The 282,440-nt window shown below is 50.7% G+C and overlaps 8 protein-coding genes, 1 long non-coding RNA gene and 2 pseudogenes across 11 annotated transcripts in view; 3 read left to right on the forward strand and 8 right to left on the reverse strand.

The window, feature by feature from the left end:
• Positions 1 to 3,337: 3,337 nt before the first annotated feature.
• LOC116914878 lies at positions 3,338 to 6,925 on the reverse strand. The gene is made up of 2 exons (XR_004389783.1): positions 5,625 to 6,925; positions 3,338 to 4,371 (listed from the first exon to the last, which is right to left on the reverse strand). It is a non-coding gene; the product is annotated as an uncharacterized LOC116914878 (long non-coding RNA).
• Positions 6,926 to 17,415: 10,490 nt separating this feature from the next.
• Positions 17,416 to 18,040, reverse strand: LOC116914360 (annotated as a pseudogene).
• A 13,766-nt stretch (positions 18,041 to 31,806) lies between these two features.
• Grtp1 (growth hormone regulated TBC protein 1) lies at positions 31,807 to 52,921 on the forward strand. 2 transcript variants are annotated; one of them, XM_032919132.1, is made up of 8 exons: positions 31,807 to 31,959; positions 32,240 to 32,391; positions 40,080 to 40,238; positions 42,431 to 42,555; positions 45,056 to 45,152; positions 50,001 to 50,173; positions 50,247 to 50,432; positions 52,695 to 52,921. In XM_032919132.1, exons 1-8 carry the CDS (start codon positions 31,913 to 31,915, stop codon positions 52,782 to 52,784), a joined length of 1,029 nt encoding a protein of 342 aa, XP_032775023.1. In that variant the 5' UTR covers positions 31,807 to 31,912; the 3' UTR covers positions 52,785 to 52,921. The 2 variants fall into 2 exon arrangements, with proteins under 2 accessions (XP_032775023.1, XP_032775024.1); XM_032919133.1 differs by lacking the exon at positions 40,080 to 40,238.
• Positions 52,922 to 54,545: 1,624 nt separating this feature from the next.
• On the reverse strand, positions 54,546 to 71,108 carry Lamp1 (lysosomal associated membrane protein 1). Its single transcript, XM_032919131.1, has 9 exons — positions 70,796 to 71,108; positions 64,287 to 64,408; positions 61,570 to 61,789; positions 61,034 to 61,192; positions 59,064 to 59,242; positions 57,521 to 57,640; positions 56,147 to 56,213; positions 55,893 to 56,063; positions 54,546 to 55,459 (listed from the first exon to the last, which is right to left on the reverse strand). The coding sequence occupies exons 1-9, from the start codon at positions 70,839 to 70,841 to the stop codon at positions 55,320 to 55,322; spliced, it is 1,224 nt and encodes a 407-aa protein (XP_032775022.1). The 5' UTR covers positions 70,842 to 71,108; the 3' UTR covers positions 54,546 to 55,319.
• An 11,160-nt stretch (positions 71,109 to 82,268) lies between these two features.
• On the reverse strand, positions 82,269 to 119,819 carry Cul4a (cullin 4A). 2 transcript variants are annotated; one of them, XM_032919134.1, is made up of 20 exons: positions 119,631 to 119,819; positions 119,226 to 119,341; positions 111,239 to 111,342; positions 106,245 to 106,314; positions 105,114 to 105,187; positions 104,392 to 104,554; positions 104,051 to 104,140; positions 103,172 to 103,254; positions 100,037 to 100,104; positions 97,897 to 98,015; positions 97,129 to 97,321; positions 94,679 to 94,783; positions 94,426 to 94,536; positions 94,242 to 94,327; positions 93,666 to 93,773; positions 89,569 to 89,682; positions 87,192 to 87,297; positions 86,649 to 86,821; positions 85,579 to 85,731; positions 82,269 to 83,676 (listed from the first exon to the last, which is right to left on the reverse strand). In XM_032919134.1, exons 1-20 carry the CDS (start codon positions 119,776 to 119,778, stop codon positions 83,581 to 83,583), a joined length of 2,280 nt encoding a protein of 759 aa, XP_032775025.1. In that variant the 5' UTR covers positions 119,779 to 119,819; the 3' UTR covers positions 82,269 to 83,580. The 2 variants fall into 2 exon arrangements, with proteins under 2 accessions (XP_032775025.1, XP_032775027.1); XM_032919136.1 differs by lacking the exon at positions 119,226 to 119,341 and having other exon boundaries at positions 119,631 to 119,818.
• A 298-nt stretch (positions 119,820 to 120,117) lies between these two features.
• Positions 120,118 to 147,245, forward strand: Pcid2 (PCI domain containing 2). The gene is made up of 14 exons (XM_032918954.1): positions 120,118 to 120,773; positions 124,293 to 124,382; positions 126,612 to 126,685; positions 127,547 to 127,612; positions 129,423 to 129,464; positions 130,944 to 130,998; positions 132,912 to 133,015; positions 136,273 to 136,348; positions 137,177 to 137,318; positions 142,345 to 142,445; positions 143,907 to 143,980; positions 144,112 to 144,237; positions 145,699 to 145,822; positions 146,100 to 147,245. The coding sequence occupies exons 1-14, from the start codon at positions 120,738 to 120,740 to the stop codon at positions 146,187 to 146,189; spliced, it is 1,200 nt and encodes a 399-aa protein (XP_032774845.1). The 5' UTR covers positions 120,118 to 120,737; the 3' UTR covers positions 146,190 to 147,245.
• Positions 147,246 to 152,636: 5,391 nt separating this feature from the next.
• Proz (protein Z, vitamin K dependent plasma glycoprotein) lies at positions 152,637 to 164,234 on the reverse strand. Its single transcript, XM_032918970.1, has 8 exons — positions 164,147 to 164,234; positions 162,096 to 162,259; positions 160,471 to 160,495; positions 159,716 to 159,829; positions 158,166 to 158,297; positions 157,727 to 157,818; positions 154,804 to 154,921; positions 152,637 to 153,318 (listed from the first exon to the last, which is right to left on the reverse strand). The coding sequence occupies exons 1-8, from the start codon at positions 164,226 to 164,228 to the stop codon at positions 152,825 to 152,827; spliced, it is 1,221 nt and encodes a 406-aa protein (XP_032774861.1). The 5' UTR covers positions 164,229 to 164,234; the 3' UTR covers positions 152,637 to 152,824.
• Positions 164,235 to 169,626: 5,392 nt separating this feature from the next.
• Positions 169,627 to 188,698, reverse strand: F10 (coagulation factor X). The gene is made up of 8 exons (XM_032918850.1): positions 188,526 to 188,698; positions 186,796 to 186,956; positions 180,286 to 180,310; positions 179,232 to 179,345; positions 177,428 to 177,559; positions 174,972 to 175,207; positions 172,909 to 173,029; positions 169,627 to 170,234 (listed from the first exon to the last, which is right to left on the reverse strand). Exons 1-8 carry the CDS (start codon positions 188,629 to 188,631, stop codon positions 169,645 to 169,647), a joined length of 1,485 nt encoding a protein of 494 aa, XP_032774741.1. The 5' UTR covers positions 188,632 to 188,698; the 3' UTR covers positions 169,627 to 169,644.
• Positions 170,900 to 171,314, forward strand: LOC116914521 (annotated as a pseudogene).
• Positions 188,699 to 190,847: 2,149 nt separating the features above from the next.
• F7 (coagulation factor VII) lies at positions 190,848 to 200,679 on the reverse strand. The gene is made up of 8 exons (XM_032918851.1): positions 200,607 to 200,679; positions 198,020 to 198,180; positions 195,765 to 195,789; positions 195,575 to 195,688; positions 193,768 to 193,908; positions 192,602 to 192,711; positions 191,994 to 192,117; positions 190,848 to 191,440 (listed from the first exon to the last, which is right to left on the reverse strand). The coding sequence occupies exons 1-8, from the start codon at positions 200,677 to 200,679 to the stop codon at positions 190,848 to 190,850; spliced, it is 1,341 nt and encodes a 446-aa protein (XP_032774742.1).
• A 6,588-nt stretch (positions 200,680 to 207,267) lies between these two features.
• Mcf2l (MCF.2 cell line derived transforming sequence like) overlaps positions 207,268 to 282,440 on the reverse strand; it is a 148,036-nt gene continuing 72,863 nt past the window's right edge. Inside the window, 32 exon segments of the mRNA XM_032919323.1 lie at positions 207,268 to 207,991; positions 208,131 to 208,234; positions 209,006 to 209,118; positions 209,741 to 209,862; positions 212,604 to 212,678; positions 213,458 to 213,550; positions 213,803 to 213,918; positions 214,334 to 214,400; positions 214,527 to 214,605; positions 215,629 to 215,721; positions 215,884 to 216,105; positions 216,942 to 217,067; positions 217,574 to 217,666; positions 217,761 to 217,853; positions 220,387 to 220,456; positions 221,350 to 221,465; positions 222,040 to 222,106; positions 223,762 to 223,838; positions 224,066 to 224,139; positions 225,014 to 225,173; positions 225,847 to 226,038; positions 226,392 to 226,583; positions 227,007 to 227,126; positions 230,712 to 230,826; positions 232,835 to 232,879; positions 232,881 to 232,957; positions 234,245 to 234,394; positions 234,903 to 235,019; positions 237,508 to 237,627; positions 246,551 to 246,641; positions 259,295 to 259,409; positions 264,442 to 264,525. Of these exon segments, the coding sequence (XP_032775214.1) occupies positions 207,906 to 207,991; positions 208,131 to 208,234; positions 209,006 to 209,118; positions 209,741 to 209,862; positions 212,604 to 212,678; positions 213,458 to 213,550; positions 213,803 to 213,918; positions 214,334 to 214,400; positions 214,527 to 214,605; positions 215,629 to 215,721; positions 215,884 to 216,105; positions 216,942 to 217,067; positions 217,574 to 217,666; positions 217,761 to 217,853; positions 220,387 to 220,456; positions 221,350 to 221,465; positions 222,040 to 222,106; positions 223,762 to 223,838; positions 224,066 to 224,139; positions 225,014 to 225,173; positions 225,847 to 226,038; positions 226,392 to 226,583; positions 227,007 to 227,126; positions 230,712 to 230,826; positions 232,835 to 232,879; positions 232,881 to 232,957; positions 234,245 to 234,394; positions 234,903 to 235,019; positions 237,508 to 237,627; positions 246,551 to 246,641; positions 259,295 to 259,409; positions 264,442 to 264,525 (3,464 nt within the window). The 3' untranslated portion in view covers positions 207,268 to 207,905.

Genomic DNA, 282,440 nt, shown 5'->3' on the forward strand with positions numbered 1-282,440 from the left:
CAGCAAAGAGTCACGTCCCCAGAAGAGGGATACGAATTACGTAGAAAAGGCTGGTCAGGAGACACATGGTTTTGGAATTCTGGCTAATTTAGATGAGTTTATCCAAATTCAAGAAGAGAGAGAGAGAGAGAGAGAGAGAGAGAGAGAGAGAGAGAGAGAGAGAGGTAGAGGCACAGAGACAGAGAGGTAGAGATACCCACACAGAGAAAGCACAGTGGACATGGAACCCAAATTCAAGGCCTTACACGTGCCAGACAGGTGTTCCATTACTGAGTCACAAACCCAGACCAAAGCCTTTCGTTTATATTTGGAATCACTTTCCCAAGGCGTTCATATCTGAAAGCCAGATAAGAGGCGGGTATGTGGATGGCATCCCTTTCTGGCAATTGGAGGGTGTAAGTCTGCTAGACAAGATGCTAGACTCCTTAGAGAGGTTGGCAAATTGGATTCTTCAGCAGGTTGCAATGATAACAGTTATAAGATCAGTATTTCAGGAGGCAGAGGCAGGGGATCTCTAGTTCAGGGCCAGCCCGTCCACAAAATGAGTTCCAGGACAGCCAGGGCTACACTAAGAAACCCCGTCCCAAACAATCAAAGCCAAAACAACAACAACAACAACAAAAATCGTAAAGTTCCTGTTAGGTTGGAAGTGTCTTTTAGAACACAGAGCTAGCGTCACTCATGTTAAAACTGCCGCCGAGTCGGTTTCCTTCTTGCTATAAATACATTGAGAGCACACTCGGGACTTATGACTAATAACCTGGGTGATGTCAACTTGGAGAGCATCTCCTTCCACAATCACCTCCAGTGCTCACCCTCAAATCCTGGGACGCTCTGACACCCTCTGCATGGCCCCATCTATGTTGTCAGCGTCCCTGAACTCCACTCCTCACACTACGGCTTCACGGTGCTGTTTCTCCTTTCCTACTTTGATTGTTTTCAAGTCAATCCTTCCTTCCTCTCTTCCCTTCTCCCTCCCTCTTTTCCTCCCTCTTTTCTCTCCTCCCTCCTTTCTTCCCTCCATCCCTCCTTCCTTCCTCTATCCATCCCCCTTCTTCTATTCTTTCTCTCTTTTCTCCTTCTTTTTGAGATAAGTTCTCAAAACCCAAACTGACCTCCAAATGTGCAGTCTCCCTCCCCCACACCTCCTGATGACAGGGATCACGGATGTGCACCGTCATGCTTGGCCTCACATAACTTCCAATGTGTTTTAAGAAGCCAAGTGTGGTGGCTCACACCTATAATTCCCAGACTTGGGAGGCTAAGCCAGGAGGATCACCACAAATGAGAGGCCAGCCTGGGCTGCACTGTGAGTTCCGAGCTTGCTAGCTTTTGGCTACAAAGTGATACTTATCTAAAAGAAAAAAAAAATGAAAAGAAAGAAAACAAGTAAACAGTCAAAACAAGAGACAGCTCCAGTATGCAATCCCGGCAGCTTTACAACTGCTGATGCTCGGCCACAGTTGGGACATCATTTTCTCTGTCCCTCTTACTACATGCACGTGTACGCATGCACACATAGCCACAGACACAGAGATACACAAAGAAACACCAGATAGAGACACACATGTAATTTTTTTTCTGAATCACTTACTGACAAACCACAAAACTTATGTCTTACTTTTTTGCCATAAACGTTTCCTTGAATTTTTTACATGAGCATGCTCTTCCCTCACCATTGTAAGTCAGAGGGTTGACCGGGCTAGAGTTGTACCGTCTGGGTACTAGCACCCTACTCTGAAGTACTGCTATTTTTTTTCTTTTTCTTTTTTTCAGAGCTGGGGACCGAACCCAGGGCCTCGCGCTTCCTAGGCAAGCGCTCTACCACTGAGCTAAATCCCCAACCCCGAAGCACTGCTATTTTATATACACAGCTTGCCAGCTGCCTCACCACTTTAATCTGTTTTTCTATGCCTCATCTCCACACAGATCAGACACCTGCTCCCCCCAGCCCCCACCATGTCTGCCTTCGGCCCTTCACCGCCACAGTACTGAACAGCAACACAAGGCAGTAGCTGTCACCAGAGTGATATGCCAAGAACCCTTTATTCCCTCTTGGATTTTGAGGCATTGAAGAGTTGCCCAACTCTTAGTAGGCCAGGGTCAGCCCGTGTGATGGTTGTTGTATACTCACAGCCCAAACCACCAACCATCTCTCAGCCGCACCTGCAGCCGCAACTGTTGGCTCCAGCTGCAATCCCAGGGGTACCACAGCCGAGGCAACCAGGCATCAATCTTGAGACAAGTGTTTCCAGGATAGCACTGACATTCAGATTCAGGACTGCATCCCTGGCCATCAGCTTCACAGACAATAACCGGGAGGCATTAGCAAGCATCTGCTACAGAGCTCTCCCAGACTGGAGTCACTATGAGAACAGGCAACACTGACACTGCTCCATTGCTCCTCCTGAAACAATGTTGCCATGGGTTCTCACAGACACTCTCACCCGCATCCCTATTGGGTCTCCTGGAATGTGTGGAAGACACTTTTTCTCTAAGAAATATATTTTCATCACTCACAGCCCAGCATTAGACATATGAGGAACATATTCAGAGCCCTGCTTAAAAGGCTCTGTTATTTAAAGCCAGACTCCGAGGATTGAGTGTAGCTCAGTGGGGGAGTGCGTGCCTAGTATTCAGGAGGACCTGGGGAGTTCCCATCCCAGGAGAAGCCGGAAAACAAGGTGCAATCTTACTTATAAAAGTAAAAAGGAACCTAGCTTGCATCTCTCTTGACTAATTTGGCAAGTGCATCCGGGGAACCCTGGCTGAGCAGCCAGCCCTTGAGACAGGCGGTTACTGCTCTGTGGAAGTGACCAGGCTATGCATGCTGTCCAAAGTCCCCATACCAGTGCCCCACGAGGACACTGAGCCTGTCAGGACTCTGTGTGTGGATGAGCTACAGATGACTTCCTGACCCAGTTGTGAGGGTGGCCTCCAAGGGTGCCCGTCCTCAGGGCCACCTTGTCCTTCCAGAGTGGCCATGAGGACCTATGGGTAGAAGCTGCTGGAGCTACTGGGAATCTTCTATGAGCTAAGGAGGGGTGTTGAGGAATGGCAGGCAAAGGCCACTGCCCCCCCCCCCGCCGCCGAGCCAGGGAGGCCTGACTCTGATATTTATGGAGTTTGAGGAAAGGCTCCCAGAAGAGACAGCTATAAAAATAAAACATGGTGGTGAGTCAGCATGCTTAGTGGTTATCCATCATGTGCTGGGCAGAATGAGCAGGAAGAAGCTGTGGCCCTCTGGCCTCAGTGTCAGAATCAGGAGTATGGGTATAATAATACTGTCTTAGTTTCCTTTTCTGTTGCTATCACAAACACCATCGCCAAAGACAAATTTGGGGAGAGAGGGGTTTATTTCTGCTTACACCTACTGCTCAGGGGGAAGCCGGGGCAGAAACTCAAGGGAGGAGCCATGGGGGAAGGCTGCCTACTGGTTTGCCCATTGGAGTTTGTTTGAGACCTCCACTTCTCCTACAAGGAAACTGAGGCAGAGGAGTGCTCTCTGCCAGAGGATGCTCAGAGCAGAGCAGGTACCCAGCATCGCTGCCACACCCCCGACCATGGGGCAGTCCAGCAAGGCCCTGCTGTCCATAGCTGATGAGGAACTGGATTGACCCAAGGCTGCCTGTGCTCAAAGAGGTCTGCTGTTCTCTGTAGAAGTCACAGTGTCGATGTCGTAGGCATTCCTGAGGACTGAGCAGCCTGGGTGTGTCCTGAGATGATTGTTCAGTCTCCAGTCCTGATGACCTTGCCTGCCCGCCTGCCTAAATTAGGAAGGTTTATGGGCCCCCTGTTTGTGTTGGCCACGGAAGGGAAGATTCTGTTCCATCCTGGGTCGGGCTCTATAGCTCATCCAAGTACCTGAGGGACATGGAAAATGGGCTCAGTCGCGTCTACACACTGCAACCGGGCAGAGTGCCCTGACGCAGGCAGCATAAGGCCCCACGAGCCATCCTGGTGCTCCAGTGTGAGGTGTGGTCGTGCAGCAAAGACTCTGGAGTGTTCTGGCATCGGCTCAGAAGAACCGAGGCAGTGTGGGAGGAGACCACATGAGATGACTTGGGTGTCAGAATCCACACGGAGCACAGAGAGGCTTCCACGGGGTTGTGGCATCAACTCACAGCTAGGAAAGGCTCCTTGGAAGGAGCGCAGGGGGCGGGCAGAAACACGCAGGAGGACAGAGAAGCTGCCCTGCTGGGGTAGGAAACAGATTCATAAAGCTAAGGCTAGAGCCAGGAGGGCAGAGGGGTAGGAGGTCTGCATGCTGCCTACAGTTGCCCAGAGGCATCCACCGGGGCTCCTACTGCATCCACAGGCTTCCGAGAAGGCCCGATGCTCATGCTCAGAACTCTGGGCAACCGGAGTGAACTGGAAAAGAAAACAGACACGCTACTGCTCTTCCTGCAGTAGAGGTCCGTGGGCAGAAGCAGAATGGCTCTTGAAATTGCACTGGGAACTCTAAGGGGTCACATGGTAACTGGCTACCCCGGTGGTGTGGCGGGGAGCAGCCCTGGGCTAGGAGCTTGAGGCCGCCCTGGAGAGAGAACAATGAGTCCGTCCCCTGGGCCTGGCACCAGCTGTTCTGAGGACAGAGTGCCTCAGGCAGATGAGCTAAGGCAAAGATCTCAAGGTGAGAGAGAGTGTTAGAATTCCATTTCCCCAGGTTTACTCCATCTGGAGCCTACCAGGAGTTGGGAGAACACGAAAGGCTGGGCCTGCAGATCTGAGAGGCTTTCTGGAAGAGGACAGAAGTTCACTCACAGACAGTGGATGGCCCGAAGGGTGATAACCAAAGATCCACATGAAGGAGGAAATTTTTATTATAATGACTGTTACGCACAGTTTTGACTCACTGGAGTGAGCTGGGAAATCCCAGTGTACTCCTCACTCCTCGGTGTCACTCCTCGGTGTAAGGCCTTGGTGTGACAGGGCCAGGTGTGGCTGGCTCACCAGAAAAGAACTTAAGTCTCTGCTCTAATCTGTTAATGCTGGCCCATAAATCTTAGGAAAGCATCTGCCCTGCCCTAACTGAAAACATCGGAGATGACGGGGAGAGCTTTGGGGAGCGTTCCAAAACTCCATCTGGGGCTGCTAGATAAATCCCCTTTTCATGTCTGAAAGGCCCCAAGTGGCCTCAAGTGTTGGTTCCTGGTGACGGGCAGGTGGTGAGCTGTTGGGCGGTACCTTGGCGATAACGCTAGCTTCTAACTGGTTGGGAACTGAAACGTGTTGCATAGCGTGGCTTCGGCCCAACCAGCCAGGCTGGGCTTAGACACACTAACACTCTTGATCTAAGGACACTTAGCAAGTCTCCCTAAAAAATGTCCTGCTTACACACCACCACCGAGACATTGGCACTACTAGTGGAAGGCAGCATGGCACCATGGCATGGGGCATGTAGAGACACTAGGCCGTCCCCCCTGTGACAGGAGAAGATGAACAGTTAATGCCAGGCGAGTTTCTTATTTCTCCCTCTAGACCATGGGCTCAGGAGCCCTCAGAGAGGACTTGGGGACATACTCAGTGTCCCGGATGGTTGGGCCCCGTGGCCTTTAGTCAGTCGGTCAGAATATCGACTGGATGTCGTCAGCGTGGTTATTTCAGTCACGCTCTTGACTCACCTGAGGAAGTTATTAAGACAGTTGGAATAGCCTGATCGGCTCACACACTGAGTGACCACAAAGCTCCAAGAGGTACACAGGCTCCTTGAGTCTCCTCACAGGACCTGAGCCAGGTGAGTCTATCCGCACCCCAGGCCTGGGGAGCAGGAACCTTATGACTCCACAGGCTGTGTGGCTCCCAGGAGCTCACACAAGGGGGCTCTGGTGGCCCAGCACGGGGTACCTTGTTGAAGTTTGGTAATGATACTTGTCAAATCTCTCTTCATAGAGACTGTAGAGTGAAGTGTGCGTAGACCGCTCCAGGCCACGCTGGAGCGTATGGGCTTGGTAGTTGCAGATGTGTGAATTCAGCCTGCTCTGGGTCCCAAGCTCTGCTTGAGATCCTATGGGTGCATGAAACCAGACCCACAGAAGATGTTGGCAAGCAGGACAACATAGGAAGGGCGTGGCTGTGCCCAGCCTAGGGTGGGTCAGAGATGCTGCTGTCCTCTGTACAAAGAACATCCGAGGAGAGTAGAGGCTAGATGTGATTGGCAGAGGAGTGTGGTCACATGACCGGTGGCCATTGAGAACACACGGACACTGTTTGGCTGTGTGCATGTCGGGCAGACAAGCCTGGAAGAGGGGCAGGGAATGTTTCCTGGGGCCAGCAAAGGTCTGATGAATCTTAAAGCAGTAGGGCCCTGTGGCTGTAGTGGGTGGAGCCAAGAAAGCTCCTGTGTGCCTAAGGGGCACAGTTAACAGGGGGAGGAATTTGGGGTGTAAGGGCTTAGTTCATAGGCATGCAGCGCGTGCCTGTGAGAGAGACCCCAGATAATCCAGATAGAAACTGGTATCTAGGTCAACCCCAAGATGTAGAACTTAATGGCCACCCGTTACAAGATGCTCTGAGGGAGGGAAAACTTGCCACCCACAGTCAAAGCCAACCCACTCCCAGGATGGCACGTCTTACTTACCTCAGAGGCTGGAAATCTGGGACCACGCATAACCAAGCAACTATGCTCAAATTCCCTCAATCCCAGCAGCGGCTCACAGCCTGCCCCCCCCCACCCAGTGCCCCCTGCCTGCGGCAGCTGTTAAGACATGCAGGTGGCTTTGCAGAATGCACAAAATCTTCAGAATCACCCTGGTGATGGCGTCCCGGGATGGTGAGCCCCTTTAGGTGAAAGGAGGTCTCTCTCCACCCCGAACAGCTTCCAAATCAGTGTGAAGAGATTGTCACAGGCCTTCTGAAGAGGAGACAGCTCAGGCAGTAAGACTGTGGCAACCAGGTGCCACAGAGGCAAGCCAGAGCTCCCGGACTGTGGCTCCTAAACTCTGAAGCAGACCAATGGCTTTCCACTCTGGGCCCCAAGGGAGTGTTGGGGCCTCCCCAGGATTGGTTTATTCTTGCAAAGACAGAGCAGCCGCAGCGGGGATTGGCCTTTATATCCTGACTGACTACCCAGAACAATGGAGCTCTTGGTGTTGAGCCGCACAGCTGCCACTCGGGTTTAGTTATTTTTACCCAGTGCGATGTGCTTACTCACACCCTGCCAAGGCTTTCAGAGTGCCCACGACGTGACTGTCCTTTAATACTCCCACGTAATATGTCAGCTCTTTGAATGCATATGTCTCAGGCTTGCAGAGGCCTCTCTGACAGTGCTCAGAACCGGCACCAACCCCAAGCTCAGATAGGTCCTGACTCATAAGGATGAGCCACAGGGGTCCTCTGGGAGCTTCGATGCCATCCCAGTCAGGGTGACCGCCGCTGTGAGGAAACGCCGTGACCAAAGCAACTTGGAGAGGAAAGGATTTAATTGGCTTACACTTCCACATCATAGGCCATCACTGAAGGAAGTCAGGACAGGAACTCACACAGGGCAGGAACCTGGAGGTAGGAGCGGATGCAGAGGCCATGGAGGGATGCTGCTTACTGGCTTGCTCCCCCTGGCTTGCTCTGCCGGCTTCCCTATAGAACCCAGGACCACAGCCCATGGACAGCACCACCCACAATGGATCGGACCCTCCCCCATCAATTGCTAGTTAAGAAAATGCCTCACAGGTCTGCCTGTCAGCTTATGGAGGCTTTTCTCTTGAGGTTCCCTCTTGTCGGATGACTTTAGCCCGCGTCAAGTTGACATAGAATCGAGATAATAGTGAGCTTATGTAAACGAGTGAAATCTGCGACTGCTTTGACTTTTGTTTCCCTACAGTTCCGAGAGCGGCAAGATTGGCCGTGACAAGACCGCCATGGATGCGCAGACGCTGAAGAAGAGGATCAGCAGGACATGTGACGAGGCGGCCCGTACCATCCTCAACAGCTTACTGCTTTACATCTTGGACCACGCAGACGGGCCCCAGAAGGTGGAGGACAGGACACACAGGGCCAACCGCCCTTCCCAACTCCAGGAGGTGGGCCGGAGACCCACGCGTTTCCAGCTTCTACAGGCCAAGTTCATGGGCACTGGCCGGGAGCCCCTCCTCAAGAAGACCCGGGACGTTGGCCGGCTGATCTCTAAAGATAAGCAAGCACCTGGTCGGAGTTTTGTAAGCGCCACTATCAACAAACTCCTGGAAAAGACCAAGGAAGGAGGCAGAAGCACCAGCCAGAGGACCCCTGCCAGCGAGAAGCCCCGGTGGAGCCCCTCGAGCGGGAAGAGCACTGTGAAAAACATCCTGAAGAAGTTCCTGGCTGCAGAAGAAAAGGAGGCTAGGGAGAAGGAAGCGGACGAGAAGTCCCCTGCCCAGCGGCCCGGAGCTGCCAGGGGCCTCCTGCCCAGAATCGTGGGCCGGAGCTCCATCCTCTCCAAGCTGAAGGAAAGATTCGAACAGAACAGCTGCCTGTACTCTGAGGCCGGCGTGCTGGCCCTGCACAAGGAAGGACTGAAGAGCAAGAACCTACAGAAGAGGAAAGTGCACAGGCCACAGGTGCGTGTACTCCACGTGGCCACCATGGCTACCAGCTGTACCAGGATCCCCCCGGCCCAGTTTCTGGCCTGCACAGCTGAGCCCCTGCCAGCCCTCAGCATTGCCACCATCGTCTGTGGCCCCCAGAGCTGGCTGTCCCACTGTGCAAAACTTAGTCACTCGGAGTGCAGACGCCGGCCCCCCAGGGGGATCATCACGCCGCTCTCCGACTCAGAAAACCTGGAGCCTGTCGGAAACAAAACACAAGCCCTCGTGAACGAGGAGCGCACGGAGCACCCCGTGTCCTCGGCGCCCCAGGCGGTGACTGGCGTGGACAGTCGCATGGCTCTGAACATGGGTTTCTCTGGCACGTCTATCAAAGGACACGCTCTGCCTGGTCATGAACCAGTGTTGTCCTCGCTTGGACTGGACAGCCCCAGAAGTCCTGGGGCAGTCGCAAGGGACAGAACAGCACAGCCCGGTACACAAGAGGTGGCAGCTGACGCCCAGGGAGTGACGGATAATTCAAGAGGGGCCCCTGAAATCGTCATGACTGTATGCAGCTCTGAGGACGAAGCCGAAAGGACGCCCTCGGGCATGGAGAGAGAGCCCTTCTTTGCCATCCAGAGGCACCTGCCAGAACAGGAATCCGTGACTCGGATCCCCGTCCTGGCCCCCACAGCAGTCCAGGCTGAGCGTCGAGCACAGCCCGCCATCAACCCCCCACAGATAACAGTGCAGCTTCCCATCATTCACGAGATGCCGGCCTCTCCCGGTCCCGAAGACAAATGCTCTCCAGGTGTGAGAGGAGAGGTCATGGCTGAAAATGAACAGGCGGCATCTTCCACTGTGACCAAAGACAGGAGGGGTCCCCGAGACCCATCAGTGCAGAGTCAACCCTGTAGCTTGCCCATGAGTCTCCATCCTGTAGCTCAGCATGGACTCCAGAAAGACCTAAGAGATGGCGCCCATGCGGGTGATGATGCCTCACAGAGGTTCCTAATACCAAGCCCTTCCAAGACGTTTCCCGGTAGGACAGAGGAAAATAAGAACCCTGTGAAGTCACATGACCTCAAGAATTGCAGTGGTGATGGCCCCTCGATGTACCCCACTGCTGAGAAAAGCTATGCAGGAGTGGGCCCCTCCTCGGCCACTGGCTTCCAGCAAGGGACATCCAACATGGTGCTGGTGTCAACCCAGGACTGCATGAGGCCTGACGGTTCTATAGCACCAGGCAAGAACATCCAGTTTGGACAGGAAGAGTATCCAGGGTCCCTGAACAAGTCAGCTCAGCCACCAAGCGTCTCTTGTGAAAACGCTAACCATGATTTGGACAATAGCAGCAGCAGCCAGCCTATTGCAAGCCTCGAAGCCTCTGGGAAGGCAATGGGGACTGTCGCTAATCTCACAAGACCACAGCCAAGTAATACTCAACACCCTGAACTCAAGATAACAGCATGGCCAACGGGTACTCAGGACGCTGAACTCAAGGTAATGCCACATACGGGTGATTCCAGGGAGGCTGAATACAAGACAGTGCCACAGACAGGTGCCCAAGGTGTTAGACACAAGCAAGTGTCATCAGCAAGTGGCACCCAGAACAGTGCGCACAGGCTCGCACAGTCACCTGTGTCCCAGGATGTGGAACCCAGCCTAATGCCACACCTCGATGCTTCCCAGGCGCCTAAGCACAAGGAAACACTGTGGCCAAGCAGCGTCCAGAATACTTACCACGATACAACACAGCAAGATAAGACCCAGGACACTAAACCGATGGCACTGCGGCCAGGTGGTGCCCAGGACGCTGAACACAAGACGGTGTCACAGGCAAGTGACACCCAAGATGCTGGACACAAGACAACCACATGGGCGGGTGGTGCCCAAAACACAAGACAGAAGACCTCATCACAGCCAGGAGGTGCCCAGGACACCAAATACAAGACACTGACACAAGCAAGTGGCATCGCAGACATGGAGCACAAGGTGACTGCACAGGCTGGGGATGCCCAGGATAGAGAAGAAAGCCCTGAAAAGAAGACATCACCGTGGTCAGGAAGTGTCAAGGACGATAAAGACAAGATAACACAGGGACCCCACAGCCAGCCTCCTTTGGTGTCAGGCAGGTCCCCGAAGCACGAGAGTAGAGCCACTGAAGGGAGCACCATCTCGGAAGACCTGGTGCGGACCCATCTCCTAAGGTCGGCAGCCCCAGCCGTTCGGCCGCAGGAAGCTGCCGGTTCTCGCCTGGTGTCTACTAAGTCTCCCCCATGCGTTTCAAGTAAGCCAGGGAACAAGATCACAGCAGCGGAAAGAGACCCTCTGTGCACAGCATCTCCAGAGCCACACACGAAGCCGGCAGAGTATCTGGACCACCCACCGCTGCCCTCCCTGGGTCCACAGGCACTGGACAGAAAGTATCCTGAGAGAGAGCAGCTCCTCTCTAGTACAGCGCACGCCCCTTTAAGGCCAGCCGCAAAGGGAGAGACCAGGCAGGTGGAGCTAGCCCACGGTCCAGAGCCTCCTGTCCCCACCCAGAAGGCAGTGCGTAGGTCTGCCCCCCAGGCAAAACCCTTGGGAGGTAAAGCCAAAGAGAGGCTGCCAGCCCAGGGGGACACGGGCAGGCCACAGAGACACCTCGGATCAGAGGAAACTGGTCCAGGACAGGTACGGTCACACCAGACTGGACAGTCAGATGTGCTGTGTGTGGCAGATCCACAGGCATGGGCTTCTCAGGACCCGGTAGTGAATGAAAAGACACCAGCGGAGGAGAATCCCTGTCAGCACAGGGACAGGGCTCAGGAGGATCCCTCAAGACCACTGAAGAGTCTGGGAAAGAGCCCAACTCAAGGAGGAGGAGGAGACAGCCCCCAGGCCGGCAAGAATCTAGCTACTCCAGGGCACCCTATGAAGCCCTGTGACCTGCGTATGCAGAAACAGACCCAGAGTCAGGGACGGGCCAGCCACCCAGTACCTCAGGCCTGGGAACAACCCGACAGCACAGCTGAAGGAATACTGACTACCCGTACAAGTTGGGAGCCTCCCAGACCCCGCCCCACATTTGGCAGTCAGCAAAGCCTGGTTTCCCAGCACCTGCCCCAAGAAAGCCAGACTCTGGCTAGTAGTAGGACCACCTTTGGCTCCTTGGAGAACACACATGACACTTCCTGGCTCCCATCTGACGCTGGGGGCCACCCACTCTTCCAATCCCTTGCCCAGAATGAGCCCCCAAGAGCCCCTGGGGCAGAAAAGGGCCTATCAGACCATAAGCATATCAGGTCGGTGCACTTTGCAAAGTATCGCGCCCAAAGCTTTCGGGACCAGAAGGCCTTCGATCTGTCCTTCAGGCCCACGGTCCTCAGGGCCAGTGACACCTTTGAGCCTCCAAAGTGAGAGCTCATCTTGAGCCAACATGTCTGTCTCTAACCGAACATGACTTTGAGCATCCTGCCCCCGCCCCGAGAGAACGTAGACATTAGTGTCTCTCATTTCTTCTCCCTTCAGATGAACCAATCCTGGGGATGCACGCAGATGGTACTTGTGCATGTTCGAGGCAGCTGTGAGACCTCTCTAGATGAGGAAGGTGTTAGCTCTCCAAGGCTGTGGGCTGCAGCCCCTTGCCTTCACAGGACCTTGTGATGTTAGCCTAGCACTGTTGACTTGGAGGACACAGAGCATTCACTCCTGTCTTGGCAGAAGAGAGATCAGTGTCATGGGCTGCCCTTACGATGTTCTCTGGCCCTCTGCTCCCCAGAGTTTCCCAACCATGTCCCGGCCTACTATGACCTATGAAAGGCAGCGCCTGTGACCTATGACCTGAACCTTGCATATGCGGGAAGTGTGGTGCTTGTCTAATCCACGTCCCACCCCTAAGCTGGTACCAGAGTCTTGCTGATCACAGCAAGACTTGGGGTCACAGACTGGCTTGTCTCCTAAGCAGACATCGGGAAAGAACCATAGGGAGCCACAGGAGGCTTTCCCAACACTGATTTGAGGCACACAATTCCAAGCATGCTTTTATTTAGCACTGGGTGACGATTGAAACACTGTCACTTCTACTGTCCCTGTGACTGCCAGGATCCCCAGTGGGGTTCATGAGGCAGCTCTCCTATCCTGCTGTCGGTCAAGTTACATGGGGTTCCAGTTGTTTCCAGCTGCTGACTGCACTTCTGTCCGGAGCATTTGCTGTCCTGAGGCACGCAAGGACAGTGACAGTCACCCACTGAACCTCAGCTTGGGATAGTCTCCACAGTGTCCCGGCTGCCCTTTGGTGTGTCTACTGTCTCTAGACCAAACTGGACACTTCTGAGCAGACTACACCTCTTCGAGCTCTGGCCGTCACGCCACCTGACTTGTGGGGATGCTCCACAGAGCCACAGAAGAGCTGAGGTGGTGATTAGCACCCCAAGATGCTCTCCTTTGGGTGACTTCCTCTCAGAAGAGTGGCATCTGCCCTTCGAAGACCTGCTATTCGGTTTTGTCACACTTGAGAATCCCCCTACCCCCCGAAACACTCTGCCTGCTCTGGCCACTGGCTCTCTGTTCTCTGGGACTGCCTTTGTTTTCCAACTCAAATCCCACAACTAGAATGTCCTGTCCCCTTCCAGATGAAGTTGACTATGCAACAGAGGCCACATCCCTCCTCAGGCCTTTTTGGCATTATCAGCCACTAGGGGTGTAGGAAAGTGGCTCCTGTCCTTGAGATGCCCAGGTATGAATGGCTCCCACCTGACAAGTGCAAAACCAATTTACTTGTTTTCTTTCTTTACATACTTTGATGTCAGATGACGTTTGATCAAAAGCCTGGTGACCCACAGAGGAGAATATAAAAATTGCATGCTCATTGGAAATCCCTTCAAGGAGCGCCAGTAGGAGGGCTTTGCTGAAGGTTTGGCGTTTTGTTTTTTTAAGATGGGGTACTTTTGCAAACAAGAACTTTCAAACAGGCCTCAACGTCTCGAGGGGCGAGGGAGTAAGGACCTTCCGCTGCTCCCGACTGGTCACACAGCAGGACTTTTGCCAGTAGAGCAGTATGGTCAGCCTGTCCCTGTACACAGGGCCACTGTGAAGTCACCTGTGCCTTGAGGCTGAGGAAGGCACAGCCCAGCCCAGAGTTCAGAAAGGCCGTGAGCAATTAACCACAGCGCTACTTGAAATCAGAAGAAGTCCCTGCTGCCAAGTCGAAACTCAGTCAGCAGAGAGCTCACCACAGCGTCTGTCAGGCAGACCACTGTCCTGCGGGGAGAGACCCTCAGTGCTCTCAGGTTGGAACAACTAATGCCCAAGGCGGTGTGCAGATCATCCCCCAGCAGACCCATAAAAACCAGCTCCTCACTCATCGGGCCAGTTAAGGCTCCACCACTCGCTCACTCAGGCCTTGCTGCTGCAGGCTTTCAAGGCACCGTCTACAGACTCCTGCCAGCGGACACAGCGCACTGTGTAAGACACGCCCTTGGGACTGCCGCTGTCAGAATCGTGCAGAGGCAACAGCACTTAACTCTTTTAATCAAAGATCTCACTACCGTTTTAGTTACGTATCAACCCGTGGCTACCTGTTAAGTTCTGTCTCTATTTCTCTTTGTATATAAAAACTCTAAAATGGATTAGTCAGAAAAAAATATTTTGGTATATTGTTTCCCTTGAATGTGCACTAACTTCAGAGAGCTGGAATTTTGTAAAAGGAAATAAAATATATCTCCCATTATAAATCTGTTATGTCTGTGGGGAACAAGATCTTCACTCTAAGAAATCCGAGACTAGAGAAAGTGCATTAAGCACTGTAGAAAGGGACACAGACGTACAGGAAAGGCAAAAATGGCAGGCATGGATTGGCTCATGATCGTGAGAATTTTCTGTCCCCCTTTCCCATAAGCTAGTACCCCAGGGAATCACAGGCTTCGGGCTATTCTAGCATAGCCTCTTCTCTAGTTCCACCCTATTGATTCCGGACATCGTCTTATCTCATGAGATTTCTCCCTTTCCTGATGGTGGGCTCAATCTCCTAGTAAACTGGCTGCGACCTTCTAATTCTCAGGGTCCAGGGTCCTGAGACAAGCAGGCACCAGCCACCAGCCAGAGAGTGAGGGGCCTCCTGCCTCCTGCTTATCTGTGATGCCTTGGTGTCCACACACACCACATACTGAAAATGGACGATTTATTTCCTATTTATCTTTGGGCACGCTGCGTGGATGAACTGAGCATCAATAGGAAGTAGCCATGAAAGGAGGAGAAAAGTCGGGGAGGCCTGGGCTGGGGTACAAAGAACTCCGTGGTATATCGGCACCAGGCCAGCAGGGCTGGAGGCTCTGTGCAGAGAAACCCTCAGTATGTTCTGGGGAAGAAGACAGCAGCACTGTCCCAGGATCTTCTCTGGGTCTGTTTAAAGAACTCACATGCCTACTCTGGACAGGACTATTTCTTTTTTTTTTTTCTTCTTTTCTTTCGGAGCTGGGGACCGAACCCAGGGCCTTGCGCTTGCTAGGCAAGCGCTCTACCACTGAGCTAAATCCCCAACCCCAGCAGGACTATTTCTAAGCTTCTGACTGGGGCCCTTTTGCTCTACCTGCAAGGGAACTGTGGGCAGACAAGAAACTCCTTGTGCTAGTCTTTGGCAGCTGTGGTACACTTCAGCACTCGACAGCAGCAGGCAAGCAGGAGCAGCAGGTGAAACCCTTTAGTGTTACAACTCTTGTGTGGGTGCCGGGTCTCTTGTCCCTAAGGAGAGAAATGTAAACAGCTCTTGTGCAGGCCTGGGGTATAAAGAACCCTTAGCTCTACAAGTGTCATAGATCCTGCCCCTTAGCCCTTGGCAGTAATGAGAATCACAGCTACCAGGCCTGTGTACCAGAATCCTGTTGTCGGCGCTGTTACCCTTATGTAGTTGTCCGAGCAAATGTCACTGTTCTGGCCTGTTGGTCACCACTCATTCTCCTGTCACTGCTTCTGATGCTCTTTTTTTCCTGTTATTAGCTCAGCTAACTAAAAGCAAACAAAAGAGAGTACTTGACAAAAACATTTTATTGAGCCTAATGTTGCATCATGAGGGAAGGCATCTTAGGAAGATCTCTCCCAGCCTGCTCACCAAGTGCGCCAGTCATACGGCTTGCTTAGACAGCCAAAGAAAGGACTTTCGTAGCAATCACAGCAAACCTCTAATGCAAAGCACAGGACCTGCATTAGCTGTGGCACAGGCCCGTGCAAAGGAGAAACTACACTCTCACAGCTGACCACTAGGGGGCAGGACCTCTCAATAGCAAAAGGAGTGCTTACAAGGAAGCTGTACCATCAACAGTTTCATGGCAACATTTAACATCAGCTAACAACCCTTCTGTGACACTAACTCTTAGCCAGAGAAGGACAGGTTCTTCTATTATGTGTCAAGGCCACACTGAAGGATTGCTACTTCAGTGGTGATACAATGTGACAAAACATTCAAGTAGCTTAGGACAGTCAAGGAGACAGGACAGAAAAGCAGTGAGGAGAATACGTCTCCCTCCCTCCCTCCCTCCCTCCTTCCCTGGCTCCTTTCCTCCTCCCCCCTCCTTCCCTTATCCCTCCCTCTCTCCCTCCCTCCTTCCCTGGCTCCTTTCTCCTCCTTCCCTTCTTCCCTCCCCCCTCCCTCCCTCCCTCCCTCCCCCTCTCTCCCAAGGCAGTCAGCAGTCAGTCTCTGCCTTCACCCTGAAATGAGAAGGTACTCTGTCCCAGGGGTGGGAGCACTCTCCTGTGTGTACAAGGCCTCCTTTTAGTGAAGAGCTTGACAGCACCTAGGGAGCTGAGGACCCACCAGTGGGATGATTTGGGGACTTCTAGTCCAGAGAGGAAAGCCCCGTCACTGAGCCATGACCCAGACTTTCTACAGATATGTTTTAATTTTGAAAGCTCTTTTTTTACCTTTTATTTTTTTTATTTTATTAACACTGGTGTTCTGTGTGCATGTGTATGTGTGAGGATGTCAGCCCCCTTACCCTCGTAACTGGAGTTACGGACAGTTGAGACTGCCATGCGGGTGCTTGGGATTGAACCCCTGGGTCCTTTGGAAGAGTAGCTAGTGCTCTTAACCACTGAGCCATCTCTCCAGCCTTAATTTTAAAAGCTCTTATTGGAAGTCTTCACACTTCTCTAAACATTATGAGGATGCACTGAGGGCTCTTCATGTGTCAGTCTACTGAATTGTGGTCATTTGCTATGATTTAACTGACTATGATTATCATGAGTTTCTGATAGGAGTTTGGTTTTTTTGTTTGTTTGTTTATTTGGGGTTTTTTGTTTTGTTTTGTTTTGTTTTGGTTGAGACAGGATTTCTCTGTGTAGCCCTGGCTGTCCTGGAACTCACTCTGTGGACCAGGCTGGCCTTGAACTCACAGATATCCTCTTGCCTCTGCCTCTGCTTCCTGAGTGCAAGGATTAAAGGCATGTGCACGCACCACCACTGTCAGGCATGGAACTTACTCAATGAGTCCAAAGTCTACTGCTAATGAACTCACTGTGAGTGAAATCTCTAAGTCCACCGGATGGGGTCGTGACCTACTAGAAGTCCACGTGCGGACTCCTGCTCAGAGAGTGTAGCGATGCTTCCCCTGCAGGCACGGAGGACTGCAGGCAGCAACATGCCTCTGTGCAGAGAGGGTTTGGCACCTTTTTGCTGAGGGCTACTTCTTTTCTTTTCTTTTTTTAGGATGCAAAGTATTTTATTTTTAAACTTCTAAAGTTTGAACACAAGATAGCCCTGTTTAGATGAGTTTCCAAGCCGAATGCAGTTGCATGGTGCTCAGTTTCTGGCTGAGAAACAGTTCCTAATACCCTGTGTGTGTGCCTATGTTCTGATCTGTGGGTGGTGAGCTGACCACTGGTAACGTCCCTTTATGCCTTGACAAGGGCTTAACAAACATTAGACATCGTCCTAGTCTTACACAGCCAGTGTTGTCCCGAGTGTCTCCTGGGAGGCATAGACCATGTACAGGAAGCTGTCTTCATCTCTCTCACTTTCATGCACTTCAGAGATGGCCGTGGCTACACTCACCATGCTGTGCTCATGAGGAAGTAGGCTTGGTTAGCACTGAGCTGCAGGTGCCTTCTAATTATCTTGGTGAGTTCGATCATATTCACGTGATCAGGTACAAGGAACTTGGCCTTGTCCAGGACGGGCAACTGCTTCTCACCCTTGTATCAATCTATAATGACTGGAATCTTGGCGGGGTGCTCTTCCTGGGTGAGCTGAACATCTTCCACTCTTTGTTCGAAGCCCCGGCGCTGCTGAAGGTCTTCTCGGATAGCGTGGTGGTCTTCGTGGTAGTCTTCTTGGACGGTGACGGTGCGGCATGCAGGTATCCCCGGTCAGACGATCTGACTCCCACGAAGATCACGTCCCTTGTGTGTCTCCTCAGCCCTGCTAAGGGCTACTTCATTGGTTCAGTCCTGTTGACACTAAGGGAGTGGGAAATCCCCTAACCTCTGCCTACCTCTGTGATTTTTCCCCACATCCCCAGGCTCCCTACATCTAGATTCTCTTCTCTGAGCTGGAGGCTGGACATTGTGAGGGCCTGGGAAGCCCTGAGGTCCTGTGGTGGATCAGTGTGACCGTCCAGTTTTCTGTACCCAGGTCCCAGGGATTCTTGGTTCTCAGACGCCACCAGGGGGCACTGCTAGCCTCCAGATGGTAGCATTGGCAGGGCTACAGGGCACAGCTGCAATTGTGCAAACCCAGCAAGTACACCCAGCTGCTACCACTGTTCGGGGCCTGGCATCTTTACCAGACTAAAACCGGGACGAAGGGAAGCAGGGGGAGGGGCAAGGCACGGCCCACAAATTCACAGGAAACTGTTGATGGTCATTATTTTTCAGAGAAGGTCCCTGAAGACAGGCAGACTCCTCTTCTGATGACAGTGCTGCTCTCTTGTCCCTTCCCTATGCTCTGGAAGGTCATTACCTGGGTTTCTAGGGAGATGGGTGTAAGACCTCGAACTCTAAATGGGACACTGCATTTATCACTAAAACAGTGCTGGGCACAGTGGTGTAACTGTGGCAGGGACTGGGCCTTCCATGCCCTGGCTGGACTTCTAGGAAGAATATACTTCCTGCCCCGGCCCCGCCCCCAATATGGCCCCTTAGGTGGATGCGAGTATAGTAGTTTTGTTCCGCCTTGAGGGGATGGAAAAGCACTCTCTGTCAGGGCTCCTCAGTGCCCCCTGAGAGTTCAGCGGAAGACCGCAGGATGAGGTGAACCCACCACAGATGAAGCAGATCGCAGAAAATAGTTGTCTGTGGCTTTCTGTGGTTAACAACCACTGAGCCCCCGAGTGAGCAGGTAGAGCAACACAGAGAACAGCCAAACTCAGATACGCTGGGCCATGATGAGCCCTTCCTGAAGGTCTCAACAGTCACAGGACTCCTGTGTGTGTGTGTGTGTGTGTGTGTGTGTGTGTGTGTGTGTGTGTGTGTGTGTGTGTGTGTGTGTGTTGAGAAGTAAAAGCAAGCACTGGGTCTACCATGTGACCCCCCCAAACATGGCCTCTTACTCCTCATGAGACATCTTTGCCACCAGAGGTTCTGACTGGGAGAAAAAAGCGGAAAGACAATGAGTGAGTGTCTTTGCTCTTGACCTCCTCTGGAGCAGCGGAACCTAGACCCAGACTTACCTCAGTGGATGTTCGTAAGAGGACAGCTCTGAGGGTGCCTGGTGGCGAGGCTGGTGATCCTGATGTAGCTCCTTACCAACATTGGTAGGATCACAAGCCTTTACTCTTTAGGTGACAGTGTAGGTTTCCAGGACTCTAGCCTGCAGTGCTTAAAGCCCCATCATACCCTCCCCGCCAAAACCCAAGCCCAGAAAGAAAAGATAAGGGAAGGGAAGAGAAGAGGCAGAGTTTGCCCCATGGGACATTCCTGTGTGTAAGGAAGACATAGATCCATTGACAGCAAGAAGCTACAAGATGGCTGGAGAGATGGCTCAGTGGTTAAGAGCACTGACTGCTCTTCCAGAGGTCTTGAGTTCAAATCCCACATGGTGGTTCACAACCACCTGTAACGGGATCTTCTTCTGGTGTGTCTGAAGACAGCTACAGTTACTTGTTTATTTATATATGATAAATAATTTTTTTTAAACACACACACACACACAAACCTATAAAGCACCAGTAGTCAAAGAACTGTGGGGCTACAAGGATAAAGGGATGGGAAGGTAAACCAGGCAGGTCCTGGTGAGGCTGCAGAATGTCCCTGGGACTTCAACTGTGACTGATACCTGGCACGGCCTTCGTGATGGTGGAAACAACAGCACCCCGTGGATAGGACCTTGATGTTTACAGCTGCCCTTGAAAAACCTCCTACCATCCACGAGGAAAATCTAGGGTGCTGGCAGACGCCTGGGCATTGGAAAGGTACATTGCTCTGAGGCTCACACAGCAGAGCCACGGCAAACTGGGTGAATTTTATTGTATATAGGTCATCCTTCTTTACTGCTAGGAGAATGTGAGAATTTACCAGAATTAAAAGGCGGGGTACTTAAGACGATTCAGCGGTTAAGAGCATTTGCTGCTCTTGCAGAGGACCTGGGTTCAGTTCCCAGCACCCACATGGTGCCTCACAACTGTCTCTAACTCCATTCCCAGGGGATGCAATGCTTCTCTCTGGCCTCCTTGGGTCCTTCATAGCTGTGGTGCACAAAACACTCATAAAAGGAAAATAAAGTTTCAGACGCAGCAGGCAGCAACAAGTTACAGAATTTATTACAAGTGAAGAAGAATGCAGACACATACATACACAGAAACACAAATAACACAGAGAGACAGAGACAGAAACAGAGAGCAAAGTACAGAGAGAAAGAGTCCCTGCAAAACAGAGAGGACACGGATAGCTAAATCCCCCGGGGTGACCTGGATCTTATACATTGTTCCATTGTTTTGGTAGCACAGGGCAAATTCCCCTCCCCCGTACATATCTGACCACCCTGGACTGGTCTGCCGAAAGGATCCCTGCCCCCACAGCACCGCCAGGGCCTTTTGTCTCAGGTCAGAAGAACTAGAAAAGAGCTGGAAGTTCGCCATCTTGATTATCTCTCTGTGACCCTTTCCCTATCCGGCTACCTGTCAGGGGTGATTTTTAGCTTCTCCTCTCTCAAAAGAAGAGAATGACCCCCGAAAGTTGTTCCTTGACCTCTGCACATATTGTGTATGGTGACCCCCCAAAAAACAAATAAACAAATAAGTATAATTCAAACATTAAATACGGGGCTGGAGAGATGGCTCAGTGGTTAAGAGCACTGACTGCTCTTCCAGAGGTCCTGAGTTCAAATCCCAGCAACCACATGGTGGCTCACAACCATCTGTAATGAGATCTGATGCCCTCTTCCTGTGTGTCTGAAAACAGCTACAGTATACTCATATAAATAAAATAAATAAATCTTAAAAAAAATTAAATACGAAAGTTTGCTTATCTTTCAATGGCTCTGGTAGAAGAAAATCAAAGCATTCTATTTGTATAGTCAGAGCTCTTCTAAGTCACTGAGCCCCTTGGGGACACTCCTCACAGTCTCCTCTGATGGAGGTTTCTTCTGCAGACCCTGGCCTATCAAGCCGGAGATTGTCCAATAAGTCAGAAGGAAAGGATCACCCGGGGTGCATTTGGGGAAGCTCCTGAGACAAAAGTAACAAAATTGTGTTCACGCTGAGACAAACGTAACAAAACCGAGTTCACACCCTAGGGCCTAGCACTCCCATCTCCCTGGATCACAAAAGCGGAGGGAAATAAAAAGACACAAAGGAGAGTGAGCAGGGCTCTATCACGTGAGGCGGCACCTGGATGGACAGACAGCACACGGGAGTGGCAGCGCTGGCTGCGGAGGACTGAGGAGCTGCAGTGTGGGAAGAAGGGAATGGCGGTGATGGACACACGTCCTAAATCCACACTCGGGAGAATTCCGGAGGCTGCTGTTTGTACTCTGCCAGCTTTAAAGAGGGTGTGGGCTGGGAGGATGGCTCAGCAGCTAGAGAACTGCTCAGTCAAGTGGATCCCAGCACCCAGGTGGAGTGGATCACAACTCCGGCTCCAAGTGATCTGATGCCTTTTTCTGGCCTCGTCGGAGACCTGCATACACATTATCTTATGCACACACACACATAAGTAAATACATACGTTTAAAAAAAATAAAAAAGTCAAAACAAGCAAACAAAACCGTGCAGCCCTGACGCTGGTGGACAGGGTTCTAGGGGTGGGAGAGGCTGGGAGCAGATGCTGCCTTTTCCCTAGCCTTGGGGACAGCTGTAAGGCTTTGGCGGAAGGAGTGGCAGGGGTGGGAACTGGCTGTTGATAAATGTCAACAGCTCCTAAAAATAAACAGGCGGGAGTCCAGGTGCTCAGAACTTGTGAAATTAGTTTCCACTGGCGTGCAGCCGCCCCTTAGGGGCAGCTGAGCGTCTTGCTTTGACCCTACGTCAAGAATGAAGTCAACTTCGTTCATGGTTAGTCCCTGGCTTCCCAGTACCACAAAAACTCCAGGCTACTTGGCTACAAATGGCCAAGCTGCCCACTGTGTTTGAACTGTATTTTTATGGCACACCAGTTCCCCAAGACTATGTTCCAGATGCAAATGCACAGGACATGGCTGGCTATGGCTTGTAATCCCAGCATCCAAGACTCTGGAGCAGGAGAATCCCCAGAGCTTTAGGGCCAGCCAGGGCTATGTAGTGAGGTCCTGCTTCCAAAACACTGCACAGAACAGGGGCAGGTGAGACGGTTCACTGAGTAGAGGCCCTCGCAGTCAAGTGTGACTATCTGGGTACCTGAAACCCACACTGTGGAAGGGAATGTTGGACGAGAGAGCCGTCTCCTGGGAGCTGCCCTCTGACTTCCACATGTGTGTGCATGTGCACCTGTGCATGGGCCTGTGCACGCATGTGCACACAATCAATAACAGATGAATGTAACCCTAACAAACCCAAATCAGGTAAATGGGCAGAAGGTGGAGAGGTTGGTCAACCAACAACAGCCATGTTTGGGAAAGCCACGAGGGGGCTGCTCAGCGGTTAAGAGCACTGACTGCTCTTCCAGAGGTGTCCTGAGTTCATTTCCCAGCAACCACATGGTGGCTCACAACCATCTGTCATGGGATCCGATGCCCTCTTCTGGTGTGTCTGAAGACAGTGACAGTGTACTCGTATGTATATAATAAATAAATGAATCTTTAAAAAAAAAAAAAAAAAGGAAAGAGAAAAGGAAAAACCCACAAGGACACCTGTTAACTTTCTATGCATGTCAAAAATATTAAATTAAACTTAGGCTAAATGGAGAAAGAAGGGCAGGCGCACAGCTGACAAGCTGACTGATGCCCGCCCCCCCACCCCCCGCTGCTCGGGCCAGCTGACGGGGGAGGGGCAGGGAGAGCTGCATTCTCTCTGGGAGGAGGAGCCTCTTGGCTCCCGCAGACGGTCCGTGTTGGGAGGAGCAGGTGACTTCTTCAAGGAACAGGGTGAGGCTGACAATTCCACATTTTCCGCATTTTCTGGAGGCCTGACACCACCCAGGATTCTGTTAAACCCAAGACGTGGACCCGACCCTGGGAGCTGAACAAAGCCTTTCTCAGTGCCGCCTTAAGGCATTTTCGAGGCTGGCAGATACTGCAACCTATTTGGTTTCATATTTAAGTCTCTCACACTTGATCTTAGCCAAAAGGCTGAGCATTTCCTTACGCGGGCTACCGTCTCCAAATGTGCTTAGTCACTGTTCAGCAGCAGGGCAAGAAAGCCAGAGGCATGGTTGAGTACCGTCCCTCTGTCTAAACACACATTGGCAAACACGCATTGACCCAGAAGATGGCAGTCAAAGCCTGCTCCTCAAATTATCTTTTAAAGACTCATTTCTTTTATGAATGGGAGTACACTGTAGCTGTCTTCAGACACACCCGAAGAGGGCATCAGATCCCATTACAGATGGTTGTGAGCCACCATGTGGGAATTGAACTCAGAACCTCTGGAAGAGCAGTCAGGGCTCTTAACCTTTAAGCCATCTCTCCAGCCCTTCCGCTAATTCTTTTTCTCTTCTTCGAGATATAGTCTCACTATGTGGCCCAAGCTGGCCATGAACTCCTATATAGCTGACCTCAAAATCATAATCCTCCTGCCTCAGCATCCCTAGTGCATGCATAAGCCACTATGACCAACTATATCTAATCTATTTTTAACATTTTATTATTACTGTGTGCGCACATGTGTGCACTCGTGTGAGTGTGGGGATATGTGTGTCATTGTGTGTGTGTGTGTGTGTGTGTGTGTGAAGGTCAGAGGACCACTTTCAAGAGTTGATTCTCTTCTTCTGCTTTGGTTTTCAGGCTGTCTCACTTCTTGTTTCTGGCATGTAGTGTATTCCAGGTAAGCTAGACCAAGAGCTCCTGTCTCCGTCCTCATCTTGACACAGGTGGAGGTGCGGGGTTAAAGATGTAAGCCATTGTATCTGGCTTATTTACCTGGGCTCTGGGGATGGGACTTGGGTCATGAGGTTGTATGCAAACATTCTTTTTTTTTTTCCTCCTGAGCCTCCTTGCTCTGTTTTAATTTTTATTACTTCATTTTATTTTGAGACAGGAGCTCCTGTCTCAAACCCAGGCTGGCCTCAAACTCATATCAAATCAAAACCATAACTCTTTCTTTCTTTCCCTCTCAAAGAAGAGACGTTTATTTTGGAGACAAACGTGGGTGACTGTGGCCATGGGACACAGAGTTTGTTTACAGATAAATAAATAAAAAATCATCAAAATAAATCTCCCCAGCTCCTAAAAAAAGAAAAGAAAAAAAAACACATAAAAAAATAAAATAAATCAAGGTGCTTTTCAGATACATGGGTGGGAGCATCGGAGAGGCTGGCCACAGGAAAACGGAGAACTCTAGTTTAGGCCCCACATACTGATGATCCCTTCAGGTTCAGACGGGAGGAAGCGAGAGACTATTTCCCAAAGGGAAACTGGTTCTCTGTGCATTCCCAGTGCTCCATCTCTGTCACATAGCTTCGAGGACTGTTAGGGGGAATTAAAGATGCCCTGAGATCAGTTGGCCCTGAACTTGCAACAACATTCCAACCTCTCCACACCCACTGACTGCTCCCGTCAGTTAGTCAGCCTCGAGGAAGGTTCACTTTGAAAAAGCAGCTTCTGGGGTTGGGGATTTAGCTCAGCGGTAGAGCACTTGCCTATCGAGCGCAAGGCCCTGGGTTCGGTCCCCAGCTCCGAAGAAAAAAGAAAAAGCAGCTTCTTTTTGTGAAATTTCATCCATATTCACCACGTAGCTGAGGCTAGCCTGTGACTTTGGATCCTCCTGCCTCCACCCTCCACACGCAACTTCTGTGTGGTGTTTAAAAGGAGAGAGAAGCACATCCTAGAGAGAGGGGACATGAGCTAACATTCATCTGCTCCAGACTCTTGAGCGTCTCATAACGAATGTAATATCTGGTCTAACAACTACTCAGTACCCAGTCCACAGGTAAACATATTTAGGGTTTTTGTTTTATGCATTTATTCTACCAGATGAACTCAGTATACACAAGAGGAAGGAATATCAAAATCATACACTCACTAGGGTACTTTGCAACTTAAAAAATACCAAAACATGATCTCAGAGAGGGGGCTGCGATCAGGATGTAAAATGAATAAATAAATTAATAGGGAAAAAGGCAGGTAATCCCCAAGAACTGTCAGAACCTAAATGAGATGGACTTGCATCTACATGAAAGGAAGAAGGAAAAAAAAAGAAAAAATAAACAAGGGGTTGGGGATTTGGCTCAGTGGTAGAGCGCTTGCCTAGCAAGCGCAAGGCCCTGGGTTCTGTCCCAAGCCCCAGAAAAAAAAAAAAAAAAAAAGAATATTTAAAAAAAAAAGAAAAAAGAAACAATATCACCCAGTTATCCTGAAGCCAGGGGAGGAGAAGCAGGGTGTGTGGTTGTAATATCTGGATGATAGTCCTTCCACTGGGCCACCAGGGGCCACCAGGGCAGTGTGTTTCCCTTTGGCTTCGGTGACAGGACCGTGGTCTGTCTGGTCACGCTGTACAGAGGTAGAGAACTGCAGTGATCCAAGCGTGAACCAGTAAGCCAGAAAGGTCTTCCTTCCCATAAAGAATTTTCAATAGGTTGTCTGCCTCTTTTCCTCCTCTTTTTTTTTTTTTAAAGATTTTTTTTTTAAGATTTTCTTCAGACACACCAGAAGAGGGGCATCAGATCCCATTACAGATGGTTGTGAGCCACCATGTGGTTGCTGGGATTTGAACTCAGGACCTTTAGAAGAGCAGTCAGTGCTCTTAACCACTGAGCCATCTCTCAGCCCCCCCCCTCCCCTCCTCCTCCTCCTCCCCCTCCTCCTCCCCTCCTCCCCTCCTCCTCCTCCTCCTCCTCCTCCTCCTCCTCCTCCTCCTCCTCCTCCTCCTCCTCCTCCTCCGACACGGTCTTACTCAGACTCCTCTCAAACTAGTAGCTCTCCTGTCTCTGCCTTCCAAGTCTTGGGATTAGCAGCTTCCGGGACTTTCATTTCTAATCTCTCAAGGACCTTCAAGATGCCATCAAGGCTATTCGGCCCAGGCAAGAATGGGATAAAAAAACAGCGTGGTGTCTTTAAAACGGACAGATGCTTGTCCTGTACCTCCTACCTTCTCGGAGAAGATAATCAGGTCACATGAGTATGATGGCAGTAGGTTCTGCCTGCATGGACTGAGATCATCTCTGGGTCAGTAGGTTATAAAGTACACTCTGGGGGTTGGGGATTTAGCTCAGTGGTAGAGCGCTTGCCTAGGAAGCGCAAGGCCCTGGGTTCAATCCCCAGCCCTGAAAAAAAGAACCAAAAAAAAAAAAAAAATAAAATAAAGTACACTCTGCACATGCGTGGTGACGTCGGAATGAAACCCATTATTTTATATGACTAACACACACACTCACTGTTTTACAAGCTGCACTTGGAACCAGTTACCTGCTTTACGATGACTTCATTCAGGGAACCGGAAGGTCTGGACCCACCCACGTTCCCCAAGCCCCACCCATTCACAACCCTAAATCTATTCTCTTTAAAGTTCTCCTGGATACAGTCTCAGGGGAGGGGCTGCCAGGGAGGGAGTGCCTTCTGCACCTGGTCAGGTGAGGGAGCCTCTAAGATCTGAGAGTTCAGGATCTCACAGGGATGAAGTCACCAGCTCAAAGGCCTGGGGACCTGAGGCTAGCCATGCTGCTGCCCTGCTTTCATTCCTGTGAGCCAAGTGACCTGCTGAACTCACTCTCACAGGTGTGGCTGAGCTAAGCCAGCCCATCCTAGGACCCTGTGGCTAGGGTGAAGTGGTAGCCTAGGTGGCCCCTATTTAGACCTTTACTTAGGTCCTAATTTAGGCCTCACCCAAACTGCTAAGTAGAAGTTGGGGAGTTCTGAAGGAGAGGCTCCAAGTTCTTCGAGGATCTGAAGATTGGGGGTTTCACTTGTTTGTTTTCTTTTGTTTTTGAGACAAAGTCTCACCCTGTACCCCTCGCTGGAACTCAGTATGTAGACCAATAGACCAAACTGGCCTAGAACTCACAGACTTACCTCGGGACTCATAAGTGCTGGTATTAAAGACATGCACAATTTGGACATTTTCTGGGGTCCCTGGGGTCCCTCCTCTATGCTGATCTATTCATTCCTTATTCATGGCTCTGTACTACCCCACTGCCCTGGACACAGCAGCAAGAAATCTCCTGAGCTTTTTGCAGAGAGAAGAGGGCACTGTGCCCTAAGTCCTCAGGACCACACCATGTGGCAGGTGGGTTTCTGCCTCACTTCTACACTGGAAAGCTGTCCAGGGCACAGGCTGGGGTGGAAGCCGGCGGTTTGTTCCAAGAGGAGGGATGGAAAATTTCAAACACCGACAAAAGTCTCCCCAGAGGCTCACCCAGCCACAGCGGGTGTTATAATTCTTTTCCTTTTTTTTTTTTAGCTGAAGGGTTTCGTGTTAGTTTTTGTCTGTCCAGCTGTCCTAGTGCTGAGGGTCATAGGCAAATGTTCTACCACTGGGCTACCCCACCGCCGGCCTCAGCCCCCCTCAGTCGGAACGACTTTAAAGCCATGTGCAGACTTTATGTTCTTCTCCTGTCAGATTGCTCAAGAGCCTGCTCAAGGCACGGACGCTGAGAACTGACGGTGGTTGGCCGCTGGGGCGGCAAGTGGTAAATTCACACTTGCGAAAACAGCAGTGTGTGGGAGCGCTGGCCATCCTGGCTGCAAGGTCACAGGTCACAGGAGGGACAGAGAGCTTTTCTGTTAGAATCAGAAGAGCGAATATGGCACTGGGTGAAGGGCTAGCGAGAGAACTTGTTCCCCAGAGGGGCCCTGCTCAGGGTAGGGTAAAGGTGAGGAGCCAAGTGGATCAGCAAAGACACCTGTGCAAGCTTTATGAAGCAGGGGGCGGGGCTGGAGGACCTGGGGCGGGGCTGGAGGACCTACGTCTGGCCGGTCACAAGAGCCATGGCCACTCGAATCCATAGTACATAGGCCAGGGGCTGTTTCCTATTGCACAAATCAGCGGTGTTCACTATCCATCCACTTTTCAAGCTAAAGGGGGCAGATGAAGTCCAAAGAATCATTTTTTAATAAAAGTAATTAGTTGAGGAGGGAGGAATGGATCGTGTCTCCACCCATAGCCTGGGAGCCAGCTGCTGGCTTTGGGAGAGGGAGTCAGTTTCTTTATGGGTGTGGCCTTAGGTTAGTCATGCTCCACTCACGGCCCACACCCATGAGTATGTGGGCTGGACAGAATAGACTTGGAGGGGCACGAGGGGGAAGGGAGGGGGCTGGAGTGGTGGATCAGCAGTAGAGGGCGCCTGCTGCTATCACAAAGGACCTGGGTTCAGTTGCCAGAACCTCTGGTGGTTCACAACCATCTCTGAACTTCATTTCTAGGGAATCAAGTCCTATTCTTCTGGCCTGCAGGGGCATGTGCACACGGGGTAACCTGCAGCCCGTCAGAGTTTTGGCCACTTCGCTCTGTAATGTCTGCGAGGAAGATGTAGACAACCCATCCCCCCCACTTACCTGGTCTGAAAGTTCCGAAAAGAACGGTGTATGAGCTTCAGGCAGCCCTCGGAGGAGCTCCTCTCTACCCCCAGCTCCCATCTGCCAAGGAGAGTGTGTGGTGGTTCAAATGCTGATGCACCCCCCACCCCCAGTGGCTCATGTATTTGAATGGTGGTCCCCAGTCGGTGGAACTGTTTGGGAAGGATTAGGAGGTGTGGCCTTGTTGGAGGAGATGTGTAACTACCAGTGAGTTCTGAGGTTTCAGAAGCCCAGGCCATTTCTAGCTCGTGTTCTGCCTCCCACTTGTGGGTGAGATGTGAAGTCTCAGTTACTGCTCCAGTGCCGTGCCTGCCTGCCTGCCTGCCTCAGACATGCTCCCCATCGCGATGGTCAGGGACTCTAGCCCTCTGAACTTATAAGCACCAATAAACACTTTCTTCTCTAAGTTGCCTTGGTCATGGTGTCTTTTCACAGCTATAGAAAAGCAATTAAGGTGTGGAGGTGGGGGGGGGGAAGGGGCTGGGCACCAGGGAGCTGCTGAGGTCTGGCTGACCACCTAGGTAGTTGGTACTGAAGACATATCATTGAATTCAGCTGTTGCCGTCTTTATTCGTCCACACCAATGCCCCATCTGCTCTTCTTGGATCTGTCTCAATTTCCTTCAGTCTGAGGGAACAGCCCCAGAAATACTTAACTCCTAAAGTACGGCTAGATTTCTCTCAGACCGTGGGTTCTTGTTTTGAGATTGCACTGTCTAGTGCTGTCTGCCCAGGGCTTTAGAGTGGCTTCCTCAGAAGGTAGCTTAGGACTGGGAAGGGTATGGATGGCCACTGCGGGCCACCATGAGTCAGGCTATGGTAGGACACGTGGTAGAGGCGGGTGTGCAGAGAGAAAGTTTACTTAGAGGCACTTGGCCCTTAGGTTTTCCTCGAACCTCTGCCAGAGCCTTCTATCTTCCCTCGCCACTCTACAGGGAAGCTGTTCTTATCAAACTAACTCTGGCTAGTGCCAGCATCCCACCCTGTGGTCATGTCTGACCACAAAACTCTCACAGTGGAGAGCATGCCTTCTTCATTCTCGAGTTTAAGTGTCGGAGGCCCACGGATGTTTCTCAGCCTGCATGAGAGGCACAGGCCAGGACCTCTTGAGGGATCCATGCGGGATTCCCCAGCTCCATTGACAGAAGGGCCAGAGTCACAGAGAGAGGGGTGTTGTAGATGCCATTGGGACTAGGGTACGGGACAGAGAGATGGGAGCTGGACATGGAAGAGGGACAAGAGATGGGTTGACATAATTGACCTTGCAAATGTCTTTCATTTGTTTTGGGTACATCAGCGGGTCTCGGGGAAGAAAGAACAGAAAACAGGCTTGAGAGGCAGAGGAAGGAGGGTCTCTGTGATTTCAAGGCCAGCCTGGTCTACACAGTGAACTCCAGGATAGAAAACTACACACAGAGACCTGGTCTCAAAAAGCCAACCAGCCGGCCAAATAAATAAATAAATAATAAATAAAATGGAGGAAGAGGAGGGGCAAATATGGAGGAGGCTCCCTCTGTGTGGCCAGACAAGGGGAAAGTTGTGTACGGACAGAATGCAGTCCTGCCTGTGGTCTGTGTCCCCACTGGGGAAAGGTCACGGCCAGAACTGGGAAAGGACGTTTGGTGTTAAAAAGCCATTCACTGCTGGGCTGAGCTGATCTCTGCAAGTTTTCCCCAGAGGCAGCAAGCACTCTGGGCGACTGTGGGAACTGGAATTTGGAGTTCTGCTCATGCTAGCACTAAGCTTCATCCAGTGTCAACAGAGAAGCTTAAACAGATCTAACTGGATTTTCAGGTTCATTTCTTGCTGTATTCTAAAAGAAAGATGGGACTAGATATGGTGGCACATGCCTTTAGTTCCAGCACTCAGGTGTTTGTGTGTGTGTGTGTGTGTGTGTGTGGGCGGGGGGCAGATGTAGGTAGATCTCTCTGAGTTCCAGACCAGCCTGATCTACATAGTGAGTTCCGGACCAACCAGAGCTACATAGTGAGACACTGTCTCAAAAAAATAAAATAAAATAAATAAAAGAAAGTAAAAAAGAATAAAATAAATAAAAAATAAAAGAAAGAGAGATGGGAGTACAAAAACTTAGTAGAGAATTCTTGTTCATTATAGTTTGGTCAAAGCGAGGGGGCGGGGGGGTGTAGAAACAAACCAACCTCAGGTTCTCTCATCTGTCTTACAGTAGTCTCAAAATCTAGAGAAAATGAAGCAAAGGCCAGAGATGCCTATGTAGCAGAGAGAGAGAGAGAGAGAGAGAGAGAGAGAACACTATGCCTATTATTATATAGCGCTACGCCTGTATTCTTAGCACTGAGGTCAGGATCATTTACACTGGGGTATACAAGTGTCCCAATGGACCAGGCTAAATTCTAATCCCCCCACCCCCACTGCTTCCTGTTAGGTACTTAGAGGCTTCTAACTAGTCCAAGTGAGTTCCCAAAGTCCAGCTGAGGGTCATCCCAACCACAGTCAGCAAAGCTCATGGACTTTTTCAGAAGAGACTTTTAGAAGTTGGGCACTACCTTCTAAACGCCACAGAAAAGTCTGCAACATCCGATCCGCCCTATCGCGACCCAGAGGCTAAAGGCGCCAAAACCCTATACTTTATTTACCTCGGCACGGTGAGCATTTATAGTTCCAAAATTTCTCCACAGATTTCCAATGGCTCCTCTCTAAGAACGGCAGTCAACTGGTTTCCAAGCCCAAAGTCTGAAATCTCAAGAAACTGACGGCGACTGGAACCACCAAAGAAGCTCGGCACCACCGTGGCACTGTGCCCCTGCCGTAGGGCACATAGCCGGGGCTTCTCCAGGCGAGGAGACGCGGCGACGACTCATTCCAAGCTAGACCTCGGGTTCCAAGGTTTAGAGAAGCGAGGACGCCTAGATGGTGGCCCTCAACACCGTTAGTTCTCAGCCTTGAAATGCAAGGGAGCAAAGTGGGGAAAAAAAAAAAAAGACTCCTTTTCCAGCATCGGAGCTGTAAGTCCGAAGTCCAATCCGCCAGGCACCGAGGCTTGAAGAATACTTAAAATCCTGCAAAGTGGATCCGTCTTCTGACCTCGGCACAGGTTTCCATCTGGATGGATTCTCAAATCCCTAGTGTCAGGCTGCAGCAGGTGGACTGGGTTCGGGCCCCTAAGCCCTCCCATGCCCACACCGCCCCCACCCCATCCCGGCTCGGTCCACTCTACCCTGCCCCGCCCCCACTGGCTCCGCCCCTCGTCCTTGTCCCGCCCCCGTCTCGGCCACGCCCCCGCCGGAAGCACTCGCGCGCCCCGGGGCCAGCGGCGCACCGGGGTCCAGCGCTTGGGGCTGCACTGGTTCAGAGTCCCGCGGTCCCTGGCCGCTCTCCGCATGGATCCCGCAGAGCGCGCGCAGGCGGCGCGAGCTCGGGTACCCAGGTGGGTGCGGAGGCCGCGCGCGCGGGGTGCTGGGCGCCCTCCTCGGACTGGGTCTGAGCCGGTCGATGCTGCGCGGGGCACGCGCTCTGGTCCACGGAGAGCGAGGGGAATGAGGGGGTGGAGGAGTGGAGGGGATGGAGGAGGGGAGGAAGGGAAGGTGAACCGAAGATGGACGGAGGGGCGTACCGAGGGGTGTCGGGTGTCGGAGCTCCTGGACCCCAGCCGCATCCCGGCAGGCGCGGAAACTTGGTTCGAGGAAACAGGTTCTTTTTGTTTGTAGGATCGATCCGTATGGATTTGAAAGGCCCGAAGACTTTGATTATGCGGCTTATGAAGAATTCTTTTCCACGTACCTGGTGATACTCACTAAGAGGGCGATCAAATGGTCCAAACTTCTAAAGGGAAGCGGTGGTGTCCGAAAAAGCGTGACAGGTGAGAGGCCTGATGCTGGCTGGTATAGCAGCCATTCAGACAATCAGGACTTTCTCCCAACAGTCAGAACCCCTGTGGCGCGACCCCCAGCGCCCTGCAGTGGCCACTACCCTGCAGTAGTTAAAGTCCCTATGGCACGACTTCCCAGCAGTAGAACCCAGTACAGCGCAACGGGTGAGCATGATTCACCCGCCCCTCAGTAGCCGAATCCCTCTACAATGGGACTCAGCAGCAGCAGGATCCCCACCAGCTGGAACTCTTAAAGCCAGACCTACACACACCATCACCACCCTGCGCACAAGCATACACAAACATTTCCGTAAGAACTGGACCCCATTATAGTTGAACCCCACCACTCCCAAGCACGACTCCTGGGACACCATGAGGCCCCTGTCCAGGCACTGACTTGAGGGGTGTGTATGTGCCACAGAGCAGACCAGACCGCTCCACACCTGGCTGTATTTTCTCTATGGTCACCACGCCCTCTTAACTGAAGATGGGCAAAGTCCATCCTTCCTTGGGAGCATCGAGAAGGCCTCTAGTTCTGTGGGGGTTTACAGCAGCGCCTAGCTCTTAGAGATGGGTAGGGGTGGGGCACTCAGGGTGGGGCTCCGAGTCTGTTCTTTCCTAACAGGAGCTGCAGCTGGGGGCTGGGCACCAGATGGATTTCGTGCTTCCCAAATCAGACGGGCTGGGCTCCTGGTAGTCCAGTTCCGAGACAAACTTTCCTCTTTCTCTGAACAGGAACTACCATGCCTCTCCAAGCATTTTTCCTGTGCTTCCCGTACACCACATTTGATAGTCATTAGTTTTCCTGGTAGAATCAAAGGTCCCTCCCTGCTTACAGAGCCTTTTGCTTATTTCACTGTGGAATCCTGGGTACAGGGAATATTGCTCTGTTGAGATGATAGAGACTTAATATTTGTTAAAGGAGTGTGTGAAGGTGTTTGCCAGGTGGCCAGGTAGACAGACCTGCAGTGTCTACCCAGCGGAGACCCGAGCGTAGAGGACTCTGTTGTCTGCGCTAACGTGTTCCCCCATCTTTCCCCTTTGTGGTTACTCTTCTCCGCGTTCAAGCGTGTTTTCAACAAACACTACTTTCTTGTCTTTTAAGGTTGGAAAGTCTTATTTACACTTAATACATAATTCATGCCCATGGTGAACATTTTAGTTGTGCGGAAAGTTATGCAATGAAGCCACCTCTCTCCCACCCCAGGCTCTAGTCTACCACAGAAGTGACCACTGGGGACTGACTTCATGTGTCCCCCCCAGGAGCATGTCCGTACAGGAAGTGACTCCTGTGGCTAGGAGGACAGTTAAGTCAGACTGATTGTGCCTGGAATAGGTAGGTCTGTGCAGGTCTCTTACACAATGCCAACATGAGTGCAGCCCTCAAAGCCCAGAGAGGCCTTGAACCTGTGACCCTCTGCAGGCTTCAGCCACTAGGCTTGGTTCTCAGTAGTCTAGTACCCAGGTCAGCAGGTTTGCTTTGCTTTTGAACATTTTTCTCAACTCTCTGAAAGTTTAAGTTGCTGGGCTGGAGAGAGGGTTCAGAGGTTAAGAGGCACCGTGGGCTTCCTGCTCTTCCAGAGGACCTGAGGTCAGTTTCCAGCACACAAACACACACACACACACACACACACACACACACACACACACACACACACACACATGTCACATGCCTTTAATCCCACCACTTGTGTGGGTCTGTGTGAGTTTGAGGAGAGCCTGGTCTACAGAGTGAGAACAGTTAGGGTTACATGGTGAGGGCCTATCTCTTTGCCTTTTTTTTTTTCTCTGACAGTGTCTCACTGTGCAGCCAGAGCTGGCATAGAATAGAACTCTCTATGTAGACCAGACTGAGTTCAATCTCAGAGATCCACCTGCCTCCATCTTCTAAGTGCTGACTGAAATTAAGTATGCATATGACACCACGCCAGGCCTGGCTAGAAATACATCTCCAAAAAAGAGAGTTTAATCTGTTTTAACCATCGTTTTGATATTCCTTTGGTTATGTAATATTCGTTAGGCTGTAATTACGGTAACAGGTATAACTGGTGTAAACATACATCTGGCTTCTGGCAGACCCTCGGCCTGAGGGATGGGGACTCAGGCAGGGTAGAGTTGTCCCGATGTCCTGGCAGGAAGCAAGGTGTGGGGGTGCTGGGAGCCCAGTGTTCCTGCTGGCAGTAAAGTGTTTCTAGGTAGGGACCTATAGTGCTGGCATTGTTCAGTGGAGCATAAAACCGGAGCAGACAAGTTGTTCCAGAAATGGGAATTTCCTGACAGATATTCTGGGTTGACTGGACTGGAATCAGCAGGAGACTGGTCCCAGGAGAGCCATCATATGAACCATGATCTGGGAAGATGCCTCCATGTATGGGGGTGGGAGCCAGGGCCTCAAGGTTAGACACCCCACTGTGTGTGTGTGTGTGTGTGTGTGTGTGTGTGTGTGTGTGTGTGTGTGTGTGTGTGCACGTGTGCATGTGCACGAGCCTGTCTGTATCTCACTTGGTTTTTGAGGCAGCGTCTTGCCCATGTAATCCAGGCCAGCCTTTGGCTTGAGATCCTTGTGTCTCAGCTCCCGGATGCAGACATTCTGTCTGTTCACCACCATGCGTAGCTTTCTGGGCTTGGCGGTGTTCCGCCTGTCGGAGTCAGTGGTGGACACAGGGCCACTTTTCCAAGTTCTGAATCTCACCAGAACTTTCTTGTTTGTTTGTTTGTTTGAGATATGATCTTTCTAGGCCTGACTGACCTAGAACTTGCTGTATAAACCAGGCTGGCCTCAAACTCACAGGCATCCACCTGCCTCTGCCTCCCTAGTGCTGGGATTAAAGGGGAGCATCACCATGCCTTGGGGTTAGTAAAAAGGTTTCAACAGATTCTGAAGGAGACTCAAGGCGGCAGTAGGGCAGACAAGCTGCAGGTCTCACCAGCTGCCAGGAGACCAAAGAGAGGAAGAGCATTACTGTTTCTGAGTTAGAAGGGGAGAAGCCTGAGTCTGCAGGCAACTGGATTGGGGTGGGGGTGGGGTTAAGGGACTGTCAGTACACATCCGATTAAGGGCTAGCATGCCTTTCTTTCTCCTTATCACGTGGTACTTCCTCTCATCTGGCTTTAGGCTGGCCTCCTTGGCCTTGTCTGTGTGAGGCAAGCATCTTCTGTATCAAAAAGGAGTAATCAACCGTAAGGGACACCGATTGTGCCAGGGGACATCAAGGTGATGGTATTCTGTCTGTCCCAAAGAGGTTTCTGATTGAGGATTTCCCCTCTGCTGCACGGGAGAGGATGTTTTAGGTCAAGGCCTATGCCCTTGGTGTCAGGAGACTGACATAGTGTCTCAGATGGTCAGCCTAAGCAGAAGCCGACACACAGGCTCTCTCTGCATCCGTGATCTCCCTGGCCAGCATCCCCTATCATCTAGAGGTCTCTAGTTACCTGCAAATCTTGTTATCTGAGACGTCCCAGATGACAGCTGTAATTCACTCTTCTGATGGAAGCCGGTATGGTGAATACTGTTTTTCTGTCTTATGCAAACCTCTACCTGGAGGCCCCAGGAACAGAGCATGCGTTCTCTGTCGCAGGGGGGAGCCTGAACTCAGCCCTCTGTTTGCCTTTCTCTGTTTAGCGTTCTTGGTACTGAGGACACCCAGTGGAGCCGTTTGCTTCTCTGTTCTCCCGTGGCTTAGTCACACACACCTGTGCATCGTAGAATCATAGTCAGAGCCAAATGCCCCAGACCTGGTTTTCCTTGACTCGGTTGAGCAGACAGACGGAAGCTAGTTTTCTACAAGGTTCATTGGCTGCCTCTGGGTGAACCCTGTCCTCAGAAGGAGGTCGGTTCTTCTGGGAGGGCAAGAAAGCTGTCTTCATTCCCCTTGGAGAAACAAAGCAAGTTGAGATAAGATAAAGGTGTGCTGGAGACTGGCCTCTGGGCCAGCGGGAGTCCCAGCTTGGCCTCTGCAGCGCTGGGCTGAATAAGGAAACTGAGCTTGCTTGGGTGTGGGGCTGGGAAGCCATAGCACACAGCAGGTATCGGATCAGGAACTGGTTTGGGTCTGTTTTGCCCTTTGCTTAAACACAGCAACAGAAACCTTATATTACTAAGTTATTTTTGAAGTTTGCAGTGGAACCCATTGTTCGGAGTGTTCGGGTTTGAGATTTTAGACAAACAGCCGAAAAGTTAAAATTCAAACCAGAGCCAGTGTGACTTTTCACCCCAGTTCTTAGGAAGCAGAGACAGGAGGATTGCTGTAATTTTGAAAGCCAACCCGGTCTACATAGAGATCCTGTTCTAGGCCTAGAAGCTGATTCCCGGAATCAGACGGGTGTGGGAGCCAGAAAAGACCCTGCAAGCATTTTCCGAAGCGGCTGTGCTGGTTTTTGCATTCCCACCACGCCTGAGGGCTCTAGTGGCTGCCGGTTTTACATCATTGGTGATGGTCTCTGGGCAGATTATTCTTTCTGTAGGTCTTTTTCATACTATTTTTCTGTACCTAGGGCTACATAGTGAGGTCCTAAAAAACACTGGAGAGGGGAGGTGGCTGGCAGTATGGGGGGGGAGGGGTGGGGGGAGGGGGTGGCTGGCAGCCTGGGGAGGGAAGGGGGTGGCTGGCAGCCTGGGGAGGGAAGGGAGGGGGTGGCTGGCAGCCTGGGGAGGGGAGTGGAGGAGGTGGCTGGCAGTCTGGGGGAGGGAGAGGGTGGTTGGCTGTATGGAGAGGGAGGGGGAGGGAGGTGGCTGGCAGTCTGGGGAGGGGAAGGGAGGGGTGGCTCAAGCCTGGGGAGGGAAGGGAGGGGGGGGTCTGGCAGTCTGGGGAGGGAGAAGGGGTGTCTGGCAGTCTGGGGAGGGGAGGGGTTGGCTGTAGGGGAAGGGAGGGGGAGGGGGAGGGGGGAGGTGGCTAGCAAGATGGCTCCACAGTTAGAATCTCTAGTGCTTACAAAGTTCGGTTCCTGGTACCTATGTCAGGCTGTTCAAAGTGCCAGGAGCCCCAGCACCCTGGTGGGTACCCCCCCTACACACATGAAGAGTTACAGTCTCATCACTTCAGAAGTGTCTGAACCGCTCCTTGCCAGTCCTCCTCTAGACCAGCTCTGAGTCGGCCTTTCCCAGGGTGCCATGGGCTGCTCGGCTGGGCTGCAGCAGTTGAGTTTGGTTTCCATATGCACCAGAGGCTCGGCTGGGGTCTTGTGGGCCCCGGTGGCTCATCCCTCTGCTGTTGGGGTGGTTCTCAACCTCTCTGCTTCTCACAGGCGGGTGCAGGTGCGGGTGTGTGTGTGTGTGTGTGTGTGTGTGTGTGTGTGTGTGAGAGAGAGAGAGAGAGAGTGAACGCAGCTCTCAGGCTTTCTTAGTGGGATTGCTGGATTATAGTAAAGGCTTAACTGGTAAGACATTGCACTGTCTGGCCTGTGTAAGGCCCAGAAGCGGATTCGCAGAATCCAGGGGGAAGGGATAGGAGCCAGAGTGGCTGTGCATTTTCACACTCCCGCCACTGAGGGCTGCAGAGTTTACATTGTTGGCGTTTTTTTTTTTTTTTTTAAAGCCATTCTTTATTTGGACAGACTTAGCGCAGTGGATTTCCTTTGCCACGCTTGTCACAAAGCAGTTGGCCTTCTTTGTAAGAGCCTGTTTTTCTGTGTTGCTTTAAAAAAGACTTTAAAAGATATATATGTGTGTGTGTATGTGTGTATATATATATATATATATATATGTATATATATATGTATATATATATATATATGACTGAACCCAGATCCTCTGGAAAAGCACTAGCGCTCTTAAGGGAAGAGCCAGCCCTGCAGCCAGCTGCTCCTCTGATCCGTATTGTGTCCCGTGAATCCACTTACCGTATCGCTTTCGTTACTGTGAGTTTATAGTCAGCATGGCACGTGTCTGTAGGAGATTCTCTCCTTCCACCTTTACACGGGTTTGCGAGAATTCTGGGAGCCAAACAGGGTACGGAACTTTCAGTGCACACGCCTTTAACCTGCTGGCTCATCTTTCTAGCCTATGTGAAGTTTTTATTTTTATGATTTGTCTGGGGAACATAACTGATGCCTCAGGTCTCTCTCTCTCTCTCTCTCTCTCTCTCTCTCTCTCTCTCTCTCTCTTCTCTCTCTCTCTTTAGAGCTGGGAATTGATCCTAGGACCCCATGCATGGCAAGCAAATGCTGTACTGTTAAGTTTTATTCCGAGCCCAGTTACTGGGAGATCACATTAGGCACCACCTTTAAAAGGTGCTACCTCCTGGTAGCACTGCTCTGGGGACCATACCTTAGATAAAAGGGAGCCGGAGACAGTTAACATCCAAATCATAGCACTCTGTAAAGCTAATTTCTTTTTAAAGTCATTTTTATTTTTTTTAAAAGCGTGTGGGTGTTTTTCCTGCATGTGTGTGTGTATACCATACGCATGCCTGGTGCCCAGGGTCGTCAGAGGAGAGGGCATCAATCCCCTGGGACTGGAGTTGTACATGGTCGTGAGCTGCCACATGGCTGGTGTGAATTGAACACAGGGTCCCCTGCAAGAGCAGCCAGCAAGTGCTGTTAACCACTGGTCCATCTCTCCAACCCAAAGTAATGTTCTTTTAAGAATAATGTGTCAAGGTGTCAAAGGAAAACATCAGAGCTTTGACTCTTTACTTCAAAGAAGCAAATACTGAAGATGTTATTAAGACAGCAGCAGCCCTGGGCCCAGGGACAGCTGTGGAGATGAGACAGGGTGTGAAATCGAGGAGACACTTTGTGTGTGTCTCTTCTCTCCTTCTGGCTCAATCGTGAGGACCGAACCTAAGTCATCAGACCTTTACCTACTTCCGACAAAAATATCCCTGTCAGATAGAGTGGTGATCAGTGTGAGAGAGAAACCGAGTCAGAGATAAAGACGCTGAAGTCGTGGTCCTCTGGGCTCCTGGGTTCTGCCGACCTATGCTGAAGGCTTCTGTCCTTGTCTCGAAGTGCTGCGTGGCTGTCAGACCTGGCCTAGGTTTCCTGCTTTGTTCCTCCAGGTTGGGACCAGTGCCTGGTTGGTGTTAAGGTCCCTGAGAACCATCTCCCTGAAGCCCTTGGCCCTTCCTCTCTACCTGAAGTCCCATGGGCGGCAGAGCCTCCACATCTCTGCCTACTTCCCATCTGAGGCATTTTTAAGTTTTGCTTTTGTCTCTTTTTAACTTTTGGTTATGTCTCTTCTGGTTCCGAGCCTAGGATCCAGGGTCTTGTCCACACCAAGCACATTCTATTCTACTGGGCCATACCCCAGTCGGGCAAGTGTTCTTCCGTCCTGCACTGGGTCTAACCAGCCTGGTGGGCAGAGCGGCCATCTAGGGCCAAGAATCATCCTGGACAGAGTCCTTCAGTCCTCAGGGTTGAGGGAAGTAGCTTTCGGGGCTGGTGGCAGAGAGGATGAAGGTGATCCCGCAGCCCTGGGCTGTCCCCGCTCTGGGTACAGTGGTTCTTCAGTGAGGTAGAAGAGAGTGGTGGTTAGGATATGCATCGGTTGTGTTCCATTTCAGAAGCCTTGTGGACGCCTTCTATCTGGGCAGAGTTAGGAAGCGTTCGTTTCTTCCTGGATTGGTTTAGGAAGAAAAGTGCTCAGGTGAAGAAGGAAGATGGACTTCGCCCTTATCCCCTCGGCTCTGAGCTCAACCCCCCTCGGCTCTGCGCTCAACCTCAGTCTTTCTGGGTTTCAGTGAAGCGCTATGTCCGGAAGGGAATCCCACTGGAGCACCGGGCCCGAGTGTGGATGGCCGTGAGTGGAGCCCAGGCCCAGATGGATCAGAACCCTGGATACTACCATCGACTGCTCGAGGGAGAGAGCAGTTCCAGCCTGGAGGAAGCCATCAGGACAGGTGGGAGGCCTGCGCTCACAGCCCTGAGCCATGTAGCTCGGGCGGGGAGGGCGGAGTAGGGTGCTTCTGGCAGGAGACTCACCCTTGCTCGAGTCGTAGGCAATGACGGAGTCTGCCTTACTGAAGACGTGCCTACAGATGCTAAGTTTTGGGGGGAAGTCAAGACTAAAGTGTTCACAAAAAGGACAGCAGCGACCACTAGCTCGTGAGGAAACCAGCACTCTGAAAACTCTGGTCAACAATGCCCGTGTGGACATAGCGTGCCGGAGTTTTATAGTTACCTAGCGGAGAACAGAGGGTGGGTTTTGGGTCAGGTAGCCAGGGCCTGTGTGGTTTGAGGCAGTCTGTGGGGGCGCGGAACCCAGTGAGGTCCTCAGCAAGCCTTGTGTGTCTTACCTACAATTGACTATAGCTGTCTGCTTGGAAAATGATTTTAAAGGTTCTGTTCCGTGCCTCTTTAGAAAAAAAAAAAGTGTATTGTGGGAAAATATTCATATTGTAATTTATCTCCTGTTTCCCAAACCAAAACTGTCCTGTTAAACACTACTGTCCTCTTACATTCCAGCCCTGGTATATGTCCTTCTCCATCTGCGTAAGTGCTATGGCATAGCCTTTTTTTAAATCGCAGGCTTGTTTTTTTTTGTTTTTTTGTTTTTTTCTTTTCTATTTTTCGGAGCTGGGGACCGAACCCAGGGCCTTGCGCTTGGTAGGCAAGCGCTCTACCACTGAGCTAAATCCCCAACCCCGCAGGCTTGTTTTTGAGACAGGATTTCGCTATGTAATCCTGGGGGGCTAGCCTCCAACTTGCTATGTAGACCAGGCTGGCCTCAGTTCACAGTCTCTACCTCCCGAGTGCAGGACTGAAGAGGTGCAAACCCTGGACCTGGCTCGTTTTGAGGTTTCATTTTATTGACTGCTTATGTGTTTGCGGGTACATATAGAGGACAGAGAGGCCAGGACGGCCGTGAGAATTGCTGTACCTTCTGTTATGTGGTTACCAAGGATAGCTCTCAGGCCACCAGGCTTGGCCACAAGTAACTTTCTTTTTTTCTTAGGAAGGTTTCCCAGACTGGGCTGGACCTCCATATGTACCATAAATGACCTGCCTGTACCCCCTGAGTGCTGGGATTACAGTGTACGCCACCATGCCTGGTGTTTGTGGTGTTAGAGAGCAAACCCAGGGCTTTCTACATTCGGTCAAGCACTGCCACCTGAAGAAGCCATATCCCCGGCTTCTGTTTTGAGTAACTGGATAAACCATCTTAGAGGACCCCATGGTGGACACTTTGGTGCCGCACAGACAGGGCCACACGCTTCATCCACACTTCAGCTTCATTGCCTTAGAAAGACGATGTCACAGTCAAGGGTGGATTCACCGTGTAGGATGAACGCTGCCTTGCCCTTTAGTCAGAGGTAGCAAGCCGCTGACCGTTCCGCATCACCGAATGTTTACAGTTCCAGGGGAGATGTTTTGGGTCTGGGAGGTTATGGAAGGTGAAGGGCTATGAGAGCAGGAAGGGGTGGGGCCGGGCGGGGAAGCCTTGGTACAAAACCCGGCAGCATGAGTTTACTTAATTCTTGGTATTGGTTTATCTCTGAGGAGAATCTTGGCCCATTCTCCTTCCTATGTTCTGGGCGGTTTTTGTTTCAGTTCTCTTGAAGCTTCGGTGCGTGCTGTAGCCCAGGCTAGCCCCGCCTTAGTGTTGGCAGTTGCAGGGCGAGCCACCAAGCCTAGTGTTTTGTTGCTGGTTGTTGAGACGGAGTTTCATTATGTAGCCCTGGCTGGCCTTGAACACATAGAAATCTGACTGCTTCTCTTTCTAGAGTACTGAGATTAAGGATCAGAGGGGTGTGCTCCAGGCTAGCCCTAGTCTTATATATTTGATCTTTGGAATCTGGAAGCTTTCTTCCATGCTGACAGGGTGATTGGAAGTGTCTGGTGGAGAGACAAGGAAGCCATGCGCCATTCCCAATTCTGAAAGAACACTGAGCCCCCTCACTGCTCCCCTTCCTGGTGCAGCTGTCTCCTGTGCTGCCCGGGCTCAGGTGTGTGACGCACTTGAGGTGGGGGCTAGGCTTCTCTGGGGTGACTTGGGTGCAGCCAGGTGGTGCCATTCCAGAAACCCAACACAGACTCTGGCCACCTTGGCAGATGGAGAGAAGCTTTACGGTGCTGGTGAATTTCTGTGCAGACTTGAACCGGACATTCCCTGACAACGTGATGTTCCGGAAGACGGCAGATCCTTGTCTCCAGAAGACCCTGTACAACGTGCTGCTGGCGTATGGGCTGCACAATCAAGATGTGGGGTACTGCCAGGTGAGCCCTCAGAGCCTTAGAACTGGCATGTTTTAGGGGGACATTTGGCACCCCACAGGTCCAGAGCAATGACGTATTGCAGGTACATGCTTTGTTCCAGGTTCATGAGCTCTAGGTAGGGATGCTCTCCTCACAGTAGGCTTGTCGCGTGTCCCTGCTGGAAAAGCAGAGGGCACCTGTTGGACGACTTTGACGAGGGTGGGAATTGGGAAGAGTGGGAGTGATGTTGAGTGAGCACAGAACAGGAGGAGGTCGGGGCCTGAGGTGCGTGCACTACGCAGGCTCCCGTGGGTGTGGAGGAGCATGGCAACGCTGTCCTCTTGTGTTTCTGGACGACTGGAGTAATGGCTCCCACCTGCAGATTTTGGTCTTTGGATCGCCAGTGGGGAGCAGTTTCCTGATTGTGTCTGGGAGTATGCTGGGGCCAGTGAACTTGCAAACTGCGTGGCTCAGCCTAGACTGATTCTGGGAATGTGAGGCCCGGGTGTGGGTGGGTCTGCTCTCTGGGCCACCTCTGCTGCAGCTGTTAAGGACGACGCTTCCTACTTCCTGTCCAGACCTCACCCCGGAATCTGACATTCCTGGGAGTGTCCAGGTTTGCCTTGCTTGTCGTCTGTGTCTAGGCTCTCCCATTTCGTAAGGGCACACACCATCCAGGTGGAGGTCCCTATTCCAAAGGGAACTCGTTTTAGCGAGTGACATCTGCACAGACCTGTCACATGAAGGCAGAAGGCTTCTGGCTTCGGGCACACAGTTCCTGCCCATAACATGGGGAGGTCAGAAAGTGTTTGCAGATGGCCTCGCAGTCTCTTTTGACGAGGATGGACTTCACGCAGGTGAAGCAGCGCCGTCCCCATGCTGAGCTCGTGATGCAGGAGTACAGAGCTGTCGTTGGTCTCTGCCCTGTCATGGCGCCTTGGTCCGTGCACTTTCCTTTCTCTCCTTCTCTTTTCTCAGTGCTGGACACAGAAGCAGGGGTCTTTCGCATGACTGAGAAGTTCTCTGACCCTGAGCTTCATTCAGCCTTTGTGGATGAGACATGCTTGTGTATGTGGTCGTGCGTGCGTACCTGCTTCTGCATGCAGACCAGAGGCTGACATCAAGTGTCTCGCCCCAGAGATAACTCCCCACCTCGTTTTAAAGACATCGGCCTCTGAGCTCCCTGAACCTGCTGCTTGCTAACTTAGGGGGGGTTTGAGCCAGTAGGTACTGGAGCAATCTGCCCAGCTCCACCTTGCTAGTACTGAGCAATCAGCACCTCTTCTGGTGCCGGCTTCTGCCTGTGGGCACTGAGGATGCAAATGCAGTTGTGGGACAAACACTTTGCTAGGGCCATCGCCCCAGCTCCTGTGCATCTGACTTGTGCACTGAGTCTCGTTCTTGGGGGCACTCTGGGCGGAGAACAGGCGTGGCGGCTCTGTGCCTGGCAGTGGTGTTGCCTCTTGCCGATCCTTGTATCTTTGTGCAGACCGCACACGTGGTGCCTGTTTGGTATTATCTGAGCCTATCCTGGTGTCCGAGGAAAGCTGGCTTTCTTCCCTCCTTTCCCGAGGAACGCATGTCTATTTTAGAAAGTATAGGTGGACAAGAGGGAGGGACAGGGAGTTGTGCAAAGCCCTAGCCTCCCAGAAATGACAGGAAATCACACTCCTAGGTCCCCATAAGCCCCGAGGGCCACGGCCTCTCTGCCTAGCTTTGTGCTAGAACTTGGCACCCTGGCGGCATCTGCCCATCAGGGGAGAATCTTCTTGGCTGCCCTACTCCTCCAGGCAGGACCACGATCTCTGCTGATTGTTATTGTTTGTCCTTTTGGGAGACTGAGGATCGAACATTCGGAGCACGTGCCTCCCCTTGAGCTATCCCATAATCCTTTTCTCACTGTTTTAAAAATTTGGAGTCCGAGTCCCAGGCTGGCCTTGAACTCATGGTCCTCTTACCTCCGCTTCTGAAAAAGCTGGGGTGGGAGTTACAGGGCTATGTCACTTGGGCCTGGTTGATGTTTGCTGCTGCCACAGACACAGTCGCTAACAGGTCGTGCCCCCCACCCCCTCCTGCCGCCAGGCTTCGGTGCTGGTCAGATGGCTCAGGTTGATCACTTAGGAGTCAGGCAGCATTCACTGCCTGTGCCACAGGCCAGCAATAGGAGGAGAGTGTCTTGGGTTTCATATTCTGAGTGGCAGCCGTGTTTGTCAGGCTGAATGCCCCCGTTTTGGCTGGCTGAACAGTGCAGACAACTAGCTTTGGATCTCTACTGTGCTAGGCAAAGGTCGGTGTAGTGAATTACAGTTATGAAGTAGCAACGAAATAGTTTTATGGTCGGGGGTCAGCACGCCACGAGGAACTGCATTAAAGGGTCACAGCGTTAGGAGGGGTGAGAACCGCTGGTCTAGAGGGTCACACGTTTCCAGGAAGGGCAAAAGGAAGGAACCTGCCGTGAGCTGAAACGCTGCGCCCTGTTTGCGTAGGTCTCTGTGAAGTTTGTTTTCCATTCTGATTTCAGGGAATGAACTTCATAGCTGGGTATCTGATCCTTATCACTAAGAATGAAGAGGAGTCTTTCTGGCTTTTGGATGCTCTTGTTGGAAGAATACTGCCTGGTAGGTTGAAGTTCTCTTCACTCACCCTGCCCTGCTTCTCTGAAAAGGCCTGGCTGGCCAAGTGAGGATGGAGTGAAATGGCTGGGGTGTGACTCAGGGAGAGAGCACTTTCTGGCTTTTATTTAGGAAGGTTTGGGGTTTAATCCAACACTGGGAAGAGAAAGGGGGGAAAAATGTAGTGAAAACTGGCTTTGTGGAGTGGAAGTTGAGGAGAATTGGGTCTCTCTGCTCGGGGTGTGCTCTTGCCTGTGTCCCGATGCTTCCTTCCTTCCCTGTGCAGCTGACTTGATCACACATGAGCCCCACAGTCCAGACGCACTACTGAGCTTGTTAGAACTCAACACGGCGTGGCCGGGGAATTGCTGCTTTATAAATGGGAAGGCACAAACCTGTGTGCCCTCTCTTTTCATTAGTAGAGAATGCTCACCAGTTGTAGTAAAGCCAGTGTAGACTCTGGGCTGCAGCAAGGGTCCCTGGGCAGAGCCGGTGCTATCCTGAGGGAGTGACCTGGGGCAGGATTTTCTTTCTGACCAGTCCTATTCGTGGCCCCCCAGAAGGGCGTAGAACATGCGTGGGAGGTGTGGCTTCCAGCCTGGGCTGTTTCCCTGGTTCCTGCTAAACTTCAAACATAGCCTCAGTTCAGCCTAAGTTGTATGTTCCTATTGGTCAAGCCCATTTCCCAGATAAGGAGGCTGGAGGTCTAGGGAGTTAGTCAGCACAGGGCTGCTGTTTGTTGTCTTTTCTGAGTCTGGGTTCTATACCATGACAGGACTGTGAGGTACGTGAGGTACCCACCTTGCTGAGACCTGTGGGGATGCTGGTGGACTGGGACCCACGAGACAGAAACAAGCTCACCTTGCTGCTGCCGTTAGTCTGTGAGGCTGGCTTTATGTCCGTTTGACCCAGCTAGAGTCATTTGGGGTAGAGGGAACCTCAACTGAGAAAATGCCCTGTAGGCAAGCGTGTGATGTTTTCTTCATTGACGGCACCGTCGTGGGTGGTGCCATCCCTGGGCTGGTGGTGCCCGGCTTTAGACTGATCGCTCTGCTTTCCCTGTTACCTCTCCCACTGGAGTGTCCCAGAAAGTGGGGCTCTTATGTCATGGTAGGCTTGCAGGTCCTGGGTCAGCCTTGTCTCTGTGCTGCTGCTCCTCCGTCCGTCCGTCACGATGACTGCCCAGATGGGAGTTTCATGACATCCTGTGGAAGGCTCTAATGCCAGGCCGATGGCCTCTCTGGGGTGGAGAATCCCTGAGTCTGCCTAGAGGGCCCACCACCCCTGACTACAGATCTCCTCCTCATGGTTGCACCTTCCTATCTTTTTTTTCCCCCAGATCTGAGGACCAAACCCAGGGCCTTGCACTTGCTAGGCAAGTGTTCTACCACGGAGCTAAATTCCCAACCCCAAATCCCCAACCCCACCCTCCTGTCTCTTAATGAATGGATTCCTGCACACCCAGGAAAAGTTTGACCTGTTTTCCCCTGAAATGCAGGGAAATAGGTTGCTAACTGCTGGTCACAGAAATACCTCTGCCCAAGCCAGGCATAACCGTGATGCTAAGGGCTCCAGGTCTCTGCAGGCCACAGGTCCTGGTGCAGGAGGGCTGGAGTAGGAGGTCCTGGTGCAGGAGGGCTGGAGTAGGAGGTCCTGGTGCAGGAGGGCTGGAGTAGGAGGTCCTGGTGCAGGAGGGCTGGAGTAGGAGGTCCTGGTGCAGGAGGGCTGGAGTAGGAGGTCCTGGTGCAGGAGGGCTGGAGTAGGAGGTCCTGGTGCAGGAGGGCTGGAGTAGGAGGTCCTGGTACAGGAGGGCTGGAGTAGGACCCTTGTCTGCTGGTCTCAGCTGAGTCTAAGCAGATACTCACCCCCTCGCCCTGCCCGGGATACACAGGCCTGTGATGATGTGTGAGTTAGACCCTGAAACAGGTAAGATAGATGATCATCCTGTGTCAGACTGTGAGACAGGCTGGGGAGATAGCCCCTCCCAGATCCCTTACGGTTCAGTCACCTTTGTGATCAAGGAGGCTCAGTGCAGACACCCTGGCGGTCCAAGTAGGATTTGATTAGAAGCACACAGTGGACACTGTGGGTTGGGGCCCCTGTGGTGGTGTGTTGACGGCTATTCTTCCTCTCCTGTGTGCAGCCACTTAACGCTACTGCAGGGGTTCAGGACAAAATGCAGGAACACAGACCCTTTATCCCAAAGAGCCGGTTGGTGGCAAATATCCCGGGAATCCTGTGTCTCTGCCCTTCAGCCTCAGATCTGGGCGCCTCAGGATATCCTTGAACTTAGGATGTGACTGAATCCTGGTAGGTGTAGGTGAGAGTAACCCCAGTCACAGCAAGGGAGAGGCACTGGTTTCCAAGGCTGGGCCTCTGGCCCTGGAGAGATCTACCTGTGAGGCCTGCTGCCACTCTCCTCCTCCTCCTCTCCCTTTTTTTTTTTTTTTTGAGAGGGTTTCTCTGTGTAGCCCTGGAACTACAGCCTACACTAGGCTGGTCTTGGACTCACAGAACCCCAGCTGTCTCTGCCTCTTGAGTACTGGGATTAAATGCATGTTTCTCTTCCACACCATCACCCAGTTTTTTGTTTTCATTTAGGCGGCTTGCAGAGAGGGCAGCCGAGCTGGCCTCAACGGGTTTATAACAAAAGGTGAAGGCTCACTTATTCCAAGCAGAGTCTGTCTGCCAGCAAACATGGGCCCCTGCACCCTGGAGCCAACGATAGGTGCTTTATCTGTAGTCAGAGGCCGACAGGCAGGGGGTCTCAGAATGCGTGCCACAGAGTGCACATCCTCTCTGTGGAGACCATGAAGGCTGAAAACTATCGAGATTAGAACTTGGAAACGGCTGCCCCGTCTTGGGGTTGAGCCTGGGTGTGCAGCTGTGAACCAAGGCATAGGCATCCTGGAACTCGGGCTGTGCCTGGCTCTGACCCAGCTTCTGCACACTGGTCAGACCTCATGTCCAAGGGTGGTACTGCAGTGGTACGGCTTCCACAGGAGACTGGGAGGAACGTGGAGGTATAGTGGGTTAATGCAGTCTTTTCCCTGGAGACTGTCTCAGGGCTGTGGAGTTCGGAGCATGAGTTTAACATCTCTATTTTTGGAAGCCGGTCTAAGCTTCCAAGCAGGGCCAAGGTCACGAAATGCTCCTCTGCAAATCTCCTCTGCCCAGCTCCTGTCCCTCTGCTGAGCTGATGATAGAGCTGGGGACGGCCCTGACTGTCCGTGCATACACCTCTCCCAGCTAAGCGGGATGTGCACGGTTAGGAAGGAGAGCCAGGCGTGGAATTCTAGTGTGGAATCCTCGTTTAGGAGGTTAAGGCAACAGAGTTGCAACATGTAGGTCATCCTGGGATCTCAGAACTGCCAGCACCCAGAAACACCCGAATAAGCAAACAACTAAGACAAGGAGAACAGACGGTGGAAAGGCTCCCTCCAAGGGGCAGACTCAAAGCAAGTGTGCAGGACAACTCTTTTTTTCCCCCCCTCCCTCCCTCCCTCCCTCCCTCCCTCCCTCCCTCCCTCCTTCCTTTTGTTTGTTGTTGTTTTTGGGATAGGCTGCCTTGGAACTCCATGGCCTCACTGGGTGTTGAATGTGTGCGGACTGCTCACTCTGTGGCACAGTGCCTGTCTAGCATTCACGTCATGCACAAGACACTGTTGGTGTATAATTAGTGTACCTCGGTTTTCTGTTTTATCACAGACTTAGTGATTTCTTTTGTAGTGTAAATCAAGCATTAAAATTTAGAACATCACACTGCACCAACAACTTGAAAAACTTCAGTAGTCAGGTCAGTGAGATGGCCCGGTCGGTGGAGTCCCCGTCTCCTAGGCTATAACCACCATTTGATAACCAGGACTCACTTTGTTGAACAGAGAAAACCAAGACCACGAAATTGCCCTCCGCTCTCTGCATGCATGGCCATCATGGCCCACATGCTCCCCTTTGCCCACTGAGTAAAATATTGTAATTTAAAGGAAAAAAAAAAAAACTCAGTAGGAAACTCAAAACTATTTTGGTAAGACATGTGTCTTCAAACGAAATGGAGTTCGAAGCGCTTGTGCGAATTTGATTTTTATTATAAGATGAAATTTACCACTCTAACACTTCCTGTTCTGCTCTCTCCTCACCCATTGTGTAGCTCAGGCTAGTCTCAGACTCACTATTAGCCAAGTACTACATCTCCTAAGTCTTGGGTTTCAGGTGTGTGCCGTCCTACCTAGTTTTTTTTTTTTTTTTTTTCCGGAGCTGGGGACCCGAAACCAGGGCCTTGTGCTTGCTAGGCAAGCGCTCTACCACTGAGCTAAATCCCCAACCCCTGTCCTACCTAGTTTTACCCAGCACTGGATCAAAGCAGTGAGCTGAATCCCAGCCCTGAGGCCCAACCTGAAACTCTGTCCCATTAACCCGTAACTCCCATTCCTCATCATTCAGTGGTGGCTGGGTGCAATGCCCTGCGATCTGAGGAAGTAGAATCACTCAAAACCCGTGTCTGGTCCCTTAGCTCCCTAGGCTGGCTGCCCTCACGGCTCCTCCGTGTTGGAGCTTATGTCAAAACTTCTTTTCACAGGTGATGAATCTTTGTGTGTATGTGTATCCAGGAGATGAGACCCAGGAACCTTGTACATGCTATGCAAATGCCCTGCCACTGAGCTCCTCCCTTAGCCTTAACTTGCATTTTGAAACGGGCTTATGGCGTTATCTGGGCTGCCCTTGAACCCATTCTGTGGCTCAAGCAGCCATCAAACTTATCCTGCCTTAGCCTCCCAAGTAGCTGGGAGTGCAGGCCTCTGCCCTCAGGCCCTGCTGATTTGAGTCTCAGTTTCCCTTCTCCTGTCTGTGTGGCAGATTACTATAGCCCGGCAATGTTGGGGCTGAAGACTGATCAAGAGGTCCTGGCAGAGCTGGTGAGGATGAAGCTACCGGCGGTGGCAGCACTGATGGATGGCCACGGTGTGCTGTGGACTCTGCTGGTGTCCCGCTGGTTCATCTGCCTGTTTGTGGATATTCTCCCTGTGGAGGTGAGCACCTCGGTCAGCCCCAGGAGCCGAGTGGGCCACAGTGAAGTGATAGGGCATTTCTGTGTCTCTACAGACGGTGCTACGAATCTGGGACTGTTTGTTCAACGAAGGCTCCAAAATCATATTCCGGGTAGCTCTGACCTTAATTAAGCAACATCAGGAATTTATATTGGAAGCCAGCAGTGTTCCAGACATCTGTGACAAGTTCAAGCAGATCACCAAAGGGGACTTTGTGACAGAGTGTCACACGTTCATGCAGGTAAGTTCTGGGCTGCTTGGCCTGTGCAGGGGCTCCAGTTCTGTCTCCCCTAGCAGCTGCACCGAGTGTCCTGGTGCCTCTGCTGAGTCCTCCTCCCCATGAGGGGCAGCCTCTCTCCCTGAGCTGCAGTCTAGTGGCTGGTCCCCTACTTCCCTCCCACTCATCTGCAGCCTGGGAGCTGCTGGCCAGCCAAAGTGGCTGCAAAGTCCCTCTGACTGAGGGAGTCTCCCTGAGGCCACCACTGCTCACCTGGAAAGACTGTTCACACTGACTGGAAATGTTTTGGTTCCCTGGAGTCTGGGGACAGGAGGAGGCATGGCGGTGAGGCCTGCGTGTCCTCAGCTGACTTAAAGCCTAGCCACACAGGTTCTGTTGATCACAGAAGGCCATGGCCTTCCTACTGCCCTGATAAGACACAGTCATCCGTGGTACCTACGAGTGTCAATCATGAAGCTAGGGGTGGCTGCTGTGTCCTGACCTGGTCCAGGCTGCATAGACTGGCTCAGAAACCACTGAACATGAGGTGGGATGAGGTTGGCTAAGGCTGGTGAACTGAGAGGCCCTCAGAGCCCAGAGCTGAGTAATCTTGGCAGGACCTGGTACAAGGCTGAACCTGAGTGTTCAGTAGTTTTCTGCTTTAGTCAGGGATTTTGCGGTGTAGCCCTGGCTGGCCTGGATCTTCCTACATAGACCCACAGTGGACTTTCGAAGTGAGATCAGGCTGCTTCTGCCGCCTGAATCCCGGGGTTAAAAGGGCACTATCACATCTAACATCTTTAGAGCTGTAGCTTGAAGCCCCTTGTTGGCAAGAAGCACCATTGGAGGCTGGGCATGGTGCCTCATGCCTTTAATTCCACCATCAGGAGTCTCACAGGAAGGTTGCCATCGGGCACACCTGGGCTGGTTCTGCTCGTGCAGGCCAGATGAAATGCACAGTTCCCTGAGTGGGTGAAGGGATAGGAACCCTGGGAAATGACCTCATAGCTGTGTCCCACTCTTCATATTGCTGAAGCCAAGCCAGGGGATTCTGGGTTATGGACAGGGCTCTTCTGTAAGCTTTTTGGAGTTGGGGCTTCATAGGATAACAAAACCAGACAAGGACCCCAGGCTTCCCAGAACCACAAGTTCAAAGGCTGTAGAGTGTGTCCTCTCATAGACACTCGAATCTGGCTTGAGGCTACCCGAGGGACACCATGGGGAGAACCCAAGGGTCCTTCCTCTGTATCTACACTGAGCCTGGCTAGGTACTGACTGCTATGGGACTGGGGCTCACTGACGGGCGTGTTCTGCTGATCCTGTGCCCTGAGTGATTTAAAGTTGTGTTCCACAGGTCTTGCCATCTTTGCAGTCAAGTTGTTTGGTCTGGTGAAATGGCTCCTTGCCACCTGTCCTGGAAGGGGCACAGCCTGTCCTTCCACAGGCACTTACATGGTGCATCTTGGAGAATGTGGTTAGACGGCCTTCCTGGGAGTTGGAGTGATTCCTCTCCTGCCGGGTTCCGCCCTCCCAAGCCTGCTGCAAACGGCAGCAGTGTGGCCTCCAGTCAGACGCCAAGTCCGAGCAGACTCGGGCACACTTTCACCTGCTGAGCTCGGCCTAAAGATGTGCTGTCAGGGATGCCCAGGCCCTCTTAGGCAGAGAGCTGTCTGGTCTCCATCCCTCTGACCTTCTGTGGCACTGTCACCTGCGTCATGAGCTCAGTCCAGCCTGACAAGCCGGTCTTGGTTGGCTTGACCTCTGTATCCCAAGATTGTGAAAGTCAAAAGTGTTCTTGCTTGGACTTTGTAGAAACCCAGACCTAAGTGTATTCAGCACACGGCAGCCTGTGGGTAAGGCACCTCTCGTGTAGGACCCTGCTGCGATGTACCTAGAAGACTGACCCAAGCCCACGTCTTGGCAGGCTGGTTTGCCTGCCAGGCTCCGCCCTTCTTTCCTTCTTCCCGAGACAGGGTTTGTGTGGTCTTTGTGGTCCTAGAACACACTCTGGATGGACCACACTGGCCTCACACGCAAGAAATCTGCGTGCCTCTGCCTCCTGAGCGAGTGTTGGGATCACAGATGTGAGCCACCCCTGCCCAGCTGGTCCTCGTTTCTGAGAAAAGGTCTTGCCTTAGCTGGCCTGAACAACAGATCTGCCCCTTCTCTCAGTGTGGGGCTGAGAGACTTGTAACACCATGTCCACAGTGGGGCCTTTTAAGGGACAGCTAAAGTGAAAATGTGTTATGAGGGCTTGTTTGGGAAAACATTTTGTTTTTCTTCCAGAAAATATTTTCAGAACCAGGAAGCCTGTCCATGGCGACCATCACTAGGCTCCGGGAAAGTTGCCGAGCTGCGCTGCAGGCACAGAGCTGAGTGCACAGGCTCGCACCGTCCGCCGCTGCAGTTCTCTTCCAGAGCACACACTTCCCCAGTTCCTATCACGTTGTTCCTCTTGTAAATACTTGAAATCGCGACGCTCAATGTGAACTTTTAAAAGAATGATTTAAAGTGAACTTTTAAAAGAATGATTTAAAGTGAACTTTTAAAAGAATGATTTAAAGTTCATGTTCTACATTTTTTCCTACTTTTGGAGTCATAAATTGAATTATCTGGTCCAGCCTGATGGCCTTAGTTGGGTCCCAGGACCCATAAGCGGAAGCAGAGAAGACTCTCTTCAAATGGTCATACTGAAACAGACACCCACACCGTCCTCCCAGGATGCATTCCTAGCCTGTACCCCATGGGGATAAGTGGGACAGAGTAGCCCACTCCTGAGCATGGTCACTTGTGATGACCCCTGGCTTTCTCAGAATGGATATTACACGTTGGGTTGGTCAGGGCCCTGAACAGGCTCTTCAGCAGGCTGGCCTTCCAGACCCTACCCCAAGGTCCTACACAGCCAGCACAGCCTAACTAAATAGCATCACTAAATAGAGCCTGGATGTCAGGTCTTGTCCAATGGCAGCTGCTATCAGCCCCCAGCGGGCTTCCATTTATGGTGTCTCAAAGTCACCGCCCTAGCCGGGTGGCATGATACCCCAGCCCTATCCAGGAGTGGGTGGGCTCAAGAGCTGCACCACACATTCCCATCCAGATATTTCCCAAGGGAGTTTTTACCTTAAAGGTTTAGCCGGGGATGGCTTTTTCCAGTACGACCTGGTGTCACCTGCCAAGGAGAATGCTGGGGCCCCAGGGAGATGGACTTTAGTCACATGGTGAGATCTCATGTGGCCAGTCTGAGTGCAGAGATCCTTTACCCTAGGAACAAAGCTCCCTTCAGCTCAGGCCTTTCAGAGGGCTGATTTCACGGTGCTCCTGCTTGCAGCCAGACCAGGAAGGTAGAACCTGCAACCCCACCAGTATCCCCAACCAAGCATTCCCAGAGACCAGGCTTTCCTCTCCCCAGACCTTGCCCTTCCTGCCAGTCTGAATTCTCTGCAGTCAGGCACATGATGCTGCTATAAGGCAGAGCTGTTCTGTCTCCTGCCCCTGGAGGGAGCTGGTCTACAAAATGGGGGCGGGGCACCTGAAGATGGTGAGCTCTCACACCATGGATATGAGGCTGTGGTCACTGGAGTTCTCCAGTCTACAAATCCCACCAGCACGCAGGAGACACTGCAGATGGGTGCAGCTGCCTGAGTCTGACATGTCCCAGTCTGCTGTCGACAGAAGGGAGGCTGCAGAGATCAGAGTGAAGGAAACTGAGCTCTGGCCGACCTCTTCAAGTCACCACACTTTAATGTGTATAGGTTCTTGTGACATAGGTGCAGCACTCCTGGAGACCAATCATAGAGCCATCTGGTGTCACCTAAGACTCATCTAAAAACCATATCCATGTCACATGCTTCTTACCCGAGCACTGTCAGGCAAAAGCAGAGTACGCTACAGAGAAAGACCAGCCTGAGCTACATGAGATCTGCCTCAAAACAACAGACCACGTCAGAGAGACTGGTAACCGTCCCTTAACAGAACATTTCATTTTCTCATAGGCGACCAGAAGCCTGGCTCTCCCGACATTACCCCAAACCTTAAGCACGTGAGTGACAGCCTGCCTTTCCCCAGATTGCTAAAGTCCCCTCAGCATCACACCCAGGGCTCTTCTGGCGCATCACAGAAGCGCAGGTCCAGACAGACTAAGAAGGAGACGTTTTATTAGCATCGTTACAGGCAATGCATTACGTGAGCTGATGCTCAGTGTACAACCCACCTAGGCTGCAGGACAGTCAGCCGTGTGCATCTATTACTGTACACAGTGCAGAAACAGGGCCACCCTGAACGCCAACAGAAGACTGGAAATCACTTTACAAAAAGTAAATAAAAATAATGCCATTTTCTATTTAGGAAAGTGGTAGCTCACGGGCGGCAGAGCACGGAAACACTGGTGGGTGTGCCCAGCCAGATGCCAGAGTCCAGCCCCCCAGGCCAGGCAGCCCAAGCTAAGTGTCCAGAGGCTGACCCTGTGCGTGCCTGTGTGGCAGGACGTCCCTGCTCCTGTTCGCTTCTCAAGTGTGCAGCCTAACCACCATCAGCCACCCTTGCCAGGCCCAAGTGTCTGGACCAGAGATTCCCTTTGTAAGGCGTAAATCTGAGTAAAAGAATGAAGAACCAAACACCAAGTCTTAAAAGTCAAATGCGTGGAGCCTTCTTGTCCTCTTTAGAGCTCTACTTTGGTAACATATTAACATTTAACCAGTTAGCAAAATATTTAACCCAGTTAGCAAAATTAACACCGTCATTTCAATAGTTATTCCTTTGTGCATAGTAAATGTTGCAAGATGAGCTTCCCATTTGATAAAGCAGATGTGAAAACAGTTTGCCACAAGTGTACCTCCCTCCCCTCCACACCTATCTAAGCTTGGGGATGTGAGAACAGGACCGTGTGCGTCTGTGGCGCACCTGCCCACCAGGCTAGATGGTCTGATAGCCCGCGTGACTCCTCTTCCTGCCGATGAGGTAGGCAATGAGGACGATGAGGACCAGCCCTGCCAGGGCCCCGCCCACAGCAATGGGGATCAGCATGTTGTTACCGTCCTGTACACACTCTTCCACTGCAAGACAGACACACAACCCAGGGTATTCACTCCAGGGTCCGCACTCCCCCACCACTTGTTCCTCCCAGCCTGAGAAGGGAAGAGGGACCAAATGTTCAACACCTTCGGGAAGTCTATAGACACCAGTGTTTTCTATGCAGCTGGGTAGTCCCAGAACTGCTCCACCCAGGTCGGAATGAATGGTGCCGACCACTGGACCACTGGTCAGCTTTCAGAAAGAGCCACTGACTGTCTTTCCTCAGCCAGGACATCCCCACCTCACACACCCACTCTGCAGTTCCCTCATTACAAAGGGAAGTCTCAGCTGGGAAGAAGGAAAGGTCTTTGCAGAGGAAAAGGGTGCTTGCTCCCTATCCATATCCTGTCCCACCAGAGGTTCTAAGATGCTTCTGCTGTCGCCCTTACTCTGGATGCCGCCTCTGCTACTTACCAGACCCAAACCTGTCACTTTCCACCCTGAAAGCCTGGACCTGCACGCTGAAGACATTGAGGGCGAGCGCCTTGCTGACAAAGATGTGCTCCTCACTGTTGCACTTGTATGAGTTGCCGACACTGGCCTGAAGAGCTTTCAGGGAATAGTTGGAGGTGCTGAACGTGGGATCTGCAATGTGAGAGAGTCTGCTCAAGCACAGGTACACTGGGTGAGGAGCACATGCCCTGAAGGAGGGAAGAAGCCGGTCTCACCTATGGCATCAGGAAGAGTCATGTTCAACTGAACTCCTTGCAGGAAAAACAGGCTAGAAGTGGCATTCTGAAAGAAAAGACAATCGTCAGGCAGCACAGGCATCATCTGGTCACCAGGACCTATACACTTGTAGCACACAAACAAAATAAACATTTTGGTTAGCTATTTCAGGATTTTGTTTTTAAGATTTATCTTGGGTGCACTGGTGTCTTGCCTACACATATATATCTGTATAAAGGCGCTGGATTCCCTGGAACTGGAGCTACAGACGGCCTTGAACTGCCATGTGAGTGCTGGGAACTGAACCAGGGTCCTCTGAAAGAGCAGCCAGTGTTCCTAATCACTGAGCCACCTCTCCAGCCCCAAGACTTTTTTTTTTTAAATATGGGTTGTCACTATGTAGCCCAGTTGGGACTTAAACTCACGTTCCTGTTTGCACCTCTCAGTACTTGGATTAAAACAGGCACCAGGGGCTGGAGAGATGGCTCAGCGGTTAAGAGCACTGTCTGCTTTTCCAGAGGTCACGAGTTCAATTCCCAGCAACCATATGGTGGCTCACAACCATCTGTAATGGGATCGGATGTCCTCTTCTGGTGTGTCTGAAGTCAGCTACAGTGTACTCACATACATAAAATAAATAAATAAATCTTTAAAACAAACAAACAAACATGCACCAGCATGCCTAACACCTGAGACCTCTGTTAGTACCAGGTTACCTGAGACGACAGGAACCATGCAATTTAAAAAAAAAAAAAAAAAAAGACTGTCTTTTAGAATGGAACCAAAAGTTTAAAACTCATTATAAGAAGTTATTAATAAGCTCGTATTTGTGCTGACACCATGTGTGGGGGTATACACCTTTAACCCCAGTGCTCTGGGGCAAAGGCCAGGGAACCTCTAAGTCTGAAGTCAGCTTGGTCTATAGAATTCCAGGACAGCCAGGGCTATGCAGAGAAACCCTGTCTTAAAAAAACAAAACAAAACACCAAAAAGTTCTGCTGGCTGGGGTACAGTTGTGAGACATGTAGGAGCCCTGGGCACAAACATTAGCTAGCACCACACACGAAGATGCCTCCCAGCGCCATTACAGACTCTCCTTTGCTAACTGTACACAGACAGGGGCGTTTCCCAGGACACAGCACAGACCGGGGAAAGCAGCCGTGAGAAGCAGGCGGCTCACACTCTGCTCTTTGTAGCTGCCCCAATTACACAGCCCATGGAAGGTCTCCCCAAATAGGAGCAAAATAAATGACGTCAGTGTGTTGTTGGTAAGAGGTGAGGAGATTCCTGACTGCCACCACAGCAAGGGTGTGGGAAAGGTGGCACAGGAGGAGCCCATGAACCCGCCAAGTGATGAAAGACAACTGTCTCACCATCCCAAACTGCAGCTCCAGGACTCTGCTCTTGTTCCCCACCTTCAGGGTCACCAACTGGGCACCGCAAGTCCCACTATATTTGTCACTTGGGTTGATGTTGAATGCTCTGGTCACAGTCTGACAAAAAAAAAAGAAAAAAAAGCAAAAGAGCTATCATTTGGGCTCTGGTGACCCTTTCAAGTCACAGCGGACACCACTCATGGCTAGTGAAGCAGACACACCCACTCTACCAAGTCAGGAGTCAGTAACCACACCTGGCCGGTCTCTGAGTCCCCAAACAGTGCCTACTATTCAGAATGCTGTGCCTTGCTGTGACTTGGATCAGTCCCCATAGTGGTTTTTATTGCCGTCAACCTGACTACATCTGGAATTAACGAAAACCCAAGTGGCTGGGTAAATCCCCCTGGGATTTTTTCCTTAATTAAATTATCTGAAGTAGGAAGACCCACTTGTAATCTTGATCTTTTGCGGTGGAAATGTCCACCTTTAATCTGGGTCACACTCCTGTGGCAGCCTATGTGAAGGACACAGAAGGAGGAAGCTGCACTCTGCCTGCTCTTCCTTCACTATCATTGGAGCCTACGACTTAGGGATGTTGATGGATCAGAAGACCAGATAAGACATGCCTTGTGACCTGAACACACACACACACACACACACACACACACACACACACACACACACACACACACACACACACACACAGCGGTGGTCTGAAATGAAAATGGCTCCCACAAGCCCATAGGGAGTGGCACTGTTAGGAGGTGTGGCCTTCTTGGAAGAAGTGTGTCACCAGGATGAGGGGCAGGCATCTTTTGAGGTTTCAGAAGCTCAAGCCAAGTCAGTGTCTCTCTTCCTGCTGCCTGCTGACCCAGAGGTAGAGCTCTCTCCAGCACCACGTCTGTCTGCATGCTGCCATGCTCCCCACCATGATGATTATGGACTAAATCTTGGAACTGTAAGTGAATCCCAATTAAATGTTTCCCCTTATAAGAGTTCCTATGGTCCTGGAGTCTCTTCACAGCAATGATTTGTCAGGACGGCTTACATGGGGATATCTCTGGATATCTTACGTTCTGCTCATCTAGAGAACCCTGACTAACACAGCTGATGCTTTGCCTAGCTTTCTCCAGCCTCAATGTCTCAACTGGTCCTTCTGCCTCAAGCACCCATTCTTTCTGAAGGGCTAGGACTACAGGTGCTTACAACCTTGGCCTGGCTCAATTACCCCCAAGTGTCTCCCATCCCCACAGATACTGTTTCTGTCAGGACAAATAACACAAAGTTTGGTACTAAAAGCTGAAGGAAAATGCAATGTTTCACTGAGGATTAAGGCACTCGTGTGAGGTGCGGAGTTACCTAGCATCTTGGGTTTTCATGGGCAGAAGAAAAATACAGCCCACGACAGAGTGGACAGAGGTGCAGGTGGGGCACAGCCCTGCACTGCCTGCCTTCATCTGCACAACTGATGACACACTATGTCATAGCCCACAGCGCCATATTCGTTTGATGAATAAAAGCAAACCACCATCCTCCCTACCGTGTTGTCCTTCTTCATGTAGGTGATGTTGAGTTGCAGTGCCATAGAGGCCAGCAGGCAGGTTCCATTGTCACCAGTCACATTGTACTTGGACACAGTGGGGTTTGTGGGCACAAGTGGTGGTGAGGGGCTGGGTGGCCCAGTAGTTGGGGAAGGTTGATCCTGTGTGCAGCGTGTCTCTGCAGGAACAGTAAAGATAGTCAGAAGGACCGTTCAAAATCCAGCTTGCTCATAACTACCCCAGATGCCAGAGTATGTTAGAACTGGAGACACCCACTTCTGAACTCTACTCTGCAGGGCAGTTCCTCATCTTGTATCTGACAGGCACAAGGATGGTGGGTTCTGGGAAGCAGAGAGTACCCAGAGCACCCGAGCCCACTTGTCGTCTCTGTTGCACCCCACCCCAATATTTTTCCCATCTTAGCCTTCCCTCTCAGTGAGCAAGCAAATATACGGAGACCAAGAGAAACATCCAGCCTGCTAAACAGTTCACGTCATACACATGAATGGAGTATGCATTTAAGTGCTGACACTGAGCTGTCACATGGGACACTGTTAGACTCTAGTCAGGCCCTTAACCACTGCCACATTATCAGCAAAGATGTGCAGGGGCCTGCTGGGGGGGGGAGGGAAGGGAGGAAGTCTATTTTAACAGGCCTTTATGACTGACTTTTCAAAGTCATGGCGGAATCTCTCATATGTTTAAGTTTCACATAACAAAGCTTAAAGATTAAAACCGAGATAACTGGGATAACTGGGCTGGAGAGCCAACACCTCTGGCCTCCTCAGCTGTGTGGACATCCCACACAGACACACACACACACAATTAGAACCACAACAGGATCAGTGACAACAACAAAAGAGGTGTGGATAAACAGCGTGAGTGAGGTGGCTTGGTGATTTACCTTTAGCAAAGTACATGTTCTTCACAAAGGAGCCCGGTCCAGCTAGTGCTTTACTTGCTCTTTGAAAACTTCATGTGTTTAAGTGTCTGCCTGAAGCTGGGCATGGTAGCACAATCTTTAATCAAAGCACTTGGGAGGCAGAGGCAAGTGGACTCTGAGTTCAAGGTTAGCCTGGTTTATAGAGTTCCAGGACAGCCAAGGCTACACAAAGAAACCCTGACTTGAAAAGCCAAAAAGTTTTGCCTGCATGCGTATTTGTGTGCCTGACTTATACGTTTAATGTGTGCCTCGTGCTCAGGGAGGCCAGAGGAGGTCATCCTAGAAGTGGAGTCAGAGAGAGCTGGCGACCACCACCCGGGTGTTGGCAGTTCAAACCCAAGGCCTCTGGAGAGGCCATGATCTTTAACTGCTGGGCCATCTCTGCAGCTTCACTTACTTCCTTTTAAATGAGGGAGTAGCTTCTGTGGCAGTAAATCTATGCCTCTAGGCAATGACCCTTACAACTAGCTTTATATGTAATGAAATACTTTCTTTTTTAACTTTAGGTGGTAGACTAGGGTCGTCTACTGAGAAAATACACACTACACTCCCTGGCCTGCAGCTGACTGAGAACTGAGACAGCGACCGTCACTAGTCATACCGGTCTCCACTGACATTACTCACGAGGCCTGAAAAGGAAAGCTAATAAGGAGGGGAGCCAGGTAGAGCTGACGAGCCACATGCCCTCACCTTTCCAATGGATGGTTTCAGAGCTGACTGACAGGATTTGGGGTGAAGTGGCAATGAGGCACACTAGCTTGAGGAACTGGTGTAGGCCAGGGGTCACATCTCCTCTTGAGATGCCTGAGGTGGTCTGAGGAAACTGGCTTCCAGGCAGTGTTTTGCTCACCACCCACAGGATCACGCTTCTGTATTCCAGGCGTGACTGAGACCAGCTTATATTAACCAAACCTATCCTCCTAGTCAAAGGCTACTTATGTTCTAAAAGTAGAGGGGCTGCCAGATGAGGTACAGACCAGACCCACTGTGCAGTGTCACCTGCAGCCACCATTACCCGAACCTTACCTTCCTTGCTGAAGTTGCTACTCGGCAGGTAGGCCTGGATAGTGGCGTCCCAGAGCACAACGGTCACATTCTTCATGTAGACCCTGATGTCGCTGACACATCGGTATGTTTTGTTGATGTCTGCCTTGATGTCAGTTGTGGAATCCACAGTGTAGGGCCCTGGATCCCAATCAACAAGCACACACAATGTGGTAGCAGTACTTAAATTAACAGTGACTTAATACCACCATCTTGTAGTCTTTTGTTTGTTGTGAAGCTTAAGAACAGTTTTATTAGAGTTTAAGAAGAAAAACTGTAAAACTCAGGGACTGAGAGAGGGAGGAGGTGGAGAAGAGGAAGAGGGAATTCCATGCCATGTGCTAACATGCAGTCAGCCACACAGTGGCCAGTGAAAAGGCCTAAATACCAGGGAAAGCATACTCAAGTTCTGGCAAGCATCTAGAAGAAAAGGGACAGAAAAGAGACAGAAAGCCACGACTCAGAAAGTAAGTTCCCTACTCTTCCCTTCGGACTTGCACTTTTTGCCGAAGTCTTACCTTTGGAGCTGGCATTGGGAAAGAATTGTGTGTCTGACAGGTTATATGTGAAATACATGTGCTGGACACTGTAACGTGTTGTGTTTTTTGTGAAGGTGAGTTTCAGTAAATATCCTTCTCCAAAGGTGATTGCGAGGCTGGGCTCAGAAGCATTCTTTTCACCACAAGAGCTGCTATTCTTCAGGACTTCTGCAGAGGCTGGCAGGGTCATATTCGAGACCTAGAGCAAACGCAACCCAACACAACTCCATGAGGACGCATGCTAAGGAGACGCTGCCCAAGAGTTACTGCATGGACAAAGGCAGAAACTCAACTGCCAAGCCATCTTAAAGTAGGCACTCACAGGGACTTTGACTTGGTGCAGTATTTGTACAAAATTAGTGGAACACAACTCAATACATGCAAATAATGCGTATGACTTAAACTGGGGTAGTCAGCATTTCCATCTCCTTCAAACATTTCTGAGTATTCTCAAGTACTAACAGGCTGTGGAGGGTATGGGTACAGTGTTCTAAAAATACTCAGTTTACCGAACCAGTAACAAGCTCACGACAACTCTCACTGCTGACAGAAACAAGCTGACAAGTGAATCCAGTGAGAGAGTCCTGGCGGAGTTAGGGTTCAACCTGCTTCCCACTCATTGTGTGCACACCTTAATTCCAATACGCAGGAGGCAGAGGCAGGAAGACATAGCTATGTAATGAAGCACAGTGTAAAGTTTAGAAAAACTTTCATTTCATTTTATAAAAGAATCAAAGCCAAAGTTACCTTGAAAGTAAAGGATCTAACTTGATGCTACTTCTTTTTTGGAATAAAAATATCTCTTTAGAGAGTATTTACAAGGGTGAGAGACTGAGCTCAGCAGGTAGAGCCCTGTCACGCGGATGGACACAGACAGAGACACACAGACACAGACACAGACACACACACACACACACACACACACACACACACACACACACACACACACACACACACACACACACACACACCCTAGCCTCTCTTTCTTCAGCACTGCATAACCCAAGTGTGCTGGGGCAAGCCTGTAATCCTAGCACTTGGGAACTGGAAGCTGGAGGATTAGGGATTTCAAGTCACATTGGGATATGGGAGACCCTGTCACACATAAACATGGACAAACCAACCCTCACCAATCCCAGGCCCCAAAATCACCTAAGAGAAGTAAAAGGCAGAGGTGGGAGAACGGCTCAGTGAGTAAATGCACCCGCTGTCAGGCCCAACAACCCAAGCTCAATCCTAGGACCCACATGGTAGAAAGATCAATTCCAAGTTATCCTCTGACTTTATCTGTGTTCTGCAGCACACTACCCTCTCCCCCAACTTAAAAAAGTAAACTAGAGGGGTTGGGGATTTAGCTCAGTGGTAGAGCGCTTGCCTAGGAAGCACAGGCCCTGGGTTCGGGTCCCCAGCTCCAAAAAAAAACCAAAAAAAAAAAAAAAAAAAAAAAAAAAAAAAAAGTAAACTAGAGGGGCTGGAGTGATTGCTCAGTGGTTAAGATCTCTTCCAGAGACCTGGATTAAATTCCCAGCACCCACATGATGGCTCACAACTATCTTAAACTCCAGTTTTGGGGTACCTGACTCCCTCTTCTGGCCTTCGTGGGCACTGCACATGTGTACTTCAGACAGAAATGCAGGCACCATCTACAAAAATAAGTAATTAAACTAATAAAAAGTAAATTAGCAGCTTCTAAGGGCTTGGACAAGTATTGATTATTACAAGACATTTCTCTGATAGCGAGCCTTTCTGCATTCACACAGAAACAGTACAAATGAGTCAGGGCCTTAAGCAGCTCCCAGGAAGAGTTAATCTGCAGGGTCAGTCCTACCGCCCTCTAGTGCAGAACTGAGTGCTGCTGTATGGGGCTGCGGGAGAGACAGGACAATTCCAATGTAACTCAGGGATGAATTGTTGATACAGGGTTTCATATAGCCCAGGCTATGCTTGAACCCCCGACCCTTTTAAGTAGTAGATTGCGGGTATGGTGTATCTCGTGATCCAGGGATGCACTTAAAAGGGTAATTACATATATAATGAGTGTGTGAAATGTCTACTAACAGGAAATTAAAATGCATGATGCCCATCTGCTAGTAATCTAAGAACTATAGAAACATAAACTTGCTTTAATGTAACCACTAAGAACATATTTTCTTTTTGTTTGCTTATTTGTTGAAGCAGGATCTCACTGTGTTGTCCTGACTGGTCCCGAGCTCTAAGCTTGTAGACCAGAGGCTGGCCTTGAATTCTGCCTGCCTCTGCCTCCTTCTGAGTGCTGGGATTAAAGATGTGTGCCATTAGGTTCAGCCCACTAAGAACATCTTTCTTAAAGGAACAGTCTACAGCACTGCTCAGCAAGCCATCACTTAGAACACATCTCTTGGAACATAGTGATATTCTGAAGCACATCATAAAACTCTAGAGTGGTTTATTGAACATGCAAAATACAAGAAAGCTAAGCAAGCAGCATCAGGAAAGCATTTAGCAAACTTGCTGACTTTGTGAAGTTCTTCAAGGTGGCTATAAGCACTCATGAAGGCATCCAGAAACTGGATCACTCAACAGTGGTCTGCTGTGGCTGCAGCTACCAGCAGACAACAGCAGAGATCACTGATGGGCCTAGAAGCTATCTGCACAAGTGACAAGGCCAGACAAAGGAGGGTAATTTTTTAGAATCCCACAATGCTGACGTTTCCTACCTTAGAAACATGTCCAGCCTCATAGGTGGTCAGAAAGGAGGCAGAGAAGCTGGCCATTATACACGCTGTGCCGTTGTTGTCTTTCACCTCGAACAGTGCTGGGGCGCTGTGTGCAAGGCCTGCTGCTTCCAGGAGAGAGAGAGAGAGAGAGAGAGAGAATATGAATGAATCATACAACTGCTATCTGTTTTCTGCATCGTCTATTGCAGGCTGTGTCCTACTCCTGATCCCCCAAACCTGAAAGTGCTTGACTCTTAATTCCATAGGAAACTGCCACCTTCATGGCCATTCCATCAACATGACAATTTTACCCACAGCTCCCGAGTGCTACCATCTGTAAGATGTGATGGGGCCTGAAAGGTATACCTCAAGGCAAGCATCAGCCTGCAATGAGTGTTCTCACTGTGGTCCTAAACAAAGTTAGAGTCTGTTTTTACTTCTCAGACCAGTCGTGTGGCAGAGTCATGAGCTCAGACACAGGGCTTGGATTCCACTGGCATATGGCTGAGCAATGTTGGTCACCTTCTCAACCCATACATGTGAAGGCTGCCCTATTTGTGGCGGTTCAAAGACATGGACGTTCTAAAGATTTTCTAGTAAATAATGATCTTTTCAGGGGATTTCCTTTCTGGCTTGTTAAATACATCTAAAAAAGCTGACATCTGTAACCCTAACACTGGGGAGGCTGAGGCAAGAGGATCAGCAGTCTACCGACCTGGCAGTGCAGAGGAGACTTATTTACAAACTAACGAACAATCCTACTGTCCTCGTCAAGGTGCTCCGCAACAAGTCACAGCAGCAGCATTTTCAGCCAGCCGTGGCGGTACACACCTTTATTCCAGCACTCAGAGGAAGGCAGGTCTCAGTGACTTTGAGGCCAGCCTTGTTTACATATAGTGAGCTCTTGGCCAGCTACAACCACACAGTGAGACTGAGTCTCCAGAAAAAAGGCAGCAGGGGTGGGGAGGTGGGGTGGCACAGTTCTCTGACAACTATCATTACAGATTACAAATGAACAAAGCCAGGTACCTTTGCTCATTCCAAAGCCAACAACTACAGGGCAACGACCACACTGCTCAGTGTCAGGCGACAGCCTGTCACCTGTCTCGGCTGCTACACGCTGTATATAGTCTTCCAAGGATACTGAGACATGAGTCTGAGGTGTGTACTTGGAGTGTGAGGCAGGAGGATCACCAGAAGTTCCACTATGATGTTCTTACACAGTAAGGTCAAAGCCCATGGGGAATACATAGCAAGACTATCTTAAAAATAAAAAATTTTAGAAAATCATACTTCCCAAGAAAACATGCAAACTTCAAAAAGTCCAATTTATTTCACTTTCACAACTTTGAAAAAAAAAAAAAAGAGTAACTACTATTCACACCCAAGAGCCTAACTAGACACCATATATCCTTTCTCTTGTGCTAACAGCAAACATTGAAACTCATGTTCAAAAAGCTGCTAGAGGAAGGAAGCAAACTGTAGCCTACTTCCAGAGTCCTGTGCACTTCATAACTGGGCAGGTTCTAGTGAGAGCATCCCAGTGGATGGAGAGCATACCCTGAAAACACAGAAGGGCTGGCAAGATGGCCCAGCAAAGGCACTCGCCACCAGGCCCGATGACTGAGTTCAATCCCTGGGACTCAGATGTTGGAAGGAGAGAACTGAGATGCTCTGGCCTCCACACACAAGCCCTGGCACATGTGTGCCCAACACATTCATGCACACACAAATAAAACAACATAACGTAAAATTTCCCACAGTAGCCCACTGTGGCTCATCCTCCACAATGGATGCAGACTCTTAGAAAGAGCGGGGGCTGAAGCAGTGAGTCAGTGCTCGTAGAGGACATAGGTTTAGTTCTCAGCACTGAGCCTGAAGCCCACAACCTTCTGGGCTCCGCTTCAGGGGATCCAATGCTTTCTCCTGACCTCCAAGGACAACTAATACATATAATCTCTCCCAAGTGCACACACATAAGAGTACAACTTTAACACAGAGAACGGTGATCTGGAGAACGCCACTATTGCTGTGATAAACACCATGACTAAAAGCAACCTGGGGGCGTTCTTAGCTTACACTTGACATCACTGTTGGTCACTGAAGAAGTCAGGACAGAAACTCACACAGGGCAGGAACACAGAGGCAGGAGCTGATGCAGAGGCCATGGAAGGATGCTGCTTACTGGTTCGCTTCCCCTGCTCTCTTATAGAACACAGGACTATTAGCCCAGGAACGGCCCCACCCACCATGGCTAGTCTCCTGCCCATCAATCATTAATTAAAAATTGCCCTGCAGGCTTCATTTTTTGGAGGTGGTTTCTCAATCGAGGCTCCCACGTCTCAGTTAACGCTTGCCTGTGTATAAGCTGACCTCAAACTATTGAGCATAATAGTTAAGTGTGGTGGCATACACATGTAATCCCAAAACTAAATGAGCAAAGACAGAGGACCACATAAATATTTGGCCAACCTGACTTACCTACTAAGTTCTAAGCCAGCCCATGGCTACATGCCAAGTCCCCATTTCAGAGAAAACAACTGAAAATAGGGGTCAGAGATGGCTCTGTGGCCAAGAGTATTTGCCATTCTTCCCCAAGACCCAGTGTGAGTTCCAGCAGCCACATTAGGTAGCTCACCTGTTCCAGGGGCCCAACGCCCTCGTCCGGCCTCTGTGAACAACCTTCATACATACACAAAACATCTTTAAAAAAACACCAAAGGCAGGAAAGGTCACTACTGCAGACCTAAGGCTTCCTTGGCCAGAGACGGCCTAAGCAAAGATCTGAGGTCACACTGGCCAACACAGCAGATGCCCCCATGAGAGCACAGTCCAGCTCTGACTAGGCCATCTTTTCACCAGTGTTTTTGTCATCCTAGTAATTTGTTAAGCATACTTTCCTCCCCAATTTAGTAAACATGCACCTTCAATATCACCAAAATTCGAAATAAACTTTATGGCTTTCGAGAACATTCCCTTTCCTCAGCTCACTAGTTGTTCCTATTCTCTGGTGTTTATCTTCCTCTTTCTTAATAACCTGCCTTTAGTTCTATTATCTTAAAAAAAATAAAGTGTAAGGGATAGGGTGGAGAAAGCTCGGCAGTTAAGAGCACTGGCTGCTCTTTCAGAGCCCAGGTTCTGTACCTAGCAACAACGTGGCAAGTTATAAGAATCTATATATCCGGAATCTATATTCCACCTTATATGAACCCAGTTCCACAAGATTTGATGCTCTCTGCTGGCCTCAGTGGGCACTGTATTTACACAATGCAGATACATATGCAGGCAAAACACTCATATGCATAAAAGCTTTAGAATACTTGTTGCAGAAGCCCTAGGTTCAATTCTCAGCATCCATATAATAGCTCACAATCATCTAAACCATTTGTAACTCCAGTTCCAGGGGTCCAATGCCCTCTTCTGACCCCTGCAAGCACTGGCATATACATGCAGGCAAAGTACTCATACACACAGAACATTATCTTTGATGAAACTGTTTAAAAGGCATGCAACATTTAAATACTTTAACAAAAAGAGCTTTTTGTCCCCCAGTCAGTTAAGATGCCTACAGCAATCCTGGGACCGGGACAAGAGCAGCTGCCAGGAGCCCCCACCTGCCTGCTAATGACGATCTGCTCGTTTCTCATTTCTCCAGGGGTCAAAGGGCAATGCTGGCTAATTCTTTCAAAACACACTTGTGGAAATTCCCTTCCCTGCAACTAGTAAGACAGTGGGTTGCACACACACTCAAGCCAGCAGCTCTTGACCAAGCTCCATGACCTTGGAGCCAGCAGCCTCCACCTAACCACCTTGAGATTACGAAACTGACAACAGGAAGAGTGAAGAGCCCAGAGGCTGGCTGTCGGAACACCTCAGTTCTCACCATCCCACCAAAAACTCCTGCTACTTAACCACTTTTGTTGGGGGCTTTCTTCTTTGCCCAGCAAGCCCTGCTTAACAAGTACTTGTGACACTTTCACTTTGTGACAAGTACTGCTTAAAGTACTTTTCAGTTAAATTACTATGGCAACCTGAAAAGGCTGTCACCATGACTCCCTCCTGCTGAGGTAGAAAGGCCCAGAGATAGTAGCTTGCTTTAGGGCATCAGAAGTGAGTGGCCCAGTTTGTTTGCTTCAGTGTGTGGCCTATTGACCACACTGCTTCTCCAGCAGGGTGAAGGACTGGCTGGGTAAGCCAGCCTGGATCACTTACACAGTGAGACCCTGTCTCCAGCCAACCACACCCTGAATTCAGTTTCCTGTCTAGTGATAATCACCTCTGAACATTTAAACAAATGGCCAAAGTTCTACTCCACACACTGCACTAGCTACCACCTCTAGAGGGATGGCTCCCTTCCTGCTGGCTAGCTTCCATGGGTTAGGGCAAGCTACCAGAGTGTTGTGGGAGAAAGTGACAAGAGTTCCTTCCTCTAGATTCGGTTCAGGACTACTCTGCAAACCTGCCACTTCATGAAAGCACCACACAATCTCATGTGTCAGGACTGGGGCTCTTAACAGAGCAAAGGAGACAGGCTATTCCCAGTGCAGGGGCCACAGTCTGTATGTCCAATTAAAAGGTCAGGTTGGGCTGCAGAGATGGCTCAGGGGTTAGGAACACTGACTGCTCTTCCAGAAGTCCTGAGTTCAATCCTCAGCAACCACATGGTGGCTCACAACCATTTGTAATGGGATCCAATGTCCAGAAATGTGTCTTAAGACAGCCATGGTGTTCTCATATACATAAGTAAATCTTAAAAAGGGGGGAGGGGCAGGTCAATATGACAATGTCTGAATTGTGTCTAAGAGAACATAAATTCAAAATTACAAGGCCACTGAACAGCTTGACTAACAATCTAGTAAAGAATTCAAGGTCCCACAATCCAGGATAACACTAATTAGACCTCTCATTCTTCTAGACTGCTGTACAGGGCTCATCCAGAAGGGGAAGGTCGGGGGGTCAGCACCAACAACTCAACCCCACTAAGCAAGCTCGATTACTAGTTTCAGTTCACACAAGGCTGTTTTCTATTAAGCACTTAAGCAGCTCGGAGGAGCTTAAGGTAGGAACAATTAACAATTCCAGAGTTATAGAACTGGTTAAAGATAAAATTATTTTTGAAGTCACACATCTCAGATCTCCGTCAAAGTTGTTAAAGAACCTTTGTGAAAGCTGGGACGTAATTTATGGCATACAGCACTCAATGAGGGCCACAGATCTATCCTCTCCACTTTGATTTTGTTTGAAACAGTGTCTCACTCTGTAGCCCAGGTTAGCCTCCAATTCACAGAAATTCTCCCACATCAGCCTGCTAAGTGCTTGGATTACAAGCATAAGCTACCGTCCACTTTCCTTTCTTTTCTTTTCTTTTTTTTTTTTACAGAAGGATTTCATTACCTAACTCAGGCTGACCCAAACTTAAAATTTCCCTGCCCCAGCCCCCAAGGTCTAACAAGTGTGAGCCACCATTGATTAGTTTTACTCATTCATTCCTTTGTTTATTTATTTTATTTTTGCAACAGGGTCTCCAGTCCCGGCTGTCTTAGAACTCATTATGTAGACCAGAATGGCATGTTGAAGAGATCCCTCTGCCCATCTAGCGTTGGGTTAAAGGTGTAAACCACTATGCAAGCCAGAGGGGAGTTTTAAAATCATGAAGAGGCCCAACCCAATGTCCCACAGCTTTATCCCAACCAGCATTTAGGAAGCAGAGGCAGCGAGAACCTGTGAGTTTGAGGACAGTATGTTCTACATGGTTGAGACCCCCCCCCTTTTTTTAAAAAGCATAAATATTATAAGGGTTTAAATATTTTTGGCAGTGCTGGATAACTCCTGCTATTTACCAAGCCCTGTGAACTCTCCTAATTACGCCATTCTGACACGACAGAACTTGTTTCAGCAACTCGGGTACTCTCGTTTACAACTACTGAACCGTGAAGGGTCACAGGTCCCTCAGCAAGGCTTCTGGTTTGAGACCGCCGAGTAAGCGCACCTCTCTCGTTCTCACAGAGACTAAAGAGTTCGTTTCATACAAACAGCAAAATAAAGAGGGAAAACAAATTCCATAAAGTCACAGTCACAGGATTTTGGGGTCCGATGGGTCCTGACAGGTGCTCGGGAAATCGTGAACCTGTGCGCTCAGGTGATCTGGCCAGCCACCCCTCTCCTGTCCTGCAGATGCTGGCACTGCAGCCAAACTCTGCGTTGCTGGGATACAGCGGCGAGGAAGAGCACCCCAGGCAGGGTCGGGGCAGCACCCATTCCTCTCACAAGGTAGCTCAAAGCCAGCAGCACTGCCTAGCAGGAGGTCCATCCCAGCTCCTACAGAGCGTCCCAGGCTGGGCCCGCACGGGCACCGAGGCGGCGAGCGCCACTGCGGAGCGGGCTGGCCGGCTCGAGGCCCACTCGACGCCTGCCGCCCGGGCACCCCCGTTCCCGCCCGGCCTGGCGCCCTGTTCCCGTCGGTCCCGAGACGCCGACCCCGCCCGGCTCTCCCTCCCTTCTGGGCTCACCCAGCAGCAACAGGAGCAGCGGCCGCCGGGCGCCCGGGGCCGCCATGGCGCGACGCAGCCGAGGCCGAAGGACGGCGGTTGCGCGGGCGGCGAGGCCGGCGGGAGGGCGCGTCCACCGACTCGAGAGGCCCGGCAGCTGCGGCGCCGGCACCGAGAAGACCCTGCGGCCGGCAGCGCCTGTCACGTGAACAGTGCCGCGCCCGCCGGTCACGTGAGCCGAGGGTCTCGCGAGAGCCCGCCGGCCTGCCGCTTACTCTCCCAGAGTCTCCACTTCGCTCGTGATGGTGTCACGTGCCGATCGGCGTCACGTGGTCTCCAGGCCACGTGATGCATAGCCATCCGTCCTTTTCCCGAGTGTTCTGAAATGGAAAGTAGGTTGTGGCTTTGAGAAAGGGAAGAATCACTGCGGGAGAAAGTGAGGATGGAAACGGGAAGCTGCGAAAGCTGGACCGGGCCCCATAGGCCAGCTGCATGGCACTGTTCAGGTCCAAGCCCCTGAAGGCCTGCAGCCCAGACGTAGACTGGCATCTATGTCTAGGTCAATACATGGTCAGTGTTTACATATAAGGACAGTGTGCATATGTTTCCAGGTGGGTATTCACATCTAGATCCGTGCCCTAGTCCCAGGCTGGCCTCCACTTTCAGGCTCGCAGGCGATCTCTAGGCCCAGACTAGTGTCTAGGGCCAACCCCAAGTATATCCATGTCCCAGTTGGTGGTCCAGGCAGAGGACAGTCCTGTAGGATATGTAGACGGTGGGAATGTGGGAAAGACACTTTTAAAAAAAGATTTATGTATATGAGTACACTGTCGCTGTCTTCAGACACACCGGAAGAGGGCGCCAAATGGGATTTCGGGCTGGAGAGATGGCTCAGAGGTTAAGAGCACTGACTGCTCTTCCAGAGGTCCTGAGTTCAATTCCCAGCAACCACATAGTGGCTCACACCATCTGTAATGGGATCTGAGGCCCTCTTCCGTTGTGTCTGAAGACAGCTGTAGTGTACTCATACATAAAATAAATAATTCTAGAAAAGTAAAGGAAATAGTTTCTAAAAAGAAAGATAGGATTTCAGTATCTATCCCTAGCTGGCCTCAAGTACAGATCTGCCTGCTTCTCCTTCCTGAGCGCTTGGATTTCATGTGTGGGCGCAGTGTTTTTTGAGCATTCCTGATGGTCGAAGATCATGTTGATGGGCGTGAGTATTTCCATGAAGAATTCAGTACTAAAATATCTCCCTCTTTTGTGAATGTAACACTCAAAATGTTTGTTGTTTTGGGTCATGGCGTCATCCTAAAACCCAGGTTGAGTTGGAACTCGTATGGGCCAGACTCTGGGCAGTCATTCTGTCAGGAGTGCAGTGATTATGGGTGTGTACCACCATGACATGAAGAACCCCAGCTTTTATGTTATTACTGTTTTGTTTTGGAGATAGGGTCTCTCTGTATAACCCTGACTGTCCTGGAACTCATTGTGTAGACAGGTTGGCCTCAACACAGATTAGCCTGCCTCTGCCTTCAGTGTGCTGGGGCTAAGGGCCAGTGTCACCATACCTACCTTGAAGGCCCTGAGTTTTAGCTTGAGGATTCCTCCTGTTACAGACTTTTCATTCAAGCTAAGCTCTTCCTCCTCAGAATTGTAGACCCCGTAGTAACAAAACTTAAAAACTGTTTATGTAATGGAATAGTTTATTCTGTGACCAGAGAATCAGAAAAAGTAGAGTGGGTGGAGAGATGGCTCATTTGTGTAGGACTGTGGTTCACAACTATGCATCACTCCAGTTCTGGAGAACCTGCTGCTCTCTTCTGACTTCTGAGGGCACCACACATACCCACGGTGGGTAGGCAGCCATTCAAGCAGAACTCTCCTCCACAAAATAAAATGACATTTTAAAAAGAAACTGGGAGAGATGGGTCAAAGATCAGTTTCTAACCTAAAAGAGGAACGAGGTCCTTCTAAAGGTTGGCAATATGGGCTGGCGGGCGTCCCTTTAATCCAGGACTTGAGAGGCAGAGGTAGGTGAACCTCAGGGTTCTAAGCCAGCCAGGGTCACAGACTGTCAAAAAAGGGAGTGGAGCGTAGTAGGAAACGAGAATGAGGTATGGGGGCACAGGCTTGTGATCCCAAGACTTTGGTTACTTCTCTGTTGCTGTAATAAAACTCTCCGATCAAGGTAGCTCACAGAAGATTTATTTGGGGCCAGAGAGTTAAGAGTCTACTATCATCCTTGTGGGGAGCATGGTGATAGGTCAAGTAGGGGTGGCCCTAGAGCAGCCCCTGAGAGGCTACATTCAGATCCATGACAGGAAGCAGCGAGCATCCTGGGATGCCTTTCTTGTGAAGTGGTCTGTCAGCAGTCCTGAGCAATGCTGTCCAGTAAATGAAAATGGTTTCTGGCTTTGGATTGATCTCTGAAGTAGAGAACTAACTTCAGGCATAATCCGGGAACTTCTAAGATGTTTGTTTCTCCTAGACATTCTGATTTTAAAAACCCACCAATTAATTCTTTGACCAGAAACAAAAGCCGCCTACCCAGTTGTGCTTCCCAGCCCCTCCCCCAAGGTCCTCTTTTATTTTGTTAGAATTAGTGATGGATAGAACCCCTGAAGCATCTCCCATACTCCTGAAGCTAAGGTGTGGATACTGGCCAGAGTACAATCGAGGTAGAACGTGGCCCTGTGAATGTCGGGATCGTGCTCGAGCACACGTGTCAAGCACAGACGAGCATGGGAGGAGGCGCTGCCCCTTCCCGGTGGAATCTGTGTGTCTCCATCTTTATTCCTGGCTGTTCTATGTTAGGTGCTTGGCCTGCATTCTTCTGAATCCTTTTTGGAGGTCCTGTAAGTGGTTTCACAGAGTAGGGAATGAATGTCAAACCACTACAGCGAGTTTACCTTGCTTTTCTTTTCGAAGTTTTAAGATTTTATATGCATGGGTGTCTTCCTCGAGCTGTATGTCTCTGCCCCGCGTGTGTGCAGGTGCCCACAGGGCCAGAAGCATCAGATCCCCTGGGAGCTGGAGTTAAAGGCTTTTGTGAGCCATATAATGTGATGCTAGGAATGGAACCCACGTCTTTTGCCAAAGCAGTATTCCCTCTAGATGCCGAGCCCTGTCTCCACACCCTTCTCGTGTGTCCTAATGTGTTTCTAAGTCTCTCTCCAGGAGGTAGCTGGCCATGGGGTTGGTTGCTCACCTGCTGGTCGCTCCAAGGGTCAAATGTTGTTATTTAGTCTCTGACAGTGTCAGGTTTTCCAGATCTCCTTTGAACTTATACCTCATCAGTTTGTTTTCTAAGGTTATAAGAAAGGAATTTTGGGCTAGAAAGATGACTCAGCAGTTAAAAGGATTGGCTGCTCTTCTAAAGGACCTGGGTTCAAATCCCAGCTCACAGCTGTCTGACTTCCTCACACAGACATATGTGCAGGCCAAACACTGATGCACATTTCAAAAAAATGTAATTACAAAAATGAAAGAGAAAGGCGTCTTCTCACAAGGAAGAGACAAAACTTCCCTTCTTAGAAAGCAGATTCAAAAATCAAAAAGCACCACTTGGAGGGCATTTGCAGGCTGAGAAGTTACACAGCCTCATACCCTGTGGCCTTTGGGTGTGCCCCATGACAGGCTGGCTGAGAGAGGGTCACAAGTGGCACTTACTAGGGGCGGTTCTGCCAGGTGTAGTGGTGCACACCTTTAACTCCAGCAGACCTGGGAGTTAGAGGTCAACCTGGTCTACAGAGCTGAGTTCCGGGACAGCCAGAGCTACATAGAGAGCCTGTTCCAGAACAGACCAAGCAACCAACCAATAAATAAAGAAATCAACAAGCAGTAGGGCAGTTTTTGCTAGCGTGTTGTTTGAAGTGCATTCCTCACGGTGGGAGAAACAGAGTGGGAAGTGAAATTCACAAGAACCACTTCTCCATTTGTATTTCAGGATTGTAACCGGAAGGAGCAGCGAGGGGGATTTCGAAGAGTGCTTGGTTTCCAGGCACTGACGAGCAAAGGTGGCCTGTTGGAGCCTTGCTCACATCAGCCCAGGGCATGAGGAAGCCACACACTCTTCAGTCAGGGCCTTGTAATCTCTGCATCTGTGACGAGGGCTGGACAGCGGTGTCAGCCCGACCCATGCATTCCTGCTTGATACAAAAAGGAAACCAACCCTTCAGTGACCTGTGACTCTTCATCCAAAGATGAGGTCCTTCCTGACTCAGAAGTTGGGGTGGAATGGAGAAATGCCTCCTCCATTTTTCTTTTAACTTAATAAATTCACTATATAGGGGCAGGGATGTGGCTCAGGGGTAGGACACTTGCCTGGAACGCATCAGACTCTGGCTTCCTTGAACCTCAGGATCCAACAAACAGAACTGAGCTGGGAGGATGGCTTAGCAGGTGAGCGTGCTCATGGAAGCACTGAGACCAAATTCAAACCTCGGACACTCACACATGAAAGCCGGTGTAGTGGCACAAGTACCTCTAACCCCGGGGGGACAGAGCCAGGGCGATTGTCCTGGTAGTGGGGAGCTTGCTGGTTACCAGCCTAGGTCTAGGCTCAGTGACAGATCCTGTCTCAGGGATCAAGGCACATAGTGATGGACCAGGACATCTGATGTCCTCTTCTGGGCACACAAAGTCTTATCAGGAAAACTAGACACAGACCAAGGGAAGGGTGGAACAGAAATTTCCTTATGGGGACCCCATAAAAGTGGAAGCCTGTAAGCAGGCAGCAACTCCCACCCATCTGTGCCGTGACCTCCCAGTGTGTACACCCAAAGCTGACTAAGTTAGTAAAGTCTGATGTCATAGAGCGACACAATGCTTCCTTCATAGGCTATCAAAACAGTGAAGTTCAAACGCTTGTTCTAGTTTATGGATGTTGTGGACAAGGAGGAGTATATCCCCACACACGACACGTGCACAAACGTGCTTGCTCATGTATGTGTAAGAGCTTGAGATCTGGTGTCTGCCTCTTCACCTCATTTTCCAAGATGGTGTCTTACTGATTCTGGAACTCACCACTTTCTGCTGTGCCCGAATCCAGGGATCTGCCTGCCTCTGACCTCTTTGGTGCTGGACTTAACAGATTTTTATGTGAGGGTTTGGATCCAATCTCGGGTTGTCATGTGTTCACAAAACTCACTTTACCCAGGGAGCTCCTCCCCAGCACCTGACTCCTTGTTCTTAAAGAACACCATTTGGATTAGTTTTCTGTGTGCGAGCATTTGCCGTCTTGGTCTCCGGCCATCTGGATTCTTGCAGATCCCATTCCAGCCTGCCTGCCTTCATTTAGGAATAGGTTCTCAGTGGATAGAGTTCCAGGTTGATAATTAACCTCGACAGTGTTTTTAAATGAAGGATTCATATTTCTATGGTGACTTACTCAACTGTGTGGTATGTGCTGGAAAAAGCTTTTAAGATTGTTATCTCCTCCTGGAAGATAACATCAAAGCTCTGAGGGCTTCACAGTTTGCCCAGGAAGGCCAGACCAGCTAAGCCAGAACTTCCCTGTGTCTCTCAACTTCACAGTCCCAGTGCTTGGCCACTGTGGACGCTTGTCAGTCTCCACAGCCCAGTGCTGTCCTGGGGGGCTCAGCAGAGAGCCTGCATTACGGTACCCCTGGTCGACACCCTAGAGTCTGCACAGCGTCTCTCCCTGCACACCTGGCTTTGCTGAACCTCGCTGCCTCCTGAGGCACACACGGAACCCAGATGACTACATGTGCACACCACAGCGGAGCACTCTTTCACCCCAGTTTTCTCTAGGCTCGTGACTGCCCGTTGTCCTCGTGACTTCCTTCCCCATGTCCTGGTCATCATCCTTCCCGTCTTGGGATTCAGTTGTTTCCAGCTCTGCTTCATCATCCTGGAGACACTCACGGTCTTGGCCTAAGACCTGTGTGGTCATGTGTCGGCCTGCCCCTCTCTGGATGACAGACCTAACCCGAGTTAGTGTCCAGGCTCTCTCTCCCCAGCTCGCAAAGCTAACTGCTTTGTGGCCTTGTGCTCGTCCGTGTATTTCTGCGTCCTTTCTCTGCAGGTGCCATTTGCTTCTCTGGACACATTTGGGTAGCAATCTGCATTAAGAATGCTCCAGATTGTAACACGGGGTAGTGACTGGTCGGGTGGATTTCGGGGATGGGGATGTGAAAGCACACAGCCTTATCCGAGTCCTTGGTCAGAAGTTGGGAATGTCTTTGGTTCTCTCCTGGCCAGAGGCCAGGATGTTTTTCCCCACCAAGGTTTATATGAGGGTGTGGCTGGCTCCAGTCCTGACACTGACTCCTGTGAACAACTTTGGAACTAGATCTCTGGCTTTTCATGGTGGAAATGGGGCATATCCAGCCCCTAATTTCATCCATTCCCTCGGTGATTTTGGGGACTGGTTTTGGGGGGAGACCTACGCTACTCAAAACATTAGACGATATCATCTCCTCCCTTAAAGTTCAGGAGGGCCTGAGGATCAGAGGGCCAGGAACCTGACTTCACCTTCCAGGAAATAAAAACTAATTCACCCAAGGGCATGCTACAGTGATGGAAGGGATAATTATCCTCTTAAAGGGGTGTCTTTTCCTTCTCAGAGAGGCCCCTCTCATGCAGCACTACCAGAACGTGCATCTCAGTAGCCCTTGGGGTCTGCCTGCCCTTCTGAGTCCTAACTTAGAAAAGGGCATTTCCTGAGCCCAATTGCCTGGTAACACTATCGCAGGCGTCACAGGGCCACACGCAGAGAAGGCCCACATGGCAGGAAGATACAGAAGCCAGACAGGTGGAGAGAGTTATCTAAGATGACCTTCGAGTGTTCAAGGAAGAGCTAGGAGTGAGGCCCCCTTTGGTTAGTGCTTGGGCAGAAGTACTAGGCAAAGCTCTAGGCTCTGGAGCAGGGGTGGTTTCTTGGTATATACCACACTTTATTATTTAAAGGTGTGTGAGACAGTGGTAAGACTGTCCAGTCAGTCAAGGGCTTGCCCTGCAAGTACAAGACAGTCTGTGGGATATCACATGGCTTATTACTGCGACGGGGAGGAGCAGGAGGGCAGATCCTTGGAACTAGTGCATTGCTGAGCTCCAGGCCAACGAGAGCCCGACCCCCTCCCTGCTTCCTTCCCAAAAAAGCGGACAGTGCTTGAAGACCGCCACCTGAAGTGGTACGCAGGCCAGAGGATGCCCACCAAAAGCCAGGACCTGAGGTCTGCTTCGAACAGAAGGCTAAGGGGTGGCAAAGCTGATTGACTTTTTAAACGATTCTCCTAAGTTGTCTTCTGAACTCCACACATACCATAGCCTTCTCCCACCAACCCAAGGAACCAAAGTGCTGTCCCTGCAGGAAGAAAGGAAGACTCATCCGACTTCCAGAAACATGGGCAGGGCACCAAGTAGGTGACTTGGATCAAGGATCAGCTGGTAAATTTGAGTGGGAGTAGACAGGAGGGCAGATGTGGGAAGAGGGCAAGGAAGGCTACCAGGGCAGTCATGCATCGTGAATCTAGCACACCAGGTGTTCGCACTCACCCTCCAGTACCAGCCTCTCAGCCTCTTCTGATGGCAGATGTTCCTGTTACATCACTCTCCTGTTACAGTTGAGCTTCCTGGCCTGTTCCACAGAAGCCAGGGCCACAGGGCTCGTTTCTTCCCAAGCACCCCACACGCAACCAGGCACTTTTCTCTGGAACGCAGCAATAGGGAAAGAACTAGGTGGTTTGCCTGGAACATAGCTCCCGACTTAATGTTGCCCCTCTCCCACCCATAAGGACGTAGGGGCACTGCCTGTCCCTTAATTTCTTGGGTATCTTTTATCCCCACTAGATCTACACCACAGAGTTTAAAACTCAGTCAGCAAAGCCTCTCACCCGCTCTGCTCCATCCCATATCACACTGCCCAAGGCCTCTCTCTGAGCCTGGCAACAAACTAACTAGTTCCCAAGGTGGGTTTCCATGCCAGAAACACACATCATAACTCCATGGTGACCCAGACCAGCTGCCCCATACTCCCTTACACTTAAATCTACACATGAAAGACCACACAATAATCTTTGACCCAATTGATAAGATGTAATTGCACACCTAAACATACAAAGCCCAGTACCATCCATCCCTTAAGAACATTAATAACAACCTGTAAATACACAGAGCGGAATCTTAACGTCACCTGCCATGTTGTCTCCAGCTACTCTCCCTGTCCCTCCTGTCTCTTCCTCCTTTTCACTCCAGTCTCCTCCCCTTCCTTCAAACTTTTCTCCCACCCATCCTTCCTTCTCGTCCAATGACAGGCCTGCTTCTATCCTGTACCTGCCTCACCTGTGACATCATCCCACACCTCTCCATCCCGATCCTTGAAGTGGATAGGGCCTTCCCTGCAGCCATTGCTTCCCTAGGTCCCTCCATCTAGTCCCTGCCTTGGTTAAGCTTGCACCAATGGACGTGAGCCTTTTCTCCATTGTGAGCACCTCCAGACCTCTGTCATTCCCTGCCTCTCACCTGGGAGTCCCGCCCACATCACAGGCTTTGCTGTAACTGCTTGAGTGCTAGGCAGTGCATCCCGTTCTCTTGGCTCTCTGATCTCACCTCAACTCTCTCATCTCACATCTTGGATCTCATCTCCCTGGACGGTGTGGCTGCCCTTGGCCACGTCCTCCAGCAGTGGACCCTTGTTCACTCTTCAATCATGCCCCACTTCTTCTCACTCACAGTGGTATGAGTCCACAGCCACCAGTGTGACCAGTGTCTTCCTTCCCACCTCATCATGACTGCTCTCTGTGATGACCGGGCCCTCCCTCCCATCCCCAACCTCTGGATGCGCTTCAGTCAGGATGATCGTTCCACTCATCCCCTTTGAGTGTGGAGTCCACTCACCTAGCGTGCTGCTGGTCTGATTTCCTAGTGGACAGGGCTTTTAATCCTTTAAACTATTTGTTCATGCTTTCAGAAAATGTATGAGTGTTTTGCCTGCATGTATGTAGGTGCACCAAGTGTGTGCCTGGTGCCCCCAGAGGTCAGAAGAGGGCATGGATCTCCTGGGTCTGTAGTTGTGGATGGTTGGGAGCTGTGGTTCTATGTGGTTCTATGAATCCGGGTCCTTTGCAAGAATTAGTGCTCTCAACCACTGAGCTTCCTCCCCAGCACCCATCCACTGAGCTCCCTCCCCAGCACCCATCCACTGTGCTTCCTCCCCAGCACTTTTTTTTTTTTTTATTTTTTTAAGATTTATGTGTGCCTGGGGGAGTTCATGTGGGCATGCTTGCAGGTGCTCTCCAAGACCAGAAGAGGGCGTTGGATCTCCTGGAACTGGAGCTGTACATCATGACCCACTAGACATGGGTGCTGTAAACTGAACCCAGGTCCTCTGCAAGAGCAAGAAGAGCTCTTAACTGCTGAGCTGTGTCTCTGGCCCTTCCAGGTTTTGTCTCTTCCTTTCCTTTCCTACATTCTCTTCACTTGTGTGGTAAACTCATTAGACATACGTATAAAGACATACAAGTGAAAAGCTACTGTGGCCTAGGATGGGCTCCATGGTAGAGCACATACCCTGGCTTCTATCCCAGCACCATAAAATGAAACAGAGCCAACAGACCCGGGATGTAGCGGCGCACGTCTCGAACGTCACATCAGAACCTCCAGGTCATCCTCAGCTACAAGATGAGTTTGAAGCTACCCTGGGCTACACAAGACCCCCCCCAACAAAACAAAATGCCACTCAGCATTAATCCTATTCTACAAAGTGAATCTCATCTAACTACACCAGTAGAATAAAACGGTGAGAATTTAAAGAGACTGCAGAGGTGACCCAGTGATTGAGGGCTCGATAGAGAACCCAGGTTTGGTTCCCAGTGTCCACACAGTGGCACATAAGCACCTTTAACTCAGATTCCAAAGGATCCGATGCCCTACTCTGGCCACTGTGGGCGCTGAGTGCACAGGATGCAGATGTGTGTATACAGGGGAAGTCATGCACAGAAATCTGGGGTAGAGAGATTGCTCAGTAAAGAAAATTGGCTGCTCTTCCAGAAGACCTAGGTTCTATCCTCAACACCCACATGATAGCTCACGACCATCTGTCATTCCAGTCCTAGGGGGTCCCACTCCCATTTCCGACTTCCACAGGCTCTAGGCAAACACTTGGCACAGACATACGTGCAGCCTGTATTAGCCAGAGTTCTCTCTAGGCTCTAGAACAATAGAATGGATAGAGTGATTTACAGGCTCCGGAGTCAAGCTCGTCCAACAGTAGATGTCTCCTTGACAGAGAGTTCAGGAACCCAGAATTGTTCGGTCCAGTAGGCTGGGCATTTCAGCTAGTTTGCCCTGCCTGTTGGAATCCTGAAGGAGGCTTTAATCCCAGAGAAGGGACGCCTCAGCCGCTGGATATACGAAGTTACGGTGAGAGTGAGGGCAGGCAGGCAAAAGCAAGGTTCCTTTCCCATGTCCTTTATTAGGCTGCTGTTGCTAGAAGGTGGTGCCCAGGTTTAGGGTGGGTCCTCCACTTCTAATGATCTGGATTTAACACGAGTCTTCCAACCTCAAACAATCCTATTTACCCAAAAGCCCCTTACGGATGTTTCCGGTTGCTTGGGTTTTTAGTTAATTGCAGGTGGAGGTGACAACCAAGAATAACTATCCCACAAGCAGAAAAGTACCTATACATATTTTTAAAGAAGTCCTACACTTTTGCATTTATTTTGTATATTTACATGGAGGTCAGAGGACAGCCTGCTGGAGTCAGTTCTCTTCTTTCATCGTGAGTTTCTGGGATTAAGTTCAGGTCATCAGAGTTGGTTCCAGATGCCCTGATCCACTGAGTCATCTTGCTGGTGCCCTATTGGTATTTTAAAGTGAGAGACAACTCCTATCTTTTTTCTCTTTTGAGGACTGGCCGTAACTACAGGCCTTGATAGAAACACACTGGCCAAGAGCGCTACCATTGAGATCCTCCTCAGTATCCCCGGCCCCCTTAATCTACTTTAGACAGTTTTACCGAGTGGCCTACTACAGAGTTCACAGATTCAGGGGAACCCTCATAAGAACTGCTCATCCTTAGGTGTTTCGTCTGCTGCTGCAATACAGCCTTTTGTCAGGCTGTGGGGCTGTGGGAAGGCCACCAGACTTCTGCTAACTTTGTGTCACAACTTCTCATTTTTCTTAGGTTTTCTAGGCAAAAGTCCCCTGAAATGCAAACTCCAGCCCTGACGCTCTCTGTGTGGGTGCCTTTCTGGCTGTTATTTTCTCTGTGCTGCTGTCCCTCATTAACTGTTACCTCTGAAAGACACTCAACAAATGTTGGTGAGTGAGAGGCTGGGCAGAAGTGAGGAGAGTGGAGGGCCTATCCCTGCTCCTGACTTGGTCAATGTCTTGCTTGATTTGTGATTGTGGTAGAGGAGAGGGACGGGCAGTCACATGAGGGTGACAGGGCTCATTCCTTGTCTGATTTGCTCGCTGTTAAAGCTGCTGAGCAATCAGGAGGAAAGTCGTCCGCACACCCGACATCTTATTAAAGTCACTTAAAGGCCAATTAAACTAGTTTTATTCAAAGTAAGTCTACATTAAATTACAATATTAACAATCTGTAGACACAATGAACTTAAAATATAAGAAGTAGAAATAGAAATCTATTTGGTCTTTCAGAGACCACATCATAGAACTCATAAATGAAAATTTACAAATATAGAAATGATACTTAAAGAGTAAGGGTTTCAATATGGGGACCCAAAAAGATGTCATATCTTAAACATGCATGTTTCAAAAAGGGAGAATCCTTTAATAATTTAGCATAAAATCGAGTTATATAAACTTGGTATATTCCAGAAAATATTGCTTTAAACACTTATACATGATCAAAATTCCTTTGGTAGCTTTTAATCAAAATGAAACATGCTACTTTGTAAAATATAAAGTACTTTTAAATGTTGCAAAAGTGTCTGTCATCATCACCATGCCAACAGCACTATGGAGCCTTGTTCTCCCTGCTCAACCTCACGTGTACACACAGTATGTCACCAGGAACCAACAAGTCCTTTGCCTTTTGACAAACATATCGAAACTCCACAGAGTGCCAGGGCAGAGATCCAAGACGGCCTCTGTGCCAGACTACAGAACCAGGCCCAATTTTATTATGGTAATCACACAAACTGCAACTTCAACAGTCAAACAGCAGTCACCCCAAAGCCAAAACCAGACCTCCACACTCAACCGGCATGGAAACAAACATGAAACCCCCAAGCCCCTAAACAAACGACAAGCAGTCCTCTGGGTGAGCTGTATCTCATGACAGACATGATGTCCTCTTGGCACATCAGGGACCTCACTTAGAAACCTGATTTACAGAAGCCAAAGTTTCCAACGTTCTGAAATACACTGCAAAGAGGCCAATGCTCAGGGTGAGAGAGCTGAGTGGCAGCCTGGACAGATTCTTCCCAGTGCCTGGCAGCCCAGGGCACGCTCTCTGAGTCTTCATCTGGGGAAGAACACAGCATCTAGGGTATTTCCACTGTGCCCCACAATCACACACACAACAAACCGAGCCCGTGGCTTTCTGCCAGAGGAACAAGAGCTTGTGAAGGAACTTCTCAACGCAAAGTCAGAGTAACAGAAACAATAAAGAAGTAGAGGAAGAAGCAGGGAGGAAAGACGGTGTCATCGCAAAGTCCTTGCGCCCTGGGAAGCATGAGCCAAGAGCCACATCCTCTGCTTCGAATCCGAGCGTCCAGAGTCGGGGCAGCTGCAGGAACCTGGAAACAGCACAGCAGCGTCATACTCTCAGGTGCTTCTAGTGTCTCACTGCGAGACGGCCATCGGCCGCTGCGTCACGCCACGTAGTGGTACTGATTTGGACTGTCTTTGTCTCGTTCCATATAGTCTCTGTCTATAAGTGACTCAATCCTCTTTTTCAAATCTCCAGGCTAGAAAAGAGAAACCAGACATGTTAGGATAGAAACACAGACCCAATATCCTGCACAGAATATGTCACAAAAATATGCAATGCTACAACAGATGTATACACACACACACACACACACACACACCGATAACTACAAAATGATCATGTTAGCATATTCTGAACAAATGTTCTATTATTAAAATATATATATGATTTTTCTCTATTGTCCAGGCTGAACTCACTATGTAGCCCAGGTTGGATTCGAACTTGTAGTAATTCTCCTGTCTCAGCCTCCCCAAAGTAAAGGTTATAGATGTGCATCCTTTGTGAAGCACTTTTTCTATGTGCTCAAACCTATTCATTCCATACTTACCAGATGTGGTATCTACACAGGATACCACAGATTCTGAGTGTTCCTCTCAGTTACTGTAAAAGTCTGTCATTTTCACTATGCAGGCCTCACTACAGAGCCTGTTCCCACTGCTTTAACTTGCTGTGTGGATAGAAAGCAGGTGGCCAGCCACACACACCTGGCCCTAAAGCAGGTAACCAGCCACACACACCTGGCCCTAAAGCGAGTGACCAGCCACACACACCTGGCCCTAAAGCAGGTGGCCAGCCACACACACCTGGCCCTAAAGCAGGTAACCAGCCACACACACCTGGCCCTAAAGCAGGTGGCCAGCCATACACACTTGACCCTAAAGCAGGTGGCCAGCCACACACACCTGGCCCTAAAGCAGGTAACCAGCCACACACACCTGGCCCTAAAGCAGGTGGCCAGCCATACACACTTGACCCTAAAGAAGGTGGCCAGCCACACACACCTGGCCCTAAAACAGGTGGCCAGCCACACACATTGGTTCTAAAGCAGGTGACCAGCCACACACACTGGCCCTGCCTTTATTGTTTTCTTTTGTGAGACAGGGTCTATCTTTGTAACCCTAGCTATCTTGGAACTCACTATGTAGACCAGGCTGGACTCATCTCACAGAGGTTTGCCTGCCTCTACCTCCAAGTGCTGGAATTAAAGGCATGTACAACTATGCCCAGTCAAAGAACTCAGTCTCAGTGGATGACTAAACCAGGGCCAAGTCCACTGCCTTAGAATGTCTCTGCCCAAAAGGCACCTGCCTCCACTTGTGCTGCAGTAGGAAACACATCCAGCACTTGGGAGCAAGTGCCTTCTGTTGAGGGGAGCACCATTTTCCAACAGCAAACCCTTCTCTTCAGTGGCAGGCCATGCATCTTACAAGCCATGGCTGACCATACAATTAGCTATAAAAGCACAGGACCTAGAACTTTGCCCACCTCTACACTATACTCTCCACTTAATTACTAGGTTGCTACATTTGCAAACCGACAAACAGATGCCCTTACTTGGGACAGGAAACAACACAGTATAACATGGGCTATGCACCCATCATCATGGAGGGCAGGGCCAGGCACTAGCTTCACCGATCAGTCTGTCTCATTGTGGCTCCTGAGGTACTAATAATGCATTTTATGGGGTATTTCTGCAACGCTCCCCTAGCTCATCTTTTACTTTGCAGGCTACAGAACCCTTAGCACTTAGTTCTAGAGCTAAAAGAAGGAGGGACAAGCTGAGGCTGACTCACATCTCCAAAGCAGGAAATGCGACTACATAGCTTGTGAACTCAACACCACTGCCTGCCACGGGGGCCTGGGAAGTGGCTTTAGGTGTTACGGTGAGGGAAGACCATCTGACATCTTGTGGCTGTGGCCTCTGCTCCCTCCTGAAGACACAGCATGTAACATGCTTGGAGGAGCCGTGAGTCTCTGGATCTGTACAGGCCATTGGCATCGTATGTGTGGGCCTCTGCTCACGCAGGCCCTGTGTTACCATTACAAGCTAGGACATGGAACACAGCACCTGACATCCAGCTGTGCCCACCGTACTCACCTTTACTGGAAATTTCAGCTGATTGTATAATTCAGAAACTAGAAGATTATGACCAAGTGTCTTCCTCATTTTCATTATTCTGACTATAGCAGCGTCGATCTGGTACTGTCTGTCCTGGAACACTCTCTCTGTGGTGCTAACCTGTTCTTCAACCTGGACAAGAAGAAGGAAACGGCGGGGGTGTCAGAGGTTTCAGCATGGTTCTGCATTAACACACTTGGTTTGATGCAGACTGAGGCAGGCTTTGTTCTGCTGTGTTACACTGTAACTGTCCCGTGAATGCCCTTAACTTTTCACAGTGTACAACTCTCAACTAGCACTTGAAGAGTGATCTTAAAAGTTGTATTTTCTTTTATGAATGCTGTGTCAAGGGCTTCCTAGCAGCATGGGATGGCTGTGAACCACCATGTGGATACTGGGACCCAAAGTCTTCTGAAAGAGCAGCCATTGCTATTAACTGGCCTCCTTAGACACATCATTGAGCATTTTGAGTTTATTTCCTGTGCAGCAGACTGAAAACCTCAGGACAAGTGACACAGTCACTGTCTGTGGGATGGGAAACCTGTGACATCACTCAGGTAATTAAACTTGTTCTCCCATCTATAGTTTTTAAGAACCCTCCTCTTACACATACTGGAGTAAGCATTTCTAGGAATGAGAAGCACTGAACCCGTGTGTGTGTGTGTCAGCTTTAGGTCAGAAGGGCTGACAGCTATGGTTGTAAGCTTGTCTAGCTTTGGAAAACTGAGAGCCTGCTCTGGAGTCTGTAGGGCCTGTAGTAGACCTCCTCCTTCCAAGGCTCAACAGAGGGCAGGCAGTACCTCTGGAAATCCCACGTGCCAATTCTGTTCCGGCATTTGACATAGGAAGGTAGGATTTCAAACAGGTTTCTTGACTTTGACTTCTACTGATAACATAAAACCAATTAAAGATACATAAAATACACTCCAAAACTCTACATTTGACCTAGATTCAGACTTATGCTCTGACCTCTAATGGTCATGACAGTACTAGAACAGCTAAGGACTCTTTGGTGAGACCATAGGAGTATGAGGAGAGGCTACACTTACGGTTTCCTTCATCTGGATTTGATTGATCTTTATTCTGAACAACTTGTGTTTGAAGTCTGCATTGAAGATGAACTTATCTCCGTCTTCCACCTCCTTCCCTTTGGGACTTTTAATCAGGACCCGGGCTTTACCACAGGCGAGAGACTGCAGTGTTCTTCGCAACTCACTGTCCTCTGAGGGAGGCAAAGGAGACGACGTCAGAGAACACACAAGAGACTCAGCCAGGAGAGAAACCGTGGATGTGCCACAGAGTCCATGCCTTCTCTTAAAACGCTTTTCCCCTAGCGCTGTGGATGGAACCCAGGGTCCTGTGCAGGCCAGGCAAGCAATCTGCTACGGAGCCATACTTCCAGCTCATACTCTCTTTTAAATCAACATGGTCGTTTTAAGTGCCAGGTGTGAGGGTGCACACCTTAATCCCAGCAATTTGGAGGCAGAAGTAGGTAGATCTCTGAGTTCTAGGATAGCCAAGGTGACACAGCTTCTAAAGCAAACGAACGAACAAACAAACGAAGGTACATCATAAGGAGTCTTCCTTCCTACCTATGCCGGTGGCCATTTTGATTTCTTCAAAGCTGAACCCGTCGCCCTCGTTGAACATGAGCAGCACGAGCGTTTGGAACAGGGACACCTGGAACTCCTTCTTCCCCTTTAAGAGAACGGAGCCGGCACAGAAGCTGAGCGTCTTCACAGTACAAGTCACAACAGGATGCTTTTGTGTGCATGGTTTGGTAGGGGATTCAGAACTAACTAACCACCACCAAGTGAAGAGAAATTACGCTATTGATAAAAGAATGAGATGAATACTGGCATTATGTGTAAAGCCCTGGACGTGGTAACACAGGCCTGTAAGCGAGCAGCGGGAGGCTGAGGCCGGGGATGCGGGCTCTGAGTCCCATCGGCTCCTTGCACATTACCATTGCTTCCCAGATGTCAGGCCTGTCTGTTTGTTGCAGCTACTGTTTTTAAGACAATGGCTTGCTGTAGAATCCCAGGGTGGCCTTGAACTTTCTATCCTTCTCCCTGTTTCTGGAGTCCTGGGCTCAAGAACATGCACCATCACACAGGGCTTTCTGAGGCTCTGGGTGGCAATGGGAGCCCTAGAGGCTTAGGAGGAGCACAGGGAGTCTGCGTGAGAGCACGGGAAAGGAAGGCTCAGTGCTCGCAATGCTTTGTTCACACGAAGAACAAGTGTACAGAGTGCTCTGAGGGCAGACTCTGCCAGGATGTTCCATGGTCCCCTGTTCTCATCTAGAATGTCCCAGTGCACAGTTAGTACCACGAGACCTAGCAGTTCTGTAAGGAGAAGGCAAAGGATAGGAAGGGGATTTGGGAGAGCAGCAGTGTCAGGTGCCTCCTGCTGGACCCTGGTCCTGTTTCATGTATTTCAGGGGCTGTCTGCTGTCTGCAGAGGTCAGCTCCTAACTACAGCCAGATACACACAAGTGGCACAACTCAACCTTGCAGAAGACTGTATGTGGTGCCTACAGAGTAATACAATGTATTATGTGAGTGTATTATAATGGCTCATACGTAATTTATATACTAAACACAGATGTGAACATGAGGCTTCCCCACACATTGCTTGGTAACATGCTTCTTTCGTGCCTTTGTGCAGCCTGTGTCTGATGCTCTGTGGTGAGCAACAGCTCTGTGGTGAGCACAGCTCTGTGGTGAGCACTCAGACCCGAGAATCTTAGAAAATGTCTTAGTAAGGACTCCTGCCCATCTCTAACTGAAGTGGCTTTAAAAGAGAGCATGTGGAGATCTTAAAAGATTCTCCTCTTGGTTTCTGGACACATGACAAAACTTGTTCTTTGGCTTGGCACTTTACAACAGAGGGAAGATAAAACAGTTAACAGAAAGAAGTGTGGGGGGCGGGGAGCTGCAACAGCTCAGCAGGGGAGCTGCTGCTCTTGTGGGACCAGCACCTGCCTCGGTCTGCATCGCACTGTCTGCGGTTAGTTCCAGGGTGCTTGGCCTGCTTCTGGACTACTTGGGTGTTTTGGTCTGCACAGTCAAACTTCCATAAGCCACTCTCGATGAGACTACACAGCTCAAGTCCCTGGGAGCTGCGCTTGCTGGTCTTCTCCAGTATCCGTCAGCATCTTGGTCCCAGCCACACTTCACTGTGTTCTGTTCAGCCGAGAGCTAGAGTATCCTTTCATCACGCCGGGCTTCAGGCTGGCTTTTATGGTTGCCTCTCATGCCTACTGCTCTCTTAACAACTGCATGGGTGGTGTGTAAGTGGGCGCTGCTGTGCATGCACAGAGGCCAGAGCAGGATGCTCGGTATCTTACTCTGTTGCTTTCTGTCTTTTTCTCTCAAGATAGTCTCTCACTGTTTTTCACTGAGGCTGGGAAAGTCCCATGATCACCCCATGACTTTGCACCCCAACTGCACAGGTTAGATGTGAGCACAGCCATGCCTGACTACTGCCACAGTTTTAAGTAATAGTATTTATTTGTTCATTTATATGTGCAGGTTTTATGGGGGTCAGAGGACACCTGGGGGTTGTTTCCCTCCTCCTACCATGTGGATCCTGGGGAATCAGACCCTGGCTGTCAGGCTTGTTGCCCGGTGACTTTACCAGCTGAGGCATCTTGCAGACACCCACACCTGGCTTTCCGTGGGTGTCGAGGATGTGAGCTCAGGCCTTCGTGGTTGTGCAGCAAGGATGTTCCATCTACTGATTCGTTCCCCAACCCTAACAAATAATGTGCTATTAATTTACTTTTGACTTTTGTTAAGTAGAATATTAACCCTTTACTTATTATTTTAATTGACCAAGAAAAGCTACTGCTCAATCATATTGAAAAAAATCTTGCCTTTCATTGCTATGGAGGTTCAATGACAATCTGAAAATCTCCTAACATCCTGTCAGAAAGGAAGAAACAGGAGCACTGGACCAAGACCTGACCTCCTTAAAGTCCGCCTTCAACACAGCGTGTCCCAGCGTCGTCTGCCACTGCAGCTTCCGGCCACTGTGCTTGCCCAGGTAGAACGTCTTGAATACTTCCTGAAGTCTGACCATCTGCCAAGCAGGAGAAAGATGGGAGACACTTAGTACACCCTGACAATGACAGAGCTCTCTCTTTTTGTTTCTTTTTCAGCACAGGGTTTCTTTATGGCCTTGGCTGTCCTAGGACTCTGTGGACCAGGCTGGCCCCCAACTCACAGAGATCCAGGGTACTGGGATTGGAGGTGTGCGACACCATCACGCGGGCCTGACAGAGCTCTTACAGCCAGCACAGCTGAGCTGAAAACGCAGCTTCAGGTTCTGAGTTACTTCCCAGGTTGTACTAACTGTGGTAATACCCGGCCGTCTTCAGACCTCCGCTTCCTGTGACCTCTGCCTGGGGTCTGTTTTTGTGCTTGACACTCAGGCTCTACCCACTCCTGCTGGCCATCTCCAGCGGCACATGTGGCCTCGGTGCCTGTGGCCCAGAGCATTTCCTCTCCCTCTGACTAGGCTGCTGGCACACATTGTCACAGTTCATACTGACATGGCCTGTGGGGGACTGTGCTCTAGGCTTTGCTGCCAGCTGATGGGCTTTGGAAACTCAGAATGGGGTAGGCCTGTTGAGGAGAAGGTCGTGGGGTGTGCCTCTGAAAGCATGTCCTGTCCCTGGTCTGGCTGGGCCTTAGTGCTCTTGTCTCAAAGCGGGAGTCCAGCCGACCCAGGCTACAAACTGTGAGAATGTGAACCGCAGTGTCTTTCACGTACTGCCAGTGACAGAAGGCTAACCCGGGACACGCACAGATGCATGCAGAGCACACACTGAATGACTTCAAAGGGCACCAAAGAGCTGAGTGTGGGTTTGCGGTCACCAGCGGCTTGGCTGGCAATCTCTCCGGAACCCTTTCTCTCCTTGATCCCTTACCATGGGCAGGCAGCCTTTAGACCTCGGCCTTCCCAGACTAGAGAACTAATTTATCAGTCTCAGGAATCCTGTTGCAGCAACAGAAAACAAACTAAGACAGATGCTTTCAAGAAAGTAAAAGATAGCAGCTCACAGAGAAAGTATCTGCAGATCACATACGTACTCTGATAAGAGTCAAGAGTCCGGAACATGTGAAGACCACTTAAAACAACAAGACAACGCAGAAAAAGGATTTAACAAGATAGCTTGGCTAACACACACATGAAAAGATGCCTAAGAGGGCTAGAGCTGGAGAGATGGCTCAGCGGTTAAGAGCATGGACTGCTTTTTCAGAGGTCCTGAGTTCAACTCCCAGCAACCACATGGTGGCTCACAACCATCTGTAATGGGATCTGATGCTCTCTACTGCTGTGTTTGAAGACAAGAGTAGTAATATATATTAAAAAAATAAATACTTTAAAAAAATTAGATGCTTGGCATCATCCCCAGGAAATAGTGACTACACCCAGGTGGGCACCACCTCTTTCCTACTACAGGGAGGGCAAGAAAGGAGTGTGAAAGCCAAGCTCCTCACTGCTAGGCTCAGTTAAATACAGAACAACTCAGGCTGCTTCAGCTATTTGTCCTGAAGTGACCATGGCATTCACACCCATCTTCACAGACACATCAGGACAGTCCAAGGCCCGTCATTCAGTGTCTGCACACAGAGTCTAAAGAGGGACAAAGCAGCAACACACACTGGAGCAGGAGGGAACCCGTCAATGTGCACATTATGTGTGAGCCCCAAACACAGGACACCAAGGACAAGACATACAGAAAGCAGGCAGTGGCTGCTGCCCACGGGGAAGAGACAGGGTCAGGCCACCTGAGGGGATAGGGCTTCCATCTAGAAGATGGAAAATTCTATGTGAAGGTGTATTTTGTCACAGTTGAAAAAAATGCAGTGTTAGGTAAGGCTCTAACACCTGCTACAAACCAAAAATGTCCTCACAGACAATGAGGATATGAAAAAGGCCCAGGGAGGAGCTGCAAGTTCTGGATATGGTGGGCATCAGATAAGCAACATGAGTCCAGTGACAGACCTGGAGACGGATATATCAAGTGGAGAAGAGACTTCTTCCCTAGAGCAGAATGTTAGCTTCTAAACAGATGGAATTGGACAACCAACCCCATTCATTACAGTAAGGTCAATTCAGACAGGGATTGTTACACTGGCGGGTGGGCACAGTCCTGAACAGCTCCTGTGGAACATGGACCCGGGGGCTGAGAGGAGGCCCTGCCTGTGCTCTGGGTAGTGGGTAGGTACCACAGCAGCAAGTCAGTGGTCACTGCTATGGCAACTACACAAGAACAACTGGAGCGGGAGTGCACTTTGGGTGGGTGTCAGTCTAGAGCTGGGTGCTGTCGTCACTTAGGCCCATGGCAAGGTAGAAGGGCCCTGGAGGGAGGGTGTGTCAGAGGAAGGCAGTGTCACTCCCTTCCCAGTGGCCAGGAGATAGAAGAAGTGAAGCAAAGGGAGCAGAGCCAGGGAACAGAGGCTACACCTCCAACCACACCGACTCCTGAGTTCTGAAACCTTCTTACAGTCATCACCCTGAGTCCATCTACCGCATAAAGGAGGTCGGAATCTCCTGATACAATCCACCCTAGAGATGTCCTCACAGACACAGGCTGAGGCACGCTTCGCTAACCTATGTTAGTCCTCAATCCAGTCATGCCGTCAGCTCAGATTAACTGTGGCAGCCATCAAGAGGTACTTCAGACAGCCAGCAAAGCATGGGTGAAGGACTTACATCAGTGAGCTTCAGACAGCCAGCAAAGCATGGGTGAAGGGCTTACATCAGTGAGCTTCAGACAGCCAGCAAAGCATGGGTGAAGGACTTACATCAGTGAGCAGGTCCTGATCTCAGGTGCTTGGGGTAATCCCAGGAGGCCTGCACTGAGACTATGAGGGCAAGGGTAGCACACAGTTCACAGAACAGGAAGGAGATACCATTTCCACAGCCAGTGTCAAACACAGGCATCCTAGGAACTACCCTGCTGCACACTTTGGACACACTTGGACATTTTAGAACAAGTGAGAACAGCACAGGGTCCTGAGGCAGAGATGCTTACTGGGTAGAGATGCTTCTCAGAAGGCAGGACCAAGCACAGCTACCAGGACAGAGGCAACATGGCACAAACCTACCTGAAACAAAATAAGCCTGACCCCAGGCCTATGGCGAACGGCAGGTACAGGCAGCACTCAGGGAAAGGGAGGAACGGGTGTAGTCAGGTTCAGCAAGTGGAAGATGGGGGCACAGGACACCACGTCCAGCCAAGGGAAAGCAGACAAGCAAGCTGCCTCTGAGCTGCGGCCGTCTGTGCTGTGAGGACAGTTAGCACAGAGAGGGAGACAGGGCTACAGAGAATACTGCTGTGCTGTGAGGACAGTTAGCACAGAGAGGGAGACAGAGAGGGCTACAGAGAACACTGCTGTGCTGTGAGGACAGTTAGCACAGAGAGGGAGACAGAGAGGGAGACAGAGAGGGCTACAGAGAACACTGAGGACCGAAAGAGGAAACCGAGAGGACAGTCTTGGAACTGAACGAGTTCCACTGGGAGTGGTGACCATCTCAGCAGGCCTGTCAGCCCAGCTTTACACTTGCTGCCTGCCCTGGTACCTGCAGTCCCTGAGCCTCTCCTCTGGGACGGCCCTCAGCCTCTATGATGAGGACAGTCCCTCGACCAGGAAGCCTATGCTGCTCCTCTGTCTCCTGGCATCACTGAGGTTTGGGCATTCGGGTTTTAGTCTCACTCAGCCCACAGCCCCATGTCTCACTTCACGCTCTCCATAATACTCTGAATCACAGTCAGAACATAAGTCCCTAAACACCACGACCAAGACTCATCATTGTCACATGCTGGGAAGCAAGGCTCAGCCAGGCAAGCTGCCATTCCCACAGTGTCCCTGCTGGAGAGCAAGAGGACACGGGCTACAGGGAAGGTGCCTCTGACTACGACTGAAGAGGCCATTTTCAAACACCACTTTCCAGGGGCCACAGAGCATGGAGAGGGTGCCTTGGGAAACTTCCTCCCACCACTACGGTAAGAGGTCTGGACAAGTGGGCTTGTCCAGTGGCTAACCACTCACCTCTGGAGGGAGGTGCACTTCCATGGGTGTGTATGTGGGCCAGTAGCCCATGGTGAGGATGTTCACCGTGAGGTCGATAGGGCCTGGTGCACTTTGGTTCTGCATATGCTAAAAACAAAGACAGCCAAGACAAACAAGTACACAAACCCGCAGTGCATTGAAGAAGAAATAAATGGTACATGCATGTACGTAATTGTGTGTTCTCTCTCTCTCCCCTCTTTCCCTCTCTCCCCCTCCCCTCTCCCCCCCTCTGTCTCTCATTTCATTTCTTTGGGGGTGGAGAGACAAGGTCTATGTATCTCTGGCTGACCTGGAACTTGCTATGTAAAAAGCAGGCTGGCTTTAAACTAAGAGATCCATCTGTCTCTGCCCCCCAAGCCCTGGGATTAAACACGTGCACCACCATGCCCAGCTTGGACATCGTGTAATTTTTACAACACAGTCTCACATGTGCATCTACTTCAGTCTTCTGAACATGCTCCAGGGTGGTCGAGGAACGTCTCTCTTTACTCAGTCTATGCTACAAATGTGACAGGCTCTTAAACCCACTGAGCCACTTTTACTGAGAAAACTCACCTGCTTGAAGTGAACCATGATGTCTTTGGACAGCTCCATGTCCTTGAACATGCCCTCCAGCTTGCTGGTAAAAGCTGCTCCACACTCTGCACATGAGCAGGAGGGTGATACAGGGCTGGCGTGACACAGGGCCGCCTGCCAGCCCGCCCGCCCGCCTGCCCATCCGCCGGCCGCCCCAGCTCACCGTGCTTCAGCTTGGACAGCATGGACTTCTCGGCGTCCACCGACGCGCTCTTCCCCACTAGCAGCCTTTTTGCTAAGTCTTTCTTATAAAATGCTTCAAAGACATCTTTACCTGTGCAAACAGGAAAACAAGACCTGAGATACCTGGTTTGCATGCTATACTCCATGGTCAAAGAGCTCCTCGGTACTATTTCTGGGTTGGGGGACATTTTTCCCAGTGAGTGCAGGTCTGCACGCTCATCCTCCTTCCTCACCGTGGATGAATCGGAACAGAATCATGATCTTGTCCAGGATCCTCTCCAGCTCCTCGTCTGTTGCTTCCTTGTTGCCTGCTCGTAACTTTGAATCCACGTGCTTGGCTAGGAGAGCAAGAGTTCCAATCAGAAAAGGGCTGCCGTGTCAAAGCAGAGGAGACAGCTGGACACACAGGCCTTGGGTGCCGTCCCCAACACAGCAGCAAAGAAACTCACACACGAAAACCCTCAAATCAATCTCCAGGAATCAGACAGACTTTAAAACAAGTTGTCTCGAAGTAATGAGAATGTATCTTCCAAACTTTAACAAATTCACAGATTGAAAGAATTCTTTAAAAAAATGATCTCAATGAGTTTTTATTTTATTCTTTTTTGAAGTTTTTTTTTTTAAGATTTATTTATTTTATTTATATGAGTTCACTGTAGCTGTCCTTCAGACACACCAGAAGAGGGCATCAGATCCCATTACAGATGGTTGTGAGCCACCATGTGGGAATTGAACTCAGGACCTCTGGAAGAGCAGTCAGTGCTCTTAACCACTGAGCCATCTCTCCAGCCCCTTTTATTTTATTCTTAAAGATTAATTTTTTTCATGTATACGGATTTATGTCTCAGCCAGTATCAGCAGAGGCCAGGGAAGGACACTGAGGCCTCTGAAGCGTGGGTTACAAACAGCTGCCACTGAGATCTGAGCTCTGGACAAGCGCCTGAAGCCCCCAGCCCATCCCAGGCCCTGACTTGATTATCGATCTTTATGTGGGGTGTTTCGTGTCACGTGTGTCTGTGCAGCAAGTCTATGTGCTTGATGACTCTGGGGGCCAGGAGAGGGGGTCAGACCTCAGAACGTGAGTGACACATGACTGTGACCCTCACGTGGGTGTGGGAATTGAAGCTAGGTCTACGGGAAGAGCAGCAGTGAAGTAAACTGAGACATCTCTCCTGCTCCCCCAGCCCCGCCCCGAGTGTGTTAAAAAGCAGGCTTTGTTTCTCTTCTAACCCTAGATTTCATACATGGGTTTTAGGACATGGCGCCACAGGCACCGGAACGCACCCTTTTAAGATCTGCTGTAAGACACGCAGCTGACTTTCTCAGAGAACTCCCCTTGAGGTCTCTTGCTTCTGCGGGGACAGAGTCAGCCTGCGTGTATATCAGGGCCAAGACCCCACGAGTGCTCTGACAGCAGAGCCTAGGGCTCTGGAAGCCCATGCTCCCCTGGGTTAGCCTCCACGGGAGTACTCAAGTCTGGCTAAATTGTCAATGGTTCCCTGGCTCTTTAATAGCTCTTAAAAAAAAGAGACGAATCTGTATATTCACGTCTGTATATTGTATGCAGCACACGTATGTAGATGATTTTGTGTGGTTCACATGTGTTGGCATGGAGGCCAGGGTAGCTCCTGGGGCATTTTCTTGACCACTTCTCTACCTTATTTTTTGAGACACAGTTGGCCATTGAGCTTGAAGCACAATGACTTGGGTAGGTCAGCAGGCCAATGAGGTTCTGGGATCTGTCTGTCTGTCCGTCCTCCCTCAGCACTGGGGCTACATGTCACTCTCTGTCCTAGGAATGCAGTGATACCTTACTAACCAGTGGGGGAATGAGTTTCAAGTATGCCGAGAAGTACACATCCCGGCTGGAGCCAAGGCCTCCCTGAACCCCTGCTTGGGGTCCGCTCAGGACAAAGACCGACACTCATCTTTTTTTTTTTTTTTTTTTTTTTTTCTTTTTTTTGAGCTGGGGACCAACCCAGGGCCCTCAAGCTTCCCTAGGCAAGCGCTCTACCACTGAGCTAAATCCCCAACCCCGACACTCATCTTTAAAGGCAGTTCTAGAGCCCTTCATCCACCTGGCTTACCAACTCTCATCCTGTCTCTGAGGTGTTGCGAGCTTCTGGTATATTCTAAAAAGCCTTGGAATCTCCTGAAACACTCAATCTGGTTGGGAATTCTTTTTACTTCCCCCCCGTTTTTGAGTTTTTTGTTTTGATAGGGTTTCATTATATGCCTTGGCTGGTCTAAAACTCATTATGTAGACCAGGCTGGACTCAAACTCATAGATATCCACCTTCCTCTGTGAGAACCAAAATGGTGTGTACCACCATGTCCAGCTTTCATTGTCCTTTCTTTTGGAGACAAGGTCCTATCATGTATGATCTGGAACTTGTTATGTAGATAAGGCTAGCCTGTGTTCACAGAGATCCACCTACCCTCCACCCACAGAGTGCTCAGTAAGACATGTGCCCACACCTGGCACTCTGTCTTATATTTACAGAGCACCTAAGAAGCCAGTATGGTGGCCATGGGTAAAGGGGCCACCTGCCAAGCAGAGTTCAGGCCCTGACTGCAGGGTACAGAGCTCCTGGAAGCCCCAACTCCCCCTGAGCAGGACCGCTCATGGACGGTGTGATGCACTCCTTAACTGTAAGCAGGAGGTGCTGGGCTGCTGCCTTACCAATGAGCTCTGCCGGCTTGTTTGGTCTCTTGTTTATGAACGTCTCAAAGGATTCCTTCATCAGGTTGATGAAGCGCTCGTTCCTCTGGAAGCACACCTCCACCACGTGGTCCACTTTGTCCTTAAAGTCCAGCAGGTCTTGGACCATGTCTTTGTCTTTCTCAGGATTGATGACAATGGTTGTCCCAAAGGTCTACAGAAACAAGAAACTACTAAGTCGGCACCAGGCTTAAGAAGCAAAGTGTGTCTTTTGCTGTCTCACAACATGGTGTCAGGCCTGGTTTTTCCCACTCTTGGCATGTGGCCATGACTGTGGCTATCGCCAGTATCTCCTTGAGCAGGTGATGCCTGGCATTCAGAGGTCCTGGATCAGCCCCAGGCATTGGACCTAAAAGATGCCGAATGGTGCCATACTGGAAGTGAGGGTCACAATGACTGGATCACATAGGTAGGAATTGGGGCAATAAATCTCAAACTGGGCTTAGAAACCCAGTAGAAGGCAGACCAAACTGCTGGGCCAAAGTATGTAAAAGTTTCCAGGGAGCAGACATGCCAGTGAATGAATGTGTGCCTGGGTGAGCATGTGCGAGAATGACAGGAAGCTCTAATCCCTGCACTGCAGGTGGATACCTGCACGGCCACGGTGCTCCTGTCATCCAAGACAGCACTCCTGGGTGATCTGGACAACAGATGACTCCTCACAGTAGCTGGCTGCCCCTGTGGGGTGGAGTATGTCCCCAGTGGGAGGCACCCAGGGCCCGTGTGTACCTTGATGTACTCGCTCCAGTGCTGCAGCAGTGCGTGCTGGCCCCCTTTCACCCGGCTGAAGAGCTGGTACATCTGTGTGAGGTCGGGCACCCTGTTCTCATCCAGCAGCTGCTCAAGCCCTGTGGGATGCACGAGACAAGTCACAGCAGGAAGGGAGCCGTCATGAGTGACATCAGGACAGTCCGCACACACAATAAGGATGCGGCTTGTAGACTTAAGAGCATATACCTGCTACGGAAGCAAGCTCATTTGATGCAGTGCCCACGTGGCTCCTATATGCGAGTCTCACTTTTCTAAGTGCACTGGGAAGGAGTGCACAGATTACTTCCCAGTTCACTGAAGCCCTTATTCACAAGAGTAACGAGTCAGGAATGTCTAGACAAGTGTTCTACTGTGAGAAATCCATGGTGCAAACTATTTCAGGTTTTGTCTATCAGTCAGAAAAACACTTGTTTCAGAGCTGGCTAGATGGCTCGGCAGTTAAAAGCACTCGCTATTCTTGTACCTATGTTTGGTTTCTGGCACCCACATGGTGGCTCACAAGCATCTCTAACTCTAGTTCTAGGAGATGTGGTGCTCTCTACCACTGTGGGCAGCGCACACATGCAAAAACAAATCTCAACTGCACTCATCCAACCTTGAAGTTTTTGAGTTGACTAATTTGATTCACATAATAAATTGTAAGGCAGATTAGCATTTATCCCATATTTCATGTATTCAATATGGCATTTTAGTACGTTTTCAGTTATTTACGCTTTATAACTTTATCATTTCATGTTATGTGTTTTACCTGTATGTAAGTACATGCAAGATGTTTGCGCAGTGCCTACAGAGGCCAGAAGAGGGCATCAGAGAGACTAGCTGTAGACCTAGGCTCTCAAGCTACTTAGGCCACAGGTCTTCTCCCCACTGGGCACTGATCCCCACATAGGTGCTGGCTAGAGGTCTAGATGCCTGGCGTGTCGAAATTGCTTCTGAGCCAATATGCAGATAAGCTTTAACTTCTGTAAGATATTCTCTCTCCTAAATGTCTTAAAATTTTAAGAGCTTTTTACTTTTTGGAACTTATATAACTGTGTGTATGTGCTTATGTGTGTGCACGGATCTGTAGTCTCTGCATAACTGTATATGTATGTGCTCATGTGTGTGCACAGATCTGTAGTCTCTGCATAACTGTATATGTATGTGCTCATGTGTGTGCACAGATCTGCAGTGTCTGTATAACTGTATGTATGTGTGTATGTGTGTTTGTGTACAAACCTGTAGTGTCTATATAACTGTGTATGTATGTGCTTGTGTGTGTGTGCACTTATCTGTAGTGTTTATAACTGTGTATGTGCTCATGTGTTTATGTACATATCTGTAGGTGTCTGTATAACTGTATGTATGTACTCGTGTGAGTATGTGCACACATCTATAGTATCTGTATAATTCTGTATGTATGTGCTCGTGTGTGTGTGTGTGTGTGTGTGTGTGCACACATCTGTAGGTGTCAGTATAACCTAGTGTACAGCTTATGAAGAACTAGAACAGAGGAGACTGAAGCTGGCAAATGAAGGGAAGGCATGGGATGCTGGTCTGGGGATACTGACGGCTGTGATTTAATCAGCGCACACGGAATGCATTGTCTTGACATGCTGCCATTCTACATGCGGCACTCCACAAGGAAGAACAATATTTCACAAAAGAAAAACCTTCCAAGGTGGTTTAGCCAAGCAGGGCTGAAAATCACCAGCCACAGTTTGTTTTCTCCAAGATAGTGTTTCTCTGTGTAGCCTTTCTGCCCTGGAACTCTCTCTGTAGACCATGCTGGCCTCAGAATCAGACAGCCATCTCTCTGCCTCTGCCTCCCAAGCGCTGGGACTAGCAGTGTGCTACCACTGCCCAGCCAGCGCAGTTCTTCAATGTTTACTTAAAAAATAAAAGGTCCAAGTTACAGGCAAGTATGGTGGTGTACACCTTTGATCCCAGCTGAATCATTTAACTACAAATTCCTTTGAGGGCTAACACTTATTAAACAAGTGTCAAAATAGTTTGTCCTATAAAAATAACAATTTGTGAAGTTATATACAATGTTCCTAGAGTGTCACAAGTTAAAGATTAGAATTCAGTGTAAAATCACACGATTGCGAAAACCTACCTTTCTGAAGAATTGCTGTCAAATGTTCTCCTAACAACTGTTTCTCCACACAGGCAATCAACGGTTTTCTGTAACGTCAGGAACAGAGCTGGTTGGCCACTGAGGTGAGAGTTAAAGTCACGCAGGCAGCGTACAGCCACTCGGACAGAGGGCTAAAGCCCAAGATTTTCACTAAACTCACTGTTAATTATGGCTCTTGCGGATGATTTCAACTCGATCTATTTTTTTCATGAGACAGGATCTCGGTACATAGGTCGAGCTGGTCCTGAACGCATGGCTTGTTTGTTTTTCTGCCTCCACTACCCAGTGCTGGGATCACACATTCACCACCGTCCCTGGCTCTTGCAGCACCGTTTCCAGACATAACTCGCTGAATAACACAACAGGTCCACAGGAGGGTCCAGAAACAGTTGGCGCGAGCACCTGAGGTGCTTGCCTGCCTGGCTGGTGTAGGTGCATGAGTATGGCACCTGGGTTCTGACTTTTCCCTCTGCCCCTCATGGTTTGGCCCCTGGTGTCACTTGCTAAAGCTCCTGAACCATACAGGTACACTCTCAGGCAGTCTGGACCGCGTGGAGGAAGCAGAGACGCAGTCTAGAGGCCGGCAGGGCACACTAGCCGTGCAGGCTCCGTCCTATCACACGCCTACTGAGGCTCTCCGCTCTGTTCACCCTCACGCTGGCCACCCTCACGCTGGCCACCCTCACGCTGGCCTGCTGGCAGCATATCATCACGATGTTGAAGCACCATCAGGCCTAAGATTTTCTGCAGCCTTAAGTATTTTCTGAGGCAAATTACCAACTCCCTGGGGCTCCAGACTCTGGCCCCTCTCCTCCTCCCTAACGGCCCACAGTCATCCACACACTCTGCCTTCCACTGTGCTGTCAGCCCTGCTCCTCACCTCGATATCACAGAAGGAATTGGCAATTGTCTCATCTGCTAATCTAGGTCTGAGACACTCCTGCGCTCCACTCCTCACCCTGACCTTCCCCACGCCCATGGTTACTGGGCAGGAGTCTGCTCACAGAAACAGCCTGCTACAAGGTCTAGGCTCATGAGCACCACACAGAACAGTCTGACCATTGCAGTCACAGGTACAGAAATGGCTTTCCTGGTTCATCCCCAGATCACCCACTGTTCTGAGACAGGATCTGTACAGAACTCACCATGGAGACCAAGTGAGTCCAGAACCCACAGATGTGCACCCCCCTTGACTTCCCTTGAGCCCCACACCAGCCTCCTTTCTCTTCTTATTCCTAACTCACTTTCTCTTTTCAGAAGAGTCCAGAGAATGATTAACTTTAAACATTTCTCAAGCCTTCATTTCAGAGTTTATAAGGAACACTACTGGGATGTAGTACCCAGGAATAATGTTTTAAATTATGCACTGTGCAAACACCACAGCATGTGCAGAGGAACCTGCAGGAGTCAGTTCTGTCCTTCTGCTATGGGTCCCAAGGACTGGACTCAGGTAGTTAGGCTTGGCAGCAGGTCATCCGGTCTCCCTGTGCAGCCCTGAGTGGCCTGAGACTCGCTGTGTAGATGAGGACAGCTTTGTTCTCAGAGTCACCTGCTTCTCTGCCTCCTGAGCATTAAGATTAAAGGTGTACATCAACTTTCTACAAGGAACTTTTTAGCAAATTTAAATCTCATAGCACCTATGGCAAAAGGCAGGATTATATCCCACTCTCCATGAAAATGGGAGTTTAAAGTCTGAGTGGCCCGAAGCTGTTACTTTTGAAGGGAACACAGTGTCCTCTGCGGCTCCCTGCTTGCTGATGCCCACACTCCTGCGGCCTCCTCTTAACTCATCTCCTCTACCAAGTGGATGCAAATATCAATTTTTTCTTGAACATTTAATCTCCCTAACTAATGGCTCTGAATAACTGTATATGAAATTAAAGGTTTGGATTACACCCCCCATGTTGGTGCCATGCATAAAACCTAGTTTTTCCTCCCAATCACTTAACTCTCAGCAATTATGACTCTGAGACTAATTATTTATTAATAAATGCTTAGGCCAGAGAGCTTTGACTTGCTCTTAACTTATCATGCCTTTTATTCTAGCCAATTTCAGCTACATGGCTAGTTTCTTCTCCTTGTCTTCATATGTCTGTCTCCTCAGCTTTCCAGGGCAAGTCTCCCATGACTTTATTTCCCAGAATTCCCTCTATCCCTGCTGGTATCTCAGTTCCAATGTCCTGCCTCAGTACACTGGCCATAGCTGTTTTATAGACTGGTGATGCTTATAAGAGAGCCTCTCCACAAGTGGGAGTGTGATGAACACATCAATATCCCCAAGCAACCCAGACTCCCCCATCTCAAGTCTGGACGAGGACCCATGGCGTCCCTCGCTCGAGAGGGAGAGCACAATTCTCTTAAAGGTGCTGTCCTGATCTTGCAAGCTATGTCTCCTGGGATCTGAGCCTTTCTTTCCTCTTGTCCACAAACCCCGAAGGACTGAGCTTCACATGTCCCCTCTGTGCCCCCTGCACATCTCCATCTCCTTGCAGCAGTACATAACACATCTCGTCTGAACACTGCCCATCACCCCAGACTCCAGAGGACAAAGGCCAATGAAAAGGGAAATGTCCTGTTTCCCAAGAATCATGGCCATGTAAGACATCTAAGAAACCCTCCTAGCTGGGGGTTAAAGAGTGCACACTGCTCTTGCAGAGGCCCAGAGTGCAGTGCCCAGCACCCACACCAGGTGGCTTACAAGCACCCAGTCCCCCAGGTCTAGGGGGTCTCACCCTGCTGGCTCAGGCATCTGTGTTCACATGCACATCACCACACACTGCATATGAAAAGTACTACATAAACGTTAAAGAGCAAGAAGCTAGAAAGAACCTTGTACTCAGTGAGGTAGGACGTGGAGACTTGTACTCAGTGAAGTTCTATCAGACACACAAAGCGCTCAGATGCTAAGGGTGCTGCTCTCCTTGATGATCCTCTCGTGATAGCTCGTGGTGAGAATACACTTTGTACCTGCTGAGCACGCACACGTTCTAAGCAAGGCTTGGCCTTGGGAGCAGAGCCGTCTCAAGTGCCGGTGCACGCCAGGGGCACAAGCTCTATGTGTGAGGCCAGAAGGCAGTGCCTGTAGGAACTGGAGTATTCAGTAGCAGTGCTTACTGTGTGCTGTGGTCTAAGTAAGTGATCACTCGGTCTGCTTCCTCTTCTAGACGTTTACTCACATGGTTAAGGTATTCTGGAACCTTCCAAAAAAATTTAACATATCAATGACAAAAAGATTTCTCACATTATACATAAAATTTCCTCAAAAAATTAGAGAAAAAAAAAAAAAGAGAGAAAAGCAAACACATTCAACTGAAACATTTATAGACTACCATTGAGAATCACCTCTAAAGTCAGGGCCAGTTTGCACTCACTGCTTACTACAAAGTGTTGGGGGACAAAATACACACCAGTGGGCCCATAATGGGTGAGTTAGTAGTAGTACCTGGGTAGAAAGCCCAGAGCTTACTAGCAACCTGCACCCACACATGGCTCACTTGGACCTGTTGGCAGTGACACCCTCCCTCCCCTGTAATCACAGTAACTGCAGACAGACATCACTTGTCCAGGGGGAACTGTCCTCAGTGCCACCTGCTAGCATGGCTTCAGCTAAACTATGATCTGACAGGCTGGGCCCACATGGGGGAGCAGGCCATGTAGGTGCTCCCAGCTCCTGTCAGGACCTGAGAAGCAGCTTGGTGGCTCTGAGGTGAAATTGCCTCACATGCGCTTCTTTACATACTTTTGGGGAAGTGTTCTTTACCAGTGCCTTACACAGATGGAAATTTTGATTTTTAAGACTTGCTCTTTATCTTCTTGCTTACACATGTGCTCCTTTGCTATTTCAGAAACTACTTCGGGGGAGGGGAAATAAAGGAAGAAAGTCCTAAGGGAAAGAAATTAACTTCTTTCTAAGGACTTCAGAGAGTCTGGCCAATGTGTGCATAAGAAAGAACAGCAGGCCCGAGGAGTGGGTCACAGCCCAGCACATCTCACCTCCCTGTCTTGCATCAGCCGCTGGCCTTCAGCAGCGTACAGACAGTTAGTCTCTTCCAAGAACTTCAGTTCGAATGAGTCTTTGTAGACCTAGGGAGTGAGCAGTCACTGATGAGCTTGAACACAGTGCTTCCTTTTCAAGCACTATCGCTTATCAGTCCTTTCTTCTGCGGCTCCTCCCTCGTGTGGTGTACCTCTGGCCTCCGCCACTCTCCTTAAGGACTAGACAAACGTGCTTTCGGCTTCTGTGGTCCTATTCCCCACCTCCATCTCTCAAGCCTGCATTACTTTGGGGCAGGCACCTGCGCATGGCTGTCACATGCTCACGACCAAGGCCTCACCTGGAGATCTGAGAGCATGCTCAACAAACTGCGAAGCAGACTCCTGTCCACAGCCTCGCCGCTTCGTTCACGCCCAATCAGCAGCAGGATCCCATCAATGGTCTTGCTTTGCACCATCCTGTCGCTGATGATGTGGTTCCTAAACAGCTCTAGGCCCATGTCCCTGAGAGAAACAGAACCAGGCTTTGTTTCAGCCTTCCACACGTGAGAGCTTCGTGTGTGCGCCATGCACCAGCCCCAAACTGCTGTTTGCTAACCATATCCAGAGCTTGAAACGTCCTCTCGCAAAAGCTTTTTTGGCTAGTCCAAGGTGTCCATGCCTCTGCCATAACTGAGGTTACTTCCTAGATAAGTCAAGGAGATAACAAGATCTCCTGTGCCACACAGGCACTCAGTTATCCAATTGCTATTGTTGGATCAACTGTCCGGGACTTCTGGCTCACCACTCTCTGGGGTGAGCCACAAAGATATCAAGACTGTGGGAGTCACCACTGCATCTGCTCCCTCTGCATCCCTTCCTCCCTACCCCTACCTCGGACTGTCTCTAGACACCACTGTTGCTGTCAGTGTTTCCACAGAAAGCAGACATGAAAGGGCGCAAGTTAACCGTGCCCCCTCAGCCTGCAGCCCAGGAGTCATGGGAGTCTCTGCAGGGAAGACACCATGTTCTAACGAGAGGACTCTGCAGGTCTGTGGAGGCCCGGGGCTTAGAGCGCACTCACCAGATGGAAGGCAGCATGGAGTTCTGGAGGACATAGGTGCGGTCCAGAAACAGGAAGATGCTTCTGATCATGATCTACAGAGCAGAAGGAGCAGCACTCACATCCATTCATCCATCTGCTCTCCCTCTGCTTCCCCCTCTCTCACATGCATGTACACACACATGCCCCACCTGAGACCAGACTTTTTGGACCATCTCACATTAGCTGCCTTGAAAGTGGCAATCATTTCTCCATGGAAACCCTCCCATACCAAGACCCTCAATCTTACAAACTTAACTTTTCTTCTGCTATTTTCCATTCAATGCAATAGCCCAGAGTACAAGGATTTTAAAGCACTTAGCCTCAAGGAAATCTGAACTTATTTATCACCCAACTGATGACACAGTGAGGCTTGCAGGTGGCTGTCTAATCTTTGTTTTTTTGTTATGTGGGTCTCATAGCCTTAAACTTTTTCGTTTCCTATTTCTACTTCCTTAATGTGGTGACTACAGGCAGGTATCTAAGCTCTATTCCGGGCTTAAGGTTACTAACAGTTAGAACACTTGCTGCGCTGTCTCGAGGCCCCTGGGCTCCAGTGCAGGCAGTGAACTGTCCTTGCCTTTGCTGTTACTGCGAGACCTGCTGACAGTTGAAATACCTTCCCCAGTGGACAGTCTTGCTTCTCATATCCACGTGGCTCTTTAGAAAACAAGCATTCAGCCTACCTGAAGCAGCTACATAGACTATCTTCTCTCACAGGCTGTCAACAGCTGGGCCACACGAAACCCACATGCCAAGTCAGATCAGGCACATCTGCGCCTAAGGCTTGGCCATCCAGCTACATCAAGGCCTGGACTCGGGCCAACCTTCAGTTAGAACTGGGAGCCTCCTTTGAGAACTTGGGGAAGTCTCGGTGAGCACACAGTAACTGCTCACCTGGAGGCAGAGCTGGCCTTCTAGAAGAGGCTGAGTAGCTCACCTCCCCACTCCATTCTACTGCTTATGCGGTAAGCTGGTGGAAAGGTGTCTGTGAAGAACTCACCTTCATTCTGTCTAGAGCAGAGGCCTGTATGGCCGAAGTACAGTGAGCAGGAAGGAGTAGGCACTGGTAGTAGGACTGACAGAAGCAAGGCTGGTGAAGGGCAAACTTACCATTTGTCTGCAGTGATCTTGCCAGCATGTGTTAATCTTCTTCAGAAACAAAACGCTGTCTAGTGAGTCTGTGCAGACCTGCTAAGGAAACTTCCAACATAGCAGGGCATTCCAGTTTTCCAACTCACTTTAATCAATGCCCTTCCACCAACACTGATCCTAAGGTGAACAATCGAGCCGGGTACAGAAGACACCCTAAAGAGCTGCTCATCCTACCCGTGAAGCAGGAAGCTCTTACCAGATGGAGACAACTAGTACCTGGGCTTGGGACTTCGTCTCCCGTCTGTGAAGAGTAAACACCCATGGGTAATTTTTGACCAATACAGCAGCAGAGACCTGCAGCTCCCAAACCAGTCGCTCCTCTCTACAGGATTGCTTTCTGTTCCTGACAGCTGACATAACCAGGTACAAGTGTTTCATGGAGGTGGGGTGGGGGCAGGACTGAACATAACTCTACAATGGACCGTCTACAGACAGTGTTTGGTGGGATCAGAATGTCTCACAGTTAAAAAGTGTGTATTGACAGCAGGCTCTGACTGGTAGAGGTTTGCCCCATGAAAACTTAGAACACTCAACAGAAGGTTGCATCTATGACCAAATTATGTACCAGCTAGGCTCTAAGCGTGCTTCCGTGCTTGAGACTTTGCTTTCGGGATGGTGTCACTCTGCCCAAGACTGGCCTTAAACCAGGTTTCCTCCTCCCCCAATGTCCCACATGTTGGGATTTTAGGTGTCAGCACGACACTATGCTCATCTCTTTTTGAGTCAAGATCTTAACGTACAGTCTATGCTGGTACTGAACTTGAGATCTCTCTGCCTTAGTATCCCGAGATGAGATTATAGGCATGTGACAGTATACGTGGATTAGGAAAGACTCAAATAAATTTTTTTTGAGCTAGGGTCTCACTATATACTCCAGCTGGCTTGGACCTTGCTATCAGGACATTCTGTAATTTATCGCTTGTTTGTATGTATGTATGTATGCATGCATGCATGCATGCATGTACGTATGTACGTACGTCCAGCACCCAAGGAGAGCAGAAAGGAGCATTGGGTCCCCTGGAACTGAAGCTATGGATGGTTGTGAGCTACACTGGGTTCTATGCGGAACCAAATCCCAGTCCTCTGCAAGACCAGCAAGTGCTCAGAACTGCTGAGCCGTCTCTCTAGTCCCATTATTTTAAAAATTTTTAGAGTTCTTTCAAATGGCTTAATTTCTGATTTGCATGTATGTGTATGCTGGTGGAGGACCCATGGAAGCCAGGGGTGTCCCGTCATACATGGAGATTATGTCAAGTGGCTGAAATAGGTCCTGAGACTTGACCTTGGGTCCTTGGAAAGAGTATGTGTTCTCACAAACGAGCCACCTATCTTGCTCCTAGCACTACATGTGCAAAACACAGTTTTGAAACAAAGATGCGGAATGTGGGTGTTTCTAGAGAAAGTTTTTTTTTGTCCATTTTCCTTTGATCTTCCAACTTCCTAACACAAAGCAGTCCATGGAGGTGGGGAGCATGAGCTGTACTGTCTGCCACTCAGCAGCACATGTCCCATCCGTGTCAACGAGTGCAAGTGCGGAGGGCCACCACACTCGGCTCACACCCAGATGGAGGAGAAACTTGCTAAGTGTGCCACAGCCAGGTGAGAGAGGCCCCGGATCTTCAGTGAGTCGAGGACAGCTGGTATGCCACTGACACTGGTCCAACCTCAGCAGGGGAGGACAATGTTCAGGGAGATGGTAGAGGGGTAGGCACATCTGTGCAGGTGGCCACAGCCACAGTGGGTCAAAGAAGTCCAGTTTCTCCCCTTATTCATACTCACACATTTAGACAGGCAAAGTTAAAGCCGTCGGCTCCATGGCCAGCACATTACTCCCAGAGAATGCTTCTATGGTGGTGAAATAGGTCAGACCACTGTTGAGGGACCTACACAGAGAGTTGGGCAAAGCAGGACACAGGTTGGCCCCAGAACATTTGATTCAGCAGGTGTAGAGATGCCACTGGCCTGACAAAGAAGTTCCTAATAAGCTCAGTGGCCAGCGTGCTGTGTGGCAGTGACCCTGCTGCATGAGCCTTTGAGCTTAAGATGGAGTTAAACTGACACTTGTCCATCTGCTGCTACCAGGCAGCTCAGGTGTCATCCATAACCACAGGGGAGTTGTGCCTGGCCCAGTATCTAAGATGCAAAGGTCCAATGTCAAAGTTCTGTAATAGAACAGTTCTGCTGCAGGCCAACCATTTCCTGCTACTTTCCATGGAAAACAGCACAAAAGAGTGAAGCATTCCAACAGAGCGCTGTGCTGTCGGAGATCCTGCTCAGCCTGCCTCAATTCAGTCAATTCTAGGATGCGAGGCTTAAGGTGTCACCGCGGTGCCAGAGCGGGGGAATTCCAGGTGGTGAGATATACACATGTCAAGAGGGTCCGTTGTGGCTTCTGCTGAGGCAGCTTCCTGGTGGCCATTCTTCTATCATTTTGGAGAAGGGTTGATCCCTGCAAAGGACTCACACCATCCATGGAAGCGAGGTACACTTTTCATGATACGATTAACATCCAATAGCAAGAATGCTTATGACGGACTATGAAAAAATCCCCAATCACAAAGCCCATTTAAAGGAAAGCAAACGTATATCACTCACGTTAGGCTGGAGGGCTGCAAGGCCGATGACCTACGCCCAGAGCAGGAGCTGCGCTCAGTCTGAGTCACTGCTGCTTGGCTTCAGCTTCTCCACACTCTTGCTGAAACCCCATCTTACACGACACTGATCCTTTACACTATTTAATCACCATTCTCCTCACTGGTCAGTACATCCCACCGGGCCAACACTGTGCACTGTCTGGCCCTGAGCACAGCATGGCCAGTCCCACCTGAGGTCAAAGGTGAGCTTTCCTTTGCTGGAAGCCTGATTCCTGCCAGCGGCTCTTCTCTGCCTGCCATGCACCTGCACCGGCTGGCTGCCAACAGCAGCACCTCTTCTTTGGGTCCCCTGTCCCCTCAGCACTTCCCTCCTCAGGCAGATGGGCTACTACCCTTCCTTATGTCCTGAGGTGGCCAAGGTCTTTGTTACACAAACACTGTCTTTGATATCTCCATTAGAGGAAGTTCTCAGGGTGAAGTCTGAGTTGCTCCCAGAGCCTTTTCTCAGGTAGCATGTACCAGCTCTTTTGGAAATGTGTTGGCTGGTGAAGGTGCTAGGCTGCACGCTGGCCAGGCTGTCCTATCACACTGTGATCCTCACATGACAATTTTATTGAGCTTTAGCTTAGAAACTAAAATTAATCTCAGTGGCTTGTACAGCTTAAAGTGCAACTTCTTGATGGCATATCCAGAAGCAAATGCAGTCTGTGACCCAGAGTGCACACCAGACTGTGCAGTTCTTAGGAACACACTTGGCACTCCGGCATGTTCAGGCTCTGGTCGCACCCCATTGCTCTTCAAGGAATAGTCCAGTCGTATCCCTGAGTCTCCCTTCCCCCGACACTGTGGGGCCTCTCCCTGATTTCTGTTCTGCTGTTGGAGCTGCATGTATCTGCGTTCTCTGAGACATCTTTGTAAACCTGGCTCTATCCTCAGGCTGTGATCCCTTGGAGGACGGCGATCAGGCGCAGCCCCTTTTCTATAACCCAGGGAGCAAGACGCTGGGTAGGAGACGAAGGTTTGCTGAGTGTGTGAACACTTAGGTCAACCCCCAGAGTAGGATTAACTGGCAGGAGGATTAAAGTAAGTAAAAAAGCAGTTTTCAGCAAAGTGGGGTTAGAGCAAAACAGTGCTGGGTGCCATGTCCTAGGCGGCGTCTGCTGACCACTCTCAGCCTAGGGTCAGGCTCCTCCAGGGCTCCGATGGGGCAGAAGCTCCATGCGCCTCACAGCTCTGTCCTGAGAGGAGACGCATGTGAGAAAGTTCTCCAGGGATCTGGTCACCACGTTCTTGTCTAATCTTGCAGTCGTTGGTTCAAAATGCTGACGGAGAACACAGAGGAATCTTGACTGAAGCCGTGTAGTAGGCCTCCCAGAGGCTCGGTGTCCAGCCACACTGCTTGCTGTCTTTAATGAACAGGGTCTGCACAGCTGGCAGGGTCAAGTGTCCCCAGGAGGGGAAAAAAGACTTCCTGAATCAGGAGAAAATCTTGAATACAAAGGTTCTGGAATTTATCTTAGACATGAATGCATGGAGCCAAAGAAGTCAACATGGATTTTACACACAACAGTTTGTGCGCTAAAACTGGCCCGAGGCCAGGTCGGACAGACGTACTCGTGGGCATGAGTGACAGACGACACGGCAGCAAACCTAAGACGGCCTCTGCGTAGCCCTGTGTGCAGTACAGGCCGACTCGTTCCCTTCCTAATGGAAGACACAGCCAGCCCGCCTCTGTCTGTCCTGTCCCTGGAGGCAGTCTCAGGCCAGACAGGCAGGTTCTCCTGCCTGCCCAGAGTGCAGATCCACCAGGAGAAAGTGGATGCAGCAAGGACCCGAGGGGCAGCCCTCAGGGTTACGCCAGATCCACTATGGCCAGATGGTAAGCAGGACCTTGTTCCTACAGCTACCCCCTATCCCCCGTTAGATGAGACTCCTCCCTGTCACACCGATTGGGCCTGTGACACCGAGACAGAAACCAAGGGCCATATCCTGATTCCTGACAGGCACACCCCAAGAAAATAAGCTGGGTATGACAGCCATATTTGTGGGGATTTGTCACATATCATAAAAAATAAGGTGATTTTTATTAAAGAACAGAACTTAAACTTTAAGACATTTTTAAAAACTCCCCTGAATGTTCCAATTAGATGCAGTACTCATATCAGCTATTTAAATGTGACAAATTTCACTTTTAAAAAACCCATTATAATGAGTTATGAAACAAAAGGCCCCTTGTTCTATAAAAAAAAGAGTTAAAACCCATTATTTTACACTGAGGATATTCATCAGTTCTTTATCCTAGTTTTAAAAGCTTTGTGTCGTAAATGAGGCACAAAAAGCAAAGCAAGAAAAGGATATTCTCTGAAGGGGAGGATCTGGGCCTGGACATGGTCTTCACAGACCTGCCGCAGCTGCTTGTAGAGCGTAGGGGAGACTTTGTGAGAGCACAGATTCTCAACAGCCTACAACAAAGGAGAGGGTGGTTGTTCAGCGCGCGTCAGAGCTCTTGGAAAGCCCTGCGTTTACCTGCAGTACAGCCCTCACGGGTGGTCAGGGCACTTCTGCCACCCACACCGATGGCAATGGCCAGCAGTGCCAGCAGTGAGGGGCTCAGACTGACATACGCTGCACCCACTGTTCCTTGGGGGCTGGCACCTCAGGTGCGAAGCTTTGCCCTGGTTCAGGAGTTGCCCTGTCAGGCTGCACAGACCAGGGCTGTGAGGTTGGTTTGGGTCATGTGGCCATTTTTGACTCTCTAGGTTGAAATGGGGCACACATATATCCTAAAAATGGCCATGTGAACCTGGGCAGTGGCAGGAGGGAGCGCCCAGCTGTGTGAGTGTAAGACCTGTGATTCCTGAGTGACAGGCCAGGCTGCTCCGCTCCCTGTGTTTTTACTGATTGTTGATGTAGAATGCATTTATTTTGTCTTGATGAAGAAAAGGCAACTTTTGTTTGTTTTTTTGAGACAGAGTTTCTCAGCATTGGCTGTCCTGGAACTCACTCTGTAGACCAGGCTGGCCTCAGACTCAAAGCTCTGCCTGTCTCTGCCTCCTAAGTGCTGGCATTAAAGAGCACCACCCACCAGCCAGCAAAAAGGCAACTTTAAACAGCCTACAGGAAAAAAATTATTTCTACCCACTGAAAGAATATAATCTCATCACTCATATTAAACCTCTCTCAAATCTCATATACACGTAAGACTCTTATTCACGTGAGAAGTGTAAAAAGAAATGATCTCTAACGAGGAGAGGGAACAGAGAGACTTTCCTTAGCTCTTTTCCTCGAAGTACCTTCCCATCTTATCTGTCAGCTCTGCCTCAGAAGCTCAGCATAAGTCAGCCCATGTTTACAAGTACAGAAAAAAAAGTGATTTTGTATACGTGTCCATGCTTATGTTCTCTGTAGAAATCCAGTTTGTGTGGCTGGTATGCCGTTCTTCACAAGAAAGCATTTGTGCAACAGTTTTCTCTCTCTCCTTCTTGAGACGGAGTCTTACTATATAGCTCTGACTATCCTGGAACTTGCTATATAGACCAGGCTAGCCTCAAACTCAGAGATCCTCCTGCCTCTGCCTCCCCAGTACTGGGATTAAGGGTGTGCACCACCAGTCCCCTAATATGAGCGTTTTCTGAGCGCTGCTTCCTGAGTTGGAGTCAACAGTCCTAACTACTTTTCCTAGCTGTGACACACTATCGCTGTCATACCTACTAACATGAATCTTCCTCATGTACTTAGTTACAACTGAAGTCAGCCACTACAGAGACATATGGTATGACAGGTGGGACCCAAGGTGACCCTGGACTCAAATGAGAAGACAGTAACACACAGTGGCAGTCCAGGATTGGTGGCACTGTCTGTGTTAAGGATGGCCTGGGGGTACTATTTCCATACAAACTTGCTGCCTCCCCACACTACCCCCTACTCAGAGTAAGGCTGGGATACTGGGCCCCTCTAGATGCCTAGTGGGAGAAATAAGTAAGAATACAAAATGAAATCAGGATCAAATCCAGGCAACAGGAAACTCAGAAACTTCTCAGGAGACATGCACCTGTCACCATCTTCCAAATCCAACCTTAGCACTCAAGGTTGAGGTAAGAGCTAAACACACACCTGTGAGAGCTGAGCAGGAGGCTACTAGACCAGGGCAGGTTCTAGTGGGACAGACAAGTCAGAGAGGCTATAGTCTCTGCGTTTGTATTAAATTTATGCTCTACTAGTACGTGACTTCTTCAAAGTTGTCCCAGCAATACTGACCTGTTCACCACACCCTGGGCTTTCCCATGTCATTTTAGCCAATCCTGTTACTTGGTTTTCCACAGACCCACACTGCTCCCTCCTTCACTAATGTGCCCGACAGGGATGAACCTTCCGGCCCTGTTGTACACTCCAGCCCAGAGCTGACCTCTCCCTGGAAGCTAGGCCACTCTGAGGAGTTTGCTCTCAGGTGGAGCTCCACTCTGAGTCTTCCTCTGATGTGCACTAGGGTGACCAAAGGACAAAATTCAAGTACGTAAGTCACAGGAGTATGTCCTGAATGGTTCAGACTCAGGTCTTCAGAAGCAAAGGGATCTGCACCTTCAAAATAACCCTGCCCAGAGGAAGATACAGAGACTGGGAACTGAGAGACCTCCCTGCCATGAAGGACAGGTAGAACCAAGTGATATCCAGTAATCAAGCTGTTGAACAAAGAGCCAGACCAGTGGGCTCCCGTGTTTACACCAGACCTCAAACTAAGTATTTCCAGACTCTGGTAAGAGGTGGTGCTTTTGGCTAAGATTCTGTGAGGGCATGAAACACAGCTGGAAACAGGAGAGGCACAGGTGAGCACACTGCTTGTCTCTGCCCTTTACAGAGGCTGGAGCTGAGTGCTCATGGGTGGCTGGTGGGCTGGAGTAGGCTGGAATGTATGAGGTCTCACCCTAGGACACACTGCTGCATGTATGGGGTATGAAAAAGAACTTCCACTGTTGGGACAACTGAAATGGGACACTATTCTCTCTAGGCAACAGAGTGGCTTTAGTAGCAAGGATATTTTATCGAGCCAAAGCCAAGTATTTAGGTATTTTGGTGCAGTTCTTGCTCAAAATAAACCCCTAGAACCGGACAAAGAACCCAGAGTATTTTAGGGGTCCTGGGCACCAGCAAACCAACCAACCAATCAACCAAACACCAGACAAAGCACAGGAAGCATGTTGGGGCCTTGGACACTGCCCAGACGTCAGTGACCTTTGGGAAGTCTCTGCTGTTCCAGCTCCCTAGCCAGTTTCAGGCTGCATGTGGGACTGAGTCAGGAGATGAGGATCTTTGGGAGACGTGAAGGAGCCTCCGATATGCAACAAAGGAAACCCATTCTGGAGCGAGGAAACTACAAATGCCAAGGAAAGAACCATCCAGCAGGGTGGAGGTAACAGGGCTGGAGTTCTCACAGGGCCTACAACAGTGGTCTTTCCATATCCAGCTGGAAACCACAGTCAAGGCACTTAGGAAGGTCTGCTTTAGCAGTAGGGTCATTTAGCCCCAGACACAGCAATAATCTGTGTTGGCCTGACAAATCCTAAAAGCAAGACCTAAGACCAGATAGATGGTCTTCAAATCATTTAACTATCGCCAGAATAAAGGACAGGAATTTACAATAATATAAAAATATCTGGCACAACAAAGATTATCAGATTCTCCTTAATGGGGGCGAGGGGGATCAAGAACAGAGGTAGTGAGTGGGTCAGGACAAAAAAGTCACAGTCAAGATCCCATGTGTGCTAAGGTTAGGCAAAACTTCAGAAGCGTTCAGAATGACCAAACTGCACTCCTGCCAGCAAGCTGAAGGATGAGAGAGATTCACAGCTGTGGCAGCAGTCGTGCCTGAGGCACGGCTCAGAGGATGCATGTTTTATGTCCAGCATTTCACTGAACGCCAGGTCCAGGGGATTCGACCCCTTCTGTCCTGGGCATACTAGGTCTGATATGGTGCACAGACAGGCATGCAGAATAAACAGCCATACATGTGAAATAACAGAATGACGAACCAAATGGTCTCCACTAGGGAATCCCTGTAAACAGTTAAGAAGAAACAGCATTTCTACCCTAGGAAGCGAGAATCATTTTAAACTCACAAGGCCAACATTATTTTGACATGCAAACTGATCAAAGACATAATAACAAAATAATACATTAAGACAAAGTTAACAAAACATTAACAACTCAACACATAAAAAAGTAACAGGACAGGCACAGTGGCAGTCGCTGTAATCCAGAAGCACTCAGGAGGCAGAGGCAAGTAGAGCTCCATGAGTTCAAGGCCAGCCAAGGATCCATGGTGAGCCTGAGGTGTAGTGCAAGCAGGCAAGACGGTTCTCATATTCACAACAGGGAAATAATGAACATAATCAACAAAGGAAGAGACAAAACTAGGCAATCCTGCAGTAGATGCAGAAGTGTGCTTCACTAGCATCAGGAAGGACCCTTCTGCATGGCAGCATCATCACACTCGACAGTGGCAAACCAAGGGTCTCTGAGACCCAGAGCGAGACAGTGCTGGCTCTCACGTCTAAACACTGTCCCAGAGGCTCCTGCCAATTCAGCAAGACGAAGCCAAGAAACACGAGGCACACAACTTAGAAAGGAAAACACTTTCTAGTTACATGTGATTGTCTGGGCAGAAGACCCAATGTGATCCTCAGAAAACAGGCAAGGCCAGCAAGTGAGGAGGACAATCCGAATATATAAAATCAACAGTATTTCCAGTTAACAGTAAGAATAACCATACGTCAGAATTTAAGGTAAAGTGAAAATCCCATGAAAGGTTTGTAACACCTTCACAACTGAAATAAGAAATTGCTGCTGAGAAGCATTAGTCCCAACAGAGCTGCACCTATCTCTGAGGCTGAGCAGGTTCTCTCGAGGTGACCTAAGAGTCACCATAACCTCAAACCCAAGCTGGTTCCATGAAGAAGCCAGAAAACTGATTCTCAGGTTCATAATGAGTTGCAAAGGACCAAGAAGAGCTGAGACAAACGTGGAAAAACACAAAGCGGGAGGCCAAGCCTTCCTGACTTACTGCCTTGCTGCCCTCCTCGACAGACAACTGGTCTCATCTGAGAAAGGCTGTTGGACAACAATGTGCTCCACACCTGGACATTAGAGGGAAAACACTGCACCTAGATTTCTATCTCCCATACACACAGATGTACTCACAATATAGATCACAGATTGAAATGTAAAAGTTTCAACTCTAAATTTCTACAGGGAAATACAAGGTCTTAGATAGGACAAAGGTCTGCTGCTTTGTTTGTTTTTGAGACAGGGTTTCATGTAGCTGGCCTTGAGCTAGAAGAGGCTGGCCTTGAATTCCTGACTCTTCTCTGCCTGCTGAGTGCTAGAATTACAGGAAGGTGCTACTATTACCAGTTATGGTAAAAGTTTATTTTATTTTTTATGTAGATACTAAAAACATAACCTAAAAGAACAGCTGATACACCTAACTTCAAAATTTAAATCACTGTTCTTCAAAGAACATAGATTAGTTAAGGGATAAGTTACAGACTAGAAGAAAATATTTGCACACCTATATAGAACTTGTATCTGGAATACATACTAAACTTGTACATTCAATGGTGGAAAATAATCTAAGCAAATGAAGCTGGGCTCCTATCTATGATCCCAGCACTTGGGAGGCTGACGCAGGAGGATTGTAAGTTTGCGGCCAGAGCAAGCTACATAGTGAGATAAGCGGGAAGGAGAGGGAGAGGGGTTGACAGGAGAAGGCAAGAAGCCAGAGATCTGAGCAGTAAGCTGCATCAAAAAGTACAGGACAGCAAGCGGCACAGAACAGACGCTTGTAACCAACAGGGACAGTAGAGCAGCCAGTCTGTAAAACTCGACAGTACCGAATCTGGTGAGAATGTGGCGCAAAGGGCCCAACCTCATGCTACCGGCAGAGTGGACAATGGTATGGTCACTTTGAAGAGTAGCAGCCTCTTATGAAATTAAGCACACATATTCTATAGATTGGAGACATTTTCCTGAGAAGAATGAGAACACATTCCCACACAAAATGTATTCAGTGTTCACAGCAGCTCTGCTGGCAATGTTCCCATCAGACACCCAAACGTCCATTACCTGATGAATAAGCCAGCTGTACTATATCCACCCTACTTGTCAATATGCACTTGGGGACACACAGGAGGGATTTGAAAGAGGCTGTCTGGGGGCCATGAAGAGAAGAAAGGAGGGGGAAAGGGATGGAATTCTATTTCAAGTAATAAAAACATTAAAAAAACAAAAACAAACAAAAACCCAAAATACCAAACTGTTAGCACTCAAGTAAATGGCAAACTCCATTCTAGGCAACAACCAGAGGACAGAGGACAGAGGCCAGCCAACACACACCTCCTTTTAGATAGAGGAAGAGGAGTAGATAAAACACAGCAGCAGCTGCCACGGGTGGGGAATGGGAAGAAATGAATGCCCTTCTTTACAGGGGATGCAAACAGTCGAAGTTTTCATTGAGGGGCCGGCAAACAACTTATTTTAAGCCTATAGCCCCAACACTTACATGAGGGACAGCCTGGACTAACTACTATCCCCTGAGACTTTTTTTCATGTATATATGAGTGCTCTGTAGCTGTCTTGAGACACACCTCTGGACATCGGATCTCATTACAGATGGTTGTGAGCCACCATGTGGTTGCTGGGAATTGAACTCAGGACCTCTGGAAGTGCAGACCATGCTTTTAACTGCTGAGCCATCTTGCCAGCCCCACACTGAAGCTCTTAAAAAATAAAAACTGACCTCCTCTTCCCCTAAAAGAATAAACCTATTGGAGCACATGTTACATGCCCCCAACACTGTATTCATATACTCAAACCCACCCACACATAGGCACATACTTAAAATGATAAAAATAAAAGTAAATCTTTAGGCAAGTGCAGCAGTACATAACGTTAATCCCAGCACCAAGAGGCAAAGGCAGGAGGATCTCTGTCAGACTGAGGTCGCCTGTGGTTCATAGTGAGTTCTAGAACAGCCAAAGCTACACAGTGAGCCCTGTCTAAACCAAACAAAAACAAACCTTACAATCAACTCACAAACTTAAGACAAAGAACAGACACACACATGTACCAAGCCATCACTGTAGGCCAGTGGTCCCTTACCCAGAATGCTCGTGGCCAGTAGTGTTTTGGATTTCAGATGTTTTTCTTCTGGATTTAATACTTGCTTATGCACGATGATGCATTTGGGGAACAAGGGTCAAGTCTAAACACAAAGCCAGTTCATATCCCACATACCCTGAACACAATTTGAGGGGTCTCGTTACCCTATGTGGACATGCTATGTGGGTGGATGGGTGGGGTGCTTGTGTCACATCAAGAGTCTGGAGGTCAGAGGATGGTCTGGAGTCATTCCCCTGCCACCGTTTTGAGGGTTCTGAGGTTCAAACACAGGCTGCCAGCTTGCTGGGCCAGCGCTTTACCTACTGAGTCATCTGGCTGGCCCTAGCTCACCATCACTTTATTCAATAGTTCTAGCATACATTGTGTTTTGTCTGAGGCCAGGCAGAGGAGGTCAGGTGTGGATTTTTTTTTTCATGAGTTCACTAAGTTTTGGATTTGGGAATTTGGGGTTGAGAGTGATAGACCGGTCACAGTTTCTTCTGGGTACTGCTGCTTACTTTTCTTCTTGTGCTTCCTGTAACTTACAGTACCCTCAGTTTGTAACCAGGATAAAACAAGCCTCTTAGGTAACTTTTGAGTAACATGTAAGTAATTATATGCTCTATCATGAAACTAAAACATACACTATTTAGCGAACACTATTGTATAAACACCATGACAGAAAAGTGTGCTTGAAACAGCAAAATGTACTTCTGACGACTTTAATTCCTGTTGCAGACACAACCCATCTTTAAATTACCGGAATCCGTCTGCAACCTATTTGCAACAATTAAACCACAAAGCAGTGTGTGTGTTGGGGAGGGCGGTGCGTTACAACACAGGGACCCTACTAGCAAATGGAGCCATAATGAGCTTTATGGTTAACAACTGGCGTTAACAACTGATAACATTGAAGACTGCTGGAGCCCTGTGCCTCTCAGCTCCAAACAGGTCCTTTCTTCTGGTGATGGGGAAACTTACACCTCCTAAGCAGCCTGGTCTAAGCCTCAACACACAGCACTAATCCAGGGCGGCGATCCACAGAAACACCTGCTGACCCAGGGCTTCGCGGCTTCCGCTAGGGAAGGCTCGGGCCGCAGCTCTCCCCCGGGCAGGCCTCCCTAGCGTCGGCCCCCGTGGCTGCGGGAGGAGGAAAACAGCCAGGTGCTCGCAGGCCCTCGCCGCCGCTCACCTGGTACAGCTCCTCCAGGTTGTACCTGATGGATGTGCTGCTCTGGATGGCCTTGACCGCTTCGTGAAGCTTCCGCCACGTGTCCTGAGTGTAGTTGTCAGGCAGCCGCGGCCTGTCTGTGGGGAGAGAGGGTCAACGGCCGCGCGGGGACAGGACAGGCCGGGGCACCGAGGCAGGGCCCGGCCGGGCCAGCCAGGAGGTGCGGGGTCAGGGCCAGCTGGGGAGCGGGGACGTGGCGGAGCATGAGGTGCAGGGACATGTCAGGGTGCAGCGCCGAGACGGGACAGTGCGGGAACAAGGCGGGCTGGGGCGCGGGGACAGGGCCGGCCGGGCAGCCCCAGGAGGCCCTGTCCGAGCGCGCGACCTGCCGGCCGCCCCGTTCGCTCTTCACCGGAGCGCACCCACCTCGGAAGTTCTTGATGACCAGCTTCCTGGAGCCGCCCGTGCCCCCCGGTTTGGCGGGGCCACTGGCCAACGCCGCGGGCTTGGTGAGGCCGTTGGTGCGGCCCATGAGAGCCGAGACGCTGCCCTTCCGAGGGCCCTCGTCCGCCATGGCTGGGCCGGACGCCGCCCCGCCCCGCGCCGCCCGGCTCCTCCTCCTGCCCTGCGCCCCGTCCGTGCGCGCCTGGCTCCTCCTCCTCCTCCTGTCGGGCTCCGCCCGTGAGCGCTCGGCTCCTCCTCCTTCTGCTCGCGCCCGGGTCCGCGCGCCCGAGGGCCAACCGCCGCTGCGCGCACCGGAATGATCCGGCTCCGGTGCGCGGACTCCGCCCAAGGAGGGCTTGGGGACTCGCAGCAGACGTTCTACAACGAATGCTCGCGAGAGGGCGCCGTGAAACCCGCGCCGAGTGCTCGGGAGCTCGCAGCCCGACGTCACATCGAGGGCCGGGACACCCCGGCGAAGACTTGAGTGGATGAAAGCACCCCACAACCTTGCCTCTGGGGCCACCTCACATCCTAGGGCTCAGGAACGCCCTGTGCGGTGGCACGTAGAGGGTGGGATGGGGGGCGGAATGCTCTACACCCATTGATCTGGGGTGCCCCTGTAAGGAGTATCTGTGGGAGGACTCAGGAAAACATCCCGCGAGGGCTAGGAGTGCGCGGGACGTCTTCCCAGTGCGATCTGGACTTTTGCTCTGTTTGCTCCAGGCTGTGAGAGCCAGGAGCACCTCTGCACACTGAGGGTTGGGGTGCGGGTCACCATAATCGGGGAAGGGGTGAGGGGTACGAGGAATCGGGTCACTAGCACACAGACGTGACCAGGGACGCAGGGACACGTTTCCAAGTCGGTTGGGATTCCTCCACGTCAGTCCCCGTCCTCGCGCGCGCGCCCCCGCCGGACCTGTGGCGTCCCAGTGATTGCACTGACAGCTACCCAAAAGAAGTGCTCGCGCCAGCTCTGCTCGGCTTGCGCCACCCGCTCCGGAACCAAAGTGCGGAGGGTACAGTGTGGGGACAAGGAGGGTAGACGGACCTGCGCCGGAAGTGAGGCACTTAGCGCCCGCGGCTGCTGCTATGGCGCACATCACCATTAACCAGTACCTGCAGCAGGTGGGTTTCGCTTGGTGTCCTTGTCTACTAGCCACGGGGTGAGTCCTAGAACCGAGTCGGACGGTGTCTGGTGTCCTGCAGCTGGCCTCGAGGCGAGGAGGGTCTGCTACCTGCACTGGGCATCCTGCCTTGCTCAGAAGTTGCAGGTGCTTCCCGGTGGGACAGAGGAGGATCCGAGGTGGAGGTAGCAAGATCGGGGTCACTTGTGGAAACGGTTGTCTGTGTAGCACTGTCTGCACGAAGCACTTTGTGTCTTTAGGCAGCGGCGTCCATCAAGGCTATGCTCAAAGCCTGCCAATGGCACAGGCAAACAGTGTTGCATCTGGGCGGAGGGTTGTGTTTGCGTTTTCAACACAAACCTAGGGCAGAGGGCCTGTTAGGGTGTTGAAGGTGTGAATCCCACTAGGCAACACACCTGGTGCATTGGACAGCCAGATGGGAAAGTCTGATGAACGTTCTAACTGGTTATACTGCTGCACATGGCCGTTTATGAATCTTGGATTTGCACTTAGCCCTATTGTCAAGACTCCCTTTTTCTGTCCCAAACACCTCAGTTTGTTTACTATAGTACGAGAAGTAGTACTTGCGTGTTTCTTAAGTAGTGGCACTATTTATTGTTGGTGCTGTGTGTCCATGTATATTCACTTTGATTCCATCCCAAGGCCCTCCTTAAAGAGCTCTCGATAGGTGGCCAACCCAAGTCTTCTCAGCTCAGAAGCATCAGTTGAAACAGGCTCAGATTCTGGCTCTGCATTGCACATATTTAATACTTAGCAAGATGCTGTTTCTGGAGATCATGCTGGAACTCCAGTGACTTCATTGCTGGCTAAGAGACCAGTCTTTATTTCAACAAATTGGCAACAGCCTGCCCGTTGACAAATTGTCTCTCTTTCCCCTGATTCCTGCGTTAATTTCCCAACAGCTGTTGGGATAGGGTTGGTTGAATTTTGCCATCCTTGTAGATAAATAAGGTAGCCTGTTACTCTTTTGTGGTTGCTTGGGCCAGGAATAAAAGTTATTCTTTCCTATCACAGGGAATGGCATGGCATCAGTATGCTTGTGCTGGTTCCTGGGTATCCAAGTCCCATAGTGGTGATGTGATGACCTGCAAGGGGTTCCTGCCTGTGTTTCAGAGAGGAAAACATGGAGTTTGAGTAATCTATCCCTTACAGCAAGGAGTGAGGTCTACTTTTCTCCAAGGTCAAACAACAAGGAAACTTTACCCCATTTCCCAAGGTTAACGCTATAAAGCACCTCTAATTCAGAACCCACAGCCAAAGAACATCATAGACATCATAGCCTTAAGAACAAGGGCATTCCCTGTAACCACCATACATTTAGTAGCCTGAAAACTTTGACACTGACGCACTCTTCATTTTTCACTCTTTTGCAAATTTTCTTAGGGTTTTTTGAGTCCAGACTGCAATCATGTTGCACATTGCATGTATTCTTGTTGTGGATCATGTGAGGCTGTGAGCTTCCTGTCCTCCAGTCCCCTTTGTAGGGGTGGCTTACCCTCAGGATAGCCCTTTCACAAACCAGGCACTGTATCAGTTGGCCAGGCTATGACTTCCTCTTTTCCTTTATATTGGTTCTCTTTTTATGTGGACTGAAACACGAGGGTCTTATGCATCTGGGCCGGGGCTCTCATTCATTGAGCCACATCCCGGCCTGCTCTCTGTGTCTCTGCTACTTGTATTTTAGGTTAAGGAGTAGTTTCTGGGCTGTAGAGATGGCTCAGAGGCTAAGGTTATTGCTGATCTTGCTGAGGACCTGGGGTTACTTCCCAGCACCCACATGGCAGCTCATAAAATAAAATAAAGTAGCCAATTTTTGTTTGTTGGCTTGCTTTTTAAGACTGGCTCTCTTTATGTAGTCCTGGCTCTCCTGGAACTCAGTAGATTAGGCTGACCTTGAACTCAGAGATCTGCCTGCCTCTGTTTCCCAGTGCTGGAATAATAGCATGTGCCACCAACACTCAGCTAAAATGAATAATAAAAAGTAAATATTAAAAAATAATTTCCTTTATACTCTTTCTTTAAAAACGATTATGGATATGTAGGTAGGTAGGTAGGTAAGTAAGTAGGTAGGTAGGTAGGTAGATATTTGAGACAGGGTCTCTGTACATAATCCTGACTGTCCTGGAACTCACTGTGTAGACCCAGCCTCCTTGAGCATACAGAGATGTAGATCTGCCTCCCTCTGCTTCCCAGGTGCTGAGATTAAAGGCATGAGCCGTCGTACACATTATGGATTATTTTTTAAAGGAACAAATCTTTTTTTTTTTTGAAGATTTATTTATTTATTATATATAGCTGTCTTCAGACACACCAGAAGAGGGCATCAGACCTCATTATAGATGGTTGTGAGCCACCATGTGGTTGCTGGGATTTGAATTCAGGACCTCTGGAAGAGCAGTCAGTGCTCTTAGCCGCTGAGCCATCTCTCCAGCCCATGGATTATTTTTAATACCTAGTGATACTTTATCACCACTGTTACTCTTTGAAAGCTCAAAATTCCTGAAAGCTGCCTCAGTTGGTTTCTATGGCTTCTGAACCTGGCCCTGTCCTTCCTTGAGCCTTTTTTGGGCCACAGGTATGTTTGCTGTGGGATTTCTAGATAGAAAGACTGTGTTCAGTTTTAAGGAACTGTGAGGTTTAAGAGCAGGCAGTACCCCTGTGGACTGACAGGACCTGAGAAGACCTAGGGTAGTTGGGAGAGATATCTCCTGGGGTACCTGAAGCACACTCGCTCCTGATGTGCAGGCCCAGGATTTTGTGCACAGGTGCCGCTTGGGATATAAATCCATGGTCCAAATGGTGTCTCACCTAAAAGGATGCAGCTTCTGTGTTAGCATGGCTGGCTGCCAGGGATGAAGTATCTATGGAGTGAGCAGTCACTTAAAAAGAGTACTGGGGACTAAACCCAGGGACTTGGACCTGCTAGGACCATGGGGCTTCATCCTCAGCCCCACCCCCACTCGCAGCTACTGTTTTAAGATTTATTCTTTTTTTTTTTTTTTTAAGCTTTGCTTATTAAGGCCTGTCACCACCCTTATTCTTACCCACTCCTAAGTTCCTTACATTGTTATTGAGGCAGGACTCTGACAGGACTTTCTTAGAGAGTCTAGGCTTGTGTGTGATGTCTGCTGAGTTGTACCAGTTGCTAGCTAAGTTGTACTTTAGGCTTTAGGCACAATTAGGTGATTACGGATGTACAGACCTATGGTGTTAGGGTTACTTCCCCCTGCCACCTCCAAGGTCACTGGCAAAAGAAGGTACTTGGGAGTGCACAGTCGTGGGTGCTGCTCCCTGCTTTGTGGGACTCTGGCTTACCTGTTCGCTCACCCTTGGCAGATCCCATGTTGAAATGAAGTCGTTTCCTGGGTAACTTTACATTTCAATTCTCCTGGCCTCTTTCACAGAGGAAGAAGCTGCTCCTGCAGCGTGCAGTTCATTGCTCAGGTCCCGTGAGAACAGATTGTGTCTACCTGCTCAAGTTTCCCCTTCCCTTTTTCAGGTATATGAAGCCATTGACACCAGAGATGGAGCGTCCTGTGCAGAGCTGGTGTCCTTCAAGCACCCTCATGTCGCAAACCCACGGCTCCAGGTAGGCAGTAGATACACCCATGGTGTCTAAAGAAAATGGAGAGGGGTGAGAGAATGCTGGCTCTCAGTCTGCAGATAGGAAGGGCTATTCACAGGCATCTTGAGAGAACTGTGGGACAGTCAGTTTTCTATAGAAATTTAAAGTTCAAATATAAGTAAACTAATATTGCCACTCTCATTTGAAAATTTCTAAGTTTCTTGAAGCGAGCCTAGCTCACGTGGTCCCGGCACCCCTATGTGAGAGTGCTGTATTGGCTGCTGTTCAGCCAGGATGACAGAAGTGTGCGTGACCAAGTAGGCCTGTCTCTGGACAGTATTCCACTGACCTTTCATCTGATAGCTTCATGCTGGTAGTCAGCATATGCGACAGGTTTTTCAGGAGGAGCTACAGAATGGTGATTTCTTTTCTTTCTGGGTTTTTTTTCCTTTTTGAAGTTTAATTTTAAAATTACACATATTCATTTGTTTTTGTGTGTATGTATTTGGGCATGCATGTGCCATGGTGTGTGTGTGTGCGTGTGTGTGTGTGAAGATGAAGGTCAGGGGACAACTTACGGGAGTTGGTTCTCTTCTTCCCATGTGTGGGTTCTGGGAATTGAACTAAAGCCACCAGGCATGGCAGCAAGCCCCTTCACCTGCTGCGTCATCTCCCTAGCTTGGAACGGTGATTTTCTAGTCTCAGCATTCTCCCTTCTCTCCTTTGTGAGTAGGTGTGCAGGTCTGTATTACAGTGGTGAGTTCTCGCTGACTTCTTTTTCTGTTAATTCACTTTGTACTAGTTTACTTTTAGAAAAACAACTGGTAGATAGGAATGCATTTATACATGTGTAATTCATACATACACTGAGATTGATTTCTGTGGATGGTGTGCCTATGGAGGCTGAGAAGGCCCTTGTGTGACCTGCCATCTTCAGCTGGAGTCCCAGGGAAGCCAGCGCTGCGGGTAGACCTAGGCCTGCCTGAGATGCGATAGTGTCTCAGCTCAGACGGCTGTCAGGAGCCACTAGGCCGTGTACTCTTTTTTCCCGTTGAGCCCCTGAACTGGTTGATGGGTACTCACTCTGCTAGGCAAGGGTGTCTCTTTCACACAGTCACCAGTTCCAGACACCCTGAAGTCACACTCATCCTAGGTGCTCTAAGGCCAGTCAGGTGACAACATGTAAAATTCATCCTCAGAGGTGTGCTCAACTCACCCAGTCTTCACCACTGGAAGGAAGGGAAAGTTAGAAATTACTATTGTCCCTCAGCCCAGGACACTTGTTCCTCGGAAGCTGTGCAGTGACCCTCACATGACATGTGGATTTATTTATTGACTTTATTTATGGAAGGAGCTCTACACCTAGTTTATTAAACCATAGGAGTTGCTTATGTGTTTCTTGACTGACTAGCTTAAGTACTAGAATATGTGTGAGAGCCTATGAGACGGAGAGTTGAGTAAAAGTCTTACTGAGCAAGCCTGGACTTCTGTGTGTGGCATGGCATATGTAGGCCTACACACACACACACACACACACACACACACACACACACACACACACACACACACACACACACACACACACAGATACACACACACACACACACACACAGACACACACAGACACACACACACACACACACACACACACACACACACACACACACACACACACACACACACACACACACACACACACACACACACACACACACACACACACACACACACACACACAGACACACACAGACACACACACACACACACACACACACACACACACACACACACACACACACACACACACACACACACACACACACACACACACACACACACACACATATACACACAGACACACACACACACACACACACACACACACACACACACACACACACACACACACACACACACACACACACACACACACACACACACACACACACACACACACACACACACACACACACACACACACACACACACACACACACACACAAATAAAATATGTATGAATGTGCCTAGCATCTTTTCTGGCCGCAGCAAACATCTGAACTGGATTCTTGGGCTTCTTGTTTCCTTGAAATACAGATATTGGTGCAGCAACGAGCTTCCCCTTAGAAGTGCAGGAGTGAACTATTTGTTTCTTTGGGCTGTGAGGTTCTGAGCATGCTCATCTGAAGCTCTTTGTGTACATGGATGTCTTTCATGCCCCTAACTTTCTTTTGCTCCTTTCTCCCTGTGGATTAGATGGCCTCTCCAGAAGAGAAATGCCAGCAAGTTTTGGAGCCCCCTTATGATGAAATGTTTGCGGCTCATTTAAGGTAATCCTCTGACAGTAGGAAGACAAACATACGACAGCTGCATGCATGTAACACACAGCTGCATGCATGTAACACAACTCTTGTTCACTCTGACTCTATCAGGCGTCATTGTTTGCAGCAGTGATAATTAACTTGGAAAAATGGACAAATGTGTCATGTGCATCTGTGTCACCCTGGTATTTCTCCTATCCTCCTGTGCTTGTAGGAACTGAGGTCTTGCTCTTCCTGTGGCATAATGTGGTTTTAATATCTGCCTTGTGGGGAAGAAAGAGAAGACCCTGAGCGAAGCAAAACAAACCATCGCTTCTTGTTATTTACACGTCGCTGCTTTCACTCCCTGTGTCAGGCAGTTCAGACAGAACTGCGTATCCTAAGCCATGTGCACAGGACCATGCCTGCCTGCGTCCTGTTGTATTTCAGAGCGAGCCGGGCCAAGCCTTGAAAGGGTTGGGGATGCCACTATTGTTTCTGGCAGGAAGAGGCACCCCTGTGTTCCTAGCTGTGTGCTCTCTGCAGTGAGGTTCCAGATTGGTGACGAGTCAGCTCTGGCTGCAACAGGAACCTAGACAGTGAGTGTCTTTGGAGGCTCACTGACAGTGGAGGGCCATGCTTGTCTGCAGTCCCTCTGCTCAGAGCTGCTGAAGGATTTCCATTCTAGCACTCAGCAGAGTAGTGTTGAACCTGTGGGCTTCACCGTCCATCAGCTGCTTTAGTCAGTGGCCCTGGTGTTTCCTCCATCTGCGGTTCCCTCAAGCAAGAGCAGGAAGAGGTTGGGCCGGGGTGTGAGAGAACTGCACTCTGGGCGGCTGTGGCATCCGGGTGTGGTGTAAGATGCTCTTCAGGCGCTCATGTCTTTTCCAGGTGTACCTACGCTGTGGGGAATCACGACTTCATAGAGGCGTACAAATGCCAGACGGTGATAGTCCAATATCCTTTACCACTTGTGTCATCGAGGCTCACAGGCTGCAAACATTGGACCAGCTCTTCAAACCTTCAGCTACAAAAGAACGAGTCTCTTGGATTCCTATGTTTAGGCTGACACCATAGTGGATTTTATTTATTTATGCTATCCAGGGTTACTTGAGGCTATTTTCATGCTAATGTATTTACTCTGAGGACAGTCCCTCCCATACCCCTCTACCCCATCCTTTCTTTCCTTTCCCCAACCCTCCCATTAGTCCCCTGAGCTCTGCAGACAGCTCCTCTTTCCTTAATGTCATCGATAGATACATGGAGGGTGAGAAGAACAAAGTTTGTGTTTGTGTGTGGTGCATGTACATAAATGCGTGGGTGCCTGAGCCTCTGAGCACACACACAGGTCAGAAACAAAAAAAGGATGTCTTGAGGCAGGATCTCTCACCGAACTACAAGTTTACTATTCTGACTAAACTAGCTGGCCAGCAAGCTTCTAGGATCTCCTTGTCTCCGCCTCCCAGCACTGGGGTGTCGGACACACATGAATTTCCAGATGTTACAGACACACACAGCCATTTCCACATGTTCATTTAGGTATTGAGGTATTAAGTAGGGTCTCATGCTTGCACCAGAAGCACTCTTACCACAGAGCCATCCCTAGCTCCAAGAATAAGGTTTTGTTTGTTTTGCTTATAGACTAGCTATAAATGGCCTTTGAACTCTACCAGTTTCTGCCTCTCAAGTTGTGAGATTAAAGGCCTGCACTATCATGCCCAGCCAAAAAAATGTTTTGATAATACTGTTATGTATGAAGATGCCATAGTGAAACCCGTTATTTTGCATACTAGCCTAAAGACGTAATTAAGAAAAGACTGTTTTGCAAGTGTGCTCGAAGGAACTGGTTAAGTCATAGTGCCCATAACCCAGCCTGAATGGAGAGGAGTGGGCTCAAATACGTACGTCACCCTCATTCCGTGACCCGAGAGCATGCTAAGTATTGGTAGAACCCTAGATTTTAGATAGAGCTAAAATTTAAACCTAAATAAAATTTAGGTTTGGAAGCTTCTGTGTTTAAATACAGCAAGAAGAGAATGCTACTATCCAAGTCTCCCTACAATGTAGGAATTACTAGTGTTGGTAAAACAAACCTTATAGTAGAGATTCTTGACCACTTAAATGTCGCTTATAACCAATGGATTTAGAGAAACCAAGTACAAATGTAAAAGAGAAAAATCTCATGACAGGATGGGGACATAGCTGAGTTGGTAACGAGCTTGCCCCATAAATATAAGGACTTGAGTTGGAACCCCAGCACCTACAAAAGAGGCAGGTGTGGTGGTGGTGTGTGCTTATAATCCCACCACTGGGCAAGTGGAGACAGGCTCCTTGGCTAGTCTAATTGATGAGCTTCAGATCCCAGTGAGAGACTGTATCTCAGAAAAGGAGGTGAATGGCCTGAGGAATGACACACACATGCACACACAGGCCTGTGTACACACACACACACACACACACACACACACACATACACACACACACACACACACAGTATCTTTCTTTTTAACTGGGGGATAGGGTCTCACTATGGAGGCTGGCCTGGAAATTTCCTCTCCCAAGTGCTAGGATTAAAGGTGTGCCCCATGCCCATCTGTATGAAGTGAATGCATTGAGTCTACTTGGCTGCTGACACGTGGATATCGTGGTGTGTTTTCTAGCTTCAAAATTTTACAGAGTCATCTATAGAGCACACTTTGCCCTTAGTCTACTTTTACTAAGAGTCGTATTTCTTAAATTCTGTATGACGCCTTCCTTAACACAGCACATCATTCCTTCGGGCGTTCCAGGCTCACAAAGAAGAAAACTGGTAAGCATAAGCAGGAACGGCTGGAGATGGTGGTGTCAGTGTGGGCTTGGGTTAGACTGACATGGCCAAGTCTGTAGTAAGCGCTACCTCAGGGTTTCTTATCACCAGACTGCCCTGACCCGCCAGCTCCCAAGTGATGACAGACTTATTTGTGAAAGCTCAGGGCATAGCTTAAGCTGTTCCCTAACCAGCTCTAATTAACCCGTTTACTCGTGCTCCGCCACATGGCCGTCAGTCAGTCACCTCTCCTCAGTACCACCAAACTCTGGGAAGTCCAGCCTGTCCCTTTCTGCCTCACTGTAGGCCTTCAGCTCTTTATTGAACCATTCAGAGGGCAGATGAGGAGGATGCTTACAAAACACTGAGGCAATGCTTCATAAAAACAACAGTGCCAGAGCCCTGTCCTCTGCTCTGCTGGGACAGAAGTCAGCATTTGAGAAATACAGAGGCAGCCTTACACAGTGCATAGGAAACGGCCTCTGCTATGGGAAGGGTTATAAATACCTTGTCTCCCCCATGTTTGCCAGTTTTTAACTTTGTGTTTTAGACAATGGGTGAAGGCCACTATAGGTCTTGTATTATCTTAAGCATTTTTTTTTTCTTCAGTGCTGGTACTACCCAGGTCCTTGAATGTGCTGGGCAAGCACTCTGCCACTCCCTAGACTTTTAACAGTTTTCTGAGACAGGGTCTCATACGCCCTGGCTAGCCTCAAACTCAGTGTATCAAGATGGCCTTGAACTTGCTTCCATTGTTTTAATGCTGAAACTGCAGGGTGTGCGGCCACACCCAGTTCACACCGCGCTGGGGATCAGGCCCAGGCCTTGTGCATCAGCTCCCTGAGTTTGAGGCAGGATCTCTGTAGTTTGGACAAGCCTGGAAGTTTTCATTCTGCTCCGACTTCCCAATGCTGTGATTACATGTGTGCTCTTTCATGTTTGATATTCATATTCTGTCTCTCCCTCTCCCTCTCCCTCTCCCTCTCCCTCTCCCTCTCCTCCCTCTCCCTCCTCTATAGACCAGGCTGGCCTCAAACCCAGAGACCCACCTTCCTCTGCTTCCCGAGTGCTGGGATTCCAGGCGTGCACCACCAGCAGCCAGCTGTACTTTTCCTTCCTGAGTGAAGACTTAGCTTCTCCATAACTGAGAGCTCAGTGCTAGCAGCAGTTGCACACAGACGGCTCCTGCTCAGAGCCTCAGTGTTTTCAAAATGGAGCTGTTTGCTGGTGGTGGAGAGTTGGGGAAGGACACAGTTTTGAGAGCTCCCAGATAGACTAGGGTCCAGTTCTCTAAGCAGGGTTGGGATAGCGGTATGGAGTAAGAATTAAGTATTTGGCCAGGAAGTCTGTCTGTGTGACGCATGCAGGACGAGGCGCAGCCACCTGAGCGGGGAGGCGTGGACCTGGTTCTGGGTAGTGTCTGGTGTGGTGGAGGGATGCTGGCCTTCGAGCTCCTGAGATGTGTTTGCTTCTCGTCCTCAGGGCTCTGCCTGTCATGTACGCAGTAGCACTTGACCTCCGCGTGTTTGCCAATAATGTAAGTTCAGGCCCTGCCCCTGTTGCCTTGAGTTAAACATGTTGGGTGACTGCCTCCTGCTTACTTTCCAGTCTTGAGGGGTGAGTAGGTGGGAGGTATCTGGTGTGAGGAGGGAAGACCGGGCAGCAGCTTGGCCATTTTGTCCCCTGTTCACGTGGACACACTGTGGTGGAGCAGGTGTGCTCCTCCCTTTCTTCTGAGCTGTGGCCTGTGCTGCACTCAGGTGGTAGCTGAGGGGCACAGATCCTGGACTTTACAGTCAGCCTCCCTCAGGGGGCAGCAGACATCAGCTCTGGAGCCAGAAGCGTCTCTTGGAGCTCAGACCCTTCATGGTCTGTTCTTCTCACAAGGCAGTTGCAGGCCTGGGACTGTTAGGCTCACATAGCTCTGTGACAAGGACCAGGCTTCCTGTTGGCTCTGTGAGAGCCTGGTTAGGACAACAGAAATGCCACAGGCAGGGATGAGACCTGTGAAATAGGGTAACTGCCCCACCCAGCAGCACTGTCCGTCAGACTGTCTGCTCCAGTGTTCCACAATAATTCTGCAGCAGCAAATAGTGAGGCCTCGGCCCCAACCCACTTGCCAGCAAAGAGGTGGTGACTCTGCTCTCCCAGTAACACACGAGGCCAGCAGAGAGCCACTGAAATGGCGCATGCACAAGGCCTGTACCCCAGAAGCCGCCGACCCTGAAGAGACTTCCAGCAGACTCCACAGTGGTCGGATGAACCGATGCAGGTTTCAAGGCAGCCGTCACAGTAGTGCTTCAGTGAGAGCACTGAGGTTCCCAGCAAAGAGCTAGAAGATGCAAAGAACCAAGGGACTCAGACTGGACCAGCTGAGGAGCAGTAGGGGCTAGAGAGGCCGCTCAGTGGGTATGGACACTGGCTTCCCTTACAGAGGACTGGGTTTGACGTCCAGCACCCATATGGCTCCTCACAACAGTCTGACTCCAGTCCTGGGGCATCTAATGCCCTCTTCTGCCTCCATGGGTACCAGATGCACACGGTGCACAGACAGACATGCAGGCAAAACACTCATACACATAAAGCAAAAACAATCTTTTGGTGCTTGATTTAAACAGACAAGAAGGGAATGGCATTACCTGTGTCTCAGACTCTTGACCTAGTTCTGTTTAACAGAGACCATCGGGTCTTGCTGACCTGCATTCATTCCATTGTAATGTGCTATTTGTTCTTGACATAACCAAAGCCCCAGAAACGTGTGTGTGTGTGTGTGTGTGTGTGTGTGTGTGTGTGTGTGCGCGCACTCACGTGCTTAAGGAGGAAGAGGCAGCCTCAGATGTCACGGTCTTGTGACAGGGTCTCATCAGCCTGGAACTTGCCTACTAGGCCAGGCTGGCTGGCTGGGATTACAGGCACATGCACCAGGTGTTGTGTTGTTGTTTAAACTGTTGCTCTGGGAATCTAACAAGGACCTGTGCTTGTAAGGCAGCCGTTTCACTGCCTGAGCTGCCCCCCAGGCCCTGAAGCATGTCTTAAAGGGTGGTACATTGTGGCTCCCACGGCTGCATAGCCAGGGAACCCCTGCCTGGGCATGGCCCTGCCTACAATGAGCCGGGCCCTCCCACATCAGTCACTACTTCAGAAAGTACCTCAGAGACAGGACCACAGGTACACATGGAGACATCTTCTCAATAAAGATTCCCTCTTCCCAGCCAGGACTAGGTTTGCGTCAAGTTGACAAAAACCAACCAGGTCAACTGGGGCTGGTGTCAGCTTGACTTGAGGACAGATATGGGAAAATATACATACTTCCCAGTTCTTAAAAGTTGTCTGAGAAGGGCTGTAGAGATAAGCTCACTGGTTAGAACTGGCTGCTGCTCAGATGTGTGCACTGTGGAGACTTTAGTTTGCCTCTGTTTGCTTTAAAAAGTAATCAATTTGTATCGCTAGGCAGATCAGCAGTTGGTAAAGAAGGGGAAGAGCAAAGTTGGAGACATGCTGGAAAAGGCCGCCGAGCTCCTGATGAGCTGCTTCCGAGTCTGCGCCAGTGACACGTGAGTGAGGTCTGCGGGCTCTGTCCGTCTGTCTGTGCCAGTGACACGTGAGTGAGGTCTGCAGGCTCTGTCTGTCTGTCCGTCTGCGCCAGTGACACGTGAGTGAGGTCTGCGGGCTCTGTCCATCTGTCTGTCTGCGCCAGTGACACGTGAGTGAGGTCTGCGGGCTCTGTCCGTCTGTCTGTGCCAGTGACACATGAGGTCTGCGGGCTCTGTCTGTCTGTCTGTGCCAGTGACACGTGAGTGAGGTCTGCGGGCTCTGGCCGTCTGTCTGTCTGTGCCAGTGACACGTGAGTGAGGTCTGCGGGCTCTGTCCATCTGTCTGTCTGTGCCAGTGACACGTGAGTGAGGTCTGTGGGCTCTGTCTGTCTGTCTGTGCCAATGACATGTGAGTGAGGCCTGTGGGCTCTGTCTGTAAAGGGAATAAGAAAAGGCTGCGTGCACACCGTGTCAGAGCGTGTGTTGGTCTGTCCCTGAAGAGCTCTCCCTGTACTCTGTCCTTGGTACTGTCCACACCTTCTTCCTGACACTTCCTCTGTCTTCCCTTTTGAAGTCCCTGCTAGGTGCACGCAGCCTGGCTCTCTCTCCCTGTCGGTGCTCTGGGCAGGGCCCTTGTCCGGCTCCACGGTTCTGACAGCCAGGCCCCCTCACCCTTGCTCCCCGGGGTACACTGAGCTTCTCTTCTTGTCACTGACTTAAGCACTGCTGCTCTGTCTAATGAGGTTTTAGCTCCTGTGGACGGTTCGTTGAGTGATTGGTTTATTAGATTCTTTTGTTCTTTTGTTTTTGTGTTTGCAAGACAGGGTTTCTCTGTGTGCTTGTCTGGCTTATTTTACTTTTTAGTATTTAATTTTTCATATCCTCTTGATCATGCCCCCTCTTTAATTTTGTGTAATTTGGCTTAGCTGGTTTGCAGCATAGCTGGTTGGATTTTTTTCTTAACTAAACCTCTGTCCATCTTTTCCTAAAACTCCATCTCCACCAATGTGCTATATAATCGTGTTACTTCATTAGGAGTTTACAGGAAGTGCGCGTGCACAGGTGTTAAGTTGAGCATGGTCTTGCTATACTACCCTTGCTCTGAGCTGTCTCAAGGCTTTTCTTCCCTGTATTCCAAATTGACTGGTTTGTGTTGATGTTTGGTTTTTGTGTTTGGAGACCTTGGCTGTCTTTCAGCTCTGTCCTCCACCTTTCTTCATGTCCTTCCATGATTAGAGGTCTCGGCTGTTTCCTCACCTCTCAGCACCAGTCTTACCTGACTGTCCTTCTGTAGGTGAAGGTCTCAGCCATCTCCAGGCTCTCACTGCCCAGCCCACAGTGGATGGCGTTTCCGCCCATAAGCTCCCACAGTGCATTGCACTTAGCACTGTCACGGGTGCATGCTGACCACTAGAGATGGATTAGACCACTGAGGAGGGCTCCTGCTCTCTGACCATCCGATTCCTGCCACAGTAGCTTGATACCTGTTTATTGAGTGGACAGTTGGAGGTTCATGGTTCTCCGCAGCATGACCTCCTTGACCTTTGACTGTCAGTGGTTTCTCAGATTAGTTTGCAAAAAAACCCAAGCACAGTAAAAATACCTGTGTATCACAGGACACCACCACAAGTTGAAACAGCCATATTTGAAAACATTTGAAATGGCGTGCCTGATAAAGGTCTAGTATGGGCTATGAAATGAACTGTTAGAACCAAACAAGAAGGGACAAACCCTTCTTATGTTTAAATAACCCTTCAAATGTTTAAATGAACATTTGCCTCTTTGGTTTTTGTTTTTTTAAGACAGGATTTCCCTGTGTAGCTCCAGCTGTCCTGGAACTTACTTTATAGACCAGGCTGGCCTTGAACTCACAAAGATCCGACTGCCTCTAAGTGCTGGGATTTAAGGTGCATTCTACATGCCCAGCTGTAATGACTATATATTTGGAAAATCTAAAGAAGAAGAAGAGGAGGAAGAGGAGGAGGGGGGGAGAGGAGGAGGAAGAAGAGGAGGAAAGGAAGGAAGGAAAGAAAAGAAAAAAAAACAGGTGGCTAGTGACAGGCCCTAGCCAGCTCTAAATCAGCAGCCACCAAGGACCACAGTGAGCTTCCTCCTGTGCCATTACAGGGGCTGGGATCACAGAGTAGGAAGTGCGCACTGCAGGTGGGCTGGGTGGTCAGCTGCATGGCTGGGTGTGTGGCTGTTTCTCAGAACGTTAGCCTGACGTTGACATGTGCCACCGTAGCCAGATGCTGCCCAGAAGGCAGGCAGACTGAGCAGTCTCCTGGGCAGTGCCAGTGAGTCCAGGGATGATGTTCTATGTAGCTCCTCGGTCATATAGCACGACTTTCCAGAGGGGTTCCACAGTCTCCTGGGTGGATGTGATAGTGTGGACATGTTGTTGTGGATGCCCTCAGCCATCCTTGATGGGGCTGAGCAAGCTGGTGGTGCAGGAGGCGTTGCTGACAAAGCCGTGAGAGTTGTCCTCCTTGTCATGGCTCACACCCATTGCAGTCCTGGGCTCGTCAGCACGGGCACACAGGATAACGCTTTGTCCCTACTATTAAGTGGGCCCTGGCCTTCTCCATGGTGCTAAAGACAGCAGTGAGCTCTACAGCGTAGTGGGCCCCAGCACCTCCTCATTTGGTGCTGGCTGGATCTCAGTCCCGTTGATGGCAGGTTTCCTGTTCTTAACCTGACTGAGCCATGGAACTTGCTGTGGATGGAGTCCTGCTGGGACATGCAGACCTTGAGGTCATTGAGGGGTCATTGATGGCAGCAATATCCACACCAGTGCCAGCGCTGAAGGCAGCTCTGGTGACCAGGTGCCTGCTACAGCTAAACCCTTCACTCCCACCTTCGCCATTGTGTGTCGGAGAAGAGGCTGGCGTCGTGGGGGAGACACAGCTGTCTCTGGGGCAGGAGCAGAAAGCTTTTTTTTTTTTTTTTTTTTTTTTTTAAAGATTTATTTATTTAACGTATGTGAGTGAGTACACTGTTGCTGTCTTCAGACACACAGAAGAGGGCATCAGATCTCATTACAGATGGTTGTGAGCCACCATGTGGTTGCTGGGATTTGAACTCAGGACCTCTGGAAGAGCAGTCAGTGCTCTCAACCACTGAGCCATCTCTCCAGCCCCTGCTCTTTCCTTTTTGACTTTACCTATTCGAGCCTTTTCTTTGGTGACTGGCGTGAGCTGTGGAGCTTTCTCTCACAGTAGTAATGTGTCCTGGTGGTTTATTTTGTAATTGATCACTTTTGTTTGTTCTTCCCATAGCCGCGCTGGCATAGAGGACTCTAAGAAGTGGGGGATGCTGTTCCTGGTGAACCAGCTATTTAAAATCTACTTCAAGGTTTGCTTTGCATGACTTTCGTAAAGTCTTGTTTTCTGTCTGCCTAGATAAATTCTTGCTTTAGTTTGCCTTCTGGCATGCATTAGGAAGGGATCCTAACCTCATCTACATTAATAATCCTAATCGCTGGTAGTCAGTTCGTGCCTCCCAAGAGCAAGGCTCTGTTTTAAATGCAAGGCCCAGAGCTCGATGGAGAAAGCCTGCACAGCCTTCTTCAGAGCAGGGCCTGTCCTGTGCCTCAAAAGCAAATCAGAGCTGAAGGTTCCTGAAGACCCGATTCAGGATGGCTCATGGGATGCAGCTACTTCAGACACAGGCCTGAGCACTGAGTGACCAGCCCCATGGGGATGGGAGTGCTGAGCATTTAGTAAGTGGTCCTTGGAACAGAGCTGGCCTTGAGTGTATGTGCCCACTCTTTGGAGCCTTTCGTCCTGTGTTGTAATAACAACTTTATGAAATTAGGGGGATATGTAGACATACGGCTGGACAGAGGAATTGAGTTTGCTTCATAACGACAAGTGGGCAAGGGGCAGCTTGTCCCACTTGATGAAGACTCTGCCTTTCACTTCGTGGGACATTTAGTTTGTCCGTGCCGGTGTGCACCTTGAGTGAAGGCTTTTCCTCAGACCTTGGCTCTAGCTCCCCTCAAAGAGGCCAGGCTTCTCGATTGAGTGTTGTCTGTTCTACATAGTTTTTTATTTTTTATGGAAATGTTGATGTCTTTGAAATTCATGTTACAAAAGTAAAACAGACGTTCATGTCTGTCCTTCCATCTGCCTGTTTTGTTGATATTGCTTATGAATATTTTAAATGGCTTCTTCATTGTAGATCAACAAACTCCATTTGTGTAAACCTCTTATCAGAGCCATCGACAGCTCGAATCTGAAAGACGACTATAGCACGGCACAGAGGGTCACATACAAGTACTATGTGGGGCGCAAGGCCATGTTCGACAGTGACTTCAAGCAAGGTATGTTGATAGCTCTGTTCCAGTGCTCTAGGTAAGCCGTGCGTTCTGCCTTACTGACTGGCAGGGGTGGTCTCAGTGAGTGTAATGACTGTGTTTTATTAAGGTGAGATGTATGTGTAAACCAAGTCCAAATTACAGAGGGAGAGGGGGAGGGGGGAGAAAGGAGAGAGGAGAGAGGGGAGAGAGAGGGGAGAGAGCGAGCACTGCGTGCATATCCACATGTAAATGTATGCCACGTGTGTTGTGCATGTTCTCACAGAAGTCAGAAGAAGGTGTTCGATTCCTTGGAGCTGCAGTTACAGGTGGTTGTGAGCTGCCCATGTGGGTCTGGGAACTGAACTTGGGTCCTTTGGAAAAGCAGGAAGTACTTTCTCGGACTGAGTCATCTGTCCGATGCCCTCTCTGCTTTGTTTTTTGAGACAGGGTCTCACCCTGTAGCACAGGCTGTCCTGGAATTTACTATGTAACCTAGACTAGCCTCAAATTCATGGGTATCCTCCTGCCTCGGGCTCCAGAGTGTCCTGGGATTATAGGGATGAGGTACCACACCTAGATTTGTTGTATTTTTGCGATTTATTATTTTGTGCGGTGTGTGCATGTGTGTGTGTGTGTGTGTGTGTGTGTGTGTGTGTGTGTGTGTGTGTGTGGTGTGACTTTTGGTGTGTGTGTGCTGTGGCTTATCCATGGGAGACAGATGACAACTGTGGAACCTTTAGGTGGGTTCAAGACTTCCCTCAGCCCCTCAGGCCTCACAGCCAGCCCTGTTCTCAGCCATCTTGCTGGCTCCTATTCTTTTTTATGTATATTTCCAAGTGCTTATATTTTTGACAGTAAAGTAATTATGCAAGTGAAAAATGATACTTGGACAATCTTACTCTATGTAGCATTCCTAAATGCATGTCAAAGCTGCCGAGCTATCCTGCACCCTCACCTCGAGGTGCTCTTTGAGTAGGATGCGATGATTGTTTTCTCTCTGTGGAGCTTGGGGACAGAACTTGGCCCAGCTGCAGCCTCGTGACTGAAGTCCTGACAGATGACCCTGCAGGCAGTGAAGGATGTCCCTAAGCCTTGCTCCGTAGTTTGTTTGTGATTTTCCGAAGCTGTGTGGTGACATTGTTCATGGCAGCTGCCTGTTCACAACCACTAGCTTCCTCAAGGGCAGAAGACAGGCTCTCTGTTTTAACTCTGTGATTGTCTACACGAGGCTGCTCTCTGTGCTCTCCTCTCTTGGACATAGGCTGGACTCTTACTTATTTAAATTATCTTTTATAATTACATGAACTCAATTACAGAAACAACACACAGATAGATTAAGGTAGCTGCCCAAACACTTGCCCAGTCCAAAGTCTGTCCAGTGTGAGCTGTGCCCGACTGGGGTGGCTGCTCCAGAGCTGCAGGGCTTCGCTCAGGCTGTCTGTCACGGTCAGTTATGATCCATACTGCTGTCCACACAGAAGAGAGTCAGCTACCACAGAGCTGGAACCAGAAAGCGATTAGTTTTCTATCTTTCATGACACATGTGTCCCTCTGCCCAACAACTGTCCTTCCTTAGCACCCAGTGTCACCTGTTCTGAGTGGCCTTCCTGAATGCCAGTCAGCAGCTACACTGACAAGCTGTTTGCTAGGAGAACGTGTGTGCTTTTCTTAAGGAGTTTGGGCCACTTACTGTGCTTTTCAAGTTGGATTAACAAGTGAACAATATTCTGTTTCCTGTGTGTACCACATTTAGTCTCTGTTCATCTGTTGGTGGATGTCTGGATTGGTTCCATTCCTTGGTATTGTAGAGCAGCAGCAGACTGGGATGTGCAGCTGTCTGAGTGACAGGGCAGAGTGCTCAGGGGTGGGGTGGCTGGATCAGAGGGTAGTTCTGTTTTTTAAGACTGATTTACATAATGGCTGTATTGATTTTCACTCATACCAGCAGTGAGTATGGGTTTTTTCCCACATCATCTCTCATATTTGTTGACAAATTTCTTTTTTAAAAAACCCTTTTTAAGATTCATTTTATTTTGAGTTAATTACATGGATGTATATTGGGGTAGGTATTTGCATGCCTTATTCCTAGAGGCCAGAAGCTTCAGATCTCCTGCAACTACAGTTACAGGCATTTGTGAGCTGCCAGGCGTAGGTGCTAGAACCTGCGAACTGAACTCGGGCCCTTTGGAAGAGTAGGATGGGCTCTTAACCTCTTAGCCAACTCTCCAAGACAAGTGATGACAGGTTTTGTGATGCCAGCCATGCTGACTGTGGTGAGTTGCGGTATCAGAAGTAGTTCAGTGTCCATCACCCAATGCCCTGTTCTAAGATGGCCATGCACTCCTTCTCCAGGACGTAGCAGGGAGTCAGCCTACGAGGGGCGGGTGCTTAGCCTCTGCTGTCTGCCCGAGGTTCTGTGAGAGCAAACAACTGCCCCTTCTGTGGAGAGAGCCTTTGCATGAGCTTCGGGCTTGCATAGCGTCTTTTTCCTTTTCACCTGTGTTTTATAGATGATCAAGTTTTTACAGAAGGGATCTCCTTGATTATTGCCCATTTCTCTTTTCCATCTTAAGCAGAATGCCTAAGTTAGGGACATTAGAGATGACATCACATTAGAGAGCTCAGTGATATTTTGGGAACCCTAATAATAACCAGGTCGGTGTATTCAGGCTGCTTCCCTGGTACAGCCAGGTGGGTGTATTCACACTGCTTCCCTGATACAGCCAGGTGGGTGTATTCACACTGCTTTCCTGGTACAGCTAGGTGGGTGTATTCACACTGCTTCCCTGGTACAGCCAGGTCGGTGTATTCACACTGCCTCCCTGGTATAGCCAGGTGGGTGTATTCACACTGCTTCCCTGGTACAGCCAGGTGGGTGTATTCACACTGCTTTCCTGGTACAGCTAGGTGGGTGTATTCACACTGCTTCCCTGGTACAGCCAGGTGGGTGTATTCACACTGCTTCCTTGGTACAGCCAGGTCGGTGTATTCACACTGCTTCCCTGATACAGCCAGGTCGGTGTATTCACACTGCTTCCCTGATACAGCCAGGTCGGTGTATTCACACTGCTTCCCTGATACAGCCAGGTGGGTGTATTCACACTGCCTCCCTGGTACAGCCAGGTGGGTGTATTCACACTGCTTTCCTGGTACAGCTAGGTGGGTGTATTCACACTGCTTCCCTGGTACAGCCAGGTGGGTGTATTCACACTGCTTCCTTGGTACAGCCAGGTGGGTGTACAGCCAGCCAGGTGGGTGTATTCACACTGCTTCCCTGATACAGCCAGGTCGGTGTATTCACACTGCTTCCCTGATACAGCCAGGTGGGTGTATTCACACTGCTTCCCTGGTACAGCCAGGTCGGTGTATTCACGCTGCCACCCAGGACTTTCTTTCCCAGCTCTTCTAATTTACTTTAAACCTAAATGATCTTGAGCCATTGGGGTTGCTGAACTATCTGTGCTCTGAAAAAGAACTAGTCTTGTCCTTGAGTATTCTGTCTCAAGCTCTGGTTGGAAACCACCCATTTATCCATCCATCTACCCATTCATTTACTTTCCTTATTTCCTTCCTTCCATCCTTTCTCTTACAAAAATTAATTTCTTGAGAATTTCATACAGTGTGTTTTGGGTATATTCATTTCTCCCAACTCCCCCCAGGTGTCCCCCACTCCTTACCCCTCTTTGCTTATAAAATCCTGTTTATCTCAGAGCCTCCTTATCATTTGTCTCTCTGTTTTAGTTTCTGGGCCCTGAGGTCACAGAACCGTCACGCCTGGCTGTCAAGTTCATTCGCTCCCCTCCCTTCCTTCTGTCTGCCTTTTCTTTTCTTTAAAATGTATTTTTATTTTATTGAGTGTTGCCCACATATATGTAGGAATCACACTGTGTGTATGCAAGGTCCATCCAGGCCAGAAATGGTGTCTGATTCTTTGGAACAGAAGTTACGAATGGTTGTGAGTCCCCCAATGTAGGTTTTGGAACCAAGCCTGAGTCCTCTGAGAGAGCTCTTAAGAAAACAACACACAGAGACACATAACAGGTCAATGTTGCTGCCCATGTATGTTTTCTTGGGTTTGGGTTCCCCACCACAGTGTCCCCTAAAGGCCACACTAGGAATGTACTGACTGGAGTGATGCACCAGCTGTTGTCTTCCTGACAGCCGCACCTCTGCGGGCTTCCTATGAGACAGTTTGGGGTGGGTGTCACAGGCCTGCCCCAGTGGCGGTTACCTCCAGGTGTGAGATGAGAGCTTCACTCTGGCAGAGCCACACTATTTGGGATCAGAGGTGGCTCTCAGTGCAGACTTCCTCAGCCCCAGACTCTAGTCTGTGTGAGGGCACCTGTGCTTCCCACCATAGTTGTGGCCCAACAGTCCAGGAGAGACCTCCATAGCAGGTACAGTTCTGTCCCCCAACACCGCTCTCCTCTGACCTTGAGGCTTTGCCCCGAGGAAAGGCTGTCTGCTCTCAGCTGAACAGGTCTCAGTAGTGCGGTAACCTCTGAGATCCATGCTGGCTGTTACTGCACAGTCTGCCTGAGGGCATGGCCTTTGGCCAACTGAATATTTATTTTCTGTATTCTTAAATCTATTAGGTGTGGGCAGGACAGGCTTAGGTTAGAGGTTGCTAAGATCGTGGTTAAGCGCGGTGGTTTTAAGTGACACTGTGCTGCCCACAGCCGGCTTTCTCACCTGAGTCCTGGCAGTGTTTTACAGATGTTGCGTTTGTGTTTCCCAGCTTTAACAGTGATCTGCTGATGTGCAGGTGACAGCAGCAAATTAGAATCTCAACAGGAATTAACATAGTTTCCTGTTAACTATGCCACCTCTGACCACCGTGGCAAGCCAAGGACACCCAGGCAAATCCTTGTTGAATTTGGGGCTGTGGATTTTACATAAGAAAAGTCACTGTATGAAAATGAGGCAGGGCTGCTGCCAGAGTTTCCGGAGGAAAAGCTGCCTTTTGCACAAAGGCCATGGTGGTGGAACAGTCAGAGGGTAAGGTGCGGGCTGTGCGCTCGGATCTCATGGGAGGGTCCGCTCTCTGCAGCTGAGGAGTACCTGTCGTTTGCCTTTGAGCACTGCCATCGCTCCAGCCAGAAGAACAAGAGGATGATTCTGATCTACCTGCTGCCAGTGAAGATGCTGCTGGTGAGTGAGTGGGAGGAGCGGCCTTCGCAGCTCACTGTGGCTGTGGCGAGCTTGTGCTGAGACGTGCTGGGCCTGCGCACAGCACAGCAGAGCTTGCACGTGTCTGCACGGCATGCCCACAGCTCCAAGGCCTTCCCGGGAGCTTTGCTGTAGTTACTTCTCCTGACGGAAGCTCTGGACTGCAACAGTCCTATAACAAGTGAAACCGCACACATTACTTCTGTTTCTTAGAAGCTGAATTCAGGTCAGTGAGTTAACTAGAAAGGAAAAAGCACCATCCCAGCTGCCCGTGGGAATCTTAATCATAATAAATAAATATTTTTGAGACAGTCTTAAGTATCTCAGGTTGGCATCAAACTTAATGTGACCTAGACTGTCCTTGAACTCTGATCCTGTGCCTCCACTTCCCAGCTGATGGGGTTGCAGGTACATCTCACCGTGAAGGTCAGTTGATACTTGACCAGGAAAGCCTCATGGGTAGATATACCAGTCAGCTGGCACAGCGTCTGAGGAAGTGCTTCTTTTCACATCTGACACGCAGCTGGGGGAGGCCAGTAGTGCTGCATGTTGCTGAAACAGATAGTTCAGAGTAGTCTATACTAACGGGAAAGCAGTGAGGTCGCCACCTCCCACCCCCAGTCCTCCTCTGGGAGACATCCTCATCCCCAGCCCTGTGCTTACCCTGGCATTTCTTCAGTTGTCACTGCTCTCAGAGCATAAGTGACACTGCACATGGGAAGGTCACAGCTGAGGTCATGCCAGCACATAAGTGACACTGCACATGGGAAGGTCACGGCTGAGGTCATGCCAGCACATAAGTGACACTGCACATGGGAAGGTCACGGCTGAGGTCATGCCAGCACATAAGTGACACTGCACATGGGAAGGTCACGGCTGAGGTCATGCCAGCACATAAGTGACACTGCACATGGGAAGGTCACAGCTGAGGTGTTGCCCACTGAGTTGAAAAGCTGGTGCCCAGGCTTCCTTATTTCTTGACCAGGGTTTCCATTCTCCAGCACTGTCACATTGACGTTCTGTGTTTCTCTGTGTGGCTGTGCAGACCGCAGCACTCACAGAGCTCAGAGGGTGACTGTCCCCCTTCCACTCTGCGGGGATTGAACTTGGGTCATCAGGCATGGTGGCAGGTGCCTTGACCTGCCCAGCCTTCTACCTGGCACAGACTGGGATGTTAAAGCCTTGTTCAGCTTCTTACATTTGGTTCCCTATGCTTTCGTTTCTCTGTGTGATTTCGTGATGAGAAGACCGTGGAGATGCTGGGGCTGCAGAGACGGCTCAGGGTTAGCAGTGTTTGTTGCTCTTGCGGACATTTGGAGTTGGACGCCCAGCATCTGTGTCACAGCTCACAGCTGCCTGGAACTCCAGCTCTGGGCGATCAAATGCCCTACAGCCATGCTCATCCGTACTTTGTTGTAAAGTGAAGCTAACTTCCTGTCTTAGGGTCACATGCCGACCATCGAGCTCCTGAGGAAGTACCACCTGATGCAGTTCTCAGAAGTGACCAGAGCTGTCAGGTAGGCCCAGGCTTTCACACGGTCTTAAGAACAGAGACTAATAGATATTGCACACGTTGTCCTGGAAGCCATGTTGACCTCTCTTTCTGTGATTTTGCCCTATGGCCCACGTGGTGTTTCTCCTTGCCCAGTGAGGGCAATCTGCTGCTGCTCAATGAGGCGCTGGCAAAGCACGAGACTTTCTTCATCCGCTGTGGCATCTTCCTCATCCTGGAGAAGCTGAAGATCATCACTTACAGGAACCTCTTCAAGAAAGTGTGCGTGCCTGGGGCGCTCAGTGAGCAAGATGCTGTGTGTAAGCTTGTGGGCTGGTGCTGGAGCCCAGAACCCATGTCCAAGCTGGAAGCTTGCAGGCCACATTGAGCATCTTAGGTGTAAAAGCAGCAGAGACAGGAGAGCCTCTTTCAGCAAGGTGGAAGGACGGCAAGGACTGGCTGAGCTGTTCTCTGAGCTCTACATACACACCTGCATTCTCACACACACATACACGCATGCACACACTTCATACACACACACACACACACACATACACACACACACATACACACCCTTCATACACACATACACACAAACACACACCCTTTACACACACACATACACACCCTTCATACACACACATACACACACTTCATACACACCCTTCATACACACCCTTCATACACATACACACACACATACAAACACACACCCTTCATACACACCCTTCATACACACACACACACACACCCTTCATACACACATACACACAAACACACACCCTTCACACACACACACACCCTTCATCCACACACACACATCATACACACCCTTCATACACACCCTTCATACACACACGCACACACACACACACCCTTCATACACACACACACCCTTCATACACACACACACACACACACACCCACACACACCCTTCATACACATACACACACAAACACACCCTTCACACACACACATACACACCCTTCATACACACACACATATACACACCCTTCATACACATACACACACACATACACACACACACACACATATACACACCCTTCATACACACACACATACACACACACACACACACACACACCCCACAGAAAAGAAAGTGGGCTGCCTTGCAGAGATGATGTAGCCCATTGTAGCCTATGGGGGCAGCATCCTGGCCCTCTTGGGACAGAGGCTGAAGGCTGTGTGACGACATAGCAACAGATTCAACATGAACTTGGGGTGCCTGACACCTGCCTGTCCCCGCTGTGGACCTGCTGTCCTCTTTCCTTTTCTGCCATGCAGCTGGCTTATCTTCTCAGCACTGTGTGTGAGGGAGTTAAATGGGATAGTTCTTTTCCTGTGTGTGATTAACAGTGGCTCTGGGACACAGAGTCCTGTTTTACAGCTGAAGGCAGTCTATCAGAAATAGTACGGAGGAGCAGGGATCACAGGCCATCTCAGAGTTAATTGACTTATGACAAAGTATGATTGAAGATTTAATAACTACTCAGGAGACATTAAAACGTTCTATTCATACAGTGGCTGCTTACAGTACAAAGCTTATCCACCACCGTGTTGAATAGCTGCTGTTTGTGGGCTGTTTTAGGTGTATCCATCAGGAAGGGCTTAAAACATGTGTGAACATTTGCTCACCAAATGACGTCTTTTCCTGTCTCTGTCCTCTTGTGCCTGCAGTACCGAGTCCTGTTGTTACTCACGGCAGTTTCCTTTCTCTGTAGATATTTGCTACTCAAAACACATCAGCTGTCTCTAGATGCCTTTCTGGTTGCTTTGAAGTTCATGCACGTGGAAGATGTGGACATTGATGAAGTCCAGTGCATTCTGGCCAACTTGATACACATGGTGAGTGAGTCTTGGCCTGCTCTCAGCAGGGCTGTGATATGGTGACAGTGTCACCAGAAGACCTTTTCTATTTATGAGGGCATTTTCTAGTAGAACCGATTTTTCCCTCAGTAAATACTATTCAAAGGGCCTCGTGTGGGTCAGTGTAGAGGGGTATAGCCTGTATTAGTGTGCTCTCTGCCACGTGTGTCCCCAGGGAAGGGAGTTTCCATCATCATGACATAGTTGACGTGACTGGGACTCAGAAGTGTAAGCCTCTATTTTTTCTCTGTTTCAGGGTCACATTAAAGGTTACATCTCCCATCAGCATCAGAAACTGGTCGTCAGCAAGCAGAACCCTTTCCCTCCGCTGTCCACGGTGTGCTGAGGCCCAGGCCCTGCAGGTGGAGAGCTCCTTCTGCAGCTGTCCTCTGTAGCTCAAGTCTCCGGGGCTTCCCCAGCCCCCGAGGCAGCTGCCAGCACCTGAGGGACTCACCGTGTTCCCATTGTCCTAATTCACGCCAGCCTCGCTAAGACCTGGAATTCTCTTTCAGGACGGACAAACAGCCTGCTGCTGGCCTTCGGTGCCTGCGAACTTCTGGGAAGGAAACAGCTATGCTTCCGTTTTATGTTGTTTATGGAGCTGTCTTTGTAACACTTTGTAGTGTTTTCTTTCTTTCCTTCTTTCTCTCTTCCTTTTTAAGAACAGGTAATCCACATTTATACAGCGGGCGGGCGCCTTCTTGTGTGTTAAGTGATGTATCTATTTTCATATGCGAAATGTCAGCATTTTGTGAGCTCAAAATGCTTAGTTAACTTGAGGCTTCTTTTTAGAAAGTAGAATTTAGGGGGCGGAGCGGTGGTTCAGTCACGAACAGCTGCTGCTGTGCCAGAGGGCGTGTGTTTGCTTCCTAGCACTCACGTGGCGGCTCACAGCCAGCTAACTCCAGTCCTAGGAACCCATTGCTTTTGGCCTCCATGGGCTCCTGCACATGTGTGTACATAAGCTCACTCGGGCAAACGGGCAAACGTAAGCAAATACGTCTTCTTAAAGAAAAGCAGAATTTAGTCTGATGTAAATTTTTCAGCTCTCTGCTCATTTTCCTATGGTTCTGAAGGCTATGGGACTAAGGCAAGGCCTGACTGTTGGGCTCTGGTCAGGGGCCCAACCAGTAGCGTTGTCTGCGCTACTGTTGCTTGTCCTCAGCCTCTCTTCCTTTTCCTACAGCCTCTGTGCTGCCAGGCCCTCACTCTGCAGCTACGTCCAGCTTAACACCTTCCAGAAACTCTGTCTCTAGGCAGTTGGCCTGGACAGGGCTTCAGCAAAAGGTTCTGGGCACAAAACATCCTGCAGTACTGGAGACGTACTGCTGCTGCTTTCTCCTTCCTCTTCTTCCTCCTCTTCCTCCTTTTCTTTTTTTTAATAAATAGTTTATTTATTTTATGTGCATTGGTGTTGTCTGCATGTATGTCTATGTGAGGGAGTCAGATCCTGGAGTTACAGATAAACAGTCTTGTGGATGCTGGGAATTGAACCCAGGTTTCCTGGAAGAGCAGTGGGTGCTCTTAACCACTGAACCATTTCTGCAGCCTCTGTTACTCCAACTTAAGAGTGTATGTTTCCTCTGTGTGTTATTCCATTCATCCATCCATCCATCCATGCATCCATCCATCCATCCATCCACACATCCATCCATCCATCCACCCATCCATCTGAGGTAGGGTCTTTTTATACAGCCTGGCTGGTCTGGAACTCAGTGTGGACCATGCTTTCTTCTCGCCCCTGTGTCTCCAGACCAGGTGCTCAGGATTACAAGTGCACCGTGGGAGGCTTATGTCCCCCTGTTTATGAGAAGTGCACCAAGGTGGGAAAGCTAATATTAGTCTCTGCAGCGCTGTTGCAGTCAGAAGCCACCCCTTGTGCAGACAAGCTGTGGTGGAGCTTACGTGTTCTCAAGTGGGGCAGGGCACAGGGCTTCCCCTTATGTGGCTGCTTCATTAGCATCCTCTCACAGATGACAAAAATCACCCATCACTGCCGAGAAGCAGCAACATCCCCACCATCACTGTGCCGGGAAGCACCAACATCCCGACTTGCCAAATCTTTGCCAGGTCAGACTGCAGCTTTTGGTGTCTGCTCCATGTGAAGGGAAATGGTCCTGGGGCTTAGAGGGCAGTTCACTCATGACTGGTGTGGACTGGGGCGCACTGGGCTCAGTGGGGTGTGCACGCGTGGACAGCTTGTATTCCCCATATGGCCATCTCCAGCAGCTGAAGCTGGGTTCCACAGGAAGCAGTGCCTTGAGTTATGAATTTTACCATTCCCCAGCTGAGAACATTGCCTGTGCCACGTCCCTGGTCATGTCCCATGACCCCAAGACGTACCCTCTGAACCGGTAGCTACGGTGTGCAGAGAGGCGTCTGGCATTGAGTATGGCCCCTATCTGGCAGTGCTGATGACCTGTCCAGTGCTGAGCCTGCCCTCCCGTGTCCTCTGAGTCCTCTCTACAGTGTTAACTGTGCAGAGCTACCATGAGAAGCTGACCCGATGAAGTGGTACCCTTGCAACTGTTCAAATATTGGGGTTGCTATGAGCATCCTGGATCCCATCCTTCAGAGTTTAGAAGCCACAGACCCAACTTTTCAGACTGCTCCAGGTAATTTACTAAACAGTGACATCCCAAGTCAGAACCTGAGTGAGGTGATAAACAGTTGACCTTGGCAGTAAGGAGCAATGTGTGCTCGTGTTCTGTCCCCACAGTGTGTGCTCGTGTGCTGTCTCCACACTGTGTGCTCGTGTGCTGTCCCCACACTGTGTGCTTGTGTGCTGTCTCCACACTGTGTGCTCGTGTGCTGTCCCCACACTGTGCTCGTGTGCTGTCTCCACACTGTGCGCTGTCGCTGTCCCCACTGTGTGCGCTTGTGTTCTCTCCCCACTGTGTGCTCCTGTGCTGTCTCCACACTGTGTGCTCCTGTGTGCTGTCCCCCACAATGTGTGCTCATGTGCTGTCGCCACACTGTGCTGTGTGCTGTCCCCACAGTGTGTGCTCGTGTGCTGTCCCCACAGTGTGTGCTCCTGTGCTGTCTCCACACTGTGTGCTCCTGTGCTGTCTCCACACTGTGTGCTCGTGTGCTGTCCCCACAGTGTGTGCTCCTGTGCTGTCCCCACACTGTGTGCTCCTGTGCTGTCCCCACGGTGTGTGCTCCTGTGCTGTCCCCACACTGTGTGCACCTGTGCTGTCTCCACACTGTGTGCTCGTGTGCTGTCCCCACAGTGTGTGCTCGTGTGCTGTCCCCACAGTGTGTGCTCCTGTGCTGTGTCCACACTGTGTGCTCGTGTGCTGTCTCCACACTGTGTGCTCGTGTGCTGTCTCCACACTGTGTGCTCCTGTGCTGTCCCCACAGTGTGTGCTCCTGTGCTGTCTCCACACTGTGTGCTCCTGTGCTGTCTCCACAATGTGTGCTCCTGTGCTGTCGCCACACTGTGTGCTCCTGTGCTGTCTCCACACTGTGTGCTCGTGTGCTGTCCCCACACTGTGTGCTCATGTGCTGTCCCCACACTGTGCTCGTGTGCTGTCCCCACACTGTGTGCTGTCGTGTGTGCTGTCTGTCCACAGCGTGTGCTCGTGTGCTGTCTCCCACACTGTGTGCTCGTGTGCTGTCCCCACAGTGTGTGCTCCTGTGCTGTCTCCACAGTGTGTGCTCCTGTGCTGTCTCCACACTGTGTGCTCCTGTGCTGTCCCCACACTGTGTGCTCCTGTGCTGTCCCCACACTGTGTGCTCCTGTGCTGTCTCCACACTGTGTGCTCCTGTGCTGTCCCCACACTGTGTGCTCCTGTGCTGTCCCCACACTGTGTGCTCCTGTGCTGTCCCCACACTGTGTGCTCCTGTGCTGTCCCCACAGTGTGTGCTCCTGTGCTGTCCCCACAGTGTGTGCTCCCTGTGCTGTCCCCACACTGTGTGCTCTGTGCTGTCCCCACACTGTGTGCTCCTGGCTGTCCCCACAGTGTGTGCTGTGTGCCTCCTGTCCCACACACTGTGTGCCCTGTGCTGTCCCCACCCTGTGTGCTCCTGTGCTGTCCCCCACAGTGTGTGCTCCTGTGCTGTCCCACACTGTGTGCTCTGTCCCCCACCCTGTGTGCTCCTGTGCTGTCCCCACAGTGTGTGCTGTGTGCTGTCTCCACACTGTGTGCTCCTGTGCCACCACACTGTGTGTGCTGTCCCCACCCCTGTGTGCTCCTGTGCTGTCCCCCACCCTGTGTGCTCCTGTGCTGTCCCCACTGTGTGCTCCTGTGCTGTCCCCACAGTGTGTGCTCCTGTGCTGTCCCCACACTGTGTGCTCCTGTGCTGTCCCCACACTGTGTGCTCCTGTGCTGTCTCCACACTGTGTGCTCCTGTGCTGTCCCCACAGTGTGTGCTCCTGTGCTGTCCCCACACTGTGTGCTCCTGTGCTGTCCCCACACTGTGTGCTCCTGTGCTGTCCCCCTGTGCTGTCTCCACACTGTGTGCTCCTGTGCTGTCCCCACAGTGTGTGCTCCTGTGCTGTCTCCACACTGTGTGCTCGTGTGCTGTCCCCCACACTGTGTGCTCCTGTGCTGTCCCCACACTGTGTGCTCGTGTGCTGTCTCCACACTGTGTGCTCCTGTGCTGTCCCCACACTGTGTGCTCCTGTGCTGTCTCCACACTGTGTGCTCGTGTGCTGTCCCCACAGTGTGTGCTCGTGTGCTGTCCCCACACTGTGTGCTCCTGTGCTGTCTCCACACTGTGTGCTCCTGTGCTGTCTCCACACTGTGTGCTCCTGTGCTGTCCCCACACTGTGTGCTCCTGTGCTGTCTCCACACTGTGTGCTCCTGTGCTGTCTCCACACTGTGTGCTCGTGTGCTGTCCCCACATTGTGTGCTCGTGTGCTGTCCCCACACTGTGTGCTGGTGTGCTGTGTGCTGGTGTGCTGTCCCACAGTGTGTGCTCCTGTGCTGTGTCCACACTGTGTGCTCCTGTGCTGTCTCCACACTGTGTGCTCGTGTGCTGTCCCCACACTGTGTGCTGGTGTGCTGTCCCACACTGTGTGCTCCTGTGCTGTCTCCACACTGTGTGCTGGTGTGCTGTCCCACGGTGTGTGCTCCTGTGCTGTCCCCACACTGTGTGCTCGTGTGTTGTCCCCACACTGTGTGCTCGTGTGCTGTCTCCACGGTGTGAGCTTGTGTGCTGTCTCCACACTGTGTGCTCGTGTGCTGTCTCCACACTGTGTGCTCCTGTGCTGTCTCCACACTGTGTGCTCGTGTGCTGTCCCCATAGTGTGTGCTTGCGTGCTGTCTCCGGTGCCCAGTGTGGCACACAGACCCATACATTGTGGCTAGTTTGCATTAACAGCAAACAGTCATACTTAACCCTTGCCCCAGGATACACTGGTTTGTTCCCTTATATTTGTTCTTGTGAGACAGTGTCTTACTCTGCAGCCCAGTCTGTCTTCAGATTTGGGGTTCCCTATCTGGGCCTCACTTCACCTGGCTTTCCCTCCCCATTTTAAATGTCATCACACTACACCTCAGCTAGTCCTCTTTGAGATGAGGGTGCCAAGGCCCAGGACACTAAGATCCTCATAAGCACAGCCTCACTGGCCACACGGCTGAGCTGTGGGGCTCCAGCACTCCCGGGAGCTGCTGAGGGACTTCACTCAGTGTCTAGTGCATCCTTGTCAGGAGGTCCACGGCCCTCTTCCAGTATTAAGCCTGCTCGCCTCTTCCTGGCAGTCAGTGGGCCATATCAAATCAGATGGTTACCCTCTTGTCTCCCTGGGAACTCCGAGAAGCTCCTGTGTCAAAGATGTCTGTTACAGTGTGGTGTGTAACACCAACTGTGACATAACCATGTGTGTTCACGGCCTCTCTCCACCTAGCTCCCACTCAGTAACTTAGCTGGTTTACGACGGACACTGATTACTTCACAGTTCCTAATCTTTTTTTCCCCCTGAAGCCCTTTGTTTAGATAAAAATTACCAAGGCAACTTCCTGCTGGCTAGCTTTCCCAGGGCCAGAAGATCTGTGCTAGCTGCAAGGAGGCAAAGGCAGCAACAGTCTTAGCAGTGTGGACCCTGATCCACTATACTGACATGCCAGGCAGGACGTGCACACGCTGCCATCGGGGCATGAGTGTCATGGGGTAAATAACTGCTTCCTGGTTGGTTTCGGAGCCTCCTCCACAGGGATTCCGTGCTTGAAGCGATCATCTTCGTCAAGAGCTTGTGACTGGGGGTGGGTGGGGGGTGTCATAGGCCTAGGGTAGAAGCCGCTAGTGTTACTTTGCTAAATGGTCATGTTAAAAATCACCCTCTAAATGTGTTCATATCCTTAGAGCTGGACTGTTCACAGACGCTTCTTTTATAACGGGCCGAGATTAATGCAAAGCTGCAAAGCCAGTCAAAGCATTGAGAGTAAGGGGCCGAGTGCTCAGTCCTAAGTGGGACATCTTAATCAACAGGCCCCAACTCTCCCCTTCCCTTGTACCCTCACCTCCGCCTCCACCAAGGCTTAGGGACCTTTGTGGAAGGGAATCAGGAAGAGCATACAGTGAGGAATGGCCTGAAGTGCTGCCTTCTGGTCACACAGTCTCACAGCAGCCGTGGTGACCTGTTCAAGGCTGCACAAGATCAAGCCGATGGGATTGTGGCATAGATGGGGGTGCTCCCTGGGGAGCTGTTGGCAGTCGAAAGCTGCTGGGGGGAGGAAAATTACGTTTTTGAGGATGCTCCAGCGGCTGGCCCGTCACCATACACACAAAGATAGCGCTAACTGAACTTAGTGGGTTCTCAGAAAGAAGACATGTAGGAGAGACACACTGAGGGAAATATAAATGGAGTTAGAAAAGGGAAACAGGGTGTGGGTGTGGTCACATTTCATTGTATGCATGTAAGAAATTCTCAAGAATAAAGAAAAATGTAAAGTCCCAAGGAACGAGAGGCCATCTTCCAGTGGTAACTGTGACAGGATTTGACTGCTTGGCAGCCATCGTGATCTAAGTCATCAGCTACTTCATGATCTGGTTAAACCACATGGAGTATCTTGGGACTGAGGTGAGGAGGAGCATGTGTGATTGCCCTGGTGGCGGCGGCGAGCTTAGGATCCCTGTGAGGAACCAGGTGCCCTTGTGCTGGCGAGTCACCACACTTCCTTCCACCCAAGGCCCCATCACTTCACTGCCCTTCTCACAGCTTGTCCTCGTAGTGACGGTTACATTCAGGATCTGTCCACATTCCTCCCCATCTGTTTGTGTGACCGAAAGCATCGTCATTGTGCGATCCAGGTCTATGCCATTAAGCATCCAGCCGCTGAGGACACCCTCCGTTCCAGGGATGAGGACGTGCTCTGCAAAGTCCCTCTCTGGGACACAGACAGGGAGCGCTGGGATGGGACACTGCAAGGGTTTCTCCAGCTCGAGCAGTGAGACATCGTTCTCCCCCGTCTCCTCGTCGTAACGCATGTGCACGTGGGCGCTCTTGATCCCGATCTGCTGGTCATCATCTGAAACCATGAGCAAACCACCCAGCTTACATTGCTTTGTCTTCAACGGTGAGACAGCCGCCAGGGGACACAAGTGTAGATCACAGAGTGGGCCAAGCCGACTTGTTTCCTGGGCCTCATCACACTGTCCTCTAAAAAAGTCAAATGTTTATTCTGGAACACAGGACTGCACGGGGAATGGGGAGCGGTTAGAAAACAGGAGACGCTGAAAAGAAACAGCTCCAGGGCAGACTGAACGCACTGCTCAGGGTTTCTAGACACATTTGCTCGTTCAGTCGGGGTCTCAGCTAATAGCTTGTTCCCACGAGTATTTAAGGACAAGCGGTGAGACGCACTCACTTCAAGGCTCCAACTTCAAGGCTCACTACATTCATGGCCGATGCTAGGACCTTTCCAACGGGGGAAATGATTTAGGGATGGAGAATGGAGCTACAGGTAAGTCTTGAGATGGGACAGGATTATAACCCAAGATGATAGGAAGGCAGGATTTGAACCCAGCCCCTCTGGCCTTCAGCCAGCCCTCCATGTCCAGGTGGTGGCTCCACTGCTGGGACTCGTCCATGCTAAATGCTACTTAGCACTGGCCTGCTATGTCCACATTCTACTAGTCATGTCTTGTTTGTCTGTGGCACTGGCCTGCTGTGTCCACATTCTACTAGTCAGGTCTTGTTTGTCTGTGACAATGGTCTGCTGTATCCACATTCTACTGGTCATGTCTTGTTTGTCTGTGGCACTGGCCTGCTGTGTCCACATTCTACTGGTCATGCCTTGTTTGTCTGTGACACTGGCCTGCTGTGTCCACATTCTACTGGTCATGCCTTGTTTGTCTGTGACACTGGCCTGCTGTGTCCACATTCTACTGGTCATGCCTTGTTTGTCTGTGGCACTGGCCTGCTGTGTCCATATTCTACTGGTCATGTCTTGTGTGTCTGTGACACTGGCCTGCTGTGTCCACATTCTACTAGTCATGTCTTGTGTGTCTGTGACACTGGCCTGCTGTGTCCACATTCTACTGGTCATGTCTTGTGTGTCTGTGACACTGGCCTGCTGTGTCCACATTCTACTGGTCATGTCTTGTGTGTCTGTGACACTGGCCTGCTGTGTCCACATTCTACTGGTCATGTCTTGTGCGTCTGTGACATTGGCCTGCTGTGTCCACATTCTACTGGTCATGTCTTGTGTGTCTGTGACACTGGCCTGCTGTGTCCACATTCTACTGGTCATGTCTTGTTTGTCTATGCTTGCAGTTTATAACCATCTCAGTATTTCTGATGCTGTTTTGTGTCTTTTCCAGTAGGGTTTCCAGTAGGATTCATTTCATCCTGGGTGTAGTTTCCCTGTCTTGTCTAGAACTAGTTACCTCAGAACAGCCTCCTGGTCCTCTGGATTTTATAATTCCTTCTACTGCTTCATATAATTCCTTCTACAAATGATTGCTTCATTTATGAGCGCTTCACTTATAAAGCTCACAGAAGAGACACTCACCTGCTTTCACAGTGAGGTTGCTGTGCAGTAACGAGCACTTCGCTGTTGTCAGCACAAAGTTTTCCTGGAGTAACACGCCAGCACAGAAGTCCTCTCCTTCAGAATTTGTTAATCTGACCTTTCAAAAAAGAAAAAGAAAATGGCTGTGAGGAGCCAGTGTGACATCAGGGAGCAGTAAGGCTGAGTGGGTGTCCTGGGCATGTGGGGCAGTCAGTCAGTGTCCACATCCCACTGCCTCTTCCATGGCCATCAGCACTGCTGCCGAGGTCTGAGGCCCTTGCTGACAGAGTCGAGTAATAGCTGTCAGAATCCCCTCCCCCTGGAACAAGGGAAACAGATGGGATTGAAGGGCTGGTCACCAGGGATGCTGAAAGTCTTTCAGGGGCCAGAGCTTGTGTGACTTCTGAGTTTGCATGGCGCAGAGCAGGATGGATAACTCAGGCAGGGCCCACCGAGTGGCAAGGGAGTGGAGAGCCCTGGGAGACACCATGGTGGGCGGTAGCTGTGGGACAGAGAGGATGCTAAGGAGCTCAGGCTCCACCCCATTGTCAGGAGTCACGTGCATGTGTTTATGGAGAGAAACTACTTAAGGCCAGGGAAGCTTGGTCCAAAGGGTCAGTGGGACAGTTCAGGACTCAGGAATGCTGAAAGTAATGTGTTAGACCAGCCGGTTGAAAATGTAGCCAAGCTACATTTGGTATACACAGCAGGGTCCTGTCTCTGTAGGGGAAGCAACTGGCTCTAACCACTGCACCAGCCTTCCCCAGCAAAGCCTACAAGGGAGGTATAATTGCATTAAGCCGTTTCCAGGCATCTTACCATGTTTCAGAGCATCGCTGAAACAAATTGATAGAGCTTTCTGTAGGTAATAAGTTATAGCTCACAAGCTCTGCCACCCCTTAGTAGTCGCCAGGCAGAAAACCATGATCCGTGTTCCATACTGAGGAGAAAAGTCAGCCCAGCTGACTCAGAACGAACTGTTAGGTGGGGCACAATGTAGGGGCGATAAAGCAGCCATGACTATTCCAGAAACTCAAATAACTAAGTAGAGGGGAAAAACACAAGTTAAAAGGAGGTGATGGACAGACTACAGACTGTGGATTAACAGACTGGATGCTGCAAATGCAAAGATTACTGACCTTGAGGATGACGGTGGACATGATTCAGATTAAGACAGGAACCTGGAAGCTCACCCAGTCACACTGTGTGCACACACCCACACTGTGTCCACACCCCAGGCCTGGCTGGGGCCATTAACAGTCTGATAAGCATAGTTCTAGATCCTTTTGCAGCAGATGGAGAATGTTATTGAAATCCATAACTGGTCAGACACAGAGAGTAGGTGAGCATGCATATTGACACATCCTCAGTGCAGCCCCTAGTCCTATCCTTTAGACTCAGGGGGATTTCAGAAAGGCAGTAGAAGGAATTATAAAATCCGGAGGACCAGGAGGCCTGTTCTGAGGTAACTAGTTCTAGACAAGACAGGGAAACTACACCCAGGGAATAGCACCAGTGTAGCTGCCTAAACAATTCTGCATAATGGCATGCTAGCACAGGTGGAGAAACCTCACAAAGAGCCTACTCCTAAATGAAGAGCAGTCAGTCCATGAGCACTGAGAGAAGAACCTGTTTCCTTCTGGGACCAGCTAATAGGTTATTCCATCCCAAGTGGTCAGCCCTAAACACATGTACATACGAGCAACTCCAGATAGATTTAGTAGATATGTGTGTTCCCCAACTCCCTCTCAAATTCATGACCTCTTCCTCTTTAATTATTATTGCAACACACACACACACACACACACACACACACACACACACACACTCTACTGGGTCCATTTGATGTTGCATATATATATATATATATATATGAATGAAATAAAATCTGATTTATTTTATATTTACATATATTTGATATATATTTAGACTGAATTAAGAACATTAAAGCTGGGCTGGAGAGATGGCTCAGCGGTTAGTAGCACCTGACTGCTCTTCCAGAGGTCATGAGTTCAATTCCCAGCAACCACATGGTGGCTCACAACCATCTGTAAAGAGATCCGATGCCCTCTTCTGGTGTATCTGAAGACAGCTACAGTGTACTTATATATAATAAATAAATAAATCTTTAAAAAATTTAGCTTTCTCTTAAAAAAAAAAAGAACATTAAAGCTATTTTCACCTGTTCTTACTTATATCCGTGTGACTACTAGAAATTTCTTCACAGCCTACCTGGTGGGTATTATACCCCCTTTGAGCAGTCTATTCTATGGAAGGTAATGAAGCAGAGGACCGGGTTGCCATAGAGATATATGAAGAGAATGAAAAATAGGGAAGTCAAAGCCAAGATGGTGGCATAGAACCACAAGGACCAAGCAAGGCCCATGTTGTGGTGACAAAGCAGAGCAAGCAAGGACTTGATTACTGGCCAAGTAACTGCAGGGCGACAGTGAGGGGCATGGAACTGAAGGACAGGGGGAATCCTATACATTGTTGCCAAGTCGCGAGTGATTCCTGGCAAGAGCACTGTCAGGTGGGCAGGCCTCCAGTGCTTAAATTCTAAGTCAGTCAGAAAAGGGGAACAAAGAGAAATGGGCTGAAACATAGTAGCTTTGAGTCCAGGAAGGGGGTGCATCAGGGGCTGCGCTCAGTCAGCCGCCTGCCCTGGTGCTCCACTGTGGCACAAGGCATAAAGAGAAAGCCATTGGTCAGACACACACGGTGTATCCTGGTGGATGGAACCAACAGAACTCCTAATGAGGAGCTAATGGTGCAGAGAGCCCAGTTTGCGCTCTGGGAGAGCCAGTGGAGCTCAAGAGAGAGCTTTCCTAACTCACTTAGTAATTACCTCTTTGGGGCAAGAAAATAGAAACAACAGAATGGAGTTTGTAACAAAACAGAAGCTGTTGCGGAGTGTTATTACCTGCCACGGGAAGCTAGGCCAACTCCGGCAGATGTCGTCTGTCATTTGTGTCCTGATGTGTTGGGAAGTCAGAGCCCCGCATGCACATTTGTCTTCGATGTGGTGTGGGCCACATGGGGAGAAAAGCAGTATCGTCTGAGCAGACGTGGGGTCCACAGCGGCACTGACCTAAAGTCTCATCTGAGTGCTGGCAGACTCGAGGTCATTGGTGCCCATGGGGAGCAAGGTAAGGCTGAACTGCCTGCTCCCGGGATTACTTATGCGGCAGCTGTGGATAATAGAGTAATGGGTCTTCTGACACAGAGCACATCCAGCCTACAGTTGCTCTACCGTGGAGGCTAGAACCCGGAGTCAGCAACTACATCCAACTAACTACAGCGCTCCAGCCCCTACTCGTGAGGCAGAGGGAGGGCGACTGCCTACCCCTGTGAGAACTCACCACTTGGACTGCATGATCTGTGGTCCTCACCCAGCTTGTAGCCCTTGGCACAGCTGCACATGTAGGATGACTGCCCTGGGTGGCAGAAATGCTGGCATCCATCCGTCCTCTCTAGGTGACATTCATTTTTAGCTGAAAGGGAAGGAGAAGGTCGAACCAGCCATGCTGGGGTGTCAGTCTGTGTCATTGATTCCCAGTGCATGGGTCTGGCTTGTGCCCTGCTGTTGCTTGTATGTTACATGTACAGGAGAAATATAAACATGGTATTACATCTACAGTCCTGACTCTCTCCAGGCCTCATAGAAAGCTTCCCACACTCAAGTGCCCCAAGAGAGCTCGTGGAGACGCAGTGAGGTGGCACCTATGTTTGGCCTCAGGAGGAGTCCCACGCGGGCGTCTTCCACTGCCCTAGCATCTATGTTCCTGGTTGTTTCCTTTCCTAACGCAACAGGTGCTGTCTTTGGATGGTTCCTAAGGAACAGAAATGGGACCGAGAGTGGGTCAGAGCCCAGGACAGATGGCTGAGCAGCCGAGGAGGGGCTAAAGTCCCTCAGCACAGTCTAGGTGGACCACTCCCAAAGCATCACCAGGGAGGTGATGGCCTGGGAATCCAGTTGAGAGCAAAGGGCCTGTTCTGCACAGAGCTGGCTCTGAGCTGCCAGAGACACTCTTTATTCCCATACTCACCGATTGTCAGGAATCCATTCTCTTGGCTCCATGACATCATTTGCATGGGTATTATGGGACTGTTCTTAGTCAGGCCTGGTGCTACAGGTCTGTCCATCATAGCTACTTTGACGTCTGAGGTTCAAAGACTGCCTGGACTATGTAGTAAGTCCCTTTATTTATTTTTTATTTATCTGAATGTTTTGCATATATGCATGTAGTGCCCACAGAGATCAGAAGGAGGTACTAGACTCCCCCTGGGACTAAGGTTAAAGAAGGTTGAGAGCAGCCCTGTGGGTGCTGGGAATCGAACCTGGAAGAGCAGACAGCCTTTTTAACCTGTGGGCCATCTTTCTAGCCCCATGCATATCAAGTTCAAGGCCAGCCTGGGGAACTTACTCAGACCCTGATCAAAATAGAATGTTAAAAGGCCTGGAGATATTGCCCAGTGGAAGAGAGTTTGCCTGCACATATGGGACCCTAGAATCAATTCCTAGAATTCAAAAAAACAAAGGCTATTTATTTATGAAGCTTTGCCTTGCTTTCTCTCTATCTGGAGTATCCCCTGACTGGCATGCCAGTCAGACACAGTTGTGTACTGCCCTTCCAGCTTGGATGCCAATTATGGACTAGGGGGAATGGTCAGGAAAGAGGAGAGGAGACCCCTATGCTGTGAAATTTTTCAACAGAGGTAGGGCCAGACAGTAGGGTCACAGGATACGGCCAGGACCTGGGGCATGATTTCCAGGGTGGGGCAGAATAGGGAACCAAGGAGCCCCCTGAGATGAGTGTATCACGGTTCCTGGGCACCCTCCTGTGCCTGAGCTAACTGCTGTGACTTCCAAGAAGGCCCCTCGTGGATTGGGGAATGGATGGCACCTCACCCATTGCACAGGTCTTGCCCTCATAGCCGGGGGCGCACGTGCAGCTGAAACTGCGGATGTGGTCCTTACATGTCCCGTTGTTGAGGCAGGGCTGGGAGATGCACGGAAAGCCACCTACGGAAGAAGGACCTCTGAGACTGCACTGTGGACTTGAGCCAGGACCCTGAGCTTCTCCACCAGGGTAGAGGAGGCCATGTTCCAGGCGCTTCCTGTCCCACTGGGTGCCATGTGACCCCTATGCATCTCTCGACATTACTATCATGCACCCCATCTCCCATTCATTTCAAAGTGTCCTTGAGCTCACCCACCCTGCATTCTCCATTAAGCCTTACACCTCTTTCTGCTGACACCCACCCCATGCTCCTCCTGAGGATAGCCTGCAGAGCAGACCCCGAGACAAACATCAGGGTTCCAGCCACAGTTCTCTCATATGGTGCACAGTCAAGGTCTGACACAACAACTTCTGGCCTACAGCTTGCTCCTTCCCAGAAGTTGGACAAGCTATGAGGTTGGGAGGGAGGAGCAATCCTGTCTGTTGCCTGAGCCCTGGCTGCCTGGGAACCCCCAGATATCAAAACCAGAGGCTCACTGTGGTCCTGCTGGGCAGAGCCTTAGAACCAATGTCCTTCCCTGGCAGACACCCTGTCCCTCTCAGGAGCCAGAGGCTTAGTTAGAGTCCATGGGCCTCAGCAGAGACCCATCTCAGAGCTGAAGAGGAAGGAACACAGGCCAGAGAGAGCTGGAAGGGCACTCACCACTGTACTGACTCCAGAACTCATCCTGTGGAAGCAAAAAGTAAGAATGTTACCACATTCTTTCTGTATTCAGTCTACCATGGATGGTTACTGGCTGGTTTTGTGTGTTAACTTGACACAAGCTGAAGTTATCATAGAGAAAGGAACCTCCCTTGAGGAAATGCCTCCATGAGGCCCAGCTGTAAGGCATTTTCTCAATTAGTGATCAAAGGAGTACACAAGGCATTGTGGGTGGTGCCATCCCTGGCTGGTGGCCTTGGGTTCTATAAGAGAGCAAGCTGAGCAAGCCAGGGGAAGCAAGCCAGTAAGTAACATCCCTCCATGGCCTCTGCAGCAGCTCCTGCTTCCTGACCCACTTGAGTTCCAGTGCTGACTTCCCTGGGTGATGAACAGCAATGTGGAAGTGTAAGCTTTCCTCCACAACTTGCTTCTTGGTCCTGATGTTTGTGCAGGAATAGGAACTCTGACTAAGACAGATGGACTCAGGGGTGAGAATGCATGGATTTTACTCGCTTGTCGAGATGATGTGGGTTTTTCGTGTATGGTTTCTATTTACACGGAACAGGAGTGGAATAGTCTATGCCAGGTTACTGACCATGTCTCACAGGGAGGGGGTGAGGTGCGTGAGCACAGGAAGCTACACTGTGCCTTGTTTCCGGCCACTTTCCCACCTCACTCTACAGAAATAGATGCGTGGTGTCGGTCTGAAATCTTGACTTTGTTTTCCCAATAAGCTGTTATAATCGTGAAGGCTTGTGGGCAGGACTAGAGCGGAGGCCTCGTCCAAATGAGCTATTCAGACGCGTGGTGCGTCCCCAAACCGTACCTCCTAACGATGTGTGGATGATGTCACAATTGCTGTTCCCCTCACAGATTGGAATTTAGGGCGGGTTACTTAAAAACCTTTCCTTGCTTTCTCTAAATGACAGTTGGGCTGTTCCAGAAGGATCCTCTATAGCCTAGGAGCCTTTAGGAAACTATAATTAAAAATATTTAAACACTCTATAGAAAAGAGGTTAATGTTTTATTCACAAACAGTTTTAAATATTGCTACATTTACATGTGAAACTGTCACAGCGCTGGGAATTGAACCAGGACCTCAGGCAGGACAAGCACTCCACCAGCATGCCACACCCCGGCCTGGGAAATTGTTATTAAATGCTTTACAACCATATTCTGAAGTATTTACGTGGATATAGTCGCCGTGGCTTCAGTTTTGGCTCCCTCTCTCTGCCTGTGGCAGACCTTATGAATAATTAAAAGTGTCGAATTCTTACCCGATTGTCTAGTGTGCATGCATGTGTGAGGAAAGAAGCCACTTATGGATCGTGAGGAATGTGCTCGCTGTGTGTCTGTAAGGGAAAGGTTTCGTCTTCCTAAAATTCCCCTGGCACGTGCAAGCAGCAGAGTGCTTTGGTCGTGGCGTGATGGACAGGTCTCCTCATCTAGGCAGCCTGAGCAGAAGGGAGTATAGAGAGAGTGGGGTCCTCGGTCCCTGCCATCTCTAGGGCTGGCTTCTCATCTGTGAGGTCAGGCTTGCGCCAACCCCACCATAAGAAAATGGACTAACTGATCCCGAGACAGCTGTGCCTGCCTGAACCGGGTAACCCCGAGGGCTTTCGTACCGTGCTGGCGTCATTTTCAAACACTTCTCTTGCCTCCTCGCGGTTGCAGATTTCCTCGTAACACTCCCTTTCTAGGTTCCCCTGGAGGAATTCTTCCAGGAGGTAAGAACTGGCTCGCCTCCACCTCAGCAGAATGTTGTTTGCCTCGGAGGCTGGGAGAAACACTGCAGAGAGGCAGGACAGTGTGAGCAGGAGCCCTCTCTCACCCAGGGCCTCAGCCAGCGCATGCTGCTCTCCCCCGGTCAGCAGGGCCTGCTCTGAGCATCCCCAGGACCAACCGCTCACATCTCAGCTGGGCATGTACTTTCCATTGGTTGAGTGAGTGGACGGCCCTTGTGAGATTTGGGCAGACACATTGGCATTTTGTGGGTAGAGGATCCAGGCCCAGAGAAGCCATGATCGTCTAGGTAAGCGTCCACACAGTAGTAAGAGGACATGGGCAGGAACACCATCGTTTGCTTCAGTGTTACCTACCCTGGTAATTTTAAATCTTGGCGTTGCAAAAATGCAACACCTGTGGGCAGACGCACAGCAGGTCAGGTCTTCATGGAGAGTGGAGGGTGTCCATGTGTGAACAAGAAATACAGGGATGCAGGCATTGAGTGGCTTCCCCACAGTAGGAAGGAATCCTGGCCAGGCAGGCAGGCAGACAGACAGACAGACCTCCAGACAGCTCTGGGGACCGGGTGTACTAGGGTAGGCTAAGTCACTCCCTCAGGCACAGCTCAGACCCACACAGTTTTCCTTCCTGCACATTCACAGGGTAGAATTGGGCTCTGAGCTCCTCCTACCCTTGCTGCCACCTTGGACACTTAGAGCAGCGGTCTGAGGAGAGGACCGGCTGCCAGGAAGATGCACACAGTTTGGCATTGATGTGGCAACAAGGTTTTGTCCACCTCAGGGACAGTGATGCCATCACAGGGCTTAGAGACACGATCCTGCTCACCAGGAGCACCTAGCTCACAGTCACTGTCAACAGGATGACAGCAGGTATGCGAGCCGTCTTTATTGGGTTATCTTTTCCCCCAATACCGCTGAGGAAAGTGCCAAGTAGCCCCATTTGGCTAAGATTGTGTAGATGTGGACCACAAGGCTTGGCAGGCTCAACCCAACAACAGTGATTTTCTGAGCGGCTCTGTGCTCAGGCTTGGGTGCGTGTGGAGAGTGGGCAGATAGAACTTGCCCGTGTGGGCTCCACCCTCACAGGAAGTTGGCATTTAGCAACCGTTCCACATGGAGTGACTGGTGAGGACGAGTGTCAGGCATGGATGGGGGGAGCGTGGAAGTCAGAGAGAGTGAAGATCAGTGGCCTGGAACCACAACACAGAAGGCCCTGCAGAGACTCAGAGGGGCCAGGAGTGCCACAGAAGGCTTCGATGCTCCAGGGTAGAGAGAGCGCTGTGGATCCAGGCTCGGGTTGGCTGCCCCACAGCCTCTGGCACAGAACAAGAACACCCGACATGTACATGGACAGGCTACAGCCTAGCTTTGGCTAAGGTGTTCCCAGCCTGGTCTCGTCCTGCACAACTTAGGCTGTACTTGGCCTGTTAAGGCCCCTGTTCCTCTCAGCAGCTGTAACCACACTGACTTTCAGGAGGGAGAGTGAGAACACGGCTTGTCCTTTCAGACCCCTAGAGACAAGATCATCTACAGAAGCATTGAGTGTCCCGAGGATGAGATGGCTAGGTCTGGTGATTCATTCCTGTGGTTCTAGCACGTGGGAAACTGAGGGGGGGGGATTGCCAAGAGCTGAAGAGAGCCTGAACTATAGAAAGTTCCAGACCAGCTTGGGCTATAGAAATAAAACTCTGACTTAAGAAAATGTCTTGCCCTGCAGTTACTTGACGTGCCAGGGTGGGTTAGTACCCAGGGGGCCTTTCCCCTTTTCAGAGGAGAAGGGGAGGAGGGGTAGGGGAGGGGCTGTGTGATGGGCAGACTGGGAGGAAGGGGGGGCTGCAATCAGGTTGTAAAATGAAAGAATAAATAAATTAACCGGGGTGGGGGTGGGGAGAGAAAATGTTCTTTAAAAGAACAAAACAGCAAATGCCTACCTGACAGCTCCACCTGGTGCAGGGCGAGGGTGAGGATGAAGGAGAGAATGAAACCCCGGTGCAGTGAGATGCAGTCAGCCATGCTGACCCAGAGCCTGGCTGGCCCAGGCAGAGCAAAGTCTGCAGGTAACCAAAGTCCAGGGCCTCAGGAAGCACTGTGGTCAATGTGTGCCTTAGTACACATAGAGCGTCTAGATGACCCATGGACCCTGCCCGGCGTTGATGGCTTGCAGAAGAGGCTCCTTCTCACTGTGCTGCCTTCCTGCCTTTATGGTTAGGGAGAGGTAGACACCGAGGGGCCTCTGCACAGGTCGGATCCTTTCCCTGCAAGGCGCCTTCCTGGGTCTGGACACAGCACTGAGTAGGGAGGAGGTTACCACAGGGATGTGTAGTCTTACAAGGGAGGGGGCACGTGGAGTGAACAGAGAAGGGGATTTTACAGTGCAAAATCCCATGATGGAGACGGGCAGGTGAGAGGCCTCGGTGAGAGCGCACAGCGAGATCTGAGGCACGTGGGAGGAAACCAGGAGGCGTGACTGGAGCCACACTCCCAGGGACACGGGAGTAGGGGTACATGAAAGTATCGTGAGCAAATGGGTCCTTCTACCAGTGCAGCTGGTGCCTGTATCTTTGGTTGACTGTAGGACACTCGCAGGGGCAAAACTCGAATGACACCTTTAATAAATAATAAATAAACACGATTATTTATTAAGGTAGAGAGGGAAGGAGACGGAGAGGGCAGCAGCCTATCTTCAACACAAACACTGTGGAGTTGTTTTCTAAAAGTTGGATGAGAAACAAATTCAACTGTATCTATAGTGAGTGACCTAAGCTGGAAATTAATTTTCTAGGATCAAGCAGGGTGACATTCAGGCAGTCTGGAGGTCTCTGCGCTGCCTCCTAGGAAAAGGCTGGAGAGATTTGTCTGTGGGGATCCATCCCACGTGGACATTTACACACCGTTAACAACTGTTAAAACCAAGAACAGCAGCTTGAGAATAGGGATCCAAATCCTTCCGGTCAGCACTCAGGGAGCTCTGAGGAAGAAGAGGTGGGGAATCGGTAAGAGCCCGAGGGGACACAAGACAACAAAGAAACTGGGCCTTCTCGATACAGTGGGACAGACTCACGTGTGAACTCAGAGACGTGGCAGCATGCAGGTCTAAGCTAGATGGCTTCCAGCACTGGGAGGGGAGGTAGACACAAGCACCACCAGGAACCCAGAAGTTATCTCTCGTTGGCAGTTGCTCTCAAAGGAAAAGTGAGTTTTCCCCAACGGAGTCCCACTAGGTGTACAAACCACACTTAAAGACAGGTCCTACACCCAGCAGATGGCCAACACAAAACCAACTCAATGAAGGGTTGGGGATTTAGCTCAGTGGTAGAGCGCTTGCCTAGCAAGCGCAAGGCCCTGGGTTCGGTCCCCAGCTCCGGAAAAAAAGGAAAAAGAAAGAAAAAAACCAACTCAATGGTATTTTTGGAGGGTTTGTTTGTTTGTTGACTTTTGGGGTTTTTTTTTGGTCACATGATGCTCCATCTGGGCATTTCTTTCTTACCTCACGGGCCTTTTGATTATACATTATGGCCTCAGATTTTGTGTTTTTATGGTGCCTCTGTGTGTGCCTCCCCATCTGTGTATGTTTCTTGTGCTTTTTCTTTGGCTTTTTAAAAAAAATGTTCCTTTTAATCTTATTGTATATGTAGAATTTATCAGAGTAGCTTACAGACAGGCCCTTCTGGTCTGATAATGGCTGTCTTCGGTCCAGGACCAGGATCCAAACGCCGTTCAGTGTCCAGGGCTGGATGTCTCAGCTGCTGTTCGATGTACACCAGGCTCCTGAAGAGGGAGACATTCCAGCCGAGGGACTGGCTTGCCAGCCAGAGTGAGGCTAAACAGCAAAGTGAGCAAGCTTCCGTCTCCTGCGTCCTTTACATAGGCTGCTGGCAGAACACGTGGCCTGGATTAAAAGTGGGTCTTCCCACTTGGAAAAGACCCAACCAAGGGAAAAGTCCCCACAGGTGTGCCCAGCCACTTAGTTCTCAGTTTATTCCAGATAGAGTCTTTGACCCAAGAAGAACCATCACCGGCCCTAAACGCTCAGACTCGGCGGGCGTCTCTGGCCTGAGCTATTTCTGACAGTTCTGTGCTAATGTCACCTGGTCACATTCCCCCCCTCCCCCACCGAAGGATTTTGTCCTCTGTCTTCCTCTGCCACCTAGGACCACTTTAAATAAATTCTTTGGATGAAATCGAGGCCCAGGCATGGGGAGCAAATTCCCAGAGCTGTTGCCCTACGTCTCAGAGCTGAGGAGAGATGCTCAGGCCTGCTATGTTTGACCTCCTGGCTCACCCACTCTTTAGGCATATCTCTTTATGATAGACAGCAGGTCCACCCTAGAATCAGCTTCCCCAAACTATCCAGGATATAAAACCACGGAAGACATCTGGGGCTCAGGTTCCTTAGCACCAAGAGGGGCATGGCCTCTGTGGAAGCCACCCTCCCTCCGGGGCAAAGTCTTTTCTCCCTCTGCCATTTGCCAGTGAGAGGCCATTTTTATTTATTTATTTATTTATTTATTTATTTATTTATTTATTTATTTTAGGTTCAGACTCCATTTTAGAGAACCTGACCTAAGTTTGAACTCAGGCAAACTAACAGGCTGGTACCTAGCATCCATTTCCAAGTTGACTCCCAATAAAACCAGAGCCTAGCTCCGGTCTGTAGGCTAATCCCCAACAAGACCAGTGTCTCCAGGTTATTCCCCCAACAAAGCCCACCCTCTGCCTAACGACCACCGAGACAGAGGGGAGTAGAAATTAAGTTTATGATAGGACTCCCAGCACCAGCCAATTATGTTAAAGGCCACAGGAACTCCCCAATTAGATGCCTGCACACTCAACCCCGCCTTGCTCCTTACCGTAAAGCCTTGCCCCAATAGATATTTGGGGCTTCCCGCCCCCCACTAAAACCATCCTGCGTGACAGCGGTGCTCTGGGGTCACCCATAGAATAGAAGACCCTGCTGTGAGTTGTATCAGACTGGCTCCTGTCTGTGTTTTAGGGTTCGACCCTTCCCTACCACTACACTAGGTCTTATTTCTGGAATGGAAAGTATTCTTAGGAGCAGAGCTAAGTGAAGACTCTGCTCTTTTCTGTATCAGTTTAGAAACCACCACCATCTGCCCCGGCAATCTGGAATCTCATTGTTAGCATACCCAGGGAGCCTGAGTCCCCAATTGCCAGCACCCCGGGAAGTCTGAGTCCCCAAGGTCCCCAATTGCCAGCACCCTGGGGGGAACCTGGTCCCCAACACCAGTACCCTAGAGCCTGTGCCCACATTGCCAGCAACCCAGAACCTGTACCCACATTGCCAGCACCCCAGAACCTGTACCCACATTGCCAGCACCCCAGAACCTGTACCCACATTGCCAGCACCACAGAGATTCTGGGTCCCAACTGTCAGAGCCACAAGGGGGAGATGCCTCACTAAATCCAGGATTAATCTAGCCCTGACACTCAGTATCTGGATGATGAATTCCCTGCTTCTTTTGAAATTATTGGTGATTTTTTTCCCTTAATGTTTATTGTGGTAAAATGTGTATACACTAAAAGTGTTCCTGAGTAAACTGACTTTTTTAAACATGGTCTTTTAAAATAATGTATTTATTTTGTATTTTAGGTGAATTAGAATTAGTGTTTTTCCTGCATGTGTGTCTGAGTAAGGAGTTGGATTCCCTGGGACTGGAGTTACAGGCATTTGTGTGCTGCCTGGTGCCGGGAACCCCAGGTCCTTTGGCAGAACAGTCCGTGCTCTTCGCAGCCCAGCCATCTCTCCAGCCTGAAAACTCATATGTTAATGTCCCCGTGGACTGACCCCACACCCACACAGAATATCCTGCTTGGCTTTCTGTTGATTCAGAGACCTGTGTGGATGCTGGCCTTGTCCTGGGGCTGTTGGAGCCTGGGAGTTCTTGTTCTGAAGGGCAGCCACAAAGTCCATCCCTGGAGGCAGGTGAAACTGTGGTCGCCCACTGCTGACCTGCAGGCAGGGCCACTGGACTGTGCTACAGAGAAGGCACTCTCCTCCGGTATTCACGTCACCGTCCCAGCTGCAGCCACTGAGGTCAGCTCTGCTCTCAGACCCCAGACCCGCTCTCGGCCACTATGGTTCTAGGAAACCAAGTGTTGTTTTTGTTGACTTTTCCAAAGGTTGCAAAACCTGTTTACAAAGGACTCTGCCCAGCTCTTGATTTGGGGGAAGTTTTGTACTGGAACCTTTAACCTTTGCTTAGGAAAGTTACGTAAAGCCAAGCTATAGGTACGTTTGGAATAAAAAGTTACTCTATTTACTGAGTGTAGGCTTGGTTTCCACAAACATTTAACTTGGGGCTTGGAAGCAATTGAAGACTAGAGGAGACAGACAGGCTCTGAACCCTGTCCAGCCACGTCAGGCCACTCGACGGACACCCGCTTTGATGGCATGATAGTGTCTGGAAGAGTTCCAGAAACCTCTGGGTTAGGCTCACTCTAGAGACTTAGAATTGAATGCCTAGGTTAAGACCATGACTTAGGTTTTGCAAAGACCCCGGTGGGCTCTCCTAATCAAAGCCAGGACTAAGACCCACATGTTGGTGGGGTGGGGCCTCTATTAGCAACTGGCGAGCTGACAATGAGCTCAGGAAGAAGGGCCTTGCACACTCGACATCACCCAGTTTAGCTCAGGGGAATTCTGTACACACTCACCAGGGAGCCCGTCTCGGAAAACTCTTGTGTGCTCTTTCCACATACCAGCCCAGCCCAAGGAGATAGCGAGCGTGTGTACTCAACGTTCAGCTCCGCACGTCTATGCACACTTGGCAGACAGCGTGGTGTGGGAAGCACCTGTACACGATTAAAGCCAACGCAGCATAGGATTGTGCTTGCCTTGACTTAAAGGGTCCCTTTATTTAGACAAAGACCTTAGCCTTTCTTCCCAGGATCCTTTACTTTCAGTGGATGTCATGGAACCAGCAATTTCATGTTGCTGAGTTCCCAGAGGAGAGTGAGGGCTCTCTGGCCGGGATATGGGGTATCAGAGTCTGGGCCTCTCAATCTAAAACACCTGGTGAGGGGCTGAAGTCCGTGTGTGTGTGTGTGTGCGTGTGTGTGCATGTGTGTGTGTATCAAGGCAGTTAAGCACAGTCAGTTGAGAGGGTCCATTTGACCACTCAAAATCAGAATCGTATGCTGCAATTACGGGCAGAGATGGCGCCATCCAAGTGTGAGCAGACACCTAAACCCCTAGAGCCAGCGACACACTGAGTGTCTTCCAGTCTGGTTCAGGAAGAGAGACCTTTGCTCAACTGCTGCCCATTTCTTACGCACGAAGTCAAGGGAAGAAAGGCCGAGGAAAAGAGCTCCCTGGCGCTGGTGGGCAGCCGCCCCAAGGACATTCTGGCTTGGGTGGCGACATTAAACAACACCAGACGTGACCCAGCAGTTCTGGAGAAGGACTGCTTTAATAGGGTGGACGGGTTAACCTTGGGGTCTCAGAGGTGGGCCCCACCCTGGCTTTCATGGACCTGTCAATCCACTTGAGGAAGGCCGTGACCTTCGTGTAGATGCCGTATTTCCCTTTCCTCGCACACCCCTCTCCCCAGCTGACGATGCCGGTCACAAAGTAGGTGTCTTTGAATCGTGTGACGTGAGGGCCACCGCTGTCCCCCTGGCAGGCGTCCTCTTGCTTGGCGTCGTAGCCTGCGCAGAACATATTCTGCGTAATGCTGAAGCTGGTGGAGAGCCTGCAGGTGTTGCGGTCCACGTAGGGCACCTCCATCATCTTCAGGACTTTGGACTGGCGGCCCTTCTCGTGCGTGCGTCCAAACCCGCTCACGATGCCTGTCTTTTGTGTCATCAGTGTGGCCTCGGCCCAGTCTTTCTGAGGCAAGCAGGCAGGGGCCACGTTCTCGCGGAACCTGATGGGGGTCTTCAGCCTCAGCATGGCAATGTCGAAGTCGTAGGTGTCCCTCTGAAACTTGTTGTGCTTGATGATCATATCCACCTCGTGCACCATCTCGCCGCCGTCTTCCTCTTCGGTGTTCAGGTCTCCTGGGGCCAGAGAAAGAGAAAAGATGGCTGCATTCCCAGAGGGCCACGTGTTTGTGTAACCAATACATTCAAAGAAGCACACTTTAGTTCCACCTCAGAGGAAGTAGAGGCAGGTGAATCTGTGAGTCTGAGGCCAGCATCATCTATGGTAAGTCCAGGCCATCCACACGTCAGAAACCAGAGCCTGTCTCAACAAGAAAACAAGGAAGGAAGGGAGAGAGGGATGGAAGAAAGGAGGAAAGGAGAGGAAGGAAAAGGAAGGAAGGAAGGAAGGAAGGAAGGAAGGAAGGAAGGAAGGCAGGCAATGTGCTGTTTGGCTTTATGTCACCTTGTCACAATCTAGTCATCTGAGAGGAGAGGACCTCAATAGAGAAAATGAGATTGGGTTGTAAAACACCAACCATTGAGTACCCATGGAGGGACCCATGACTCCGGTCACACATGTAGCAGAGGATAGCATTGTCCACCATCAATAGGAGGAAAAGCCCTTGGTCCTGTGAAGGCTCGTTTCCCCAGTGTAGGGGAATGCCAGGGCATTGAGGTTGGAGTGGGTGGGTGGGAGTGGAAGCATCGTCATAGAAGCAGGGGGAGGGAGAGGGAGGAAAGGGGATAACATTTGAAATGTAAATACATAAACTATCTGGCTGGCAGCGGGAGGCCACTCGATGCCTGGAGTTACTGTAAAAGACGTTAACCAGCAGGAGTTCGTGAGCCTCAAAAAGTCTGGGAAGCTGAAAGTCCCCAAATGGGTGGACACAGTCAAGTTGGCCAAACATAAAGAGCTTGCCCCATATGAGGAGAACTGGTTCTACACACGAGCTGCTTCCACAGCACGGCACCTGTACCTCCGTGGTGGTGCAGGCCATGACCAAGATCTACGGAGGACTGCAGAGAAACAGTGTCAGGCCCAGCCACTTCAGCAGAGGCTCTAAGAGTGTGGCCCGCCGGGTCCTCCAAGCCCTGGAGGGGCTGAAAATGGTGGAAAAGGACCAAGATGGGGGCCACAAGCTAACACCTCAGGGACAAAGAGATCTGGACAGGATCGCCGGACAGGGGGCAGCTACCAACAAGAAGCATTAGAACAAAGGATGCTGAGTTAATAAATTGCCTCATTCATTAAAAAATACATAAAAATATCCAAGAAAAATAAAATATAAAAAAAGAAAAAGACCGGGCTGTAGGCAAGCCTGCAGACATTTTCTTAATTAGTGATTGGTGAGGGAGAAGCCAGTCCATTATGAATGGCACCATCCTTGGGCTGGTGGTCCTGGTTTCTATAACAAAGTGACCTGACTAAGCCATGTTTTGCAAGTCAGTAAGCAGCACCTCTCCATGGCCTTTGCATCAACTCCAGCCTCCAGGTTCCTGCCCTGCTTGGGTTCCTGTCCTGACTTCCTTTGATGGTGACCCCTGATGTAGAAGTGTAAGCTGAATAAACCATTCTCCACAAATAAGGTTTTTTTTTTCCTGATAGGAAACCAGACCCAGGCCAAGGAGGGTATGCTTGTATTCCTAGCAGTCAGAAGTATGAGTCAGAAGTATTTGTAAATTCAAGAGCAGCCAGTTCTCTGTAACTCATCTTGAAAAATGAAAATAAAGGTATTTAAAAGACGCCCCGTCTTTCTTCCAGTTCACCTTCTCCTCATATTTTTAGAGATCTTTTTAAAATGGTTTATTTTTTTATGTGTCCGAGCGTTTGCCTGCGTATGTATGTATGCACCTGTGAGGCCAGAAAAGGGCATCGGATGCCCTTGAACCTGAGCCACAGACAGTCGTGAGCCACCATACACATGGGTTCCAGGAACTGAACGGAAGTCCTGTGCCAGAGGGGTGAATACTGCCAACACCAAGGCAGCTTCTGTGTTCAGGCTGAGGACTCCAGTCCTTTCCAGTTCCATATGCTTTGGCAAATGGTCCCTGAGTATTTCCTGGAAGCTGGGTCTGTGGATTTGCTCAGGGCCAAGGATCTCCTATGCCAGATCTGGATGGTGCATCTGTCCTCGTGGGTGCCGGTGCACTGGGACCCACCGGGTCTGAGTTGAGGTGAACTGAAGGAACAGGGCTGCTGACAGAGGAAGGAGAATGTGCTAACATCTCATCCACAGCAGAAGTTTTATTTCTCGCTCTATGCATGGAAAGTCAAGGCCTTGGGTTCACAGCCTGAAAGGAGAGATGCTGAGACACCCGGAACAATCTGTACTTGTTACATTTGTAGCAGAGAAACGTCGGTCGTTTTCAAACTGCATTTGAGGCTTGTGCTGGATTGTTACTGGACAGCTCCTGGGTCTTGGGGAAACATGGAGGTGCACTAAATGACTCAGTGAAGGTAAGAGGCCCGAGAGTGTTGATGGGAGAGGATGGTTGGGAAGGCTTCTGAGAAATGGACACTAAGAGGAGTGTCCTGGAAGATACACTAGAGACTCTGAAGAGAAAAGTCTCTTGGGGAATGGCCTGGTCTGGGGAAGTCCATTAGATGCCTATCCTCTGCAGCTCCTCTCTGTCCCTCCCCTCTGAGGTTCCGGACTCTCTTCCCATGAGATGAACTCTTGGTCTCCAAGCAGGACTTCTGCATTTGGGCGAGTGACGCTTACAGATCCTATGTGTCTAGAGATCCTGGGGAGAGCAACAGTGTTTCTAGGGCTTGAGGCCACCCCAGGGTTGGAATGTCACTTACCTACCCTCACCTTGAATCGCTTGGCTTGATGGAGACAGTGGGCGGCAGTGAGGATGTAGAACTCATTCAAGATGGTGCCCCCACAGAACCCATCAGTCGCTTCGTCGCTAAAGAGCAGAGCCTGTGACCAGAACAGAATGTTTGCAAACCACCTATGGCCTGCTGAGTCCATGCCAAGCTGACTAGGCCATTTGGGCTCTCCGAAGACTCTCAAATAGCCGTTTCTAGGAGTCTTATGCTTGTTTCTCTAACCACTGCTGTGAGCTGCCTAATTAGAAGCCAGGAACTGAGCTCTGGTCCTCGGGAAAAGGCATATATATATATATATATATATGGCATTAATATATATATGTATATATATACATATATATATGTATATATATATATTAACCACTGAGCCATCTTCCCAGTCCCCATCTGCCTTTGGTAATTATATAAACTCAAACCTTGCTCGAGTGACAAGGGAGTCAGTGACAAGCCAGTGACAAGGGAGAGGACCCAACAGCACACAAGCTTTTCCCTAAGGAGCAGGTTTCTCTCACCCAGACTCCATCAGGGGCTCTAGTGAATATTCCCCAGCCTCCCTGAAGATAAGAGATCTCATAGCCCACACATAGCAGCCACTCTGGGTCCAGCTCAGGGAGTTCTCAGTACGTGTGTCTGAAAAGTGCTGCACGAGGTTGGAACTCTTGCCTCTGGCTAACAGCACCTGCCCTGCACCGTGCAGGTGGAGGGTGTTTAGATGATCACGGGGGTGTTGCTGGTGGCTCTAGACCAGTGGTTCTCAACTTCCTGATGCCTTTAATACAGTTCCTCATGTTACCGTGACCCTCCCCACCCCCAACCATAAAGTTATTTTGTTACTACTTTATAACTTTGCTACCTTCATGGATCATACGGTAAACAACTGATATGCAGGGCGTCTGATACTCGACCCACAAAGGGCTTGTGGCCCACAGGTTGAGAAACCGCTGCTCTAGGTTTGTTTGTTTGTTTTTTGCTTCTAGGAGAGGCATTTAGGTTTTGGACCGTGCAAGTCTCAAGTGCCAGCTGAGGTGATAGAGGAGATTCAGAGCACGGGATCGGAAGTCAAGCTGGGATGAGAAACAGTAGCTGAGCATTTTCCTACAGTGTTCAGGACATATTTACCTTAGGAAGTGAGCCCGGCCTCACGGAGGGGCTTGGGCTGTCTTTCCTAAGTTTAGCAGCCCTGGATCACATCAATAACTAGAGTAGTTTAAAAATAAATAACATTTTGGGGTGGATGCTCCAGGTGGGGCAGTCTCTGGATAGCCTTTCCTTCAGTGTTGGGGATGCCAAGAGGTGCACGCTGACAGGAGCCTGTTACAGCTGTCTCCTGAGAGGCTCTGCTAGAGCCTTTTGAATACAGAGGTGGATGCTTGCAGCCAACCACTGAACTGAGAATGGGGTCCCCAAAGGAGGAGTTAGAGAAAGGACTGAAGGAGCTGAAGGGGATGCCACCCCATAAGAAGAAAAATACCAACCAACCGGACTCTCTAGAGCTCCCAGGAACTAAATCACCATCCCATGAGAACATAGGGATGGACCTATGACTCCATCCACATATGTAGCAGAGGATGGCTTTGTCGGGCATCAGTGGGAGGAAAGGCCCTTGGTCCTGTCAATGCTCTATGCCCCAGTGTAGGGGAATGTCAGGGAGGGGAGATAGGAGGGAGTGGGTAGGTAGGTGAGGGAGCACCCTCATAGAAGCAGTGGGGATGGGATAGCAGGTTTCTGGAGGGGAAACTGGGAGAGGGGATAACATTCAAAATGTAAATTTAAAAAATCCGATAAAAGAAAAAAATTTTAAAAAGAGACACTTTGAATGTAACTAGATGTATCTTTCTTTAACATATTTTACCTGTTAGCATTTAGATGTTTTTGTTTAAAATTTTTCTCAAACTAGAAATGGAATGAGAAGGCCACTGAGAAGGACCCTTGCAGGTCTGAGTGGCTGACCAGAAGAGGGTTGTCCCATCAGCCTTTGCTGATGCTGAAAGGGTTCCTTTTACTTGCAGCCAAGACTAGCTTAGGCAAGTTACCTGCCAGGGACATTCTCCTCTCTTGCATTCTTGGCCACCCACAATCCGAATAAGGTCACCACTGTTTGCCTCAGGCTCTGTCTTGTTGAGATTGAGCAGTTCAGAAGGACTCTCAGTAGGATATAGAATATCTGCATCAGGCATGAGGTCTTCAGGGTCAGGTTCACTGTTGCTGGTATTTAGGGCCACAGACCTCTTCGCGCGTCCTTTATTGGTTTTTCCACAGGGGAAGGGAGCTGAAAGAATAGGACCACAGAGGCCTCAGCAAAGCCAGAAGCTGCATAGGCCTTGTGAGGCTTCCTGGCTGGGGTTAGATGGTTAAGCCTACTAAGAGTCAAGTGAGAGATTAGTAAAACATAGCTAAAATAAATAAATAAATAAATAAATAAATAGCTAAACAAAAATAAATAAATAAATAAATAAATAAATAAATGTGAAAACAAACCCTTCATCCTTTAAACTTGGTTAGATATTTTGTTGCAGTGCTGAAATTCTGACTAATATAAATATTTGGTACCAAGAGTGGGGTTGCTACTTTGGTTACTTGGTCATGTGGTTCAAAAGGTTTGGGACTAGTTTGTAGGAAGAATTTGAAAGCATTTAGAGATGTGAGCTGGAGATGGCAGAGCTCAATGGGTGGTTCCAGTGGGATCTCAGAAGACCAAAATGCTGATCGACTTGTGGGTAGCAAATATATGGTCATGAACTTTTAGAAGGGATCAGAAGCTCTGTTGGGAATCAGATTGGAGGCAATTGACTATAAAGACCTTGTTCACATTTTATCCATGCCCTGAAACTGTAGAATCCATATTTTAAAGATGATAGGCAAATTACATTGGCAGAAGAAATTTCTCGATTGCCCAGCATTCAGGCTGTGGCATGGTTGTTGCTGGCTGTTTTTAACTAAGTTTACAGTGAAAGACAAAAATATGAATCAGAGTTAAAAAACTTAAAAGCCTTTATGTTTTGCAGGAAAAGGAGCAGAAATCAACAGCAAGAAAAGGGCCATGTAGCAGAGACAGGGCACAATGGCTATTCTGTTGCTAGTGATGGTTTGAGGTCAAGTGGTTACAATGTGGCTTTTGCTTGGGTTCCCAAGAGTTGTGATTGTGACCTTAGCCAGTGAGAAGGAATTGGGGACTCTTGCCTAGAGACATGGTGCCAATCACCCGGAGTCTATTATCTCTGGGCTGAAATACGTAGTTACGACCTTTTAAGTATGCTAGTAAGCTCTCTACTACTGAACACACCTTAGTTTTTTTTATGTTTTCAGATATTAAACTGATATTATTTTGAATTGATTTGTGAGTTAAAATAGTTTGTGATCCCTGGAGTTAAAATAATCTGTACACATATCAAGAAATAGCTCCAGTTAAAATTTTCTTAACTACTTTAAGGTTTAAAAATGTCAGTAAAACAAAACAAAACACAAAACTTCCTGTCTTTTGGTTGCTGAGAGATTTCTTGTTACACTATTGGATTCATCCTTGAAGGGTGTATCCAGAGCCACTCTTTTCTGATCACTTAGTTCCTGAGGTAAATTATCTTCAATGAACAGCAGATGAGAGGGTAAGAAGGACAAATGGGTCGGCATGTAGAGTCCCATCTCATCTCCTCTGTGTTTGGTTGTCTGCAAGCTATGTGGGCTTGAGACATTGCACTCCTGGGGGCTGCTATGGTGGGAATTAGGGACCATCTGTGAACCAACAGGCTGGCTTTTCCCCCAGCTCATCATGTCTGTGTTGCTCAGATGAACCTTCTCTAGATCTTACAAGGGATTCATTGCCATGGCCCTTCATGTTTCTCAACCCATCTGGCACTCCCTGCTCCCTAAGAGCCTTGTTAGTTAGTGGCTCTGTGCCCTTCAGACTTGGCACATCCAGCTCTCACCAGGTAATAAATGAACCCAATCAACATGGAGCTGGAAAAATGGCACGATTGCTAGATGCCCTTCCTGGCCATGCCTCCTTCTTGACCCAGGAGGGTCTTGCTTTATTTCCACCCTGGGATATTGTGACAACTGTGGCTTCCAGGCCCTTAGGCCAGAGGAGCATGGATACCCTGCACAGAAGTCATTGTCAGAGCTGTGGGTAGAGCTCATCAGAGCTGTGGGCTGCCTCATCTCAGCCACGCCCAGGCTGGGGTGTGCAGTGTTACCTGGGGCCCCCTCCTCTCAGTCACCTTTGCAGGAACAAGGCAACAGTGCCAATCACTTCAGGTGAGGTCCTGAGGCTCAGCAGCTGATTGTCCCTAGACCTTCTCTCAAACCTAAAGCTTCCATGCTTGAACTGTAGATCCAGAGCCCCAGCTCTCGTTCTCCATCTCCTGACATTGTCAGCTTCAGGTCCCACCAGGACATGTGCAACACTGCCCACAGCAGTGGAACGCTGTCCCTGTGACCCCCCTGTCCCCTACCCATCAGCGGCACACTGTCTCCGTGGACAGATGACCCCTACCTGTGGAGAGGCAGGACTTGCCGTCATTACCCAGGAAGTAACCCTTGGCACAGGAGCACACCACTGAGTTCTGCTCCTCACGGCAGAACTGGTCGCAGTCTCCATTGTCTAGGCTGCAGAGTTTCCGAACAACTGCCAAGCAGAGGACAGATGAGACGTTCTCATGGGCACGTGATACACTCAGACTTGCCAGCTACATCTGCCTCACCTCAGCCACGCCCAGGCTGGGGTGTGCAAAGGAGCAGTGTTCCAAGGGATACTCACACGGTAACGGGACAGCCAGCCAAGTGAGAAGCCAGCCCCTCGCAAGCCTTTCTCCCCGCTGCTGCCTCCCCGTACCATGGGAGGGACGTTTGACCTATGCACAGGTTCTAGAAGGATCACCTGACATCCTCACAGGCCTTCAGAAAACACTTGGCATCCATTCAGGCCATGGGAGGAACACTCGGCATCCCCACAGGGCTCTCCACACTTTGAAAAGCTTCGTGAGGGATGGCAAGCACGTGTTCTATGTCAAGGGCTGTGCACCTCCTCCTGTAGGGTGCTGCCCTTGGCGTGGGGGGAGGGTTGCATCCTAGCTGCAACTCTTTCTTCAATCACCTAATAAAAACCAACAGTATGTGGGCCCTGACCTGGCCGCTGCCATGGGCATGTTGTGTTTTTAGATCTGGGTTCCTGTGAGACCCGGAATAGTCCTCTATGGGAGCATGTGACTGGAAGCCAGGAACCAGGTCGAGAGCATATGGAAGTGGAGGTGGGGGTGGGTGTCATTTGAGTCCCTCTGCTTTGTATCTGTGATATTAAGTCATGGAAGTGAAGGCATCGGGGTACATGAAATTGTGGCACAGTGCCCTCTTGGTAATGTCTGACCTGACCATTGTATCTCAAGGCTGACTGAGTCCACCTCCACCCACAGCATCTTGGAGCAGAGGCACCCGTCTCCTTCCAGTGTAGGCTGAGTCAACTCACACTAATAACCATGTCTGCAGCAGTCTGCAGTACAGCTCGTGTGTGGGCTTGGGTCAAAAAACAACTATGGAATAAAATCTACCTTAATGGAATCGTAGCTCCCCGCTTGTGCACCTCACTTGACCTGTTGGTCTGTTTTGTGCAGATGTCTGGGGTTCTGTGGTGTGCAGATGTCTGGGGTTCAAAACCAGCAGCTTCACTGGGGCAAATTCTGAGGGTGCCCACATAAAGATCTCATTCTATAAGGGAAGTCACTTAACGCTGGACGTGGTGACATACATCTGTTATTCGGTAGTTGGGAGCCTGAGGTAGGAGTTCAAATCTAGAGTGGGTTATACAGTAAGTTCTAGGCCAGCCCCAGCAAGTGAGACCCCGTCTCAAAAAAGCAATAAATAAAGACGTAAAAGAAATGCCGTTCTTCTCTGTAAGGGAAAACTGGTCTGATAGTAACCTAAACTTCATTAAAATAATCCAATCACCACGGTAAAAACAGCTCGGTGAGTCTCCCTGTAGAATCGGTTAAGTGTGCTGCTTATCTAAAACTGGGCAATCTAGAACATTCCTCATTGATGTTTGTGGTGACCAATGGCCTGAGACCATTTGACCAGATCAGAGTGAACAGTCCACCCTCTGTGACTGTCACCTGCCTGGTGGTGCCCTTCAACAGCTCTGGTCCACAGAGCACTGTGTCTTACACAGCACCCCCACTGAGTAGCTAGGGGGCAGCTTCGGTGGTTCAGTTGTCAGAGATGCCTTAAATTGCCTGTCAGGCAATCCAGTATCTTCCCTCTTCCCTACTCTAGGATCTGAAGGTCTTTCAAGCAGAAGGACTTACAGAGTTCACAGTTTTTGCCTTCGAATCCCTCCGTGCAGGTGCATGTGTAACTCCCAAGGCCGTCTCGACACTCGCCTTGGTTCTGGCAAGGACTACTCTCACACTGGTCACCATCTGCAATGAGAGGATTTAGAAACTGAGGTTGAAGGCCTCATGGCAGACACCACTGACAGTGTGTGGGCCCCGCCCCTACATCCACTAGAGAAGAATTCGTCATATCTAGATTGTGTTTAGTTCCCACTCGGGTGGCTATGCATGTGTGATACCCCTGTCTCCACACCATTGTCTGGGCCCCTGATTTCTGCTGCAATGTATTGCAGTGCATTTGTGGCCAGGGGGAGGTGCTTTGCCTTCTCTGGAAAGGAGAAGGACAAGAGGCCAGTGTGACCCTTGTTTCTGGTGTGTGCTGATCAGAAAACATAGAGAACCTTCTTCCCAAGGCCTCTGGGCATGGAATGAAAATCCAAAGATGATCGTGCCCTAGCACAGGCTCCACCTCTCCTGTAGTCACTTACCCAGGGATAGATCTGATCGCCAGTTTGAAATAGCTTCCAAGTAGTCATGATCAGGACCATCTCTGGTGCTTTGAGCAGTCGTCAGGGCGACTGCTATTTACAGAGTCCAGGCTTCAGATCTCCACCATTTGATCTAACTTGCTAGACTTATTAAAAATATCATGGAAGATGGTATCCTTAGATGAGGGAGAACTGACATAAATTTGTATCTGTGCCAGACATGGTGGAACAAAATCCACAGTCCCAATTACTCCAGAGGCTGTGCTCTGAGGGTGACTTGAGGCTGGGGGTTTGGTGCAACAGGACAAGATCACATTTAAGAAGATGTGCATTTGAGTAAATAATAAAACTGGACTCGATATAAAGTTACTATAAAATAATTATTTATAGTATTATGGAAACCCATAGGGGGAAAGTGTAGATAAGTAAGATTTGAACAGGAACGTAATTCAAAATGTTTTCAAAAGCCAGTCCTTATTACTGATTTAAATACGTTAAGGAGCCTCTCCCACGTAAGAGTAAGACAGGGGACATCTCACCTTTATATTTGTTCCAGAATTCTGTCTAAAAGAAAAAAAATTTAAAGCACATTAGAGAAAACAGACATTTCCCACTAACAGTAACCATTACCAGTAACCTGCCCTGAGGAATGTTCCAGAACTTCTCCATCTGAAAGGGAGCTGCCAGTGTGTTTCATTCCTCAGAGGGAAATTTCCTATCTCCCATCTGCTTTAGCACAGGGCTCTTGCTGAATATTGAAACATTTCAAGGTAACTAACAAGAAGTAGGCCGAATGGTTTAGTCCTTGGGAACTCTGGGAGTGGGGGGTTTGGTTGGGTAATATTGTTGTTCTTCCTATGGGGTTGCAAACCGCTTCAGGCCCTTCAGTCCTTCCCCTAACTCCTCCATTGGGGTCCCTGTTCTCAGTCTGATGGTTGGCTGCAAGCATCTGCATCCCAGAGCTTCCAGGGACTAAACCACCAACCAAAGAGTACACATGGAGGGACCCATGGCTCCAGCTGCATACCTAGCAAAGGATGGCATTGTCTGGCATCAATGGGAGGAGAATCCCTTGGTCCTGTGAAGACTTGATGCCCCAGTGTAGGGAAATGCCAGGGTGGGGATGGGGGATGGGGGGATGGGTGGGGGAGCACCTTCAGAGAAGCACGGGGAAAGGGAGAGGAGAGGGAATTTGTGGAGGGGAAACCAGGAAAGGGGCTAACATTTGAAATGTAAATAAAATAACCAATACAAAAAGAGAAATAGACTGGATGAAATGGATCCATTCATTGTTCACCACTGGAGTGTGGTGTTCAGTTAAAGGATCCCTGTGCTCAAAATTAAGAACAAGAGCACCAGTTGCCAAGCATCATTACCCGAATAGGAAAAGTGTGAATTGCTAATTAGCTTTAAACAGGTCAAGGTCTACACTACCCTAACAGATGGTCCCACTATGCACAGCTGCACAGGCAGTCACACCACAAATAGCTGCACAGATAGTCACACCACACATAGTTGCACAGTCACATGGCTGCACAGCTGCACAGATGGTCACGCCACACACAGCTGCACAGTCACACAGCTGCATAGACAGTCACACTACACACAGCTGACAGACAGTCACATGGCTGCACAGCTGCACAGACGGTTACATTCAGATCTAACTGGGACCCCAGAGTATGATCTTAACTAGAAGTGGAACTTAGTGGATGTGAATTAGGGTGAAGACCCAGGTGAGGTCATCCAGAATTATCATGTCCTTAACCAATGGTAACATCCATGTCAAAGTAAAGAAAAGACCTGGGAGGTGACAGCGGAGGAAGGGGTCACAGGGGACAGCAGAGGTCTTCAAAAGGTCCCAGCCTGGCCAGGTCCTGATTTTGTAGCATCAAGTGAACAAATCCTTGTTACTTTAGGCCATTCTGTTTATAGGACTGTTGTGGTGACACGGCAATGAATATGCTGTTATTAAAATATCTCAGTGTAGACTAGGAGAAACAGCCTGGAGTAGAGTTCTTGCTTAGTTTGTGGGAGGCCCTTGATTCAGTCTCAGGGGGTGAGTGAGAAAAAGACAGAGATCTACAGAAATCTTCTTGGTGCAGAATATATTTCCCAAAGTTACACAGAGATAGGTATGACCACACAGGACTGTGATCCTAGCACTTCGGAGTTGAGGCAGGAGGACTGAAGTTCAAGGTTTTTCCTCAGCTTCATAGTGAGTTGGAGGCCAACCTGGGCTACATGAGTACTTGTCTCAAAAAGAAAAGTCAAATAGTTTCTCCTAATTTACATGTCAACACAGTAAAACCCATTTTCGGTGTGCAATTCTCTGAACATGTAGAAAGTTCTGTGACCACCCACACAATGGAAACCCACAGCCCCATCTTCATCCAACCTTTCAGTCACAGCTCCCTGCCCAACCCTGAACCTGCTAAGTGCTAGTACCCACCAAAACTGGCTGATCTTCAATAAAGCAATAGCTTTTAAAGAATGTCTGATAAATAAAATCAGACGTGAAACAAGCTTGTGAAATTCTCTTCCATGGGCTGGAGAGATGGCTCAGTGGTTAAGAACGCTGACTGCTCTTCCAGAGGTCCTGAGTTCAATTCACAGCAACCACATGGTGGCTCACAACCATCTGTAATGAGATCCGATGCCCTCTTCTGGTGTGTCTGAAGACAGCTACAGTATACTCATATAAATATAATAAAAGTAAATCTTTTAAGAAAAGAAATTCTCTTTCTTAAACACCATGCCTCCAGAACACGTCTAGGTAACTGTGTACTCCATTTTGATCTTCCTGTTGTTGGCCTGCAGTGTCCTTACCTTCACCCAACAGTGGGTGATGCTCATGCTGTTTTCAGCTTGGGATAGTTACAATTGGAGTTGTACCTTATGCAAGACAGTTTTGATTTGACAATTAGTTTTTGTCTTTCTCATTTAAGTGCCCTGCAGCAGTGTGTCACTTTATATGGCTTTCTGAGAAATTCATACCATTTCAAAGTGCATAAACTTGGACTTCCTGGTGTCTCTGAAGTCCCCCCGCCACCTCCTGTAGCCAGCCACTGGCCACAGGTATACTGATACCTACTGTCAGCATAGCGGAGCTCACTGTGCCTTTATCTCCAATGCCTGAGATAGCTAGTGGTGTGGAATATCTTCTTGGGGGGCTTGTCACCATAGTCTGTCTTTGGTGATGTGGCTGTTTGAGTCTTTTGTCCATTGAATTTTCCTAGCTGTTCACTTCTCTTGGGCTGTGAGCTCTATATAGTTTCTGGAGCCCTTATTGGGCATGTGAATTGCAAACACTTTCTTGGTGAGTAGCTTGCATATTCACTTCTTAACTGTTTTGTTCTTTCCCAGAGAAATTTGACAAAGTCCAGTCAATTTTTCTCTTTTGAATTATTTTGGTGTCATGCTTAAGAACGCTGACTAATTCCGTGTCCTATGTTTTTATTAAATGTTTTTGTTTTTCTTGTTTTGATGTTATATCTCTGATTCAGTTTGTGTTAGGGTTTGTTTGGTGTGAGGTGTGTCTTTTTAGGATATAAATGCACAAGTTGTTTGAATGTCTCCTCCGTGTACTGCCCTCCATCCACAGACTAAGACTCAGTGTTAGTATCTATAAAGACTCTATCTCCTGCTGAAGACATACACTTAATTCTATGTGGTAGGTCAGAGACCTGGTTTAGGAACCACACCTAGGAAGACGAGTTCACCTGAGGACAACACATTTTCCTTCCCATAATTCTCGCCCTCTTGCACATTCCCTAGGAACTACCATGAGGGTCAGCGGTATCTGCCCAACTTTCTAAGTCTTGACATGATGAAGGCATAACTATCTTTCTTCTTTTGGATGCTGGCTAGAGTCTCACTAGACTTTTATACTCCCCAAACAATGCACTATACTTCCTGGTTCTTTTAAAGCTCCCCAACCTGCTGTGAGGCTGCTGCGTGCCACCTTGTCTCAAGTGGCATGGCTTCTGTTCCTAAAACTTGCCTGCCCTTGGGTTGTCCTTTTAGACTCTAATATATTATTAACAGGACTAAGTGGGCCCTGATCCCCCAGATTTCATAGGATGGCTTTGCAGGGGGATTCCCCCAGCTCCCTTGCAATAATGCTTCTTCCCTGGGTTTTCATTCTTTAACTGGCAGAGAAAACCAGCCGGCCCTGCAGCCCTAGATGGCATCAACTAAGGGTTAAGGCTTTTATGTGGTGATTGGGTCGTGAGAGCTCTGCCACCTTGGTGACTGAAGCCTTGTGAAGCTTTCACACATTCGTCCTTGTGCCTTTCTCTGTCTTCCAAATGAGGACTTGGCCACACGGAGCTTTCTGGAAGCAGACACTGAAACTGCAGTCATCTCGTCCTTGGACTTCTCACCTTCTGTGAGTAGTAGAACCTTCATGCTGTTTGTAAATTGACTAGCCTAGAGTATTTTGTTATAGCAAGACAAAGGGATTGAGGTGATTTACACTTACTTAAAAAGGCAATTCCTTAACAGTTTTGTATTCATATATATTTGTGTGTGTGGGTACTTTACCAGATACATAAATTAAAAATAGTTCCTGCAACTATGGATTCTCCCATTAGATATAAACCATCGTTTTGGTAGCAAAGAATTAAAGGAATTTTTCCTTCCTTCCCTTCTTTCCTTCCCCTTCCTTCCTTCCTTCCCCCCTTCCTTCCCTCCCTCCCTCCCTCCCTTCCTCCTTCCCTCCCTCCCTTTCTTCTTTCTTTCTGAGATAGGCTTTTACTATGTATCCTTGACTGGCTTAGAGCTAGTTATACAGACCAGGCCCTCAAAATCACATTGGTCCACCTGCCTCTGCCTCCTGGATGCTGGGGTGAAAGGCATGCACCACCACGATGAGGAATAAAAAGAATTCCTGATTTCTTTTTCTGTTTTTTTGGTGGCTGAAATGAACTGTGGCGGCCCAGTGGACAGCAACATAGGAACTCTCTCGAATACCATGATCTGCTAAAGTGAGGTGGAACCTGGTCATGTGACCTGAGTATGGATTTCTCTCTAAACTGACTTGCAGGGAGGGGTGTGCTTTCTGGGATGCTCAACTGGTACATTTCTTTCCTCCTCTTGTCTCGTGTGGCATGGCCTTACCACAATCAATGGCCTTGGCTTGATTCTCAAGAGGCTGTGTCACCTCAGTTTAAGCACTGCTACGACCTTCATGACCAAAGATCTAAGTACTCCACTAGAGCGTCCTTAGAGTGAGTGGTCCACTGACTAGAAGACTCCTTGTTTGCAAGTGAAGCCCAGCGCGACTTCTCTGACAAGCTTGCTGAGGAGCCTTGATGTGGGATGAGGTGGAGGGCTTTAAAAGCTTACATCGCATAGATGGTATAAGGAATATTACGTGTCTCTCCAGTCCCTAACGGGTTGGTTTCTGTCAGCTTCATTGCCCCGACTTCTTCAACCTTTTCTACCATGCCAATTTTCCCCGACTGGGATAAATGGACGAATCCCGGAACTGGCACTCATATTCTCTAGTCAATGTCATTAGCTACAGTAAAGTTCCAGAACAATCCTCATGTCTTGAGTTCACATCTGTTTTTTTGTGTCAGGTGATGCAAGGCGGGGGTGTTTCTGGAGAGCCAGGGGCTGATTTTTAGGGTGCACGGCGAATTCCTCCCTGAGGAGATCACTTAAGTCCAAATGGTTTCAATGACAATGCACTTGAACATCCTTGAAGGTAAAGTGAGGACATAGGGCTTTGAGAGCCCAGAGGTGCCCGTGTGGCTCCGTAGAAGACGGCACTAATCCTCCCCATGTTTCCAGAGTCCTGAACTCAGAAAGCCTCCTAAGGCCCTTTCTTGTTTGAGGAGCATAAATGAGTCCTTTAACGGTGCCTAGAGCCAGCTTCGCCTTGTAACTTGGCCTCTCACGGTTTGAATATGAACTGCCCTTCTGAAGCTCATGTCCTTGGTCCTCGGGAGGTGGCATTTTGGGAGGTTCTGCAAACTTTAGGTGGAGCATATCTGGGGGGGGGATAGCTGACCTGGTGGGGGCTGTCCTTGGAATCTTGGCTCCAGCGCTTTCCTGTCTCCCCCCTTTGCTTCCTGTCTGCCCTGAGGAGAGCATGCTCCCTCTGGCTGCTGTTGTATTGTCCTGCATAAGCTCACGGAATGAAAAGGTCACAGACCAACAGAACCCTGTGATAGCGAGAGCTAAAGCACTTTATGACTTTCACTGTCCCCTCAGATGTTTAATGACAGCTCTCCGAAAGCAACCGCTCTGACTCCATCCCTCAGGGGTCACACTGGCCTAACCCCGCCTTTGTGATCTTGGTCACACATCAGGCTGCAGGTGACTGAGTTCCGAAGTAGAGCCAGTGGCATGACCGTGAAGTGGTGCAGGCCTGACCCTGTGGCCTTCGGTGGTGCCGGTGGACCTTGCAGCTTCCACTTGAGTCCAACAACTGCAGGTTCCTCCCTAAGCTCTCCCTTGGCCTCGTTTTTTTTTGGGGGAAGAGGACTCTCTTCTCCTTAGCTCATTCTTGTTTATTCAGGCTCAAATTTCCACCAGGCACCTGAAGGTCCTCTTCTTGGGGGCAGGGGGAGCAGGCTCACTCCTGCTGCTGCAGGATTGGTGATGGCAGTGCTGTGGGCCTCCTGTCATGTGTCTGCATGCTCCACATACTTCTTAGCCACAGCTCTTTACCCATGGGAGTGGGAGGGTGAAGGCAACAGTGTGCATTCATCTCCCACAGGTTAACTTGGTCACACTCACGAGTTCTCATTACCCTTGTGTGATGAGGGTCACTTCCCCTCAGTTTCCCTACTCAGGAAGAGAGAGAGAGCTGGAGAGACGTGAAAGGGATAAAAATGAATGTCCCACAGGCAACGGCGAGGACGCTATGCCTGCTCATCTCTCCCCTTGGTTGCTTTCCCTGACTACCCCTTCATAGGCTGACTACTCTGGGCCAGCCTGGAACTCTAGCATCCCAGAAGCTGGGGCGGTCCAGCCTCAGCTAATAAGGAAAGTGGGATGGCCTAGCCCCGGCACCCTAACATGGACCTGGCCTGACTCACCGTCTTCTCATTGTCCTTGAAGATTTCACGGACCTCTTCCAAAGAACAAATTTCTTCCATACACTCCCTTTCCAGATTTCCTTTCCTTATCTCCTCAAAAAATGAGTTTGCTCTCCGAATCCTCTCCAGGACGTTGTTGGCTCGTTCCCGGTTAATAAACACTAGAAGACAAGGAAGGTGAAAGGCCCTCTCAGCCAGCGCCTCCACACAGGCCTTCTGCCCTGTCTGGAATGTCCTTCCGTGGCATGATGATTAACCTCCACTGTCAGCCTGGGAGACTGAGACACGTCTAGGGGTATTCGTGAGGGTGTTTCCAGAGAGAACTAAGTGAGGGGAAAACGTGCACCCTGAGTGTGGGCGGCATCACCACATGGCCTAGGAGCTCGAGGAGAAAGGGAAGTCTCCCTTTCCTCTGTTTCCTGGTTGCCACAGTGGGAGCTGCTTTGCCCTATCATGCACACCCTCCCTGCCATGACAGACTAAGCCCTCAGAAATCATGACCCCTCAAGTTGTCCATGCCAGGGGATGCAAGAGTGACTGGTGTGCCTGCCCAGTTGCACACAGGTAACTCCATTGTATGACGACGCTTCAGGAGGGCCAGCATCCTGACCACCTTCACACCCCCATACCCCTGCCTTGTCCTGTTTCTGGTCACAGTGCCAGCAGCTCTCTAATGTCATGTATCTCCTGGTCTTCGACTTTCACCTCAGCAGGGATGTGGTCCTACAAACACATTTGGCTTGTCTGCCTATGGCTGCCCCTAGACCTGGAAAGTACAGGTGCTTAAAGTCCCTGCCCAGTGAATGCAGGTGGCTGGTCTGGCCTCCGGGTCAGGCTCTTTTGACTAATCTCAGTCTCCATGAATGGCTTTCCTGGGACACTAGCTCACCCCCTAGACAGTCACACAGACCCACCCTGCCACTGGCAGCCATAGGTTCTGATTTGAGTAAAATCAAGACTGGCATCCCAGAGCTAAAAGCATAGTAAGGCCGCCATGAACACGGTCCGTGGGACTCAGCAAGGCCTCCAACTGCCCTGACACAAAGTGTCCTGCTACTCACTGTTGACTGTGTGTTTTGTTACTGGTGGCCTTTGATTGTCCGGTTCCTACATGTTGCTGCCCTCAAACCTGTGGCTGTCTCGGGATGACCTTGTCAGTGGCTTGCTGGCATCGACCCAGCGATCGAGTGGTAGCAGGTTTCCCAGCGATGTTTTCCTCATTAAGGCCCGAGTGGATGGGAGGCGCCTCGTGTTGCTGAGGCTTCTCCTTGTACTGGAGTGAGGCCAGCTTTACGTGAGCAGAGCCTGCTCTGGGTTAGCTGAAATAAGGCCCCCTTTGGGGGAGCAGGCCTGGGGTTTGCTCATTGTCTGTCTGTACTGCTTTGCCTTGCTGTAGTCTCTGGCCCGGCTGAGTTTCCCAAGCTTGGGGGCCTGGCTTCCATGTCTGTGGTGGCTTTGTCTCCTTGTCACTTTCTCTGTGCTCCCCTGTCTCCTTCATTGCTGTCTCTCTCTCACATTGTCTCCATTCCCTTCCTCTCCTTTCTTCGGGTTCTTTCCTTCCAAGCTCCATGTGCTTTGCACGAGTTATCTCAGCTGGTTCTAACTCTACTGTTAGAAGTCAGCCTGTGGCTGGCCAGCTAACCAAGCATTTCTCCCCCCACCCCCACAACCCCCCACCTTCACCCCCTCCTCCTGGGCCGCTCATTAATGTGAAGGGCTGGAACACTTACTACTTCTCCCAGGGAGCAGGAGGCTGGCCAGGACAACATAGAGAAGGCTGAGTCGCACCGGGCTCTCCATGATGTGGTCAAGGACAGCAGCTGCTGTGACAGGCATGGGGCAAGGTTCACTCACCCTAGGCCCCAGGTGGCCATGGTCAGTCTGCTTATCTCAGCCTTCTGATTGGAGCCCTGGGCCAGCGATGAGGTCAGGGGACTGGGGACTGTGGTGACCAGTCCCAGCCTTTCCTGGGGAGGCTATCTGTATGCAAAACTGCCTGGCAGGGCCTGCTTCCTGCTGAGAGCAGCAACAACAACACTGGCTGGGGATTTCCTGGTTTCCTAACACTCATCTCAGCCTGCTGGTTCTCACCCATCTGGCAGAGGGGTCAGTTCCCCCAACTTGTTTTCAGGAATAGAAACTGAGACCAACATGAGGCAAAGCCTGGGTGTCAGGTCCGATGTGGGATTTGTATCCAAGCCCTCAGTCCCCTGACCGGTCCCCACTGACTCTGGGCACAAGTGCATGTGTGAGACTTGTGTGTCTCCTGGAAGATGGCTGTATATTGTAGTCATGGAAACAGGCTGGGCTATTGAGGGACAGGAGCCCTGAACTGTCCACATCTTGACACAAGTTCACTTCTCTGATACATGACATCCAGGGAAGTCCACAGGGACACATGGCACACATCAGGCTTGGGGGCCTGTCACTTCCAGCCTTCCTGCAGGCCTGGAGGGTGGAGAACGCGTAAATGGAGTTTTGGTGTTTGATCGCCAACAGCACTTCTGTAAAGCCCTTGTCTCATACCCTGGGTCGGTTCCACAAAGGAGCAGCCATTTTCCCTAGGTCCCGAAAGAGGAGGTCAGAGAAGGGCAAATGAGCTCCTTCGAAGCTTCATCTGGCAGAGCTGTTTTTGAGTCTGCGGCCCATGCACACTGTGCCTGCTCACTAGTGAGCGGAAATGGGCTCCACACACTCAACTGTCCTGGCTGCAGCCCGTGCTGGTCACGGTGTTTAGTTAGGCAATGACTCATAACTGTGGCTGCATGCACATAGCCAGGGAGCACGGTAATGGCATTTGGCTCCCTCCCCCCCTTACCAGTGCTGGGAGGACCTTGGCATGCTGCGGGTCTCTGATGAACAAACACACCCGTGACGTCAGACGTTGAGGCTAATGCTGGCGTCTTACCAGGAGGGAAGTCACTGTCATTTACCAGGCTGGGACAGACCATGAAGGAACTTGGAAAAGGTGTGTGATGCTCTGAACACTGCCCTGCCTGGTGATACCTGTGTCGAGGTCACTGGGCCTACACTGAGGCTGTGAGGTATTCACAGCAGACCCGTGGTCTGGGACTGGGGGCAAACAGTAAAGCTGGCATGAGGGGGTCTTCCCTTTGTCGCCTCCCTTCTCTGGGGCCCACACTGAGCATGTGAGTCTTCAGGGAGCTACAGCCTCAGTAAAGCCTCTGAAGGGAACTTGGTGGCATCTCAGGACAGCTTGCTCTGTGAGATGGATGCCTGCATACCTACTGATAACTGGGGAAACTGAGGCTGGGCAAGCACTCAATCAAACCCTTTCAGTGTCTTCCTTTTACTCCCAGGCCACCTTCCCCTTCCCTTCCCTGGAAGAGCAGCCCTGCAGATGTGCATCTGACTTGACATCAGAGGGCTCCACGCAGGGACTCAAGGTCAACCCAGGGTAACAGCAGGTGTCCCCAAGGCGTGCTGAGGCCAGCCAGTCCCTATGGGGCTGGAGTGCACACTTTACTTCAGAAATACTCCCTTAGGCAACCCAGAAGGATGACATGACACATGCCGACCGTGTTTCTCATTTAATGGAAACAAAGACAGGGTGCTCGCACTAGACGAAAGGAAACAATAGTACGAATGATGTACGTAGCGTGGGCACACACACACGCACACGCACATGCACACGCGCTCACATTCACACGTCCTACATGCACGTGAGCACACCTACTGTATAGCACTGCAGACAGAACCTGTGCAGACAGGAGGTGGCTGTGGGGGAGACAGGAGCAAGGCCTGAGCCTCGTCTCCCTCAGGACACCCTGCCCTTCTGGCTGCCTGTCTGTGGTTGCACTGCCCAGACCCTCTGAGTGACTTTGCTAGTCTCTAACTCAGACTCTTCCCCTGCTTTCTGTTTCCCCTCTCCCAGCCCCTCTCGTTTTACCTCTTCCTCTGCCTTCTTCACCCTTCTTTAGCTCCTCCTCCTCCCTCACGAAAAGAAGAGCAGGCGAGTCAATAGGATTTGATACAAAATAGCTTCACAAGCCTCGGCTTCCATCTTGAGACAGGCTGGACTGCCCGAGGAGCTACAGTAGGGAGACTCGAGAAATCCCAACCCCGAGCTTGGAGTCCATGTATTTGACCAGCCAGTCTATGTACTGGGAGACCCTGGTGTACACCCCGATGTGGCCGATAGCTGCACAGCCCTCCCCCCAGCTGACCACACCTGTCAGATACCACGTGCCATGGTAGTGGGTGGCGTGTGGGCCTCCACTGTCACCCTTGCAGGCGTCCTTGGTGCCGTCCATGTAGCCGGCGCAGAACATGTTCGCCGTGATTCTGGGGGTGTTAGCACTGTGTTTGGCATGCTCCAGGCAGTCCTGGGTCATCAGCCGGGGCACCTCGATGACCATGAGCTCCAGAGCCGTGGCACCACGGTCCAGTAGCTGACCCCAGCCGCTGACCCTCGAGAAGCGGATGCTGGCTAGGGTGTTCTCAGAGAAGGCCCGTTCAGGCAGACACAGAGGTACCACGTAGTCAGTGAAGGTTACAGGCCGGTGAAGGCGGACCAGGGCGATGTCATGGTCAGTCCTGCCTCGGGTGTACTTGTTGGGCATGATGACCTGTGCCACCAGCCGTACTTGCTCAGTCCCCTCCTTCTCACTGAAGTCGTGTTCACCTGGGGGACATCACGCCACTCATGGGACATATCCTACCACGTGTGGCCATGGCCCCACACAGAACTCTACTCATGGGACATATCCTACCATGAGGGCCATGTCCCCATACGTAACTCTACTCATGGACATACACTACCATGTGTGGCCATGTTCCTACACAAAGCTCTTGTTTATCTTGCTCCTCTGACCTAGAGTATGTGGACAGGGCTGTGGCCAGTCCAGCCTCTGGTGTCTGAGTATTTGAGTCCTTGCCAAGGTCTCAGAAGAAGCCTGCACCGTGGCCGCTGCAGTTCTGAAGGGGAGGTTGTGAATGGGTTGAGCCCGGGGGAGTGGATGGGATCCTTGACACCCACTCTGAGTAGGGCAAGATGAATAGAGCAGTCTCCAATCTCCCCCTATTCCCTGACGGGAGAGGAAGTGGGTCATCTCCAGTGCCGCTCTTATAGATATCACCTGGTTAGGGATTCTGATGGGCCGTTGACCCTCAGCCCCTGAGCCAATGTTAGTCTGAAAACACCCTCAGGCCAGAGGCCAGGGACAGGCCATACCTACCCAACACCACTGTGATGTTTACCAATTTCCGGATATTATCGAAGCAGTGGGCTGCAGTTACTATCCATCTGGTGTCCAGCAGGACGGCCCCACACAGCAATGCCTCATTGAGTTTCAGCACAGCCTGGGCAGGGGCACAGAGACGAAGAGAGCTACACTATTTTTATGGTCTCCTTGCTCTTGAGGAAGCAGCTGACTTGACACAATTCCTGCCCACAATCCCTCTGGGGATTGCCCCAGGGGGATACAGCAGCCTTAGCTCTGCTTTCTCTGGTAGACAACAGGGGTGTGGAAGGATGGGGTACATGGATGATGGGGTGCATTTATGGCTCCTCAAGTGACTCTCGTGAGGCAGCTACAGACCTTGCATGGTTTCTGCATGGAATGGGCCTCAATATGGGCTTTTCTTCCCTTTTCTCTGAACAAGAGTGCACAGGAGGCTGGCCCATGGGAACCTTGGGCTTTGAGCGTTTGGGGGTGGAGGCTGGCCCATGTTTCTTTGTGTATAAATTTAACCCAATTCAAAACTTCCACACCCCAGAGTAGAAACCACGAAGTCAGGGGAGACCGAGCTGGAAAAGTGAGGTTTGCAGGATGGAGAATCTTACCTGCCATGGGCACTCCCCTTTGGGGCACACATAGCCTCCCACAATCCGGCCTTGGGGTCTGCTGGAGTTTCTTTTTTCTAAAACAGGTATTCTCCCGCATGGGTACTCAACTGTACGAAACAGAAGTCAGAAAGAGCAGGGTTCAGGGTGTGGGGTGCGGGATGCGGGTAAAGGTTCTTGTGGGCAGAGGATGAGAAGCACCTGGTCCCTGCCATAGCTCCCGCTGGGGACAGAGAAACTTGGTGTTTTCATCTAGAGTGGGCAGGGAGGGCCTAGTGCAGCAGCTAGGAGAGGAGGCAGACATTGGTTTGGGGAAAGTTGAGACCTGGCTTTCTAGAGCTGGGGTCTGCTAGATCCTCACAGGGAAGACATATAGTTCTGGTTTGCTAGAAAGCGAGAGATGATCTGTGTAAGCGTGAACCACCAGTGCAGAGACACAGGGTTTTTTAACCAGACTCGTGCCTCATGCTCCTCACATGGCAAAGGCCTCAGGTAAGAAAGAAGATTGAGTAGTGGCCTTCTGACTTTCCGGTTTCATGGCACAGGTTGAGCCCATCCTCTTCTGAGGAAGCCCGGCCTTTGGAAGCAGAGCCCAAACAGTCTTGTTGTGGAGAACATGTGTTTAGAGAAGAGGGCAAGAGTTCGACTCCCAGCACCCACATCAAGCCGCTCACAACTGCCTGTAACTTGAGTGCCAAGGGATCTGACATTCTCTGACCTCTGTAGGACTGCAGTCATATGTAATACTGCCCCACCCACCTGCATATAAATAATAATAATAATAATAATAATAATAATAATAATAATAATGACAATGATAATGATAAAGTCATCTTATGCTGTTAACTGCGGCAGCGGATACAGATGTCAGATGTGTCTGTGGGACTCCCAAGTATGTCTCAGACACTCCATTGGGCATTAGAGGAGATGTGAGGACTCCTCATCCACCCCTTGAGACACTTGAGACAGTGCAGGATGCTGGCCCAGGGTTCCAAGCTAACAGCTCTCCGGTGGGGTGTCCTGCAAGCCTCAAGCCCTCCATCTTAGTCAGTCAGCAAACTCGACAAACAGGAGTTTGGCCTTGTTAACACCTCTTTGGACTAATAACTTGCCACAGACCAGCACAGGTGACGACTGGCTCTTCAGAGTGTACTGGAGCTTGTTACCTTTTGGTTTGCAGGACACCTCATCTGGCTGCAGCACGTAGTCCTCGTGACAGCTACAGGTACGCTTGGTCCCTACGTGGTCCCTGCAGTACTGGTCACAGTCACCGTTTTCGTTTGCACAGATCAGCTGCTCATTCTTGTCTGAGGACAGGAGAAGACAACCTGAGAGGTCTCTGCAAGGCCAGCTCTGGCCATGATGGTGGTCTCCCTTGTCCCCTTGGAACATGGCATGTTGCTGTGGTCTATTGAGGCTGAACTGGCATCACCTGCCCTGTGGACTGATTTGGAGGGATGAGAGCAGATCTGGGAGTCACATGTCTGAGCAATCTTGACAGCATTTGGAGGATGCTAGGCTGGTATCTGATGGTGTTTCTTTCCAAGACTCTAATGAGAAGCTGGGAAGGGTTCTGGAGGTAAGTGAACCTTTCTCAAGGAAAGGAAATGTTCTCAACGGAATGGAAAAATGGCCCATGGACCGTCAAAGGGAGAAGTTACTCTAGCAACAACCCTCATGACCACGTGAGCCATCTAGGCCCTTGGTTCTAGTGTGGGCCATTGGCCCAGACAGAGAAGATGGCGAGGGTGGTCAGTTCAGTTCTGCAGCAGCCCAGAGCCTCAGTAATGGAGGCCTGTGTTGTGACTCACAGACACTGCTCACCAAACCTTACAGGCCTCTGGGGTCAGTGACTGTTAGTGAACGCTTCTTCTGTTTCCCTTTACTCTCTCTGGCCTCGTTCTGGTGAGAACAGGAGGCAGCTGATGCCGGGAAGAACCCACTCGGCAGTAAGGGGCCCTAGTTGAAGAGCTGACCTTTGGGGACCCCCAACTGGAAGACTGCTGCTTGTCTGGGACCTGGGGCCATACCAGGTGGACAGCAAAAGGTATGATTGATGGTAGGTTGGGCCCCAAGGGGCTGCAGACAGGTCCTTCACACCTAGGTCTGGGGTTAAGTGACTTTCTAGGTCAGTGATACTCCATCGTACTTTACATGGATTCTAGAAGAACTGAGCTGTCTGTGTGAGCCCACAGAACGGAATGTCTGGAAGCCTGCTCCTAGGCTTCGCACACTTTGGTGTGACGAAACACCCCTGTGTATGTCTGCTGTCAGTGAATTCTATGAGGCCCACTAGTGAACTGTTGAGCCCAGAGTGGTTTGGTGGTCTCCAAGAATTTGATATTTCAAAGCTGAGTAAATACTTCACACCTTTAAAACAGCAGAGAAAAAGAAGTTTACCCAGTTGATTGTCTGGTGGGGACAGAAGCTGGACCCTCCCTCCCCCAGATCTCTCCAGACCAGCTGGATTCTAGGACAAGGAGTCAAAAGGAACTCTGAGTCTGAGACCCAGAATCTTAGACTCATAAACCAAAGGCCCTCGTTTAAAAGGAATTCTTAACGCCTCCTAGGTCAATTTCCTACAGGGGCTGAGGCTGGCCTGGGGCATCCTCTCCTTCCTTGACGAGGCTGTTACTCTCTGGAACCAGTCACCCAGGCCCTTCCCTTCCCCCCAACTACAGTCACCCAGGCCCTTCCCTCCCCTCCCAACTCCAGTCACCCAGGCCCTTCCCTTCCCCCCAACTACAGTCACCCAGGCCCTTCCCTTCCCCCCAACTACAGTCACCCAGGCCCTTCCCTCCCCTCCCAACTACAGTCACCCAGGCCCTTCCCTTCCCCCCAACTACAGTCACCCAGGCCCTTCCCTTCCCCCCCCCAACTACAGTCACCCAGGCCCTTCCCTCCCCCCCAACTACAGTCACCCAGGCCCTTCCCTTCCCTCCCATTGCAATGGAGGGAGGAAGTTGGTCTCACTTTTCTCACAGTTCCGACCCTCAAAGTCTAGGGGGCAGAAGCAGACATAAGACTTGAGGTGATCCTGGCAGGTACCCCCGTTCTGACATGGATTCGAGGCACACTGGTCGCCATCTGTGGGTGAACTGATGTCAGCGTGTTGTAAAGGAGGGGTGTGGGGGAGGGGCACAGATGGCTTTCACCTACTCACCGCTGTAAACAGTCCAGAACTGCTTCTGAGAGGGAAGAAGAAGCCATGTGAGTTCATGAGAAGTAGCACTTAGTGTCCAAGGGAGGAGCTCAGGAGCTATAGGTGGGGCTCCTGACCTGGGCCTCTGTGTGGGGCTTGGGAAGATAGCATTCCTCTGGAGGAGGCTTATCTGAGGCTATGTTTCTCTACACCCTTCCTAGAGACATGTAAATCACCACACAGTTGCCTCTCCCAAGTGAGAGCACCTGAGTTCTCACTCTGATCCTGCTTTCTCCAGCTCTGGCCTGGCCCTCTAAACGTGGTAGGTGAAATCCCATGGGAGTTCTAGTCTGAAGAAAAAGGAAGTGAGCTGGCACCAACGCCCGTCACTCTCCACTTCCTGACTGGATGCCCTGTGACTAGCTGCTAGCATGCCTTCCTTGACTCCTGAACTATAGTCGGAATAAACCTGTCTTTCCTTCAGTTATTTCCTGTCAGGTATGGCCCCACTGGTCAGTGAGGAAAGTAACTTCTCCGGGCTCCCTGTGTGAGTTGTTCTGAGTGTGAGGGCACTTGTGAGAGAGATGTGCTGTGAATGTGAGGTCTGCTGTGTAATTTCCTGTGTGGAGCATCCTTTGGATTTGTGAGGTATCCTGTAGGAGTGAGGGATCCTGTGTGAGGTGTTCTGTGGGTGTAAATTCTCCGGTACATGTGAACTTCACGTGTGAGGGCTTCTGTGAACGTGAGGACTCTTGTGTGAGAGAGAGGTGTTCTGTGAGTGTGAGGTGAGCCTCCTGTGAGCGTGAGGTGAGCCTCCTGTGAGTGTGAGGTGAGCCTCCTGTGAGTGTGAGGTGAGCCTCCTGTGAGTGTGAGGTGAGCCTCCTGTGAGTGTGAGGTGAGCCTCCTATGAATGTGTGGTGAACCTCCTGTTAGTGAATGTGAGGTGAGTCTTTTGTGTGAGGTGAGTCTCCTGTAAGTGTGAGGTGAATGGGCCTCCTGTGAGTGTGAGGTGAGTCTGAGGTGAGCCTCCTGTGAGTGAGTGTGAGGTGAGCCTCCTGTGAGTGTGAGGTAAGCCTGAGGTGAATCTCCCGTGAGTGTGAGGTGTGATATGAGCCAAAGCTGGTGAGAAGAAAAGCCCTTGGAAAACAAAAAAACAGCCCCTCACAACTGCCCCTGGAACCTCACAAATATCCCCGGGGTTGTGACTATTTTTTCCAGAGATGATGACAAAAGGAAACACAGTGGACCCAGTCTCAAAGCCTTGTCCTATCCCAACACACCCTTCCTGGGAAAAGCCTCCAGAGGGAGATGTCTAACCAGACAGGAACATGCTCAGTGATGTATAAATAGGCATCCTTTACAAAATGAAACCACACAGCCAGGTAGGGTAGCGCATACTTGTAATTCCAGCAATTGGGAGGCAGATGAAGATGAAGAATTGGAGGTCAGCCTGGGCTATAAAGCAAAAACAAAAAACAAAACAAAAACAAAAAAACTAAAGGAAATAAACAAACAGATAAAATGAGTAACTCAGGAGCGAAGACAAATCTGTGCACAGGGCCAAGTGTGGACGAGGAAAGCTAGTGTTCCTCACACATTTCTGGTGAGGACTGCACGTGTGTGTGTGTGTGTGTGTGTGTGTGTGTGTTATGGTGTGTTGTGTGTGTGGTGTATGTGTGTGGTGTGTGTGTTATGATGTTGTGTGTGTGTGTGTTCTGTGTGTGTTATGATGTGTTGTGTGTGTGTGGTGTGTGTGTATGGTATGTGTGTTATGATGTGGTGTGTGTGTGTGTTATGTGTGTGTTATGATGGTGTGTGTGTGTGTTCTGTGTGTGTTATGATGTGTTGTGTGTGTGTGTGGTGTATGTGTATGGTATGTGTGTTATAATGTGGTGTGTGTGTGTGTTATGTGTGTGTTATGATGTGGTGTGTGTGTGTGTGTGTGTGTGTGTGTGTGTGTGTGTGAAATTTTCCTATCAGGTTAACTTCATGGGCAGCCCTGGATCCTTAGGGAATAAGGGATTTCCTTTTGGGAAATAGGAGACACAGCCAGTGTAGTTTAGGAGTTGTATTTCTTGCGAAACTTACATGTGGTATTGTTGGAGCAGAAACCTGTGTGTGTCAGGGTTCCTGTGCATCTATGAGTACTGAGTGGCAGCCTCCACAGGGAGGGGAGACAGACTGAGACACACAGGCGTGACCCTCACGACCCCCCGCTTCCTTCCTTCCAGTCTCAGTATGCTACACAAGATCAGGCACGGGGAGGGGGCACTCACGGTCCTCTCAGGGCTCTTGAAGATCTCTCGGGCCTCCTCAAAGGAGCACCGCTCTTCATTGCACTCCCTCTCCAAGGAGCCAGACCAAAGCTCCTCTAGGAGTGAGTTGGCACGCCTTTGCCTGTGTAGGACACCGTGTGCTTCCTCCTGGGTTATGAAAACTGAGAAAAAGAAAGTCCCATGAAATACGGGAAGCCTTCCTCAAGCTGCTGAGAAGCCACCCACTCCTGATGGTCCCATCAGTAATGGGAAACACCCACACCCGACCATTCCAGTGAATGAGGGGAACCACACTGGGCCAGCTCGTGTAAACCACCCACACCAGATCTCTCAGTGGTGGAGACACCCATCTCCCTCAGTGATGGCGGCCGACCTACCCACATTCATCTTTTTCCACTCCACCCTTTGGTGGGAACCAAAACGTTCCTGTCTACCTCAAGGATCGGAGGGTGCACAGGCTGGTTCCTTCTATGGCTTACCCTCCACTGTGGGCTGAAGGTCATGGAGAACGACATAGCCCAGGCTCAGCTGAATTTAAGATTGGATGTGTTTTCATTGATGGTTGGTGACGGATAACCATGGCGCAGCCTTATGTAGAAGTATGTGGCGATATATTTATTAGGTGAGATGAATGTTTACCATATCCATGTGGTTTGGCACTCTGACCATGTCTCTCTTAGGGATTTATAATGAGGAAACACTTGGAGGGCTTAGGAAAGTCACAAAATGATATGTCGGTAGTAACGAGACTGCCAAATGGTGGTCCCCTGTGAGGCCAGTGAACACGAGGCTTACGACGTGATGTCAAGCCAAAAGGAGACAGCTAATGCCACATTGTGCAGTCCCTTTCTTGGGTACTCACAAATGTGCGCACAAACACATTTAGATCGTCCTCCATTCTCCCATCGGTGTCCCCTATCCTGTGTCCAGGGGGTCAATCCAAGAATCTCAAGTCACACAGCCCTGGGGCTTCAGATCTTATAACAACAGCGTCAGCTCTAGGTGCCAGGCCACAGCTCCATCACCTGGGCTTCCTAGTCCTGTCCTACACTGGAGGTGTTTCAGATGCAGCCTCCACTACACCACCCTGCCAGTCAGTGACCCTGACAGAAGCCGGGTGGCCAGTGTTCCCCACTTGGCTTTGGAAAAGCAATGGTTTGGCAAAGGCAGCCACAACAATGCTGAATTTGAGGGTTCTTTGGGACACCCCAAAAGACATGGGGTCTGAATCCCACGAGTGTGAGATAGGAATGCAGAAGTTTAAATCATCTAAACTTAGTCAGGGGTGGGAACCAAGGATGAAGCTGAGGCCCTCAAAGTCCTCATGCGGCAATGATGTCACATAAACCGTGTACCTGGGATGTCTGTGGAAGGAGCAGCCATGCATGGGAAGCCATGTGACTGAGATGGGGAGAGAAAAGAACTAGGAAGGAGGGCAGTTAGGGGAGACCCCCAAAGCAGCCAGTGTATTCAAGAAGAAGGCTAACAGAGATAGGCTTTCCCTATGCAGAGGGGGCTCGTTTAAGGGAGGGAAAACCTGCATGGGCCTTGCTGGGAGGAACTAGGTCCAGGTGGGGCTGAAAAGGTGGCTCTGCTCACCAGGAGGATGTTGGTGTGCCCCAAAGGACAGTCCTCTGGAAAGACAAGAGTGGAAGTCAGAGAAATCATTTTGGGAGGGGACAGAGAGAGGGGAGAGGAAGGGCTGAGGAACACTCTCTGGGGTTCCTCGAAAGAGGATGGAGACACTGTCCAACAGGACCAGTCAATGTCCTTCACAAGGCAGAGAAAGATCTATATGTCAGCAGCCATTGGGAGACATGTACTTCTCCAGCGAGTAAGGGGTAAGGGGTGGGCCCTTAGGGGAAGGCAAATGTATAATCCTCCTCCTGGAGATCCGAAGCAAACCCGAGGCCCTCCCCATTGCTGCAGAGAACTTGGGAAAGCCGGGAAAGGAAGACAGGAAAGCCATCCATCGCTCTGGTTACCACTCAGTTCCACTGGAAAATCCACTGCAATCCCCACCTGCCATGGGCTTCCATTGGCTAGACCACTGACCAACGCCTCTCTACGTGGGAACATTCACGGCAGCCTCAGACTACAGTTTGTGATGCCTAGTCACAGGCTTTCTCCCCTGAGGCCTTAGAGGCATATGCATGTGTGTGTGTGGGGGGAGCGGGTGGGGGGAGCCATGACTGTGGACATGGAGCCGAGACCATGAGCAAGCCCTGTAGCACAGTGCCCTGTGGCTGTTCTGATGTCTGACCCCTTGCCTCAGAGCTCTGTACTGAGTGACACCCCCCCCCCCAAGGATCTAACTTCACAGGCAAATGTCCGTGTCCATAGAGGGCAGGAAGGCACCCTACTTCTAAAAAGTCTTTGGAAGACAGCAGCCCAAGATCCCACCCCTGTGAAGAACTGCCTGTCTCCGGGTGGCAAGCATCCGGGTGCTTTTGGCTTTTGTCAGGGACATACATCAAATGGAGCTGCCCAGGAGGGAGTTCCTGTTGATGTCCCAACCGCCGCTACAGACATCAGCCACTCAGTCCACCGAGAAACCCTCCCTGGACAGACAGATGTATGTACGTACCCACAGCCCCTAGGGGTCCCTGGAGCTGGAGCAGAAAGTAGAGAAGCAGCAGTCCGTGAGTCTGTGGAACCATGATGAGACTGCTGCGTTTGGCTGGGGACTGTCCAGATGCTGCCGGGAGGGCAAAGGTCAGGGAGGAGGGGAGAAGGGTGGAGAAAGCTGGAACATGGCTGGAAGCGTCTGAGGCTGGTTGGTTAGGTCTCTGGCACTTGCACATCGAGGGAAAAGAGGAAAACCATGACAGGCAAAGTGGGCTCAGACTGGAGGTGCGAACAGATCTCACCCACCGGTGGATGCCCGCTCCACCGTGACAAAGGTGTAAGCTGCTGGCTATGGGCCTAAGACCTGGAAAAGACCTGTAGGGGAGGCCTGGGCTGTGCAGCCCTCGGTGGCTTGCAAGGGCCACCCTGCCCCCTCCTTCCCACACCTTCCAGTCGGCAGGTGGCCTGTGACTTGTCCCTTCGTATCCTCAGGCCCAGGCCCCAGGTGGAGTTTTGGACACTGGGTTCCCTGAGATCAATAAGGTTTCTCAGCATGTGAAGCTTTCTGTGTTAAAAGCTGGGTCCAGTCCAAGAGCATTTGGTCATGCAGCCTCCTGGACGGTATTGCGGGTTTCAGTTGGACCCTCTGGGGAAAATGTTCTTTTCTGGGACAGAGCAGTGCAAGGCTAGACCGCTCTTTTGGGAGCCAGACCTCATTTGTGGGGCACTACAGTACCTCTCCCTCCCTAGTCAGTGGCCTCCATCTTGGCCATCACAGTCTACCTCAGGGGCACCTCTGACTCCTAGCATCCCTTCACACTCTGGCTATGCTGCTTCTTCTGGGATAGAGGTCAAAGTTCACACAGTAAAACCCAATCCTCTCATCACAGGATAACCCCAGGGACATAAGAGGAGCCAGCAGCCATTCATCCCGGATCTCTTGTGTGAGTCCAGGCCTGGTCTCAGGATTCCCTTCCCTTCTGAGCTCCAGGACATGGGTATTTAGCTTTCTGGGGTAGCAGAACTACCAGAGTTGATTCAGAGGTTACATGCTGAGCCCACCTGGTACTTGGGCTCTGCCTAAAGCTTTTCAGTCGATGGTGACCTCCCCGTGGCACGTGCCTTGACTGGCTCCTGAGTCTCACTTGGACGTGCGGGGGCCTGGCCTACTTGGTCTTCCTTTCACATCTGTGCCATGGGTACCATTAGCACTGTGCCTAGTGCAGACATATGGTTTGGAGGGATAGGCGTAGGGGTCACCATCTGTCCTACTGTTGGGCTCCTCCCTACGATATCTTCTCAGGGAAGATAAACACTCTTCCCCTGGGATGCCAGGGCCCTCCTTGTGTGTACATTCCTTATATGTGCTCAGGGACCATCCGCCTCTTCTCTGGGAAAGGAAACTCTAAGCCTCTCCCCCAGTCAGCTTCCCAAGGGCTCTCCCACAGCCTGCAGAATGGGACAGGCATCCCCAACTACATGTCAGCTGCTACATGTCAGTCTCACCCCTGTACACGTGACACACATGAGAGACCCATAAGTGACTGTGGGCTCAGAATTACCTGGAGACACACATGCACTGTGCTCACACTTGCATATGGACTTGTATGTGTGCACATCATCTTTGTACAGTTATATACCATTCTTACACACACTCCACACACAGCCCATGCACACTCTTGCATACACGCACACTACACTTTCAGCCTTACATCATCTGTGACACCTACACAGACGAAGGCTCCCTCATTCCTCAAGGAGGCAGATTCTTAGGTATAGCCTTAAAGAAAAGAGTTTGATGATGTCTGTGGGTTCTGACACCCTGTGAGGTTGGCAACCAGTGGCAATGACATCAATAACTTGAAGTTTAGGAACTAGTCAGCTGACCTGAGTCAGAAAGGTTGGTATCACTTTTATTTTCTCTGGATCTGTGTCCTGCTCTGGATCTGTGTCCTGCTCTGGATCTGTGTCCTGCTCTGGATCTGTGTCCTGCTCTGGATCTGTGTCCTGCTCTGGATCTGTGTGTCTCGCTCTGGATCTGTGTCCTGCTCTGGATCTGTGTCCTGCTCTGGATCTGTGTCCTGCTCTGGATCTGTGTCCTGCTCTGGATCTGCGTGTCTCGCTCTGGATCTGTGTCCTGCTCTGGATCTGTGTCCTGCTCTGGATCTGTGTCCTGCTCTGGATCTGTGTCCTGCTCTGGATCTGTGTCCTGCTCTGGATCTGTGTCCTGCTCTGGATCTGTGTCCTGCTCTGGATCTGTGTCCTGCTCTGGATCTGTGTCCTGCTCTGGATCTGTGTGTCTCGCTCTGGATCTGTGTCCTGCTCTGGATCTGTGTCCTGCTCTGGATCTGTGTCCTGCTCTGGATCTGTGTCCTGCTCTGGATCTGTGTCCTGCTCTGGATCTGTGTCCTGCTCTGGATCTGTGTCCTGCTCTGGATCTGTGTCCTGCTCTGGATCTGTGTGTCCTGCTCTGGATCTGTGTCCTGCTCTGATCTGTGTCATGCTCTGGATCTGTGTCCTGCTCTGATCTGTGTCCTGCTCTGATCTGTGTGTCTCGCTCTGATCTGTGTCCTGCTCTGGATCTGTGTCCTGCTCTGGATCTGTGTCCTGCTCTGGATCTGTGTCCTGCTCTGGATCTGTGTGTCTCGCTTCTGGATCTGTGTCCTGCTCTGATCTGTGTCCTGCTCTGGATCTGTGTCCTGCTCTGATCTGTGTCCTGCTCTGACTATGGTTCCCGTCTTCTGGATCTGTGTCCTGCTCTGGATCTGTGTCCTGCTCTGGATCTGTGTCCTGCTCTGATCTGAGTGTCCTGCTCTGGATCTGTGTCCTGCTCTGATCTGTGTGTGTCCTGCTCTGGATCTGTGTCCTGCTCTGGATCTGTGTCATGCTCTGATCTGTGTCCTGCTCTGGATCTGTGTCCTGCTCTGGATCTGTGTGTCTGCTTCTGGATCTGTGTCCTGCTCTGATCTGTGTCCTGCTCTGGATCTGGTTCTCGCTCTGATCTGTGTCCTGCTCTGGATCTGTGTCCTGCTCTGGATCTGTGTCCTGCTCTGGATCTGTGTCCTGCTCTGGATCTGTGTCCTGCTCTGGATCTGTGTCCTGCTCTGGATCTGTGTCCTGCTCTGGATCTGTGTCCTGCTCTGGATCTGTGTGTCGTGCTCTGGATCTGTGTCCTGCTCTGGATCTGTGTCCTGCTCTGGATCTGTGTCCTGCTCTGGATCTGTGTCCTGCTCTGGATCTGTGTCCTGCTCTGGATCTGTGTCCTGCTCTGGATCTGTGTCTTGCTCTGTGGGTTACTCTCAAGGACTCTACTGTTAGCAATGTGTGAACGCTCCTGGATTTTCTGGGAAGGAACCAGTACTTTCAATGCACAGGGCTCACTTCTTGCTCCGTTGTGCTATTCCCTATTCTAGTGGATGATCTTAATAGTGAGGCATCCTCATGTTTGTCCTGTATGCCATGAAGGCTCTTGCTCTCCCCTCTCTTTGATTCTTGCCTGGATGACGATACTTAGAGCGTTTAGATACTTGAAGTTTTTGCTCTGAAGATTGTTATGGATGCTTTATCAGGTTAAAAACGGGTTTTAAACTCCTGGTGCAATAACCATGATAAATAAATGATCGATAAAAATTTTGTGCATCTGTGAAGCTGCTGACTTGTCTGATCCAGTTTGACACGGTAGATGATGGCAGTACTATTTGTACCATACTTGCATTACATAGACACATCTTATGTAGAATGTGTGGGGGTTTTCCCCCAACATGGGTCACTCTTCTTGGTTGCTCACCATAACTAGCTGATTGCTGAAGCTACACCATACTTCATCTGCAGCACAGAGAATCGGACTGGAAATGACCTTGAAATTTCCTCCCTGGTGGTTAGTTTTCATAGTTCTGGAAGTACCCACTGGAGGAAAGAGTCATCAACTGTCCCATTCATCAGAGAACCCTGCATGCTGGAACAGTGACCTGCCAGGTAAATGAACCTGTGAATGAAATAGTGGTATGACTGTTAGAGGGGTAACCAACTACGACTGTTACAGGGGTAACCAACTCTTCTCTGACTTGGATTTGAGGCTGGCTCCATGGAAGGGAATTGCCTGGTATTGTAAACCTGGCAAAACCCAAACCCCATGGTTTGAAGGTTATTATCCCTATAGGGTGTGTGTGTGTGTGTGTGTGTGTGTGTGTGTGTGTGTGTGTGTGTGTGTGTGTGTAGGCACGTGTGTGTGTGTGTTCTATCACTGTTGTTTTGTTAAACAGGCATGTTGTCACACTGTATGCTAAATAGTTTCTTAGTTTTTCTATAAGTTGCAGTCAGTTTTTCTGGTTTTCAATAATTAATGTTTTGATTTTGATTTCTTTTTATTTTGTTCCCTCAAGGTAGTAATTTCTTTTTTATACTTTGAGCTTTACTGATTATATTTGTTATCCACCTTATACGAGTAATGCAACAGTGTTGTCATATTAGATTAAGTGCAGAACCACCTCAGTCATAGTTCAGCTACACCCTTCTGTAGCAACATTAGAATAATGGCTACAGACTTCCAAACACCATTTACAAAGTATCTATTTTCATTGTATGTTCTGTGTGTGCTGAAAATGGTTACCATTTCCTGTTTGATAGACAGGTATCAATGTCTATGACAGCAATATTGACTACCAAGGCTTGCTGTCTGCATTTTGAGACACTTACTAGCATAAAAGTTCGGGTTTCCACCTAGTTCCTTATAGTCTAACTGTGCTAAATTTCATTTTTGTTATTAGCATTACTATGCCAGCTTTCTTTTGCTTTTATTTGGGCTAATCTTTTTGCTCTCCTTTATTTTCAGTCATTGCCTTTCATTCAGGCTCCCCTTTAGCGGTTATTTATCTGGCCTATTTGGTGCTACCCAGCACATCAATTAGGACAGTGTTCGCATTGTGAGTCAGACATGTCTGCTACATCTATTCATTACATTTTTGTGTTCCCTGCTCACTGTTCTTTCCCCATTTCCCCACCCTTCTTTTCTCACAGATCAACAAATCTGCCTCACTTTACCTTTTCAGTGAGGAGTTGTCAAGTGTGTTATCACTATTCTGGAATGCGTCTCCTTCACACTCAGCACACATGTAATGTCTCTTCTCCATGACTCAGGTACCCATTACACTCAGCACACATGGAATACCTCTACTGCATGTCTCAGGTCCCCTTCATACTCAGCATACACACAAGTATATGCTGCTACTATTTTAACACAATCGCCATCAGATAATAAAACACATATCCTAATATGCTTGGCACCTGCACTTCTTCCACACCCTACCACATTCTGCCTCATGTCTTACAGTAGCCATACCAGGCACTGGTGGCAACCACTAAGTGCCACTGGTCTGGGAACAGTGCTCACACCAAGAGGGGAGATGGTCTTTATCCACACTTCATCCAAACAGTAAAGACCTCTGACTTTAAAACTTTATTTATATCAGAAGAAAGTAAGAACAATACTGAACGAGGTGTGATGTTTGTTGGTTGGTTGGTTTTTAGATGAGGTCTCACCGTGTAGCTCTTGCTGGTCTGGAACTCTCTATGTAGAACAGGCTGGCCCCTAACTCAAAAAGATGTACCTGCCTCTGTCTCCTGAGTGTTGGGATTAAAGGCATGCCTGCCCCCCCCCAAAATGACATTTTTAAGTGTCTTTATGAGGATGAGTGCCTAAAAGAGGGTGGCCTTTTAAAAACAGCTGGGCAGATATGTCCCACGATTCCTCCCACATAACATATACACCAGAAATGCGATAGTCTTTGCACGTTTTTATTTAATTACCATTCTCTGAAGGTGTAGCCAGTAGTGGCTTTGCAAGCCATAGGGCAGGGAAGAGGGTGGTTTTCCTGGACATACAGTGGTGAACGAGCCTCGGTGGCCTCCCATGGCAGCAGGGTGAGGAGACAGGGAGGGACCGTAAAGTGACACATGTTCAGCAGCGTGAGACCATAAATACATCCTTTACACCAGATCATATGTACACACGTGAACATATATACACACGTATAAAAATACCTGCCCTACTAGGCACAGAGTTTCCAAAGAACAGAATTGATTTCTGAAACACACACATAAAAGGGGGAAACCACAGTCTGTGGCAGTTCTGCCTGACTTGAATGGAGGCTGCAGCCCCCCCCCCCATGAGCTCAGTTGCAGCCCCTCCTGCTGTAGGGCAGAGGTGGGTGGGGCTGGGGGAGGGGAAGTCGGGCCTGCCCTGACATGGAGAGGCAGCCTGTGCCTGAGTTGCTGAGGATGGCTGACAGCATGACAGCATTTTCTTTAAAAATAATAAAAATATCCTAATTTAATGATGTTCTTTTAAAAAAACAGAGAGTCTCCTTTATATTGTAGAAAAGAAGGCTAATATTTTAAATTATACTTTACATTTCTTGTGAAAATGAATCCTATGCAGATGCAAGACTCTCAGTGATTTCCAACTGCTTTTAGTGGAGGACACGCCCCTGGCTAACCAGGAGGACACGCCCCCTGGCTAAGAGGACACGCCCTCCCTGGCTAACCAGGAGGACACGCCCCCTGGCTAAGAGGACACGCCCCTGGCTTACCAGGCCTTCCAGCACCTGTGCTGCCAGGTCTCAGTGAGAGTGCCCCAGAAATCAGTCAGTTGTATAAACAACGTGCTTTGATGTAAACCCCAGTAACAAAAAATAGTTTTATATCAAATACAGTATCAAATTGTCATTTCATGTAAACACAGTGATTCTTGGTTTAGGATTTGAGGCCAGAGTACCACAGAAAAATGGCCATGGGATTAATCCCTGTTTGTTTGTTTTTTTTAAAAAAAAGTCAAAAACTTATAAAAGACAAGAGTCCCTTGATCCCCTTCTTAGGCTGTTGGTAGCAAACTCTTTACTCCGGTTAGAAGTGGCTTCCTCAGGATGATGTTCCCGTAGAAAGCACCAGAGAGACCAGAACACCGTGGAGAGGCTGTATAGCAGGGGCTGCTGGCTGTGCATGTGTGGAAAAGGGCCGTCTCCCATCTTTCTGCACAAGGGTCTCCTGACCCATAGCCCTGCCTCTGTCCACCCTGGAGTCTCTGAAGCAGCTTTGGTGGTGAACTGTTGTCTCCTGCCTTCTGCATATGCAGCAGAGTCCTGGTTCCAAGGCCCCAGTGTCCTCTGAAGCCCATGGTTGATAGGTCCTCCTGTTTCCAGATATCTTGGAGCACCATCCCCTCCCAAACTAAGCAAGCCCAAGCAAAAAGAAAAAAACTTAGAGATTTGCATGCTGGTCTACTGCACGGTGGCCTTGAGTGCCTGCCACAGAGGCCTGGCCACTACCCCTGGAGCTCGGAGAAGGGAGTAGGGTAGCCCTCGCTGCAGCTGGATGAGTTGCTCAGCACGGCTGACCCTGGGCTGGAGTCTGCGGGAAACCAGTGGAGACAGGCTTCGGCTCTGGCCCTTTTCTCTGCATACCTAGAAACCCCTCTGCTTTTAAACAGGCTCTGGGCTGAGGATCTTGGCAGGCTCAGGGCACAGCTGGCGCGCATAGTGGGTCTTACCTGAGCTGCTCAGACACTGGGCTGAGCTGGATTTGCCCAGGAGGGTGGCTAGGCTGCTGGCGGGCACCCATCCCTCCTTGCTGCTTGTCAGGTCCCGAACATACCTGAAAGAGGAAGTCAGTGTCTGTAATGTTCCCCAAGCCTACAGTCTGTCCCTGGGTGCCTCTGAGGTGGTCATATGGATGCATCTGAGGTAGGAACATAGATCATATTTGAGGTGGGGACACACAGAGGCATGACTGAGGTAGGAACATAGATCATATCTGAGGTGGGAACACATAGGCCATGTCTGAGGTGGAAACTCATAGGTCATGTCTGAGGTGGGAATCACAAGGGTCATGTTTGAGGTAGGATCACACAGGAACATGTTTGAGGTAGGAACACAGATCATATCTGAGGTGGGAACATGCATGTCCGAGGTGGGAACACATAGGCCATGTCTGAGGTGGGAACTCATAGGTCATGTCTGAGGTAGGAATCACACAGGGTCATGTCTGAGGTAGAAATCACACAAGGTCATGTCTGAGGTGGGAACTCATAGGTCATGTCTGAGGTGGATTACACAGGGTAATATTTGTGGTAGGATCACACAGGGACATGTCTGAAGTGGGAATCACATAGGATCATGTCTGAGGCAGGATCACACAGGGTCACGTCTGAAGTAGGAATCACACAGGGTGATATTTGAGGCAGGAATACACAGGTCATGTCTAAGTTGGGATCATACAGGGACATGTTGAGGTAGGAACATGTATGTCACATTTGAGGTGGAATTATACATGAACATGTCTGGGGAAGGACACACAGGTCACTCATGTCTGAGGTGGAATTGTCTGAGGGACATGTCTGAGTAGGAGAGCTTACTGCTATCTTACCAGAGGCCCTCAGTTCCTTCTTCCACAACCTCCACCATATCTCCACTCCTCATGGCAAGGGTGTCAGAGCCCCCTTTCTCATCATCCATCACCACTGTGTATTTACCTGGAACCTGGGGGTGACAAGGTATAGCACTGAGGTTTCCTCTTGTTGGCACTCCCTCCCTCCCAGCGCCAGCAACACACCCATCCTCCCAGGATGTGTGTAGCATGGCTCTACACTAGCCGCAGTGCTCACATTAGAACTAGCGAGGGGAAGACCCATGCAGAGTTGGGGTTCTGCCATTTGTGGAGGTTTTGGTGAGACTTCTGGCTTAAACTGAAAGACTCCTAGTGTTGGGGAGATGGTACAACTCATACTGTGGCCATGTTAAAAAATAAAGATGTGTGTGCCAATGTGTCCATGTCGCTGCCCGTCTTTATGGCGGGGCATCCTGAGCTCCTTGCTGACCTTCAAGCCAGTGTGGGCATAGCTTTATGAAAGCTTGGCTAGGGTGTTCTTCCAGTGTGAGGGGTGCGTAAGTATGGGCTGTCCCCTTAAGAAGGGAGGAACCTGAGCTCTAGCAGAGGCAGGTGGGCACGGGGTACCTGCCATGGGGCTGTGGGTGGTGGATACTGATCTGAGTGAGCACCTCCAGTTGATGAACAGTGGCTGCAAGGAAGGGCCCAGGCCAGCGTGCATCCTCACTAGACCCAGGGGCCCACCCTGGGACACCACAGGGAAGCCATGGTTACCAGCTTCCTAGGGCCCACTCCTCCGTCTTCCTCAGCATCGGATGAATTGATGAGCTCCTCAGCGCTGGACCAGCCTCCGTCCTCCTCAGGGGCCTCCAGTGAGTGGGATGTTTTGCTCCAGCCTAGGAGTAACAGTGCCCGATGAGGTGTGTGCATTTGCACGTGCACACACGTGCATCCAGACACACACACACACACTGCAGCCACCATTATCCAAGTGAATTCCCTATGAGGTCCATGGAACTCTGAACTTTAGCCTACTATCTTCCTTGGTTTATTGAAGTATGTGGCATGTGACAGCTTTCTGTCATTGGAATCACCTGCTTAGACTCCCCACAGGTCTCTATGCTGTTGTAAAATGCTGGGTCCATTCCTGCACAGCACAGGGAGATGCACTGTGAAAGTGTCTGTTATCTACTTGCTGGGCCACTCTAAGGGGTAAGATGAGGCCTGTAACTGCCCCGGATGTGTCCATCTTCTTCAGGCCCCTGGCTCTACCAAATCCACCTACTTATACCCTGCAGCAAACCCCGTGAAGGGGAGCCGTCTTCAGATAAAACTCTGACAGTCAATACCTACTCTGCTGCCAGGAAAAACAATTTCCAGCAAGAATGACCAAGTAAACTCCTGACCTGTGAGACACACGAGTTAATGACCAGGAATATGTCAAGCCATGTATGGGTAACCTAGTAATGACAGAGCCCCAGTCCTGCCTTTTGGAAAGTCCACTGGATTGACCAGTGGGTCCCCGAATTTCCCACTACTTCATTCTTGTTTATCTAGCTGTGTGCTCCAAAGGATAACCGCAGTATTTACCACATTGCAGAAGTGGAGATGATGAATTCCTATTGGGTAAATTCTTCACTCATTAATAGGTTGGAGCAACTACCCTGTCCTACCTGTGTTGAATGACACTGGAGGACACATCACCACACAAAAAGCACAGCACGGTAGGCCAGCTTGCTTGTTGGGTCTGAGGCTAGGCATATCTGACAGGTGCGGGTGCAGTGTGGTTCTTCCTTGTAAGGGAGTGCGGGGTGTGATGGGATTACAGAATAGCCCCTGTGACATCAGGGCAACGAAGAGCCTGTTAGCTCCTCAACCACTCCATGGCTGAGCCTGCCCAGAGCCAGTGATGGAAACCTTCTGTTTCAGGACACTGGTAAGCCTCTCTGTCTTCCTAGGGAACAGCTGGGCCCAGATACTTCCTAGCTACTGGGTAGGCAGGCGAGAGCCCACCTAGCCATGACAGGAACAGATGGAGCCACTGTCTACCTCCCTGAGGCCAGACTCCAGGGCCTGGGGACGGACAGCTGTGTACCTGGTCCTGGGAAGTGTCACATCAGACCTGCACATACATTAAGAACTGAGTTCTAGAAGTTTCGGTCATCTCCCTTCTTGCTCTAAGCACAGGTGCAGGCAGCCTGAATCAGTCATCGTCTTCACCTCCAACTACCTTTGTGTTACTACAGAGCTCACGTGAGGGCCTCGACCTGAGCAGAGGAACCTTCCGAGTACACAACTTTCCATCATCAGAGACCACACAGCGGGTCACAAACTATATAAATGGTTGCCTTCCTTAGCGTATCTATGAGACACTTCAGTCAGCTCAAGCGTTGGCAGTTGCCATAGCTGATGTGTCTGTGACCAGAGCAGCACCAGGTCATGATGCTGCCAGTAGCTTTTGGACACTCAGTTAACAGGGAGCCCAACATGCTGGCCTGGCAGTGTCCAGACTAGAGACAAGAACATAAAAGGATTTACTAGTATTGATGACCGCAAACCAGGCAGCCGCGAAACATCTTTCTCTCTGTCTCTCTGTCTCTGTCTGTCTCTCTGTCGCTGTCTTTCTGTCTCTCTCTGTCTCTGTCTCCCTCTGTCTCTGTCTCTCTGTCTCTGTCTCCCTCTGTCTCTGTCTGTCTCTCTGTCTCTGTCTCCCTCTGTCTCTGTCTGTCTCTCTGTCTCTGTCTCTCTCTGTCTCTGTCTCTCTCTGTCTCTCTCTCTGTCTCTGTCTCTGTCTCTCTCTCTCTCTCTCTCTCTCTCTCTCTCTCTCTCTCTCTCGGCCTGCATCTGCACCCACATGATGCAGTGCATGATGGCAGGCAGGAAGGAAGGACGGGGACACTAAGCTGGAATGGCACAGCCCCAGCTCTGACTGTCATCTCCAAGTGCCATGTCCCATGGGGATGTCTTGAGGTCTGCGTAACAAGTGGACCGTGCTGAATGGATGGGAGTGACCTTCAGAGGTCTCCCTCCTCCTGAGGGAGGATGGGAACACAGCCTCAGTGGGCAGGGCATCTACCCATCCGAGAACTCTAGGTGGCTGCCTGCCTCTGAGGACTGCAGTTGGGTAATTAGGGCTTGGGACACTGTTTGGGGGTAGAATAAGTCTGGCAGTATGCCAGGGAACCCTCTGAGATCCTCGGGGGACAATGGAGGACTTGGGACAAGGAAGGACCAGAGAGTCAAGGCCTAGAGTGTAGCTGACTCCAGTGACCGTCTGCCTGGTGCAAAGACTTGATCTTGCAGCTTGTTTCTACCCAGAAGGACTGGACCAGCTGGTGACTCAGGGGAGGGTGCTGGGACTGTGACCAATAGGGGACCTGCAGCCTGCACCAGCACCGAGTGGCAAATCTCAGAGAAAAGTTGGTCAGCCAAGCGGGGCTTGGGCCTGTGCTCGCCAGCCATTGGCCAAGGAGCCAGAGGGAATGTGGCGTCTGTCAGCATCTGTTACTAGGCATCAAGCTGTGAACCATCAGTTACTGCTGCTCCTGGCTCCTCTGATCTACTCGCTTTCACCCTAGGTGCACATCCTGCACAGCCAGACAGCATGCCGGGCTGGGTTCAGGGGCTGCAGCGCTACCTCGCAAACCAAAGGGAGTCGGGTCGCTCTTTACTTCATGCCGCTTAGCTTTTTTGTCAGGACTGGTCGGAGAGGCTGCAGGAAGAGGAAGAGGAAGAGGCAAAAATACAACCATAGAGAGAAAGCTGCAGAACTGTGCGGAGGAGGCAGGCGACAGGTTTGTGAGATGAAATGGCTGAGGGGTCTCACACAAGGGAGAGGCCCGGAGAGCGGAGGTGGAGATGGTGGCCTTAGCCGTCAGTCATCCTCTTAGGGGACGCCCTCAGCTCTGCTTTAGAAAGACTGCAGGAGCAGAACAGGCTTCGTTTGTTCAAGTTCGAAGCCAGGTAAGAATTATAAATTGGGACCCACGCTTGTCGCTCGGGGAGAGCGGGACTCGGGAGGGAGCCCTGTGCAGAGCTGAAGCATCCCAGGACTTTGGTCCCAAAGAGCATCCCCGGGTGACAGAACTATTTCAGCTCTCAGCTAAAAGGCTTCTTTGCCACTGTTCACTGGCAAACACCCTGGTGGACGCCTGGCCATAGAAACCAGCACTCGAGGGTCACCATAGCAGAAAGGCAGAGGCCCGCAGAGCTGACAGGAAAGTGCGAGGTAAGGCAGAGGGAGGAGGGGCAGAAGACATGAGTCAGGCTGGAAAAGTGGTCAACAGCCCACCCTTAGGAGGCTGCACCCACTGAGCTGTCTCTCTCTGTATCCAAAAGGCACCCCTAAAAGATAACGTCAGGCGTCTGTATCCACACAGCATTGGCGGGCATGAATGACAGGGCAGGAGATGGGCTTGTGTGGCTGCAGGTGGCCCCAGAGGTGGCCACAGGAAGATGGTGTGGAAGGCAGTGGGGGCACTGCCTCTTTACCTTTCTGACCTTTGAGGTTAGCCAAGCCCTGCAGCGTGAAGCGCTTTCTGGAAAGCGCAGAGCTTTCAGAGGTAGAACTAGGGACCGCATCGTCTAGGAGGGAGGAGAGACAGAGTGCAGATAGCATCCAGGAGGGAGGCTGGCAGGGTGCACAGGCCATGGCTCAGGTAGGCAGGCCGAGAGCAGTTGAGCATCCCAGGGTGCACTGCTGGAGGCGCCCGGTGACCATGAATGAAGGGTCTCCTACTGTGTGACCCGTGTGCTGAAGGGCTCCTGGGTTCTCCCATGCTGGCTGGTGCGCATCCCAGGAGCAGTGTGTGCGCTCACACAGCAGCCAACACTCACCTTTGCCCTTCTCGGGGGGCTTTGGTAATGATGAGCTCACGCAGCCTTCCAGGCAGAGTGGGTCCATCTTCCGATCTTCGAGCTTCTTGACATTTCTTGTGCTCCCTTTTGTGGGACTGAAGGCAACACCGACCCATAAAGAAACAGCATGCTGGTTAGTGTCTTAGGGCTGACCGAGGACTGTAGCCATCAAGACATCTTGGCTTCTACACTGTCCTCTAGGAGCTGTTCCTCATTCAAAGTTGGTGACCAACTGCCACCTGGCTGTACATTGGGATGCTGACTATCACGAGAGGTAATCCACAAATAGGAAGCTGTGAAGCCACTCTTCCTCTTAGGAGGAAGTTAGGGCCTTGTGCAAACTGTGGTGTTTACAGAGATGCCGCTACTCTCCCTTCTGTTTTAGGGACAGTTCCACTCTGTAGCTTTAGCGGATCCTTTTGCTGCTGTGTCCTATGTGCTGCGATTCTAGGCATGCCCAGTAGGAAGCTCCCCTTCCTGGGCTTCTGACTGGTGAACTGACATGCTCACCTGGTGCTGGCTGGCGTGGGCAAGGGAAGGCTGTGGGACTGCTCCAGGGCTCGGTGCTGGCTGGCTTCTGTGGGGGAGGGGCACACACCAGTTATCAGTGGGAACTGAGCATCGTTGCACTCACAGGCTAAAGGCTCTTGGGTCGTTGACAACAGCACAGGAAAAAACACACAGAAGCCAAAGGCAGCCTCACCCCGGCAGGCCTGCAGTTGGCTGGTCAGCACCTTCCGAATCTCATTCACCCACGCTGCTTTAATCTCAGGAGTTGGCGCCTGTCCCAAAAGAGAGATGGGAGCAAATGATGAGAAAAATGTACTGCGGTTTCCACCAGAGACCCTCAAGGAGCATCCTAGGAACAGAGGGACCCTGTGTAGGAAGCAGGAGCAGGTGACAGGAATGCCCCCTTGGGGGTCCCCCTGCAGCACAGGACTGCTGCAAAAGGCTATGGATTTGCGCGGGTATCCAGGGCACAGCAAAGGCGGCCAGTGACTAGCAGGGAGGCCATCTCTTCTGCTGATGCTGGTGTGCTGGGCTAGTGGCATGTCCTGCAGGACAGGTCTTCCAGAAGTATCCCTTATTTGACCTTGTTTTAGGTGATAGGTACAACAGCAGGTCTGTCACTCACACAGGCAGACAGATGGGTGTGACTGGGCTCAGAGTGTCACCTGTGGCCAGGACTGATGTCCAGTGTCAGTAAAGTGGTGTGAGGCCAGCCTGAGTACTCCTGCCAGGACAGCTGCTGGGCCCAGGCCTTGATTCAGGTAGTGTGGCCTGCTGGGCTGGGTATAAAACTAGAAGGCACAGTGGAGCTACCACACTACTGTGGCCACTGTGTGCTGGCCGGTAGCCAATTTACCTTGTGACTCTGAGGGCAAGTGAAAGGCACAGCCATGCTGAGCTAGGACCCTAATGGAGTACTTAGGTCTCACGGAGAGGATGCTACCCCCTGAGCCTATATTGTAGCTCTGCCCTCTCTCCCATGGGCCAATAAGGACTAGCATGCCGTACATTCCACCCGACGGCCAGGCTGTGTGGAGAAAGTTCTCTAGGGCTAGTGACAGAGGTGGGAACCAGAGCCACTGTAGTGTGCTTCTAGCTCCCCAGCTGAACTTGCTGCCAATTTCCATACTGTGCCTAGCACATCTTGTGTCCCAGGACAGTAGCTCCTTTTCTGGGGGATGCACCTCACTGAAGACTGTTGGCCTGGTTCTCACAGGAAGTCTCTCACTGATCACCCTGAAGAGACCCCAGGGTGCCCTTGGCTCCTGGTTTGCAGGGCAGGTGGGTGGCTGTACCTGAATGATGTAAACCTCCTCCCTTGCGTTGTACCAGATCTCGAACTTCTTGGTGTCACCCTTCACATTCTCTGTGATGCCAACAGCAGTCATCTGGCAGGGGTAGGAATAGACAGGCATCAGCGTGCGTCTCACCCAGAGATGGTGGAAGCTGAGGATGGTGGAAGCCCCAGCTCCCACCATCTGGGTGTCCACAGCCCTCAGTGTTAGATTGACACTGATTCCCTCCCTCTCAGTGCTGCTCCAGTCACTCACGTTCAAGGACTGCTTGTAGCTATAGGAAGGAGCCTTCTCGTACCCCTCCCCATTCTCCTCCCTCTTCTTGCAGAAGAGGACGGCCTTCTCGTGAAGGAAGAGGTGCCGCTGCATGGGCTTGAACCTGGCTAGCTCCTTCACCTTGGTGTGGCCCTTCTTGTGGTCCGTCCACACGCTGAAGGAGCCTTGCATCAGCAGCTTCCCCAGGTCCCCAAGGTTTCCCTGTAACACAGGACACGTGCTGGGGCATGCAAGGCAGGTGCACTCAGGCCGGCTGGCATCCCATGCACATTGGAAGGGCGCACCGCAGAGTTATCCTTGCAGCACATTCCAGAGGGGCGAATTAGGGGAGGTGGCAAAAGACTGGACAGTCACTGCAGGGGTGCGGCCGGGGGAAAGAGGAGGCATGGCACGGAGGAGCCACAGACACTACTGTGAAGAAGGGACAGCACTTAGAACCCTAATCCGCAGTAGGTTTCAGTTGGCCACATGTCCCCAGGCCCTGTTAGGTGTAAAAGGTGTGTCACTGGGGCTGAGGCAGGGATAGGGTTTATGGAACCTGAGCTTCACACTCGACTGTCATAAATCTAAAACTATTAAAAACAAACACAACCTAGTCATTAAAGAAAACCAGAAAATGAATGCTAAACGGACGTTCAGAGAAGCAAACCCTTTGATGTTGACTCGAGGTGGGCCCGTACAGAGTTTACCCTAGGCAGCCACCTGTCTCCGGCCACTGGACCACACACCTTATCACAGAAAAGAGAGGGTCCCAGCCGCTGTTCAGGAAGTAGGCAGGAGGGAAGGTTTCGGGTGTATTCCTGTTGGAGAGGCCCTCACCCTCCTGGGGGAACAGTCTCGGTCTGCTCCACATATGGACAAGCTTTCGACTCAGAACCCGGGGCTGGCCTAGGCCCTCAGCCACATGTGTTTACTTCAAGGCTCAGGGAGCTTGGAAGTATCGATAGAATTTCCCTACCAAACTGCTCACGAGACAAGGACAAGATAGGACAAAGGCCAGCGTGTCCTCAGCACCACATGTCACTATGGGGCCTTACATCATAGCCAGTGATGGCTATGAGGTGCATGGAGTCGTTCACTGCCTTGAGGATGCCCAGGATGGAGCTCAGTGCCTCTTGCAGGTCCTCGGCCCCTTCACAGTGCTTGCTGTACTTGAGCATTTCCTGAGGAGGCACACGAGAGAGAGGACCAGTTAGACACCACGCGCGTCCTGCCTCTCCCCTCCGAGCAGCTGACTGTCCTGAAGACGGAGTCTGTGGAAGCCTGTCCCGGACAGACACCAGCACGCCAACCACCAGATCCCTGCCAAAGGCATAGGGATAGAATCCCCTTCCTGTCCGGCCACACTGAGCCGGAGGCTCCTCACTCTCCACTGGGCTAGGGGCCAACGGGACAGACAGGGCTCTTCTCTCATTCTCCATGGAGAGGCCATGGCCATCAACATAGACTCCTAGGATAGCTGGCCATGGGCAGGTACCTGGCTCTACGATGTTTAACACACAGTAGGCCCACACACATGGTTCAGAGAATCAGGGCCACAGCAAGTGGCTCCAAGAGTTCCCTTGGGCAAAGGATCAGGGCTCCGTGAGCTTGAGGGCAGCTGGCCCCGGGTAGGCAGGTGCGGCTGGCCCGGGGCAGCGGCTGGCCCGGGGCAGCGGCTGGCGCTCACCTTGAGCAGCAGCTGGTACTTGGTTATCCTCTGCACAGGCTTCAGCAGGTAGGAGTCGAGGCTCAGCTTGTGGTCCAGCTTCTTCTGGCACTCCTGCAACCACCAAACACTTGGTCATGCAAGGTCACGGCTCTGCCCAAGGTCACCAGGAAGGAAATGCTAGCGGGGGACGGGGCTGGGGACCAACCTGGAAGAAGGGACAGTCAGAGCACTGTCTCCACAGGCTCTCGGAGCGTGGCTTGTTCTGACAGTACTTCTCATAGATCTGGAACTCCTCCATCTGCAGCAGGGAAGGACAAAGAGCTCAGGCTGCTTCCCAGTCGGGCTGGGCAGCTTTCCGACCCCAGAGCTGAAGCTGCTGCTCAAAGGCCACCTCCCCGACTCAGGCTTGCTGTTCACCGACATCGGAGCCTCGGATTCTAACCTCCTTGCCACCGACCATTCGCAGCCCAGAGAGGTGGGGAGGGAGATTGTTCATAGTACCATCTGTGTATTTACATAAAAGCTCTCAGGCTACTTTCCAAATTATATAGGTTATTTATAGAATACACATGAGCAAGATGGCTCAGTGGTTAAAAGCACTGGCTGCTCTCGCGGAGGACATGGTTCGGTCCCCAGCATCCAGGTGGCAGCTCACAACTGTCGGTACTCCAGTTAAAGGGAAAACACACACACAAACACGCACATACGCATGCACACACACACATACATACACACACGCACACACATACACACGCACGCACACATACACACGCACGCACACACACACATACACAGCATACATATGCATACATATGCATACATACATTCAGATACTCATATATGCATATTAAAAATAAACCTGGATATTTTGTAAAATAAATTGCCCCTGGGTGCTCAGGGAATGTAGAAGGCCCTGGGGTGTGGCTAGGTCTAGGACAGAGTGCTCTGGGGGTTGCAGATGACTTGGGGGTACAGCAGGCTCTGGGTCTTTAATGGATAAGGGTACATATGGCTGTAGATCACAGAAGTTCCCGGGGTATGGAGGGATTTAAAATGCAAAGGGTCTGGGATAAAGACCATGTGGAGATACAGTTTAAGACATTTGGAAGGCAGATAGTGGTGGTCACATGGTTCTGTGGCATGAAATGGGCTCAGGAACATAACCTTGATAGTTTGTGGGCACAGAGGACACCGTAGAGCAAAGGTCATCTTCACAACCTATCCCGGCTTTAGCAGGATGGCATGGGTGAGCTCCTGCACCCTCCATCCCCGATGCCCTGCTCTCCCTTTGACTCTGGAGTCCTCCTGGGCTTTGATTTCTATCCCCAACCTGTACGACCCCCAGTTCAGAGCTGGGATCATGTGAAGCCGTGAATGAGACATAAGCAGATAGCCTCAGCCCCTGATGGCAGGAGTCCTGTGCCACCGTCCCCAGCTGCGGAAGGTCAGTCGACGATGTGCACAGTGAGTGTGGAGCAATAACAGCTCCAAAGACAGAGGGTAGCCTGCACCTCACCCCTGCCACTGTGGTTACCCCAGGTTACCCCACCCTCACTGTCTGAGAGCTGGGCAGCACCTCCCACCAGAAGGTCACTTCCTAGGGCTCTGTTAATCTGAATTCCCTTTTCATGACTTCACAGTCCAACTCAACATAGGTGGCTTCTCACCAGAGTAAGGAGCTCTTCAGGACCTGGACCCACACAGACTCCTACTCTAGAGCTTGGCCCAACCACTGTGCTGCAGATGAAGGGAACGGTTTCCGGGATATATTCTGTAGGCGCAGCCCTGAGCTCTGTGTAAAACAACACTGCCCCTGAGTATCTCAAGGAGACTCGGCTGGCTCTGGGGTACCGACGGCTGTGGAATAAATGCTGGGGTACAGAGGGCTGTAGACACTGCACGAGGGATTCTTATCAGTCACGGGGGTGCTGCTGCTGGCTAGCGGCCACTGACCCACAGAATGATGGCCACCCCAGGTTTGGGGACTCGGAGATACACTAATGACCAGGCTGAGCTAAGACAAATATGGGTCCTTCTTCCCTCCTACGTGGAGACAGGGTGTCACTATGTCACCTTTGATAGCCTAGAACTCACAGAGATCTATCTGTACCTACCTACCAATGCTACGGTTAGAGGTGGGATGTGGACCACCTCATCTGGCCCTTGGCAGTGACTCGCCAGAGCCTCAGCGCCCAGTTCCTGCCCAGACCCAGTTTAGTGTGGGGATAGAACCTGGGACCTGCTGACCTCGCAGAGGGGAGGTGTGGCTCTGACACAGTTCACGGTGTTCAGCATGATATCCTACAGGTCTCCGTATACTCTGCTCTTTCTGCTCAAAACCTTTCCACACGCCTCTCTTTTAAACTCCTCTCTACTACTGAATGAGGGAAAACCTATGAGTCTAAGAGGAGAAGATGGATGAAGAGAGGCCCAGGGCCCTTTCCAGTGATGTCCAGGTAGCAAGGCTCAGGCAACAACAAACCAACCCAAGGGACATTCGGCCACACTGGGCCTCAGAAACAATGACTCTAGCAACCCCAGACCTTGCCCCTGATGTTTTCCCTCTTTTCTAGAAGCACTCCTTAGCCTTCAAAGCAAGACCCCACTTTCCCCTCCTTTCCCACTACACTGGAGACACTGCTGTCCGCTCTGAGCGGCAGTGGGAGCTGAAGACAGCAGTGGTTGGCAGCCTTGAGGAAGCAGGCCACACATGGCGTGTGTGACACAGAGGCACCAAGGCACCTCACATGCTTAGTGACGTACGTTCAGGACCCCTCAGAGAAGCCCTGACAGAAACGCTACCCGTGAGACCCGCAGTTAGAGATACATACCCTTTCCAGAAAGCATCTCCCCACCAGCTCTGGGCAGTCGATGCAGCTCTCCAGCTCCCGCAGGAATATTCTGTAAGGAGAAGTTGTCAGGGAGGCAGTGGGCACAGCAGAATCAGGTGACACTGTCTTCCAGAGACCCAGAGCAATCTCTTCACAGCGTGGCGGCAACTCCCCCCCTGGCCTGGGAGCCTGCAGCCCACCCCCGTCCTGGCTCCTCAGTGCCCCCAGCCCAGCTGTCTTCTTTATCCGGCTTGGTGCTCCGCGCTAGCCTTGGAGCTACCCTTCTTGGGGCAGAGGTGAGATGATGGGCAGAGTCGGGAATGGACACTCAGGCTCTGCAGGCCCTACATTCGCTGGCCGTGCGCTTGTGGGTTTTCTGGGATCCACCCACTCCCGTGCGTTCTGTCTAAACACTGACTTGCACCCCCTGGGGAGGTTCCCGGAGAGGAAGGCTGCAGTTTGAAGCCACAAGGGCCAAGTTGAGATCTAGCCTCAGTGATGCTAAAGGGAAGGCTCTGAGCAGAGAAGAGTGGCTGTGTGAGGACTGGGCTGGGGTGGGGTGAGGTTGGGTCGGGTCGGGCAGGCAGCCATTTCCTTTGTAAGCCAGGAGATGCCGCAGAAGGACCTGGTCTTTGGAGGTCCCACGCTCTAAAGAGGAATCACGGGGGCCGGCCTGCTTCCCAGATCCTATCCCCTCAGCAGGCAGTACGCCTATCGTCCAGCCACTTCACTCATGAGCCAGCGGGACAGCAGCTCACAAGCAGCTCAGAGGCAGAATGCATCATGGGCACCTACTACACACGCCTGTGGCTCTCTGGGAGTTCTCCCTGGAGATTTGACCCAGCCAACACCCCAGGGCTATAGATGTGTGCCTCCCGAAGGCAGCCATGCCAGAAGCAAGAGATCACAGGGACTGCGTGCGTCCACATACGCATGTGTCTATGACTGGGTGAAGTGCCCCACCTGTTGTGGAAGTGATAGATCTCCTCCATGTTTCCAAACAGAATGTTCTTCTTGTTTTGCAGGCCTGTTGAGATGAGGTGTGCCATCAAGGGGTTGTCCATCTCTGCAGCATAGCCCTGCAAGGGAGGGGACGGGGTGGTCAGCCAGGAGAGCCGTGCCTGCAGCTGATAGGAAGTGAGGTGCTAGCTTGCCTGTCCATGCTTGCCTGCAATGGTCATCTGGAAAGGACTCACAAAATGACCACAAACAGTACCCAGTGTAGAGGCAGGTGGAGCTCCCATCTTCCTTTCTGACCTTTCTATCCAGGCAGAAGCTACACAAAGCAGAGGCTGTGCTGCTCCTGTGTGACCTGGTCCCAGGGGCCCCTCCTCAAAGTCCTCTTTACCCAGACCTGCCTTGTTCTGGAACGCTCTTCTCTCTCTCTCTCTCTCTCTCTCTCTCTCTCTCTCTCTCTCTCTCTGTGTGTGTGTGTGTGTGTGTGTGTGTGTGTGTGCATACTGGCACAGTCTTCAAGCTGGCCTTGAACTTGCTCTATAGCCGAGGCAGGCCTTGAACCTGTGACCCTCCTGCCTTGGTCTCTAGAGTGGCTGGAAACATCGGCCTTTGTCAACAGGTCTAGCTCCAGCAACAATTTAAAAGTAGAGCTGTTGTGCGATGGCAGGCCCAACACCTGAACATGCCCAACCTCACCTCTAAGACACAGAGCAGCTCCTCCACGTAGGCCCGCTCCGTGTCCAGAAGTTCATTCATCACGTGTCTGTGGAGAGAGCATGGGGAGCAAGGATGTTAGCGGGAGAGCATCACCTGGACCACTGAGTGTGCAGACTTAGCTGTAAATGGAGACATCAGGGCATCTTAGGACTCACCCAGTATGGGGATTTGTGGGAGAAGTTGCCCAGCTTCCACTGCCTTCTGGGATTTCTCTACCCACTTTCTGGCCTCTGTGGCCATCTGTACACTCAATGCTACTTGCACACACACACACACACACACACACACACACACACACACACACACACACACACACACACACACACACACACGAGACCGCCCTGCTTCCTTTACAAGCTCTGGAGTCTCGCCAAGATGTTTACCACGAAGATCCTCCGACCTCTACCCTGGAGCCTCTGAGTAGGTGTGGCTCTTCAGTTTACCACCAGCTCCTGTCCTGCACACGAGAGCTACATGGTAACCACCTGCAGCCCAGCAATGTGCCAGGAGACGAGCACAGGCTTACAAAGCATCCAGCCATCCATGCCTTTCAGATGCAAGGGCTGCCAGCCAATGCCTACAGCCAATCTGCCCCTTTCCTCCACAAAGGCCACAGCCCATGGAGTACCGAACTGAGACCCGGGCGTGGACTATTATAACGCAGTCAACAGCCAAGTGACTAGCGGGGAGCCACCTCCATACCAGGCCCTGTGTGTTGTCCTGCCCGGAAGTTTCTCTGCTGTCTACCCGTCCCTGCCTCTTGCTCCCCATCTTGCATCAGAACCCAGAAATGCAGAATGTTCCTCTCATCTGGAGTTTTAGCTCCATAATTCACTGTCCTGCATCTCCTAAGGGGGACACTGCTGAGCTTGTTGGGGACATCTGGAAAAATGTCGCCTGTGTGCACCTGTTTGCTCGAGTGCTTCCACAAGCCGTGTCTTCATTCTTACACGGAACAAACACACATAGGTAGGACAGTGGGGTTGACCCTTTGCTTCTGTCCCTGAGGTCATGGCCCCAGCTCCTGGGTGACACACCCCTGCATGTTTTTTCTCCTTTGCGGTTTTACCCTCTTGTGTTCACACCCTGGCCTGGATGCTGCTCAGACTTCATGAGTGAAGGGACTTGGCTGAAGGGACAGGCAGGTTTCAGTGGGGACATCTGAGTGCAGGCCTTCAGTGTGTCACGGCGTTCAGCCATTCCTCTTCAGGGGCCTTTGTGCTTAGGTATGCATTGTCATACAGCAGAAGGCAGGCTGCACAGGAAGGGCTCAGATGGTCACTGGCCCAGCCCAGACGTGTGTGTGTGTGTGTGTGTGCGTGCGTGTGTGCTGTATTGTGTGTGTGTGTGCTGGGTGTATGTAGTGTGTATGTGTGTGTACTGTGTGTATGTATTGTGTGTATATGTGTATGTGTGTGTACTGAGTGTATTGTGTATGTGTGTACTGTGTATATTGTGTATGTTGTGTGTATATGTAATTGTGTGTATGTGTGTGTATGTATTGTGTATTTGTGTGTGTATGTGTATGTAGGTGTGTGTGTGACTCCTCTAGCTCACGTGTTTGTTTCCAGTGGCCATATACATGGTGCTGGCTTCTTTCCTGCTCTGTGTACCAAGGTCTACATGCTGCTTACTATTTTTGTGTTACCAAAACCCAGACACTCAGAGCCCTGCAGCTTGGTGAGAAGCACGGCCCCTCACCTGCGCAGGATGGCCAGGCTCTCCTCCTCTTCTCCTGTGGAGCTGGTGCGGCCCTGCCGGGGCTCGCTCATTTCGCTCTGCAGAGGGAACAGCATGCTGTGCGTGAGGAGGAAAAGTGCTCCCTCAGGCACTGACCACCCGGCCTCATTTTCCATTCGGAATAGAGTCTGAGGGGGGCAAGTAGATGCCCCTGAGAGGCCACGAGACCCAGAGAGGGAGCACGTGGACAGCCGGGTCAGACCAAAGGAGGATGCTGTGCTCTGGCTGCGACAGGCACATGAGGCCATCACAGCAGGAGCCTCACCTTGGCTCTCCTGTAGGGCCCTCTGCGGAGGGCGTTGCCCTCAGAGCTGGAGTTCTCAGAGCTTCGCCAGGAGCCTAGTGTAGAAAGGGGCAGAGAAGGGGTTAACCCTGTCGAGAACTGCCCGGAGGGGAAAAGGAAGAGAAGAAAGGATCACAGCAATTTAGACGGGAGAAAAGGGTGATCAGTGGGTGAGGGATGTTGGCTGGGGCCCCCACAGCCCCTAGACTGGGAATAGCTATAGCTGACGAGAGACAGTGGACAAGAGGGGAGAGCTCTCACCGGCACCTTAGGAACCTTGGAATCCCTTGCTTGGGCCATCTCTCCACCCAGCCTCCACCACGGGGGCCAATGGTGGGGGCTTCTCCAGGACATCTGTGGCTGTCATTGGCCAACACAGAAGCCTGCTCCTCTCTGGGGTTTTTGTTCCAGAGTGGAAAGGAAAGACTGCTCTCCTGATATAGTGAGGAGAAAGTCTCTAAGCAAGGGGAGGGCTTGCAGACCATGACACCTTGTGGCTCATGGGGTCTGGAACATGGTTCCACAGTCAGTGACAGCCTGGAGGGCTTGGGAAGAGGTCAGAGCTGATCGGGGCCACTGTTCTGGCAATGGCACTCGATAGTGGATGGATGTGGGGGGGGGACAATGGGCCAGAGGAAGTGACTTGAGGCCCTTTCTTAACAGCTCAGTCAGTGTTCTGTGGGTCACCAGAATTCAGATGAAAGGACCCGACTCTGCTGTGGCCACGGTATAAAAGCAGCCACAGGTGATGATACGTCGCAGGCAGAATGTGGCTGAGTCTTAGTAAAATTAATCAAAACGGGTGACAGAATAAGCCCCGAACTGCAGGCTGTTGACCATGAACTGGACCAGGGAGGGCAGGGAGACAGTGTGGCAACAGACTTGCCCTCCTCAGACAGGCCACTTGGCTGCCTGAGAGGAAGAGTGTACCTGGCGAGGGGGAGGGGGACTTGGTAAGCGCCTCTGGTCGGGGGGCCACGGGCTGCACCGGCCGTGTCTGCTTGGCTGCCAGTTTCTTCAGGCTGGCCTGCCTGCGGTGGAACATCTCCTCGGTGCTCTCTTGCTTCTGAAAGACTTTTTGCACGTGTTCCTGAAATGACATGGCTTCTGAGACACCTGCAAGTGTCAGTTCTAGCCCTTTAAAGACACCCTGTCACCCAGAGAGTGCTTGTCAGTGACTGTAGTCTCTACTTCAGCTGAGAGAAGTTCCATGACTTGTGCTGTACCAGCTCTGGTCGGACAGTGAGAGCTGTGTGAGATCCCCGGCAGGACTGGGAGCTAATCTCCACAACTGAGAAAGGACGGCTGTGGACGGGATGGGGGGGGGGGAGGATCGATCTCACCCCATCACCTCAGAAGTGGAGCTAGGGTAGCCGGCTGGGGACAAGGGGGAGCCTGCCAAGCTTTCATGTAATGTCAGCGGTACCGTGGTCTGCCCAGGGTTCCAGTGAATGCCACATCACAACCCCACACCTATCCCAGGAGCTGCTGGGGGAGGTGTGGCACGGAATAACTTCTGTGGTGGAGGAAGGGCTCTCCTTCCTGATGCTCTCATCCCTGCACTTCTACCCACCAACCCCCGTCTCCTACTCGAAGGTCTCTTCTGCAGCTGAGGTTATGGGTCACTGGTGTTGCCTAACGTGTGTGAGGCCCTGGGTTCAATCCTTGGCATCTCACAAACACGTTCTTTTTAATACCCTATGCAGTGGTTCCCCAGTGCCCAAACCATACCACCCAGAGACAGACGCCCACGCTGGCATTACCAGAAGGTCCTGGTTGAGGATGCATTCATACTCCTTGTAAATCTTATTGAGCTCCTGAATCTTGTTTTCTGCACCGGTCTCCAGAAACTTCTCGATCTCCTGCAGGGCTGCCTCCGCGCCATCCTGAGACTGGCATTTGTCCACAGGCTGAGAGGCCAGCAGGAAGATGCCCTCGTCGCTCCACTTCATGGACTGGAAACAAGGGAAGGCTGTCAGCCTTGGCACCCGCTGCCCCACCCTTCCCCTGTGGCTGCCTGCCGGACCCTGTGATCACACGCCTGCCTCCTGTCTGATGCACCTGCAGGAGGTGAGGTGCCTGCCACTAAGGCAAGGGTCCCTGGAGGGATGTGACACTGCAGGCTGACTGGGTGCCTGATCTCACCATAAGCAAGGGGTCAGAATAAAGCAGGACTAACAGAGAACCCAAGAAATCATTACTGGGACACTGAGTGCATAGGGACCAAGGCTCTAAGTGGACAAGACAGAGGATGCGGAGGTGGGTGGGGGAGCTCTAGTTGTCCAGTTAAGTCCAACCGGTGTCCTACCGTCTCCAGGAGGCTATGCAGCTCCAAGGACTTGCTGAGAAGGTCCCGCCTCCTGGTGACCTCAGAGGCGAAGTGGTCACAGAGGTGCTGGAGTTCCTCACACTTCGGATGGATAGAGTCTACAGCATAGTGCCGGTTCTCAATCAGCTGCTGCCCCTCCAGGGACAGGGCTCTGGCCTTGTCCACAGCCACCTGCAGGACACATCAAGCTAGTCTGTTTAGTCCTGTGTGGAGAGACAAATGGTAAACCCAGTCCTATTGGTGTCTGTCGGGTGACAGGTGTGGAGTTTGTGGCGCTGTGGCTGCCTGAGGCCACTGTATCCTCAGCATGTTCTGAGGCCAAAGGTTGAGAGAGTCAGGAAGGTGTTGGGCTGCCCGGGCATACAGTAAGAACAGGTTTGAAAGTCAAGGAATAATGACAGAGCTAGATGAAGGGCTGTGGAGGACAGGGTGTGTGCCTGAGATGGCGGAGGACACTTAGGGGTCCCTGCACACTGCCTGTGTGACCCCTTAGGTGCCACCGGAGCTTATGTCAAGGGGAGGCTCAGTCCTGTGCCCTCTGCATGGTCAGAAGATGCTGTGACCTTTGCCCTTCCACCCGTGCCCGACTCTCACGCTGGACTTCTCCTCAAAGGTGGTCAAGTCCTTCAGGAGGTGCTGCACATGGGCCAGGCTGTTGCCAACATCTGTGAACGCGGCTATCTTCTGGGACATGGAATCCAAGGCGGTTTTGACCTGCAACAGAGGAAGACTGGCCTGAAACATCTGTGCCTCATTTAGGGCCCCATGCCTTGAGGGGCAGGGATGGTGACCCCGTCAACAGCAAGGTGCTGAGGGCCACCAGGCTTTGGTCAGTCCACTCGGGCCTGCAGAGCCTGTTGGGGGGCTGTCCCTGCCCACAGCCTCACTCCAGGACACTTGGAAACCAAACAACTCCACAGTCCTTCTGAATGACCCCAGGCCACCGGGGAGGCTTTACAGGAAGTACAAGACATTACATACAACGAAAATGGAAGTGCAGCAAATCAGAATTCGTCAGGTACGTCAAAGAAAGGGGGTGGGAGGGAACTCGTTAGCATTCCTAATGAATATGTAAATTATTGATAAGCCGGGTATGGAGATCATTGTGGGTTTGAGGCTACCTAGGTAGGCTACACGCTGAGTTTCAAGACAGTCAAAACTGTATAAAGGCTGAGACCTTGTCTCCCACTGAATAAATAAGTTATTAATAATAAATAAGCTATTAAAGAACAGTCGTAAGCTTCTACAGGCTCCTACCCCACGCCTAGAATAAGACTAAAATAATTCAAAGCCACCTGCAGACATAAATGAAGATACAATGAGACATTAATTAAACTAAAAACAGAAAACCATACAGCAAACTGCTGTTTCTTTGAAAAGATGAACCGTTGCCGTTCAAGTGGCATCCTGTGATCATACAGCGGTCAGTGCTCTGCACCGTGAAAAGACACAAGCTGTCAACATCGGCGAGAAAGCAGGGGCCATCGCTACAGGCTCCCACAGACAGAGGAAGCAAACAGAAGCAGAGGCAGAGAAAAGGGACCACCTCCTGAGAGCGCCACCAGTTTGTTCAATGTGAAACAGCATTTTCCACAGCATCAGCACTGCTGGGCATGCTCAGTCACCACATCACCCACACCAACACACGTATACATCCCAACACAGGCACACCCAACAGCCCCCCAACACACCCCCAACACACACACACACACACACACACACACACACACACACACACACACACACACACACACCATACCAGACCAGGCCAAGATAACTTCCCAGGGTATCACATCTAATATTTACAGAAGAATTGGGGGGCTCAGTCAGTAAAGAGCTTGTCAAACAAGCTGTACGTCTCCAGTACTCGTGTAAGTGTTGGTGTGGTGGTTTGTACCTGTAACTCCAGTACTCCCTGGGCTTGGGGACAAGACAAAAGGATTCTTGGGGCTCAGTCTAGCTCACCCAGTGAGCTCCAGGCTCGGTGACGAGCCATATCTCCGCAAGGTAAGGCACAGCATGAGCAAGGACACTGACATCCCTTCTAAACTCTGTGCTCATACATCACTTGTATATGCATATGAACACATGTGTGCACACACTCACAAGGACACATATGTAAGCACACACACAAAAAACCTAATATTAATCTATACAACCTTCTCCAGAAATTGGAAGTATCCTCTTTCGATTGATTCATTTCCATAAAATAACAATGTCCTGATTCCAAAACAGGAGAAAGAGTGAAAAAGAAAACCCCAGGTCGATGTGCTCTGAGTCCCTGGACCCCTGCTCCTCAAATCCCTGGATCTGTGCACCCTGAATTGGTTGCAAAAATTAGCCAAGTATTACCAAACTTGACTCAGCCAGATATGAAGCAACGAACTAACCACACACCGTGACCAAGCTTTGTTTCAGAGAAGCATGGCGGGGGAAGAATCTGAAAACCTAGTCACAGAGTTTGCAACAGGTCGGAGGTCACAAAATTCATTAGTTGAGGCAAAGAAGGGGATAGACTGGAGATCCACCCTGTCTTAAAATATCTGACAAGAATGGCAGCTGAGAGACTCTCGACTTGGTCAGGGGCTCCTGCAGAGGCCCGACAGCCACCAGGATGTCTGGCTGAGGAAAGGGGTGTTTCCCCACGTGGGCCTAAGGCATCCGGGTAACTCACTGCTCCTTACTCAAACAGGGAGGCTGTAGCCAGTGTAACGGGGAGAAGTAAATAGGGAAAGAGACACAGCCAAAGGGGAGAGGCTCAAGGGTCCTTCTTTGCAATGGCATGATCACCTATGTGGAAACCTCTAAGAACTCGACAGAAGGACAAAAGTAGAGGTGAGCGTGTTTGATGGAGACACACAGGGCAGCGGAATGCCTCTGTACTGCAGCAGACACTCAGAATAGAAACTCCACACCATTTGTATCTTTAAATCAAGTGGCTCAATATTCGTGCAGTAAGACAGCTGAGACCGTGCTGAAAACCATGCAGCCCTGATGAGTGAAGCCAAGAAAACCTGGGCATGTGGTGGCCCCGCTGCTCTGCTGGACTGGAAGGTGGAGTTTAACTGGACGGGCTGGTCTCGTGTGTCCACTGACACAAGCTGGAGTTATCACAGAGAAGGGCGCCTCATTTGAGGAAATGCCTCCATGAGACCCAGCTGTAAGGCCTTTTCTCAGTTAGCGATGAATGGGGGAGGGCCCAGCTCATGGTGGGTGGTGCCGTCCCTGAGCTGTGGTCTTGAGTTCTATTAGAAAGCAGGCTGAGCAAGCCCTGGGAAGCAAACCACGGAGTAGTACTCCTCTGTGGCCTTTTCCCTGCCTTGCGTGAGTTCCTGCCCTGCTTGAGTTCCTTTCCAGACTTCCCCGGATGAAGGACAGTGATCTGGAAGCTTAAGTCACATAATGGCCTCCAGGGACTGGAGACGTGAGGGAGCTGGGCGGGGCCAAGGGCAGCCCAGGGTTCTGTGTGATGGGTGTGGTGTACCTACAGCTCCCAGGTCAGTCTGGGTTGCAACATTGAGCTATGGCTCAGGGAACTGGTGTCAGGATCTCTCTGCGCCATTCCGTAGGGCTACAAGTGAATCCAGAATTATCTTTGAATAGGAGGTTTGATTTAAAATGCTATCCGTGGTTGAGGTGACTTGACGGGCAAGAGTGGGGGACTCGAGTCAAATCCCCAGCACCAACATAAAAAGCAGGGCGTGGCTATGTGTGCCTGAAATCTGAGCACTGGGGTTGGGGTCCAAACTGCAGGGTGCTGAGAGCTCTCAGGCCAGAGGGTCTGACTAAATAGCAAGCTTCCAGTCCAGTGAGAGACCCTGTCTTCAGGCCATGAGTGAGAAAGGTAGACATCTAACTTCCTGCTTTAGCCTACACGTGCACACATATATGTGTGCACACATATGAGTATGTGCACTTACATACTCACGCATACACCCCTTCCACACATAAATGACAAACACATTTGAAATGTCACCTGCTCTGGAAAGCCTTCTTCAGTTTCTATGTAAGTTGGACCAGCGGTTCTCAACTTTCCTAATGACGTGACCCTTTAATACAGTTCCTCATGTTGTGGTGACCCCAACTACAAAACTATTCCTGTTGCTACTTCATATCTGTAATTTTCTGACTGTTGTAGATTGAAATATAAATAAATATCTGATATGCAGGGTGGTCTTGAGTGATCCCTAGTGGGTTGCAACCCATGGGTTGAGGACCGCTGAATCAGAAATAAAGCAGACAGACCTACTCCTACTTCCTGAAAGGCAGCGTCCTGTGGCCGGTGGCTCAGCCACTCACCTCCCGGAAACCTTGTTCAAAATGTCGCAGCTGCAGGCACTGTTCCAGCTTCTGCTGATGCTTTGCCCAGAACTCGTCAAAGGCAGCCTCGGTCTCATTCAGCTGGCTCAGGAGCCTGAAAAAGAGAGGAAGGGGTTGCAGGAGTGAGGAAGACTGTGCCTCCCAGGGTGCACAGAGGTCTCCCTGATAAGCTTTCCAGTGATTCCCCAGCCTCACGAGCTCAGGGTTCTGAGGTACACAAGGGAGATGGATGGCAGACAAGACCCCAGGGTCAAACTTCTCTCCTGCACCCAGCCCTGTGTCACACAGATGCAGCAGGGCAGAGGCCTATTTGTGTGTGTGTGTGTGTGTGTGTGTGTGTTTGTATGTGAGTGTGTGTGTTTGTTTGTATGTGAGTGTGTGTATGTGTGTTTGTATATTTGTATGTGTGTTTATATGTTTGTATGTGTGTGTATGTTGTATGTTTGTATATGTGTATGTGTGTGTATGTGTTTGTATGTGTGTGAGTGTGTGTGTTTGTATATGTGTGAGTGTATGTTTGTATGTGTGTGTATTTGTATGTGTGTGAGTGTGTGTATGTGTATGTGTGTTTGTGAGTATGTTTGTATGTGTGTATATATTTATATATGTGTATGTTTGTATGTATGTGTGTGTTTGTATGTGTGTGTATGTGTATGTGTATGTTTGTATGTGTGTGTATGTGTGTATATTTGTATATATGTATGTTTGTATGTATGTGTGTATGTGTGTGTATGTTTGCATGTGTGTGTATATTTGTATATGTGTATATTTGTATGTATGTGTGTATGTTTATATATGTGTGTATATTTGTATGTATGTGTGTATGTTTATATGTGTGTGTATATTTGTATGTATGTGTGTGTATGTGTGTGTGTGTGTGTGTATGTGTGTGCAGAAGCATGTTCATACACCAGGAGTTGACACCAGAAGTCTTCTTCAGTTGCTTTCCATACTGTTATTGAGACAGGGTCTCTCATGGAACCTAGAGCTTGCCAATTCTGTTGGAATGGCTGGCCGGCAAGCACAAGGAATCTGCCTGTCCCTACCTGCACAATACTGCGATTCCAAAATAAGCCATCACAGCCAAGCTTTCCACTGGGGACCCCAACTCAGGTCTTTGTTCTTGTATGGCAAGCACAATCAATGGTGCCATCTCCCTATCCCACATTTACTCACTTTTGAAGGGGCACTGGGTTTACTGATGACAACTCTGGGCCAGGATGAAGAGCATTTGGTTGTCAAGGTCAGAGCTGGTGTTCTCCACCTTCACCCTCACCCTCACCCTCACCCTCAGGATTACTTCTTGCTAAAGGGCTCCAAACAGAACCAACCAGCACCACCTCGTTCTGACCCTTCACCTAGTCTTGGAGGAATTGAAACATTTCTCAGGGTGAAGCTGGCTAGATCTCCTGCTACTGAGCTCGGTAACCCTCTGTGTGCCTTTCCTATGCTCCCAAATACAACATGCCTGTTCTGCACACAGCCACAGCCCAGGCGGGCGAGCACCAGGTGAAAGCCAGGAGCCAAGAGCCTGGATGTCTATCACTGGGTTTCTGGATAAAACTCCATGCACCCAGATGCTCAGAGCCTGTCCTGTGGGTGAGAACAGCGCCCTTCTAGTCTGCAGTGAGGTGAGGAAGCAGATAGGGCTCCCGATGTGTCAAAGCACAGGGAGCACTAGTGGACATTGATTGGTGGCACCCTGCCCTGTCTTGTGTTATAAACATGGAGAACCAGTGAGAAATACAGACAGCTCCCTTTCTGTGACAGTAAAACGCATGGCTGAACACACAGTGCTGGAGCAGAGGCACCCTGAGCTACTCTCCTACAACCACTCATCGGGGATGTGGGAGCCATTTGAATCTAGGGTGCTCTGCTGATGTTGCTTGCCCAGCATTTTCCCGTCTGTGAAACAGTCTGTTCTTGAACTACCCCCTTGACCCCCCCCACTACTTTACATGGGAGGCCGGCCAGAGGGCTACCTGCCTGGGATCTGTTGCAATCGTTTTGGCTAATAGTCTCGTGTTTTCACAGTGGCTGTGTAGCTGTGGAAGTCTTGCACCTTGGCCAGAGCAAGGGAGGGCAGGCAGGTGGGGCCTTACCTCTGCACAGTGGCCTGATTGTCCAGCTGGTCCTGGTTCACACTGTGGACTGTGCTCAGTCAGCGGCTCCCTGAGGCTCTCGAGGATGCTGTTCCCCTCCGTCAGTGCCAGCTGCAGATCCTCCTGCAGAGAGAGAGAGAGAGAGAGAGAGAGAGAGAGAGAGAGAGAGAGAGAGAGAGAGAAACAGAGAGAGAGACAGAGAGACAGACAGAGAGACAGACAGAGAGAGACAGATAGAGGAAGAGAGGGGGAGAGAGAGAGACAGAGAGACAGAGAGAGAAAGACAGACAGAGAGAGACAGACAGAGGAAGAGAGGAGGGAGAGGAGGAGGGAGAGGGAGAGGAGAGGGAGGGAGGGAGGAGGGAGGGAGGAGGAGGAGAGAGAGAGAGAGAGAGAGAGAGAGAGAGAGAGAGAGAGAGAGAGAGAGAGAACACAGGGCTTGTATTGCAGCCAGCTGGCTAGGCTCATCTCAACACTGAGTAGGTGGGGCTAGCATGGGATGGGAACACTGTGCTCTGTGGGTGATCACATAGTGCACTTAAAACTGTCAAGGACATTGTATACTTATATAAGATTCTCAAAGAATTAATTTTTTTTTAAAAAAATATATGTTGGGGTTGTGTATTTGACTCAGTGGTAGAGTGCTTGCCTAGCAAGTGCAAGGCCCTGGGTTTGGTCCCCAGCTCAAAAAAAATATCTATCTATCTATCTATCTATCTATCTATCTATCTATCTATCTATCTATCTATGCTAGCAAGGATGGTGCCACTGCTGCTTGCTGTGGCAAAGCTAGGGTTAAGGGTCACTCAGAGCATGGAGATAAGGTCAAAAGTAACCGGAAACCAGACTTTCAAGCATCTTTCTCCTGTAGTTGGCCTTGTTGTACAGGCAAAAGCCATTTCTAAGGAGCAAGGCATGCCTCGCAGAGATGGGGTATGATCCTCAGGACACACACCAGCTCACAGCCACCCAGACCCGGCTGTCTCACAGCCACCCGTGATGCAGAATGCCTTGACCACAGAAAGGCCTGTGAGCTCAGAGCACAATGGTATTTTATGCGCAAACTCATCTGTCACCAGTGAGAGGAGCTGCCAGAGGCCCTGCAGCTACACTGGAGCTGCCCGGCCCCACACAGGGCACACCCACCAGAGAAGTGCTCTGGTCTTGGCTTTGTGCAGACTCGGGAGTCCCTCAGGGTTTCTGGGCTAATGGTGCCATGCATCCATGCACATGCATTCTACAGGGCTTGTTTACGGGACTTTGCAAAGGGTTATGGTCAGACCTCGGATACCATCAAGAGCCCTGGAGACCCGCTTGCTTCTGGCCCTCCCGTGTGGCAGCTCACTTGACATCTGGTGCCTAGGATCAGATTGCCTGGCTCTGAACCGCAGCCCCGCAAACCGCACTCACCTTCACTTTAGCCTTCTTCTCTGTGTGTGCGCTGAGCACCAGGCTGGTTGACTGGACGTCGTTGGGCAGCTCAGTCTCGGCCAGCTCGGTCCCAAAGGCCTGCAGCATCTGGGCTGTCTGCTTCACCATCAGGGCGAAGCTTTCAATCGCCTGGGGAGGAGGGAGAGCACAGTACAGAATCCTGCACACAGCCCCTGGCCTGCAGCTCTGAAAGCTGACACCGTGTCTGTGTGTGGAAAGGAGAGGGTGGCCCCCAAGCCCTGTGGACACAGGGGTGCCAGCAAATACCTTCTGGTGAATGTCTCAACCTTGTGCTTCTTCAGAAATGTACGGGGCAGGCTTTGCAAAGATCCCTGTCGCCCAGGGTCATTCTGCGCCCAGGGTCTCCACCTCCAGCTCCTTGACAGGAGACTCGTGAGCGTGCAGACCACAGCGCAGAGCTTGGTAGTTTTTCCCTCTAAGCTCAGAGAGAGCCGCACCCAAACTCATTACTCATGGTTTTTCTTTACGGTGACTAAGGTCTACAGAGACCATCTCCTCATTCTTGGGGAAGGAGCTTCATGTGAGAGTGTTTTAAAAGGCAGTGTCGTCATGTGAAAACTATTCTGCTGGGCTATGAAGTAATGAGACCATGCTGCAGAGCACCCGGCCCACTCACCGTGCGGTGGCACAGCCACCTGGAGTGGCAGTAGTCCAGGGTCCCCCCAAGGTCCTCGGTCAGCTGTGACTTGTCAATGTAGCCATGTAGTTCTGGCACTGAGCTTAGCATCATGACCTGTGAGAGAGGAGAGCATCATCAGGCGCCTTCCCTGGACTCCACAGTGGCTCTGGCTTCTGACTCAATTGGGCCAGCTCCGCCCTCTGCTTGATGGGCCCCATGCAAGCCTCTTATTCGAATGGTTCCTTGGCTACCTCATCTCTACAATGGGCATATTCTGACGGATCTCACTGGATATGACCAACTGCTACGCAAAGTGGCTGGCCCATCACAGAAATCCAGGAGTGCCAATACCGTCTCTGGCAAGGAGCACGGTGTGCCGAGGGAATAGAGCCTTGCTTCCTAAGAAACCAGTTTATGCTGGCTCCGGATGAGAAAGTCACGAACATCATTTTAGGCACTGGTGAGAATCAATTTAGAGGTGGAGTCAGGCTCTCATCTCATCAGAGTGACAATCCTGAAGGGGCCTACTCTGTGGGGTGGCAGCGGCCAGCCAAGCTCTTTCTGAGGCCGTCCACCATGATGAAAATATAGACTTTGCTTCATAAGCTGTCAGGCGGAGGTCACAGAATAGACTTCCAAGCTCAGTGTGGATGTTATCTGACACCATGACATCTATTATTAACACTGAGTCAGTTTAGAGTGGGGGCTCGCTACCGGGGTGTCTAGAGACAGCCTGGGTTGTTATAATAGAGAAAACGCTCTGGTGCCTTCTGGGCAGAAGTTAGGGTTCCCAGCCAGGAGCCGTTCATGCACAGGGCTGAGAAGGGGTAGAGATGCTAGGTCCCCACTGAAGCTCGACTGTCAGATAAAAGTGTCCGGTCCTCAGTTCAAGCTAGAAAACAAGGGTTCTCCCAGGGCTGCTCCATTTTCTCTTGGTTCTTCTAATAAATTTATCCGCACGCTGCCAAACAACCTTGGCTCATGGCCAGTAAGCTGAAGATTGGGTAACTCGAGGAAGCCTCTTAAGTGTAGAATGTGTGTGTGTGTGTGTGTGTGTGTGTGTGTGTGTGATGTACATTTTCCATCATAACAGAGAAGGCGAGGAGCTCAGGAGTGCTTCTAAAGAGCTCTCCTGCCATGAAGTCAGTACAATGGAAAAGTCAGACACCTTCTAAAAGCGAAGTCCTTTGATAATGCTAGAAGTTACGTAAGATTGGTCTGTGAGCTTGCGGGTGCTGGAACGGCTTCTGTCAACCTGGTTTGGACACCTATGAACACAATGCTCTGAAACAGTTACAGAGGAGGCCGTACACTACCACAGACGCCTCAACCATATTTGCCCATCGTGTTCAGAGCTGAGGAAAACTGTTGTTAATGTGGCTTGCTGAAGGTGGAGAAGGGCCAGACATGCTGATGTCACCTGATCATAAGAGGACAGAGTGTCGCTGCAGCAACATGGGGCTCAGAGGTAAGAGCTAAGGACGTGTCTCCCATATCTAGTTTGGGGATCAGGACTTGACCTATCTAGCTAGGTGAGCTCTTGCCGTGGGTGGTTCTGCCCCTAACTGGGTCTAAGAAATGGGCTGTCTAGAAAGAAATGCCCCAAGGCATGGGGTACAGTATCTTCTGATCGTGGGGGAGGGGGATGCAGTTATTCTCAGAGCTACCATTTATGACTCTTAGAGAGTCACAGTCACCCCCTGAGGCCTTGGGCCATGCCAAACATTCCTCACCAGCCATCACTCTGATTCTTGAGGACGACTGCTATGGAGGCAGAGCAGAGTGGGAAGTGAACCCAGGCTCCATTTTCTGTTTTGGAGGGCTCTAGCCTGTTTGGAGCAATGGACAGAGAGCAGCCAGGAGAGGCAGGCAGAGGCTTTAGACAGTTGGGACAGAGAGGGCATCTGCCACTGAAGACCGAGACACAGTGGACAGCACTGTGGACAGCAACGAGCTCAAATTCTTCTCGTTCCCAAAACACGGGTCCCATAGCCTGGCAATGGCCTGTGTCAGCCTGGCAATGGCTCGCATTCCTGTCCTCTTTGTGAAAAAGAAACAAACTCCTTGGGTCACTGTGCAGCTCCTGGGCGCTGCATGGGGCGTAGCCAGGACTCACAGCTGTGAGGTGTGTGCTTGCAGGAAGTTTGCATCGAGTCCTGGATTTTGGGGGGAGTAGAGTACCATTAGGGTCATTTCTCAGTAAGCGATGGGAAGGGGCTGAACCATGCTGGGGGAGACATGGAGAGAAGGGAGGGACTTCTCTGCTGGGCTCCCCTGGCTGAGGCCCAGTGTATGTCAGGCTGGCATCTACGGCTCCCTCCATGGCCTCGGGACACACCCATGTCCTCCACTGGCCCCTTGTGTCTGAGACGTTTGGGGTGGCATAGGCTCTGATGGAGTTTTCTCCTGGGACCCACCCGAGGCTGTGGCCTTGGATGTATGGGTCACTAGCTTGGGCGGGGCAGGGCTCAAGGGAAGGGAAGCCACTGAGCTTCCACTGCCAGAACTCAGGGGGAGTACCGCTTCTGACCAAATCTCTGGAGGTCACTTGGTGAGAGTGTACTTAGCGCCCCCTGCTGACACAGCTCAGGCCGGCACTCACCGGTACTTTCATCTTAAACTCATCTCTGTTGAACTTGAAGGCGATGTCCGAGAGAGTCCTCTGGAAGAAGCCCGTGGGTCGGAGAACGAGGACGAGCTGCAGGTTGGCTGGGAATGATGCCTGCAAGACAGAGGAAGGGCCTGGAGCGTTCGCCACATGAGGCCCAGGCCGTGCCACTGGCCACCGCTGCAGCCGATGGTGGGCGTCTGCACTGATGCTGCTTAAAAAGCAAAAGCCAAAAGCATGTTGTACTGTTAGGGGGTTGATGGTGATCTTCTACTCCCAGTGTGGAGTCCTAAATCCCAGTACTCGGAATGGATGCATTCAGAGCAAGGGGCTTCCCGTAGTTCAGGCACGCGAATTGCAGACTTCTAGTCTAGGGGATACATTTTTGTTGTTCAAGCCACCCTATTTATGGCACCTTGTCACTTCAGCCACAGGGCACTAATGCACTCGTAAAAATAAAAACGAAGCAAGATATATTTGTGTAGCACCAAAACCAAGATCTCTCTAAGTTCCCCAGCATGCACTTGCATATGCGCGCCCTTGAATACTTAATTCCAATGTTTGGTTACTCCTTGCCTCTTGCAAGGTGCTTGACCTTGGATAAGTCAGTGCTTCCGTTTTCCCATCTGCAGCATGGGGAATGAAGCTGACTGATTATGGATGAGGGAGCGGGTCCAGCTCGTGTGGTCCTAGACACAGATGTCTCTCCGCAGCTGACCTCCCATCCAGGAGGAGTGTGTATCAGTGCCCACTGCTTGCAGCTGGCTGCACATTTAGACAAGTGGACACTGGCCTTGTCCTGGAAGAAAGCGTTCTTCCATTGAACTCCGTGCCCTTGGCTCTCCCAGGGCCTTAGACACGGTGATGCTCACTACTATCTCACACTTTTCAGTCATAGGTGTAATGAGAAATAGGGCCTGCCTGGTCAGGGCTCTTTCTGAGGGATGTGGAAGCAGGATGCTGGGAATGACTGAGGTACTGTTGCAGACAGCACCCTCCGACTCATATTCGTCCCCCGTGACCTGGCTTCCCCCTGTCCTGTCATGGTGAGGATGCTAGAGCATGCCCCTGTCCACAGCCTTCCTACATTCTGCAGGATCTTGCCCACTGCTCCCTCAGGAGGGAGCTATGAATAGGCAATGCCAGTTATCAGACTTTGTCCCTGATGCCTTGGGAGAGGATGAATACTCAGAACAAGGACAGAGCACAGCCCTGCAAAGGCAGAAGCCAGCGAGGGCAGCTTCTCTCTGGGCAATTTAGCACAAGGGCTGTTAGTTTTGCCCTCCCTGTGAAATCGGACACCACTATTTGAGAAGCCTCTGTTGGGGTGGGCAGCTTTTGAGGTGACAATGAGTCACCCAGCTCTAAACTACAATTAGCTTTGTCACCCAGAGCCACACCTCCCGGAAGACTGGCTCTGTGGAATGGGGTAATGCCTGAGCCCTTGAAAGGCAAGCAGCTCCCCCATTCCTACCAGGTACAAGACTCCCTGGGGCGAGGTGCCCTCCACTGTCGGAGGCGACCTCCAGGCCCACTTACAGGACTGTCTCTTCCTTCTACCTGCATTAGTTTCTGATAAGTGACTGGATCTCCATATTAAATAACTGTATAGGAATTAAGGTGGACGTAAACCATGCTGGGGGGCTGCACGTGGACGAGCATCAGCCGCTATTGTTACACGAACAGCAGCAGAGAAATTATCCTCTGCTTTAGACTTTGTGTTCAAAGCTGGAAAAGCCTAAAACAAAACCCTCATTTCTAAGACACAGATGTAGACAGATGAGAATTTGATATCAGTGTTTTGTGAAATACTCAGTAATTTTGCACTGTAAAACGGCACTAGGTTTCTATCTGACGTAAAGTTTCACTCATTTTCTGAGTGGCACATGAGGTGAGGTCCAGGTCTTCCTCAAGGCCCAGAGTTATGTGTGCCCAGCCTGTGCCCTGTGCTATGTAAAGCAGCTGACACCGGGCCAACCGCTCTTGTCTGGTAGCATCCAGCAAACAAAAGCTAATACGAAAATGCCATTTGTTACCTCAGTGTTAGCCAGCCAGAAAAACCTGGGTCTGAGTCTAAGGTGAGGGCCTCCTGAGAGGCTAAATGCCGGCCGTGGAGCCTGATGAGGGTTTCAGACACCAGCCACAGTGCATGCATGAGACCAGTATTAATAAATCACCAGGTCTCTGGGGACCTCTCAGGGTGGATCTGTGCTACCACCTAGGTGTGCTCCCCACAGACAACACAGAACACATCCTCACAGACTTGACATCAGTTAGACTCGGAAAAACAAACACATGTGGGTCCAATAACACAAACGTGAGAGACACTGCGTTGGCAGCTGTTAGGAAAATGGGACAATAGGCTTCTGTGAGGAAGCAGCTGCCGTCCTTGTCCCCACCCACCTCGAGCAGGTGCTTGCCTGCTCTTTCTGCTCTGCAGGAGCTCCAGCTGCCTCTTGTCACAGCTCCTATGGGGTGCAAGGTGGCTACAAAGCCCACTCGGGAGAGGGAAGGCATTTTACTAATGTACTCTTCTGGTCAGTTTATTACCTCTCTTTCTTAAAGGAGTGATGGAGTCCACATTTGCCCTCCAGGCAGAGAGGAAACAGTCACCTGATCATTGTTGGGCAGGCATCGCTGCAAAGATGTGGAAACTAGGAGGTGCAGATGGGGACGCAGCACCACCTGCCACAAGGCCACATGGGCAGACACCATGAAATAACACCTGGTACCCTCTCAGCTTTCACAGGAGTCCAAACCCAGGAGGGCGAGTATCGAGGAACAGGCTGCTGGTTATCCCCAGAGCATCGCCACAGACGACACGCTCGTTACAAACAGAAGAGCCATCCTCCAGTGGAGAAGCCCAGGGATTGGACCTGATGGGACACATGGGTGCCCAGCACCCACTGTGGAGGCTCCGCTGCGGTGCCTAGCAAAGCTAGAGGAAGGAAACCAAACCAAGGGTTTCCCCAGGCTCCAGGCTTCTGGCCTTCACAGGGATCAGTGTCACAAGACCTAAAGCGAAAGCTACGTGGACCAAGGAGACGGCACAACGGGCCTCTCTCTTCACTTGTCACAGCCCCTGGATCTTAGCAGAAGATATAAAAAGCCTTCCTGGGAGGAAAGACTTTCCATAGTGTATCTTTAGGTTTACAGACAATTATTCCTGGCATAATCATACCGGTATTAACATCACGTTGCCACTGCGGGTCCTGGTTTTACAACAGCTTTATTTTCTGTGGATTCATAGTTAAGAACTGGAGGAAAACCTCCCACAACGGTATAGCCAGTTGTCAAATGGGCTCAGCAGGCACTGTGTGCGTGTATGTGCAGGTGACTTACCATGTGTGTGTGTGTGTGTGTGTGTGTGTGTGTGTGTGTGTGTGTGTGTGACATTCCCGTATGCCGTATGTGCCTTTGTGCATGTGTGCTTAGGTACATCCGTGTACATATGTACATGCATGTGTGGGGCTGTGTATCCAGACACATGCCTGTGTGTGCAAGTGTAGCCACATATGAGTGTATGTGCACATGTGTAAGTGTCCATGAACCTATGTGTGTGCTTTCTAGTGCACATGTATGTGTTCACATCTCTGTATGCTTGTGTCTTTCTGTGTATGTGTGCCTCTGTGTATATGCATGCAGTGCATGTCCACCACCTGTATATGTATATGGGTACATACATGATGTATATCTGCACACTGGTCTGTATGTGCCTGCTTCTGTATATGCACGTGACTATATCTGTGCATGTATATATGAGCAAGATTCTCTGTGTATGTGTTTCTGTGTGGGAGCACATACAAGTATGGCTGTGTGTTTCTCTGCGCACATATCTCTATGCACACACACGTGTGTGTATGTGTTTGTGTATGCACTGACATATAGACACATGGGAAAAGTGTCACGGCAAGAACACATGCTATTCCCTTTATTAACAAATTTTCAGTAAGCTTGAAATATTTCAAAGTAAAGAGATGGAGGAAAAGGTGCTGAATTGGTACAAACTCTGTTTTACTTGTAGCCTGTGTTCCTGACTGCTGCCTGCCACCCCTCGCTTGCAGGGTCCTGGTCTCTGTGAGCGGATGTGGTCCTCTGTCATGTCCTTCCCTGCTGAGTGTCTGTCTTGCTTTAAAGCAATGGAGCCTCTCAGCCAGAACAAACCTTTCTCCTAAACTGCTTCAGTATTTGTCAAAAGAAAGCTATGGACCAGCTCCCGTGGAAAGGAGTGGGCAGTGGGAGGTACACATAAGAACGTCCCCCAATACTAAGACTGGCAAACACCACTAAGAAAACAAATCTTAATAAATAGGAGGGCTGACCGTCGGATGGAGGGCAAGTGTTTAAACAGACACCCTTCAGGTTGCGCCCGCTTTCCTCTAGAACATTCTGTACAGAGCACCCCTGCCCAGTTGGGACCTCACTGTAGGGAGAGCTCAGACTCCTGTGATGGAGGCCGAGGCATCCTGATGTCTTGGGAGGTGAAACTGGAGCGCTCACAGGAGCAGCGAGGGTCTAGGTGATGTTCATCAGCCGCTGGCCCCAGCCTCCCACGCAGTCTCACGCTGCTCATCTGACCAGCGTGGGGTGCACACATCTCCACGTGCAGCTTGGCTGCCTACTAGGAGTGCTGGGTGCCGAGTGACCCTCCCCACCCATGTTGTCTCCCTACCTGTCGTCTCTCCACCCTCTGGTCAGTCTGTACTTAGTAAGAGAGTTAACCATATGACCCTCTCTCTCCGAGGTCTGCCGCTGCCCAACTGCTGGGTTCACTTATTGTCCTCCCTCGCTGGCCTACACTTTGGTACAGTGCCCCAGAGGAAATCCACAGTATGCCCTGCCCACCTCTCAGACACCTCTGCCTGGAAGTCCTCCGGTGCTGCCTCCCACTCTACCTCCACGACTCTCCTGACCTCTGGTGGCCACTTGATCTTGCAGCCCCAGTGACTGGAGCAGGACAGGAATCAGGCAATGCTTCCCACAGCAACTGTGACAGGCGGCTGGATGACTGGCAAACCCAGGTCCCGCAGACACAAGTTCTGTGTTGTTCTGCACAGACGACATCGGTCCCAGAGCACAGTTCTACCCTTGGGCAGACTGGGCAACGCTTTAGATTGCATTCTCCTGGGGCCGAGGAGGTAGCTCAGTTAGAAAATTATTTGCTTTGTATCTGTATCTGTAGGGGAGTTCAATTCCCTCAGAACCCACATAGAAAGAAGAGGCGTGGCAGTGCACGGGATATGACAGCATCACCTGCAACCCCAGTACTAGGGAGGGGGAAACAGGAAGGGACTTGCTGGCTGGCCAGTCTACCTGGATCAGAGCCTCGGGTTCAGCCGGAAGCCTTGTCTCAAAGAATAAGGAAGAAAGTAATTGGAGAAGGTACTTGACCTTGAACTCACATATACAAACACACACATACATACTACATACGCTCTCACATACATGTTCACACACATACATGTCTCGCATACATGTACACACATACATACTACATACTCTCTCACATACATGTCTCACACACATGCACACACACACACACACACACACACACACACACACACACACACACAAATTTCCTTAAGCGAAAGGTGCCAGAGCATAGATTTAGTTTGGACTAGGCCACCTATGAGGATAGGCACGTGCATTCTATAATACATCCTCAAATGTTAGCACACCCTTGAGACACACAGACAGAAACATACACAGCATAGCAAGGAGGGGGATGCTGACAGCTCCTGGAAGTGTTCCCTCAGGTGTTTTATTTCTCCATGAGAATGGCTACTCAGAACTTTGGGCCAACTACTTGGCAGTGAGGAGGTGCCTGGAGTCTCAGCTTTGGGACGGACCATCTCTGTCTCTGCACATGGATGGTGACCAGGAACCGAGAGCATTAACGTGCATGTTCAGAGACGAATGCGCACTTTTCTCCTGATAGAGGCATTGGAACTTTAGGGAGACTGGATTGTTGGTTCCTCCAGTTTCTTATTTTTCTGGTTCCAAGCAAAGCTGGAGGCATCACAGGAAAAAGACCACCACAAAGCAAGGAGCGCAACCCACGAGGCTGCACAGACAGTGGCTAAGAATAGCAGTCATCCCCAAGGCTTACGTAAGTGCGGCTCAGCAGGAACCCTGGCAGCAGGAGACAGAAGCCCCTGGGCCTCCTTGCTTTGGTGGCACCCTGAGAGGGCCTGTTTGGAAAGCCTCCTGGGGACCTGGCCTGAAGCAGGCATTTCCCTGAGATTACCTAGACTCAAAACCCAGTGCTTGTGGAGCCCCTAGTTTGGCTGCTGTGCCCACAGCAGGCTGCTTCTGGACACACTGTAAAGGTGGAATACGGGAGGAAGCATCCTGGTCTGCTCCACAGCTGTGTGCTGTGTGGGTAGGACCTGGGTGGTCTTCCCATCTCCAGGCCCCACGGTGCCCTCACTGTGCTTCCTTGCCAGGAGACCCTCAGAGGCTCAGAAGGAGGACAGTTGATCCCCTTGACTGGAGTCTTATTTCTTAGTGTGCCATCCTTCTCTGGGGCTCAGCTAGTGAGGCTGAGACTGCTTCCCTCATCGCAGGAATAACTAAGACTTTCCCCCTCCTCCTGGAGACACGCTCAGTCCTCACTTCCTCCTGCCTGTCCCTTGCCCTCTGTGTTGTACTCTCTCACACATGCAGCCCTTCCAGAGAGCCTTGACAGGGCTTCTAGCTACACGGGAAGGCAGACTCAGTCCTAGAACAGCAGCAAACTGCCTTGTAGATCTGTCCCCACCCCGGGGGTCTCAGCAGCTTCCTGCATGCTGCTGTGACCCCGAGGGAGGGACCCTGTGGCAATGCTCTCCCTGCACTGCACACCCAGCCCAGCCTTGCACGCAGATCACTCTTCTTTATTTTCCCAGCCTGCCCCAGGCCTGGCCTAGAGTACTTGCTTAGACCAACTGCTGGGTTTGTGTTAAGACCATTGGTCATTTCTTATAGCAAGAAAACACTGCAGATCAAAGCGAGTTCACGACGGTTTCGCTGGAATAAATGGTAGCTCCTGCTACTTCCTAGCTCTGGCAAATGCTAAGAGTCACAGGGAAACACCTCCTGTTTTACACTGTCCGAATCGATGCAATCTAGGCGTGGTGGCGTGCGCCTACAACTCCAGCGTTTGGGAGGCTGAGGCAGGAGGGTCAAGAGCCCTGACCAGGTTCAACTCAGAAGCAACAACAACAGAGAACACAAGGGGCCATGTAAACATTCAGTCAGATTCTTCCCTTACGGCCACTGTGTTCACAAAGCGGTTTTAAAGACCAGCCGGCTTGCTTCAGAAACCCACTTAGAAATCTCGTTCTAATAAGTTCTACATTCACACTTGACAAGAGCGGCCCAGCATGCACTGGGGTGCGCAAGGCAGCAAAGCCTCCTGTGGGCCGGGTTCACTGCTTCGGTCTTAAACTAGAATGTCTGTGTTTCCTGGGAAAATACTTTGTATTTGAAAACACATCTTCTAACCTGGGAATGACTTACTAAAGAAAACATAGACAGCTCAGAGGGTGAAGGACCACGTTAGAAGGGAAAAAGTGAACTCCCACAAGTTGTCCGCTGACCTCTACACACATGCCACACCACATGGGCTCCCCTAAAAATAAGTAAGTGTAATTTAAAAAGTATACACGCATGCTGCACACACACACACACACACACACACACACACACACACACACACGCACATTCACACTGTGATTGTCTCTCCAGACATATGACCAGGTGGGTACATAGATCTCTGTGCAAAGAATCATGTTCATGCTGACCCCATGCAGCTGTACTTGGTGAAGACAGACGCAAACAGGAGCTGTGGAGAAGGGAGCCTAGGCTCTGAGTAGGTATGAGCAAAAGTGGGTGAAGGAGGAGAGGCTGCCTCGATGGCTGCTGGGTAGTGACAGCGGGACACATGTCTGTCCACAGTTGATGGGACATCAGAAGCACCTTCCAGACCCTGGGGCCAGGACAGAACTGTGCAATGGCCCTGTGTCTTGTGAGACCCCTCCCCCCAACCCCCCGGGTATTCTTATTCCACATCAGTGGTGACAGGAAGGTTACTTGAGAGTGGAGGCAGGGGGATGGGAACCTGCTCATTTCTGGGCACTCCTGCAGAATGCCCTGGGATGGCTACAGGATGTGCTCTACGAGGGACAGGTTTGCACCCAGACCATGGGCAGTGAGGACCACAGTAGACAGAGTCTTTCATTTTTCTTAAAGAGGATGGGTTTCTTACAGCACCTAACCTTCAGCATAGCAGCCATGTGGTGGTGGTGGTGGTGGTGGTGGTGGTGGTGGTGGTGGTGGTGGGTGACCACCCAAGGTCAACGATGAATGCCTGGCTCAGAGCAGGTCAGGAGAACTCGACACCCTGGGATCAGTTGCCCAGAGACCTTGGGAGCAGCTGAACAATCCCAGCCCAGAGCCATGGTGCTAGTGGACAACCAAGCTTTTGGGCCCTTCGTGAAGCTACGGATGACAGTGGGGACAGCAAGCGTGGGTGAACTCGTCTTGGGAGAAGCGGCCCATATCGAGTCTGTAGGTGGGTGGAACAGCTGCTGAAACAGGATTTCTGCTGCCTCAGTCTTACTGTTCTGAAATAGTAACTGCAGGCTGAATCCCCCAGCAAGGCCTGCACCGTTGTGGGTGCAGGTGCTGCAGATGGCCCCTGGAACTGAGGGTCTCTGCACGCTACGCGGGAGGGCTAGGAACGAGGGTCGACACGCTCAGGACTAAAGTGAAACAGCCCAGCCTGGAAAGCAGAGAGTCACTTAGGAGCAGTGATTGGATTCAATAGCCAACTTCTAGCCTGAAGTCCGGTGCTCAGAACTGTCTCTGCTCAGAACTTCCAAACTGTTACTACTGAGAGGACCACAACAGAGCCCTGAGAGCGACCACCTGGGAGAAAAACATGCCTACGATTCAGGGGGCCCCTGTGGCCTGGCTAGTAAATGCCCCACCTTCCACTCGACCTAGGAAGTGTGCAGAGCCGGGAGGTTCTCACAGCTATTCGAGAGGTACTTACGGCTATTCGCAGGACTGACGCCTTCACAGAAGTCCATTTGTCCTGTCTTCGGTCTATGACCAAGATGAACCCGATGCCAGCATCTTGCAAACTGAAACAAGGAGAAACACTTGGAGTCAGCATGTGCTGGCAGCAAACCTGGCTTCCACAGGCGCCAGGGACCCCACTGTCCCGTGCCATCTCCACACTATGTGCCACAGTGCATGCCTGAGAGAGGCCTCAGCAGCACCCGGCTTCCGAGGGCCCCGAGGCCCCACCCTGTAACCCCAGACTTTCTTCTGTGAAAAGGAGAGCAGATACTTTCAGTGTTGTTTGTTCCTCGACATCGATCCGCAGATCAGCAGAAGCCCCTCCTCCTGGAACACACCGACATCCTACTGCACTGCAAGGGCCCAGCCTCTTCTTTCAGTGCACGGGCAGCTGATCGAACCTTCAGAGCGAGCCTCAGGACCCCCACGTCACGTTAGTCCTAGCATCTGAGGTCCCGTGTTCATCCACATTAAAAAATGGCTCCTGATGACATCACAATTTTGGGTGAAAATCTCCAAGGCATGTGAAGGCTCCCTGGGGTGTGTGGGGTGTGAGGCGGGAGCTTTCGCCCTCCGCAGCAGCAACATCTGTGGTGAAGGCAGGGCAGCATCGTGTAGCTGGTAGCATGCCCTCAGTCTGTCGGCTCAGCCTGGCGGCAGAAGCCTGAGTCACAGGGTGGAAGTGGGAGGTCTGCTCCTGTTGGGTAATTTCACATCCAAGCCAATTGTGCGATGCCAGCAGCCCCTGCTGCCAGCCAATCCTCAGCAAAGAGGAACGAGACAGGCTGCTGAGGCACCCGCTCTGAATGCCTGATTTCCGAATCTGTGAACGATTCTCAGCAAGCCATTTCTGTACTTAAGTGAAAGTCAGGATTCTACAGTGCAATATAAATTATGCAGTCGGCAAAGACGCTTGCCGCATCTCCATTAATAGAGCATCCTGAGTCCTGGGAAGACCTGTGATGGTGGCACACAAAGCACACACCGGTGTGCTGTGGGCCATCCAACACACAGGGGGATGTAGAGCTCCACATGTTCAGTGACATGCATTACACTCCTGGGGACATGTCCATGTGCAAGTACGTTTTCTCTCACACTGCCTTCTGCTGCTGCTGGCTCAGCAGAGCCGCAGACCCGTTCGCCTGCCCAGCTGGTCCCACTGGACTAGTAGTGTCTGAAGAAGCAGAAACAGAATAGATCCCCAGCTCTGGCCTGAGCAATGTGCACACCTTACATCCTGAGGGAGTACAGGGTCTGAGCCTTCTAAGCGGCCCTACATGGGGCTGCACTGAATTTGCCGTGGTGCTTAATGGTTTGTGGGTGACTCCAACTATCCTGGCCTGGCCTATACCATGTGGTGGCTAGATGGAGTGCAGACCCCTGACAGATTCCTCAGGGATGGGCCACCAACTGTCCCTCAAGGTTGCAGACCACTTTCTCATGATGCATGAGATTTATGTATCCTAAAGTCCTAAGGCCATAGGACAGCTGTGCTAACCAGAACCAACCTACTGTCTCCCTCCTAATCTTCAGAGGAGTGCCCCAGGTCTGCCTCTGTAGCTCTGAGTGAGTCATCTATGGCTGGCCTTCCTAGAGTGAGGAAGAAGACGAAGGCTCAGGACGACGGGTACATGCTGCCATCATCCCAAACCAGTGGGTTAAGGAACATCCATAAAGGGCCAACCTACAGGGCTTCCTAATAGCAGCTACCAACCAAGGGGAGATACTGCTCTTCTGTGATCCACTGTGACCACCTCCAGTTCTTTTTCTGCAAACTTGGAAATAGCAACAGTATCCACCTGCTGGGGTTGCTGTGACCTATGTGCAAATCCAGTAAAACTGGAGATCTATGGCTGGGGTGATCCTTCCACAGGGCAGCACTGCCTGACTCAGTCTCCCACACCCCCCTTTCCTGGAGCAATTTCTATTATGGAGGCATCACAGCCTCTTTCTCCAACCATGGAATCACTTCATGAGTGAGCTAGAGAGTCAGCTAGTAGGTAAACTTGCTTGCCATGCAGTATGAAGGCCTGTGGTTGGATTCTAAGCACCACATAAGGAAAAAGCTAAAACGGTCGTCAGTGTACACTTGTGAGCTTAGAACTGGGAAGGCTGAGGTGGGGGAATCCCTGGGTTGCACTGGTCAGCCATCTGGGCCAAACCAGGGCGTTCCAGATTTGGGGAGAGACCCTGACCCAAAACTAAGGTGGAGCATGATTGGGGAAGTCACCAGATCTTGTCCTTTGACCTTCACATGCACATACATGTGCATTTGCATCTGTACATACATGAACATGCACACATGTTCCATAATTCACATACACCTATAAAGATACCCCTTCACAATTCCACAACAGGCCCTAGACCTGAGACTCTAGCAAGTTCCTGGAGCCAGAATATTCTCTTCAGGGAAACAAATTTTCACATGTCCCCCAGGGTCCTTGAGCCCACCCACCCCCAGGCTAATTCAGAAGCCTGAGAGCCTACATACAGCTTGACATTTCCTGGGTGCATCTGTGCAAATGCCAGGGAAAATGCAGACACTTGTTGTTGGTCATACACAGGCACCACATATTCCTCACCCTCCATCCGTGAAGCTCTGTCCCCCACACCCAGTGCCATGGGCACGGCCTTCACTCACTCATATTTAATGTTGCACAAGTCCATTTGAGTGAAAAAATATTATGACACATGAAACACGGTCTTACTGTTTCTGTTGATGTAATGAAACACTATGACCAAAAGCAACTTGGGAAGAAAAGAGTTTATTCTGGTTTACACTTCCTACTGTTCATCAGTGAAGGAAGTCATATAGGAACCCAAGCAGGGGAGGGACCTGGAAGCAGGAGTTGATGCAGAGGCCATGGAGGGGTGCTGCTTATTAGCTTGCTCCTTTTCATTGTAGAACTGCATAAGAGTGGCCACTAATAACCACACAACACAGGCAACGCTAGGCTGTTAATCCAAACACTATTAATCCAAAAACTCTTCAACTTAGCCTCAGGCAAGGTTTTTAGACAAGGATAGAGAGCAGCCACATTCTTCACCAAAATACCACAAGAAATTGTCTACTAATATTCTCCTCTGAAACATCTTGTACTGAGCCATCATAATCTACATTTTTCTCAATACCACTATCTTCCATGCTCCCACCAGTATGACTCATTAATCTCTTCTCAAAGCATTCAACTGTGATCCTAATCCAAAGTCTCAAAGTTCATATTCTATCAATGAGCACCATGATCAGGCCTGTCACATCGATACCCCACTCCTGGTACCAACTTCTCTCTTAGTCAGTGTTTTATTGCTGTAAAGAGAAGCCATGTACTGGCTGGTTTTGTATGTCAACTTGACACAAGCTGGAGTGATCACAGAAAAAGGAGCCTCTCTTGAGGAAATACCTCCATGAGATCCAGCTATAAGGCAGTTTCTCAATTAGTGATCAAGGGTAGGAGGACTCATTGTGGGTGGTTTCATCCCTAGGCTAGTAGTTCTGGGTTCTATAAGAAATCAAGCTGAGCAAGCCAGGGGAAGCAAGCCAGTAAGCAGCACCCCTACATGGTCTCTGCATCAGCTCCTGCTCCCTGACCTGCTTGAGTTCCAGTCCTGAGTTCCTTTGGTGATGAACAACAATGTGGAAATGTAAGCTGAACAAACCCTTTCCTCCCCAACTTGCTTCTTGGCTATGATGTTTGTGCAGGAATAGAAACCCTGACTAAGACACGCTATGACCATAGCAACTCTTATAAAGAAAAACTCTCATAATTGGGGCTGGCTTACAGTCTCAGAGGTTTAGTCCATTGTCTCAGCATCACAGGCACCCATGGTGCTGAGAGTTCTACATCTGGATCTACAGGCCACAGGAAGTCAGAGAGACACTAGGCCTGGTTTGAGCTTTTAAAACCTCAAAACCCTCCCCCATGACACAGTTCATCCCATAAGGCCACAGCTTCTAAACCTGTCAAATAGTGCTACTCTCCAATGGCCAAGCATTCAAACCTATGAGCCTATAGGGGCCGTTCTCTTTAAAACTACCACAAGTACAAAGAATTAAAAACATACACCAGAGGGATGCTCTAGTGTGTAGGTATAATGCTGTGTGTAGGTATAATGTTTTATTCAAATGCTAATTTCTCTGCCCTCACACCTTGTTTCAATCTGGACACTGCATTGTAATGCTTCTGTCAAGAATCTCCTGTTTCAAGTTTATGTAAACAATGCTCACCATTTATTCTCTGCATGTCAATAAAGCTGATTAGCCAGTGCCTGGGAAGAAGAGAGAATAGGGTGGGACTTCTGCCAGCCAGGGGATGGAGAGAGAAAGAAGGTAACAGATTGAGCCATGAGGAGGGAGGACAGAAGACAGAAGAATGGAAAGCCCTAAATGCAAGTATTATGGAGTTTTGACTGGGAGGTAGCCAGAGTAGCTTAGAGGATTAAAATATATCAATTGACTGTCCAGGCAGTAAAGCCTTAAGTAAATCTTGGTCTTTCTGTGTCATTATTAGGGAATTCACCAGAATAAAGAAAACCAGCTGCTGCATTAATTTATAGCCTACCTTTATATTAAAATCAACATTTACAGGTATGTTTCCGGTGGTCCGCCCACTGTAGCTAGCTTATGGCTTGACAGTTGAGCCTGGGAAGGCATCTGTGACCTCATCCCACTGCCCACGGCTCACAGTCTGGGACACAGAGAACCCCTGGGGCAGTAGGTTCCATCAGGAGTCCGGCCAGCCGGGGCCAGGCCCCACTTTCTGGGTGAGGACCTTCTGACTTTCTGTATGGCTGTGGGCCAAGTGTGGGAGCAACAAACCACAGTCCTTGACCAAGGCCTCATAGTGACTCTGTGAAGGTGGGGCTCCATCTTGTTAAGCACAGAAAAGGTTGCTTTTTTTTTTTGACCATTGTCACAGAGCCCAGATAGTGACCTGCTACACTCGGTCACTAGGACACTATGGCTGCCTCCCAGGGTTACACTCACTGTAGGAAATCTTGGAAGGAAGCAGCCTCCCTTTTCTCACCATCACTGGCAGCCTCCAGTCTCAGGAAGTCACAGCCCTTATGTCCTTCCACATGGCCTCAGGCAGTCCCTCCTGCTGCTGCCAACATCTCCCTCCTCCCAAGCCAAGGGGCAGGAGCACTAATCTCTATGAAGAGAAGGCTCAGCTGAGGGTGGTGCCTCATAGTGCCTATTGGCCTGCACTATCAGCAGGCCAGGCACTGAAATTGGCCCCAGGAGGGTGGTGGCGGTTTCCTGCAGGGAGATGTCCTGGGCCTTGAGACAGCTATGGCTGTCTACAGGTGAAGAACTGGAGGAGGCAGCATGTGGTAGCCTCAGATGTTCTTGAGCATTCAGGCACCAGCATTTAGAGATACCCACTGTGGTCCACAGTCCTAAAACATGTGAGGGGGATTTAGGTATACTTTATCCAAAAAAGGCCCAGAAGTGTCACAAAACCTGCTTCAGGAGTTTGGAATTTGCTGGAACCTTCTCTCAGGTCATTGTTTTGAAGGTCTGAGGTCTGACCACTAGGCAGAAAGCAATCATAGAAGGACAGGCACAGGGCCAGGGTCTGTCCTGCAACAGACATAAATGCTCAGCTGATTCATATTTCCCCATAGACCTAGCTCAGCAGGATCTTCTTGTCAGACCTAGCAGGGGCATCAGGAGGGCCTACTTCATCCCACATTGGTTTGGGGCAGCCTCCCTGCCTCCCTGAACCCTCACGGCATATAATCCTGTCCTTGTTCTACACAGTTTGGGGTGCCATTACTGTGATACAGCTGTTTGGGGGTAACCCATGAACATGTAAGAAGCCCAGGCAATTCACAACTTTGAAAAGATGGACTTAGATGGACCTTTCTTGGCTTGTCATTGGTGTCATCTGCCCAGGAGAGGTTAGGGTGTCATCTGCCCAGAAGAGGTTAGCCTTATAGCTCACATCAGTAGGTGAGTCATGGGTAACAGTAAATACTCAAGGGCCAGCAGCAGGAGTGAGTGGGTGTTGGGGCTGGGGTACAGCAGCTAGCACTCAGAACCCACAGCTTAAACCCATAGACACTGGCATCCCAGTGGTGGGTAGAGGGCTGGTCATGTTCCCCTGTGGTGCCTGGAGGAAGGGAACAGGCATATGAGATCAGCAGAGGGTGTGGGGTCCTGGAGAGAGGCAGCTAGGATGAGACAAGCAGGGGCCCAGGGATCTCAAGATAGGTTCACCACGGATGGAACATCTCTGTCTGGTGGGACGTGTCTCCTCGATTTCTCAGTGTGTGAAATGTCCCATTCTACGAGTGTCATTGTCTTAGTGACATTGGAGTTTAAAAGCAGGTCTTGGAGTACAGTGTACAATATTTACAAACTAGTTATAAGGATGGAAAGGGCGGGGGTGGGGAGTATGTGAAACCAGGGTCAGAGGAGCCATGAGGCTCACAGTAAACCTGACTTAACAATGGTTTGACTAATGGTGCCCTCATGTGGTCAGCATGAAGCTGCACATTCAGGAGGATGCTGGAGGTGGATTGTTAACTCCCCCTGGCCTCCTCCTACCAGATGCCCGGGCCTCACAGGTTGAAGCCACAGCTGACTGCCTAGAGAGCATAAAGGGACAATTTCTGAGGACCCAGTAAGTGCACAAGGGCAGGCAGGTCCAGGACAAGAAGGCCATATCCCTGAGGTTGCCCATCTTCCCAAGGTTGCCTGGTTGGCTCTTGTGGGTTCAGGGGATTTTAGCATTGGCCCAGGAGGCTCAGAGTCAGCCAGCAGACTGATAGCTTTATTAGACTTTCCTGAAACACATGGAACCTATCGGGTCCCTTCTGGGCAGGAACAGGGATGGGGCCACAGAACTGGGTATGCCCCTCCCACCTGTGATAGTATTTCTTTTGCCTGGCTCTGGGCAGGTGTCCCGAGACTCAAGACTCTCTGGAGGCCCAGGTTCATGCTGTGGGCTGGTGAAGGGCAGAGGAGCTCAAACCCTAACCAAAGTATTCCTTGCTCTGGAGGACGGGGAGACTAATGGAACCCACAGTTCCACCACAGCCACTGGGCATAACGAGCCTTTCTCTGAACATTTGAGAGGAGAAGTCAGAGACCCTGCTGTCAAAATGGCCTGAATCAGCCCCACTCACAGCCATCTTGGCTAAGTAGCCTCTGCCCTTGTTTTCCCTCGCTATCTTAGATCCATGGTCTCTCCAAAGATGGTTTCTGTGAGCGCTGCTGAACTCAAGTCCCAAATAAGTCTGTGCACAGAACGAGAGCTCATCTCTCCTCACAAAGAATGTGTGTGTGTTCGTGTGTTCAGGTGAGCATGAGTGTGTGCACACATGCAGTGGGGGAGCTGCAGCCACTCGCTGTCTCCATTGTGGCTCCAGGGCATTTGTTAGTGTCCTCCCTGAGCGCTGCCCAAGGTTGCCAAGACCTCTCCTCAGACAACTCTTCTACCCTGGAACTAGAATTTTAACAAGTAGCACTCTGACTCACTAGCTAGCTCACAGCCATTGCCAACTCCCTGAACAGTCAGCACTGTGTGACAGGGTTGAGAAGGGCCTGGGGAAGGCTAATGGGGAAGGCCCAGAGCCACTATTTGTGCCTCCCAGAGCTTCCTTATGGTACAGTGGCACACCCTCTAGCAGGGTGATGGCAGCTGTCCTTCCTCTTGGACAAAGGAGCAGAACAGTCACTGCCCTTGCCCCTGAACACGAGGCATGCCCTGTTAACATGACATGCGTCACAGCCTGCAGCTGCCCAGTGTGTGGTAACCCCCAGCCACATGAGAGCAGAAACAACTGTTTTGTTTTCCTTCATTTTAAATTTAAGTGGCCACACGTGGTCAGTGACTGTCACACTGGATGACAGTAACAGAGAAAGATAACTAATGAGCACTGAAGAGGAAGTGGCTTCTGGTGGGGTTAGGAGAATGTGCCACACAAGCACAGGGCGGGACCTCATGAGAAGTCCCCACAGAGAGAGTCTTCAAGGGCAGAAGTCACAGGGACTCCGGGAAGCTTCAGAGGCTCTCAGTGCTCAAAGCCCTGGACTTTACAAATAAAATGCTGTTGTGGGAAGCTGAGGTCTCAAGCAGTCCCTGAGAGCCCTGGGATGGGATGGTGGGCGTGTCCACCTGAGTTCTTTCCCTCTGTAGTCCTCTTGTCCCGGTTCAGCTATCAGTGGGGTCTGAGCTCCCCCTGGAAGCCACACACAGTGACCATCCAGATAAGCATTGTCACAGACAACAGCAGAGGGTGGCTGTCTTGGAGAGTTGTTTGTTTGTTTGTTTGTTTGTCTGTTTTTATCAACTTGACTCGAGCTACACTCATCTGGGATGAGGGACTCTCAGTTGAGAAAATGCTGTAGGCAAGCCTGTAAGGCATTTTCTTAGTGATTGATGGAGGAGGGTCCAGTCCATTGTGGGTGGGGCCATCCCTGGGATGGTGGTCTTGGGTTCTTTAAGAAAGCAGGCTGAGAAAGCCACAAGGAACAAGCCAGTAAGCAGCGCTCCTCCTTGGCCTCTGCGTCTGCTCCTGCCTCTGGGTTCCTGCCCTGATTTCCTTCAATGATGGCATAGTGCTGTGAAAGTGTAAGCCAAGAACCCTTTCCTCCCCAAGTTGCTTTTGGTTATGTTGTTCCGTGATAGCAATAGTCACCCTAAGTAAGGCAGAGGAGCAGACTCTGGATACTCGAGACTCAAGGGAGACCTGGGGAGACATTTAGGAACGGCCACCAACAGGGGACAAACGTGAAAACCTACTAACTGCCCTTCATCACAGTAGGGCCCTAACCAAGAGAGCATGGGTCCCCAAATCCCCTGTTGACAGGCAGGTACACTTAGCCCACTTACACTGTGGAGGAAGCAGTAACCAAGGCCAGCAAGAAGGATGCCCTAAAGCACTGCTGGACGCAAGGCAAGCTGACGCTGCCCACCACATGTGGGAGTGAGCAGTCGTGAGGTTAACCAGCCTTTAGCTGTGGTTCCCGGTGAGGAGGAAGCAGAGGCACAGCCTTGGTATTTAAGAGCAGCGTGGCAGTGGCTTGGCACACGCATGGCTGCACACACACACACTCTACCAGAACATTCTCACTCCATGGAAAGTTCCGTCTGAATTCAGGGCACATCTGGCTGCTTTGGGGCCCGTGGGAATGCCCAGCAAGGGAGGGTCAAACAGGTACTCTAGAAGACAGCATCCACTCTACCTGACAGAGAGTATGAGTTGTGTCTCTGTCTGTCCCTTATCTCCACCTCCAAGGGTCCTCACAGCTGTAAGTCATCTCAGGGAGCGCGTGTCTCTGCATACTTGTGAGTGTGAGTGTGTGTGTGTGTGTGTGTGTGAGTGTCTGTGTGTGTCTCTGTGTGTGTGAGTGTGTGTGTGTGTGAGTGTCTCTGTGTGAGTGTGTGTGTGTCTGTGTGTGTGTGTGTGTGTGTGAGTGATGTGTGTGTGTGTGAGAGAGTGTCTGTGTGTGAATGTGTGTGTGTGTGTGTGTGTGTGTGTGTGTGTGTGTGTGTGTGTGTGTGTGTGTGTGTGTGTGTGTGTGTGTGTGTGTGTGTGTGTGTGTGTGTGTGTGTGTGTGAGTGTGTGTGTGTGTGTGTGTGTGTGAGTGTCTGTGTGTGAATGTGTGGTGAGTATGAGTGTGTGTGTGTGAGTGTGTGTGTGAATGTGTGTGTGTGTGTGTGTGTGTGAGAGTGTCTGTGTGTGAATGTGTGGTGAGTATGAGTGTGTGTGAGTGTGTGTGGGTGTGTGTGAGTGTCTGTGTGTGAATGTGTGAGTGTCTGTGTGTGATGTGTGTGTGTGAGTGTCTGTGTGTGAATGAGTGTGTGTGTATGAGTGTGTGAGTGAGTACGCGTGTGTGTTCACGTCTGTGTGCATCTGTCTTGTTCATTTCTGCCTGCATGTTGCAGGGCAATTATGTGGTGTATGCATCTGTACATGCGTGAGCCATGCAGGCACCTTTTAGGAACAGGTCCTCATCACCAAGAACGGCTGGGAGAGGAGGCCCATTGGCCTGTGTGGCTGGAGAAGCTTTGTGAACGGAGGGTGGGCGTGCTGCATGGGAAGGTGGCCCGATGTCTTACGGCTGCTCCCAGTCCTCTGACTGAAAAGGGCCTCGGGTGATTTATTGGTGATCTGCTTAAGAGCACGTCTGTCTGTGCTTCACTATGAATTTATGCTTGGACCAGTGTGTCTTAGCAACTAAATATGGAGGTTGTACAGCAAGCAGCTTCGGGGCCTGCTCACAGGGCAGGGCAAGGCGGCCTATCTGTGGTCAGTGATCAGCATGCTCCAAAAAGCAGAGACCTCCACTAGCCTCTTTCACCCTTGCCACAGGACACTGGCCCCACAGAAGAACTTTTTTTTTAAAAAAACTCTTTTTTTTTTTTTTTTTCGGAGCTGGGGACCGAACCCAGGGCCTTGCGCTTGCTAGGCAAGCGCTCTACCACTGAGCTAAATCCCCAACCCCCCACAGAAGAACTTAATAACCGTGGCTGCAGAATCCCCCAGGAGCCAATGGCAGCTACAGCAAAGAGAACCATGCGGTGGCCACCAGAGATGGGTCTTTCCTCTGATCCAACCGTTTTCAGGGTTGGTGAGCCTGGTATGATTTCCTCCTTCTTTTCAATATTCATTTATTCTCTCTACCTTCTCCCTCTCTCCAAGGTTTCCTGTGTAAAGCAGCAGATCTCAAACTTGTGGTCCTCCTGCCTCAGCCTCCTGAGTGCTGAGCTGACAGTAGGAACTACACCTGGCTCCCTTGAGTATTCTTAAAATTTGCATCTTAATCTGATTTGCTTCGCTTCTCCATATGGTAGGATGTGTACGTGTATAAACATGTAAATGCACATGTGTAACCATGGATACAAGTATTGTGTAATGTGTATATGGATGAGTACATATGCATGAACAGGTGTGTACAAAAATTCATGTGTGAACACGTTGGAAACACACAGGGATGTGCGTGCATGTGAGAGTGTGCATGTGCAGAGCACAAGTGTGAACCTTTGCATATATGTGAGCATGTATGAGTTCATTTGTGAACATGAGTATGTATACATGCATAACTGCATGGGTTAACTGTGCGTGTTAACCTGTACATGTGTACATGTGTGACTGTGAGAATACATGAGTGTGTGCACGAGTGTACACATACACATGAGTGAGCATACATGTCTGAAGACAGCCTTGGTGGACTTTCTTGGACCTGGAGGTGGTCAGGGAGCTTGGAGATTGCCTTGGCTAGTGCGGGGCTGGTGAGGCTGGCTTTACCATCATGAGAAGAGCCTGCGGTGGCTCCGAATGACTGACACTCAGAGGTGCCCTGCAGGCTCTGCAGCATCTCCCACAGAGATCTGCGAGCACTAGCTCAGCCTTGAGAAAGAAATGAACCGTGGCAGGCAAGGATAGCAAGTCTTCTGTCTGCTCCATCTTCCTCGCTGGGCTGCAGCTCATCCTCTCACTTGGGGTTTCCACTACAGAGCCTCTTCCCTTCTCTGTCACTCAGCTACCTCTGTGGTCTTGTCAGCAAGCTAAGTAGGGATCTCTCTGTGTGCCCTCCGTTTCTCTCCAATATTCTGTCACGTTTGCTCCAATCACCCAAAGTGTCCTCAGCAGGGCCCTAACATGCTGGGACAAACCAGAGGAACAGGACTCCTGATACTTACCGAAGGGACAGGGAGGGCGTGGGGCTACTCACAGTAGCAGGCACAGCACAGTACTGACCTAGAAACCCATGAACCAGAAGCACCTACAGGACCCAGTGGTCCCTGCTCCACAGGGCCAGCTTGAGTTCACCTCTACTTCCTGGCTCAGTAGATCCTCCTCTTCCGGGGACACACAGGGCTCTGTGTTAACTCCTCCCCTGTTCCACCCATCAGCCCTACCCGCCAACTCCCACCCACTCGTAGCCAGGCTGTCTGGGCATCAGTCTGAGAGAGCCGCCTCTCCTTGGATGAATCTCAGATGAAACACAACCACGTCTCTAGCCTCTCCCTCAGCTCAATGACAGATAGAAGACAAGCAGGTCTCAGGGAACCCTCCAGTTGCCCAGTCTCCGACTGAGACTGCTGAAACATTCAGTTTTATGACCCAAACAGTTATATTCTGGGCTTCTCCGATGCGAGGCAGTCATTATCGGACTGGCTAGATTACAGCGTTTAAACTGATCAAATGAGTCTTCCTTCCTTTAATACACATTCATGGGTTCTGGTCCTCCAGGGAATCGTGGCTGATACAAACACCAAGGACATCGGCTGTTGCTGCTTCTGCTCTCTTGGTTTCCAGCAGCCACCTCAGGGGACTTCCTTGGAACTGATGACCAGATTAGAAGGGGAGCCAGGCTCCTTGATAAATTGAGCCTCAGCTGTAGAATGTCTTCTTCCAAAGACACGACCATATGGTGCCTTTCCCAGGCGTGGAAAGACTCACTCACCATGGATCTTTGAGTCCAGAATGGACAGTGACTAGTGACACTTTAAAAGAGAAAAGTGACTATATTTTGTTTTCTTGAAACAGCTCTCACTAGTAGCTTATGCTGGACTTGAACTTGGGATTAAGTGCTGGGATTACTGTAATGCCAAGTAGTCCGTGGGAGCCCAGGACCTACAACAGTGGACTCTGAGCTGTGAACCCATTCCTCAACGAAGCTCCACCCTGACTCAGGACCCCAGGGTCTCAATCAAGCAGAAAATACCACAAATCCAGCTCTGGCTTCAGCAGCCCCTACCTGGGGATGCTGGTGAGATAGGTCATGACATTCTGGAACTCCTTGTCTGGGATCTCGCTGAAGGCTGGGTAGTCAGGGAAGGTGATGACTGGGCTTCCGTCCTGTCCCCGCCCACCTGAGGAGGAAAAAGGGGGAGATAGTCAGCAGAGCCTCAGTGTCCTAGCTGTCTCCAACAGAGCCACAGAGACTTCTTGGACACAGGGTGTTTCAATTAACCCTCATCAAAGAAGCTTCTCTTTGTGGTAAATGGAGACCCTCACGAAACCACAGCTGGACACATGCAGGGACCAAGGGGCTGTGGGAGCCCAGCCTTCGGTGGGTACTTTTTTTTTTTTTTTTGGTTCTTTTTTTCGGAGCTGGGGACCGAACCTAGGGCCTTGCGCTTCCTAGGCAAGCGCTCTACCACTGAGCTAAATCCCCAACCCCTCGGTGGGTACTTTTACATCACATGCCCTGCATCTATGCCTCAGGGAACATCTCGGAAGCAGGAGTAGAAGGACTTTAAGATCTAGGAAACTAGGAATTCTTCTGTGAAACGGTTGTTCCTAGCAATGGCTGTATAAACAAGACAGTCCAAGAGACTCCCGAAACATTGCAAACTATTGCTGCTGCCTTTGGCTGCCCCCTAGGTGGAAGGTAAGTTCCTATTATGGGGACACCATGTTCTTCAGACACAGGAGCCCAGAGGACCTGAGCTGGATGTGACCTAAAGCTTTCTCCCTGAAGACTAGCTTTGGTGGTACCACAAGGCACAAGGGGAGCTGTACTCAGATGTATGCCTATGAACCTTAACAAAGACCAACATGGCGCCATACATAAACTCGGGGTGCAGTAGCGGCTTGCATACCTGGAGGTAACAAACAGCTTTCTAATTGGACTTAGGCTCACTTAACAAGAGGGAAACCATGCTGGTGTGAAAACTATTCAACAACCTGGGGTTAGGAAGACCATGGACCTTGGAGGAGAACCTTCAACTACCACTTTATAAACAAGCACAGTTCCTAACTACATTCTGAATACTTATCCTTACACCAACAGACAAGTATAGTTCTCATCCTCCGTCAAAGAAGCTTCTCTTTGCAATGGACAGAAAGAATTACAGAAGACCAGAACTAAGCAAAGTGCAGGGACCAAGAGATAGTGTGGAGCCCAGTCCCAACTGACACACCTACAACACGGCTCCTTACTTAAGGCCAGGATCACTGCCAAAGGGGGCAGAAAAACTGCAATACTGGAAAAACGGATTTCTCTGTGATACTGTGCCTCCCAGAAATGCCAAAAAGATTATGCCCATGAAGCCTCATCAACATGACTATCTAAACAAGACCTGATCAATGAGGATACCAACAGACACGCTAACGGGAAGTGGGGAAGATCACAGAGCCTCAACCCTGGACAGGAAACTATAGGCAACTAGGGGATGCTGGGGGTGGGAGGAGTGGTCTTCTCCAGGACAGAGCCCCCACTGACAAATACCAAGCAGTCACCCTTGAGATCATATTCATACGTGTAACATTATATAGAATGAGTGGTTGCATTTATATATTTAGGAACACACACACACACACACACACACACACACACACACACACACATTTGTAACAACAACTAAAGAAAAAGAGGCCATGAATTTAAGAGAGAACGAGGAAATTTGAAAGAGGGAAGTGCATGGGAAGGGGCAGAGGGGAAGCAGAGGGGGATAATGGTGGATTATATTATATAAAAAACTGTTATAAAGACATAAAATTTCACAAAAGGATGAGAGTATCAGAAGCTAGCCCTCTGAAGCTGGATATTCATTTAAAAAATCAGGGGACTTCAAATTGATAGAAAGCCTTTGTGAGTACAAAAGATTTTCCACACTGATTTAATAGTTTCACAGGTATTATTAGGGGTTTGTCTCTTCGGTGTGTTTAACAAAACACCATTGGCTCAGAGCTTATAAACAACAGAAGTTTCCTTATCGCCGCTGTGTGGGCTGGAAGTCTTGGGTCAGGGCATCGGCAGCCTCAGGGTTTGGTGTAAGGGTGTCCCTGCTTGATGCACCATTACGTCATGAAGCCGGTCTCCTGAAACCAGCTCTCGAGAGGCTGGGCCTCAGTGGAGGTGGGGGTGGGGGGAACACTCATTCAGACCGAAGCAGCTGTCTGTGGTGTCTCAGATGCACCCGGCTGTGGACCCCTGAAGCTATCCAGAAGCTGCTGGGTGTGACACTTCTCAGTCGGCAGGAGTTGTGCTGGTTACTGCCACTGGATATTCTCTGGGCACTCAGGGCTCCCAGGCAGCTGCCTGCTTCAGTTTCTCTCCAGGGTGATGCTCAAGAGCAGAGGCTGCCCAGGCTGACTGAGGACTCTGAAGCAGGTGATGCCATGAAGGTCTGAGGAGCCTGCCCCAAACGCAGCATTGAGTGGAGAGGGTGGTTCAGGACCCTGGGATACTCCACAGGGTATGTGGTAGCCTCATTTTGGAGAAAACTTCAGAACAGCTGTAAGTCTGCCATTAAAGCTGCCATGGGGACACGAGGCTGGAACACTGGCGAAGCACCAGCTGTGGGAAAGGCCATGAGCCCCATGGGGCCCCAGAAGCTACGGGCCGGCTATGTGGCTGCTCTGCCAGGTAGAGTGGGCAGCGTGAGGCTCGTCAGCCTTCCATCTTTGCACATTCAGTCGGGAGGCTGGAGGAGTGGTCCTGCCCAGCGTCCCTGATTAACACATTTCCATCTAAACGGTGCCTGCCGGGTGCTGTGAGGAATGGCCACACCACGGCTCAAGGGAAAGCCTGGGGGGTATCTCTCGTGAAGAATATGGATTTCGGTGGCTGAGAATAAGTACTCTGCCAGCCCAATTTCCATCTACAGCAGAGGAGACAGTAAGGTATACAGTCCTGCAGCACTGGGCACTGAAGCTCGTAGATGACAGTGAGCTCATCTTCTGGTCCACTGTATTCATAAAACCCCTTAACTGTGCAGTAGAACGGAGGGCAGGCCAGGGTTGGCTGTAAGTAGGAAGCTGTGTCTTCGAGGACGGAAATGGTCAGGCAAGGAGAAGAGGGATGGTCCAAGGCATGGACGCAGCTTAGGTACAGTGAGAGTGCAGATCCTTAGGTAAGGCACCTAAGGGTGTCCAAGTGACTGCGGCGTGGGACCAAGAGGATGAAGGCACCTGCTGAAATGTCCCAGGCGTGTCTCCACCAACAGCGACACAAACACAGATGGTCCGGCTTGTAGATATGGTAGACATTCAAGTTCACACTGAACATTTCATAGTAGATGTTCACACACTTGATCACCTCCAGTTATCAGCTCGCAGCTGCCCCGCTTGGCTCAGTAGGCCCTCCAAGTCGCAGAGGCTGAGGGCTGTCCGTGGTCTATGTCTCACATGACCTCTGGCACCTCTTCCAGGCCTCCTCTGGGTTACGGAGAAGCGTGGGTCCTTCTGGTTCTGCTGGGTACCAGCAGGGGCTGCTGTCAACTCCAAGGCCCAAGACATTCGTCCTCATCCCCCCCTCCGCACCTTCACAGATGGACAGAGGCTCAGAGGCTCAGGCAGATGAAGTCGGTCTCCGCAGCCTCAGCAGAGGAGGGACCTCAGCCAGGGACCTTAGTGATGGGGACCGGACCTTCAGGGCATCTTCTAAGTAGCCTGGAGCTCTCAGGCGGTCAGACTTTGGAGAGGTGAGCATACAGTGGGGTCCCCAGGATCTTACTATCAACTATCCTACGCCCCAATATAGGGACAGATGGGCAGTTCACACTCAAGGTCAAGGCCTCGAACCCAAGGCTGGGGCATCCATGAGCTAAGCCTGGAGCCTTGCTGGGCGGAGAGGTAGGGAGAAGTCGAGGAGTGGAGGCAGACACTGTGGCCTTTTCACCAGTTTCTGAGCTTACCCTTCCAGTGTGATTCTCACTCCTACTGTCCTCTCAGGGACCTTGGGGAGACCTTTCCCAATGGGACTGCCTCGTCAGCAACACCTCAAGAGGTTCCACTTTCCTGCTCACCTCATCTGGATAGACGCTTCCTAAGTCAGTGAAATACACCCCACAGACTGGATTTCAACTCCACTCCTGTCCAACATCTCAAAGCTCCCTGGAATCTACGTGACTGGAGCATGTTGTATCTTGACCACAGGCCTGGCCAACGAAAACAAGAGAAGACTCCAAGGGGTGGGATGCTCCTGGAGTCACAGATATGGATAGAGTTTCTCCTTATGTGGCTAAGTGATGGGGGTGTTCTAGGCTAACTAGAAGGGGACACCCTGAGCTGACCTGAGATCTGGAGGAAGGCTCACATGTGGCCTTTTCCTGAATTGGTCTTGACCAATAGACACGTCTGGGCTCAGCACAGGAGTGCTGTCACAAGGCTGGACATGCACCACCTCTGGCAAGGTGGGACAACCATGACTCTCAGCCTTCAGCTTGGTCAGTCTCAAGGCCGTTGCTTCTGAAGCAGAGCTTGAGAAACAGCAAGAGCAGTACCAAGTGAGGTGCCTGGTGAGCTATGTCAGCCATGATCACAGGAGGCACCGATGGTACTGGGACTGGCATCCACTCATGGAAGGGCCGAGTTCCTGGAATCCTGGGTCAGGAACACCCAGCTCACCCGTCTCCAGAGCCTGAGGGCCACGGCTGGGATTGAGTGTCTCTTAAGGCTTCCTGTGCTGGAGTTAAATCTGGGGGCTTCTGTGAGGCAGAAATAATCCAACAGAGGGAGGCCTCGGGGAAGCGATTAGCATTAATCATCAGGCAGGTGGCCCTTGACTGAGTCCTAGCGGCTTTATGAAGAGGCTTGAGGACACGGACACACACAAACATGTCTGAGCACACTCATATGTTCCCCGCCTCTCACTGTATGATAACTTGCACTGGCTAAGGTTTTGCCAGCAAGATCACCTGTGGATGTGTCCCTCAGCCTTGGCCTTTCACAGCTGTGAGCTAAATAAACCTCTTTCCTCAACAGCTTGTCTGCTCTGGGACGCTGCAGTGTGGACAACAGACCAGAAGTGAGGGTGTGGACATGACCCTGCCACCTCCTCCCCATGGCCAGGTGCTTGGCAGAGGGCGACGAAGCAGCTACTGATGCAGACTTGGGTGTAGCCCCAGAGACTGGCCACGCCCCGGCTACCCCTCACCCCTGGCTTCCGGAACTCACCAGACAAGTAAGCAAAGCGCTTCTTCAGCTGCTCCTGGATGTCAGCGGCACAGAGTGGGACGATGTCCTGGTGCATGATTTCATCTGCAGGAAGAGCAGACATACTGTCACTGGGAGGAACCCTGGCCTCACACCCACTGGGGCTCTGGGAACAGCCCTCGGGAGCCTCTGGAACGAGCTACAAACACCTAGGGAGCCTTGGTCACGTGGCTGGAAAAAAGGCATTTCAGTTTCCAATAAGCAGAGCAAGGCTTTGTTTCTCATTGCACAAATGCTGACTGATCCACCATCAATTTTTAAAAATGCATATAAGAGCCAGAGAAGGAAAGAGGAAAGAAGGGAAGGAGGGGAGTATGGAGGGAGAACGTGCTGGAGTAGGGAGAGGGAGACAGGGGAGAGAGGGAGAGGGGAGAGAGAGGAGGGGGGGGAGGGAGGGGGGGGGGGGGGGAGGGGGGAGGGGGGGGGGGGGGAGGGAGAGGGAGGGGGGGGGGAGGGGGAGAGGGGGAGAGAGGGAGGGAGGGAGAGAGAGGGAGAGAGGGAGGGAGAGAGGAGGAAGGGAGGGAGGGAGAGAGAGGGAGAGAGGGAGAGAGGGAGAGTGATGCCAAGGGAGGAGGGCAGGACCTGACTCACAGGTAAGGTCCCTCCCCCTCCCCCCCCCTCTCCCCCTTCCCCTTCCTGCTTTGGCAGAGGTGCAGCACCTCAGGGCTCTCACCTGCTGCCTACAGAAGGCTTGCTGGCTTGCTAACAGAGGCATCTGCCATCACCACAGACCTGCAGCCACCACAAGTCCCCAGATGTTCAGGGTCCTGTGCTGCCCATGTCCTACCATTCCCCCGATGCCTGTGAGGTGGCACCAGTAACGGGACTGAGGCCTGGCTGCTGGTGGCTCTGCCCTGATGTTTACTGTAAGCTGCAGATTAACATGTGCACAGATAGGCAGCATTCCAGCTAACCCCAAAATGGCATCGACAGGAAGGCTCACTAGGACCCAACAGATGAAATGTGGGGTCCTTACCACAAGTGAGGGCAGTGCTGACAGTCCTGGACATCAGTGTCCATAAGACCCAGGACTCACATTGACCCCAGGCCTGAGAAAGTGGGTCATGGTGACACCGTATGGGAACACATGGTGACATTGTATGGTATGGTGACACTGTATGGGGACATTGTATGGTATGGTGACACTGTTGTCTGGGCAACAACAGTCTGAAAGCTCCCATGGAGGCAGCAGATGTCACCTGTACAACACTGATCTCAACTCCTGCTCCTGGGCTATACAAATGCCCGCTGGTAAAGCTATGACACCGAGTACACCCCACTGGGCAAAGAGGCCCCACACTGCCACTGGGCAAAGAGGTGCCAGAATATCATGTCGGTCAGAGCTTTGAGAGCACAGCAGTGCCACACGAGGAGAGAGCAAGGAACAACTCCTTCTACTCATCACACTGTAAACATCAGGCTGGTCTCACATGTGAGCTCAACACGCACAATCCAACGTCATTCAGACTTCTCGGCAATGCTAATTCCTTTATGATGCTGGGCCAGAAAGAGTCACCTAACAAGACTGATATAATTTTAAATTCTGGGGAAATGGTTCAGTGCGTGTGTACACATCACTGTGTAGGGGACACTCACGAGTGGCGGATCATTCTGTTGCGTTAGCTAGAGCAGAAGGTGAGAGGCCGGGGAGGCTGCTCTTAAACCTGCTTCTGACTTACAGAGGAACACAGAGTGGGAGCCCAGCGTCTTTCTGAATGCTTGAGGAATTTGGGGGCTACCAGGCAGTTTGTGGGTGTCACCTTAGGCTGTCGATTTCTCCAAACCCAGTGGTGAGTTGAGCCCTGAGCAGGTCGAAGCTCCTGGGACTTTGCCACGACCCTGGGGACATCTACCATAGGACCATAGACCTACGCTTTTAAACTTCTAGGCTGCACCTACTGGCAAGGAAATTAACCCCAGCACCATGGCCCTTGATGGAAATGTTTCTATGGAGTCCTCAGAATAGATTCCATATGTCTGTAAATGACATTGTCTTCCTGGGTGACACAAGCCTGGGTGGACAGGCTCCAGAGGCTGTAAACTCATCCTACCTCACGTGCTCTGTTCATGCCTTGACCACCTGAGCTGTTTCCATGGACAGGGACAGGTTGACACATGGCTGAGTGCCACTTGGGGGTTACCCAGGGGCCTCCTGAGTTCCTCGGACAGGAAATATGTTCAGACTGGGCCTCACCACAGCCACCCCGTGAAAGGAACCCTTTCTGTGAACAGTCCAACTTCCAGAGTTCCAATGAGACCCTCTCCAAGTCTTTCTGTCCCTGCCTGAGCAGGGCCTGGGCCCCACCCCATGAGCTACCACACGCCCCTGCCTCCCATAACGGCAGAGGCCACGGTACCTGGGCTGCAGCCTCCTTCAAGTTCGTATGAACAAATATCTGGGCCGGGACAACAGGTCAGCAGGCTAGGTACTTGCCTTGAAAACACAAGAGTCTGAATTCAGTTTCCAGAACCCATGTTAAAAAAAAAATGGCAGGCGTGTTGCTGTGCCCTTTCAATCCTAGCACTGGGAGGCAGAGACAGACAGACAGGTCCGTCCAGATAGCCTACTTGGCAAGCTCCAGGCTAATGAGAGACTCTCAAAACAACCAAACAAAAGAGGTTGGTAGCACCCGAGGAACACCAGCCGAGGTCCACTGGTCCCCACAGATGCGTGTACAGATGTGCACGTGTATTCGCTCATACATGCACACGCAACCAAACATGCACACAAGATAAAATATTAAATAGTGTGTGTGTGCGCATGTATGTGTGTGCGTGTGCGTGCATGCGTGCGTGTGTGCGTGCCTCTGTGAGTGTGTGTGTGTGTGTGTGTGTGTGTGTGTGTGTGTGTGTGTGTGTATGATCCCCAGCTAGTCCGTAGGGACACTCTAAGTGTCCACAAATGGTGCCCAGCCAACGCTGGAGACTTTGTTCTATAATGTCCTAGAGCTCAGCAGGCTGGTGGCATTTTCCCCCTGAATTATAATCATTTGTTCTTTCTGATGTTTCTGCAGCTGAGGAAGCCTGGATGCGCGTGCCCTGGGGCAGGCTTTCTCAGTCCCCCCACCCAGTGTAATTTGTAGACCGGAGGTAAGAAGACTATAGGGAACTGTGGGGCTAAGACAGGCCCACAGGAGGCAGAGCCCCGGAAGGTGCCCTGGTCACCCCCCTCTCTTAGTGGTCAAAGGTCAAGGTAGGCCGGCTTTCACAGAGCTCCTCTGTGTGAGCACAAGGAGGCACAGACAACACCCCACACTGAGGGGCCCCAGCCATGACCCTGCCAGAGTCAGAGGGGCAGTTAGGAGGGGCTCCAGGACACAAGGGCTGTAGACAGTCGAAGTTTAAACCCTCCCCAACTTCATGGCTGTTTTCCCCTGGGCTCCTGCGCCGGGATACAGGAAGTAAGCAAAGACCGCCGGAGTCCAGAAAGAAGGCAGATTGCTTGAAATGCAATCAGGCAGGGAGCCCTAGTAAGTCTTCCTAGGAGAGAAGGACCATCGCCCCACAGGAGATGAGGGAAGAGTGCCCATCTTAGTCAGCCTTCAGCTGCCGAGTTTATCCACAAAGCAGCTGTCAGATCCCGGCCCGTTTGGGTATCGGAGTCTGCATAGTCAGGGCCGTTCTATCTCTCCAGGTACTTTTGTTCTACAGAGTTAGATGGTCACAAAGTAACCCAGGGACTCACTTCTCAACTCAGTAGCTTCGTCCAGGGAGACAGCTGGCCAGATTCCTACACGGCACCTCCTGTCCTCCATCTACCTGAGGGCATTCTGACCCCTAGTTCTGACCCAAGGCCAGAGAAGGTGACAGTTAACAAGGAGCAGACACCTTAAGGCAAGGTGGGTCAGAGACAAGCACTGGAGGTCGCCCTGTGCAGGGGAGGGGACTGCCGGGAAGTAGGGGCAGCTGTGGAGGTGGGTGAGAGAGCTGGCCTCTGCTTGGCTGATGACTCCGACCAAGGTCCTGGCCTCCCTCAAGGGGACAAAGCAAAAGAAGGGCTCCTTGCACTGGTGGCTGGGAGGCAGGTCTTAGGGTCACACAGTGAAGTCTGCTATTTCCTAATTATCTCCTTTTACTTAAAGCAGACAAAAAGTCCATCCCCAAGGGCTTTTGCTTACTGTCAATCAAACATAATGCGTCTTTTCAAAGTCCAGGGTTGAAGGTCAAATTGGATGACATCATCAGTCATCTGGTGGGAGATCAGCCCCACTGTGTCCCTTGGAGAGCCTGAACAGCGACGCAGTCATATTCATGGAGAGGGCACACGAGGAAGGCAGACAGGCAACTAGGCAGAATAAAATTCAAATTCTGCAACATGATGTTCGAAGTGACAAGCTTCAAACCAGCTGCATCCTCAGGATGGCGGGTCGGGCAGAGAGTGACAAGGCCAGCACTGGTCACATGCTGGGGCTGAGGCGAACCCTCACGCATGCTAAGGGCTGCTTGATTGATAGAGTTCTTAATATTTAAAAATCCCAGGGTATTATTATTAATTTATTTAAAAATATTTTACCCCCCCCTCTCTCTCTCACTCACACACACACACACACACACACACACACACACACACACACACACACAGCAACTGAATTCCCTTGTCACTGACCATCCTTGTCCCTTGATCTTAGGAAATAAGTCCCCAAAAGCTTTCAATCAAGGCCCACAACAGAGATGGAATGTAAGGGTTGATGGGGAGGGAAAGCACCTTCAGGAGAGGAGGTTTCTGCCTCAGATTCACTCAGCAGAGAGCCAGCAGGGGCCGGAAGCCACCACTGCTCACATGCCACAGGGCTTCTCACAAGCACATGGGTAGCACACTTACAGACTGGCACAGAGGACGACACATGTAATCACGGCCCCCAGGGTGTTGTCCCTGGCCCCACCTCTTCCAGGCATCTTCAGTACCAGCCTCCAGTTTTCAAGTCTGTGTGTGGGAACCACTTGGAGGTCATCACTACAAGGAGTGGAACCCACCAGCTTCTCATGAATACATGGGACATTTCTACTGGGCGTGACCCTGTGGTGGAAGGTCAGGGCTTAAACTCTCACCTTCCCAGGGGCTGTACTGTAGTGCAGGCAAACACCTGCCCAAGCACTCACACCCTGGAGTGTGGGTGTCACTATCTGCGTGGTTTCCAAGCTTGCAAACACTCCTTAAAGGAACACAGCACCCAGAGAGTTTGCTGGGCTCTCTGCTTGGCTCTCATGGGAGACATTGTTCATCCTCAAGGAGACGGCACAACTGGATGGCGCCAGCAGACATGACCAGCGCCTGCCTTGCTACACAAGCATTGGCAACATGACCTCTGCTGCCAGCGTCCGGGTCCTGTGGCATCTCGAGGGTCAGCTTATAAAATGTCACCTCTGCCTGTCCCTCAGAACTCAATGCCATCCTCGGAAAAGATAAACATCACAGCAGAACCACCCCACACCAGTCATCACTGGGGACGCCTGAGAAGTCTTTGGGTGAGCATATTTCCCATCCCAAACTCTCTGGCCTCAGAATTGGGGTACCTAAAAGCCACCTGAAGTGTCACGGCGTTCAGGACAGCCCTCACCAGGCGTCCTAGAAACACTGACACACTAAGCTAACACTGGGCCAGTTTAGAGAAAAACCCAAGTGCGGAGCCCACCCCTTTCTCATCTTCCCGGAAATCCATTGTTCACTCAAGCCTGCAGAGGCTCAGTTCCCACAGTGAAAAACACAGGAGGAGCTTCAGTCCTCCGGCTCACAGAGGGAAGTAGCAGTGAGTGCTTTCTGGTCTTTAATGAGTTTAACCATCACAGCCACTTAGGAGGGGGCAAGGCTATGCCTTGAATGAGTAAGACATTGCCTGAAGTCCCACGGTGGTGCCCATGTGACTGCAGGGTTGTGATTGCAGGGTCGATGTCAAGGAAGGGTAGAAGCTGGCTGGCTTGCGGCTCCGAGGTGAGGACCTGACTGCAGGGTTTAGAAGTAAGAGCTAAGGGTGTCGTTTCTGATGCAGAGGGGGCTTGACAAAGGGCCCTCAGAGGGAAGTAGCACCTTGCTGCCTCTCCATGGCAACATCCATTGCTTAGCTTCCCGAGCGGCTGGTTCTCTCACGAGTCCCTTTGCCTTTGAGTCAATGGATGGAGAAATAGCTTTACAATTTGTGAGGGAAGTATGTGTATTCTGTGAAGTTTGTATCTTTGATCAGCTCCTTACCACAGGCAGCAAGGAGCGTGTCTAATGACGAGGGCAGTTGTCGCCAAGCTGTTAAGTGCAACTGCAAAGACAATGGGGACGGTGTGCAGGGTTAGGGTGGAAGGTACGGGCATGGGGCATGCCAAGTGGGGCCTAGGTGTAGGATGTGCAGAATGGGACATGGGGGCTGCGGTGTGGGGCTTCACTTCAGGTCACGGCTGAGGAAGCCAGGGAGGCAGACAGGTGGGAAGTCCACAGCAGAGTCTAGTCTTTCGACTCAACAGTCTCCACATTGCTCTCCTACAGAGCACAGTGCAAAGCTTGTTCACACCAAACACGCTCAGGAATCAGGTCATCTTGAGGCTGCATTCTGGGCCAATTCTCACTTTGGGGCCCTGATTTCCTGAGACTGCCTGTGAGGCTGACTGCTGACCTGACCAAAAGGAGCCAAGTGTTCTGGGTATGAGTTCTGGGTTTGGCCAGCAGGGGCTAAGTGACCTTGGTAGATTGCTTGACTCTCAGAGGCAGTCTCTAAAATGTCAGGACACGCACGGTCCCTCCCTTCAAAGTGGCCTGCACACCTGGTGGGTGGCGGACATTTAACCACTACTGACTGCACACCTGCCTCTGCCCTGGTTCATGTCCAGGTGATGTCGCCCAGCACCACCCAGCTCTCCAGGCCCCTTGGAGCACCGCCACTCTGCTGGTCTCTCCCACGTGGCTTTTGGGTCTGTATCTGTGTCCTTGGGAGGGGGACACCCACAGTGCTGCTCCTGCCTGTGCTAAGTTTCCAGATGGATGGGAACAGGGCTGCAGCTGCCACCAAAGAGAGGCTGTGCCTTAGCCATGTCCGCCCCAGGTTCACTTGCACTGCATATCTGTCCTGGCCAATTTTATGTCAACTCGACACAAGCTAGGGTCATTTGGAAGATGGTTCTAGCTTGTAGGTGTGACTGTCCTGGCCTGATGGGCCGGAGTTGTATAAAAAGGCGGACTGAGTAAGCCATGAGTAACAAGCCGGTAAGCAGCCACCTCCACGGCCTCTGCATCAGCTCCTGCCTCCAGGTTCCTGCCCACCCTGGTGATGGGCGACAAAGGGGAAGTGGAATAAACACTTTCCTCCCCAAGTTTCGTAAGGTCGTAACACTTCATCACACAACAGAGACCCTAACTGAGACAATGGCAAAGAGTGATTTAGGCGGAAATGGAAGAGCGGCGTCGGTTGTGGGTGTGAAAGTCTGGAAGAGAGCTCTGATAAGTTCACACTTTCCTCAGTAGTTTGCTTCAGCCAGCTCTGAATACAGGAAGTACTGCGGGATAGACTTGCCCTGGGGACCATGCAACTGGCCACAGCCTACTACACATGTGGTGTGGGCCTTTGTCTCCCAAGCGGTTTCTCCGCTCCCTTCAGTCTCTGAAGGTCCTTCTGTAACAGCGATTCACAGATGGGTTGGGAATGACCAGAGGAAGCCTGGCACTGAGAGAGGGAGTGAGGGGGCCGGGCCCTGAAATTGGATGCTGCCACTCCCATTCCCTGAGCTCACACCAACTGCTCTTCCAAGCTGTCACCAAGCCTCACAGACTGTCCTTGTCGAATGTCCTGTGACAGTTGTGATAGCTGTCACACTGCTGCTCCTGTCATGCCTGGGTGAGGCTAAGAAGAGCCCCCACACCCCCTTGACCCTTCAGGGACATGACGGTTTCCCTCTGTGTGCACAGTACTCAGTGGATCACACTCACAGCCCAGGGGATGGGGTTTCTGTCCCGGCCCCCCGAGCTCATGCACTTTGGCTTGAAGTCACCCTGCAGCTGGGCCCTGCAGATCCTGACTTTACCTCCCAGACCCTCCCCACAGCACACATGTCCCAGTGCTGGCCTCCATCTTTACACCACCATCCAACTGTAGGGCAGGCAGGGCTCACCTTATGGTCCTAGGTCATCTCTTCAGTGCCCACGGTGCCGTAGCTACTGACCCCTTTCAGTATGGGTGCTGAGGGCTGGCTTTGAGGTTTGGGTAATGTTTACCTATTTGAACTTTAGCCTCACGTGAATCACAGCACAGTTCCTATGGAGCCTGACAGTCAGGTCAGTGGGGTAGCTGAGTGCTGATTCTGTGGACTGCACTGGGATTCATCCTCTGACAACCTTGGCCTCAGAGCCTCTTCTGTTTCCACTGACACAGAGGAAAAGCAGGAGATAGAACAGCACGCTGCGGTCTGGCTTTGAAAACAAATGCTATCCCCTGGGAAGTCAAAGCACTTACTTCCCAGGCAGAAAGCGGGCTTGAAGAGAGAAGCTCTGCTCAGTCCAGACCCAGCGAGCCTGGCTCAGGGAATGGAAGACTGTGAAGACGGAGGAGCACTGCCCCTGCCGTGATACAGGGCTGGAGCCACCCAACCAGCTGGGGGCTGGGCAGAATGGTGAGTTTCCTTCACAATGCACTGGCTGTGTATGCATCTGGAGGTGGGGTCGGTGAATCTGAGCTCACTGAGAGACCCATACTCTGCTGAAGTTGGGAAGGTGTATACTGAGTTAGCTTTCAACAGCCACAGACAGCCAGACCTAGGGTCAGGGAAGGTGCTGGAAAGTTGGTCAGATGGCTGGCCTGCCCAGCCTGCCCATGTTCATGCTTGGCCTGTGGGCTGTGGCCTGTGGCCTGTGGGAAGATATAGAATGATGCTCAGGTTGTGAAGAGGCCGTGGCACCCTCCAACCCACCAGGCAACAGAACAAGCCTTCTCCTGAAATGTTCTACAGCCTTCTACACAGCAGGAGAGCAGCAGAGAATTCCTCCATCAAGGTTAAAGTTTAACCTTCTGATAGCACATGACCACCTCAAATTATCCAGAAGGCATAGTAGGTGGTATCCCCAAGGCCCGGTTCTCCATGCAGCCATGCGTGGCGGCCATTCACTAGGTAGAGTGCAGTGGAGCAGCACGGCTTGTGAGAGGCTCATGGAGAGCCCTGGGCGCGGCACATGCCCTTTGGGAAGGAGGAGGGAGCTCCAAGCTCTGGAAGATGTCACATGTCCTTTTATGGGACTAGCCCCACTTGAACCCACTGACCCCAGAGGCTTTATCATCAATGGGACACACTGTGAGGAAGACGTCATCCTCAAAAGCCAAAGGCCAGAAGTGTTCAAGGTTCTCATGGGGAGAAAAATGAGTCTCGGGCCTGTGAAGGCCTCTGCTGTGTAACTGGAACTCTGATGCTCCTGGTGAGTACCGGTGGGCGAGGTGTCTGTCACAGGGGCCTGGCAGCTGGGTGCCTGTAGCCTCTCCCAGCATCTGAGCACAGGTGGCCGGAAGGTGGCTTTGAAGAGTCCTCCTCCTTTTCAGTGCTGGAGGGAGACAAGGCCATGTGCACTGCCCTAGGGAGCAGGGTCCAATCAGCAAGGCTCTGTCACCAATAACGTTTGTTTTTGTTAAGAAAAACCTTCATTCCAGTCGAGGGCTCTTCAGGGAGCTAGGACTCAAACGTTTTCATAGCGACGCCCCTGTTCTTCTCTGAGCTTGGTGTGTCTGTGCCCAGACATGGTGGGCACTATGTATGCCCAGCTAAGCTCAGTAGGTCATGGGTCAGGGATATCAGAGCAAGAGGGAACCCAGGTCTCTTCCCGCAGAGCTCATTGGAGGGAGAGGGTTATTCTTCACTAAGAAACACCTTAGTCACTACAACAGTTTTTTTGGTAAGTTAGTATTTTTAAATCTCTGGCATTTTTTACTATAAATATTTGGCATCAAGCTCTTTGCAATTGTCATTAAGTTTCAAGAGCACAGAGTGTCTGAGAGTCTGACTGCAGTGGTGCAGAAGCTGAGGCGTGGCACAGGTCTGGGACACTTGCAGTTGCTATGAGGGTCACAGCCAACATTTGAGGCCTGCGGGCAGGGGCAGGTACCCGGCCCTTGCCCTCCGGAATTTCCGTTGCCTCCTCCACCTACCGCAGGCAGGCAGATGGAGTCTACCCGGAGGCGTGGGTTCCAGGAAGGCTTGGGGCTCAGTTGCACAGGACGTTCACCGAATGAGAGGTGGTTGAGAGGTGTTAGCCTCCTGAATGGAGCTTTGCGCGGACTGAGGGCCTTTGTGTTTAAGGGCCACCCTGAGTTCCCGAGTGGAGCCTGTGACATGTGGTCTTCTCCCTCTCTGTTGCAGTCTGCCCTTCTTCCCTGCAGACCCCAGTACTTTCTCCCCTCTGGCCTCTTAAAGCCCATGTGGCCCTGTTGGCAGCTGAACACACATTCTGGCCGGCCCCACCCTGCTGGGGAGGGGAGATGCCTCAGCTGCCTTATCTCAGGACAGCTGGAAGCCAGGGAGCCTGCTGGGCTCTGAGGACCACACCACCACCTTATCAGGAGAGGATCTCACCAAACAACAACTCAGGACCCCTGATCTCCAGCCTGACCTGGGATCACTGGAGGATGGGGATGAGGGATACCTGCTTCCGCTCACCTGTGTCAGGTATCCCTTGTGCAGACACTGTGGATGGCTACTGACCCATGAAGCATGGTTACAGGACTATAGAATGCACCTCATTAATGTAATCATTAAATTCTGAGCATGGGCCATGAGCAGCTTGAGAGAAACAGGGAGTGATTTTGGTCACAGGAGCATCAGAGACAGCAGCCCCATAAGAGAGTGAGCAGCCTTTGACTCCACAACCCATGGCTTGGCTCTACTCACTGGGCAGAACCTAAGGCGTCCTTCACTTGGTGTCCCCTGGTGACCCATGCTGTCTACACTGGTTTCACTGAGGTACACCTGCAAATAGACACCTTGTGTGGCTGAGGTGTACAGTGTGATGTTTACTCACACTATGAGATTGTTTGCATGGCCACCCTGTTGCCTCAGCTGCATGCACGTCTGCGTTGGTGGTAGAGTTCAGACTCACTCAAAAAATATCCCCCATGTGATATTAACGACCTTGCAGTGCCCTTCAGTCAGCCCAGCCTGTGTAACTGAGACTTTGTATCCTTTGAACCACTCACCCCGACTCTAACTGGAGCGAGTACTCCTCAGGCCTCAGCCCCTCTCAGTACTATTCTTAGGTGTTAAGAGCATAAACAGGCCTGACTCAGTGTCTGGGGGCCACTGAATGGCTGTGATGTTGGAGAAGTTGGGGTGGCTGTACCCCCACAGAGGCATGAGTCTGAGAGACACGGGTCCATGGAGAGCATCCTCAGCTGGGCCTGCCTCTCCAGCACAGGGCTGCCGCCCACCTGCCAGGCTCTGCTCTGTCAGTCATGCTGGGGAGGACTCTGCCCTCTCCTCCTCCCTCTCCTCTCTGGATGGGCAGCCTTTCAGGGTCCACACAGGAGGAGTAGGGCACACAGCAGTCAGTTCTCTGCCTGGCTTACTTCACTTTTCACAGGGCCCTCTGGTCCCCCAGGGCTGCAGAAATGGCAGGACGTCCTTATATGGCTAAGTTGTAACCCTGTGTCTATGAATTATGTGCCCTTTGCCACTGATGACACCAAGGCAGACCCCCTTGGCTGGTGTGACACCTCAGTGAGCAGGGAATGCAGGTGTAGGCCGGTGGGTGGCACAGCTGGATCACAGAGTCCTTCTATTTTTAGTGTGTTTTCTGTGAGGTTCATGCTACTGCACATTCCCATCAGTGGCGATGCCGTCCTGCCTGTCCACAACTCCTCTGTGTGGCCTAGAAAGGGACAGCCACAAACTCGGAGTCCGGCATCTGCTGCTGGTGTCCAGCCTCTGACCTCCGGACCTCGGTTTCGTCGCTGCTATGAGCCGTTGACTCAGAAAGTTCAGACCCAGAGCAGCGGACACTGAGCCAGCCTTGCCCACCACACACAGCTGAGCTATGGCCCTGGGCAGCCTGCTTTTCCTTTATGGCCTCCTCGTACAAAATAGGGATGAGAATTCTCACCTTGCGGGCTGGAGGCTGCCATCTGGCGAGCAAGCCTGTGGGCAGTGCTAACACTGCTGACGGCGGTAACCTGGCTTGGTGAGGACATTGCCAGGCACCCAGTACCACCTTGCCACTGGTGCATGCAAGGGCTGAGTCTAAAACACCGGAGTGTTAGCTCAGCTGAGCTCCAGGTCTCAGAGGCTCCCTGGGGGTAGCATATGGGCCAGAGCATGGGGGTGCACAGGAGGCTAAGGAGAGGGGATCACCTAGAGTGTGCCCTCGATGGAGGTCACAACAGGTAGTGACACCTACACTCTACCAGTTTCTCCTTGTACTTCCCCTCCAGGACGCCAAAGATGAAGGAGAGCCCGGGCAGTGACAGTGTCAGAAGGAAGATTCTTGCTGGTTCTTGGCACTCTGACCTTTCCTGTATATACAAGAGAGCCCAAGAGGACCAGTGGTGGGACAGTTGGCGTGAGACAGAGACAGTGGGCATCAGCGTATAGCCATCCTCCAAATGTCTCCTCCCATGTTGTCAGTGCTCAGAACAAACCCACAACCCAGGCATAGGAGGTGCCTTCAGGTGGCAGAGCTGCTGACTGCTGAGGGATGATATTCCAGCCCCTTCTTCCTGTCCCTGCATCCTGCTCCTGCTTCTTACCCCTACCCAGTCGGGGATCTCATAGTATTACATGTACAGAAAGAGCTGGTTTCCAGATACTGAGTTTTCAAACACCACAGTCCTGGAGTCATAGCCATATGGCCACACTCCCCTCTGGGCTCAGGACAGGAAAGGCACGAGTCTTGGAATGTATCTTTGAAGGAGCAACCAGACTGGACTGGCACGGTGAGGTAGATCTATACCACAACAGAGGCTGAACGCGAGTGCCCATGGCACCTCGGGGACTAACTATGCCCTGTCGATGTTTTGTTCCCAGGGACACTGGGCTCCCCATGGCCTGGTGCTGAGAGCCTCCTGGGATGAGATGGGTCCTGTGCTCCTCCCCTAAACTGCACAGAGGGATTTTTACCGCCCATTAAGTACCAAGGCTGGTGCAAATCTAAAAACAAACAATTACATCAGCCTTCGCCAGAGATGCTTCTCAGAGACAATCCATGGAAGAGCCCAACCCCACCATGGCAGAGGGGCAAGACCTGGCCCCGCACCACACACATGACCATGAGTACATTTAGGGGACAGCTGAGAGCACAGGGTGGCTGGTGGGGACTCAGAGACGATGAACAAGGTCAATTTTGTCTGTCAGAGCCACCAAAGTGTGGCACACACACACACACACACACACACACACACAGACAGAGACAGACGGAGACAGAGAGACAGAGACGACACGTACCTGTGGGCCTCATGCATCACAGACAGACAGCTGAGTGTGTGTGCTCAAACACGACATTCCCCACTCCACCAGTGGTAACCTCAAGGCCTCCCAGCCTGGCTTTGGCACAGGGCTCCAGGCCTACTTGCCCCCAGTGAGTGCACAGGCAACCTAAGGAGCACTGGATGCCCCAGTAAATGGCTCCTGCGGCCCACAGGGGAGCATCCACTTAGAGCAATGGCCAGCAGATACACAAGTCTGTTGTCATCTTTATCACATGCCCTAGCTTCTGTTTATGCAGAAATCTGAGGGATGGTTCCTGGAAGCCAAAGCACCCAACCTTCATCTCACCAAGCTTCCCCAGTTCCCCACTTCCTTCGGAGTGGTCAGGGTCAGCATCTTAAAGCTACAGGGCGCACCAAGAATTAAGGGGAGCCGCAAGGCTAAGAAACAAGCAGGCATCAAATGTGATTCTGTGTGGCCCCTTGCTTCTGACAAGCTGGGGAACCCTCTATGGCCTCTCACTGTCCCCCAGCGGCTCCCTGGAAAATCAGCTACTCTACATTTATTTGTTGTCAGAGAGCTGAGGGCTGATTCATTAAAATGTGCAAAAAGTCCTTTATGGGTCACTCATCAATGCTTGGCAGAAAAACCACCAGGAAATGTAACCGTGACAAAACTTCAAAAGGAGTGTCCTTCCTCTCTTAGAAATAACGGAGGAACCGAGCTACTTCCTTTCTGCCAAGCCCCCTCTTCTCTTTTTTCCTGGGGTGACTGTGTTCCCTTCCCTGGGGCCCTTGTTCTTTTAGGGCCCAAGCCAGATCCGGGCAGCCGGTAGCATCTCACAGCCCCTCCCACAGAGGCAGAACCAGCTCCAAGTGCGACCACAGAAGCCCCCAGGAAACAGCCAGTTCACTGCCCAAATGCCCTGGTGTCCAGTCCTATATCCTGCTGTTCCCAGGCTCTGGCACTAAACGGGCAGCTATGGGATAACCCTTGCCAGGTACTCCTGCTAGGAGGGAACCAAAGCCATGCCACTGCTTCTGGGCGTGTTTTTCATGTGCTAGCCGGCATGTCTATGGAAATCTTGAACAAAGGAGAGATCGTTCCCCCAGCCTTCCAAGAAGGTGGGCATCCACCCTCTATGGGGAGCAGCTGCAGCTGCTGATGTCCTCAAAGGACTCTCAGGGAGGGTCTGAGGGGTACAGCCCAGACCACAAGGGCAAGGCATCACACTCCCACCCCCAAACACACCCTGAGGAAATGGGTGTTTTTCTCTATAACCTAGCCAGCCCAGACATGCCCCGCCCCCATCACACTCTGACACACTCGCGGTTGAGTCGACAATAGGACCCCAGCATCAGAAGAGCCCACCTAGTCCACCTAGTCCCATCTATTGTCATCACCACCACCCCCACGCCCTGCCTCTTACAACACAGCAGAGCCCACACACCTGCACTTGTCTTCAGCAGGAGCCACAGGGCTGTGACGTCCTGGGACAGCACGGAGATGAGGCTCAAAGTCATGCTGTCACCCTCCACACTGGTCAGGACCCAATGACTTGTTTGCTGGCAAGCCGGCTTGGGTCACACAAAGGAAGCCAGTGGAGCTCCATCTTGGGCGGCTGAGTGGGGATACTGTGTCTCCCTGGCTTCGCTGCTCAGTCCGGTGCTGCCGTCCTCTGAGTGCCACAGGCTGAGGCGCAGCACAGCGCTGCTGCTCCTTGCAGGGCCCCAGATTCGGATTCAATGTCCTGATTAAGGAGCTGGAATCAGCTCACTTATCCTGCTGCAGATGGTTAACTGTTGAGAGCCTGGCAGCCGCTGAGTCCTGCTGGCTGCAGAGCCAGGCGCCTTGTTGTTTGTCTGGACCCTCCCTGCAGGGGCCCCACCTCAGTCAGGTTCCATCCACAGGGACAGCAGGGCACAGGGACCTAAGCCTTAGAGGCCAGGCTCATCCAGGTCCTATCCACCCACACCACTGAGGGAGCAGGTCCTTAGCCACAGGAGCTCCAAGCTTAACCAGGTCCTGACCATTCAGACGGCCCTTCAGTGGAAGGCGTCACACCCTTCACTCAGGCAGGCTGTTCCTCTGGGTGTAACCACCAGGCTTCCCAATTTTCCGGAGGGTGAAAAATTTGGTGGTGGAGAGGTCTCGGAAATGGGGTCTCCCAGGCTGTAGGCTCAACTGTAGCTTACTGTTAGCATGGGCTCATTGTTAACACTGTCTGCAGTGTTCTACAGGTCTACAGTCTCCCAGTCAGTAAATCCCATGCTTGCCCCTGAGCCTGCTCCTCTGAACAGCAGTCATGTGATGGCCTCTCTGTCCCAAGTCCCCATCAGGGTCAGAAATCACCTCAGTAGCTCTCGCTTCTTCTTACCTCTCACCTGGGGGAGGTCCCCAATATTATCTATGCCTAACTCTCCATTCCTTAGCCAAGTCTTCTGGCCTTTGCACTAGGACTCTGGCGCTGGACACACGTCCTAGGAGCTGACCCGGACAGGGCTGGCTTCACAGGCATCTGGTGTCCCTGCCTGCTGCCATCAGAATGAAACACATCTCAGGTCAACCTTGTGTGGACTCCGGCGGTGACCACGCCACCAGGGGCTTGTTACGACTCTGTAAATTGATGTGCCCGGCTTGTAGTCTGGGACCCACCCTCATCCTCTCCCTAGTGGTCAGGTGGCCTGTCCCCTGCCAGGTGAATTCCGTCACTCTCCTCATCTTTCTCAGCCTCTTTCTCAGCGTCTGTACTCTGATGGGGTAACCTTGCTTCGTCGGCCCAAGGGAGAGGACAACCGTTAGGGCCCAGAGCAGATGAAGGCAACCACCTTCCCCCATGTCCAACTTCCAGTTCCCCCAGAGTCAAGGCAGACTGGAGTATACCCACCCCAGCACTGCACTGTGTAAACGAGTTCATGGCTGCCAAGGTCCGCCCCATTGAGGCCACTGAAGGCCCAGGGCCCTAACTGTGCTTGAGGCCGGGAGACTTCGGGTGCCCACGCTCAGTGCACACATGGACTGAGAGCAAACCTACAGTCCTGGGAAGCAAGCTGCTTACATAAGACAGGGACAGGAGGAGGCTCAGGGCTGTCCTCTGCTGTCTGTCATGTGACAGAGAAAGGTACCTGGGGACAGAAGCAAGAACTGTGGAGCTGGCCAGTTCCTTCTCCCCTGCTCTTCTCTCCCAGGCTCTGTGTGTCCCTAGCCCCATGCTTGGGGCTGCACAATTAAGTGTGCACAATGATGGGAGATCTGCAGGCACATGGCACGCTCTGTTGCGGTAAAATTTAAAAAGGCGCACGACCTGGTTCCCAAGAGTTCCCACTGTGTCGATCTGCGCACTCTAGCTGTTTCTCTGTTACCTCTTTCACACACTGTCCCCTTGGCGGGTTGTTACCACGCCTGACACACACATCACGTTCCACAGGTCATGCTAGCGTGGCCCCATGACATGCTAGCCTCAAGCATTCTATAGCCTAACACAGCTTCCTGTCACGGATTCTGCTCACACTCCCAACAACCCAGTGAAGTCATGACTCAACAAACGGGGACCCAACAACCAATTTATGTGTTAAATGCTCAATGTACAATCCATCCACGCAATTAACTTACAACCAATTGATAAGGATATAAACCGCCCACCTAGATAAGATATAATTTGTTCATCTAGACATACAAGATCCTGTACACATCCATCCCTTAAGAATAGTCATAACAACCTGTAAATGTGCAGAGAGAAATCTTAACATTCCTTGCCATGTTCTCTCGGCTGCTCCCCCTCCTCTCACTCCGGCCTCCTCTGCCTCTCTAAAACTTTTCTCCCACCCATCCTTCCTTCTTGTCCAATGACAGGCCTTGCTCTGTCCTGTACCTGCCTTTACCTGCATAATGACATCAACCTACAGGTTCCCATTGGTTCATCGAGTGAGCGATATGTCAGTGCGCATGGAGACCCCACCAAGGGTGGTGAAAATGGAGAGGGGTTGGCTGCTGCCCTATGTCCACGCTTCGAGATGTTCTTGTGGGCCTGACCACTCACTCCATGATTCCTTTTTACTCTTTTTGGGAGACTGACTCCCTCACTACAAAATCTTGTCTCTTCTCCAAGGTCCTGACCCTTCTAGCTTTCTACAGAAGGTCCAACGTCTGACCCATGGTCCATCACCTGACTTGAGCTATGCCCTCCCCTCCCTAAAGCCACAGCTCATGAGCCTTACCCACACTTTCAATGTGACATAAATGTGACACTTATAATGTCGAGACCACCTTCCTGGTCCTTTTTGCAGACTACGCCTGAGATACATATACAGCCCAGCCTGCAGCAGCTTCCCGGCCAAGCCCAAAGTCTGGGACGTCCTAAAGTAAACTGAGACATTTTTCTGCGTCCTACGGTGAACAGCCAGAGTGGAGAACTCTGGTGCAGGTGGTATACAGAGAACAGTGCAGAACAGTGGGCATGATCCTAACTCCATTCTGGGTCTGTAGACGCACGGCCCACATCAATAGTGGGGTTCCTAGAAACTAGCTATGCTTTCCTTGAATATGGTCAACACAGCCAACAGAGTTTAGGAAGGAACCCACTGTGAAGT

The sequence above is a fragment of the Rattus rattus genome, chromosome 13 (genome assembly GCF_011064425.1).
Source record: "Rattus rattus isolate New Zealand chromosome 13, Rrattus_CSIRO_v1, whole genome shotgun sequence".
Classification (NCBI taxonomy): Eukaryota; Metazoa; Chordata; class Mammalia; order Rodentia; family Muridae; genus Rattus; species Rattus rattus.

What these genes read in the sequence shown, in the direction of transcription:
- Grtp1 (XM_032919132.1), top strand. Translation starts at nt 31,913, where the DNA reads ATGGATCCCGCAGAGCGCGCGCAGGCGGCGCGAGCTCGGGTACCCAG. An exon ending in AAGATGTGGGGTACTGCCAG is followed by an intron (nt 42,556 to 45,055) that starts GTGAGCCCTCAG and finishes TTCTGATTTCAG; the next exon opens with GGAATGAACTTCATAGCTGG. An exon ending in AGTGTCACACGTTCATGCAG is followed by an intron (nt 50,433 to 52,694) that starts GTAAGTTCTGGG and finishes TTTTTCTTCCAG; the next exon opens with AAAATATTTTCAGAACCAGG.
- Lamp1 (XM_032919131.1), bottom strand. Translation starts at nt 70,841, where the DNA reads ATGGCGGCCCCGGGCGCCCGGCGGCCGCTGCTCCTGTTGCTGCTGG. An exon ending in GCTGCTCCTGTTGCTGCTGG is followed by an intron (nt 64,409 to 70,795) that starts GTGAGCCCAGAA and finishes TCCTGGAAGCAG; the next exon opens with CAGGCCTTGCACACAGCGCC. An exon ending in AGGCTGGACATGTTTCTAAG is followed by an intron (nt 61,790 to 64,286) that starts GTAGGAAACGTC and finishes CGTTTGCTCTAG; the next exon opens with GTCTCGAATATGACCCTGCC.
- Cul4a (XM_032919134.1), bottom strand. Translation starts at nt 119,778, where the DNA reads ATGGCGGACGAGGGCCCTCGGAAGGGCAGCGTCTCGGCTCTCATGGGC. An exon ending in GGCTGATGCAAGACAGGGAG is followed by an intron (nt 103,255 to 104,050) that starts GTGAGATGTGCT and finishes TTTTTTTGGAAG; the next exon opens with GTTCCAGAATACCTTAACCA. An exon ending in TCTGTTCCGATTCATCCACG is followed by an intron (nt 94,537 to 94,678) that starts GTGAGGAAGGAG and finishes CTGTTTGCACAG; the next exon opens with GTAAAGATGTCTTTGAAGCA.
- Pcid2 (XM_032918954.1), top strand. Translation starts at nt 120,738, where the DNA reads ATGGCGCACATCACCATTAACCAGTACCTGCAGCAG. An exon ending in TCCGCGTGTTTGCCAATAAT is followed by an intron (nt 130,999 to 132,911) that starts GTAAGTTCAGGC and finishes TTGTATCGCTAG; the next exon opens with GCAGATCAGCAGTTGGTAAA. An exon ending in AGGAACCTCTTCAAGAAAGT is followed by an intron (nt 144,238 to 145,698) that starts GTGCGTGCCTGG and finishes CTTTCTCTGTAG; the next exon opens with ATATTTGCTACTCAAAACAC.
- Proz (XM_032918970.1), bottom strand. Translation starts at nt 164,228, where the DNA reads ATGGCTGACTGCATCTCACTGCACCGGGGTTTCATTCTCTCCTTCATC. An exon ending in GCACCAGGTGGAGCTGTCAG is followed by an intron (nt 162,260 to 164,146) that starts GTAGGCATTTGC and finishes GCCTCTCTGCAG; the next exon opens with TGTTTCTCCCAGCCTCCGAG. An exon ending in TTGAAAATGACGCCAGCACG is followed by an intron (nt 160,496 to 162,095) that starts GTACGAAAGCCC and finishes TTGCTTCCACAG; the next exon opens with GATGAGTTCTGGAGTCAGTA.
- F10 (XM_032918850.1), bottom strand. Translation starts at nt 188,631, where the DNA reads ATGCCTGTCACAGCAGCTGCTGTCCTTGACCACATCATGGAGAGCCCG. An exon ending in CCTGCTCCCTGGGAGAAGTA is followed by an intron (nt 186,957 to 188,525) that starts GTAAGTGTTCCA and finishes CTTGTCTTCTAG; the next exon opens with TGTTTATTAACCGGGAACGA. An exon ending in GCGATTCAAGGTGAGGGTAG is followed by an intron (nt 170,235 to 172,908) that starts GTAAGTGACATT and finishes CTCTGGCCCCAG; the next exon opens with GAGACCTGAACACCGAAGAG.
- F7 (XM_032918851.1), bottom strand. Translation starts at nt 200,679, where the DNA reads ATGGTTCCACAGACTCACGGACTGCTGCTTCTCTACTTTCTGCTCCAG. An exon ending in GGTGTCCTGCAAACCAAAAG is followed by an intron (nt 192,712 to 193,767) that starts GTAACAAGCTCC and finishes TGTTTCGTACAG; the next exon opens with TTGAGTACCCATGCGGGAGA. An exon ending in AAACATCACAGTGGTGTTGG is followed by an intron (nt 191,441 to 191,993) that starts GTAGGTATGGCC and finishes GATGTCCCCCAG; the next exon opens with GTGAACACGACTTCAGTGAG.